The sequence below is a fragment of the Rhinopithecus roxellana genome, chromosome 3, assembly GCF_007565055.1.
Source record: "Rhinopithecus roxellana isolate Shanxi Qingling chromosome 3, ASM756505v1, whole genome shotgun sequence".
Taxonomy (NCBI): domain Eukaryota; kingdom Metazoa; phylum Chordata; class Mammalia; order Primates; family Cercopithecidae; genus Rhinopithecus; species Rhinopithecus roxellana.
Genome location: NC_044551.1, coordinates 83,343,383 through 83,631,740, shown reverse-complemented (window position 1 = coordinate 83,631,740; position 288,358 = coordinate 83,343,383). Strand labels below are relative to the sequence as shown.

Genomic DNA, 288,358 nt, shown 5'->3' with positions numbered 1-288,358 from the left:
GAGAAGAATCTCCTTGTGGCTGTAGAGGGGTGATGGTGGGGAAGGAGAAGGTTGGGTGAAGCAGAGACAACCTTGTTTGAGGGCCATCTTATAAGTAATGACAAGCAGTTGGTTTGTGAGCAGGAGTGTGATGAAAATAGATTTTCTCTTTAGAAAAAAAGTTCTGGAAGGACCATGATGAATGGATTGGAAAGGAGGGATGCTGGAGGTGAAAGATAAATTCTAAGACTATGCTAAGTACCAAGTGAAAGCCCGAACTAGAAGTGTAGGGGAGAGGTGGTGCAGGTGGAAAGAAAAGGGCAGATTCCAGCACAAGGTTCTCTCTATCTCTCTCGAGACAGAGTTTCAATCTTTTGCCCAGGCTGGAGTGCAATATCATGATGTTGGCTCACTGCAACCACCGCCTCCCAAGTTCAAGTGATTCTCGTGCCTCAGCCTCCGGGGTAGCTAGGATTACAGGCACGCACCAACATGGCTGGCTAATTTTGTATTTAGTAGAGACGGGGTTTTACCTTGTTGGCCAGGCTGGTCTTGAACTCCTGACCTCAGGTGATCTGCCTGCCTCGGCCTGCCAAAGTGCTGGGATTATAGGCGCGAGCCACCGTGCCTGCTCCCAGCACAAGGCTCTTAACACGTTGGCTCAGTGATCCCAACAAGGCCCATGGGTGGACTGAGGGGCTGCACAGATCTCAAAGGTTATATATCAAATTTTGTGGGAGTCACATACGAATGTAACTGGGGAGAGGATTCTGCTAGCTAGCATCCCCCAGCGAAGATGCCAAGATGGGATTAAACATTCAAGACATTTCACAGGAGAAACGCCTGTGGGAGAAAACAGAGAGGATGCTGGGAGAGGCTGAGAGAGCTCTCAGAGATAGAAGGAAGGAAGGAGGGTTAAGGGGGAATCCTCCAGGCAAATTACCCATTGGAGGAGCCTCTATCTTCCAGGAATGGCTGTGCTTAATATTCCTGCTGTGTTTAGTAACTGGGAACGGGCTGTCAGAAGCAGAGGCTAGGTGCCAATGCAGCCGCTCAATGTCTAAGCCCAGCAGCCGGGAGAGCAGAGAGGCTCCTGTTCATGATCACCACAAGGACATGTGGCTTTGATTGGATCCTCAAAGAGTTCCATGGCCAAAAGCGGTTAAAACCTTTCTAGAAACTGTTGCGGCAAAACAACATGTAAATAATTTATCTGCATACCTAGGAGAATGGCGATGATGCTACCTGCTCTATGACATGTAGCACGAGGCACTGTGCCAGCGAGTGTTTTGTTTCTGCCATATTGTGTTTGAGATGCCAGAAGCTCAGATGACACAGTTCGAGCTGCAGCTCTGTAAAAGAGCATGTTTATAGAGAAATTGAGGTGACAATGGAAACAACAGGAATGAATAAGTTTTCCTCAAAAGAGTTGAGACTGAGCAGAGCAGAGGGTCAGATGACGTTGTTTTAGATGGGGGCACTGAGGCGTAACAGTCCAAGTATATTGTTGAGAGAAACCAGGATAAGAGTGAGAGGCGTGGTCCAAAAGAGCAGCAGATAATCACTAGAGCACTCACATCTTAAAAGCAATGAGGACAAAGGCTAAAAAAAGAGTGGGGTTGTCAAAAATGCCAAACGCTTGCAGAATGTCAAGTAGGGAGAGGTCTCAGAAAAGTAGTCACGTTTTAAGAAGAAAAGAACCAGGAAACAGACTTTTCTGGGTCTGCCCACAGACCTCATCTTACCATGATATTACATTTGTATTATAGTATTTTCTTGCATTTTTGGAAGAATTGTTCACTACATTCTATCTCTTCTCAATTCCAAATTAGGAAAAAGTAGGTAGGGTCCTGTTGGAGGTTGGAAGAATCATTTCTATCGCAAAGAAATGAATGGTGCTCTTTATAAATGTCTGCGGCATTTCCCCCCTTTTTCTGTATCCTGGATTGTCACTCAAACCCCACGAAACAAAATCTAAACAATACCTAATGCATGTGCTTTATGTTGAATATTTTAGATGTAATGCATATCTGGCTTTTGATAGCAGACCATAGCATTTAAAAAAACAGATGATTGGTATCATCGTTTACTGAATTCACAAACAAATTTGTGGGGGGAAGATCCTTTTCCCTTGTAATATGGGGATTGAAAACTTGTACTGTTGTCTGATGGTTCAGAAATGCTTTTCTGTGCCAGTTATTGATCCATGTTGTTTGATGACCAAGAGTTTAATTCCTATAAACCGTAAGTGTATGGAGGCTCGATTTAAGAACTATCTATTTGGACAGCATGTCTTGTCCTTTTCAAAATGACAGTTTTGGTTTTATCCACTGGGTTACTCAATGTCCCTTCTATAAAGATCTGTATGACTAATTTACTTGATTTTTATTCTGGGAATCATTTATTTCTTATGTGAAATTTTTTTTTTTTTTTTTTTTTTTTTTTTTTTTTTTTTTTGAGACAGTGTGTCACGTAGGCTGGAGTGCAGTGGCATGATCACGGTTCACTGCAACCTTGACTTCCCAGGCTCAAGTGATCCTCAAACCTCAGACCCCTGAGTAGCTGGAACTACAGGTGCATGCCACCATGCCTGGCTATTTTTTCTTTTTTGTATTTTTGGTAGAGACGAGGTTTTGCCATGTTGCCCAGGCTGGTCTTCAACTCTTGAGCTCAAGTGATCTGCCTGCCTTGGTCTACCAAAGTGCTGGGATTACAGACGTGAGCCACCGTGCAAGGCCTCCAATATAGTTTTAACTTATTAGAATATGCAAATTTTGCAATATATCATATTTCCCTTTCCCCTTTATTACCAGGATATTACTCCATACCTAGGTATAGTAATAGGTTAATCTTGGTCCTGGTAAGATGACTCCCAGAGAAGTGCTTAGTTAATATATATTTGTTGAATGACTGAATGAATGAATGAATTAGTTCCTTTGGACCAACTCAGTTCTATTTATGATGTAAATGTAATATGGTGCTTTAGTTTGTCAATTATTTTGGGTTACCTTGGAAGTAGACTGAGTATTAATCCTGAATTCAATCTATAAAAGAAAGAAGCAAGCAGCACCCACGAAAAATAAAACAAAGAATAAGACAATGAATTTCTCTGATCTTTCATGGCTTAATGTAATATAATGTAATCCACAAGAGTACAACCAATGGTGTTTTCATGTTTAAGGTGGTTCAAGAAGAAAAATCACCACTTTATTTTTAGATAATAGTGTTTTTGTTTTTTTTTTTTTTTGAGACGGAGTCTCGCTCAGTCTCCCAGGCTGGAGTGCAGTGGCGCGATCTTGGCTCACTGCAAGCTCCACCTCCCAGGTTCACGCCCTTCTCCTGCCTCAGCCTCCTGAGTAGCTGGGACTACAGGCGCCCGCCACCGCACCCGGCTAATTTTTTGTATTTTTAGTAGAGACAGGGTTTCACCGTGGTCTTGATCTCCTGACCCTGTGATCTGCCCGCCTCGGCCTCCCAAAGTGCTGGGATTACAGGCGTGAGCCACCGCGATCGGCCTAGATAATAGTTTTGAGTTGGTTGAAGGAAAAAGATCATGGGAGAAGCATAGTCTTTGAAATCAGAAAGTTTATACAAAACTTACTAACGTTGTGACCTTAGAGAGCTAAATTTGTCCACAAAATTGAAGTAATAATACCAAATATCTCCTAGAGGGGTGTATGAATTAAATGTGATAAAGTGTGTGAAGCCCAGGACATATGATCAGATGTTGCTAATTGTTCAGAAAACTTCCATTCCCTTTCTTCCTTTCCTGTGAGCATCAACACACTCAGAAATTTAATTACAGGAGATGAAAGGCATTCAAAAAACACTCAATTTTCCTCACTCTTATAAATCAATAACACATTTATGAATTATATTTTAGTGTGCTTACCAGAGAAAACAAGATCAACAAACTCAAAAACTAGGTACCGAGTCTCACTGTTCTCTTGCATTAGCATGAATGTAAAAGGTCTGTGGGCATTCTTAGCCCTTTAAAATCTGGCATTCCTGAGTCCTGTGAGGAAGCCCGCAAACCACTCACTCTACTTCAGGGTATGGACATCCTAGTGAAGAACTGATATATTCTATAGGATTATTACTCATCATGACTGAAGCTCAATAGATAAATTAGAAGCACAGCTACTCCTCAGCCCTGGAAATGACTCACTTCTCAAGTAATGCTCTCACTTCACTTGAAGATGGGTTTCAAGATGCCCTGCAGAAATGCTCATTGTCAAAGGGGTCTCTGGCCCGTTCCCAGAAGAATTTGTGGGTTGTCTAATAGAAGTACGGAGGCATTTGGCTGAGTGCTTTCTGGAGCTTGTCCTGCCAATTCCAGTAATTTGCACCAGGTCACTTGTTATCCATTTTAGCTGACTGAACAGTTTAAATCACAGGTGTGAAAAGGCAACCAAAGCAATAGTTGGTGAAGCCCTTGCAGGAATGTGCTATTGCCATCTTGACCATGTGTAAGCAGGGTCATGAACTACGACTGGCTCTTTTTTCCCTTTGCAGAAAACACACACACACACTCACTATTTGTTCAAGAATAAGTATTAGTCTCTGAGAAAATGGAGTTACAATGAACATCTGCAAAAACACAAGAAATCTAAACCTGAGCAGCAAATACTCCAACTCACTGAAAGCAAACCCTCTGCCAACTCAAATGGGTCTCCAACCTTGTTTTGAATAGTTTGGGTGTTCTTTTTTTAGATTGATTAGAGCTTAAACATTCAGTTCCACTCTCTATCTCTGTTACACTGCAAATGTGGTGTTCAGGTACTTATTTTCCAGTTTAGCATTTCATAATAGTCTGTTATTTTCCGCCTAGGTTGCTTTGTGACAGTCTCATGCAGAATTTCCTCCCATGTGGTCTTTTCTCTTTTGGATACATCTCATTATCCATTTAAGAGTAATGAGATAAATATGTGCCATCAAGTGACTGTAGGGGAATAAGTGCCCAGCACCACCTTGCAAATAAGTAGTTGCTCTCTCACCTGGAGAGCTTTAAAATATGTCCACACTGGAAACATTTTAAGGGACAGGTTAAAAAAATTTTTACTTAGTATTGCATCTATGCAGTTCTTACAGGAGTTTTGTTAAAACTCTACTTACCATGAGTACATGTGGGTGTTTATGGAATCAAGAAAGTGAACATGAACTGGTTTTCCCATCGGGCATTTTTCATGCAGGGAACAAAGTAAAGCAGTGATCAGAAATGCTTGATTTCTGTAGAAAAGGCAGCCACTAAGGTCAGAGCCTTGGGGAAATGTGGTGGATGGTAGAGATGGTATGACCAGAACAGTTGGCAGCTGCTGCCAGAAGGGGGAACAGTTAATTCTGGACTTTGACTGCAAGCAAAGAGGGACTGTAAGCCCACCCCTGAGGGCCAGGCTCCCCAGGGCAGGAGGAATGACTCTGAGGCTCACTGTGCAGTGTTTAGTATGAGGAAGGAGGCTAGTTGCCCTCTGGCCCTTCACTATCCTCTCCTGTTGCTAGGTACTTCATTAGACCAGGAGGTTAAACAATTCACCCACAATTCCAGACACCACCCTTTGTTTCTGTGCTGAAGTATCCTATGGAGTTTTGCCACATAGTTTGTGGCATTCTCCAGTGCACCAGGATTTGTCTCAAACCCTTAGACTCTGTCCTACTTAAATCTGTGAAATGGAAGTTGGAAGCTGGGACAATGCACAGATGATAGTTCTGGAATCTTAAAAATAATTATTCAGAAAATCTCTTCTATCTCCTCTCTCCATCTAAGTATCATGGGAATTCAAATTTAGAGATTAGTTTCTCCTAAAATCAGGCCTGCTGTTCATGTTGCCGTAGTAACATTGCTAATGAAAGAAAGAGTTTCCAGGAGACCCATTTGTCAAACTCTATTCCAATCACAAGGACTGGATTTATAAATCCCGTAGACTACTTCAACTTCATTTTTCCTCTACAGAGTCATGTATTATTTTACAGTTAGGCATTAAAACTATGTAACTGAATTAAAAAGTAATGAAATACTTACCATGACTGATAGGTTTGCTATTTGAGATAAATTTAAAAGATCACAGTCATCATTGTACATAGCCAGTGTTTTCTTTCTTGAGTTCATAGAAGTTTTAGTGGTAAAACTTTTTCCAAGTCCTGTCCGTGGCCATGATATAAAGACAGATGCCATCAAACTCCCTGCAAACCAGAAAAAAATGATACACTCAAACTTTTGGAGCTTTGGAAAACTGGATTCCAATCTCAGATATTGACTTAAAGATATTTGACTTTGATATTGATATCATTATTAGCATGTGATGCATTCTTTCAGAAATGCTCTGCAGGAGTGTAACACAACATACTCTAAAATATGTGCTTTGGTTAGAAGATGGCAGGTTGAGCACGTGTTTGCCTTTTGAGTCACCAAAGCCCACTGGGGACAAAAAAGGATAGAAGTTGCTAACCCATAGTGAGAAGGCCAGGATAAGGGCAAGGAGAGTTGGGTAGCCAATAGATAAGAAAGTTTCATTAGTTTAATAAATTTCTGGGAGATAGAAAGATAATAGAACTGTGTGAAAGGACAGAAGCCCAGAACATGCTATGGGAAGTAGCAGAGCAAGTAAGAGCAAAGAACCTTGAAGAGACTTTCGGTTCTACATCAAACCATAGGACAGGACAGGAGTAAGGGGCACTAATTAAAGAAGAACTTACGGAACAACTACATAGGTGGGTGCAATTCTCATAGGAATTTTGTTAAAACTTTACTTACTATGAATACATGTGGGTGTTTATGGAATCAAGAAAGTGAACATGAACTGGTTTTCCCATTGGGCGTGTTTCATGCAGGGTACAAAGTACAGCTCTCTCTCACAGCTCTGTATGCAGAATGGCAAAATGCCTAAGACTTATCTGTAAACCAACCAACCAGGCAACCAAGCAAGCAAGCAAGCAAGCAACCCACCAACCAACCAATCCACCAACCCACCCACCAACCAACCCACCAACCAACCAACCAACCCACCAACCAACCAACCAACCCACCAACCAACCCACCAACCAACCAAACAACCCACCAACAACCAACCAACCCACCAACAACCAACCCACCAACCCACCAACCAACCCACTCACCAACCAACCAACCAACCCACTCACCAACCAACCAACCCACCAACAATCAACCCACCAAACCACCAACCAACCAACCCACTCACCAACCAACCCACCAACCAACCAATCCACCAACCCACCCACCAACCAACCAACCCACCAACAACCAACTCACCAACCCACCAACCAACTCACCAACCCACCAACCCACCATCCAAACAATCAGCAAAAACAGAGCAGGCATTTTGTAAAACAAAAATGAACTCTAAGGAAAAGTTAAGGTCCTAGCTGTGTGCTAGTGCCTGTGGTAGACCTACAGCCTAACAGAGGCTGCCCCTTCATTTATTCTAAAGCAGGCTCAAGCAAAACAATCACTGATATGCTTCATTCATTTGAATAGACTTCCCGGTCAGAATTCCCTCCGAGAGAGCCTTTTGGAATGTAGAACTACTTACACAATGGCAGAAGAAAGCTACACCTATCCCCCAGGTTTTTGTTGTTAAATAAGAATGAACATCATCAGTCATGGGAAAAAAATAGGAAGATCCTTCAGTCATAGGCAAGAATCAGCCACATGGAAAAGAAAGTCCAAGGTAACCTGTATTAGGACAGTTTACAAATGCCTTGGGGCTGCTCTGTCTATGGAGTAGCCATTCTTTTATTCCTTTACTTTCCTAATAAACTTGCTTTCACTTTACTCTATGGACTCACCCTGAATTCTTTCTTGCGTGAGATCCAAGAGCCCTCTCTTGGGGTCTGGATTGGGACTGCTTTTCTGTAATTTGTGGACTTCAAGCTTGGTGCAGCAACTGAATGAGGCTGTGGTTGTCTCCCTTGGTGGTGGGGTAAGGTATGTTCTATGAGTATACATAAATATTGAGGAGCCAAAGGGAGGACTTTGGCAGACACTATAAATTGGATTACTCAACACTTGCTTATAACCCCCTTTGCTGTTATTTGCTTTTGTGATAGAGGGAGTAACTAACTGTAAATACTCACTCAGTCACCTACACAGCTAGTGGTAGCAATACAACACAATTCTGGCCAGTAAGACACAAACAAATTCACGGAGGAAACTGCTCTAGGAAAAATATTTGCTTGGTTGATAAAGGTAACTGATGCAGCTGCCCCAGGCCCCCTCCTCCCTTTTCTACTTCCTGCTGCCTGGATCACAGATGTAATTCCTAGAACTGCAGTCATCTTGCAACCATGGGACAACAAGCCAGTGTGCAAAGAGGGTACAGTGAGAGAGAGTCTAGTTTTCTCATGACATCATTATCCACTGTATCAATTCTGGATTGCCTGAACTTATTGATATTTGAGTAAATTAAACCATATCTATTTAGGGCATTATAAATTAAATATTCTGTTACTTGAGACTGAACAGCAACTGGCTAATAACATAAAAGAAGGAAGTGGAGTGAGAAGGAAGGAAGGAATGAAGGACAGTGATGTTAACAGCCTTGTTTTACATAGGGTAGGATTGAGAAACTGACTTCTGTCATTGGAATCTTGCCTGTTTTTTATTTTTTATTTTTTTATTTTTTGAGACGGAGTCTCGCGCTGTCGCCCAGGCTGGAGTGCAGTGGCCGGATCTCGGCTCACTGCAAGCTCCGCCTCCCGGGTTCACGCTGTTCTCCTGCCTCAGCCTCCCCAGTAGCTGGGACTACAGGCGCCCGCCACCTCGCCTGGCTAGTTTTTTTGTATTTTTTAGTAGAGACGGGGTTTCACCGTGTTAGCCAGGATGGCCTTGATCTCCTGACCTCGTGATCCGCCCAGTCTCGGCCTCCCAAAGTGCTGGGATTACAGGCTTGAGCCACAGCGCCCGGCCTCTTGGCTGTTTTAATATTTAATCATTGCTCATCTACCTCCACATTTTTTTTGTTTTTTAATCCTGAGATCTTCTCCCTGTTTAATAAAATATTTTAGGCTGAGGCATTCTAGGCATTCTAGAGGAGTACCGACAAGGCTACGTGCATTGATCAAGTTCTTGGCTTTTGAAATTCTAAGTGTGCTTTTGAAATTTATTTTCTTGAAATCCAAAGGCTTTTGCTTGCAAGAGAAAGAAATATGTCATTGAATTCCAAAAGCTGTTTTAAGTAGCCAAAGAAAAATCTCTGAAGGAATTAGGGCATAAAGGTTGGTTTGCCTGAAGTGAGGAAGAAGGATAGAGGTTTACAGAGTCAGGGGGAAAGCAAGTGCTTGAGGCTTGCTTGTATCCTGGCCACCCGCGGCTCCCAACCCCAATCTTGGAGTGGGAGTGTCAGAGGCGTTTGAACCAGAGTGACTCCATCTTGAATAGGGCCTAAGTAAAATAAGGCTGAGACCTACTGGACTGCCTTTCCAGGAGGTTAGGCATTCTTAGTCACAGGATGAGATTGGAGGTCAGCACAAGATACAGGTCACAAAGACCCTGCTGATAAAACAGGATGTGGTAAAGAAGCAGGCCAAAACCCACCAAAACCAAGATGGTGATGAAAGTGACCTCTGGTTGTCCTCACTGCTAATTATATGCAATTATAATGTATTAGCATGCTAAAAGACACTCCCATCAGTAACATGACAGTTTACAAATGCCATGGCAATGTCAGAAAGTTACCTTATATGGTCTAAAAAGGGGAGGAATCCTCAGTTCTGGTAATTGCTTGCCCCTTTCCCAGAAAACTCATGAATAATCTACCCTTCATTTTGCATATAATCAAGAAATAACTCTAAGTATACTCAGTCGAGCAGCTGTATATACCACTGCTCTGCCTATGGAGTAGCCATTCTTTATTCCTTTGCTTTCGCTTTACTCTATGGACTTGCCCTGAATTCTTTCTTGAGAGAGGTCCAAGAACCCTCTCTTGGCATCTGGATTGGGACCACTTTCCGGTAATGGGAGAGGGTAGTTTTGAAAAGAGTAAGAGAAGAAAGGAGCAGTACACCCCTTTCTGAGAGGCAGCAAGCTAAACACAAGCCTCACAGAAGTGCCCCCACCTCCTAACAGAGTGTACCATAGCTGTACAATGGGAATTGTAGTGGGGAGGGCCAAGGCTCAGGGGAGGGCGTAAGACAGCCCTGCTGAGATTCCTGTGTCCCCATAGACACAGAAGACAGTTGGAGAACTGTTCATGTCCCTTAAAGGGTCACAGAAGGGTTAAGATGGTGAGTGGATCTGAAGGGAATCTTTTATGAGAACATGGATGATACAAACCATGTGAACTAGTAACCAGAGTTCATGGCGGTGCCTGGAACAGCTCAGCGGATGTCAACAGAGATGTTAATGACCAAACATCAGGAGATGCCAAGTAGGACAGAAGTCAACCATATCTATCTAGGGCATACCTACCTAGGATACCTCCCCGCAGTGCTTTGGCACCACATAAATCCCCCAGAAAAGAACTGCCCTCCCAGGAAAGTGGGAGGTAAGGGAGGAATTCAGCTGGACTGTATCGAGTTTAAATGTAAAATGACTGAGCTTGCTTGGAATCGACAATGATTAAGGTTTATGTCAGCTGGTAAAATGTGGTCTTTTAGTTACAGAAAATAAAGTTAATCTTTTTTAAAAAAATGTCCAAGAACATGGCTGGAGAAAATTGAACCTGCTACAAAAGAAATTGAGGCATAAGTATATTATTTAAAGTAATTAAAGATAAACAAGCAAAGAAGTAAAAATGATAATACATCAAATATCAGAAGGAGGAAAAGGTGGGAGAAGAGAGGATGGTTGTATAAGTTAATTAAATCCTCATCTTTCATTTCTGGGAGACAATAGGCTAAATATAAATTTGATACATTCAGAAATCTCATATGCATGTTATTCAGTATTTTGAAAGTAACGAGTATAAGAATTAAAGAACTGAAACAGTTAAGATGTTGTTTCTTGGGAGAGGAACTGGGGGGAAGGTAGGAGACTGTTTCTTTCCATCGTAGATTGTTTTTTCCTATTTGATTTTTTTCTTACAATATACCCATGTTACTTTTATATTAATTAAACTAGAAAAAAATAATCATGAGCCTCTGTGTGATTTGTTTGTCCTATATGATGCAGTGGTCTATGCTAACAGAATATGCATACTAAAGATAAAAATACCTCTGATAAGTGTTCTAAGAATATGAAATACTGTGCACCATAAAGAGGTTTTGCAGAGCTCTGTGAGAATTCCCAGATTCTATGGGCAAAGATGGCAACCATCAGAACAAAAGGAAATAGACATGATGGACAAGAGATAGGAGAAGGACAAATAACATGCAAAGCTTAGATAGACAGGCTTTTCAAAAATAGTTATTGGGATTGTATCAAAGGTTGTGCCATGGCAATTGGAGCTTTGGGATGATACATTTGGAATTTGGATTGTCTTCTGTGAAATGTAGTGGGAGTGGTTCTCAAGGCTTATACACACATACCCCACTAGGTTTAGCTTGAACTCTAGCCCATCAATCACTATCTTTTTCTCACTCAGCCCTTGGCTTTTGGAAGTACAGTTAGAGGACTCGAAAGTCATGGTCTGTGACAAACCCATGTCCACTCAGAGGCAGAGGACTGACGGAGTATAGGAAGTTATGAGTGAAACCTGAAGTCGTGTGACCCATGCTTAAACAAATGATGGCTGTGGAATGAAGAACTGTGAATTATGGAGGTCTAGGAGACAGCCCAGCAAACCCTTGCAGTGTTGTCAAGCAAATGCTCCTTTGTGCACTGAGATCACTTCTTTGTCTGGGTGTTCTTTGTACCTACAACTCTGGCCAATGTCCTTCATTATCTTCTTGGGCTAATGGAACCAAAGAGTAGAGACACATTCTGGGACAGGTGAATGAGTGATATGCATGACATCCCGCAATCAGTGCTTCAGGCAGTACATGCAGTACCACTTTCAACATGCTACTGAGCTCATTCTTAGAGGCTGGAGAGGTGAGTAAGGGTTATGTATATATCCCACATTGGTTTAGGACTGGTAGGAACAATTAGTGTGATTAAACATTTCAGTCTGACATCCCTTGAAAGTATTTACGGAACTCAAAAAAGTCACAGAATGAGCTGAGATTTATTTTCTAAAAATATCTTCAACCCATGGCACTACAGTTAAAAGCATGCTGTCCTACAATGATATCATGGTTCTACCAAAGAAAAAATTCTCTTCATGTGACTAGGAAGAAGAGGTGAATAGGAGCTTCTCACCTTTACAGTGCAATTTTGCTTTCCCAGTGACAGTATCCTGGAAGCATTGGGGGTAGATTGCTTTGCTAGAATGCAGTACCTGAAAACCACCTTTGCTTTCTTGCCATTCATCTGGCCACCCAGGAGCAAGCTTCTTCAGAGCCAACATTATGAATGAGGATCAATCAAAATCAAATTCCATGCACATATTTATACCTCTAACAGGTGCTGTGGTTGAAATTCAGCCCTAGGGTTTCTGAAGTCTGGGAAGAAGTTGGAAAATCTGCCATTTAAAAACTGCCAGCAGTTGTCTACTTCAGTGGAGGTCTCAGAGTTCCTTTCTAAAGAAGATAGTTCAACTGGGTGAGGTGGCTCACGCCTGTAATCCCAACACTGTAGGAGGTGGAGGTGGGTGGATCACCTGAGGTCAGGAGTTTGAGACCAGCCTGGCCAACATGGTGAAACCCCCTCTCTACTAAAAATACAAAAATTAGCCGGCTGTGGTGGCACATGCCTGTAATCCCAGCTACTCGGGCGGCTGACGCAGGAGAATCACTTGAACCTGGGAGGCGGAGGTTGCAGTGAGCCAAGATCATGCCATTACCCTCTAGCCTGGGTGACAGAGAAAGACTCTGTCAAGAAAGGAAGGAAAGAAGGAAGGGAGGGAGGGAGGAAAGAAGGAAGGAAGGAGAAAAGAAAGAAAAGAAGGAAGGAAGAAAGAGAAAGAAGATGGTTCTTTTGTTCTGGGTGAACTGCTTCAAAGCAAATATCCTTAACACCCTTCTGTCAGCTTAAATTCTTTCCTGGCATTAAGTGAAAAGCTATTACATGAAAAATATTTCTGTTAATTGTAATTAATTCTGTCCTCACCGGAAATTCTCACAATTTTCTCAGAGAGATAAATACATCATTTGGATAATGAAAACAAGATTAAATAGTTAATAAACAACAATTGTAAAGCACACAGAATTTGTACATAAAATGTCATGTAATGGAGGTTTAGTATATATATATTTTTCCCTGCACCACTTTCTTCACCAGTTTTTCAACCATTTTGGGACTTGTGTTTATGCTGCACTCAAACTGCATTTGAAATTAAGTTTAAGCACAAATATCTTCAGGGCAAAATAGAGCTAAACATGACAGCACTTTGGAAGATGTGGAAATAGTGCAAGGGTGCAACAGACTGAAGATAGTGGAAGAGGCCACCTTTTCATTTCTTTTTCTCTGTTTATATATACAGAAAGCTAAACATTTAAACATGCACAATTCAGATTTTTTCCAGTCGATATTCTATAACCAGAAACCATTAGACTGAGTAAATTGGTGAATGTGGCTTTGCCTGAACATATAATTTCAGAATATGATTTCGTATATCTTATTTATTTAGTATATTTTGGGATACAAGTCATTATACTGAAACAAGGCATGTGATAGGCAGAATAATGGCCTCCGCCCAACAATGTCCGCGTCAAATTTCTTGTAACTCATGAATATGTTACCTTACGTGGCAAAGGAGACTTTGCAGATGTGACTATGTTAAGGATCTGGAGATGGAAGTATTATTGTGGATTATCCAGGTGGGCCATTGTCATTGCTAGTGTCCTTATGAGTAGGGGAGGGGTCAGAGAAAGCAAAGTAATGATAGAAGCAGTGCAAGCAAGGAACCACCACATGAGGATACAGACAGGATGTCTCTAGAAGCTGGAAGAGGCAAGGAAATGGATTTCCCCCTGGAGATTCCAGAAGGAATGTGGTCTTTGCCATCCTATTTTAGACTTTTCATTTTGGAAACTGGAAGATAATACGTTTGTGTTGTTTTTAAGGCACTCAATTTGTGGATATGTGTGACAGCAGAGATAGGAAACTAATGCAAAGAATCATTGTTTGCAAAGTAGTGTAATTTTCAAGAGCCATAATGGTAAACTTGTTACTTTGAAAGTCTATATGAGATGTAAATCTGCCCACCCTTCATTCTATTGCAAGGGTCCCCAGCTCTCCAGCTGCAGACTGGTACCGGTCCATGGCCTGTTAGGAACTGGGCCGCACAGCAGGAGGTGAACAGCAGGTAAGCATTACTGCCTGAGCATTAGTGCCTGCTGTTGGATTAGCTGGGGGAATTAGATTCTCATAGGAGCATGAACGCTAGTGCGAACTGCGCATGCGAACAATCTAGGTTGTGCACTCCTTATGAGAAGCTAACTAATGCCTGATGATCTGAGGTGGAAAAGTTTCATCTCGAAACCATCCTCCACCTTCGGTCCATGGAAAAATTGTCTTCCATGAAACAGGTCCCTGGTATCAAAACGTTTGGGGAACTGTTCTCCAGGGCTAGGCTGAAGTCAACTCTAACCTGGATGTAGATGTTTGAGACTGAAGAGTTAAAAGCCTATTTTAGGAGCACACATTTCTGAATCCAGCTTAGATAAAAAAGTGTCTCCAGACACATTTTGCCTTTGTTGTTTGTGGGGAATAGTGTGGATTGGGAGAACAGGCTGGAAGAAGTGGTAGGACAAAAATACGTATTTTTTTCTGTATGGTTTGGGACAGCCTTGTACTCAAAGTGTTCATTATCTCTGGCGTGATGAGTGAAATTTTTGTTATTTTGTTACTGCTATGTATTGAATTGTGTCCCCTCCAAAATTCATATGCTGAAGCTCTAACCTCCAATGTGATGGTGTTTGGAGATGGGACTTTTGAAAGGTAATCAGGTTAAAATTAGGTCAGGAGGGTGGGGCCCTTATGATACAGTTAGTGTCCTTGTAAGAGGAGATGGCAGAGAGCTTGCTCAGTCTCTCTGCCACATGAGGAACCTAGCAAGAAGATGGGCCATCTGCAAACTAGGAAGAGGGCACTCTCCTAAACTCAGCCACGCTGGACCTTCATCACAGACTTCCAGCCTCCAAAATAGTGAGAAAATAAATTTATTTGTGGCATTTTCTTATGGCAGCCTGAGCTAACAAAGACAAATCTGAGAGGAAATGAAGAGAAGGGTATAAGGCTTGATTTCCATATCACTTGGATGGGAGGGGAAATGGAGAGACCCAGGCTAGTCCAGATTTAGAAGAAAACCCAAGCTACAGGAGAATTGTTATTTCCTGAAGAGATCTGGTGGCCCGTTGTGGAGGGGGCTGATGTTTGATTACTGCAAGTATGATAGGCAGTTTTAAGATGCCCCTCAAGACTCCTTGTCCTGATGTACACATACTTCTTCCAATTATTTAATCAAACACTAATCTAGGTGCTGCTATGGACGTTTTGCAGATCTAGGAAGTTTTGCGGATGTGATTGAGCTCCCAAATCAGTTGATATTAGGTAGGGTGAGTATGTGGGTGGGCCTGACCTAATTACATGAGCCCTTCAAATTTGGGTCTAGAGGTCAGAGACAGAGGAAGTCAATAATTCAAAGCACAAGAGGGACTTGAGGCAGATGCACTGGCTCACACCCATAATCCTAGCCCTTTGGGAGGCTGAGGTGGGGGAATGGCTTGAGCCAGAAGTTCAAGACCAGCCCCAGCAACATAGCAAGGCCTGTATAAAAAAACTAAAAATATTAGCTGGGCATGGTGGCTCATGCCTATGGTCCCAGCTACTCAGGAGGCTGAGTGGGGAGGACTGCTTGAACCTGGGAGGGTGAAGCTACAGTGAGTTGTGGTCCTGTCACTGCATTCCAGCTTGTACAACAGAGTGAGATCCTGTCTTAAAAAAAAAAAAGGAAAAAACCCAACTTGACACACCATTGCTGGCTTGAAGATGGAGGAGGCCACATGCCAAGGAATGTGGGTGGCCTTGAGCTGCTGAAAGCAGTCCTGGCTGATAGCCAGCAAGGAAACAGGGACCTCTATTCTACAACTTCAAGGAACTGGATCCTGTAAACAGCGTGAATAGTTTGGAGGCAGAATGAATGGCTTAGAGCATCCAGGGAAGGACTCAGTCCAGTCAGCACTTTGATGTCAGCCTTGTGAGACCCTACCCAGAGAACATAGCTATGCAGTGCCAAACTCCAGACCTACAGAACTATGAGCTAATAAACAAGTGTTGTTTTAAGCAGCTAAATTTATAGTAATGTGCTACTCAGCAATAGAAAACCCAAATAGCAGTTTGCACTATTTTGGTTTCTCCACCTCTGTGCAGACTCCAGCATTCTAGGAATGAGATTCAGTTAAATAGTCTTTTACTTGGAGCCACACATTTATCAGCGAGTCCATCTCTGTCTAGCCTCTAAGATAATACATACCTAGAATAAATTTTGGAAGCCTTGGAAATGGCCCTTGGGGCCTTTGAAATTTATAATAGATTGTTTTCTATGCAGTTAAGCATATAAACTCAGAACCCTTATTTTTTGTTATTAAAAATGTATGTGCCTCCATTTCTATCCACGGGCTAGGCCATTTTAGTTAAATATAGAAATGGCCTGGATAATCAAATTTCAGGAGGTTTTTATTATTGTAGATGATGTATGAGAATTATCTTTTATTTTACAAAATCTCTACTATAAGGAAAAGAACCTGCTGACTACTTTCCTAAACAACCAGAAATTTTAAAGATTGGGTTGCAAGCTATTTTCCACAATCCATCTGTTTGATAAAATGTGTTTTTAGTAAGTATCAGTGTATCCAATTCAATTCACCAAACAGTGAATATTCTATTTTCTTGTCAAAAATGTTGCCTAAGTTCATGGAAACATTTTTTTTTTTTTGCCACTGCACAAATCAATCCCATTAAAAGAGATCTATTAAAAAGCTGCTATGTAAGGCACTGTGAGATCCATTACGGTAGATTTAAACTATCCCAACAAAAAGATACCATATATCTAGTATGAAGACAGAAGATTTGTTGCTGGAGTCAGAACACCAAACTCAGATGGGCTTACACAAAATTAGAAATTTATCAACTTAATTGAAAAGTACAAAATTAGGCCTGGCTCAAAGTGCTGTTTTACCCAGAGGTTCAAAATATCACAATTTCTCCATGACTGTTTTAGCTCATGTCCCCTCTTCTATGTGCCCGATTTATCTCTGGGCTGGCCCCCCTCGTGCCACCAAAATGACTCGTGCAACTCTAGACCTCACACCCTCACTACAACATCTGAGAAAGTGAGGATGTGTCTTTTTGGAGTTCTTTTGGAAGATAATGGAGGCTCTTATTCTCAAAGTCCCAGCCAATATCTCTTAGGCCTTGTGGTTCTTTAATCAAGTCTTACCGTCTTCCCTAAACAAATTATCAAGACTCTGAAACAGAAGAGAGGAGGATATAGGAAGCAGTATGTTTTGCTCAAAAACAATGGGAAAGCAAATTCTATCCAAACCACATGCCTGAGAATAGGAAAGGAACAATTGTCCAAAGAAAATTTTGGAGCTGTTGGACAGAAGAGGCAAATCAATATATGTCTGCAGTAGCGGAGTAAAATAAATGGGGTAAGAAAAGCACAAAGTACTCTGATGCTATGGTGTCAAAAGGGAGAAAAGCTCAACCTTTTGTCAGGGTTGGGAGGATAAGAGATTTCACAAAATAGCTGTGGTTTGTCTATTACTTCTACTTATTTTCAAAGCTCCATCTCAGGGTAAAAAAAGATATCCTCAGACGTAGGAACATATCAGCAAAAGCAAAAGGGCAGACAAATGTAGTGCTGTGTGATGGTGATGCCAGTCAATGATACAAAAATGTTGGGAAACAGAGCTGAAGGGGGAAGTTGGAACCTTACTGTGAAGGGCTTTCCTTGAATTCCAGCAGAATAAATCAGATTTAATGTAGAAGCCAGTGGGGACTCCTTTACTGTTTTTGAATAGGAGAAAGACAACCAAATATGCCCTTCAGAAATATTAATCTGCTAGCAATGAATTGGATGAACTGCAGAAGAGGGAGACAAAATTCAGAGAGACGGGTTAGGAAGCTATTGTAATACTCCAATGAGAAGCAACAATGACAGGTGACAGTTAAGTGGAAGTTGCTGATGGAATGATGTAGAATCTTCCTGGCTTGCTAACAAATTCGTTGGAAAGAATTAAAGGAGGAGGATAGTGACAGAGCTCTGATGTTGGGTGATTATCAAGAAAGTAGTATTATTGATGAAAACGGGGAACTCAAGAGGAGGAGACTTTGGAGAGCAACAGACCCCATAAACAGCGAGTGATAAAGACTGCAAGCCCCTGACATAGATGATCCTTAACTGCTTGACAATCAAAGGGGCCTCTGCTATAATTCATACCTTTCATAAGCAAACGTTAACTGTGACATTTCCTACCACGTCCACTTATAATCTCTTAACATCACAGACCTATAACCCAGGGGCAGAATCACAAGCCTTCAAAACTGGTAGGGTTGAATGAGTTTGAAAGACATCATTTTTCCTTAAGCAGGTTCAGAATGAAAACTCCAGAGTCAAGTAGATGGAGATCAACATATTATCTTCAGTGCTGACAAAACTTTAAGAGGCCAAGGCTTAGTCTGAGAGTCAAACGGACTTCCACAGCTTGCCCCTGAGAATTAAAACAACTCACTGCTTTAAGCTGGTGTTTGGGCACACTTTCTCCGGCAGGGACAAAGCCTCTACATGAAAATTTACCTTTAGTCCTAAGAGTATGATACCTTCTCTAGGGGGAGGTAGATGCCAGAAAAGAGAGGGATATATTGGTTCAATTCTTTCATTTCTTGCTCTGGTGGGACGGAAGGAGTAGAGGGGAGAAGGGAGGCTGGGGTTTCACCTCCAGGATGTCCCTCCAGGTGGTGTGGGCGATAAATCTTCCTCACTGCCAGTGGAGATTCCCCCAAGACCTTGTGCAGAACTTGTCTTCCTGTTGTTCATCATCAAAGCCCGGTATCTCTGATGTCTGAGGACCCCTGGACTCTGGCTCCCCCTGGCTCTGCCTAGGCCCAGTGGTAGAGGAAGCCAGATCATGCAGACCTCTCAGGAACTAGAAGGATTTTAATTTATGGGATGTTGTGGTCCGACTGGGCTTTTAGGCATTTCACTTTGGTGATGATGTGAAGAACGCACATGGCAGAGAACCAGTAGGAAAGATGGGGCTGGAATTCAGCAGGGAGGTTGAGGGGATTGACTGAAGCGCTGGCCATGGGCTGGAGTGGGGCAGACAGGTTTGCAAGCTATTTAAGAGGAAGAATCCATCAAACAGGAAGAAAGAAAACTAGATGACCCCAAGTGACAGCCTGGCCCAGGGTTGGATGATGATGTCCTTCCTCCTGGGAAAGAACTATAGAAAGATGAGCACATTGAAGGGGGAAAGTGAGATTTCCTTTTGTGGCATTTTAGCTGAATATGGTCTTTCCAAGTGAAGATGACGAGAGTTGACTTCACCTCTCTAGGAAGCGCATGGCAGAATAAAGCTTGAGATCCACTAGGGGTGGGACCATGGAGACACTCATTTCCTATTTCTCACACTTCCAGAGAGGGGAGGGGTTTCTGCTGCCCCACCCAGAGGAAAAAGGACAGGAGGAACACTCCCAGCTCCTCCTCATCCCCTTACTCCTCCCAGAGAGTCCTCTTTCTTTCATGTCTGTCTGCTCATCCATGGAGTACTTCCTCAGCTCCTCTGTATGACACGTTTCCAGGGCAGGCTGCCTGTTTGGAGGGGATACAGTCCATGCAAGCCCTATGACTGCTGATCTAAAGCCATGTTCTCAAATGGATTTTATCAATAATATGGCTGACTCTGGCCCCATCGCTCTGTGTCCAGCCTTATTTACCAGTGGTCCTGAACTCGGCAGTAGAGTGTATTTGTTTACTGGGGATGTCATAACAAAGTATGACACAGACTGGGTGGCTTAAATAACAGAAATGTATTTTCTCACAGTTCTGGAGGCCAGAAATCTGAGATCGAAGTGATGGTAGAGTTGGTTTCTACTGAGACTTTTCTCCTTTGTACAGGGCCGCCTTCTCCCGGTGTCTTCATGGGGTCTTCCCACTGTGTGATTCTTTGTCTTAATTTTTCTTTTTTATAAGACAGAGTTTCACTCTTGTTGCCCAGGCTGGAGTGCAACGGTGCAATCTCGGCTCACTGCAACCTCCACCTCCTGGGTTCAAGCGATTCTCCTACCTCAGCCTCCTGAGTAGCTGGGACTACAGGCATGTGCCACCATGCCCGGCTACTTTTTTTTTTTTTTTTTTGTATTTTTTTAGTAGAGATGGGGTTTCTTCATGTTGGTCAGGCTGGTCTCGAACTCCCGACCTCAGGTGATCCATCTGCCTCGGCCTCCCAAAGTGCTGGGATTACAGGCGTAAGCCACCACACCCAGCCTCTGTCTTAACTTCTTACAAGGGTCTACCCGACTGACCTCATTTTAACTTAATTACCTCTTTAAAGACCACCGTCTCCAAATACAGTCACATTCTGAGGCACTGGAGGTTACAACTTCAATTTTGGATGGGGGTAGGGTTCACAGTTCGGTTCACAACCGGGAGAAGGGTATTTACTGACCCTCTAAAATTCCATCAACAGCCTGTTTTCCTTCTTAAATACATTCTCATACACAATTTTGAGGCAGATTTTTTTTTTCTCCCTTACTCCATTTATTTCAATGTCAAGAACTTGGAAAATTTTAATCAGGGCACTGTTTAGCTTCATTAAAGAAAAACCAGGGCAGTGATGCTCAAAGGCTGGATCTCAGCAGGGGGAGGGTTGCGAGGCTGTGCATCACCTGGAACTGGAGAGTGCTGAAGATGAGGCCTGGTGAGAATCCCACCATAATGAAGACATCCGTAAATCTCTCAGAAGTGGTATGGATCAATGAATGACAGCATCATTCCTGCACCCCTACAGACTTTATAATTTGCCAAAGTATTTGAGGTTAACTTTGCATGTAAATATGGGTTCACAACAAACTCTGAGGCCATAATCAGGCACATGTTTTTTTCTTTCCTTTTTTTTTTTTTTTCCAGAGACGATCTTGCTCTGTCCCCCAGGCTGAAGTGCAGTGGTGTGACCTTCGCTCACTACAGCCTGAACCTCCTGTGCCAAAGCAATCCTCCCACCTCAGCCACTTCAGCAGCTGGGACCATGGGTACATGCCACCATGCCCAGCTAATTTTCAATTTTTTGTAGATGAGGTCTCACTATGTTGCCCAGGACGGAGTTTCACCATGTTGGTCAGCTGGTCTCAAACTCCTGACCTCAAGTAATCTACCTGTCTCAGCCTCCCAAAGCGCTAGGATTACAGGCGTGAGCCACTGCACCCGGCCACCAGGTTTCTTTAATAGTTTTGTTCTGATATTTCTCCCACCAAGTTTGAACTTAAATGGTTTTTCTAAGGGAAAGTATGCATCCAGAGTGATGACTGATTTTACGGAATTCTATTAATATCAAATGTGACTGAAGATTGCCATTCAGAGCATTGTTTCAGGGACATAAAACCTTTAGGCAGCTCCACACAATGAGAGGAAGAAATGACAGATCTGTGTTGATGAAACATTTTTCTTGATCAGTGTGATTATACTAGAATGCTCTACTTGGATACATTGATTTGTCTTTGAGAGTGCTTTGTGCCACATATATCTCATAGAAATATCTTTAACGTGCTGCCCCAGAAGGCCACTGCTTCCCTCCTCAGCAAACAGAAGCAACATCAGGGAGTCATTTGTCAAAGTTTCAAAGGGAATGGTTCATTTATGAACTGACTTTGGATGGTCTTCCATTCCAACATTCATGGGATTTTAAAACAAAGATGCATTTTATGATTAACCTCCACATATAGAAGCAAAGAGTTATATTTGTCTCTTTTGACTTACTTCAGCAACCTGATTTTAAAAAATCTCCTTCAAGGAGAATCATATTTATTATACCTCAAAAATTCAGTTTATATGCATCATTGTTCAGAGCAATTTCTTTTCTCCCTACACTGAATGGCCAAGTGATCATTTGTTTTGGAGATTCATTCATGCTTCAAAAGATCTGGCCATCCATGGAAAAGAACATTTTTGAGAGCATTTCCCCCTGCTTCTTTCTTAGGACAGGGAAAATAGGTCTTAAAAGAATTATAAGTGAATTAAAAAAATTGTTTAAAAGTTTCTCACTTATTCTGGGACATATAACTTCAGTTTTCTAATATTCAAGAGCTGTAGTGAAAAGAGCATTAGTGTATGTTAAGATTCTCTCTCTTTTGAGTTAGGTGAACTTGAGCCAATTTTTGAATTGAAAATTTACTTTCTTTCCTCCTATAAAATGAGTACTGTGGTGCCCATATTACTGGAGAGGTAGTATTAGAGGATCGGGGAGTGGCTTCACTAATTATTTAAGAGCATGGATTTTGAGCCCATCTGGCTTGGCAAATCTGTCGCTTGCTGGTTGGATGATGCTGTGAATGTAACTTAAATCTCTAGGTCTTGGTTTTCTTATCTGTGAAGTAGGCATAATAATTGGTCTTACCTCATGTGGTTCTTTTGACAAGAGAATGAAATAATTTATAAACATAGTACCCACCCACTATAAATGTGAGATCATTACCATCATCATTATCACCATGACCATGAAAATCACAAATAACCATTAACTGGTTTAATTATTTTGCTTTTCTTAATCAACTAAGAAAGACATGGACTCAAAGAAAAAGTGAAACCCATAAAATTCAAACTGATCTGGGCAAGATAGGTTGAAACCAGGTTTACATTATTTGAATAATAATGTATCTTTCATATAGATAGATTTCTTTCGAATATATATATTTACATATATACACACTATATATAATATAAAAACATATATATAAAAAGGTAACAAGGTATATCTATACTCAAAGTTTCATGAAAATTTTAAATAATTTGAAATTTACCAAGATTTTATATTAAAACTATACTTCCATTTCTCATGCAAAACCATTTTCTAAATAAAAAAAATATTTAGTCACAAGTGCAAAATTGGAATAAGATTTAATAATGTCCCTTAGGAACTGATTTTGAGGTTTAAACTGTGCTTTTATGAACATCACATTAAGAACTCTTAAATCCTTCTTATAATGTCTTCACATTTAAGCTTCAGTGGAGAAAAAGGAGTTTGCCATTCTCTCTCTTATTTAAAAATATTTCTGGATTTAAAAATATTAAGAGCTGCTGCTTGAAGATGACAGCATAAAGATAATTGCACTAAGCTCTACTCTTTAATATCAACTGAATGCAACACACATTCTAACAAAAGAGTCCATCTTTAACAAAACTAGTAGACACAACCCCAAGCTATGAAGAATTGCTTCTAAATATAGGGGCATTTGGCCCCAATTCCAGAATATGCCAAATGTAGATTCACATTGGATAGTCCATTCACATTGCAGAGTTCTCCAACAGTAGGTGGCACAGCTCCAAAGGACTTTTCCAGTTATCCCTTACTGGGAATAACTAATTCTACATCTTACCCTGAGGAACTGCAGACCAGATGGGACTGGAAGGAGAAAAGACCATGAACTTTGCAGGAAATGTGCTGATGGCACATGATGAAATAATACCACTGATAATAGTATCAACATAACAATTGCTGATATTTAGTGAGTGCTTACTGTGTGCTAGGCACTGATTTAAATAGTTTACATGTATCAACTTAGTTAATCTTCAAAGATAATTTATATGAGGATGATACTATTATTATCCCAATTTTACAAGTCCGTTACAGAGCCTGGATTCAAATGCCAAGCCTGTCCTCTTAACCTCCATGCTCTGAGGCATTTCTGCTCTGGATACGGAGTCACCTTTGATCAGTAAATCCAATGTCAGCTGAGGAGAATGAAAATAAATGCCAAGTCACTGTACAGAGAACTAGAACCTTATGGGGCTTCACTGTGAGCCACAAAAACCTTCTGCTCATTCTCAGAAGGAATGTGGGTCACTGGTAGGATAAACATCCTCGCAGCAAAGGCACAGCGGAGTTGATGAGAAAGTCATCCAAGACAATATTACTCCTGTAGACTTGGCTCTCTCTTCCCTTTTCTTTCCTCATACAACTCTTGAGCAAAAAACCGAACAAGATGGAGCTTCCCTTGTTTAAAAATCAGTCATAAAGTGACTGGGCGTGGTGGCTCATGGCTGTGATCCCAGGGCAGATGACTTGAAGTCAGGAGTTTGAGACCAGCCTGGCCAACATGTGAAACCCTGTCTCTATCAAAAAGTTAAAAAATTAGCTGGGGGTGGTGGCATGCACCTGTAGTACCAGCTACTCAGGAGGCTGAGGCATGAGAATCATTTTAACCTGGGAGGTGGAGGTTGCAGTGAACCGAGATCATGCCACTGCACTCCAGACTGGGCAACAGAGTGAGACCCTGTCTCAAAAAACAAACAAACAGAAAGTCATAATGAGAAAGAATCTAGCAGACTCATGTACAGATGTACAGACATTTGACAGCTAGAAACCAAAGAGAAAGACCACAAAACCAAGTAGGGTGAGTGAAGGAAAAAACAAAATAAAGGCAAATAGACAATACACGTCAAAAGGTGAATTTAATCATGAAGTGAATACAATTTTAAATACTTTTGCAAGAAGAAGAGAACAGAATTAATAAACCCCCTCGAAAATATTTTAATGCTATAAAAAATTGCTATAAAAGAAGACTTGATTCTGTGGATTGAAGGTGCATACCATGGCCTCCTGTCTTGGGACAACTGATAATGGTAAAGTTGTTGAGTGTCAAGAATACAGAACCTGATATAAACCTAGCAGTTGGAATAGTACCTATTACATAGTAGACACTCAACTAGTATTTGTTGAATAAATGAGTACAACCAAACCAGACAATAAGGTAATTCACCTATATAAAGGGAAAACCGAGTTGGTATTAAATTTCATAGCAACGATACTAGAAAATGGTGAAGCAATCATTACAAAGTCTTTGGGGAAGGAAAATGTGCTCTGAGGCTTCTATACTCAGTTAAATGTCATTGAAGTATATAGAAAACAGGTTAATTTGACACACAAAAGCACTCAGGAAATATGGTACACATTAGCTTTCTTTTTTGGCAAAAAAATTATCTACTTAACTCTGAAAGTCAGCTAACCAAGAGATAAGAGATTAATGAAAATGATGAGCTCAGGAATAGGAAATGAGAATACTGATGTGAGTACTGAAACTATTTAGATATAACACTAAGTCTAAACAATTGGGAATTAGGGCATTAGAAAAGAATGAATGTTAAAAATTGTAACCAAATAGAAATAATAATCTTAGTACAGTAGTCAAGAGGTTAGAAATAATGATCTTAGTAAAATAGTCGAGAGGTCGGAAGGAAGTAGAGATGGGAGGAAGTGTACATTTCTTCATTTCCTCTTATTTAATATTTCATTATGGAGCTTGAGAAATTCTAATACTGATAATTCAAATGATGAAGGTTTAAGTGCATTATTTTAATGCATAAAGATAACACCAGAATAATTGAAAACAACAATATAACTGGCCAATCAGTATACGGAGGGGTGTATAAATTTGGGAGGAGAGGTGTGCATGAGAATTTCCTCATCTCCTTTTGAGGAAGTTTGTATGGATACTGTTTCAGGTTGTTTAAATGTATTATTCAAAAGTACAACATTTAAAAACTAAAAATTTATTACAGCCACACAAAAACAAAATAGAGAAGTCAGATCACATAGGAAAATACAAGACAATGTAGGTATTAAAATCATAAAACAAAAGTGAAGTTTAGCACAAAGACCAAAGATATGATCAGATTAATAAATGCAAGTGGAGGAAATAATCTGTTGAGATTTTGAGAGAAGGGAAAAAAAAAAAAAAAAAACAACTCAGCAAGATTGAAAAATCAAAGGTAGGTGAACTCTGGACCCCTGCAAAAAAAGCCCAACAAACCAAGGCAAATGGAAACAAAAAGGAAGCAAGGGCTGCAATATTAATATTATCCAAGATCCAAGACTGAAATGAGGGCAGAAACTAATAAATGAGAAAAAGGCACTTGTAATGAAAAAGCTTACAAAGTTTACAATCCACAATGGTCTGTCACTGACGGTTAAATGCTAAAAACAACTAGATCAAAAATCCTAACATAAAGCTGGATGAAATGGAAGACAAATACACAAAAACCCAAGTATGGTAGAGCCTGTCCGGCCCTCTTCTAGAATTAGATGAAACATACATTCATTCAGTAAATCGCTCACTCATTGAACCAATACATATTTACTGAGCATCTATTCCCTGCCAGGTGCTGTGCTAAGTGACGGCAATACAAGGGGAACACAACGGGAAACACTTTCTGCCCCCATGGAACTTCCAGTCTACTGTGGTCAGATGTTAAATCAGCACAGAGGAAATGTATAATTGGAATGTGATGATAGATGAAGGAAAATTATGTGGTATAGTGTGTGAATAAAATGAAGGGAACTGGGTGAACACAGCTGAGATCTGAAGGATGAGTAAGAAGTAAATCGAGTTGGGATGGAAAAGAGCATCCCAAGAATGGGAACAGCATGTACAGAGAACTTTCGGGGTGATGTGTGTTGGAGGAAGGGAGAGGCCAGTGCAGTGAGCAAAGGCAGAGTGTGCGGCACATGCCCCACCAGGCAGAGTTTTGTAGCCCATGTTGGGGAACTGCTACTCCATCCTAAGGGCAACGGGAAAACGCTGAATAGTTTCAGGCAGGAGTGAAGCACTCAGATTTATGATTTGGAAAGATCTCTTTGGCTGTAGTATAGATTAATGGACTGGTGGAATGAAAGTGGATATAGGAAGACCAATTGGGAAGTTACTCCAAGCTAGAAATAGTGCTATCTGGATCAGGGTATAGTGGAGAGCATGGATTAGGAAGATATTAAAGAGATCAATATATCTGGACTTTGGTGACACCTTGGCTATGAAAATGAGAACAAAGGATATACTACAGATGACACCTAGGTTTTCAGTGTTCACAAACAGAAAGGTTGGAGGATGGTTTTCCTGATATATAAAACCTTGAAGGAGACCAGGACTGTTCTGGGGGAGATGGCAAGTTTGGACATGCTGTGTTTGAGAGGGTTAGGCACAGCAAAGTACAGATGCAAGCAGTCAGAATACGGCCTGGAGCTCTGAGAAGTGAACTGGCTATGAGTTGAGGAGGCAGAGTGTTGGATGAGTCCCCATCAAGGTTGTGATTGTGATTGTCCCCAGGACTAATGAAAGGAGTACAGGTAGCGATGACATGAGTTCAGTGCTAAGCATAGTGCCTCAAACACAGTATGGTCTCAATAAATGCTAGCTATTATCTCTTTGAGGACAGCTTTTCTTCCATTTGTTTTAGTCTCTTTCAGAAATTCCATTTATTTACACGTTGAATCTCTGCTGACTGTTTTCCAGAGGCCAAATATCTATGTCCAAGATTTTGATGTGGCTCAATCTTCTACTCTGGGCACAAGCGGTGTCCGTTCTTTCCAGTTTCTTCTGCCGTCATGTCATCCAGCCCAGCAGTCACCAACTCTCCACTAGGTAGGTCGGCCTGCACTCCTAGGGTCATGGCATAGCTACCTCCAAGTAATCGTGCTTCCCTGGGACACGCTTCCTGCTTGCTCCACCATCATCCTTTTCTTTGATATGTGGCCTTCAAACTTGGAGGATGTTGCTGCGATTTCCCCAAGACCTCTTATACTTGTTATCATCTTGTTCCACCTCAACTGTAACTCTTTGAAGTTATGACATGTGGGGGAACATTTCCTTGTTCAAGTGACGGCAGAACTTTTTCACTATTTTCAAAATCATTGTCTCACCATCACAAGGGGCTGGGCAGGAGGTGAGATACTTTGTTCAAGTTGCCATCTTACTTCAAACTTACCTCTTTCCCTTTGATCCTGACTTATTGGACTCAGATTCCTGGCTCTTGTTCATCCCTCTTGCAGCCTCTGTTTTTGGATGTTCTCTTCAGAGACACATTGACTTCTCCATCTGACTCTCTGATTCTAATTTTTTAATTGAACTCTCTACTCTGATCTTAATATACTTCTTCATACCACCAGGCCTTGGAGGAGAATCACTTCTTTTAGCTTTGTGTTTAGAAGGTGTGATTGGCCGAGTTTCATTGTGTTACACTCGTGATGTCATGGTTCGTACCAAAAGAGAGACAACCTGGGTGTGCCTCATCTTATCACGCAAGCCCTTTAAAAGCAGAGTTTTCTCTGATAGGTGGTAGAATAGAAAGTCAGAGAGATTTGCATCATGAGGATTCAGCACACTACTGCTAGCTTTAAAGATGGAGGGGGCCACATGCCCAGGAATGCAGGTAGACTCTGAAAGCTGACACTCCTCCCTGGCTGACAGCCAGCATGTAAATGGGAACTTCAGTCCTACAGCTGCAAGGAACTGGATTTTGCCAATGATCTGAATGAAATTTGAAGCAGATTCTTGCCCCAAACCTCCACAGACAAGCCCTGCTCAGCTGATCCCATCACTGTGGGACCCTGAGCAGAGAACCTAGGCATGACGTGCCAGACTTCTGACCTGCAGAAATGTGAGCTAATACATGGGTATTGTTTTAAGTCACTAAGTCCACGGTGGTTTTTACATAGCAATGGAAAACTAATGCATAAACATCACCCACTAGCTTAATATACTCCACAGAAAAATCTGATGATGAATTTTGGATGGAAAATCAGGGAACATTGCAACACCTTTGCAAACAAGTGGTAAAACCGACATAGAACATATTTTTTCTTCACACCTGCTCATTGTTCTCAGAGTCACCAGAGCCAGTGGTCATCCTACCCTTCTCTCCTCCCTCTTCCTCACCCTCAGTTAGTCAATGAGTTCTGGCATATATCCTTCCAAAATGCCTCCCCTATTTTTTATTCTCACTGAGTGGTCTTATTTAGAAACCCTCATTACATTTTGATTAAATTACTATAATAGCCTTCTAACTCAGAGCTTTACTTTAATTCTCTAAATTGCTCTTGTTTTAAACTTTGTAGATCCCTAATTTGATTATGTCACTCTTCTGCTCTACCTCCTTCAAGGATGTCCTACAGCCTGCAGAAGAAAATTCAAACACTCTGGCGTCGTGCTTCCAGCTCAACGTTTCCACACTTATCATTGGCTTTAGTTATACTAAATGACTTGCCTTTACTACAATGAAACATTTTTTTCACTACTCGGTGCTTGGAAGACTACTCTGCCAACTTCATCTGAAACGTTGCTATTCAACCTGAAGACTCAATTTGAATGTCATCTCTTCTCAAAAGGGTTTTATGGGTGAGACACTGACACTTCTCCCTCACAATCCCCTTCATTTTTAGAAAGTTGAGTACCCTAGGGCTTCTTTCCCCTTCATTACTCAGAGACTCTGGTAACCACTTTCCCAACAGTCAGAGAGACCCTTGATTTAGACCAGGGTCATGCAGATTTGCATCAGACAGGGTCCAGCCCAGGACCCAAAGTATACTCAGTCTTTGTCCTTGTCTTAGGGGATGACCAGCTTTGAAGCAGAGATAGGGCAATTTGCATAGGACACACACAGTTGTCTGGGAAAGGTGGTCCAATTACCCCTCTATCTCCTTTCTTTGAAATTTTGAGTTTGTGGAGATGCTGAGGTTTAAAGGTTTGACCCAACAGCAGTCTCATGGCAGGAAAGACAGCAATGCAGTTCACATAATGCTAGTTTGAGTCCAGAAAGAGGGAACATTGGGGAGTGGGTGGGCCTCCTTGCGGAGCCTTCACTTCTTTGGTAGCTAGTGAGGTAGGGACTTTGTCCCACCTGTGGTGCTTTGGACTTGATCTGCTGTCACCAACTTCTACTCAGCTAGAGCAGCTTCTGCATGTTGGAGATGGGAGGACAGGGTGCACTTCCCTCAGTTACCAGCATATTGGTGTTGGAGCATGGTGCTCTGGGATCTGCCTGTTCCCTGTTTGCACCCCAAACTACTACTCATCATCATTTTCTTAGTCCACTTTTGTTTACGTGTAATTAACGGAAACAAACTTGACCTACCTAAAGCATTTGTCTAACCAGGTATGGCTAAGAGAACTGAATCATACTGGGGTGGAATTGTCATTTACTGAGGAACCAAGACTTAACATATACCTCACCAGCTGACTATGATAACACTGAATTGTATTCACTGGTTTACCCGTTTGTTTCTCCATCCAGTTTATGAACACTTTAAAGTCTTATTAATTTTTTTCTATTTCTAGTGAGTACCTTGCTCATAACAAGCAAACAAATATTAAACAAAATTTTAAAATGTAGGGTTTTATGTCCTCCATTTATTTGTATATTTAATTTTATTTGGGTTTCATTTTCAAAGGATGATGAACTCTGATCATTAAGTATGCTGCTTAATTACCAGTTATTTTGATACTGGAGAAAAGTATTTGATGCAGATTTGTTAGTAACATCATTTTGTGTTCTAATCAAATGAACACTAGGAAAGTTATAATAAAAACCCTGCTCTAAGGCTGGACATGGTAGCTCACGCCTGTAATCCCAGCACTTTGGGAGGCCAAGGTGGGAGGATCGCTTGAGGCCAGGAGTTTGAGATCAGCCTGTGCAACATAGTGAGACCCTGTCTCCACAAAAAAAATAAAAAAATTAGCCAGGTGTGGTGGCATGCACCTGTAGTCCCAGCTACTTGGGAGGCTAGGGCCAGAGAATCACCTGAGCTTGGGAAGTTGAGACTGCAGTGAGCTGTGATTGTGCCACTGCACACTAGCCTGGGTGGCAGAGCAAGACCCTGTCTCAAAAACAAACAAAAAAACCCCACTGCTCTAGCAATACACTTAGGGTATATTGTTTTCCTCCGAATTTGAAAATTATCTAAAAATATAAAGGTTTCTCCCATAGAACATATAGAAACAAGAAGTGAATAATCAAAAGATATGTCAAAAGATTATACTTTTAGCTTCATCAAATACTATTTTTGTATCAATAAAATACTTAAAAATTTAATTTTTATAATAATTTTCCTCTAATAATATGAAATAATTATTTATTTATTTATTTATTTATTTATTTTTGAGACGGAGTCTCGCTCTGTCGCCCAGGCTGGAGTGCAGTGGCTGGATCTCAGCTCACTGCAAGCTCCGCCTCCCGGGTTTACGCCATTCTCCTGTCTCAGCCTCCCGAGTAGCTGGGACTACAGGCGCCCGCCACCTCGCCCGGCTAGTTTTTTTTGTATTTTTTAGTAGAGACAGAGTTTCACCGTATTAGCCAGGATGGTCTCGATCTCCTGACCTCGTGATCCGCCCGTCTTGGCCTCCCAAAGTGCTGGGATTACAGGCTTGAGCCACCGCACCCGGCCTGAAATAATTAGTAATTTATATGATAAAAGAAGAGCACTAGCAATTTGGACTATTATTCTAATTTTAAAAATTGTACTACAAATGGGAAGCAATACTTTTTGTTTAGCTGTTTATCTTTCCTCACTCCATGCAAAATTATGTAAAGTTAAACACCTTGAAATACTTAGAAGCATGATTCAATGTATCCAATTCCATAAATGGAAAAGTAGCCTACTAATTTCTCCTTGGGGGTTTATTAACTCAAGCCACCTAACAGGCTAGTTAGAAAAGCATCCATTATGGGTAAAATAGGTAGAGGAATCAAGTAATTTCTTCTTCTCACTGGTGAGAGTATATACAGTCATTTTTAATGAGCAATGCTGAACCATTCCCAGCATGAAAATATTTAACAACTCTTCTAGGATAAGCAAGAATGCTGCTTTCTTTTTATCTCTGACAGAGCTTTGCAAAGAAGGATGCATGGAGCAGGTGCACAACAAATGCTTTCAAAAACAATTGAATGAATGGATCCAGAAATAAAGAGAAGTTAGTGCCAAAATACACTGAAAGCAAACCCCACATTAAATGTCTGGGGTGTCTGGGAGGTTGAGAGTAAATTGTAAACAAAACAGTTTGTACGTGTAAAAAGTGTTACATTCCATTAGCTGTCATTTGGAAAATCATTATTTTCATCTAAACCAGAGATTAAATAATTTTTTTTCTGGGTGGGAACTTTTTGCTGCTGATTCTCAACTGTCATTCTTTGTCACACTCTCACCCCAACAATAGATCATCCTGAGGTCTAGCTGTGTTGCCTGGGCTGGTCTTAGACTCCTGGCCTTAAGCGATTCTCCCTCCTCTGCCTCCCAAAGTGCTGGGATTACAGGCATGAGTCACCACCATGCTTAGAACAATGTTTTCTTTTTTTGTTTTCTTTTCTTTTCTTTCTTTTTTTTTTTTTTGAGACAGTCTTGCTCTGTTGCCCAGGCTGGAGTGCAGTGGCACAATCTCGGTTCACTTCAACCTCCACCTCCCAGGTTCAAGCGATTCTTATGCCTCAGCCTCCCGAGTAGCTAGGATTACAGGCACCTGCCAATACACCTGGCTAATTTTTGTATTTTAGTAGAGACAGGGTATCACCATGTTGGCCAGGCTGGTCTCAAATTCCTGACCTCAGGTGACCCGGCCACCTCTGTCTCCTAAAGTGCTGGGATTACCATGCCCAGCCCACAAAGCTTTCTTTTTATAAAGAGCTACAAATTCAGAAAGCAATTAATTCCAAATCCTTTAAAAAATTAACCTAACTTTTGACAAATTTAAACAATATTTTCAAAGCTTCCGGATGAGACTTTCTCTCTCAGAACTGATTGTGCAATGTCTTTTCATGGTCCACGCTAATCCTTTGACATTATGTTTGCTCAGCACAACTGTCCTCTCCATCGTCATGTATTCAGAAGACATGAACACTGTCTTTCAGTGTGTATATAACACTTGTCCCCCAAGTACTCAACCTTTTTTCTCCTGATTAAGAAGCCCAGTTGTAATATTCAACACACAGAAAAATTTAATGTCTTTTCCTGAGTCACTATGCAATAATGTGTCTGGAGATTTCAAGGTCAATGCATGCTATCGCTTGACACTGAGAATCTTTAATATGTGGGATCGTTGCAAACATGAAAAAGATGCTCAATGCACTTGCTACCTGAAAGTGAATGTGAAAGCGTGCAAAATTAAAGGTATAAAAGCTTAGGGAAATATTACAATTGTCACACTTGATTACTTTTAGACACAGCTTGACATTCTTGAAGAATAGATATTAAAGAGTATTCTTCAAAGAGAAAAATTCACTTATTCAGGCATTCAATAAATATTCATTGGAAGCCTACTGCGTATGTAACATAGCAGATACACTGATGGATAGCAAAGATGTATACCGTATCATATTGACCATATATGTATCATTTCCTAGAAGGCTTTACCAACAAAGCAGAAATAAAGGAGACTGATTATTGTAAATGGTGATGAAAGCTGTTCCTTACATACAGTAGTAATATGACACCAGGCATCCCTTTAACAACTTTGTTCCCCAAAAGACATATTATATATTACTCACTGATAACCAGGGAGAATTTTAAGGACACTCTTGTATGGAGAATGTAGACCTAGGCAAATTTGATTGTGAATAGAGGACCCCAGGAACTGATGCTTTACAAAATTTCCAAGTGAAACAAGGTAAGTCTGACTTGCTTAAAGAGGTCCTCTGTTTCCTAAGATAATAATACAGATTTAAATCAAAAGGTGTTGATGCAAAGCAACACTAGGATCTCATGATTAGAAGAGTGGATTTTGCACATATTGCAACCTACTCATTCTCTAAGAACCCCTGATAAGTAAGCAGGAATAATCAGATAGGTTATCTAAGAGAAGCATTTATAGGCTTTTTCTGTGAAGAAACATGATCTTCCAAACTGTGAACTAGATTGTCAAGAGACTGAATTTTTAACATTGTCGAATATGTCTCTGAATTGTTCTATAAAAATACATTATTACTATTTCCCTACATTTTTTATGTAGATTAGAAGTTTAATGGAAAGGTGAATGGCTTTATATCTCATTACATCTTTCACATTTTTGGAGAAAAGGAGATGATTCAAGTCTTAATCACATTAGGATAGAGATAAGGGTTACTACAAATTCATGGTCTTGAACACCAACTTGGTCCTTAATACTATCTGGAAAGCCTTCTCTTTCTCAGTCATCTCTTTTCTTCTCCATAGGGGTAACTACGCCTGCTTCTCCACAGAAACACCAAAACTTCCTGACTCCAAATCTATCATCTTAGAGGATGTGTAGTTACATCCTCTCCAGCACACTTCCTTTCACCGCTTCTTAACTGCTAGAGAGTTGGAGAAGCTCACTGACTTCTCACCCCTACCCGTAGCAACTTGGCTGAGGCCCTATTATCTCCCACTGAAATTGCTATAGCCAAGGTCTTCAGTTACCTCCTTTCTTTACGTCCATTGGAAACTTTTCAGTCCTTAGCTTGGTTGACCTCTGGGCTAACTCTCCATCTTTATTATAACTCTTTTCTAAAGTTAGAAACACCAAGTCTCCCTGCATTTCTTCTAATTCTTGAGTAAATATTTCTCAGTCTGCATAGCAAGTTCTTTCGGTTTTGTTTATTCCTTAAACATGGCTGTTCTGGTAGGTTTTGTCTTTTCCCTCTTCCCTTCATGCCCTAAGGACTCTCCCTGCACAATCTCATCCATTCCTTTGCCTGAAATTATCATCCCTGTTACTGATTTTCAAAGCTACATCTGCATTCCAAATTGGCTACCATAAACTTCAAATCTATGTATTAAACTGCTGCTTGACTTTCTTGAATGTTGCATAAATATCTCAAACTTAGCATGTTCAAATTGAACACATTATCTTTCCCTCAAGTATTTTCTTTTTCCTAGACCCTCTGTATAATAGCATCACAAGCTACATAAATGCTCACTCCAGAAACATGCAGGGATGGTCCACAATGTAGTCAAACCACAAACTCATTTAAAATCTCAAAAAAAAGCCGGGCGCGGTGGCTCAAGCCTGTAATCCTAGCACTTTGGGAGGCCGAGGCGGGTGGATCACGAGGTCAGGAGATCGAGACCCTCCTGGCTAACACGGTGAAACCCCGTCTCTACTAAAAATACAAAAAAAATCTAGCCGGGCGCGGTGGCGGGCGCCTGTAGTCCCAGCTACTCGGGAGGCTGAGGCAGGAGAATGGCGTAAACCCAGGAGGCGGAGCTTGCAGTGAGCTGAGATCCGGCCACTGCACTCCAGCCTGGGCGACAGAGCGAGACTCCGTCTCAAAAAAAAAAAAAAAAAAAAAATCTCAAAAAAAAAAAAAAAAAAAGAAAAAATCTCTTGTGAATCCATGAATGTAAAACTCAAATTGCTGTTACCACTGTGCTAGTGCCGGCCATTCTCATCTCGTTTCAATTACTGCACTCGCCTCTTATGTCTCTAAAAGTTTAAACGATGAAAGAAGGATAAATGAATGGCAACTTACCTAGAAGAATGGAGAAACTGAGGCCTAACTGCTAGCACACGGATGGGAATCCAATAAGCAGCAAGTTGATCCCTAATGCAAAACTCAGATAAGGTCAGGAATCAGAGATGCCAAGTACCTCTGATTGCCAGGATGTGGAGTGCGGCTGAAACAGATTGACTACAAATCTGTATAAGGAGCAGTTAGATTTCAGATCCTCTTCCCTACCCTGCACAGCTGGATGACTTTATTCACCATTCTTTCCCCATCCCAGCAGAAGGTAGGAGATTTACTATCCAGAAAAGCAGAATCAAAAGAGGACTCACATGCAGGAACATCAGGCAGCTGTGAGTGTGGGAAAGAGCTTTACTCCAAAGGTAGATTAAGTGAAAAATCTGTATTTTGAACATTGGGATCCCCTGTAAAGCTGAGTACTGGTAGCCAGAATTACACCCTTAGAAAGGAGATTGAAGGAATCTTCTCAGGGGAAACCGACGGAGCCAAAACAAAAGATTTACAAAGGCTGGCAATTGGGTGTCCCAATGAAACCATCAGTTTCCTTCAATCACTCTGTGGTGAGGCCTGCCAGCTGACATATAGCGCTTCTAATTAGCTTTTTGATACCTCACTATTAACTATGAAAAGACAGCTAAAGATCACCAGACACCTGAGGAAGACTTCTCATCTAGAATACAAAGACCAAAGCAAACAGAGAAAAGACATTCACGAAACAAACAAATAAAAAACAAACAGAGCCCCCCACCAAAAAAAGCAAAACAAAACAAAACAAAAAAAACAGATAAGCAGCAGGGAGAAGAAAACATTAAAAAATTTTTATGACTTCAAAGAGATGGAGAGTGATATTGCAAACAAAAACAAATAAAAACCAAGCTGAGATTCCCTTACATGGTTGAGAGGAATTTAAGGATCATGTCAGGAAGTTTATGTCTGAATTATGACAGGTTTATAGAAAAGTCAGCAATGAAAAAAACCGGCAGTTAATTTCAGGAAAAAATAAAGTTGAACAAGAAAGTGAAATTATAGTGCAGTATAAGGCTCAACTGTGAACAATATTTACATAGGAGTCATAATAGAAACCTCGAATGTTGAACTAACAGTTGTGCTATAACTATACTGGAACGATGAAGGAAGAGTGAGTGTGAGAGTGTGAGTGTGTGTGCGCGCGTATTTGAGAGAGAAGCGGGCAGGGGAGGGGGAGGGGAGGTTGTTGGGAATATCGTAGTCTAAATCCTTACTCTCCATAGTGAGAAGTCAGTAGACAACAGTCAAAACTATAAATCCAGAACTAGTAGTGTTAAGTTGAACCATCTAAAATTGTTGATATTAACCCCTTTTCTCCTACAAAAATGGTAGTTTCTAATGACTGCTGTTATTTAGAAACATGAATGTCAATACTAGAAGAGCTATCTGGAAGAGTTGAAGGGGGTATCTGTGGGTAACAAATTGGAAGTGGAGTGGAAAGTTTTTGCCATAAGCTTTGAAGAACTATTTGGCATTTTAAACAACATACTAATTTAATAAAGTTAATAAAAAATGAATAAGTGTCTTACTTCCAAATCACTAAGTGAAAAGACCCAACGTTACTAGGAGAAAATGATTAATAGCAGTAATTGATCTAATTGTGACCACATTTTCTCCTTTAGATTTTTACCTTTTAAAAAATGACTATTAGGAGAGCTTACTCTGGAAGACAAAAATAGTCTGTTCTAATAGCCTGTTTAGGACTTTAATTGAAAATTTGGTTGCGTCTTCCTCCAATTAAGCTAATTGAAGTGGAATTCTGATTGGGCCCTATGAGCGAGGAGTTCCCCAGCTGAGGCTCATAGAATAGCAGCTGACTCTAAAGAGAGAAAAATAGAAGCAAATGCTTAGGAAGACTGGTGAATCAACTCTAGAGGGTTTTCAATCTACTTATTGACTGATATATGCAGGGAAAGTAGCCAGAAAAGTTCTGAAAAAAAAAATGCGGGGTTGTGGGAAGCTTCATCTGAGGTTTTAAATAAATGCGTCTGAACTACGCCTGGTGTTTTAATTAGAAATCTGCAACCTTTTCCAGAAAGGGCACCTGTTTTAATCCCTTTATTATTTACAAGACAAGCCCATGCCTTGCATCCAACAAGTACAGGAAAGTTGTAAAGTATATGCAAATATTAAAATATTAAATATTTAAATGAATAAATACAATTTAAATACAATATAAAATATTAAAATATTAAAAATATTAGAACTTCCCTCCTCATCCCTTAGGAATGCCTAAGGCCTGTGGAGTGCATAAAATAGCCCCGATTATTTCTGGAGTTGGACTGGGGAATTTGCACTTTAGAGAAGCGTTCTGGTGATTTTGCTATAATTTCTCGTGCTCTTTGGAGGCCCAGCTCAGGTCTAATGCCCAAACCAATCTGTCCCTTAGTCTTTTCTCACTTGATAGCTATCATTTGTATAATTTTATTTTGCCAAATTCTTTTAAGGTAAATGTATGCCTTTGGACCCTGTTCTCACGCTGCCAATAAAGACATACCCACAGACTGGGTAATTAATAAAGGAAAGAGGTCTAATTGACTCACAGTTCAGCACGGCTGGGGAGGCCTCAGGAAACTTATAATTACGGTGGAAGAGGAAGCAAACAAATCCTTCTTCACATGGCGGCAGCAAGAAGTGCAGCGTGAAGGTGGGGGTGGGGGGGGAAGCTCCTTATAAAACCATCAGATCTCGTGAGAACTCACTATCGCGAGAACAGCATAGAGGTAACTGCCCCCATGATTCAATGACCTCCCACCAGGTCCCTCCCACCACATGTGGGGAATATGGGAACCACAATTCAAGATGAGATTGGGGCGTGGACACAGTCAAACCATATTAGACAAAAAGGAGCTGAACAATCTGTATTTAACACATTTATTGTTTTCAGTACAAATTACTTACTAAATATATATTTAATTGTGATTTAACTTTTGTAACTTTGTAGGATTTTTACGTAAATATATTCGTAAATAAAAAAATACTTTGTCATTTTCTTCTTGATTTATGATAAAGACAGAATATATGTTTTTTTTTTTTTTTTTTTTGAAACGGAGTCTCGCTCTTTGGCCCACCGTGGCACGATCTCGGCTCACTGCAAGCTCCGCCTCCCGGGTTCACTCCATTCTCCTGGTGCAGCCTCCCGAGTAGCTGGGACTACAGGCGCCACCACACCCGGCTAATTTTTTTTGTATTTTTAGTAGAGACGGGGTTTCACTCTGTTAGCCAGGATGGTCTCAATCTCCTGTCCCCGTGATCCACCTGCTTCCGCCTCCCAAAGTGCTGGGATTACAGGCGTGAGCCACCATGCCCCGCCAAGACAATATATTTTTCACATAAAGTAGATAAAGTACTTATCACATAAGAGATGTTCAAAAATTTTAGAAAACGAGCTCAATCATTAATATACTATTTAATATATTTTAATACTATAACTGAATACATTTAATTATGCTTGAGGTAGTAAAACATAAGAAGACATTATCATAAATTAGCATTAAATTGGAAATAGAGTCATTCTGAGATAACTGTCAGCTCTTTCCGAATCTCTGCCAAAACTGTAAGTCAGAAAAGAATCATGTGTCTTTCTTACGCTTTTGATCTTGACCTGAGAATAAGAAAAAAATGTCAATAACATAAACAAATTTCTGATCAATAAACTTCTGTCTTCTCATTTTGTAATGGGTGAGAGGACAGACAGGGAGGGTTAAGATAGAGAATTACCATATTTTTTTCCGGAATCTATCTCCTCCTTCTAGCTCTCTTAGCAGATTAGCTCTAAGCTTTGACTATGTCTCTTCTTATTCTTCCAAGTTTCAACCCTTGACATCACCTTAGTCCCTTAGAACTTACTTGTAATATCAGTGACAACTGTGGAAAGAAACCCTATATGACTAAAGTTGAGTTTCTGCTCCTCAGAGGCACCAAGGTTTAACACAGAAATTAAGTTCAGTTACAGAAAAATTAGGCAAGTGTGTGTCTTCTAGTTTGGAAACAAAAATTTGTAACTGCTTTTCTGCTACCCAGACACCCACCTACCTGAGCAGCTGGGTTTTTTTTTTGGGATTTCTAGGGGGGAAGAAGTGGATTCTGTGGCTGCTCAGGGACAGAGCAAGGCTCCCTTCCTCCCCTACAACTACTCCTTCAGTCAGAGTCTAAATCACTTAAGGAGAGACAGGGAGTCCTAATTCCTCTCCTTTTCTCTCTCCCTTTCACAGAGCTTTCCCACCCTACAGAGGCGCACTACAATCTGATATTTGCAGTTTCAACAGTGTCCAGCTTGTTCTTATAAAAGCAATTAGAGCTTTTGTAGTCTTGGGTGGAATTTTATGTGTCTTGGGGATATTCTTCCTTAGGAATACTGCTCTGTTTTTATAATAGGAATCAGCTAGGTAATTGGGGTTAATAGTAGAAGTTTGCTCTTTAGGCTCTTCTTTTTTCTTCACAGAGGCTTTGGACTGATCTTATGGAGAGAAATATCTTTGAGGCTGCAGCCATCAGCAGTGTCCGACATCATCTGAATCTGTATAAAGGAAAAAAAGCATCCTTTTTTCTCCCAACAAATATTCTCACAAATGGGTAGGATTGGACTATGCTTTCAAAGGGAAAAATGTGGGGCTTGATGGCAGATCGCAGAGTCTGAGTTAAAAGAAGTGAGTTTAATTCGAATTCCTGTGATGGGGACCTAAAGGCAAATGACCCCACTTTCTTTGTGAATGTTAGAACCTATTGTACAGAGCTTTCATGAGAGTTATATTAAGTAATATAGATATAGTTATTCTAAAGTGCTGTATAAAAGTAAGGCATTATTTTCAGGCAGCTAAGCAAAGTGAAAAGCTTTAATAAAACCTATCCTTTACTGACTATAAGGAGGCTTTAAAAAAAAAAAAACCAGTGTGCAAACATGACATTATTCGCCGTTAAAAGTTAAGGTTTGGGGACCAAAGGGCTCAGGAAGCAATAAGATGATCTAATATGTCAAGGAAGACATTTTAAGAAACGAATAAGTATATTGTAGAGAGAGGGAGGAGACAATCTTCTTTTAAAGAGCTGTATCTATTCATAGCTTATTTGGAAAAGCACTGAATTCAGGAAAATGAAATCTAGAAAGGTACTCTAAAAAATCAGGATGTAATTCAGTACAAAATGTTTAGTCAGGTGAATTAAGATTAATGACAGGATATGAAACCATGGCAGTCCTTGATGGAAGACAGTGTACAAAATGGTGTGTGTCCTGTTTAACCCTGAATCCCTATCACCTTGATCTGTGCCTGGCTCAGAGTAGGTTCTCAAATGATTTTTGGTAGAATGAATATAAAAGTTCAGGAGTATCGCTGAAGGGAGAAGTCTCAACCAAGCTGAAATTAATGTCTGAATTGTGCAAAGAGATACCTACTTCGTGGTTCAGATTTATTATCAAGATGTATGCCAAGGCTTTTTAGCTTCTTCAGTTATTCCAAACTTTTGGCAATCACAAGACCAGAATGCTCTTTGCAAATGTTGGTGGTGAGTGGTCAACGAAACTTAGAATGAAAGAAAACAAATTTTTTACCGGAAAACGTCATCTCTTAGGGTTGGGATGGCACATAGGTCACATTACGCTGCCATTGGTGGCTGCTTGGGGTCTTCCGTTTAGGGATTCTAGGGTTATATCTAGGCGATCCATGAAAAAATGTCAATTCATTGGCAATGTCTGCCAGGGGCATTGGAGTCAGGGATGGTGGACAAACACCTCTTAAAATGGTTTCTAACTTGAAGGTTGATTTTATGAACAACTTCCTGCCTTCTCTCTTAATAACACCCTCATGATTATTATGGAATGTAGTTTATTATGGCGACTGAAATTGGGGGGAATTTGGGAAAGATATTGTAAGATTGACAGGGTGGGTCTGAGGCTATATGTGGCACAAGCTCTTAGTGCTCTGTGGATACACATGTGCTTGTCTACATTTCCCTGCCTCTTCCTAGTTAGTTTGGGGCCATGTGACTGAATTCTCCTTGTCAGGGTCACCTTGCAGGCAGTGTGCTCCAGATGGCATTGCTACCGGGGGAGAAAGATCTACAAACACTCTGAATTTCACAAGCGTGAGGAACACACTTTATAGAGATGTTGGATTTTGTCTGCTGCCACCGCCAGGTTAATTACCCTAATATATAATTATTATGGGAAGTGGTTTGTTCAGGTAATGGGAAAAAGCTTACTCTATCTAAATGTTTACAGGTCTGAGACCTCACATTGCACTCCCTGTCTGCCTTACCATTAGGTAAGGGAAGTTTTCTAGAATCCTGCAGACATCATTTGTTCTGTTGTCACCTCAGGGTTACCATAACCTTGGGGGTGTTGTGGAGTTGGGGCCAGGGTGGGGTCGTGTGGGGAGGGACTTGGCTGTAGAGCACTGTGCATACTACTGGACAATGTACATGTTCTTCAGAAAGTGTATTTCTGATTGCATCATTCCCTTCTGTGGGTTTCTGTTTCTGACTAAGTTAACTTTAAATGGCAAAACAAAAACAAAAACAAAAGCAAAAGCAAAACAACAAATGTCATTTTCTTTGGCATTCGTGATCCTTGTGTTCTGATGTCATGTGATTTTTCCAAGACTAGTCCCTTTCAAGGACGTCAGTGGAGACCAGTGACATGGCTTAAAATCTCTCTTCTCTTTCCCCTGCTATTCTTTTTGATTTCTTATCTCACTTTATCTCAATCCTACTGATTCCTAAGCCTCCCCCACACCCCTCTACCTGGGCAGAAACAGTTTCTCCCTCCTAAGGACACTTTCCTCAGTATCTCTCATGAGATGTCTCCACAGCACCTTCTAGTGTGTATTGTGGTGATGAGCTCATCATATTTCTTTCTCCCAGACCATGAGCTTCTGCAGAGGAAGCAAAGTACACCAATCTGACTTACTGTCAAATGTTTGGCGGCACACAGTGGAGCGCCTAATACATATGGAACAAATGAATAAATGAAAATCTTCTTTGCAAAGCTATGAATTCTCACAGTTAAAAAAAATTATGAAATGGCGCCTGTAGAAATAGAAGGCAGCTTAAAAAAGAGCATGCATGTAAAATATTACAGCTGTAAATATGCTAAAAACATTTTATTTACTCATAGTATCAGAATGCTGGAAGAGTTTTATTTTTATGTTCCTCAGATCTGACTGCTGTTTTATCTTTTTTTTTTTTTTTTTAAATCAGAGACCCAGTGACAATTGTTCTTATGGAAGTGAAATAATGGATGGAGGTTTGGGAGGGGCAAAAATATAGAACTGTCCTTTTTCTTTTTTTTAATCTAAAGCAATTACCATGAAGATAAACAGCTTTCTTCTCAATAAAGCAATTCCATAAATAATAGTAGAATTCTTGATGTCCCCGCAGTAAGAAGTCTGCAGGGCAGTGCCAATGATATATATTGCTGGCTGGGAAAAACTATTGTTTACAAGCTAATTATTGTACAATAAGTCAGCTTTTTGTTAGCTCTCTGAGAGGTTAAAACAGCAGGTTCAGAAAGATAAAATATGTCAGCATGTATATTTAAAAAATCTGTGATTACAAACAATGGTTTGAGAGAATTGAAAAAAAACAAGTTAGAAAAAAACCAGTTTATTAAGTAATATCATATAAATAACTTGTTACAAAAATTGATTTGCAAAAGGCATATTTACTCTTTGTGAGAAATCAGTTTTTAAATTGCATTCTTTTGAAATTTATAAGTGTAAGAAAACAAAACAAAAGAAAAGAAGCCATTTCAAGGAGTGCGTATTTGACATTTGACTGCAACAAAAGGCCCGGCCACACTGAGCTAAAAGTTAATACTCCATTCTTCTAACATAGAAACCTTTCTCAGGTAAACTGCGAGGTTATGAGAATCCCCCTAACTAGAAATGTTGATGGGAACTGAGCGTTGCTTGCTTTCATTAGGTGTTCTTGTTGCCAAAGACATGAACGATACCAAGAAAACGACAAGAGCTGAGCACTCCCGCCAGTAAATCTTCAAGGGTGGCATCCGTTTCAATTTATACTTGGAAGTATTTTTAATTAAAAACAATCAATACTAAAAAGCTTTTATTTTCTGGGTTTAAAAATCACAAATCACAGTGGGAGAATGCCAAATTGCTTTAGCCTGGTACTACTGAAGACGCACATAGCATTTATTATAAGGCCTACTCTTATGCAGTTCACTCTCAAAGCAATGAAAATAATTTCAAACCAAACAGTACAGTGGGTTTGAAGCGTTCCTACGTTTCTTCCAAGGAGCTCAGTTTTACATTTGCTACACGGCATTCCCCCCGAATGCCTAGTAATTCTATACATCTGATTCTTTAATAAACACTAAACTAATAGATCATAGAAAACTAAAAGCTTAGAGAAGGTGCCTCCAGACATATTTACATGAATAGCGTAGCCTCACAAGAAAGACCAAGATCTCATTAGCGTGGAATGCTTTTTGCACAAAGCTGGGTCCATGCCTCATTTGTCAAATTAACCCCATTTGAGGAGAAATTTGAGTTTGTGGTTCATGGGTTTTTGAAAATAAATGGAATTAAGCAACTTGTAAAAGCTCTTTTGAAATTAATCTAATAACCCAGTGGCTCCTCGGCTAAGTGCCTCAGTCCTGTCTGAAATACAGTGGGTAAGAGCCTTTGTTTCTATTTGACCTCTTTTCAACACTTTCATCTGCCGGCTCTGTTGGGCTAACGTTTCCCCCAAATAAAAATGAAAATGCCCCATAAATAAGGTATTACAAAAAGGGGAGTAGATTAAAGATTGTCTCAGCAATGCTTAAATTAAATTGACGATGCAGAGACCGTAAACTTCTGGCTTTAAAAATGAGCTATTTCTCTATTAACTTTTAACAAGTGTATGAGTCAATGTATTTTCTTTCTAAGAGGGTATTGCTCTCCACATTAAATATGGTCGGGGTCTGATATTTTTAGTAGAGAATTATGCCTTTAGAAAATTATTCCATAAAGATGCCATAGGTAGATTAAAAATGTTGTGACCATAAGAGCTACTGAACATTTAAGGAGACCATGGTATAATTCTATATTCTCTGGAAAAGGAAGCTGCTTGTTTGAGCTTAGGAAATAGCTCATTTTCCTGAAGATTCACATGCCAAGTGTTAATTTTTCTACGCTTATAATCTGATAAGGAAAGTTGTGGTGTTAAACACAGTAGACTGCTTGGATTTTGAGTCCCCTTTTATAATGTCACAATTCAAACAAGATTTCATCTTGATAAAACATAAAAATTAAGATTACACTAAAATGATCCTTGTTAGAGGATATATTTCAAAATAGTGGGGGAATCATGACTTTTTAGAGCCTTCTTCCAGAGTAATTACACTGCTTCAAAACTAGTTATTAGGATAAAATAATTTATTTGGTGGTCTGTTCCTGGTGAAAATGAATTTAGCTGATAAGGATGAGTACCTGAAGTAAATATTTATCAGGAATATTGCACCCAGGAATCAACTTTTATCTTTCTTTTCAACTGCATTACTTTTTATGGTGCTTGAGTATACAGAATTGTCCAAGTCCTAGTTTACACACCATTATCCCCAATGGGATATCTATTTCCAGGCAAAGCATTTGATATGAAATATTGTTCAGCCAATCAGGACATTGAAAATCTATGTACATAAAAGTGAAAGTAATGGAAACATTCTAAAGTTAATTTGGATTCATAAAATTTGGATGCCTCTAAGATACAGATTCAATTTTTAAGTACTTTCTGCACAACTTTTTGGGAGCTGAAAATAAAAACTAAACCACATGTTAAACTGAGTTAAAATTAAATGGGCAGGTTTTGTTCCATCTGAAAAGGGAGTAATTTCATTGCTGAACATCCCTTTATGGACCCAAACTGTAAAGCCAGGAAAGTGCTGAAAGAAACATCTATTTACTGTGCCCAGATTCCCTCTCTTGTGGTTCTATGGAATAATATTTGCTTCTTTCCCGTTTGGTTTATTTATTTATTTGGGCACAACTATTTTTTAGACCTTTCAGAAGAAAGTGGCCAGGAAGTGAAGGGGCTTTAAACAATGGCTTAATGTTTTTTTAAAATTCAGCTTATTCTAGGGAACATCTTAGTAGTTTAAAGGAACTCTTGCTTTTGAATAGAGGGTAAAAACATATCATCAGAAAGCTCTCAATGTCCTTGAAACAACCCACAAAAGCAATCTGGTTATGTTTAATGAATTTTCGTTTCTCAGTGATTGAAACAAATATTAAAATTTTACTTCTTCCCACTCTCCTTCCATCTTTCCCATCACCAACATCTAAAATTAGGAAACAGACAATGAAAAAACTGAGCTGAAAATTATTTTTTCTCCAGTAATCTTTCATGTTGCCTGGGACCTAGCAATTAAAAAAAAAAAAAAAACCTGCGCATGCACTGATGTTTGACCTGATACTCAGGTGAGGTGGGAAGGAAGTGAGACGAAGCTGGAGAATGATGGAACTATGGATCTTATTGGTTCCACAATGTCAAAGAATCTGAATTATAGGAAAATGTCACTCCAACTTGATACTTACGATATCCTGGTACTAAATATTTAGCCCCAGTCTCAAATTATCCAATTTCCTATAAATTTACTTCATCATCAGCTTTTGTGATAAGAGATTAAAGTTATTTCCATAAGTAGTCACATTAACCTGTTTTTGGTATGCTGTGTCATCTTCAGGGAGGGATAAAAGACCTTGCCAATTACATCTCAGATATTCCGCTATAGAACTACTTCCTTTCACTTATTAGGAGAACGCAGACCTCACCCTTAAACACTGGAAATTGCTAGTGTCAATCCTCAACTTCAGATGATATCTTTCTTTTTACAGGACTATCTTCCATGATTCAATTTGTTGCATGACATGAAACATAAGGATAGCGACTTCTTTAATTTTACAGTAAATCGTGTGATTAAGGTGCTGTTCTATTGCTATGAATAACTAGCTTCTAACTTTACTAAGTTCTTTTCAACACTTACCTGTGACTATGATACATATCAATTCATTAGAGTGAAGACCTCACATAGCCTTTTGTTTGCATTAGCGCTCGCGTGTGCGCACGTGCGTGTGTGTATGAAGAACTAGAAAAAAGAAAACCCTGAAAGCAGGAAATAGCTCAAGCATGAAATATTTGTTACTATATAGGGCAGTCCACGATAAAGTTGGAAACCATTCGGAAGACACAAGGAATAATATGGTTGTACAAAATTTTCACTCTAATCAGGTAACCCAAAATACTACATTTCTCTTCTTTTAAAGTTTCCATCTTTACTTCTTGGGTAATATGCCTATTTAAAACTTAACTAAACAACAGTGTGTTTCCAAACAGAAAATATGTACTGATATGACAACATCCCCAAATGGAAATGACACTAAAATTATTCATAGAAAATTAATATTAATTGAAAATAAATCCGTAAGACTAATAAGTGAAGTCAGCATATTCTTAAGCGTATGTATATACAGAGCCTGTCTTTTAGGTTTTCGAAACAAGGATGTTTTCATTATAGTACATTGGAATTTCTGATGACTGCACAAGGTAAGATTCTAATGATAAATGCCATTAGAACAGCCATGTGAAATAAACGATCTGAATCTGCCAGAAGGATTAGTTCAGTTCAGTTGGGTCCTCTGGATAATAACTGACTATGAGGCTAATTGCATAATTAAAGAAATAATAGATTGGATGGATTTTACATTACTTTTCTGTCATAGTTTGAGACCATTACTTTATCATTAGTTCAAAGTCAAGGATGGCAGGGTGGTCATGAAAGCAAAGTTAAAAACAATGAAAAAAATTACTGCTTTTGAAAATCAACTATCATTTTCATTACAATCTTAAACACTTTTGTTTAAGGGAATCGAATTTTCCCTTTGCAAGGGTCTTCCAAACATGGAATATGTAGGTTTTCATCATAATCTCAATGTTGTTTATCCAACTGTATCACGTTATATAAATATGTAGAGGTTTCCAGATGTCTAGGGCAGGGTATTAGGTTCAAGTGTGGCTGGTTCTAACCTCTCCACTGAACTCCTAGAGTGAGATTTAAGTTTTATTTAATCTAACTTTACTAATTCAACTTAGTCGTGTACGAAGGATATGAAGAATCCGAATTATTGTACTTCACACTGCTACTTTCATGTACAGTATAGTGGAATGATACTGACAACTATAGACAAGAAGTTAAAATTTGTCTCAGGAAAATTCTTTCAAGAATTTTTAGACAATTTTGGCATTAGCCTACTGATAGCTGAAAGAATTTCAAGTGACCCGTGATACATGTGGTGGCCAAAACTTTTAATGTATGCTAAAATATATTTCCTTTGTTAACATTATTAGCTATTTCCCTCCCCCTTTATATGGTACAAAGGCAAACTTTCGCATGTCTAGTCTAGGATATAACAAACTATGAGTTAGTGGAAGGAATGAAGTCGTACTAGGTTTGTGGTTGTTTTTGGATGTTACCGTTTAATTTGCTTCTATTCTTTAAGAGTAATGAGAGTTTTAACATATGGGTGGATCTGAGGTTTTGAATAGTAGTTGATGCCAGAGAAAGTTCTTGAAGAGCAAATAGGATGGGCGAGTATTATTTTAAATTCTTTGTAACACAAATAAACACCCCATGTAGTTTATCTCCTTGTGAGCCCATATGCCCTCATTTCTTTTACTATGATGATATTTTTATCTGTAAAGCACAGTCTTTTATCCATTAGCCTGTGAAATGTACAGTTAGGGCAGTTGGCTGACCTGACATGGAGTGTAGTAAAACAGCAGGCCAGCGGAAGTGGGCACATTGCCCTGAGAACAAGTGGAAATACTGTTCCCTGTCCTCCCCTCCAGCACCTGCCTGTTGGGCTGACTTGGTTAACTGGATGCACTAAAAAATAAAAATTGGCCCCTTGGAAGCTCATAAAACTGTACTAGAAAAAAGTCTCTAACATTGGATCCACAGGGACTGCAGCCATTGGCTTTTGGAATGGGTGGAACAGAGAACCCTTCACGGAGTAGTGGATAAATATAAAGAAATAGCCACTTCACATATTTCAGTGTCGTATTGGAAAGTGAAAAAGGCAACAGATTAGGAGTCTTTGTCACTGTCCACTCCTCCGTACATATCTGCAAGCTTTTTGAATCGAGGTCCCCAGTCACTAAGGTAATCATAGTCTTGATCTCCATCCGTGGTCACTGACTCCAGCGAGCTCAGGGAATCCGCCACGGAGCCAGTGCCTTCATAGGCGTAAGTGGCCAAGGAGTCGTATGGCGGGGCAGTGGGGTCCGTGTCATTTTCCTTTAACCTTTGGTTAATGAAATCTCTGACATCGGTGTTGTCGCGAGCTGTTGGAGTCCGTCGGGGTAGAAAAAGGGCTTCAGGCACAATGTCCCTTCGTAATTTGCTGTCCTCTATGGCTTCAGGATTCCTCAGGGTGCCGATATCAAAAGCCTGGGTGTCCTCCTCTCCACCACCTTCGTCGTTGTAACTGACAATGTTATCTCTGATGTCCTCTTTGGAAATGATCAAAGGCTCTTTTTTTCGCTGCCGCCTCAGAGCTGCAAACAGCACCACTGTCACTGGAAGCAGAAAACAAAACAGAAAAGGAAGGAAAAGTTAATTTGCTGCCCAATTAATGTCAGGAAGAAACACCGTGCTCAAATGTGAAGTTTTAAAAGTTCTCTAGAAAACGCAGACTCAACTTTTATTTCTTTAAGGACGCACTTGCCTCCATCCATGATCAAACCGGGACCCATAAAATGGAGTAAATATTTGAAAGAAGGTTATAATTTAGGTAGAGGATAAAACACCATCACATTTTGGCAGTAATTCCTTTTTACTTTGAAATGGCAAACTGGTTTCAAGGTAAGGGAAAAAATGATTAAAAAAGAAGCTCGGCCTCAGTGAAAGTACTGCAATCAGGGTGCAAATTATGCTGAACACCTAAAATGCTCTGAAACTGGTTACAAGGACAAGACTGGCACCTTTGGGAATGTGTTGAAGGGTTTACATAACTCCACATCTGAAATAACTTTTGCGCTATGCCTTTTTTTCTTTTCCCTGAGAAAAGTGTAAAAGTAGTTTAAAACCCAAAGTAGACATTGAATATTTGCATACCTTTCCTACATATAAAGCAATATTATTCCAGAAAATACCTGGAGAGACCCAGATATAATTCAGAAACCCATTTTGGATTTCGAGATTGGCTAATTTGAAGGGGGCAGGTAAGAATCCACATGCCATATTATTTCTGTTTGAGCTAAATGAAATAAACACATGTAAGTGAGATTTTTTATTTTTTATTTTTCCAAGGTTCATGTTCTATAAGTTTGTTACTCAGGACGTTCATTCTTTTGATTTTTCCCTCCTAACTCAAATTAGAGGCAAAGCAAGAATTGTGTTTAAATAGCTCCTGATCTCTCTTCATAGCTGGCTGGGTGGAACACAGCTGGCTACTTGTAGAGAGACACATCTATCTACAAATGGACAGATGGGTGAAAAAATAAAAACACAGTAAAAGCTTAGAGAGAAAACAGCCATCTAGGCCAACAAGTGCATTGTTAAACTGGGTTTGTGCAGAGAAGTGTATTACAGGAAGTCACAGTAGTGTCTCTTTACTATTTCATCCACAACAAGGCCCAATTTTTATGAGCCACGAAACCTGAGTTACTGCAATAAGAATTACAGAATAATGCATTTTTAGTGAGTATACATAACTACCTGTATAAGAATAGATGTAGGCACACCCATGTATCTACATATTAAAATTTCATTAGTAATAATAATTGGTTACCAATTGAGAGCTTTCTATGTGCTAAGCACTGTACTAAGTGCTCAACATACTGAATCTCATTTAATTATCATAGTAGCCCTACAAGTAGGTACCATCATTAAAACCCCATTTTACATAAGAAGAAATTGAAGTTTAAAGATGTTACATGTACATGCAATTCAAATCCAGGTTGGTCCAACTAAAAAGCCTGCACTCATAATTGCCATGTTTTGAAGCAGGTCTGGAGTATAGACTATTTCCAAAGGAAATGTAACTTTGCCCCTTTCAAGTGTGCGGTTTTGTAGTTGTATATACCCTCTTTTGCTGCCAGAAAGTATCTTGATGCCTTGTTTGATGCACCCATTCAGGGTATTTATTCATTCATGCATTTGATAACATTTATGTAGTGCCTACTCTGTACCAGGTACGGTTCTAGGCACTGAGTGGGTGGGTAGGATGGGGGACAGTTGGATGGAGACAAAATAAACAATATGTATAATAAATAAGGAAATTGTTAGAAGATGATAAGTGCAATATGAACATGAAAAAGCAGAGCAGAACAAGGTGGAGAAAAATACTTCTGTATATATTTGAGGAGCCCATATGAACATACAGCACAGTTTTTTTTTTTTTTTTTTTTTTTTTTTTTAAATGGAGTCTTACTCTGTCGCCCAGGCTGTAGTGCAGTGACACGATCTCAGATCACTACAACCTCCGCTTCCCAGGTTCAAGCAATTCTCCTGCCTCAGCCTCCTGAGTAGCCGGGATTACAGGCGCCCACAACCACACCTGGCTAATTTTTGTATTTTTAGTAGAGACGAGGTTTCACCATGTTGGATTAGGCTGGTCTCGAACTCCTGATCTCAAGTGATCCATCTGCCTCGGCCTCGCAAAGTGTTGGGATTATAGGCGTGAACCACAGTGCCCAGCCAGCAGAGTTTTGTATATGTTGTTGTGGGGAGGTTGCATAATTTGAGCAAAGACATGAAGAGAAATGCAGGGCTTTGGGCAGAGAGATGCACATGATCTACCTTTCAGACTGGCTGCCAGTCTGAACAATGACATGGATTTGCAAAACAGAGGGTTGTAAGGAAGGACATCCACTGGGATTAGAGAACAGAATCAAGCCAACTATCTCTCCAAGAATTAAGCTCTAATGTACATGGGCTCATTCAGTCATGTAAGGCACGAGGCAGGCATTTATCACCTCCTAATTCTTCCCTGGCTTAAGGTATCTATAGCTTTTATTTTAGTCTTATGCACATCTGAAAGTGCAACTGTCTGGAAGGGAGAGGGCACGTTAAAAAAATCAAAGGCATTTATTCATGGTCTAATTCTTCTACAGCTAAAACTGCCTATATCTTTTCTTATTAGCCCAATGCACATCTGAACAGAATTTCTTGAGAGTATCGCTGTCTAGGAGACCTCTCAGAGCTAACTTTTATAAAGTGAAAATGTGATTGCTAAGCACATGGGGCAAACACATTCTTAGAAAGTGAGGCCCTGATGAGGTGCCCTCAGCAGGAACTGAGTCTCCCCTTTTCCCTTACCCTTTTGAAGCCAGAGGATAGCAGTAAGGTTTTTGGGGGGATAGAGGGACAATTGGGCAAATTTGTGTTCAAATCTCATCGTAAAACTAGAGGGTCAAGAGATCTGGGTTAAATTAAATGATTTGACCATTCTAAGCCTATTTTCTTATTTGTAAAATAAAATCAGTAGCACAGTACCCAGTCTTACTGTCATGAATGTGAAAGTTTTGCAAACTCTAAGGCACCATGACATGAGCTGTAGCAGTTGTTTAGCTGTTTTTACTGTTGTTTTATTTTTGTAAAATATCCATTACCATATGATCCACTTTCTGGACTCCAGATTTCTTCCTATATCAATGTGGCTTTCCTTCATTTTCCTCCACTTTCTTCAATTGCCACATTTTAAGTTTGGGCTGTCTTTCGGCCTGGAAATCACCCTGCATTTCATAAGTTTGAAAAGAAAGTACAGTGCAGTCTTCAGGCACCAAGCCTGGGGAAGAAAATTTAGGTTGGGAACTTTAGTTTTACCACGTGTTAGACACATGACTTGGCTACATTACTTCACATCTTGGAGCTGCAGTTTTCATATGTAAGGTACAGATAAGTATACACCAAATGGTGCTGAGGATTAGGTGAGAAAAACCTTTGTAAAGCATCTTGCACTGCATCTGACCTATGGTGTATACCTAACAAAGGCTAAATCCCATTTTTTCTCCTTTTTTATTAGGTACAGAATTCCAAAGAGATTAAACAAGATGTGGGAGGCACTGAGGCCAATTAGAAGTCATGAGGAGACAGTGAATTCATTGGAGGAAGGAAACGAAAGGCAGAGATTCAGTGAGTTGACTAGAAGGAAGAAAAGGGGGAATAGATAATGGGTAGATGATGATAGAAAGGAAGAATCACCTCTGTCAGATGAGAGTTATCTCTCCTTCCATAGACGACAAAAAGAGTCCATGGAATACGCCTTGGGTACAGCCCTACCAATCCAAGGCTTCTAAAAAAGTCACCCTTTTGATCAAAAAGAACATTCATATCTTTCTCTTCCAAAACAATGTTACAGACTCACACCATTAGAAACACTGATTTGTCTTTGCACACTGTCAGTTTTTATTTATGCTCATATCTTAAAATACTTTCCCCAAGTCTTAGTTGACAAAGAGAATCACAGTTCTGTAGTTGAATTTCAAGGCTTCTGTTATAGTTAGCAGGGTTGATGTGGAGTGTGAAGGAGCGCTCGAGCAGGGATCCCTAGGCATTCTGTTCTTGGCAAAATGCAGGTTCTCTTTTACTCTTCTCAAAGTCACTCTGTCTTCGTTTTTTTAAAAAGAGTATTTCCCCCTGTATAATTCAGGTTGACTCTTAACTTCTTACCTTTTCTTTTCACTATACAGGCAAGCTTTACAAATCTTGCTTTTATTTTTGGAAGGGCTGCATTAACAAATATTTGTTTTCTTAGTTCACAAACAGTCAAGGGCCTGTTGAGAAATCCAAGCTTGACTTGCAGGCTTAATTAGTTGGTTAGGGGTAAAAATTTCATTTGAATCATTGCTGGACCCTGATTTCCATTTTTATTACATTCACTTCTTTTGGGCCCCCATACTCATTTCCTCAGTCACAGAAGTTATTTATTGTTGAGTGTGAGAAATAGACCTTATGCATGTGGCAGAGAGCAATGCTAAGAAGGTAATCATTTAAATGGTAAATCAACATTAGTTTGCTGGGTTAAAAAAGTTTCATAGCTTTTATTTTTCTAGGATGAGAGAAAAGTCAGCACACTCCTCTTCCCACTTTCCCATAGATCTTTAAACTTTACCTTTATAGAAAGGGCCCTCATCATACACTCCATGCCAGACACTTAACAACAATGTTTTCCAAGTAAAAAAAATTACACAACAAATGAAATGAAAAGGGCACATTTTTGTTGCCCTGAAATCCCCCGAGATTCATTCCCAGTCTGATAGACAAGAGATTCTTTTGGTGGAATGATTCCTGGGCAAGCAAAGACACGGGCAAGTTTCACATCTGTTCATTTCCCAAAGCCATTTGCAAGCAAAAATGAGTTCACATCGTACAGCACAGATTCTCAGTATGTAACTCGACTCACCTAGATCAGGCTGTATGCCTTAATGGGGGAGGCAGATAAATCTAGAGTGTCACAGTAACAGTGTGAGCCCCTCACCATGGGGAGATAGGAGGCAGGGAGAACCAGTTTACCTAGTAGGATCACGATGCACAGAAGGATGGCAACCAGAGCCCCCGTGCTCAGTCCCGTGGGGTGGATGAGCGCCTCCGCATGGCAGGACTGCATGTTCCCGTGGTGGTCACATGCACAGACCCGGACAGTCACTGTCCCAGTGCTGCTTTGAACTGGGTAGTCGTTGTCTGAAATGACCACAGGCAAGAGATAGGTGCTCATCTCGTGTCTATTATAGCCATTTTTCCGAGTTAAGATTCCCGCCGTGTTGTCTGGAACCGGAAAGCAAAGTGGTGAATGTATGTGGATACTGCGTCATGTATTGAATCAATTGTGATGGGAAAAGATAGACATAGATACAGATACATACACATACATATACATACAGATACAGGTATGGATATAGATGGAGGTAGAGAAGGTAACTTGAACTCATTTACCTTTGTTGTCTTGAATGGTAAAGTTTGAGCCACTGGCTGCTTCAGGGGCCAAAGAAAACGAAAATTGGTGCCCACTATAAGGGTCGTCCTTGTCAACAGCACGCAGGGTCTGAATCAACTAAGAGAAAAAACCAGAACATTGTCACAAAATTTTGGTAACTCAAAAGTGTTTCTTACCGTTTTGCAATAAATTGCTTGACAAAATGATTTAACATTTTAATTATAAAAATGATAGCCTTTAAGTAATGTACAGTGAATCTGCTCTATTATGGGTTAGAAAGCCAAAGGGCATGGAATGATTCTTTGTTGTGGGGACACTGTAGGATGTCCTGTGCATTGTAGGATGTTAAGCAGCCACCCTGGCCTCTACCCACCCGGTATCAGTAGCACCTTCTAGTGTGACAATCAAACTCTCTCAAGATACTGCAAATATCCCCAGGGAGGAAATCATCCTGATTGAGAAACATTTGGCCTTGAGTGATGCAAAGCTGTAAAATATCCCAATAGTCTGTGACAACATCGCAGCTTCACAAAGTAGAAGAAGTTCTCTTTGGACAGTCTGTCTAGAAATGCACTCTTAGCATTACATAAGCTATCAACTTGCAAAAAATGGAAAAGAAAATAAGTATATAGAACACAGTAACTTCAGCTTTCTACCTGCATGTGTACTTTAACAGTGTACTTCTATTTTCACAAACTGAAACATAATTTTTATATCACTGGCAGCAAAGACCTATTTCACATGGGGACAAATGTGTAAAATAGGAAAGCATTCATGAATTTGTATTACTTATACAGATGGTCAATGTAAATAAGTGAAATCATGAATTATAGGCAATTATAAAGTATGTTCTAGTTATTACTTCAAGTACATATGGTAATTAAACTATCTGTTCACCAATAAAGATTTTTCCAATAAAGCTGTGACTAATCTATTTTAATAAAAACTTAAGATCGATTTGGAATCAGCCTCAGTCTTTGATGAACTTCCAGTTCTTCGAAACTGTTAGTTCTCATATGTAAGTCCTGGTTCTTATTTATAGTATTAATTTCTGTGGCATTCACTTCATAGTTAATTCACAACTCTCCTTCAGCTCTGTGAATCATCTCAATGATTAGAATATCTAAATTAATCTGACGTTCAACTTGAATGTACTTTTTAATGAAACTCACCTGATCTGCCTTTGCTTTTTCACAGACAAAAGTTTCATAGAACTCAGCAAATTCTGGGGCGTTGTCATTGACATCTAGAACTTTAATATATAGAGGTACTCGACTACTTTGCTTTGGGTTATCTGTCACATACCAAAAAGAAAGAAAAAGCCATTTACATGTTGATTGCCGATTCCCTTTAGACAACATCCACTCAACTTCTTCATTCTCATTCATGCACGGATTCCCCAAGCTAATGTACTACTGGGCATTAAGTATCAGTGTGGTCACAAAATGTAGAATTTGATTGTTTGGTACATCTGGAGTTGGATGCACCTGTTAGAGATACATGGGTGACAAAGCTACTTGTGTTGATATAGTTCAACTGTATAATAAACCTTAAGATAACACAAAACCAAGAGAGGCATTTTAAAGGTAGATTTTCAAGGAAGCAGGCCGATGGGGAGCATATGGACAAAAGGAAGAAGAGGGAAAATGAATGAACTACCAGAAGACCAAAGGATAGTTATTGGTCTTAGTGTTTTAGTTTGAGTGCTGAACGAGAGCAAGATGTCATGCTAAACACTCTGCTATATTATGTTATTTAATGTTCACAAACTTCTGAGATAGAGTTACTGCCCCCACTTTATAGATGAGGAAACTGAGACATGGAGAAGTTAAGCAATTTATCTGTGTTTATAGAGACAGTAAAGAGTGAAGTCCAGGTTCAAACTTGGATCTGTCTGACTCCAAGCCCAGGCTGAAAGCCTGGGCTTTTCATCTGGAATTAATGATAGAGCGGAATCAATGTTTGCAGACCTGAGATAAATGAAGTATTTCGGTTGCCTTCTGTGGTAATCTTTTAGCACAGTATGGAAGACAGATTCCTGGTGTAAGAATCAGGAGTTAGAATCTATCACTTCAGCTCTCTTCATTTCCTTCACTTGTATGTCTCCTGTTTTTTCACTTAGTAAGTATTTAGGGAGCATCTAATACCTAATCTATAGCAGCCTCTATTTGGGATGTTGGGGCACTAGGAAACATAACAAAGATCCTGTTTCCTGGAGCTTTATTGTAATGGGGATGGGCAAACCATAAACACATAAATGTATAATGTGTCAGATGGTAAATGCTATAGAGAAATTAAGTAGGTAAAAAGGATTGAGAGAAACAGAGCTGTTACTTAGAATGATGACCAAGGACTGCTTCTCTGATGAGACATCATTTGCCCAGAGACATGAATGAAGAGAAGATTTAAGCCATGTGAATATTTCCGACTCTTCAGGTCAAGGAATCAGTATATGCAAAGGCCCTGAGGTGAGTGGGAGCTGGTTTTATACAAGCTTTTGGTTTCTGTTATGTCAAAGGTTGTTAAGAAGATTAGACAGTAAGAGTCTTTAAAATGTCTGAAATTTTACTCACACTATTCTTCGAAAGTTAGAGTAGCTGAATACTAACTTTTAAGAGATAGTCACCAATACTTTCAAATGTGTCATAGAAACATTAAATCTTAAAAACAATTGTTTTTAGGCACAAAGCTTAAAATACTTATGAAATGACTGCTTTGGTAAAAAATAAAATTTCGTGGTCGTCGGAAAAATGGCCATTTTCAGTGGGAAAGAATTTTATGATTTTAAAACTTCAAAGATGCTCTGTCTTTGCTATCTACATCAGTCCTTTAATATAAATGCACATGAACTACAAGATAAATCTTGACATAAATTGTGAAGAGTAAATTCCTACCTAATTTCTAATGTGCTGTCCTTATCACTATCTAAAAGCAATGCTTCATTTTGCCCATATTGGTTACTATTCTACCAAATATCCTGTAGTCACTTCAAATCTCATGAGTTATATTGACAGAGAATACAAATGTAATAAACTATTCGATACGGAATATTTCACACTAGATACCCAAAGTGAGCTAAAAATGTCTGGAACTTTTAAAATTAAACACAAAAACTAAAAAGTGAGCTATACTTTAGAAGCCTAGTTTTGTTGTTGTTGTTGTTGTTGTTGTTTGGAGTTGGAGTCCCACTCTGTCGCCCAGGCTGGAGTGCAGTGGTGTGATCTCGGCTCACCGCAAGCTCCGCCTCCCAGGTTCACACTGTTCTCCTGCCTCAGCCTCCCAAGTAGCTAGGACTGTGGGCACCTGCCACCACGTCCAGCTAATTTTTTTTGTAGTTTTAGCAGAGACGGGGTTTCACCGTGTTAGCCAGGATGGTCTTGGTCTCCTGACCTCATGATCCGCCCGCCTCGGCCTCCCAAAGTGCTGGGATTACAGGCATGAGCCACCGCGCCCGGCCTAGGAGCCTAGTTTTAAACATTGAAATTCTATTTTAAAGATGGTTTTTCACTTATATTCTTCAGCCCGTACATTGTATTGACCATCTACATTAGTTTTCATTGTGTGTAATCATTTTATTTAAAGCATTCTTTTGGCACTATTGTTCTTTGCCTTCAATTTCATAGGGGCTACCATAAAATTCATTCTAATCATTTTATTGATTACTTGGTGATTTGTATTAGTCACTTTGGTATACCATGGAACAGTGATAATTTATATCTCTTAATTCTGTAAAGACTTTGAATAGAAATTCTATAGCAAGCTAGAGAATTGATATCTAAAAAATTTCTAAGCAATGCCCACATTTTACAATACGCTTGACCACTCTCATCTTGTGCCCCCACACGCAATGTCTAATTGAGAGTCTGTTTTTTTTTCAGCTGTTTATGTAATGTTCTAATTTATAATTTGGAATTAAATCCACCGAGTACCAATTCAATCTCATTTGTGAGATACATTCCCATTTTATTGTTTCCAAACCATAGAACTTTCATGGTTGCCTCTCCATTTATGTATAAGCCAATGCATATGTAGAAGAAGCATTACTGCAAATCACTCCAGAGCTCTTTCCCTCAATACATATCAAGTGGGATTGTCAATACATGGTGACAAGCTATGCTCTGCCAGCCCTTGCTGGGACACTCAGTCTATTAATGGGGGACAGCAGTGGTATTAGGTAGGACTTACTGATTTCTGTTGCTATCACTGTAATGTTGTGCCATAGCAGTGTTTCTCGGTCAAGAAGTTTCGATGTAAAAATTGAACCATTTCCAGAATCAATGTTGAATATTCTGTCCATATCTGTGTGTCGATCTACAGAGTACCTGAAAATGCAGAGTGGAATTAAGAAAGGCTTTTCTATTTCCTATTCTCACATCATAGAACATCATAACACATCTGGTACACAATATGTCCCAGAGTATCTGTGGCATGAATTTTTTTCCATCTCTAGTGCATATTTGAATACCTACAACTTGACATTAAGTAAAATATTTTGAGAAATTAGTTCTTCACAATGGAGGTCTTAATAGTAAACTCACTAGACAAGTTGCATGACTTTGAGGATCACCATTACATTTTCTTTTCTAATATGTATAAATTTGGATCAAGTTTATATAGTAATTGTTTCATTTTTTAACTCAAGTTTTTACAACCTGAGAACTTTAATATGTGTGTGTGTGTTCGTATGCATATGTAGGGTGTTGGTTATTTTTCTACTTTCCATTTAATTTAAAAAATCATCTGTTGAAATAAGCAAAAGACAGCTAGTGTGGCCAAGGTTAGTGAGGCAGAAGAGGGAGATAGGAGATGAGACTGGGGAGAGAGCCAGAGTCTAGACTGCAGAAGGCTGTGGTAAGGAGGTGGAATTTATTCTAAATGCAATGCAAATCTACCCAAGGGTTTTTTGTTTGTTTGTTTTGAAATGTGGTCTCACTCTCTCGCTCTGTCACCAAGGCTGGAGTGCAGTGGCATGATCTTGGCTCACTGCAACCTCGACCTCCCAGGCTTGAGCCATACTCCCACCTTAGCCTCCCGAGTAGCTAGGACCACAGGTGTGTGCTACCATGCCCTAATTTTTTGTATTTTTTGTAGAGACAGGATTTGGCCATTTTGCACGGGCTGGTCTTGAATTCCTGAGCTCAAGTAATCCACCTAACTTGGTCTCCCAAAGTGCTGGGATAACAGTCATGAACCACCATGCCTGGCTACAAAGGGTTTTAAACAGGGGAGTGCCACAATCTAAATTATGGTTAATAAAGATCACTGGTTGAATTGAGGAGAATGCTTGGACAGTGCTGCCACAAACAGAGAAAAAAGGAGTGAAAAACAGGATTCGGGGAAGATGGGTAAGTTCCATTTTTGCTATGCTGAGGCTGAGGTGCCTGAGAAAAGTACAGGAAGAGATACCTAGTCTGAAGCTCAAGATCAAGATCTGGACTGATCCCAGATTTCCTATTCAGCTGTCCAAGAAAACAATGTCCAGTGGAGGAAGAAAAACACTAAAGACAGAACCATTTACATCACTTAAATCAGTGGAAGACCAGAGACACACAGTGGTGCCTGGAACAGACGAGGAACTTGATAAATATTTAAGAAGGAGAGTTTGAATACATTCAAGGAAAACAAAGAGAAGCATTTGGAAACCAAACATTCCAACCCTAATACTGGTGGAAGACTAGTGGATTTTGAGAAATGTTGTCTTATTTATAAATGTATTACTAGTTTTTAGAATAGCTATGTGATATGGTTTGGCTCTGTGTCCCCACCCAAATCTAATCTTGAATTGTAATCCCCATGTGTCAAAGAAGGGGCCTGATGGGAGGTGATTGTATCATGGGGGCAGACTTCTCCCTTGCTGATCTTGTGATAGTGAGTGAATTCTCATGAGAGCTGATGGTTTAAAAGTGTAGTGCTTCCCCTTACCTTTCACTATGATTACAAGTTTGCTGTGGCCTCCTAGCCATGCTTCCTGTACAGCCTGTAGAACTGTGAATCAATTAAACCTCTTTTCTTCATAAATTACCCAGGCTCAGGTAGTTCTTTATAGCAGTGTGAGAATGAACTAATACAGAACATTGCTACCAGGAAAGTGGGGGACTGCTATAAAGATAGCTGAAAATATGGAAGCAACTTTGGAACTGGGTAACATGCAGAGGTTGAAACAGATTGGAGGGCTCAGAAGAAGAAAGAAAGATGTGGGAAAGTTTGGAACTTCCTAGAGAATTGTTGAAAGGTTTTGACCAAAATGCTGACAATGATATGGGCAATGAAGTCCAGGTTGAGGAGGTCTCAGATGGACATGAGGAACTTATTGGGAACTGGATTAAAGGTCACTCTTGCTTTGCTTTAGCAAGGAGACTGGAGGTGTTTTGCGTCTGCCCTGGAGATGGATATTTGGCAGAAGAAGTTTCTAAGCAGCAAAGCTTTCAAGAATTGATCTGGCTGTTTCTTAAAGTGTATGCTCATATGCGTGAACAAAGAGATGACGTGAAACTGGAACTTATATTTAAAACGGTGACCATGTGGTAGAAAAGAAAAATCCATTTTCTGGGGAGGAATTCAAGCCTGCTGCAGAAATGTCCATAACTAAAGAGGAGCCGAATGTTACTAGCCAGGACAAGGGGGAAATGTCTCCAGGGCATTTTGGGAACCTTGATCGCAGCCCCTTCCCTTACAGGCCCAGAGGCATAGGAGGAAAAAAAATGGTTTCATGGGCAAGGCCTAGGGCCTAGCTGCTCTGTGCAGCCTTAGGACATGGCATCCTGTGTTCCAGCCACTCCAGCCCCAGCTGTGGCTAAAAGGGGCCAAGGTACAACTCAGGCTGTGGCTTCAGAGGGTGCAAGCCCCAAGCCTTGGTGGCATCTACATGGTGTTGGGCCTGAAAGTGTGCAGAAAGCAAGAAGTTGAGGTTTGGGAACCTCCACCTAGATTTCAGAGGATTTATGGAAATGGCTGGATGTCCAGGCAGAAGTCTGCTACAGTGGTGGAGACCTCATGGAGAATCTCTAGTGGAGCAGTGTGGAGGGAAAATGAGGGGTTGGAGCCCCCAAACAGAATCCCCACTGGGGCACTGCTTAGTGGAGCTGTGAGAAGGGGGCCACTCTCTTCCAGACCCTAGAATGGTGGATCCAACAAAAGCTTGCACCATGAGCCTAGGAAAGCTGCAGGCACTCAATGCCAGCCCATGAAAGCAGCCTCGGGGGCTGTATCTTGCAGAGCCACAGGAATGGAGCTGCCCAAGGCCATGGGAGCACACCTCCTTATCAGTGTGCCCTAGAGGTGAGACATGGAGTCAAAGGAGATTATTTTGGAGCCTTAGGATTTAATGACTGCCCTGCTGGATTTCAGTCTTGCATGGGGCCTGTAGCCCCTTGGTTTTGGCTGATGTCTCCCTTTTTGAGTGGGAACATTTACCTAATACCTGTAACCCCATTGTATGGAAGTAACTAACTTGTTTTTTATTTTACAGGCTCATAGGCTGAAAGGATCTGTCTTGTGTCAGATGAGACTTTGGACTTGGACTTTTGAGTTAATGCTGGGATGAGTTAAGACTTTGGGGGACTGTTGGGAATGCATGATTGGTTTTGAAATGTGAAAAGGACATGAGATTTGGGAGGGTCCAGGGGAAGAATGATATGATTTGACTCTGCGTCCTCACCCAAATCTAATCTCAAATTGTAATCCCCATGTGTCGGAGGAGGGACTTGGTGGGAGGTGACTGAATCATGGGGCAGACTTCCCCCTCACTGTTTTTGTGATAGTGAGTGAGTTCTCATGAGATCTGATGGTTCAAAAGTGTGTGGCACTTTCCCCTTCCTTTCCCTCTTCTTCTTCTGACATGATTGTAAGTTTCCTGAGGCCTCTTGGCCATGCTTCCTGTACAGCCTGTGGAAATGGGAGTCAATTAAACCTTTTCATAAATTACCAAGTCTCAGGTAGTTCTCTATAGCAGTGTAAAAATGGACTAATACACTATGTTTATTAGCAGGGTGGGGGTGGGGTATTACAGAGAAAACTGAAGAAAGTTGATATGTTAAGGCCATTAGAAAAATAATTGCCCATTTCAGCTGGATTTTTAAAACTTTATGAGGTTTAAAAACATTGCCTCAGTAGAAATTCAATTTAAGTAAATGACCTAGCGAGGCAGACATATGTAGAATCATTATGAGTGTTCTAAGAAAAATAAACCCTTGTTACTAATTTGCCATAGTATACTGCATCCAAGATTCTACTTGAATATGTTATTTTGGTTTAAAACACAAGTAGTGAATTATAATGAACAATATATTTTATCTTCATAAAATTTATTTTTATTATCTAGTGAGTGTCTAAATGAAATAGATATTCAATTATTGTAGGCTATTTAAACCTGATTTTAAAGAGAATTAATGAAGTTCACAGTGGGTGTAATATTAAGTTGAATTGGAATTTCAGTTTGAATGTATATAAACTTATGTTTTTATTATCAAAAGGGTTGAAACAAATGAAACAGCTATTGTTTTGCCATTTATGTCATGAATCAATATTTATTAAGAATTTAGGGCCGGGCGCGGTGGCTCAAGCCTGTAATCCCAGCACTTTGGGAGGCCGAGACGGGCGGATCACGAGGTCAGGAGATTGAGACCATCCTGGCTAACACGGTGAAACCCCGTCTCTACTAAAAAATACAAAAAAATTAGCCGGGCGAGGTGGCGGGTGCCTGTAGTCCCAGCTACTCGGGAGGCTGAGGCAGGAGAATGGCGTGAACCCGGGAGGCGGAGCTTGCAGTGAGCTGAGATCCGGCCACAGCACTCCAGCCTGGGCGGCAGAGCGAGACTCCGTCTCAAAAAAAAAAAAAAAAAAAAAAATACTTACTTGATCACGTCTTATTTTAAATTTGAGAATGACAGGTATTTATAGCACATAGTTAATTACAAAAAGGAAACCTCAATATTCATAGACTTTGTAAGAAATTTTATAATTATCTATATACATATTTTTTTCTCATGGAAAATGCTAAGCTTAAGATGTGCTGTTTCTGTAAGCTGTTACAATTACATACAGCAATAATCTTGTTTTGTTCTTTTCCCCCTGCTATAGTTTTAAATTTTACAAGTAATTATATTTTCCTATCAAGCCTTGACATAAAGGGTAAGAGGTGAGAATTTTTAGTTGAAGGCAGCTTTCAATTTGAAAGAGAAAGTAACTATTTAGGAAATACCAAAATTGTATTTTCTCTTTGTGTTGGGACATTTAAAAATTAATAGAAAATCTAAAATGCCCACATCATTTAGGAAAGATGCTTGTACACAAGCCTTGCTTGTTTGTTGTTTTTTCCTTCCAAGGTAATTTAAATTTATATCAAGGATATTTATTGTCCAATCACATTAATTGTAATTATCACTGATAAGAAACAAGATAATCAATCCCATCATGATTATAGCAGTTCCTTCTGTTAGGTAGCTCTTTTTTTTTTTTTTTTTTCCCCCTAGGACTTCATTATATTCTGTGATTAAATAATTTGTCTTCTAATGTATCCTCAAGTCAGGAAGATTTGTGGTTCTTCCTGGAAAGGATGTATGTTTGCATAAATTTTTCATAATTTGTATGTATAGTGACATAAGATTATTTCACAGAACCAAAGGGAATTTGAGATGAAGTTATTAGAAGAAAATAATTTTACGTGATTAAAGAATTAAAGATTTGTACCTGTATAATGATAAATCAGTGCTCTGGGGAAGAATTCTCTAGTGTTAATTTTGCACTTACCATATTGTCTAGCACTTAGTTGTTCAACATTTATGTCTTAATAATCAAAAATTATGTATGAATGTATTTTTCTAATATAAGAATGAATTTTATCCTATAAAAGGATGCTGGAATACCATTTATATACCAATATATCTATAAGTATTTCTAGTCTTAAATGTATATGTATCAAATCCATATGTACCAAGGAAAGGCTGGCAGCAAAAAACTTAAAAATTAGCTGACAGCCAACATAATCTGACAAGCTAACTACTTTCTTTCATAAAACAGAAAATAATGCTGTGGGTAAAAATGGTATTTGGTATAAAAAGTAATATAGATATGGAAATATTGCCTGAATTCGCAGAACATTCTCGCTTTTAATTAAAAAAAATGTTGATCTATCAAGGAGATAACCAAAGCTCATATTTGTAAACTTCTAGCATTAACACTTTCAAATTGAATTTGATACTTACTTGCTAAGATTTTTTCCTTATGCAGTTACAATAAACTCTAAGAGAGTAGTTGTGAAAATACTTACACATGCATTAGTGAAAACTATATTAGTGAAAGCTATATTAGTGAAAACCACATTCATTTTCCTTATTAACAATATTAAATGTATGTGGAGAAACACTTGATCCATGGAGCTCACATGGTTGACCATAGCCCAATTCAAAGTGTCTTATAGATATTCCAGTAGGATGATAAAACAAGAGTTTATTTGCCCAGTGATTTAAAATTGTTCCCTGAAAGTAAGCCAGGAATTTTTGTGTTTGAGATGTAGGGCTTGTCATAAGGTTTTATTTGAACAAAGGGCTCAACTGGGAAAAGTTGGAAAATGACTGCTGCCTTAGAGCCCCAAATTCTTTTATCTGCAATAATATTCTTCATGTAGCAGCTAGTGTTATCCTTTTAAAATGGAGTTTTAGATTAGTTAACTCTTATACTCAAAGGTTTCCAGTGGCTTCTCATCTCAATCAGAACAAAATCCAGTCTGTACCATGAACTACAAAGCCCTACAGGACCTGCCACACTCCTCATCAGCTATCAAACCTCTCTAGGGCCTCATATCTGACCTCGCCTCCCTCGCTCACTCTCTTTCAGCTGCAGAGGCCTCCTCGCTGCTCTTTCAACTGTCAAGGAAGCTCTGGTATCAGACTTACCGTTGCTTTTCTCACTTCTTGGAATGTTCTCCCCCCAGCATCAACATGGTTCGCCCTTTCATTTCTTCTTGGAATATTCTCCCCTCAGCATTAACATGGCTCGCCCTTTAATTTCATTCAAATCTTTACTAAATGGTCCCCTACCAAGAATGCCAAACCTGACCCCATTATCTAAAATAGTACTCCAGGTGCTCTTTATTTCCTTATTCTGCCTTATTTTCCTGCTTAAAATTTACTTTCGCCTGATGTATTACATATTTATTGTTTGTCTATTTCTGCTTGCCCCAATTAGAATGTAAGCTTCATGGGATCAGGGCTATATTCCCTAGTGCCTAGAGTGTACCTGGCACTTGGCTGGCACCTTGACCAGAATCTATTTGTGAACTCACTGGCGAGAGTTTCTCTAGTTTTTCGGTCTGCTTACTTTGTTTATGGGGAATAATTGACACAATGCTATTCTGGTCTCGCACATTTCTTGAACTCCTGACCTCAAGTGATCTGCCCACCTTGGCCTCCCGAAGTGCTGGGATTACAGGCGTGAGCCGCCGCGCCCAGCTAGTACTTTTCTCATTTAGTCAACTAAGCTACTGGCTGAAGGCTGGAAGTTGGTTGACTCCAGCATTTTTCTGTTAAGATCCGAGAATACTGAAGCATTGGTGGTCCCAAAGAGCAATAAGGCCTTATTGTAACATGATTTACAACTAAGGTGTAAGGAAAGCATAGGGAAAACAGAACTAGTTTATAGCATACATTTGGACTCTGTTGTATTAATTTCCCTAGGATTTCACAGACGTATATCATGAAACAATTCTTGTTTTTATCTACATCTACAAAAGGAAAAATGCATCTGAATGGAGGATAATTCTGTCTTTTAGGTGTTACATGATAGGTTTTTCTACACTTGAAAAACAGGCTCCCAATCCCAGTGCTTGATTTGTTAAAAATCATACTTTTTCTTTGCCACTTTCTTTAAGATTTGACAAATCTTAAACTTAAAAAAATCTCAAACCTTGAAAAATAATCCCAGGTTATTCAGCCGCATCACCTTATGCTACTTCTATTTAAGCAGTAAACTCCTTATAGCTTGCTTTCCTTCCCAAATTTGTGTTCTTTTAAGGTTTATACAGTCAGCCCCATGTATCCACAGGTTCTGCAACTGTGGATTCAACCAACTGGAAATAAAAAATGTTTGGAAAAAACAAGAAGCAAACAATAAAAAATAGTACAAATAAAAACATCAAGATAACTATTTACATAGTATTTACATTGAACTGGTACTATAAGTAATCTAGAAATGACTTAAAGCATAGGGAAGGATGAGCTTTGGTTGTTTGCAAATCTGTGTCATTTTATATAAGGAACTTCCGGATTTGTGAATTTTAATATGGGGGTGGTCCTGGAACCAATCCCCCAGGGATAACAAGGGACTACTGTACTTCTGCCAAAATAATATTTATGCAGTGAGCAAAGAGAGTTAAAGGTGCTGTTTAGAATAGTTTTTTCAGGAAAACATAATTGTCTAATTGGAACAAAAGGGATTCATCTTTTCTAAAGTGCAGGCAGATATTTGAATATAAATTGACTGAAGCTTATGAAACAGATACATCGCGGAAGCGTGCTTACTTGACAGGATTCCTGGCAGCATCTGGATCTTGGGCTGTGACAGAGCCTATTGTGGTGTTTATCTGAGCATCTTCTCTTATTTGTAGGATGTAGGCCAGCTTGCTGAAGACAGGAGGCTCATCTACATCCTCCACCACAATTCTAACCGTGGCTGAATCTTTGAAAGGCCCCAAGTAGAGAAATCGTGGCTCAACATGAGGATTGGAGGCTTCCACTTTAAGGGTATACACTTTCTTCTTTTCAAAGTCCAAGAGCTTGGGGTGGGGGGTGGGGGAAGAAGTGACATATTTAAAGCAGCCAAGACACAGAAAGCCAAGACATGAAACATTTTTGGTGTAAATCACTGATAAATGAATGGAATCATATTGCTTAGGGAAACACATTAGTGTGATATTGGGCAAAGGGAGGAAAGATAAGATGTAATTTTTTTTCTTACATCTAGGCTGTTAGGCAGGAAACGATGATAAAGTTTGTGAAGGAGTTCAGATGCCACAGAGCCCTGAAAAGTGTATGGGCTGAGGCCAGTGCCTGCTGTTGACTTAAAAGTGGGTCCTGAGGTACAAGGCACCATACCAGGCAGGAAGGACACTTGGAAGCAGGAGTCTGGTAGAGCCCGCCCTGTCCCCACTTAAAAAATACTCACGTTTCACTAGAGGGGGCCAGCAGGGGCAAGTTGGCAAATACACAGTGTGTTATTCCATGTCAGATGTTCTCACATCTGGCTTTTTTTTTTTTTTGAGACGGAGTCTTGCTCTGTCGCCAGGCTGGAGTGCAGTGGCGCGATCTCAGCTCCCTGCAACCAGGCCTCCAGATTCAAGCGATTTTCCTCAGCCTCCCAAGTAGCTGGGATTACAGGCACACGCCACCAGGCCCAGTTAATTTTTGTATTTTTAGTAGAAACGGGGTTTCATCATGTTGGCCAGGATGGTCTTGATCTCTTGACCTCATGATCCACCTGCCTCTGCCTCCCAGAGTGCTGGGATTACAAGCGTGAGCCACTGTGCCGGCCGTATCTGGCTTTAATTACACCAATGAGTGTTTAAAACTGGCCAATGTCTTGGCCCCACCCTGGACCATTAAACCAACATATTGGGGCATGCATATTAAAATCTACATGATTAAACACTTCTCCCAGTGATTCTATGGTGCAGCCAGAATTGAGAGCCACAGGTTTGCATTGTGAATCCCTCGTCATCATTCAAAAAAACATAGATTAAAGTTTTTTTTTTTTTTGCATGAAGTAATGACATATTCCAAATGATATCCTGAAAAGGGCATTGGGCTAATTATTTGCCAAAGAAAGTAAAGATCATTGTTGTCAATATGGTATCCTGAAAAGGGCATTGGGCTAATTATTTGCCAAAGAAAGTAATGATCATTGTTGTCAAGGGTCTTTAGGCAAAGTAGCTCTGCTTTTGGAGACATGGTGAACCCAAATGCTTATTGCTGACTTTTAGTTTTTGATGATAATATGACAAGGCTCACTAGAAACACAATTAATCAAGACGTTAGTGAATGTGATTTAGTCGTCTAGGCAAAATTTCAGTTTGAATCTGATAAGGCACCAAGAAAATTAAAAAGGTTAATGCACACTAATGGGCTTCCTAATTATATTACAGTTTAAAACATTAGTCTGAGTGTCACTTAAACATGTTTTATTGTGTTTTCAGATATTAAGACACGTAATCCTAAGCTTGGGAGGAAAAAAGTCTCTGTTATTTACATCCACCTATGCTTATATTTACCAGAAAAGATAATAGTATGCTAAAGGAGAGAGAAAATATTACACCATACATGATGAAAGTGAAATCATAAAAAGTTAACCAAGTTAATATTTTTAGTCTTGAAGCATACAATTCATCGGTTTTTAATTTTTGCCATATTTTTGTATACTACTCTGTGGTGCTAGACAATTTGGGGGATAAAATAATGAATCAGTACTTTGGAAAAAAATAGAAATCAGAACATAAAAGATTTATTGTTGTGTTCCAAAAAGTAGTTAAAGAAGTCACAGGAAATTTATGGTATTTAATTTAAATTTGTTATGGTATTTAATTTAAACTTGTGATCTTTATATATCCTCTTTCTGTGATGCAAGTCATCTTGATCACTGCTTGCTGTACTCTTTTCCTTCACAGCATGCATCACAATTTGTAGTAATGTGTTTGTTTGTTTACTTGGCTCCTCGTCTGTTTCCCCCTAGACTGGAAGTACCATGAGGGCAGAGAACATTTGTTGTATGTACCAGTGCACCTCCAGCACCTAGAGCAGTGTCTGGCACTGTTTATTTACTGTTCATTTAAAGTATTTACTTAATGTATTTTTATGAATATCATTTGTTTATATTACTTATTTACTTAGGAGTTTCCTAATAAAAATTCATTGGATGTCTAGAATTAACATGAATGCATATCATTTTAGGTTCCTGAAAGCCAATCCAAGAGATCTCATTGTCATTAGAATTGACTTTCTTTCTTCCTTTCTTCCTTTCCTTTTTTCCTTTCCTTTCCTTTCCTTTCCTTCCTTCCTTCCTTCCTTCCTTCCTTCCTTCCTTCCTTCCTTCCTTCCTTCCTTCCTTCCTTCCTTCCTTCCTTCCTTCCTCCCTCCCTCCCTGCCTCCCTGCCTCCCTTCTTTCTCTCTCTCTCTCTCTTTCTCTCTTTCTCTCTCTCTCTCTTTCTTTCTTTCTTGAGACAGAGTCTCACTCTGTCACCTAGGCTGGAGTACAGTGGCATGATCTCACTGCAACCTCTGCTGCCCAGCCTCAAGCAATCCTCCTGCCTCAGTCTCCAGAGTAGCTGGGATTACAGGCACCTGCCACCACGCCTGGCTAATTTTTGTATTTTTAACAGAGATGGATTTTGCCATGTTGGTCTCAAACTCCAGGACTCAAGAGATCCTCCTGCCTCGGCCTCTGAAAGTTCTGGGATTACAGGCGGGAGCCACCATTCCTGGCCAAAATTGGCATTTTTTCTGAAAATAATAAGTCAAATAAAAATCGAAAGGAATGTTTATGTGAGACATAATTGCCCCGGTAACTTAGGAACTGGAGAAAGGTAAATGGGTTCACTTTGTATGGTGTTTAAGAAGCAGCATTACCTTTTTGACAGTTATAATCCCTTCCTGGGTTTCCTGGTCAGTGATGACATCAAACATATCCAGCCCCTCACCGTCTGTGATGCTGTACTCAATTTCAGCATTTTCTCCCATGTCAGCGTCGCTGGCTTTGATTCTGCCAATTGGCGTACCCGGTGGAGAAGATTCAGGAGTTTTAAACTGGTATGAACCTATTAATCACCAGACAGATATAAGTCAAACATACACTAACCACAGTCTATTATCATAAAAACAAAACCTATTCTCCAACAGTTCTTTAAGACACTACCATCAGGTAGATTTGTGCTTTCCTCAAAATAATTAATGGTGGCCTGTTCTTCTTATGTCTACTTTCATGGTTGTTAAGAATGTTTCTTCTATTTCATGACCTGTCTCCTTGCAAATGGAAAACACTTTTCTTGTCCTGTAAATAGGCTCCAAAGTTTATGGTGTGATTGTGAGAACAGCTGAACTGCTACAGGAGGCACAGAAGGCTTCCAAGCCCTTTGTTAACTTAATCTAACAGAGTAGAGAAGAATTTAATCTGAACTGCGACTTTAAGTTAATTACTAGGTATTCTTTAAAAGAGTTCTTTCTACCATTGCTAATAATAGCTGGAGGTGGAAAGAAATTATAGCAAGTTGGAAGCTGTATCCAAGTAGATATTCTTTCACTCATACATGGAGCTGGACCTAGTTGCAGAGTTAGAGATATAGGTAAATACGTTAAGTGATAAAACTCCTACTTTTTTTCTTTTGACTCCTAAATTTTATTATTTTATGCATAGGTTTCTCCCATACTTATATTTGTATTACTAATTCGAAACTTATGTTTCCTAAACAGAAACTTTTTTTTTTTTTTAAATATGCTCCTCTTGCAAACTTAGTTTAGAGAGACCACATATGAGTTACAGTTTAGATTGGCCAGACCACGATGTACTTAGCACCAAAAATATAAAATAGTAAAACCAAAGCTTATTCTACCCTTTTCCATTACATTTTGTCACCCATTTATACAAATGATTTGAAAAGAATTTAAACAGTCTATGGCACTACTAAAATGTAGGCATTTAATAACAGTAATCCCCTAAGTAATGAGTTCATACTTGGTAAAATGATAAAGCAGGTTAACTCAAGTATGCAACTCAAAAAGAGCATTTTTTTTTTTTTTTTCCGGACAGAGTTTCCTCCTGTTGCTCAGGCTGGAGTACAGTGGCATGATCATGCTTACTGCACCCTCAAACTTCTGGGCTCAAGCAATCCTCCCACCTCAGCTTTCTGAGTAGCTGGGACTACAGGTGCACACCATCATGCCTGGCTAATTTCTTTTTACTTGTTGTAGGCACAGGTTCTCACTATGTTGCCTCAGCTGGTCTTGAACTCTTGGCCTCATGCAGTCTTCCTCCCTCAGGCTCCCAAAGCTCTGGGATTACAGGAATGAGTTGGTGCACCCCAGGTTAAGTATTTCTCTAGTGTTTTCAACTTCCATTTTTAGGGCCTCCTGCCCCTTTCTATCTTCTCCCCTCCCTTGCCTTGGCATATTGCTCAATAACAAGTCATAGGCTATCTAAGCAGAGCAGAGTGAGTTACAAATTCCTGTGGTTCCGGAGGGGGTGGGGGCGGGGGGCAGGAATCCTTTTCTTATTCTTCCGCAGGGAATCTCCATATTAAAAAGGAGGTTTTGGGCAAACTGTTGGTGATCCTAATAGTTTTCATTTCAAGCCTGTGTAAAGGAAATGGTAGGCCTCACAGAACCTTTCTTCAACTTGTTATATCAGATATTCTTTAATTAGCTCTGATCTTTTTGCATTTAGCTAACTCTGATTAAAAACTTGAAAAAATAAAGAAAATAAAACTACTTCCTGTTGATTCATGTATATCTCTATTCTAAAGGAAGCCCGTATTAGCTGATTAGTTTTTTTAAAATGCCATGATAGAATGAGTGGGTTTTCTATTTAATAATTGAGATAGCTTTTGTAGGAGATCATGGTCCCAAAGGGATTTTGTTCCTGGAAGAAAAGTTACGTTAAAACCAGTTCCCTCTTGGGTAGCTTTTTGTGAGAATTTTTAGCATACTTCTGATACCAAGTTGGTATTCATGGATGTTGTTTTTCCTTCTTCTTCCTTCTTATCTAATCACGAGACTTAACGATTTTGGAGACGACTTTCGGTATCTCAACTAACCATAATGTAGAAAACGATTTATGATTACAAATGGATTAAGTACCTAGTTACTTCCACAGTTGTATTTTTAGAAACAGTAAAATGATAAATCCTCCCCTTACAAAGCTTTGTGAGGATTTAAAAGAGATTACATGCCTGATTAAATTCACAAAACATAAAGTCAAATTTTTCCTAACAAATTGCAGCATGCTTGTATACATATGTTCTGCATGAGCAGATTTATGTCTGTGGTAGTTTTCTTAATAAGGAGAAATGAAACAACGATGTTGGCTTTACAACAACAGCAGAAATCACTCAGCTAGTTACCAATACAGGAACATAAATGTTCACATTTCCTGAGTGTATGCCATGTTGTCAACTCATTTTTTAATAAAAGTACCAGTTCTTCTTAAGTCCACTAACTTTGACAATAATGATGACAATGAAAAATAAAAACTCTCAACGTTCAAGTTTTATAAAAGCACATTGAAGAAACTCATTCAATCAAATGTTCCTACTCTGGGGGAATCGGGGAGGGTTGTCGTTGACATCAGTCAGTGTGATGTTCACGGTGGTGGTCCCAGATAATCCTCCCATCTGGCCGCCCATATCCTTGGCTTGAATCACCACTTGGTACTGCTCCCTGTTTTCTCGATCCATGTTGAGCAAAGCTGTCTTGATGATACCTGTGGATGTAAAATTTAAGAGTACAAAGGGATGCATTAAGAAATACTTGATGGAATTATTTATTTATGCAAACAAACATAAACTGTCACCCACAATATGCAGAATGCTATGCAGATGTCATGATGATATAAAAATAAGTATATACAGCCTTTATACTGAAAGATATTACAATCACACAGGGCAGATAGATACGTTAAAAGAAGCCTGTAATACAAGGAGAATAAAAATAAGTACAAGTCAGATTCTGCAATAGTATAGACTATTAAGGGTTATATGACACTCAATATTATAATTATATTATGGATGTACAAATATTAAGTGTTATAAGATGACACAGCAAAATCTAAACTGACTTGTGGTATAAAGGTGTACTACAATAGTTGCTTGATAAAAGACATTTAGGTGAATTATAAGGAAATTGTTAGGAAAGTCACATACTTGAATGACTCTTGAGTTTCCCATTATGAATTAACGAATTACCCCTCAGATACACCTACCATAATGAATGCTCTGAGGATTTCCTAAATTGTAAAACTATGGTCTTTAGAAAATAGAACATCAATTCTCTCATAATGATCATCTTGTATGATTCTAGAGAATTTTGGAATTCAGGTTCAAGGTCTTTCAGCCTTTTAGAATTCCTAAAGCTGACCGTGAACTTTAGTTCAACTGGCCCCAATGGCAACCAAAATTTTTAAGTTAGGTTAAATTTATCTCTGTTTTTTTTTTTTTTTTTTTTTTTTTTTTTTTTTTTTTTTGAGGCGGAGTCTTGCTCTGTCACCCAGGCTGGAGTGCAGTGGCCGGATCTCAGCTCACTGCAAGCTTCCCCTCCCGGGTTCCCACCATTCTCCTGCCTCAGCCTCCCAAGTAGCTGGGACTACAAGCGCCCGCCACCTCGCCCGGCTAGTTTTTTGTATTTTTTAGTAGAGACGGGGTTTCACTGTGTTTGCCAGGATGGTCTCGATCTCCTGACCTTGTGATCCGCCCGTCTCGGCCTCCCAAAGTGCTGGGATTACAGGCTTGAGCCACCGCGCCCGGCCAAATTTATCTCTGTTGTTAGGTCGTTATGAAATAGTTAAAGAACTTCTAAAAGTTTGCCCAGTTTCTATGTAACGTTTATGCTTAAATTAACTTTCTTTCAAATTTCACTGGAGAAGCCTTTATAACCTTCTGCAGAAACACATTCTAGTGCTTAACAACTAATGAAGCGAAAATATCTTTTTTAAAGTTTGTAACAAGAATACTTCAGACAACAGATCAATTTTATTCCTATAGTCCTGGTTTCAGTGAAAGTACAGCTGCTTTCTGTTCTCCAAATAATAGTACTTCTCTATTTAAATACAGGAGATCACCTTAGCCTTTTGTCCTTTAAGTTGAATAACTCTAATTTTTCATCCTTATTGTTTTTCAACTCAACACATTCTTTCTCCTTGGGATTCTTTCCAAGTTCATTGCACCACTTAACAGAGAGATTTCCAACTGGATGTGGGAACCTAGGGAGGTTTTGATTTCTACCAAGAATAATGGAGGTTTAAAAAATGTATAAAAGGAAATTGACTCATTATGATAAAAATATGCGTAGAATTTACTATACAATACAAATGATATTTGCTAAAAACAAATCATTATAAGATAGGTTGCTACTTTGTGGAGAAAATACAGAAAACAGAAAACTGAGATGTTGAAAAGAGGATTCCAGATGGCATTTCACTTTGATTAGGACTCCATCAGTTAGGATGGGCTAGACAATGATGTGATAACAAACAATGCAAAATCTGAGTGGCTTCACACAACTAAAGATTATTTTTCGCTCAGGCTCTGAGTAGGTAAGCAGGTAGCTTACGTAGGTTAGCAGGTAGTCTGATACCACTCAGACATTCAGGCTATAGACTACATCTCAACATTGGTTTCCATGATAACTGTGGCAAGGGACAGGAATGTGGCAGATTGTGTACCAGCTTTGAAAATTTTACTAAGAAGTGACTTGTATCATTATCACATTTATTCAACCAAATAAATCACATGGCTACATCTAGTTTCAGAGCAGAATAGAGAGACACAATCTTACTAAATAATTAGAAAAAGAAGATTCTGAATATCTGCAAACAGGCCAATAGCTATCACAAAGGGGTTGACCTTTTAGCTTTGCCCCAAACTGGAAGAAAACTAAGGCAATACATAATTTTTCTCAATCTACTCCATAGAAAGGGTGGGTGAAAGATTCATTGCCAGATTTTTTGATTACAATGATTCAGATGTCATGTTTACAAATATATCATTAGTGTTTGGTGGATGTATGCAAGAAAATCCAATCACACTGATTATTTTTATTAAAAAATATGCTAGCTCAGCTGAGCATGTCAATTAAAATTACAGATTATAAAAAGGAAGATCAAAAAGTCTAACCTGTTTCTGATTCAACTGAAAAATAGGGCTGTCCCTGTAGAATACTGTAGACAACTTTAGCACTGTTCCCATATGTTGGATCATCCGCATCTGTTGCAGTGACTTGGACAACAAATGTGCCTGTAATGACAGAAACATAAACTGAAAACACATCGAGAGTTCATGTCAATCTTTGACACACACCAAAACCAGCACGATCTTAATTTTGTACAGGAATATCACGCTGAGGAAGTCGAAAACTTTGGTAGGATGCTGGGTGAAAAAGGATTGGCTTCTTTACTGTAAAGAATTACAGTCAACATTTAGAAACATTGTTAAGGATTAGGTTACAGAGAAGCATGGGAATGATCATGACTTGCGGTGGAACTGATTCCAACCCATCTCCAATGGCGGGATTTGACTAGACTCTTGCTTTAGTGATTCTTTTGAGTTCTCCTGGACAAAGTCAATCAGCATCTTGCTTCCTTTGTCCACAGGAATTAGTTTAGGAATTGTTCAATCAGGGGCCACTCATGATTTTGCTGGAAATTCTGTCACAGATACTCTATTTCTTGGACTGTAATGTGCTGATATACATTTGCAGCAGCTATTTTGTGATCTTAGAAATGCCAGCCTGAGGACAAAGCTGGATAGAATAGAAAATTACAGAAAAACAGCTAGAACTCAGATCAAATCCTGTCCAAAGCCCACTTTACTTTTTGACTTAAGTAATGTGATCAATAAATACTTATTTGTTGTTGTTTAAACTAGTTTGAGTGGATTTCCAGTTACTTACCAATAAAAGCATTCTAAATGATAAATCCAATAATTCTAAACAGTTAAAACCTTAAAGACTGTAGTTATGGATTACATAAAGAAGCAATGAATTGGAACAGCAGAGCACAAACGTCTGGAATCTGTAATTCCAAAAGGTTATTATAATTAAATATACAAAGAACACTATTACATTTCAGATCAGCACTCTTATTTTAGTGACCACAGTTGCCTAATAATCTTCAAAGTATTCCTAACCCCCTGAAATTCCACATAAATTTTTATGTGTATGCCTACATGTCTATTTCACTGAGGAGAAATTCCATAGATTTTGTATGATTCTCAAAGGACTCTGTGACTTCCCGAAAGGATGAGAGTCTCTCTAATTAAGATCACTTAATGGCTGTTTTTTGGTTATTTGTATCAGATAACCAGTAAGCATACTGCTGGAGTTCCTCTTTCCATGAAAGAGGTAGGGAAGTAACATCCGGGGAATATTAGGAATTCTACATTGCTTTTGTAATATCTAGCCAATTTCCCTTATTGAAGAAATAGATTGTAGTATGTTAGGATTGGATGCCCTGAATGTATAGTGGTGATGCACAAAACAGAGCACCCACCCTTGTAATTTGGCAAGGGAGGTGGGGAGACTAAGAACATCTTATGATTTTAAGGTGAAAGTCAAGTCAACAAACACTCAAGTTCTTATTTAACATTAACACAAAATTTGATTGCTTTTAGAATATGATGTCTGGACATTTTAAATGTCTATTCATTGCCAGATATTGTACTAGGGGCTCTGCACCTGTTTTCTCATCTAATCCTCATGATAGCCCTTAGGAGTTGACATTTATTATTTATTTTTTCAAGATACAGAACTGGAGGATCAGAGAAATCAAATAATTTGCCCAAGGCTACACTGCTGGTTCTTAGTGGAGATAGTTTCAAATTCAGTTCTGTTTGATACTAAAGTCCATTTTTGTTCCCATGCTGTTGTCCCACTGCCTTTATGGAATTTCTTGAAGATGCCTTTCTATAATCACAATAATGAGATATCAATTAAGGATGATGAATATCAACATAACTGTGTCTGTGTGCAAACTGAAAAAAGCCTTTTTATTTTTCTCAAGACATATTACTGTCAACTACCCCTAAATGTTCGTAATGCAAATTTAATTCTATAATGGCTTCAAAAGTGAATGGCACCCCCTAGAATTGTGCAGTGCAATACCTGCATATCTAGTTACAGTTGCCCTGAGTAGTGCTGATGAAGAGACTATTCTTCATGAATTCTTCTGCCTTTTACCCCATAGAGGAGAAACTGTTTTCCTAACAAATTTAAAGAATGCCATTCTATTGCTGCTATAACCAGTGAAGAAGAAGAAGAAAAAAAAATCCAATCATCTCCCTCTTCGCTTTTTGAGGCTTGCAATTTTTGTAACAAAACAAAGTGGCTTTAAATAATGAGAGAAGCAATTTCTTCATGAGAAAAATGTAGATGTTTTACAATGATTTCCATGGATTGGTTATTTTCTGTGTCTTGGATCTGTGAACTACAATGTCTCTGATATCTAACTGACAGAATCATAATAAAGTTATTATGTAATTTTAGCCCTTTTGAATTTGACAGAGTGAAAATAAAAATAATGCTTTATATAAATAGTTTAAAATTTGTCACTGTCTCCCATGAAGTATTTCAATGTGGCTAAGAGTGATGTCAGTAGAATTCTTTTTCTTAATTTAAATCCTATTTACTTCTCTCAATTTAAACAAATTAAATCCACTATTTGAAACAAGTAGTAGAATTGTGTATAAAATATTAATTCACTCTATGTATGTTATGAAAGTCTTTTCATTTCCACCATGTAGTAAAGGATCCACTCCCTAGACATAACGTGCCTATTGTTTATGGATTAAAAAGATGTTCTTTGAATTTCCTTCCCAAATATAGAGTTACTAGTTACTTAAATCAATTATCACTACTTTTTAGACTAGATTGTAAATTTAAGTTTTTATTTTCTATTTGGGAGATGGTTACGTGGACCATAACACCCATGTAGGCTAAGCGAAGTGGAGAAGGTTGCTGTCTTTCAGCCCAAGAAAGAGAATGGGCATTCAGGGTGGGAGAGAAAGGAGATGGTCTCTCTTTCGACCTCCCACTCCCACCCTGCCACTTTTCAGACCCTCTTTAGAGGAAATGTGGTTTTAAAAATAATAACAAAATGAGACTAGAGTAATATTAGGAAACATATGCATACATGGATTGAAGAAGTTAGCATCTAAATTCATGCAGTTCAGTACTTTGAGCTCATGGGATTCCTTACTCAGTGGATGCACCAGGGAAGAGCCAGTTTTTGGTTGAAGTCACGTCTCACTCACCGACATCAGACATTTCGGGGACGGTGGCTGTGTAAACCTCCTTGGTGAATATTGGTTCATTGTCGTTGATGTCATGGATCTTGATGATGAATTCAGACTCGGGCTCCACGGGTCTCCCTGTCCTTCTGTTTATAGCTTGAGCTCGAAGGATGTAAACAGGTTTTTCTTCCCTGTCCAGCCTCTTGGTGGCCTGTATGTCGCCTGTGTTTTCATTAATAATGAAGAGATCTCCTGCTCCATCTCCTGAAAGGATATATTTAAGTGATCCATCTCCTCTATCCTGGTCTGAATGTAACTAGTGTAGAAAAAAAAAAAATCAAAGAAAGTAAAAGTCAAGCATGTGGTTCTAAACTGTTTTTGTCTTTTTGGCGCATGCTATGTTAACTTTTATTCAATCCTTTCTAAGGTGTACAGGTGTTTTGTTTTTTTTTTTTACTGTTTACATACCCTCTCAATGGTAAATACCATGCATTAATGCACGTTTCCTTATAATCAATCATAGAATTTTTCAGACCTGGAACAGAGTTTGGGAGAAAATTTAGTAATCTTTATTTTCAAGAAAGGAAAACAAAAGGCAAGAGCAATAGCAAGGCGGCCAAGGACATATTAGGGTGGCCGGAATGAAACTCTTTTCACGATTTTCCTATTTTTCACTATAGCTTTCATGTTCCACTAATACACTCTTGTCCTCACTTGCATGTACACAAACATATTAGAGAAGCAATATCCTGTTGAGAAAAGGACTTTGATTTTTGAATCAGAGAGACTTGGGTATATTCTATTTCTACCTTACATTTATTATCTTCATGAATTTAGGGAAGCTTGGCAACTTCCTTGAGTCTTTAGTGATGGAGATTATAATCATTTTCTTCTGGGAAGATGTGATGTTTATTTATTTATTTATGAAATTCAACTCAAAGCATTTGAGAAATATCCTAAGTGCTGCCACGGGCAATACCTTGAAAATCACCTGACTAGATAATTTACAGGTCACTTGGAACAGTAACATTTCACATTTAGACTTTAGTATAAGATAGGAAAGGACCTTCTAATAATTTGAGCCAACCTAAAATTGAAATAGTCTTATGAGTAGTGAGTTCCCTGCTCCTAAAGGTAATCAAGCAGAGATTCTGATGACTAACTGTTGGTGAAATGAGTTTGGGTAAAAGGCGGAATTAAATGAATACTAAGGATACCATGGAAATAGAAGATGAGAATCCTAACTTGGATAAGTAGGATTCTTATCCATTTTTCCTTTCCCAGAGATTATATCCACAGTGCTGATTTCCTATTGTTTCCTAAATTCCCTTTTTCCCACCCAGCAAAATGTTAGATGATACCTTTAGATGGTACCTAGATCTAACTATAGGTCTATAGGACATATATATACACACACATATACATATACATACACACACACACACACACACACACATATATATATATATAAAATTCAGTCTGTAGGTTTTCAGATAATTTAACCCTATTTGCAAATTTTCAAAAAGTGCTTTTTATTGAGGAGGACTATTTATAAACTCCCAGAGTTTTAAGCATCCACGGTATATAGAGAAGTTAGTCTTCGTGGGAAGGCTGCTACTCTCTACCTTGTTTCAACTCTGCCTAAACAGAGTACGGGCTATGCTACAACAACAGCAACAACAGCTACGCCAAGTCTTTTTCCTGTTGATTAATACTGCACAAAATGCTCGGAGAAGCATTACACATTTGAAAATAGACTCTTAGGGCAAAAAGAGATTTTCAAAATCATCTAACCCAGTCTAAAAGTGTATTCCGTGGAATGTCATTTCCAGGAAGTGCTGAGGGAAAGAAATACTTTATATTCGGTCTCTTTTTTAGAGTCACTGTTAACATGTCAGAGGCTCTGAGTGTCTGCAGTTTGAAACTATATTTGATTCTGTGTAATCTAGTTTACCCTTCCTTGTTGAAAGAATCCTTTTTGGGTATAACTTATATGGATATTCTCCATACCAGTTTTCCAAAAAAGACACTTTGGGAAACATGAACTAATTTAAAAATCCATCACTGTAGAGTCAAGAAAACCGAGAATCCGGTGCGTGCTGTGTTTCCACAATCACACAGCTCATGGGAAAAGAATCTGAAGATTAACTCTTGAGCGCAGGAAGAGGCTTTATAGATTATTTGGTGCAACTTCCTCATTTTTAGAGGTAGGGAAACTGTGTTTAATGGAACACAGCTAAAGCTAGTTAATCGTGGTGTTTGGGGAGGAGAATATTATTCATATAATTAGTAGCCTTGAAAGCAATTCGGCAGAAATAATGGAAGATAAATTCGAATGGGGAGGAAATTGCTTAGAAGTGAGATAAATGCAATCAGAAATGTAAAACAAGAGCATCCCATGATTTGAGTGATGGGATATGCTAAGGAAACGCTGAAACCATCATGACACACAAAGAGCCACTGGGGAAAGTTTAACTCTCCATCGTCAAATTCGAATGACTGAAGAGGCTCTTAAAAAGCTATTTCATTAACCCATGAGTAAGGAAACCAATGTCACCACTTGGCGGATCCTTGCTGTAGAGCAGCTGTGGTCAGCAGCCTGGCACAGTGCGGGGGGCACGGTCCTAGGCATTGAGCCACGTTCATTCTTTTTCACTCAGCAAGTGTTAAGACCACAGCAGAGTCAATTAACCTCCCTCAGCCAGGATTCTTATCTGCAAAATGAGGATAATAAGAGCTACATGGCGAGGCTGTTGTGAAGATCTAATTGAAGACTACATGCAAATAGTACATTAACCACCACGTAAACATGCAATAGAAGCATAATATGGGTCTTATAAGTTACAAAGTGCCTCCTAAATTTAAGCCAGTGCTACCGTTATTAACTCTTAGTTTATAATCAGCTTGTTTTTTTCTATTTTGACTTTGAGAACTTTGTTTTGAAGACTTTGAAAACTCAATTTTACAGACACATGGTATCTCTAAGGTAAAATCTGTGATCAAAAGCCAGTATTCTTTAACTGGGCAGTGGGGGGCAATTGCTATCTTTACATGTGATTTATCATATTCTACATTCCACTAGATTATACACTCTCCTCCACCAATTCTTTCATCGGTTTCAGTATGTAATTGTTGCACACTTAGTAGATGAATTCCACATCTGGTCACAAGATTTATTCAGGTAAAAGTAATCAGAAACTTATTTTTAGCTGTCAGGCGAGATCATTTCAATGACTTATAGAACAAACACCTGAAACAATGTTAAAGGGCAGAGGAGACGTTAAAGAAGAGTGTGAGCAAGGATTGCTTTGCAGATCACAATTCTGATTTATCAATATTTGAAAACTAGTGGGAAAATGCATCTCTACTCTTTGCATTGTCTGGTAATAAAGCAATTTAACACCCTCCTGCTTCCTGTCTCCAAAGTGCATTTTCTGGGTCTGACAGAGTACACGGAGAAGACACCTCCCAAAGCGTTTGTTTTTTCTCCCCACTCTCCTCCTCTGCCATCAAACTCCCCTGAGGCCAATTCTTTTCTTGGGAAAAAAAGGAAACATAAGACATCAGTGCCTGTGAAAGTGGTGGTGAAAACCAGACATGAGGGGTTTATTGAGCACTTAGATTTTAATTGGATTTTTTCTTTTGTGATGTCATTCATCATGGTCACTGTAAAAGACAGAAGTTAAACAACAACAAATAAAAGGTTGTAGGCTGCCCGAGGCCTGTTTTCACTAATTTCAGTTTAATGTGGCTGTTCCATTAAGTTTAATCATCTGGTTCACTTTTAACGATTCACCATCAAGTAAAAATTATCCACTTGCCTCAGAAAGTCACATCTCACCTGTGGCTGGTATGACTTTTTACTACTGTACCTGCAGCATTTTTGCCAGAGGGAGCTCTTGGTCTTTGCCTGCTTCCTCTGTTGATTTTTAAAATTAATTAATTAATTAATTAATTAATTTAGAGATGGAGTCTTACTCTGTTGCCCAGGCTGGAGTGCAGCGGCACAATCTCGGCTCACTGCAACCACTGCCTTCCAGGTTCAAGCGATTCTCCTGGTTCAGCCTGCCATATAGCTGGGATTACAGGCATTGCCCCACGACACCTGGCTACTTCTTTGTGTATTTTTAGTAGAGACAGAGTTTTACCATGTTGGCCAGGCTGGTCTCAAACTCCTGATCTCAAGTGATCTGTCTGCCTTGGGCCTCCCAAAGTGCCAGGATTACAGGTGTGAGCCACTGTGTCCATTTTTTTAAAAAATGCAGCGTGTTGGCAAATAAACACAGGGATTTTTGGTTGTAGACGTAGCTCCATGGTGGGTGGGACCAAAATCATGGCAGCATCTTTGCCAGCTGGGTGCTGTGCTTCCTGGGGACACAGCATGTTTTTACATGCTAAATGTGCCTACTTCCAACTTGACTTTAAATCAAATTCAAAGGCATAACAAAGATGTTTAGTGGTCTGTGAAGCCAGCTACTGCTGCCCTATTGCTCCCATTTCCTGTGTGTCCCCAAGTCATCACCTGAGTCAGTGACCAAGTGGAATCTCCGAAGCATATGCATTGTTGAGACACAAAACAGTCCAAACAATGCTGGCGAGGGTGTGGAGAAAAGGGAACACTCATACACTGTTGGTGGGAAGATAAATTAGTTCAATCTCTATGGAAAACGGTATGGAGATTTTTCAGAGAACTAAAAAGAGAATTACCATTTGACCCAGCAATTCAGTAAACCATTCTGTAATCTATCCAAAGGAAAAGAAATCATTCTGTCAGAATGACACCTGCATTCATATGTTTATCATAACACCATTCACAATAGCAAAGGCATGGAACCAACCTACGTGTCCACCAACAGTTGACTGGATAAAGAAAATGTGGTACATATACACCCCAGAATACTACAAAGCTGTAAAAAAGAAAGAAATCATGTCCTTTGCAGTAACACAGATGGAGCTGGAGACCATTATCCTAAGTGAACTAACACAGACACAGAAAATCAAATACCACATGTTCTTACTTGTAAGTGGGAGCTAAACAAAAAGTATGCATGGACATAACGATGGGGAAAATAGACTCTGGGGACTCCAAAGTTGGGAGGAAGGGGAGTGATGGCTGAAAAATCACCTACTGGGTACAATGTCCAATACTGGGATGGCGGGTACACTAGAAATCCAACCCCCACCATTACACATGTAATACGTAACAAGTACCCTCTGAATCTAAAATAAAAATTAAATAAAATAATCTCCTCTCCCCCAGCAAAAACAATCCAAACAAAAGTTTACCTAGATGACACACATAGGAAAGTATCTACAGTAGCCTTACATGGGCTTAGGAAAGGTATGAAGTGATGTTTGGCAAAAATGGAAAATTGAAGTTTGGCTAATATACTTGTAGGGTGTAGTGCAAATGTAATGTTGCTCTTTAAGAAATGTTATGGTTGCTAACCTGAGATGTTACAAGACAATTAGAGAACAGTGGTGTTGAAAAGATGCTGTCTGATTGGGATTGAGGGAGGGAAACAGGAATTACAACACAGAGAGAGAACATCTTTGTGTTAAATATGTAGAATGTTACTTTAAATTAGCACAATAAATCAAGTTATGACAAATTGAGGCTTAACTGCATCAATATGTATATGTATAGATGTCTGCATGTATCCATACCTCTTTATATATAATGCATGTATACATAATGCTAATAAATAGACTTAGTGTTGTGAAGGCTGGGAAAAGCTTGTTGGGTGGAGTTTATATCAGGTGGAAATTGAACCTTGCTTGAAGTACATGGCAGGGATTAGAGTTGTTTCTGTTTTAGAGATTATAGAATTAGGTAAATCAAGAGTATATTTGAATAAAATTCCATGTGACACGTTTTATGCTGTATTTGAATGTTAATAATTTGGCATGAGTTAACTAACTTATATGTGATGATTATTTTACCAATTAAAAAGCTGATGATGGCAGCATATGATTGTGGCAGGTTCCCAGCTGTGGGTCGGCTGGGTGTGTGGCTGTTCAGCCCTGTGATTCAGTTTTCACATTGTAATATGTGTGAATGTAAAGGGTGCAACTTCAGTGTCCCTGGTTTAGCAGGAATTGGCTTGCTCTAGTCCTCTTTTTTCTTTTTTCCACGGGTTGCGATGTAAGTGAGGCAGTGACCTGGTTTCCACCAGGCTGAGGAGGACAGTGCCCAAGGGGATGGCAAGCCACAAAGTGGAAGGAACCCAGGTTCTAGAATAACCTCATATCCAACCAGCCTGTCACGTGAAAGAGGAAAGAAAGGCATTGCACTTCAGCCATTATATTTTTGAAGTTTTGTTGTTGTTTTTGTAGTTCTGCCTTGACCCTAACTCAGTGGTTCTCAAAGTGCAGTCCCTGGACCAGCCGCGTTGGCATTACCTGGGAACTAGTTAGAAATGCAAAATTCCAGCCCCACCTACCTCCAGAATCAGAAACTCAGGGGATGTCCACCAGTGCTGTGTTTCAAGAAGCCCTGTAGGTAGTTCTGACGAGTGCTCAGGTTTGAGAGCCACTGCCTTAACTAGTACAATCATAATAGTTATAAGCATGGACATAGGCAGGGAAAGAGGTGAGTGTAAATTTATGCTACGTATGCGTCACATAACCTTGGGGAACTTAGTTAACCTCTCCAGGTCTTCATTTCCTCCTCCACATGATGGGAATAATAATAATACTTAATTTACAAGTAGGTTTCTCTGACAATAAATAAAATAACAAATGTAAGATGCTTAGTAGAGGGCCTACCTCGGAGAAAACCTTCAATAAATTACTCTTGAATTCATAAACACCAAGTATCCAAAGGTGGATTTTGGGAAAGTGGTGGGATTTGGATCTGAATTCTGACTTTCCTATTAATCAGTGAAATAAATTAAGTGATCTTAGTCTCCATTCAGTCCTAATATAGAACTGGAAATGATTAACTTTGCCTCCTCTATCTGCCCCTTAAATGCCGGTATCCTGTAGGCCTGTGTCTTTGGCCCTTGTTTCCCTCCTTTCCCATGTCTCCCCACATGAGATCCTCTATCTATTTTCATGGATCAATTGCTATCTCTGTACCATGAGTGCCCAAATCTATCTATTACCCCAGGGAAGAGCATTTTCTTGAGATCTGGAATCAAGAATATAGTCACCTCTTAGGCAAGTCTCTTAGACAACTTACACTCAGTACATCCATATTGATCTCACCACCTTCTCTCCAAATCATTTTCCTCCTCTCATCTTTGTGAAAGCCACCAGGGAGTCATCCTAGGCCATCCTCTCTGCCACTATCCCCACATTCATTAAGCCACCAACTCTAGTCAATTCTACCTCTTATGTATATCTTGATTCACCTAACTTTTCCCATTTTCACTGCTGTCACCCTGGTCCATGCTATTGCCTTTTCTCATTGGCCTATTGCAAGGAGGCCCTCCAAACACACACCCAGGCTTGCTTTCTTTAGATTTTCCTTTCTGTAACTAGATCAACTTAAGAACAACACCAGCTCTGAAGATGCCACTCTCCTCTAATTAAATCCTGCAGTGTCCTCTTTACTCTTGGGATAAAGCCCTCATCCCCACCCCTTCACATGGCCTCCAAAGCCCAGCACAGCCTCTGCTCTCCTCCTCTCTTTGGCTTCATCAGCCATCATTCTCCTGGTTCCAGTCATACCCTACTTCTTTGGCTTCATCAGCCCTTAATTCTCCTGGTTCCAGTCATACCCTACTTCTTTCAGCTTTTTGAAGATAACATCACTAACTAGCTCTTTCGTAGCTAGGCCTTCCCACATGTAGTTCCCTTGACATCAAGCCCTTTTAACATCCTCACCTGGTTTAGCCAGCTCCTGTGCCGGGTCTGCTTAATCTTTATCACCTCAGGGAAGCCTTCCTTAAGCTGCTGGTCTAAGTTAGATTCTCCTCCTATACGCAATCAATTCATTCCCCACTTAGCCATCAGCACATTCTATTGTCGTTGATGATGTGTTTTACAGCTGTTTTCCTAGCTAGATTGCAAGTTCATAAAGTTCAAACCCATCTAGGTCACTTCTGTATCCTCAGAGCCTGATATACAGGCACTTTATAGACACTAATAGTCAATCAAAGCAGGGAATGAACGAATGAATGAATAAATGAATCTTCTAAAAATTAAATTGGATAAGATATCAATGATCAGTGAAGGTTTCTGGCACATAGCAGATACTCAATAAATCTTAGTGTCCTCTATCCTCTTTCTTGACTTTAGGATAATTCTGTAGATCAAAAATATACATTCCTGAAATTGCCAGATAATTTATCAATTACTACTAAACATTAGACACATGGTCTAATCTGAACAATCTGAGGAAGTAATTGCCTCAGACTTGAAAAAATTTATTTAATAACAAATTCAACCCCAATACAATAGTAAAACCAACTTGTATTGGATTTGTTGACAAAAATGGACCAATTGTAAGTACACTGAATTCAATGACTATCATAAATACATTGGGTGCTGGGTCAGAAGTCATCTGTTAATGGTGAAAAAGCTGCAAGATTTTACTGAACTATATTTCAAGTATCCTCCTGTTGCAGCAACTAAAGAGAAATGCTCCATTTCACAGAAACATTATTTCATAATAAAATAATTTAACTCTGTCAACCACGGCCATTAAAAACACTTACTGGTCTGACGAGTTGCATAAAGCAATGAATAAAAGCATGTAAACTCTGCCTTCTATAAACTTGCCATCTACATTGGAATAAAATATATAGAAAAAAAGCAGAAATTAGACGTTTTACTGTTGTTAGGTATTAGGATTCACAAGGTAAGTAAAAAGCTGGAGAATAGCATAGAAGGAACTTGTAAGTTGGAGAAGACCGAATTGGGGAATGTGTAAGCTCTTTGATGGTTTAGGAAGACTTCTTGGAGAAGTTTAGACTACTGATGGGAGAAAAATGATTTAGCAACCAATATGAGGACATGGCATGGTTTCAAGGCTCAGTGTGGGAGAAAATCAGAAGAGGCCTTGAGTATGTGCCTGGGGTAATAAAAGCCATAAAGTCAGCAAAAATAGAAACACTCCTTCCCTTAAGTTGCAGGGTCACATATTTTCTCACACTGCACTCAAATGTGCAAGGAAAGATGCAGCTTCCTTATAATTATTTTTGTTTATAGCTTTTCCCTCAAGCTCTAGTCCCATTGAGGATTAGAAGCTCAATACAGTTGAGTATTGACTCAGTAATTTAGTGAAATCCCAATAAAGTCTTCCTGATTCAGTAATACGGTCTCTTTTGGATAAATCTCAGCCTTTCTGGTTTCTTTCTCCTCCTGCTTTGCTCCTGATCCAGTCTGAGATGACATCTGCCTGTATGAAGGAGAGGTAGCCACATGGCCTTTGTCAATGACAAATCTGGGGGCTTTTGGAGCCAAGGCTGGTCCTCAGAATGCCCTCTGACCCTCTGGTCTCTAGAGAATATCTCTTATCTATAACTTTCCTCAGTGGCATCTGTGGTTCTGGCAGATCATGACCTTGGCTCTCCAGTGATCAAGGTGACTAGCTACATCTTGCATCCCCCACTGGCATCACATACTGCTCTCGAGGTCTGGCTATGTCTTCTTTATCGCCCTTAGCACACGTAGTCCTAGTTACAGAATTGCTTTGTCCTTCTGTTGGACCATCTATTGGATCAATCCACCCCTTTCTTGCTCTGGAGAAGCCCAGGAAGGCTCATGGGAATGAAACAGGGCTTCTCTCTCATCACATGATTGCCCCGGGGGAAGTGGGAAAAACCCACTCTACTTTCACCTTTACCCAAACCTTGCCACTGTTCCACCCTGGGGATTCAGATTCATGTGTCTCAGGGCAGTAGAAATAGGTCTTTCTATGTGTTATTTGACAGCCAGGAATGTGAAGTTCCTTGGTTTCGGGAATATCCTACCACACAAACTGCTGTAGATGGAAGGGCCAATTCCCAGTACAGACCCTGTGGAGATAGCGGGGGTGGAAAAATGACCTACATGCCAGAGCATGCTGCAAGGAATTCTTGGTGACTACATTTATAAATGGAATTAGTGAATTTTAATTTGGTTGGCCGGCTTATTTCTTGATCTACAAAATGGGCTTGAAAAGGATCTAGAAAATAGGGCCATGCATGGTGGCTCACGCCTCTAATCTCAGCGCTTTGGGAGGCAGAGGCTGGTAGATCACTTGAGCTCAGGAGTTTGAGACCAGCCTGGGCAACATGGCAAAACCCTGTCTCTACCCAAAACACAAAAAATAGCTGGGTGTGGTGGTGCCTGCCTATAGGCCTAGCTACTTGGGAGGCTGAGGCAGGAGAATCGCTTGAACCCAGGAGGCGGAGGTTGCAGTGAACTGAGATCGTGCCACTGCACTCCAGCCTGGGAGACAGAGTGAGACTCCATCTTAAAAATAAAAGGGAATCTAGAAAATATATTTTTCTGACAAAACCTGGAATCAGGCTGCCTTCATATCTCATGTTCTTTTTCTATTACACCATGTTGGCTCTTATGACCCCCAAAATTAGTATTTTCCTTTACAGTAGAAATGATTTAATTGATTTTTATAATGGTGTAAAGATTTTATCTTTAAAGTCTTCTCTTATGTGATTCATCATCTGGCAATTGGTCTGGCTGGGATTTGGGAAAATGATAATAGCAGATATTTTTTAAGCCCATACCATGGACCAGGTCATGACCTGAACTCATCACAAAGATTACATAAATCGTTACTCATCATGATTCTATTGTTTTTCTTTTTTGTTAATACTTTAAGTTCTAGGGTACATGTGCACAATGTGCGGGTTTGTTACATATGTATACATGTGCCATGTTGGTGTGCTGCACCCATCAAGTTGTCATTTACATTAGGTATATCTCCTAATGCTATCCCTCCCCACTCCCCCCCACCCCACGACATGCCCTGGTGTGTTATGTTCCCCATCCTGTGTCCAAGTGTTCTCATTGTTCAATTTCCACCTGTGAGTGAGAACATGTGGTGTTTGGTTTCCTGTCCTTGTGACAGTTTGCTCAGAATGATGGTTTCTAGCTTCATCCATGTTGCTACAAAGGACATGAACTCATCCTTTTTTATGGCTGCATAGTATTCCACGGTGTATATGTGCCACATTTTCTTAACTCAGTCTATCATTGATGGATGGACATTTGGGTTGGTTCCAAGTCTTTGCTATTGTGAACAGTGCTGCAATAAACATACATGTGCATGGGTCTTTATAGCACATTTATAGCATTATTTATAATCCTTTGGGTATATACTCAGTAATGAGATGGCTGGGTCAAATGGTATTTCTATTTCTAGATCCTTGAGGAATCGCCACACTGTCTTCCACAATGGTTAAACTGGTTTACACTCCCACCAACAGTGTAAAAGCACTCCTATTTCTCCACATCTTCTCCAGCACCTGTTGTTTCCTGACTTTTTAATGATTGCCATTCTAACTGATGTGAGATGGTATCTCATTGTGGTTTTGATTTGCATTTCTCTGATGGCCAGTGATGACGAACATTTTTTCATGTGTCTGTTGGCTGCATAAATGTCCTCTTTTGAGAAGTGTCTGTTCATATCCTTTGCCCACTTTTTGATGGGGTTGTTTGATTTTTTCTTGTAAATTTGTTTACGTTCTTTTTAGATTCTGGATATTAGCCGTTTGTCAGATGGGTAGATTGTAAAAATTTTCTCCCATTCTGTAGGTTGCCTGTTTACTCTGATGGTAGTTTCTTTTGCTGTGCAGAAGCTCTTTAGCTTAATGAGATCCCATTTGTCAATTTTGGCTTTTGTTGCCATTGCTTTTGGTGTTTTAGTCATGAAGTCCTTGCCCATCCCTATGGCCTGAATGGTATTGCCTAGGTTTTCTTCTAGGGTTTTTATGGTTTTAGGTCTAACATTTAAGTTTTTAATCCATCTTCAATTACTTTTTGTATAAGGGGAAAGGAAGGGATCCAGTTTCAGCGTTCTACATATTGCTAGCCAGTTTTCCCAGCACCATTTATTAAATAGGGAATCCTTTCCCCATTTCTCGTTTTTGTTGGGTTTATCAAAGATCAGATGGTGGTAGATGTGTGGTATTATTTCTGAGGGTTCTGCTCTGTTCTCTTGGTCTATATCTCTGTTTTGGTACCAGTACCATGCTGTTTTGGTTACTGTAGCCTTGTAGTATAGTTTGAAGTCAGATAGCATGATGCCTTCAGTTTTGTTCTTTTGGCTTAGGATTGTCTTGGCAATGTGGGCTCTTTTTTGGTTCCATATGAACTTTAAAGCAGTTTTTTCCAATTCTGTGAAGAAAGTCATTGGTAACTTGATGGGAATGGCATTGAATCTATAAATTACCTTGGGCAGTATGGCCATTTTCACTATATTGATTCTTCCTCTCCATGAGCATGGTATGTTCTTCCATTTGTTTGTGTCCTCTTTTATATCGTTGAGTAGTGGTTTGTAGTTCTCCTTGAAGAGGTTCTTCACACGCATTGTAAGTTGAATTCCTAGGTATTTTATTCTCTTTCAAGTTATTGTGAATGGGAGTTCATTCATGATTTGGCTCTCTATTTGTCTGTTATTGGTGTAGAGGAATGCTTGTGATTTTTGCACATTAATTTTGTATCCTGAGACTTTGCTGAAGTTGCTTATCAGCTTAAGGAGATTTTGGGCTGAGATGATGGGATTTTCTAAATATACAATCATGTCATCTGCAAACAGTGACAATTTGACTCCCTCTTTTCCTAATTGAATACCCTTTATTTCTTTCTCTTGCCTGATTGCCCTGGCCAGAACTTTCAACACTATGTTGAATAGGAGTGGTGAGAGAGGGCATCCCTGTCTTGTGCTGGTTTTCAAAGGGAATGCTTCCAGTTTTTGCCCATTCAGTATGATATTGGCTGTGGATTTGTCATAAATAACTCTTATTATTTTGAGATACGTCCCATCAAAACCTAGTTCATTGAGAGTTTTTAGCATGAAGGGCTGTTGAATTTTGTCAAAGGCTTTTCTGCAGCTATTGAGATAATCATGTGGTTTTTGTCTTTGGTTCTGTTTATATGATGGATTATGTTTATTGATTTGCATATATTGAACCAGCCTTGCATCCCAGGGATGAAGCCCACTTGATCATGGTGGATAAGCTTTTTGATGTGCTACTGGATTTGGTTTGCCAGTATTTTATTGAGGATTTTTGCATCAATGTTCATCAGGGATATTGGTCTAAAATTCTCTTTTTTTTGTTGTGTCTCTGCCAGGCTTTGGTATCAGGATGATGTTGGCCTCATAAAATGAGTTAGGGAGGATTCCCTCTTTTTCAGCTGATTGGAATAGTTTCAGAAGGAATGGCACCAGCTCCTCTTTGTACCTCTGATAGAATTCGGCTATGAATCTGTCTGGTCCTGGACTTTTATTGGTTGGTAGGCTATTAATTATTGCCTCAATTTCAGAGCCTGTTATTGGTCTATTTAGGGATTCAACTTCTTCCTGGTTTAGTCTTGGGAGGGTGTATGTATCCAGGAATTTATCCATTTCTTCTAGATTTTCTAGTTGATTTGTGTAGAGGTGTTTATAGTTTTCTCTGATGGTAGTTTGTATTTCTGTGGGATCAGTGGTGATATCCCCTTTTTCATTTGTGTCTATTTGATTCTTCTCTCTTTTCTTCTTTATTAGTCTTGCTAGCGGTCTATCAATTTTGTTGATCTTTTCAAAAAACCAGCTCCTGGATTCTTTGATTTTTTGAAGGGTTTTTTGTGTCTCTATCTCCTTCAGTTCTGCTGTGATCTTAGTTATTTCTTGCCTTCTGCTAGCTCTTGCTTCTCTAGTTCTTTTAATTGTGATGTTAGGGTGTCAATTTTAGATCTTTCCTGCTTTCTTTTGTGGGCATTTAGTGCTATAAATTTCCCTCTACACACTGCTTTAAATGTGTCCCAGAGATTCTGATATGTTGTGTCTTTGTCTCATTGATTTCAAAGAACATCTTTATTTCTGCCTTCATTTCGTTATGTACCCAGTAGTCATTCAGGAGCAGGTTGTTCAGTTTCCATATAGTTGAACAGTTTTGAGTGAGTTTCTTAATCCTGAGTTCTAGTTTGATTTCACTGTGGTTTGAGAGATAGTTTGTTATAATTTTTGTTCTTTTACATTTGCTGAGGAGTGCTTTAGTTCCAACTATGTGGTCAATTTTGGAATAAGTATGATGTGGTGCTGAGAAGAATGTATATTCTGTTGATTTGGGGTGGAGAGTTCTGTAGATGTCTATTAGGTCCGCTCAGTGTAGAGTTGAGTTCCATTCCTGGATATGCTTGTTACTTTCTGTCTCGATGATCTGTCTAATGTTGACAGTGGGGTGTTAAGGTCTCCCATTATTATTGTGTGGGAGTCTAAGTCTCTTTGTAAGTCTCTAAGGACTTGCTTTATGAATCTGGGTGCTCCTGTATTGGGTGCATGTATATTTAGCATAGTTAGCTCTTCTTGTTGAATTGATCCCTTTACCATTATGTAATGGCCTTCTTTGTCTCTTTTGATCTTTGTTGGTTGAAAGTCTGTTTTATCAGAGACTAGAATTGCAACCCCTGGTTTTATTTTTTTTTTGTTTTGTTTTCCATTTGCTTGGTAGATCTTCCTCCATCCCCTTATTTTGAGCCTATGTGTGTCTCTGCATGTGAGATGGATCTCCTGAATACAGCACACTGATGGGTCTTGACTCTATCCAATTTGCCAGTCTGTGTCTTTTAATTGGCGCATTTAGCCCATTTACATTTAAGTTTAATATTGTTATGTGTGAATTTGATCTTGTCATTTTGATATTAGCTGGTTATTCTGCTCGTTAGTTGATGTGGTTTCTTCCTAGCATTGATGATCTTTACAATTTGGCATATTTTTGTAGTGTCTGGTACCGGTTGTTCCTTTCCATGTTTCATGCTTCCTTCAGGAGCTCTTGTAAGGCAGGCCTGGTGGTGACAAAATTTCTCAGCATTTGCTTGTCTGTAAAGGATTTTATTTCTCCTTCACTTATGAAGCTTAGTTTGGCTGGATATGAAATTCTGGGTTGAAAATTCTTTTCTTTAAGAAGGTTGAATATTGGTCCCCACTCTCTTCTGGCTTGTAGAGTTTCTGCTGAGAGATCTGTTGTTAGTCTGATGGGCTTCCTTTGGTGAGTAACCCGACCTTTCTCTCTGGCTGCTCTTAACATTTTTTCCTTCATTTCAACTTTGGTGAATCTGACAATTATGTGTCTTGGGGTTGCTCTTCTCGAGGAGTATCTATGTGGCATTCTCTGTATTTCCTGAATTTGAATGCTAGCCCACCTTGCTAGATTGGGGAAGTTCTCCTGGATAGTATCCTGCAGAGTGTTTTCCAACTTGGTTCCATTCTCCCTGTCACTTTCAGGTACACCAATCAGACGTAGATTTGGTCTTTTCACATAGTCCCACATTTCTTGGAGGCTTTGTTCATTTCCTTTTACTCTTTTTTTCTCTAAACTTCTCTTCTTGCTTCATTTCTTTCATTTGATCTTCAATCACTGATACCCTTTCTTCCACTTGGTCTAATTGGCTACTGAAGCTTGGGCATGTGTCACATAGTTCTCATGCGATGGTTTTCAGCTCCATCAGGTTATTTAAGGTCTTCTCTACACTGTTTATTCTAGTTAGTCATTCATCTAGTCTTTGTTCAAGGTTTTTAGCTTCTTTGCGATGGGTTGGAACATCTTCCTGCAGCTCAGAGAAGTTTGTTATTACCCATCATCTGAAGCCTTCTTCTCTCAACTCGTCAAAGTCATTCTCCATACAGCTTTGTTCCATTGCTGGCGAGAAGTTACATTCCTTTGGAGAAGAGGCGCCCTGATTTTTAGAATTTTCAGCTTTTCTGCTCTGGTTTCTCCCCATCTTTGTGGTTTTATCCACCTTTGGTCTTTGATGGTGGTGACGTACAGATGGGGTTTTGGTGTGGATGTTCTTTCTGTTTGCTAGTTTTCCTTCTAACAGTTAGGACCCTGAGCGGTGGGTCTGTTGCAGTTTGCTGGAGGTCCACTCCAGACGCTGTTTGCCTGGGTATCACCAGCAGAGGCTGCAGAACAGCAAATATTGCAGAATGGAAAATGTTACTACCTGATTCTTCCTCTGGAAGCTTCATCTCAGAGGGGTACCTGGCCAAATGAGGTGTCAGTCGGCCCCTACTGGGAGGTGCCTCCCAGTTAGGCTACTTGGGAGTCAGGGACCCACTTGAGGAAACAGTCTGCCCGTTCTCATAACTCAAACTCCGTGCTGGGAGAACAACTACTCTCTTCAAAGCTGTCAGACAGGGACGTTTAAGTCTGCAGAAGTTTCTGCTGCCTTTTGTTCAGCTATGCCCTGTCCCCAGAGGTGGAGTCTACAGAGTCAGGCAGGCCTCCTTGAGCTGTGGTGGGCTGCAACCAGTTTGATCTTCCCAGCTGCTTTGTTTACCTACTCAAGCCTCAGCAATGGTGGACGCCCCTACCCCAGCCTCTCTGCGGCCTTGCAGTTCCATCTCAGATTGCTGTGCTAGCAGTGAGCAAGGCTCCATGGGTGTGGGGCCCTCTGAGCCAGGCACAGGATATAATCTCCTGGTGTGCCATTTGCTAAGACTGTTGGAAAAGTGCAGTATTAGAGTGGGAGTGTTCCGATTTTCCAGGTACCGTCTGTCACGGCTTCCCTTGGCTAGCAAAGGGAATTCCCCGACCCCTTGCATTTCCTGGGTGACGCAATGCCCCACCCAGCTTCGGCTCACACTCCGTGGGCTGCACCCACTATCTGACAAGCCCCAATGAGATGAACCTGGTACCTCAGTTGGAAATGCAGAAATCACCCGTCTTTTGCGTCACTCATGCTGTGAGCTGTAGACTGGAGCTGTTCCTATTTGGCCATCTTGGAACCTCCTCCCATGATTCTATTCTTATCCCCTCTTAAGTGATGATGCTACTGAGGCAATACAGGAGGTAAATCACTTCTCAGCATGAGAGCATGAATAAGAGCAAGATTTGAGTCCAGGTGGCCTACTCTATTAACCACAATACATTTTTTCCTGAGTTTTTACATTTAGTTCTATAAACATTCATTAAAGGCTTACTCTGTACCAAACAATATTTTGAGTTACAAAGAATTATCTAGTTCGGTGTTTTTCAGTCTCTGCTCTATTGGCATTTTGGACTAGGTAACTGTTTGGGGAGCTGTCCCATACATTATAGGATATTCAGCAGAGTCCTTGGTCCCTACCTACTAGATGCCAGTAGTGTCATTCCAAGTTGTGACAGCCAAAAATGTCTCTCCAGATATTTCCAAATGTCCCCTGGGGTCAGAAAATTGAGAACATTGATCAAGCTTTTAAATCTCTGTGTCTGTCTATCTATGTATCTATCTCCTATCTGTCTTACCATCCATCCATCCATCCATCCATCCATCCATCCATCCATCCATCCATCCATCTTTCTTATCAGTATGTACCTTGTGACTTTTAAAATAACTTAAATAATATCATAAGGGATCTGTATTTGCAGAGATTCTGCATAACCCTACTCAATTCAATTTTTTATCTTTTGTTGCATTTAATAATCCCTGAAACAGACTTGTGTCATGTGGAGGAGAATTTTTGACAAAGTGCTAAAAGCAAAAGAAGTTTAAGCCTAAACACAACAGAAATTTACTAATTCCCTTGACAATTATTTTTTTACACTCAATACTTTGAATTTCATGTCAAAAGTAATAGAGTAACTTAAATGAACACAACATTAGAGTGATAATAGTGGTAGTAGGCAGACTAATGCACCCACTCCCCTAAAGATGTCCATGTCCTAATTCCCGGGACCTGTGACTGTGTTTCCTCACATGGCAAAAAGGACTTTATGCATGTGATCAAGATAAGGATTTTGAGATGGGGAGATTATGTTGGATTACCCAGGTGAGCCCAAGGTAATGGCAAGGGTCCTTACAAGGGAAAGAGACAGGGGAGAGTTGGAGTGAGAGATGGAAATGTGATGATAGGAGCTGAGGACTGGGAGAGAGAGAGAGAGAGGAAGAAAGGAAGAGAGAGAGAGAGAATTTGAAGCCCTTGTGCTTCTGGCCTTGAAGATGGAGGAAGGCGCCATGAGCCGAGAAGCCAAGGAATTCAGGTGGTATCTAGAAGCTGGAAAAGACCGGAAATGGATCCTTCCCTAAAGCCTCCATAAAGACATCTTGCAGACACCTTGATTTAAGCCCAGTGAAACCCATTTCTGACCTCCAGAATTACAAGATGATACATTTGTATTGTGTTGAGACACAAATCTGTGGTGACTTGTTACAGCAGGAACAAGAAACTAAGACAGTAGCTCCATATTTCTGAAATTCAAGGTGAACTGAAACTGCATGTGGTCCTTCAAGAATCCTAGTGGAGGAGGGAAGAAAACTAACCCTTCCTGAATGCTTTACTGTGTATCAGGTACTGCAAAAATGATTAGTGTGTTGCCATCCATTAATTCTCACAATGTCTCCAAGGGGTAACTTTTATTTTCTTCATTTTTTCAGACTAGGAAACTGAGGCCAGAGAGATTTAGTAATTTATCCAAAGTTAAGCACAGAGCCAGAAAGGATACCAAGGCCTGCCTGATTCCAAAGTCTACTCTCATTCACATCAAAGCAACCCTACCCACACTGATTATAAACATTTCTGTATTCCTTGTATTTATTATATCAGACCCCAGGCTAAGTTATTCATAAATTCTACTGGCACAAATGATACAAACTATAATAAATGTTATTGTTCATTTGGGATTTGTCAATTAAACAAATGCCTTTTGGTTTATTAACTGCATAAAGTTGTTTCCCCAAAAAGGCATTGTTTACTGCTTTATGCTTGGCTTTTGAAGTCCAAGGTCTCTCTCGCCTTGGCAGACTGTGACATTAGTCTCAGCTCCTGCTTAGTCTAACATTTTCATTTTCAAAAAGCCAGTGGTAAATCAAGCTGAGAGCCAGATCCCAGTCAAAAATTGATTTAGTAAGGCATTGTAACTCACCAGTTAGAATACTACCATTTTGCCTTGTGTAATCTCTTCAGCAATCCCAAAAAAGAACACATGCACACACACACACACACCCCACACACACTCCCCCAGCCTCCTTTCTCTTTCTCTCTCTCTCTTTCTGTTTGACACATATGCCTTGGAGGAGAATATCAATAGATAAAATGCAGGTGTTTGAGATATGATAATTCAAAGGGCAGAAATTCAAAAAAATGTGTTCCTTAATAGCAAATGGACTTTTTCCAAAATGTGTTCTTCTTGAAAGGTAAAAAATATGTTGGATATTATATTCTTTTATGTTGACTTTTACTTAGGATCTAAAAAGTTAAAGCTATGTATCTCTATAAGACAAATGACTATTTTTTACTTAAATTCATAACTCTCAAGCATCCTGTATGTGCACAATAAATGATGAGTAAATTGAATTCTATAACCTCTCATATGGTCAGGGAATTAATGGCAAATGATTCTAGGAAAGAAGATAATGAGTTCATTTATTAGTTTTTTTTTTTTGCTTGGGAACCAGCTTAGATTTCAAAAGCTCTCCTCCTCCCTCCTCATATTGAAAGCTCCCTTTCTCGTTTCTCTGTTGTCCTTCTTCTTCTCCTCCTCTCCTCTTCCTCCTCCATTTCAAAAGCTCTCCTTCTCCTCCTCCTCCTCCTTCAGTTAAAGAAACCAACTGAAACACTAGTGAACAGAAATTCATACTATCTGATAGCCCCGGCTGGGGAAAGTGTCCTCACTGCGATGTCAGTGGCATGAACTTTTGTGCTCCTCTCCCTCTCATTTATGTCATTGTTTCATTTGTCCACCATATCTGAAATACTCTCTGCTACTTTAATATTTTAATAATGTGATATAGGGAAAGAGTATCAGACTTAAACCCCTAAAGAAAGCTGAACTCTAGCCTCAGCTTTGGTATTGTGCTGGCAATGGCCCTGCGGTCCCTGAACTCCTCTGAGCCTATGTTTGCTCACACGCAAAAGGAATGAATCATGTTCAACTAGACAGTGGTTATGTGGATCACCTGAGGAAGTTCAACTAGAGAGTGGTTATGTGGATCACCTGAGGAAGTTCAACTAGACAGTGGTTATGTGGATCACCTGAGGAAGTTCAACTAGAGAGTGGTTATGTGGATCACCTGAGGAAGTTCAACTAGAGAGTGGTTATGTGGATACCTGAGGAAGTTCAACTAGACAGTGGTCATGTGGATCACCTGAGGAAGTTCAACTAGACAGTGGTTATGTGGATCACCTGAGGAAGTTCAACTAGACAGTGGTTATGTGGATCACCTGAGGCAGTTCAACTAGACAGTGGTTATGTGGATCACCTGAGGAAGTTCAACTAGACAGTGGTTATGTGGATCACCTGAGGCAGTTCAACTAGACAGTGGTTATGTGGATCACCTGAGGAAGTTCAACTAGACAGTGGTTATGTGGATCACCTGAGGAAGTTCAACTAGACAGTGGTTATGTGGATCACCTGAGGAAGTTCAACTAGACAGTGGTTATGTGGATCACCTGAGGAATGCTTGTACACAAGACAGCATTTTATAAGCTGTAAAGCTAGACACAATACGAGACAACATTATCATTGCTCTCTAGCTTCACTACAAGTTTTCTGCCATGAAACTCTGCTACAAGGTAATCTGTGATGACTCGTAGCCTGCCAGGGAATACTTTCTCTTGTGTTGAATTCTCTTTTCTCTCTCTCCCATCCTAGACCTTCCCCTTCTTTAGATGTTACTTGCTGGTTTGTGTGGCAGTCAAGGTTTGTGTGGCAGTCAAGATTTCGACAGCCACATTATCATTTTACAACTCAGGGAAGCGGTGTCTACTGTTGAAAAGGAGGTAAAATGAAATGAAGCACCACCACTCAACTTTGCCCAAGTCACTTAATTTTCTTGATTTGACTTGAAGACTCTATTTTCCTTTAAGAGGCAAGTGGATTGGTAATCAGCAAGATCATAGCTTTAATATAAGCTAAATAGCTGCCCTTTGTTTTTTCTTTTAGCATGATATATGTGGTTGAGAGGATAGACAGAACAGTCAAGGCACAAACAGGATAAGAAAGTACAGTTGGCCTTTGAACAGCATGAATTTGAACTGCATGGGTCCACTTATACTTAGATTTTCTTTTGCCTCTGCCACCCCTGAGGCAGCAAGACCAACCCCTCCTTCCTCCTCAGTCTCCCCAACATGAAGGGTATGAGGATGAAGACCTTTAAGATGATCCACTTAATCAATAGTACCTCCACTTAATCAATAGTAAACATATTTTCCCTTCCTTATGATTTTCTTATTATTTATTTTTATTATTATGTATATATTTTTGAGGCAGGGTCTCACTCTGTCACCCAGGCCAGAGTGCAGTGGCATGACCTTTCTCACTGCAGTCTTGACCTCCCAGTCTCAAGAGATCCTCTGACCTCAGGTAGCTGAGACTACAGTGCATGCCACTATGCCTGGCTAATTTTTTGTAATTTTTTCTTTTTTGGTAGAGATGGGGTTTTGCCATGTTGCCCAGGCTGGTCTGGAACTTCTGGGCTCAAGTGATCCACCTACCTCGGCCTCCCAAAGTTCTGGGATTATAAACATGAGCCATTGTGCCCAGCCATGATTTTCTGAACAATATTTTCTTTTCTCTAGCTTACTTTAAAAGGACAGTATATAACAATATAACATACAAAATATGTGTTAAGGCTTCCAGTCAATGGTAGGCCATTTGTAGCTAAGTTTTTGGGGAGTCAACAGCTATACAAGAATTTTCAACTGTGCAGGTTGGTGCCCTCAACCCTTGGGTTGTTCAGTGGTCAAGTATAATGCTTTTCTTTCTTTCTTTCTTTTTTTTTTTTTGAGATGGAGTCTCCCTCTGTCGCCCAGGCTGGAGTGCAGTGGCACCATCTCAGCTCACTGCAAGCTCTGCCTCCCGGGTTTACGCCATTCTCCTGCCTCAGCCTCCCAAGTTGGGACTACAGGCGCCCGCCACCTCGGCCGGCTAGTTTTTTGTATTTTTTAGTAGAGACGGGGTTTCACCGTGTTAGCCAGGATGGTCTCGATCTCCTGACCTCATGATCCGCCCGTCTCGGCCTCCCAAAGTGCTGGGATTACAAGCTTGAGCCACCGTGCCTGGCCGATTTTCTTATTTCCTAAAGGGGAACTTTGCTTCCTCGGGGGGGTGGGTATTGATCCTCACTGACCCCTAATACCTCTGACCCCTCAAAAAGCCTCATGCTCCAGAATAATAAGGAAATGGGCCAGATTTTTATGTTTCACAATTTATGAAAACAAAACAAAACAATCCAGCATGCTAAAGCTTTGTATAACTGTTTTTAAAGCAGGATTTTCTCTACATTTCCTCTTTTGTGCTTCTTTTCTGATTTGTACTCACAAGTAGTAGAAAGCATTAAGATGAGATTTTCCAGAAATGATTGTTTTCTGTGAGAACTCAAAATATGTTGGTTAAAAGATATAGTTGGTTAAAAGAATGTCATTATATAGAATTTTTCTGTCCCTGCATTATCACATTTCTCTCTATAGCTGATACTTTTGTGAATCGTTGCAATCAACAGTCTCGGTTTTAAATGATTTTTCTTTTACTGAACACTTGAATTGTCTGTACAATGTAGCTTCCTAGCAAGTTTAAGAAAAAGAAATTTGCTTTCCATTGGCCAAATCTGTTTGCCTTTTTCTCATTTTGTTTCAAACTTTCTTCTACCGAGACCCTAAATAATGTTGATTTTAATTTGTAAACGTCTCAAAGGAACTAGCTTTCATGATACAATATTATTTGTTATGTCTTTTCTTATTTTTCTTGTTAGTTTGTGCACAGACCACCGTGTTGTCTTTAGTTTCTTCGTTTTGCACTAAGGAAGCTTGAGTTTTCTTCTTTTGTATTATAAAATATTTGTGCCATTTTGATATGAAATTTCCAGAGGTAGTTTTCATAGAAAGACTTTCATAATATGCTTGGTTTATATGTTTACTATCTAAAACATCCTTGAACTTTAAAGACATTAGATTTTCCATTGTCAAGCTAATACCACAAAACACTACCAATGATATTCATACCAAATCATTGCATCAATCAATTGGGAGGCATAGAAATCAAATGTCAACGTGGTGACTGTAGTTAATATTGTACCGTAAACTTAAAATTGGCTAAGGGAATAGATCTTAAATGTTCTCATCACACACACAAATACACATGCACACAAATGGTAACTATGTGAGGTGATGGATATGCTAATTAGCATGATAGTAATCATTTCACAATGTATATCAAAATATCATATTGTACTCCCTAAATATATATAATTTTTATCAATTATACCTCAATAAAGCTGGAAAAACTGGAAGGTAGCTTTTAGATAACAAGGCGGTTTTTTAATATTTTGTGCTCACTGTAGCTTAATTCAAGTAGTATTTGGCTGTTTTTATGTCCAAAAATATGTGCTAGGCACTATTGGGTATATAAGGATGAATAAGACATGTAGGCTAGGGTCTTGCAGAGTTTGCAAAGATGTAAGTATTCCAAAGTTTGCATTAAATGTCTGAAGTACTAATTGAAAGAGTAGGCCTGGGATCCAATTTGAAACACTGCTCAATATATTTAAGGTCAAAGTTCAACCTTAAACAAAGAATTAATTATTCTACTCTTAAAAAGGTGAAACATTCCGGGTAATTAAGTAATTAAATCAATAGCAATTTTCTCACAATAAAACTTTGGTTCAATTATATAAGGAGATTATGATATTAATCCTAACTTAACTGTGATAACAATTCCTATTTAAAACCTTATTAAAACCCAAGCGAAAAGATCATTTTAAAAATTGTTGGGCATCTTAAACTTTCTTATTACAAAGAAACAAGAGTTAACCAGGTTCTATAATAACATTCATGGTAATTGAAATAATATAAACCCCAAATTGTACCATAAAATGATGATGTTTTCAAATGAAAGGATAAATATCCTTAAATAGAGGGGAATCTACCAGTTGCCAGGGATCCTCAAACAATGTGAGGTGTCGTGTGCATATTATTTTTCTTATAGTTAGAATAATAAAGGCAACTTCATATTTTTATATAAACTCATGCTCCGAATTGCTGTTGATGCATCAGACTCAGCTGCCTTCACTGCTTTGGCACCATCTTCTGACCCATAATACTTGGCTTCACAACATTGGCCATGAGTGGGATCACCTGTTCACCTTCGGCTCTTCTTTCTCTCCATTTCACCTGTTCTTTGAAGGCACCCTTCACAGCAGGGCACCTTCCCTCCTTACGCGGGTCTTGCTTTAGTTCCTTACTAGTAAGTGTGAGATGTCGGGCCCTGTTCTGAGCCTTTTCTGTGTATTAACTTATTTAATTATCACCTCAATAATTTTATGACTCCTTTCCTTTAACAGTTAAGGAATCAAGGGGGCACAGGGAGATTAAATTACTTGCCTAATATTACACACATAGTCAGAAGTGCAGCTGAGGCTGAAACTAGACAGTCTGCCCATGCTATTGACTTACACTCTCTAGTGAGTAATTGTTGAAGGAATGAAAAGCATTTTCTCTCCAAATCTATTCCAAAAAGGCCATAACTGAGATAACTTCAACTACCTTCCTAACTGCAATCTCTATTCCCTCTAGTGGGCATTAAATCCCACATTCAGAGTGATATTTCAAGCTTTTTGTTATGCCCTCATCACTGCCCTTAAGTCCTTTGAAACACACCAACTCACCTATTTATTAATAGTTTTCTCGCATGTATATATTTAATCTTTTAAAATGCCTCTCTTTTTTGTGCATATATATGCTCTGTGAAAAAAAAAATGGGAAGAAACTATAAATGCTTTCCCCGGGAAATATTTTGGCATGCTTCTTCTCTTCTTATTCCAGGTCACATAATTTCAAATTTGACTCCTTACGTGGGCCTTTGAGGATACCCATTACTTTTACTTATGTATTGATAATTGTGATAAAAAAGCTCTAATTTTCTTGTGGGGAATTCTGTACTTCTTTTTGATCTATCTTCAATTCTAGATGGAAAGAAAGGTTTGCAAAGAACACTGATATATTTAGCATGTTAATGACGGTCATATTTTGTTGTCATCTTGGTAACTGGCAAAATAAAAGTTTGTAGGAAGATAGGAATTTGCTCCCAGCAGCCTACACCAGCACATAGAGTTGCCCCCTCCAGGTTGCAATGGCACATTGATATCTAAACATAATCTCCTAATTTGATGAAGGCTATCAAAGGGAGGACCCCTCCCAAACGTCTGTTTGTTTTTGGTAAATGTGGGTGGAACATAAGGAAGACATTTTTAAATTTGGCTAGAGAGGTTGAGGCCTCTAAAAGTTAAATGTATAATTCTGGTTACAATGTATTTTTGGCTTTTCATATCAATGGAAATGAAAAATACCAGTGGTTTAGGAATCTGTTGATGCTTGATTACAATATGTCAGGAATTTATTATCTGATTTTTGAAATAAAGTTTAGTCACAATTAAAACGAGGGATTTTTGTTCTACCAAAAAGAGACATGGACTCACATGTTGAATGCAGCATTATTCACAACAGTAAAGACACGGAATCAACCTAGGTGCCCATCAATGGTAGACTGGATAAAGAAAATGTGGTATGTATACATCATGGAATACTATATGCAGCCATAAAAAAGAATGAAATCATGTCCTTTGCAACAACATGGATGTAGCTGGAGGCCATTATCCTAAGTGAATTAACACAAGAACAGAAAACTAAATATGGCATGTTCTCACTTACAAGTGGGAGCTAAACATTGGGTACTCATGGACATAAGGATGGCAACAATAGGCACTGGGGACTACTAGAGTGGGGAGGGAGGTGGGAGGGAGAGGGGCAGGAGTTGAAAAACTTACTGTAGAGTACTATGCTCAGTACCTAGGTGATGGGATCAGCTGTACCCCAAAGCTCAGCTTCATGGAATATAACCAACTAACAAACCTGCACATGTACTCTCTGAATCTAAAATGAAGTTGAAAACAATTAGAGATCTTGATTTGAAAAGAAATGTAAAGCAAGATGTTGGCATTCAGCTTATTTATATTCCCATCTGCCACTACAGACCCATATTATGACAAAAAAATGAAGAACTCTGGTGCAATCAGTATTTACATGATTTACTAATACTACGAACAAGTTATGCTGATCAATAAAGAAATACTTAAAAATGCCTATAAAATAGATTCAAAGGGCTGTGTCCATAATAAGAATGGGAGCCTCTCTAACCTTGCCACAACTTCTACCTCTGTTTAACATGTTGGGGTGTGGAAGTAACAGCTAAAGTGGGAACAAAAAGGATGCAAACCCTTCACTCTTTACTTGACTCCTTGTTTGTTTATTTATTTATTTTTTTGAGACAGAGTCTCATTCTCTTGCCCAGGCTGGGAGTGCAGGCGCGATCTCGGCTCACTGCAACCTTCGCCTCCCAGCTTCAAGCGATTCTTATGCCTCAGTCTCCTGAGTAGCTGGGATTATAGGCATGCGCTACCACGCCCGGCTAATTTTTGTATTTTTAGTAGAGATGGGGTTTTGCCATGTTGCCCAGGCTGGTCTCGAATTCCTGACCTGAAGTGATATGCCTGCCTCGGCCTCCCAAAGTGCTGGGATTACAGGCCTAAGCCACACGCCCAGCTGTATCCCTCCATTTTGTTCAACAAATTGAATTCAAGCAGGAAGGAGGCTCTAGGATTCCACCAGCATGATGAAATGGAAGCTGCAGGATCTGGGATTGGCTTCTTGTGAGGCTTTCTCTATTACTCTGCTGTGTGGTTGGCCAAGGTAAGAGTTGCCTTGTGTTTATGACCAAGGCCAGACATTTTAACTTTTCTGCTTTCCACATGAGCTGTGCACAGAGGGAAGTTTAAGAGCCAGAAAAGTGCTGCTATACAAGACATTTTCTTAGTATCAAATAGCAAATTGAAACTTTTGTCATTAAGAAAGTGAAACCAACTGGTGGAAACAAATGAGGATTATTTCCAATAATGGCTGTTGGGAAGTTACTTCTAGAAATATTTTCAAAGAAGTATATCCAATGGGCAAGTGTGTGCATGCACTTTCTCTTAAGTATGCTAACTCATAGAAATATAAAAATGTTAGTTAAATGGCTGAGCATTAAATTTAAATGAAGAAGAAGAGAGATATGCCCAAAGGCACTTGCCCTGATTCAGTGAGAAAAGATTATTGCAGGTCATTGAACCAGAACAGAAGTTTAGAGAGGGTTATCAAGGGAAAGAAAAAGACACTTAAAAAAAAAATCACAGTGACCAGAAAGATCATTAATTGCATATCTCCTTTTAAAATGCTCATATGTAACTATTTTGAATACCACCAATGTGTTCTGGAAATGAAAAAGTAAAAGGAATGTGCATAACAATGATGCAAACATATTCGTGCAGCTCTTTAAAAGTAGCCTTAAAAAAAATTTTTTTTTTCTCTCTACCTTTGGGTTTCACACAATACATTCTCAATAAGTTTTTGTGGTATTGTGTAGAATGCAATCATTGAACACCAACGCATGTTCCGGGTTTTTTTTTTTTTTTTCCACTTGTGCTTCAAAATGGCTTTGCAAAGTGGACATACAGGGGAGGGTATATAACTGAATAGCTAGGTGGCCAGACAGTATCGTCTGTCGGGGTCTTAGCAATGTGAGACAATGGCCTGAAATACTTGACTGCTCTGAGCCTTAATTTACTCATCTGTAACACAGGGATGGAAACAATATTCATGCATTAGGGTTGCTGCGAGAATCCAATGAGATAACCCATTTGAAGCGCCTAGGACAGGGTTTAGAACAAAGTAGTGCTCAGAAAATATCAGCTATGACGATGCTTTCATGTGACATTGCTATTTGAAGCAACAAGTGGTTCAGAGACACTCTGAATCACGCATGGGATTAGTGCCAGGAGGTTTCTACTCTTCAGCTTATGCTCTTTTTAGGGAAAAACAAATTAGTGTAAGAATTAGAAAAAGCAACAATTTCAACGATGGCATCTTTTAAGTAACCTTTCAGAATGGATAAAATATTGCTTCATGTTTACTAATTTGGATCATGTAATTATAGTAACAAATAATTGCTCATTTCTAATTTTAAAGGTGTGTAAGGCTGACAACTTTCATTTTTACGGTCCGTTAAAACATTACTGTCTAATTATCTTGAGAAGAGTGGCTTCACTGAATTGGGTAGACATTAATTTTAAAGACAGAGGATAAAGGCATATTGGAAAGCCTATATGTTAGAGCTTCAAATAGAACTCACATTTTCATAATATTTAAAAAAAATACAGCCTATCAATTTTTTTTTTGAAAACTGTCCCCCCAAAACCATCACCAACTTCCATCAGAAAATACCTTTGAAAGTATACAGTTCATTAAATTCCATAAAAACAGATCTCCTGGCATGTTACTAAAAATAGAAACATCTCGAATGCTTTAGTGGAGGCTGGTCTTATGTATAAATTGTGTGGAAGGAGGAGTTAAGGAACATTGTGGAAGATAAAATGGAGCAGATGGGAATTAAGTGTTGCTGTAGCTGTTGAATGGCACTGTGCAAATCTTCTGCCTAAAGTTAGGCATAATTCTGCTATTTTAAGTAAATTCATCTTTGTATTAATGAATGCCTCTGTCTTCAAAATCGAATCTGTGTCTACATCTACCTGTGCTCTTTTTTTCTTATGGAGTGTAATCTTAGACTATCTACCAATCATCGCCAGGAAATTGCTGCATTACAGAAAACAGGCTAGAGAGTTACAGGGATCTCTGAAAATGTGGAATGATAAGGCTTCCCTCCATTTTTCTATTATATTAAGTTTACATAAGCCAAAGATAACCCAAGTGGATTTTGTACAAAAGTAAAACACTCTTTTCTTTAGCCCATGACAAGAAAATATGTACCTCTTTGTGTTTTCTGTGTCAGTGTGAGGACTCTTTCACTCTGCTGGTTGTTCAATCTCTAAATCTCTGACCCTTTGAACTCCAGCTTTCGGACCTTTGGCTTCTCTATCCGATTAATTGGGAGGTCCTGGCAATTCTCCCTCTGCAGTATAAGCTAACACTTGCTCTGTCTTTAGATGGGGTTCAAACACCTAGGAAGCTCTGCTGAGCCCCAGAGCCTGGTTGGCTCTTCTCCTTTTTATTTTGATAACACTTTGTGGATGCTCAATTTATTACTGAACTTGCCACATTTTGTTATCACGATTGGCAGTAACATCCTCCTAGGACAGTGGTTCCCAAATTTGGCAATATGTTAGAATCATAAATAATTAAAAACCAACTAAATCAGAATGTCTGGGGAGGTGAGACCCAGGGAAGGCATTTTTAAAAGCAGCACTTCTCAAATTTTAACATGCATTCGATTCACCTGGGGATCTTGTTAAAATGCAGATTTCTGATTCACTCAGATTGGAGGTGGGGCCTGAGACTCTGCATTCCAAACAAGTTCCCAGGTGACACAGATGCCACTCAAGCTAAAGCAGCTCCAAGCAGCCCCCAAATGGAGATGCGGTTTGGAAAACAATCACATCCGGGTGTTATATCTGAAACTCACAAACTCAGAAACTTACCCAATACACGACCACTTATTTCTTCCTATCCTGTTACCTCTCCCTGCCAGCACCATTTTAAGTGAGTGGAAGTTGACATTTTCTTGTAAATCAGAATTTGTTTTGTCAATATTTCAGCTATAATGGGCTTTCTCCACTATTCCTCCCCACCTTGTCTTGTCCGTGTCTCTGCATTCATCTCACTGGCAACAGAACGCAGTGGAAGGTTCAGAAAGGTTAAGACGGAGGAGCAAGGTCTCACTGCAGTTGCTTGTGCTTCAGTTGTAAAGCACCATCTTGTCTGTTCTCGTCATTGCCACTCCAGCTCCTGGACTGCCTCTTTGGCTGCTGTGTCCCCCACCGCCAGCCATGACCCTCTCTTTTTTTTTCCCTTCTACACCTGAAAGCCCTTTGTTTCCCTCACTTACTCTCATTTTCCTCACTCCACCATCCTCACGATGACTTACCACAAATTAATTTGCATCATCATAATTTCAAATCAACACAAAGACAAACAGATGTTTATAATGTAAACATTTCTTCTATGTTAAGTTTTATTTTCTCAACAGTATTACTTTTCCTCAGTTAATGCTTCTATCCTTCCACATACAGATAGATCCTTTGAGTGTTAGGCACCCATGATGGGCTCGGAGTGATTTTTATTTAGTAGTAATCTGCTTAAATAGCACGATTAAAGGTTCTATTAGCCTTGGCATACCTTTATATGTCAACCTGACTATTCTAATGGTTCCCAGAGTATGCACTGAGGCAACCTGGGTTGCAGGAGGGAGCTGATCAGGAAATATTTTAAAATTTGGAGGGATAGCCTGGTGCGGTGGTTCATGTCTCTAGTGTCAGCTAGTTGGGAGGCTGGGGCGGGAGGACAGCTTGAGCCCAGGAAGCCAAGACTGCAGTAAGCAGAGATTGCGCTGCTGAACTTAAACCTGGGTGACAGAGCAAGACCACAGTTCAAACAAGAAGAAAAATAAAAAATTAAAAAAAAAGGAGGGAAAAGGAGGGAAATTCAGCAGCACGTGACCTCTCTAGACCCCTTGCGAATTACTCGCTCCAGGTAGTTCACAGTTTCAACAGTAGGTGGTGCTGCATTCCTTTCAATGATTTATATTTATAAAGCTGGGTTTTCCATAGTGGCTGTAATAAAAACCAATTACAGTGCAAAAATCAAGGTGGGAAAGGAAATGAGAGGGCTGTGTCCAATCTGACTGAGAAATTGTGCCATGCTCAAGAGGTGCACACATACCATTTGTAACTGTGGTTAAGAGTGAAATAAATTTTTTTTGTCCATTTATGTGTATTTTTTCAAATAATTATTAAGTTGTTAAAGCAAAAATTCTTATTAAGTTGTTTGAGTCTAACTATTTAATACATGGCACTATAAGGTATTTCTTTGAGCCTAAGGGCTCTGTGAACCAAGAAAGTTTTGGAACCTCAGCTCTGGTCTAATCATTTTTTTCCGGCCAAAAGCTTCCTGACCTAGTGGAGCAGGATAATCGCATTGGGTGTATTTTTTTTTTTTTTTTTGAGACGGAGTCTCGCTCTGTCACCCAGGCTGGAGTGCAGTGGCCAGATCTCAGCTCACTGCAAGCTCCGCCTCCCGGGTTCATGCCATTCTCCTGCCTCAGCCTCCCGAGTAGCTGGGACTACAGGCGCCGCCACCTCGCCCGGCTAGTTTTTTGTATTTTTAGTAGAGACGGGGTTTCACCGGGTTAGCCAGGATGGTCTCGATCTCCTGATCTCGTGATCCGCCCATCTCGGCCTCCCAAAGTGCTGGGATTACAGGCTTGAGCCACCGCGCCCGGCCACGCATTGGATGTATCTTTTATTCCGGGTAAATTAAAGGTGGACCAACTTGTGGCCACAAATGAGGGGCAACTCTCTCCTTTATCTTTTTTAAAAATGTATTTTTTTCTATTATTTTTAATTGTGGTAAAAAATACTCGTCTAATTGTTTGATCTGTTGATATCATATAACTTCAAAGAGGAATTTGAGAAAATATCATATCAACAGTTCAAAACCACCTCTAACGCATGTCTGATACAGCCACGGTGGCAACTTTGACAACTTCAGTTGTTGCCCTTGATTTTTTTTTCCAGTAAATATCTCATGTGTTATAACTACAAGGAGGAGAAGGAGGGGCAGCAGGGAAGGACAGGTGATGAGGAGGGAGGGAAATTTATCTAGTTGCCAATAAAATATCCAAATCCAACTAATCCAGTTAAAGCTGTGGTTGTGAAGAGATTTTGCCATGATTCTCTGTATTTTCCACCGAGCTTTGTTAATTACCTCATTTTACTTCTGCAGTGATATGAAAGTCAATATGCCACTTCAATGTGTTACACATGGATTTAATAGAACATATACGATGGATTTTTACCAATAATAATAACTTCTTTATGCACCTACTCTGTCCCTACCACTAGTGCCTGTATCACTTTACTGCAACTCCACCAGGTAGGCATTGCTGCATGCACTTTCTGGATGAAGAAATGAAAGCCCAGAAAGGTTAACAACCTGTCCTGGGTCACATAATTGGCAACTGGCAGCACAGTGACGCATTCTTGGATCTGCTCGAGTCCACAGCTTGTAAGTTTTCCCCATGGCACTATTACTTCTCATAATTATAATTGTAAAACTGATTCTTACGTGGGTTTAGCCACTGCTGTTTGTAGTATCCTGAAATAACCTGCCCCAACACCTCCCCCCACTTTTTTTTTTTTTTTAAGAATATGTGGCATTATAGGTGTAAAATGGCATCACAATTGGAGAGGAAAACTGGAAAGGAAAACGGGGAACCATCATTTAGATAAAGCACTTTTTAAAACTTAATCTTCTATGGCAACAATGCTATTTGTGTTGTAAAAAGTGCTTTAAAGATTTTAAGATGATGGTTATTTTTTACAACCATCACCGGATTCACCTAGTTTTCTTCACATTTCACAAAGGAAATGGAGTGAAGTACAAGTAGCTGAACTGTCTTTAGTAGTCACACAGAGTGTGAATTTCACAGCAAATACATGGCTAGATCCTTGGGGATCTGTGTTGATGTTCACCCCTTCACCAAATACTTCCTCTCTCACTTTATTCCACATTAATAATTCACATCGTTGGAATACTTCCTGGTTACGTCAGCCCAAGCCGTGGATGGCTTCCCTTCATTTATGGTGGTAAATACTTAAAGAGAATATTTACATATGGTTATTCAGGGATATTTGATCACAGATTGAAGTGTGAACATGCAGCCTTTGGAATCTGCAGAATGTATGTTTTTTGCATGATAACCTAATATAGATGTCTTAAAATCATAGCTGTAATAATAAATGAATGCCTTTTCTCATGTATCTATTTATGTTCATTATCAGATTTGTTTAGGAAGGGATATGTAGCAATGATTTTGAAAAAAATCAATATTACCTTATGAGGCATGGAACCTACAAAGCACAAGCCTGTAACCCTGTTTTTTCTTTGACATCTTTTCAGTATGCAGATATTCTGCAACAAGGATGGAGCTGATGATAAAATTTCAACGAAACTCATGATGACAGGCTCACCAAGCTGTTTCACTGACTCAGCTCCGGTAATCTGTGAGGGCTATAATAAGCGATGCCTCCTCACTTTACTTTCTGGAGTCAATAAAATGGTCAGATGATATTTGGAAAGAGTACTTTTACATAAGCATTTTTCTCTTTTACAAATTTTGCCACAGTTAAATCACAAGATTTTGAAATACCTGTTTTTTGGCAACTATTTGAGATAAGACTAAACAGTAGCAGCAGCAGAAGCTGCCAAATCTAAGGCGGTGGTGGGTTTTGACAGCCAAAAGCTCCATTTGGCCAGAGAATGACGGTGCTATAGGTAGCAGAGTTAAGTAGTTAATTTGAACTTGGCCAAAGGACTATAGCTCAGAATATTTGCTTTTAGAATGAGAGAAAAAGGAGCCTTCCTTTCCTTACAGTTTAATCTCTCCATTCCTATTTTTAATACACCCGACTTTATAGAATAGCCAGACCACATTTGTTAAGCTACAGTAAAAATTAAAGGATTTATGATAATCCTATGCGGTTGGTTGTGGGTGTTTCACTTTCAACTGGAGCACTTTCTCTCTCTTTGTTGCAGGGCTAACATTTCTCAGCTTTTTGCTACAGTCTTCTTTCGGAAACTACTCAAGTGAAAAAAAAAAAAAGTCTTACCAGATAAGCAACAATTCTTACTATATTGGGGAATAGTTCATATCCTCCCCGTCTATTTATTACAAGTAACTTCTTCGGGCTTTTAAACTCAGAATGTCAAAGCACTCAAAGGAATCCTACCTTGCCCACATACTGATAATCGGATCCTGTGTATTCCTCCAGGAGAAAGAACTGATTCCACATCCAGCTCCTTTTTGAACGGTTCAGCTCATTTTTGCTGTTTCCAGAGAGCTCCAGGGCCCTTTTCTTTGCTGGGAAACCACTAGTCCTCTTAGATAGTGGAGTTGAGAGAGTTGGGTAGGGCTGGCCCACCCAAAAGAGCAGCAAGAAGTAGCGGTAAGTTCTCATGCTGATGGCACCGTCGAGTCTCTGGGTAGTGAGTGCCCCTCTCTTGGAAGTGCCTTTTTCACTGCACCGTATCCAGCCTCATTCCTCCTTCCTTCCTTAATGTTCTTTGCTTGGCTCTCAGAGGATATCTGGAAAGAATAATAACATATCAAGCATTTTTAGAGATGCTTAAAATTCAGTGTTAGAGCAAATAGGCTGGAAAAAAAGAGGACAGAAATTTGAATAGCAAAACAACAAAAAAAGTTGGCTATCAATTTTGAAATGAAGGAGACGATCTTCCAGACATGCTAAATGGAAGGCGTGTGCTGGGTAGGAAGCTCTTGTTTTCTTTCTCCTTTTCTACTGCTTAAAAATCCTATTTTAAGGAATAGTGTTGCTATAGGTCAATGTGCCAGAATGGATTATTGCGCTACTCTTTTACCTTGGAATATGTGGGCTGAGATCTGGTAGAAAAAATGAGTTTGTGTTTCTGATTCTATTTGCATATTTATCCTCATGAACAAGTCTAAGGCAAAGAATATCACAGACCATTTGAATTCAATTGAAAATGGATAATGTTGAAATTTCGCTAAAATGTATTGAATCCCTGAGATGTGCCAGGCGTGAGTCAGGCAGAGCCAGCTCTGCAGACTCTTGGCTTCGGAGATGAGCTGTGATAGGACCTTTGGGTCAAATAAGGCTGGAAAAGACCATACACCTTCTCTTCGGAGTGCAGATTAGCATATCAAAGTGCCTGAAATAAAGTTTCTAAAGTGATATTTTGCAACAATAAAGATAAGTCTATACATATTTAATCCAGCATTTCCCAAACTTGTCCAGAAAACTTTTTTTTTTTTCCTTAGAGGACCTAATAATACTATAGGATGGGTGAGTAAGCAACCTATAGAATTTGTATTTAATAGACTGTAAGAATTAAATGAGCAATTCTATTCAAATTTCCTTAGAAAATCCTAAACCTTATCTATAAATTTTTGCCTTTATCATAAACAATCAGGCATATTTGTTAAAACTGGTAAAATTACAATTACATTTGTTATAACAAAAATTACAGTTGCACAGTTGCTAGGTAATTTTCACAGGTGTATCAAACATATCTAAGTACCACAGTGAGGGCCATCAACTGTAAGAACTGTAACAAACTGTAACAAAAATGTCAGTTATTATACTTGCGCGTGATAGCTTTCCATGGGAAATATTAATTTTCAAAAACACAATCTACCATAAAAAAAATCCTGGTGGCCAGATTTGCTTGGTTTAGATGTTCCAAATTAGTTTACTAGTTTATGCAATTAAAGTCATATATGCCTATATCGCCTTTAGAAATTTTTCCACATTTTTTTGGAGAAAAAACAGTAAATTACTCATTTGTCTTACCATTTGATATAGAAAAACCATTCTTAAATATAATAACAACAACAACAAAAAGGAAGTGTTGTGTAATGCGGAACATAATAGTAATTGAACTGGTACATTTACTCTAAACCATGCAGATCAAGAACATGTTTTAGGTAATCTGATTAGTATTTTTTTCTCTACATCAGAAAAGAGTGGTTCACTTGATTCTTGTCATTCTACCAGGTAAATGTATATGTGACAGGTTTTTGTTTGTTTTTTACTCCAGCAATGAGTAATTATAGCCACCTAATATGTGGCTTAGTCAAAGCCTTCTATTGAAAGATAAGTGAAATAATTTATAATATTTGGCATTTTAAATCCTTTATTCCGTTATTATGCATCTGCTTGACAGCAGGCTGGGGAAGTTGAAAATTCCACAGGTAAGTAAATTAGTACTGCGACAATTAGCCATACTGGAAAAATGCCAGGCAACAGTATACTTGTCATAATGCAGCCTTGGTACAGGTGTGGAATGACTGACGATCAATTAGGTACGAATGATTCTTCTCTCTCCTCATAGATGGTATATAAAGGGGACGGAGAGTGCATATGGAGAAAAGCCCTCTAAAGACATCTATTCATTTTTAGTAGCCGAGATTACACTGAGGTTGATTCTGTGGAAATTACATTTTTCTTAATTTCCCTCATTCTCCATTATTTGCAAAGACAAATCCTGCAGTGAAGAATTACATGTCTGCTGCTGCACTCCACGAGCACCCCATGGTGCTGGCAGGAAAGAGGGATACGGAGAAAGGACGTGTCAGCTGTTTAAAAGGCAGACTCCTGAAGGCCGTTTTAGAGAAAAATCGATCCCTGTGGGTGTTGTGTGCAAACTCTACAAGCTGTTGCCACTTGAATATTAAATATTAGTTCTTTTTAATATCACAGATACCAAAATGTCAAGTATTCCATTTTTTCTTAGTTGGTAATGAGCTTTTAAGTGATAAAAATTTAAGTAGTATTTCCAAGTAGGCTACGACATCTAATTTTGCTACAACCCAGCTCTTTTTGTACCAACCTGATAGGGTGCATCCTTGTTAAAAACTTAATATACGTAATTGAATTACTATGATCAATATGCTCAAACTCATATTTGATGTTAGTTTTTTAGAGAGAGAGATTTCTCTGTGAAATTCTATAGTTTTTTTAAAAACCCCTTTAAACTGTTGAATATATAACTTAGCAATTCTCATTTAATATTTCTTAATAGGCAGGATTGCATAGTGGTTATGATCATCAGTGCTAGGGTCTGCAACATTCGTCTCTGTGAACCTGAAAAAATGGTTTAATCTCAATCTACCTCAGTTTCTTTATTCTGTAAATGGGATAATGATACTATCCACTTCATAGGGTGTTATAAGGATTTAATGAGGCATTACATGCAAACCATTTAGAACAGTGCCTGGCATTTGATAAGGTATTAATAAGTATTAGGTATTCTAATCACTAATTATTCTTGTTCTTCTCATTTGTATTGCATGTATAGAATCCATCTACAACACATTGCAAACATCTGCAGAAGATAGTTTATTGATCAGAAAACATCTCCAAGCAAGTCAAAATTTTCTTAGAATTAAAGAATAGAAGCACTTGAAAAATCTGAAGTAATTTATATACTCATTGTTTTCTTTCGTGCGGACTTGAGTTCAGCATTTAACAGTAGTGGTATAGAAACAGGGAAGGCAGGGACACTGTGTGCCTTGTCACCACTGTTTGCATGAAGGAGAAGAATATGGGCCAAAAAGAAAGTTCACTGGAGGGTGGACTCATTCATAGAATCTATATTTTCTTCTTTCCATTTTATTACGTTAAGGTTTTAAAAGTCATCTTTATTCAGGTGAAAGAAAATCGGAACTAGCTTTCACTTAGTAATTTTGCCCCTGTAAAAATGGTACCGGTAATTAACATACTGATATTATTCTAATGTTATATCAGAAAAGAAGTTGAGAAGTTAAAATGAATGATATCTGCTATGGTTTGAATATCTGCTCCCTCCAAAGCTCATGTTGAAGTTTAATCCCTCATGTGGCAGTATCAAAAGGTGGGGATTTTAAGACATGATTGGATTGTGAGGGTTCTTTCTGCTCTCATGAATGGATTAACCTGTGGATTAATCGGTTATCATGAGAGTGGGACTGGTGGCTTTATAAGAAGAGGAAGAGAGGCCAAGTGTGGTGGCTCACGCCTGTAATTCCAGCACTTTGGGAGGCAGAGGCGAGTGGATCACCTGAGGTCAGGAGTTTGAGACCAGCCTGGCCAACATGGTGAAACCCCATCTCTACCAAAAAAAAAAAAAAAAAAAAAAAAAAAAAAAAAAAAAAAAAATTAGCTGGGCATGGTGGCTGGTGCCTGTAATCCCAGCTACTCAGGAGGCTGAGGCAGGAGAATTGCTTGAACCTGGGAGGCGGAGGTTGCAGTGAGCCGAGATCATGCCACTGCACTCCAGCCTGGGCAACAAGAGCAAAACCGTCTGGAAAAAAGAAAAAAAAAAAAAAAAAAAGACCTGGATCACATGTTAGCATGCTGAGCCCCCTCACCATGTGACACTCTGCAAAGTCCTCACCAGATGTGGCACCTCAACCTTGCACTTAGTCTCCATAACTTTAAATAAAATCCTTTTCTTTATAAATTATCCAGTTTCAGGTATTCTGTTATAAGCAATAGAAAATGAACTAAAACAATTTCCAAATTTTAGATTTTACTTAACCTAAAGAACAGTAAATGGGAAAACAATTAGTGTGCTGCAAGTATGCCCCTAAATGCAAAAAACAGGATTCTTACTGTGCAGAACGGTCAGATGTTCAAGCAAAGGAAGACAATGGCCCAGAAGCAGCGCAACTCTGAGAACTGTGGGAAACGGTTGATTTCTGAGCAGGCAAAGTAGAGGGGAACCATGTGGTAAGTGGCAGTCAGATGTGGTGGCTCATTTTGTAGATGTCAGGAAGTAAATGGAAAGGGGAAAGAAGTAAGGGCATGCTCAGATACTGAACTTAAAATAGCAGGCAGGGTATTTAATCACGAAATACCTGAACTAGATGGTGGGAGGGGGGAAAAGCAAAACAAAATAGATGTTGTACCTTTTTGCTGCCCTCACCCTGCCCTCCATGCCCTCTTAGCATTAGGAGCCAATCAATTAGAAACATGAACAACTCTATAAAAATAAAACGTGAACTACCTAATTGCAGTCTAATGACAGTTTAGCAGTGGATGTAAAAGGCTACTTAATAGACTGTGTCTCTTTCCTTTTTGTTGGGATCTCAGTTTTTTGTGAGGAACTTTCTGTTTTCTATAAGGAATCGTTTGTATGCTCGGAAATTTGATATGCAAAAGTGTCTGGTGGTCAAGAAAACTAGTTTGAATCTTTGCAGAACCCTATTTCATTGATGACTAGAAGGTAATTGAGATGCTTCTGGATAGCGGGGCAAGGCCCACATAGCTTTGGTAATTGCATACTTTGAAAATTTATTTGCCTGGCAGCCAATATGCATATGTACTTCAATATCCACAAGAATGCACGGTCAAGTCCAGATTTTATTTAATACGTGCCATTTTGGAGGAGCCTGGGCCTCATCAATTTAAGTCCTATCAAGATAGAATATGTGATAATTAATGCAAAGGCTGGGCTGACGTTTTCTTTAAATTAGCAAAATCTTTTCCCCTAGATTATTGGAAATTAATCGTGCAAAAATATTTCATAGGGATATATAGAATGAGAAGACAAACTAATATGTCCTCAAGTTCCCTCGTGTACTTTGGAATCACCTTTTATTTGCAAATAATTAATATGCTAATTAGAATTTTTTTTATTGATTGAATTGCTTCTCCAGTGACATGTTTGATAACAGTTTGAATGACTCAAATGTATTATCTGGTTTTGAGATACTGATTTTATTACACTATTTGCAGACTAAATAAATATAAGACAGGTTTGAAAGCAATATAATTACGTTCAAGTTTTAATATTCAGACGACATAGATTTGTTCTGGTGTTGTTGATTAATTCTAATCAGCGCAATATAACTGTAATGTTATCTAGACTTACAAATTAAACCAAGCACGTTTGTTCTTTGTTATGCAGAGCCTTAACTTTGGCATTGAAAGCACAGTAAGCATTCAGTAAAGCAACGTTATTAATATACTTTAACCAGTTACCATAGTAAGAGAATGTTTTACAACCTATTATGAATTGTTTCTTCAGATAAATGGTGTTGCATACACATACTGTAGCATAGTACTTTACATTTCTGTAAATATGGTCTATACTTAGGTCATCCTACCCCATTGGATGATCTACACTTAACTCTTCATAAGGCATAAATATAGAACTCTTTTTAGCATAAGTATCATAAATACCTTATTACTTTTTGGTACATTTTCTTGCATTATATCATTGAGGAAGTAGGAAACAGCTGGTTATTTATGACTTTTTAACATGTCTCTTACTGCATCGCAACTCTGAGCCTGAAATCTCGAGTCCTGCCATGTCTTTGTGGGCAATGAGGATGAAGATGGTACTTAATCCACGAAAGCCTCAAAAATTAAGGAAACAGAATTGGAAAAAATAAGGAAGATGAATTAAACAGAGTGAAGCCAAAGGGAAACATATCTTCCTACAAGTACATCTTAAAAAAATATGATATTTATTCTGAGAGAAGGGTTTTACAGCCAATTAAGCTTGCTCAAGATCAATTTCCCGATAACCCAAGAAACTTTGTTTTGAATAGGTGGCCACCTGCTGTGAATAAAAATATGTCTGTAGAACATGGCCGATCTTCTAGAAGTGGTAACATAAGGATAGAACCAATTTAAAAGTTTTGGTAGGGATTTCACATGAAGTCTTCATTTCTAAACCTCCATTTCATTTTTCTGTAAATGTCAAAGTCACTGTTGAGTAAAATTGGTTCCGTTTCGTGTGTGTAATGAACTCCACTGAAATGTGTTAAACAGCTTTGGCACCTCTCACCACAAAGCACTTCTCTTGTGCCAATGAATCATTATGGCAAGAGTCATCAAATGATGCCTGATATTTTTTTTGTAAATGTTTATATTTGTGGATAATATGCCAATCTGTTTGCAAACTGATGTATTTCCAGATGAAGCGATTTTAACAGCATTGCCCTTGTTCTGAAATCATATTCCACACATTGCATTAATAAAGATAAAATCCAACGTGTTACAGCACATAAAATGGCATTTTATATGTAGTGGAGAGCTGAAGTGAAATACTCACTTGGAACAAAAATCAAAATAGATCAAAACTTAAATCAGAGCACAAAGACAAAGTTCTTTTACCACATGTCGGGGAAAGTCCAAACTCTTTAATTGTGAGAACTACTAATCTATTTAAATATGAGAATGTGATGAAGACCAGACTCTGGCATGCCACATGTCAAGGTGAGAATCTCAGCTCCGCACAACGCTGGTTGGACAAAGAGGGGACCAATTTGTGTCTCAATTTCTTTATCTATAAAATGGGGTGATATTAATAGTACCTACCTCATAAGATAGCTGTGAGGATAAAAATGAATGAGTTCATGTGAGGTCTTACTTGTGGACATTAAGATGGCTACAACTACTTAAACTGCCAAAGATCTTAGCAGAGGACACACATAGGCCATCCTAGGGCCACATGTTGCCTCTTATGCATTTTTTTGTTATGCCTTTTATTCTACAATTAAGAAACTTAAGTCAGTTGCTGTTCTTCAAGGAATCAGTAGATCCTCATTTGTGGATTAACTTGAAACCTCATAAGTTCTGGTGGCCTTTATTTCTGGAGTGGAGGGAGCTGCTCCCACAGCAGTGCAAGGGCTGCCACGGTCCCCACTGTCCTTCCTGTGCTCCCCTGCTGTGGCCTTGTGTTCAAATGCCATTTGCCATCTCCTTTTGCTTGCTTCATTCCTTTAAGCACCTTGCCTGGCTTTTGAGGGCCCTTTGGGCATGTAGACCCCGTCTTTTCCCAAAAGATTTACTCATGCGAACAAAGAAGAGAAAGCATTTTTATACTTTTAATTAGCTCTTCATGGTATGAATTTTAAACATTTCTGTAGCAAACTAGTAGGTTTAGGTTGCAGAATTGTGGGAAAGACTGGGTTTCATATTATTCTCTGCTTACATGTTATGTTCTCTGGCATCTACATTAATTCTTTTAGACACATGGCCAGTGAAGACAATGAAGCTTAAACAAGACCGGGAGATGTCAAAACCCTCTTACAAATTAGCGTGGATGATTTCAATGAGCTGGCTCTTTTAACAGCTCAGTGAAAGGGCAGCCAGAGAGTATTGGCTGGCAGCTATGGGCCTGCAGGAGAGGAAGGTATCTTAGTGAGGATGGGAAGTCCAAAACAGATTTAACTTGATTAAATTACAAAAGCAATCACATGGTTCAGTTTACCATTAAGTAATTGTGAACTTGGCATATCATAGATGATTTTTAGAGCTAATACTTGCATAAAGTGGTACAAAGAGTAGAGATGTTTAATTCATTTTGGATGATATATGTACATCTTTTATCAATTCTATGATGTCTAACTCGTAAATAATAATACTGGTTAACATTGCTGTATTCTACCACGAACTTATTACGTGCTAGGCACCTAGCTAAGCACATCACAAAGGTGCTTTCATGAATCCTCATGACAATCCTGAGAGGTGGATAATATTCTTCCAATTTCTGCAGATGAGAAACTGAAGCTTAGGTCAAATAACTTGTCCATGGTCATGCAGTGAGTACATAATAAAGCCAGATCCCAATTCATGCTTCAGACTAGGGTGCCCTTGCTCTGAACGCACTCTAAGGGGGTGTGTGTCAGGCTGCTGCCCACATGACAAGTGCCCATTCTGGCTGTAGCCTTAGAATTGAGTCTTCATGAATCCCCTAAAAAATAACACCAATGCAGGTCTCCAAGAGGTAAAAAGAGTTGTCACAAAACTTACAAGCTAACTAAGAGCAGCAGACAAATGTGCCAGGTAACGGGATAAATGCTCTACACACATGTAAATCTTACAACAATTCTTTGTAGTGGGTACCATTTCTTTTTTTTTTTAATTTAAGTTGTGGGGTACATGTGCAGAATGTGCAGGTTTGTTTCATAGGTATACATATGCCATGATCATTTGCTGCACCCATCAACCTGTCATCTACATTAGGTATTTGTCCTAATGCTATCCCGTCCCTCAGTCCCCCACCCACCAACAGGCCCCAGTGTGTGATGTTCCCCACTGTGTGTTCATGTGTTCTCATTGTTCAATGCCCACTTACGGGTGAGAACATGTGGTGTTTGGTTTTCTGTTCTTGCGGTAGTTTGCTGAGAATAATGGTTTCCAGCATCGTCCATGTCCCTGCAAAGGACATGAACTCATCCTTTTTTATGGCTGCATAGCATTCTATGGTGTATATGTGCCACATTTTCTTTGTCTAGTCTATCATTGATGGACATTTGGGTTGGTTCCAAGTCTTTGCTATTGCGAATAGTGCCGCAATAAACATACGTGTGTATGTGTCTTTATAGTAGAATGATTTATAATCCTTTGGGTATATACCCAGCAATGGGATGGCTGGGTCAAATGGTATTTCTAGTTCTAGATCCTTGAGGAATTGCCACACTGTCTTCCACAATGCTTGAACTAATTTACACTCCAGAATGGGGACCATTTTCTTATCCTCTCATTTAGAGAGATAAGAAACACAGTCTTAGAGGGACTGAATACTTTGCCCAGAGTACACAGCTAGTGAGTGGCAGAACTTGGATAAAACCCAACTAACCTAGAGGCTCCTTCTTAGCCATAACATCCACGATGTCATTTGTATTTTGCTCATGGAAAAAACATCTAGGTTGTATTTACTCTCATTACAGACAAAATTTGAACAAATTTATCATCAGGTTTCTAAATCCCCCACAAATTGAAGGGATGAGGTGAGTGCTGGAGGCTGGAGTATCAACATTAGTGGGAGGGGGTAGCTGAAAGGCACAGACAGAGTAGCTACAAAAGGCAGGCAGAAGAACTGAGCACAGAACAGAACAAGTCAGGGGCTGGTCTTGGGAGAGTGATGAATTCCTACATCCCTGTTTCAAGAACAGTTCCTGGCACATAGTAACACCAGATAAACATTTGTAAAATAAGCGAACGTATAGATGAATGTACGCATGGCTGAATGTAAGAATGACTAAATGCGTGAATTGATGATATGACTAATGACTATAAAAACGAACATGCCAATACTTCACAGCACTTGGAGGTATCACCATGTTACAAATACAGCACACTGATATTCATAATAATGACCTCGAACCATTAAGCAAAGGTCCAAGTTCTTTTGAATGTTTGGTTTGAAAAGGCATGGATGTGCAGAATAAATATGAGGAAAATTACTGTCGAAAGGTATAATAGTGGTATTTAGAAGAGCTGGGGTTTAAATCTCACTCTCTTTCTTCTCTTGTGATCTCAGACAAGCTATTCCACCTCTCTCAGCTCTTGTTTCTCATGTATAAAATTAGGGCCGATGTGCTCATACCCAGGGATAGAATAGCAGTGTGTTTAGAAGCACAAGGGGAGCCAGTTTACCCATTTTTATCCCAGCATCAATACTTATTAGCTATGAGACATTGTGTTCCAATTTCCTCATCTTTAAATTGAGAATAGTAAAGTTTTGGGGTCTCAGGGGAGGCACCTGATAAATAGCATCTTCCTTTTTCTTCTAAACTCCAAAGATTAAGAGATACAGGAGTGTTGGATGAAGACCAATATATCACCTTTATTACTAAAAAACAAAAACCAGAGACGACCAGGTTGGAAAGATGGCTTAGTATAAGGGCCACAAGGGCTTGCTAAGAAAACCCCAGCATTAGGCAAGCTCTCCATGGAGTTGGAGTTACACTTTATTTTGCTCTTTCTTTTACAAAAGCACAAGTGGTTCTTACCTCTGGGTCGCAAACTCCAATTCTAAGTTCAGAGCCAGAGGGAATGCCTTTCTGTTCCCACCCTTGGCCAGCTCAGTTACAGACCCCAGGGTCTGAAGAAAGTGATGGGGAGGAATCTGTCTTAATCCCCACTAATTAAAAAAGATCACTAGAGACATCAGTAATCCTGAGAGCCAGTAAATCACTTATTATTTACTGACAGTTCTTGTATTTAAAGCTTTGCTTTTTGGAGTTGTTTACAACATCACTAAAAGGAAAAAATGTATGAATAATTTAAAGATGGGGAATTTAAACTTCCCCTGAAAATATATTTCACTTCAGGTCAATCAATGCATTACAGGCCAAATTAATTCTTTTGTGTCTCTCTTCTCCTTTCCCACTACACACACACACACACACACACACACACACACACACACACACACACAGCAAAAAGGGATAGTGATCCCGATTTTTATATGTTTCAGACACTTGCCTGTTAGCGTTGAAACACTACCATGACACTTCTCCCCCAAAAGAATAGCAGTATTTACAGAGGTGTAACCCTTTACGCCAAGTTATAATGGAAAGAAATAATCAAAACTCCACTTGCTGTTTGGATAGCTTTGTTCATTCAATGTGTTTTATGTAAGTTTATTTGCAGAGAATTCATAACGTAAATCAGATGCTTCTCATAATATCTTGGTATAATAACTTAGAATAATTAATGTAATAAATTTTGTATAATAACTTAAAGGGATACTGCAACACCAGAAGGTTTCTTCCCTGAGACTAACTATTAATAAAATAGAAGGGGGCTTGTGAAGGTGTGGACATCTTCACTAATTCAGGTTCATGTTAACTGACCATCAAATTAAACTTGCTCTAGACAGGAAGACAACGTGTTTGAATGGGATGCGGGATGTTTTATCAGTTTTGGTTGCCTTAATTTAAAAACTTTAATTAGAACCTTCTGTTTACTAGAGTCAAACTGCACATAAAATATCATGCAAAACATTTTAAAAGAGAATTTTAATTATACCACTAAAGAAATGCCCTTGTTCGATGTTTACTAAACACTTGCCAGAACAAGTTAATTAATACATGTTTAAATAAGTGAAAGAAGGAGAAGGGAAGCAGAAAAAAATCACATTAGTCTTTTGTTGAGTTTTACTGCAGTTGTCAAAGATACCCCATTTCTAATTTAATGACGGCATGTCACAGTGCGCTTGTGTAATTATAAACAATGGGCACAAGAATGCAATGAGGGCCAAGGAAAAGCCAATTCCCACTGGGAGCTGTTGTTCAAAATAATTGCTCGTTGTTGCTTGATGTTTCGAAGTAATCAAATCAATCGGTTTTTAATTTCCTTCCTTTATTCAGTTATTCCATGCTAGAATATCAGAATGTTTGGATGTTGAGTTTTTAGTAGGTTGGTAACGTGGCCTTTTAATTATTTAAAACTATGGAAAAATATTTTTTAATAGAGCATTTGTGTAGAAAGATAAATATTTTGATGATACTGAGTTTTCAGTTTTAATTTTAATAGGTTACCAACTTTTCCACTTCCTTTATTCTTTTAGTTTCTCCATATTCTCCATCTATTGATGATGATTACTTGTGTTAGTAAAGACCGATATTGAAAAGCAGTGAATGACCTAAAAAACAAAATGAAACCAATCTTTCTAAGATACATCCTGTTATTTCAGTAGCTTTATGAAAAAATCAGAAGAAAAAATATCAAAAATAAGTTTGTAATCTTTTGGAGAAATAAAATGTGCACATCTCACTGATTATCAAGATCATTATTAAGAAAATTATTTTCCTAAACAGCATAACTGGTACAGTTGTCCTCTTTATCCTCAGGGAACACGTTCCAAGACCCCCAATGGATGCCTGAAATCAAGGATAGTATCGAATCCAACTGCAGTCAGTTGGAAGACATTTCTGTTCATGTCTTCCACCCACAGTGTAATGCCTTTTCCATCTTAACTAAGCACTTATCATGCACAATGGCCATAACTTTTGCAGTTTGACGTCAGACAGTAAAAACTAGCACAAATTTCTTTTTTCTTCTCCATGATTTCACGAATGAATAGAAGATTCGTTCTTACTGAAGATCTTAGCAACCACAGCATACAATTTTTTAAAAAAATTTCCTTATTAAGTCAAGAACATTCACCTTTTCACTTAAAGGAAGCACTTTACAACTTATCTTTGGCATTTCCAAATGGCCGATATCACTACTTTTGCACTTCAGGGCATTAAAATATAAAATGAGGGTGACTTGAACACAAGCACTGTGATACTTCGACAGTCTATTTGATAACCACGAGGGCTAAGTGACTAACAGGTGGGTCTTGTAGACAGCGTGGATAAGCTAGAAAAAAGGAAAATTCAAATCCAGGCAGGACGGTGTGGGAGGGGGCAAGATTTCACCATGCTGTCCAGAACAGTGTGCAGCTTAAAACTTATGAATTATTTATTTCTGGAATTTTCCATGTAATATTTTTGGACTGTGGTTGACTGTGGGTAACTGAAGCCGTGGAAAGAGAAACCTCAGATCAGAGGGGATTACTGTATTTACCTTTTCTTTTTTAAAAAGCAGATCTACTCAGCAAGGCATCCCACAATCTTTTTTTCTGAAAAGTTAGCTAATATTAACAATTTCATTCAGAATCCCTTCTAAAAAAAAAAAAAAACCCTATATCAGTCCTGTTATATTTGTTTCCATATTGCTGAAACTGATCGCCAAATTTCTCAAATTCACGAGTTCTACCACAACCTGTACAGGTCTGGGAAACAACATTGAATTGGGAGCAGGCCTCTTTGGGTGTCCTATTTGAAATTTCACTCCAGGTGAGATAGTTGAGTTGGGTTTCTTCTAAGGCTCCACAGGTTTGTTATAAAAATTAAATATGATACAGTGCTATTGACTGAATATAAATATGCTTGCAAAAATTATATGTTGAAACCTAATCCCCAATGTGATGGTATTTGGAGGTGAGTTATTTGGAAGGTGATTAGATCACGAGGGCATTGCCTTCATGAATGAGATGAGTGCCCTTAAAAAAGAGATCCCAGAGAGATCCTGTATTACTCTGTTCTCACGCTGCTAATAAAGACATACCCGACACTGGGTAATTTATAAAGGAAAGAGGTTTAATTGGCTCACAATTCAGCAGGGCTGGAGAGGCCTCAGGAAACTTACAATCATAGTGGAAGGGGAAGCAAACATGTCCTTCTTCACATGATGGCAGGAAGGAGAAGTGCTGAGCAAAGAGGGAAATGCCCCTTGTAAAACCATCAGATCTTGTGAGAACTCACTCATTATCATGAGAACAACATGAGGGTAGCCACCCCATGATAAATTACCTCCCACTGGGTCCCTCCCAGAGCATGTGGGGATTATGGGAACTACAATTCAAGATGAGATTTGGGTGGGGATAGAGAACCAAACCATAAGAGATCCCTTGCCCCCTTCTGCCATGTGAGGACAAAGCAGGAAGATAGTCCATGAATCAGGAAGCCAGGCCTCCCTGGGCACTGAATTTGCTGGTGCCTTGATCTTGGACTTCCCAGCTTCTAAAACATTGAGATATAAATTTCTGTTGTTTATAAGCCATCTAGTCCATGGTATTTTTGTTATAACAACTTGAGCAGACTAAGATATAAAGTACATAAAACACTTAGCACATTGCTACATAATCAGGAAATAAATATTAGCCAGTACTGATTTTAATATTATTGCCTACAAAGAGCCATATGAGACTAGCACATGTAACAATTTACTGTATTTGAGTCAGTTAATATCAGTAAAGAACATTAAGTCAGAGTATGATAAAAGGCAGCCTTCTTAAAAAACAAAACTAAAACAAAAAGCTCTTTCTTCTATGTATTATTTTTCTTCAGAAAAGAAAACTTTATACCTAAGAACAGGCATGGTTTGATACTTAAGCATGCCATTGACTTGCTCTTATTTATTTGATTTGGCGGGACAAATAGAGTTTCCTAATGTATTTTTCCTTATAAAATAAGAATCTAAAGTGCCAGTATATTTGCACACCTACCAATTATCAAATGAGTTTTCCCGAATATGAAAACTAAGCCAAAATATAATTTAGCTCTATAAACTACTGTCAAACTCAGGTATCGTTCCATTTGGAGCATTTGAATTATTGATTGGATTATTTGATTTGCAATTGTTTAATGGACTTCATGCAGCTGTTTATTTTTTCCACAACTCAGTAAAAACTTTTTGTAAAATGAGCATTTTATGATTAATAAAAAATACACACACACACAATACACCTTAGAAGTATTCTGTCAAATATTTCTGACATCCTGTCTTTAGAAGATGTTGTGGTTCCCGTACTAATGTAGAATTTCTTTCTTATGACTGTAAATAAAAACCAGGTATCCATGGTTATAAATATCTCATTTCACATTTTCTTTAGCCACAGCAAAAAATTTCAATTAATTGAATCACAGCCACCCTCAAATAATGCCAGAAGTGCAATAGTTGGTGTTCTAGGTCATGGACAACCATTAATTAAGATGCAAAGAATCAGCATTAAAGTCTTCAATTTTTGTCCCAGAATTTTTTTCTTGATGGATATGGACTAAAATGTCTAGAAAATACAGCTTCAGCTATATGGGGAAGAGGAAATTAGGCACAGTCTTTATTTTGCTTCGCCTGGAATTTTTGATAAAGTTCTGAAATGTCATTTTGGAATATGAAAATAAAAATACTCTTACTTCAGGACTTTTATTTTTATTTGTTTATTTAAACTTGACATTTGTTTATATTAAAACTTGATGGGTAGATGTACAAGTTAACATACAGCAATGCTAACAATGTGAGAAGAGTAACATTCATATGCTTTGTTCAATGATCTAATGGAGTTGCTATTCTAACTTCCTCTGTCATTTTCTCTGCATTTCAATGTTCAGAGGGAAAACTGGTCATAAAGCCTACTCGGGATTATGGATATAAACTTGTGGAATCAGTTCCCAAGAGGTGGGTAGTGAAGTGACTTCCAATTCCCATTTCCAACTCTCAGAGCTGAGATTAAAAACTCCTTGTTATCAACTCACAGAACAAGGAAATACAGCATCCCCCCATATTCTAGACATCACCTGCTTTCAGGTGTAACTTCTGAACTTGCCAGAAGGAAAGAAGTGTGGAGATGTCCCCCTTAGACCTAGTGTCCTCGACCTGGTTTGGTTTGGTTCCAGTTCCTGTATAGTCCAGACTGCCCAAGCGGTGAGGATTGCAGGGAGGAGGTGATGTTTGCTATAGAAATGCTTTGGTTCTTCAGGATGCAGTGAAGGCATTCATGGCCTGCTGCCCATTCTAAAAGGATGGGTTTTTCACAGAGCTGTGCAGTTGCTCGAGTGGCTGAGATGGCTCTGCAGCTGGTGGTGCCTGCTGCTGCCACAGGGATGTCCAAGTGTGTGCAGGCTGTGTGGGCTGCTGACGTGCCCCTGCTCTACCTGGCCATTTGACCATCATTCCATAGGGCCCCTTGTGCCACTACTGCATAAGGTGAAATGTGTCTTGCTGACCAGTTCCCTGCAACTGGTGCTTAGGATTACCAAGTTGGGGCTGTGTGGAGTCCTTACAAGGCAGTACTGCCAGGCCATGTGTCACTGTCCTTGTCATCCTGGCATCTTCCTTGGTGTTGGGGCTGGAAAGGAGTCAGAGGATGTAAGAGCGCCCCTCCTAGAGCTGGGCCTGTTGACATGTGATTCCTAAGTGTCAGAAGAGGTGGAGAGATCTCTCCTCCCAGCAGAGCCTGGTGGCTGGAACATCGTGACCCTTGGTGCCTGGCTCAATCTGACACCAGGTTGGAACCCAAGAACCAAAGCATGTGTGGGGTGGAAGAATAGCTGGTTGTTGCTGAAAGAACTGGAGGGAAGGAAGTGACCCTGGTGATAGGGGCCATGCACAAGTTGCCTTGCCTTGTCACACAGTCATGTGAGGTCTCTGACTTGGGGCCTTCTGCCAGGGAATTCACAAGTCTACAGCTGTGGCCATAGTGCCGTGCTCTTTGGTTATGAAACCGTATCTGAGTTCCGAACTCTGAGAGGCCTGTTTGTGCAGCCAGTTTTTCCCTGATAGCAATTCCAGGAAATCGACCTCAATTCAGACCCCAGTAGACTCTGCCTGAGGTATTGTATTCTCTGGTTTTTGAAACCAAATCTGTATTCTAAATTCTGGAGTGCCAGTTTCTCTGGTCAGTTGTTCTCTGGTAGTCATACCGGGTTAAGGGTTCTGTTCAAACTAGCCTTGCAGGGCATCCTTTTTACTTGGGTTCGAAACACTCCTTCATTGGAGTCCTCTTGGGAGAAAGCTGCATGAAACGTTGGTCCAATCCCTAGTGGGAAGGGTCACCTGGATTCCACAGAGACTGCTGGCCCATTGGGCAGCTCCCAGAGCCACTGGACTCATCAGGACCCAGCAGGGCCTGCCCTTTTCTTAAATACCTTCTGAATTTAGCCTTTCTTTAAATATTTAAGACCTTGATGGATTCAGAGGAAGCCAGTGAAGGTTGAATTTTAAGGGAAGTACAGATGCTACTAGGTAGTTTTTCATTTCTTACAGCCCTTTTCCAAGAATAACTTTGATCCCAGGCTCTCTGGTTTTGACATACGGAAATGGTTTGGTCTCCGTGATGTTCAAGTATTCTTGTTCCTTCCTCATTCTGGATGGCCACATTATGGAAAAGATGGGGAAACCTCTCCTTGCAGGTGTACTTTGCACATTTTTCTCAGCTCCTCCATGAATGTGTTTCATGTCATCACCAAATCAATTGATTGAGGTCAGTGGAATGACATGAGAGAGAGAAATTATATAATAGGTGGATTGTTGTCAGGATCAAACCACGAATGATACCAAGTGGCATTGCATGTGGGACAGAGGGAAGCCAGGCTACTGCAACTACACAGTGTGGAAAACCTACAGCAGCTGATAAAACCCAAAAGGCAGAGAATGGGACTTCCTCATTTGTGCTTTGAAGGAAACGAACACAGACTATCAGTGGTTAGGCTCGTCTTTTTCTCCCCAAATTTATTTTAAAATATATAAAATTGCGTGTATTTGTCGGGTACAACATGACGTTTTGAAGTATATATACATTGTGGAATGATCAGATCTAGCTAATTAACATATGCATACCCTCACATCATTATTGTTTTCGTGGTGAGAACATTTTAGGGAAAAATCACCCCTCTGCATTCCATCTTATCTTTATTTTAAGGGAACACTAATTTAATGAATTCTTATTGAGGGGATGAAGGGGGAGACTAAGATCGCTTTGAAATGGTTAAAGGCATTAAGCATGAAATTTGCAAACTATAACATAACTTATGTAGAATTTTTCCCCAAATTGCCTGCCAAAGGGCCAACATAAATCCTTTTCTAGAGACAATGCATGATCTCTCATAATACTACCTAGGTTTTTTGGGGTGGTATAATTTGTGTGTATGTGTGTGTGTGTGCATGCTTTGCTTGTGAGAGGATTCAGGAATGTGGATATTTCTTAATATTGCTTTATGATGGTTGAGTTCAAACAAGAAGAATTCTGAGAAAAAGATCAGTACAACTTGTTAGCCACCAATTTATCATCTACCTATACAAGATTTAATGGTAGTGTTAACCCGAAGTCTCAAGAATAATTAGAGTCTAAAACAAGTCTTAAAGTAAAGAGATGAAAAGAACTAAATAAAGAGAAGGCTGTCATGAAATAGAAATTGCATAAGGCAAGGGAACATTCATCGTGTTGAGTAAGTACTTTACTATGGGATTCTTTTTTAAATTAAGATGCCTGATAAGTTGGATGAAAATAAAATATGTATGATTATCAGGGACTACCTTAGCACAGAGTAGTTGAAAATGAGTGGAAAAAGGACAGAGAGGAGGTTTTTCTTCCCCCAAGTCATTACCAGCTTTAGTTCACAGAAAAGTTATTTCAAATACTTGCTTTGAAAGACCGCTTTGAGGTCTGCTTTTAATTTGAACAGTTAAATATCGTATTCATGCCAATGAATCTTTTTTCTTGTTTTAATATCATTAGGAAGAAAGCTTTCCTGGCCAGGGTGGATAGTGTAATTGCTTAAAAGAAGAAATATATAACACACATACTTAATAAAAACCTTTAAAACAATTTCCTTATGTTGGCTAGGCACCTTCATTTACATAAGACAGGCTTTTAGTTTTTAAAACTAAATTACATTGAACCATATGGAAAAAATCTCCAGAATAAGATTTTAGCAAATAAATAACCTCTCACAGCTCTTGGTTGTTGAGCCTTCTCTGGTTGTTTCTGTTTGGGCTACAGGGTAATTTTACAGGAATCCTTAATTTTGCTAATGCAGTTAGAGTCAGCCACACTTTACATAAACCTGGAAAACTGCTAAGAACAAGGCAGCGTTCATCCGAAAACTTTGGTCACAGGTGCTTTGAAATTTACTATGTCTTCTGATGCTACCACTAATGGGAAAATATTTGTTTTCATTCAAAGACATTTAGAAATATTTTTTAAAAACAGAATGAATCATCACTTTTCATAGCTCAACAGATTGCTGTCTTCATGCACAACGCTTCCTGCTGCTTATAACTAAAGAAAAATGACTTTGGCACTTTATCTGTGATGAGTGATTGTAGTGGCAATTGCCTGTGAGACACCAGGACACCTGCCACAGCATCCTCGGATGTTTTGTTGTCTAAGGCAATCCTCTCCAGTTGATGTGGGGGCGGCAAACCAATATGCCACCAGATAGAAGCAGGTGGAATTAAGAGAATGAGCTTTGGAATCAGCTAGATATGGGTTGAAATTGTTACTTATAAGTCTTTGGACATGTTACTTAACCTTTTAAAGTTTTAGCTTCTTCTCTTCTAAACTGAGGAGTGACCATATTCAGGTCCTAAGGTATTCATGTGGAGAACAAAAGACTCAGGTGTGCAGAGGAGCAGATACCTACTAGCTATTATTAAGTCATTTTTGTTAACGGTTTCATGAATTGATAACTCTTGATCATCGATGACTTTTGATTTTATGATAGCCAGTGCATTCTCAAACTCTTCTGCAGAGATGTCCTGAGTTAAGATCCCTGAAAGGTATGAGGGCAGAACCCAAAATGTGGAATTAAAAAATCTTTAGGCCGGGTGCGGTAGCTCATGCCTGTAATCCCAACACTTTGGGAGGCTAAGGCAGGCAGATCACCTGAGGTCGGGAGTTCAAGACCAGCCTGGCTAACATGATGCAAATCCGTCTCTACTGAAAATACAAAATATTAGCCAAGCATAGTGGCACCTGCCTGTAAGCTACTTGGTAGGCTGAGGCAAGATAATTGCTTGAACTGGGAGGCGGAGGTTGCAGTGAGCTGAGATCATGCCATTGCACTCCAGCCTGGGTGACAGAGCAAGACTGTCTCAAACAAAACAAAACAAAACAAAAAAACAAGAAACAAAAAATAAAACACAAAAAACTTTCAATGTCATTCTAAACACCTATGCACATTTTGCATTCTACTCAATAAGAATTCTAAATTGTTTTATTGCCAAAATCATGTTTGCCCCTCAAAATTTGTAAATCTGATGCTCTACAGTCATCTTCACACTGTAGCTTTGCCTGGGCTCTTGCACAATCCTGGGCTTGAGTGTGACCCACCTGGGCTGCGCTGGAGAAACGCCAGATAACATAGACATCTGTAAACCCTGCTTTCTACTGTACAGATGATAGGTGGAGCTTCCTCCCCCTGACCATCCCACTTCATCCCCAATTGAAACATAGTCAGGGTAGGTTCTCACTTATAAATTATCCTTGACATTTTAATTTAAAATTTTAACTCATTTGGCTGAGCAATAGGGTGCAATGGAGTGGGGGATGCAGAAAACAAATTTCTATTCCTTAGTGAGAAAAATTAAGCAACAGTAAAGCATGTGCCACTCTATGTTGCTCTCGTCACATCGCTATGTTGGAGTCCATTAAGAAAATATTAAGGCTGGACGCGGTGGCTCACGCCTGTAATCCCAGCACTTTGGGAGGCCAAAGTGGGCGGATCATGAGGTCAGGAGATCGAGACCATCCTGGCCAACATGGTGAAACCCCATCTCCACTAAAAATACAAAAAAAGTTAGCTGGGTGTGGTGGTGTGTGCCTGTAATCCCAGCTACTTGGGAGGCTGAGGCAGGAGAATTGCTTGAACTCGGGAGATGGAGGTTGCAGTGAGCAGAGATTGTGCCATAGAACTCCAGCCTGGGTGACAAGAGCAAAACTCTGTCTCAATAAAATAAAAAAAGAGAGAGAGAGAAAAAGAAAAAAAAAGAAATATTAAGATGGCTTGAGTCAGGAGACTTGCTCTAGAAATTATGGCGTATTAGAAGCAGAGGTTGAATCTTATCCTAGGAGTCTTGAGAAATTTGTGGACAACTTAGATGAAGTGAGAAGAAAGTTACAAACGTGCTTTGAGGGCCCGGCTATGTAGATAACGGGGCTCATGGCTTAGGTTAAATATTTCTTGTAGATAAAAATCCATGATGAGGAATAATCATGGTTTGTATTTGTTTTCAATTTTCTGCCATTCTGATGAGTTGAACAACTATTCAATTTAAAAGTAAAAACCCTGTAATGTCCCCTATTAGCCAGCAACCCTCTTAACCGCCGTGAGCTGGGACACACAAGTTGTGGAAATTGTAGAGGTAGGAAAGGGCTTTTACCATTTCATCCTGGACAAAGGCCCGAAAGCTGATGGGAAAGACAGAGGAAAAGAAAGAGAAAGAGAAAGAGAGAAAGAAAGAAGAAGAAGAAGGACAAACTCAGTGATGGTCTATTTATAATTATAACGGAAAAGAATTGAAATCACCATGCAAAGTGATCTCCCGCTGCCTGTTGAAATTTCCTTTGATGGAAGTAATCTGTCCTTGTTCCAGGGTCCACGACTATTCTGGCTTTTCTAAGTTGATAGATAGGCTCAATTTAGTGATTAGACTGTATCATATACATGCCGTGGTCAAACCTCCAAACTCAGCTTGGTGTGAATCTTCCCTCCTCCGCTGGGACTTGCTTCCTGCTAGAAGTCCACATTGGGAAAAGAGATGTAGTTCTTCTGTTGCCTCTCTCCTAGCCACACATCCCCATTTATGACTCTGTTTTCTGCTCCATGTCAGTGTCAAAGTTGCTAGTAAGGATAAATAGCGAGGTCATGGGACTCTTCTTTATATTTTCTGGGCCTGACTGTTCATGCTGTTGTTTCTGGGGGGCTTTGCTTATGATTAGAGTGGACTTTTCCTCTCTTGGAGAACTTCGATGGAGTCCTCAGAGGTCGGCTAACTTCAGCCCCTCTTCTCCTACAGTAAGTACCTTGCCCTAGGCATAGAAGGTTCTATTCAGGTTGGGGCTGCTTTCCTAGATCCCGGGTACTTCAAGACTCTTTCTATTGAGGCCACCTTGTTCCTCCAGGCAGCCCTATAGTTTACAGCCCAAGGCAACCCCATGACAGTTCTTTCCCAAGTGGCCCACATCTGGTCCATGGGAAACACACATCTGTATACTGATAAACTCTTGCTGATCCCAGTGAAGCAGAATGCCCCTGGCTCGGTCATCTAAAGTGAGTCAGCCCCTCTCAGTCCCCAGTTCTTGCCTGCTTTCCCTCTCTCTAGCATGAGCCTCCCAACTGCAGGGAACATATTTCATAGTTCTCTGTGTGGTACCATTGAGTCCCCCTTAATGAAGTCTTCCCTTCATTAGGCTTAAGATGGGAAGGTAGCAGCTCCTCTTACAAAGGCGGGTGGGGAGTCTGCAACAACAAAGCCTTCCAAAGGAATTTCTTCAGTAATCTCATCTCAGAGTCCTCTGTCTGACCACCTTTTATATTCTTGATTTGATGAGGTTGTCCTTCATTCCAGCTGTAAAGTCTGCACAGGATGGGAGTTGCATCTGTATCCTTGTCTACATTGTCTTGGTAATCAGTTTCAACTGAGTTGGGAAGAGTCTTCATCTTTATCATACACCCATCTGGCTTAATTCCGTTAGAAAAATAGGCAAACACTTCCTAATAAATATAATTAAAAATATATAAACATGACACCAAAATTAAGTCGCTGCAGCACATTTAACATCTTGGGGCAGGTAATCCAGCGCTTAGAGTTTGATTTGGCCATAAAAACAAGACTGCACAAAATTGGCCTGAAATTGTCATAAAAACAAATGAACTTTAAAACTCTCAAATTCACATCATGAACTTTTCCTTTAAAAACAGTATTTATAGGCTTGGTGCCTAACCTATATGTGAGATTGGAAGCAAACTTTGTTCTGCACATTTTCGTGAGATGTCTTTGATGATGTTGAGCAGAGAGTAGATAGAATCGAGGTTTGCTTTAAAGATATGTAGCAGGGACCCCTGTTTTAGCATGAGCTGTGTTTACCTCTGGGATCTAACAGGTCTAGATGTGCCTGGCATACTTGGGGTCAGCCTGCCTGGAGTCTGAGCTGGAGATGCTAGGATGTCTCCCAGGAGAGAAGTCATTCTCAGGGAGGGAAGTGTCAAGCAGGCAAGCTTGGGCCAGTAAAGAAACCTCAGCCATCACATTGGAAGGACAATTCCAAGCACGACATGATGCTGTCACTTGGATTTGTCCCCTCAGGGACTCAGATGTGAGTCTCAGGGAGAGAGGGGCTGCAAGTAGAAATTGAAAGAACTATTTTCACTAAAATCTTCAGAAACACTGAAGATTCAGATGAGCTGAATATGCTGAAACCCCAACTACCCACTGTGCTTCCTTGCTGGCCAAAGCAGGCCATCTTCCTCTGTCTGCTGAGACTGATATGGTCTGGCTTAAAGATAGCTTAGTAACCTAATTGGGATGGTTATCTTGCAAGGCGTGCCCTTTCTCCTCATGTCCCCACCTTACCAGCCCTCACTGCCTCCAGACCTGTATCTAGCAGCTGACCTCAGCAGGCTCCATTGGCCAATTATAAAATCAGATCCAGGAGTGGAAGGCTTTCACACCAGAACTGCAAGATTTTGAGAAGAAATAGATTCTTTTTTTTTTTTTTTTTTTATTATACTTTAAGTTCTAGGGTACATGTGCATAACGTGCAGGTTTGTTACATATGTATACTTATGCCATGTTGGTGTGCTGCACCCATCAACTCGTCAGCACCCATCAATTCATCATTTATATCATGTATAACTCCCCAATGCAATCCCTCCCTCCTCCCCCCTCCCCCCTCCCCATGATAGACCCCAGTGTGTGATGTTCCCCTGAGAAGAAATAGATTCTAAGGGTGTTATACCAGGTAGAGAGAAACACAATTTTAGATTGTGCATGTGTGCACTTAGCAGATATTCTTGGTTCCATTGGCTCGGTTGGTTGATTCAAAACTGGTCTTATCAGTGCCAGGGATTCATCAGTACAATATAGTAGAAGGAATTCAAAGACTTGGAGTGATAGAAACTTGAAGTGCACTTATTTTTTGTGACTGCTCATCTACCTTAACAGGTGCATGCCACAATGCCTGGCTAATTTTACTTTTTTTTTTTTTTTTAAGTAGAGATGAGGTCTCATTATGTTGCCTAGGCTAGTGGCAAACTCCTGAGCTCAAATGATCCTCCCACCTCAGCCTCTCAAAATGCTGAGATTACAGGTGTGAGCCACTGCACATGACCAAAATGTGGTATATATTTTCTTCTAACCCCCCAAATTCTTATCATTCTGTAGGCAGGACCAGGCAGCAGCTTGATTGCAGGTTAGTTCTATCAGATCTCCTTCCTCTTGTAAAAGACACAATTCTGGATACAGATTTACTTTTCCTGCATGCTACGATTTCTGCCACTGCTACCATCAATGGACTTACATTGCAACATTCACTGTTACAGTGAGCCACCCAACACTGCTTCTGAACAACAATAACAAAAAAAAAGCAAAGCAGTGGGTTCATGCCCATGGGATTCTCTGATTTTTACCATGTTCCTCATTACCCAAAAGAGTGGATTGGCCTGTTGAGAACTCAGTTGCAGCAACAGTTGAAAGACAACATTGTGAGGTTGGGCTACCATCCCATGGGATGCTCTGATCTAGTGATTAACATTGAGCTGATCTAGAGCTCAATCTAGATCTCAATGTCTCCATAAACTGAATTTATAGTTAGAATGACAGTTCTCATTATTAGATGTAAATCTCACTTGTAAATATTTTATTTTCCAATTCCACACATTTGGGCTCTGCTAGCTCAAAGATTTCATGATGCAAAAGAAAATTACTTTCACCACGGGACATAACAATGGGTCCATTTATTTGAATGTTGAGACTGCCATATGATTATTGGGCTCTGCAGGCCACAGGCCAAAAGGGAAAAACTATGCCACTGTGTTGTGGGATGATTCACCCTGATTATCAAGGGGAAATAAAGTTGGTGCTTTGCAATAGGGGCCAAGAGTAGCTCAGGGACACTGTTGAATGACACTTATTACTGCCACAGAGAGTGGAAAAAGGTAATGGAAGAGTGGAACAACTCTATGGCATAGACTGCAATGTAGTCACAAAAACATATTTCCTTTTCCCTTCTAGGCACACAGCAAGACTATAATTTCCAACTTGCTTTGCAGCTAGTTTTGACCACCGAAGATCTGTTAGTGGACTGTGAAGAAAGCAGCATATGCTATTTCCAGGCCTATCCTATAAAAACTTCCCATGCAATCTTCTGCACTCCATTTGTTCAGAGGCTTAATGCTGATGATGCCAGGGCTCTAGAGAAGGACAGAGCTGTAAGATAGATGGAGCAGGGGTATCTGAAAGTCATCATTATCTGACCAAGGACACCCACTTGAGGCTTTACTCGGAAAACAAATCAACTTCTGCCAGTTAAAGCACTTTCATTTTCAGGTTTATGTGTTATAGCAGCTGGCATTACCTCAACTAATAGAAAGTCCCTTAAAAGCTAACCCCTTGGGTCAATGACACACTTCAGATGGGAGCCTGGCCACAGGCTTGATACCTATATTCCATCCATAAGGAATGCTTTCTGGATGAGGGGATCCAAACAGCAAGAGACCACAAGGAGATGCAAACACAAGAGTTGGAGGAGGTTGAGCTGGCGTGGGTCTCTCACCTTAGGAAACTGTGCAGTTTGGGCAGCCCTGTTGGATGCCTAAAAACTCAGCCTTGGTTCACATGGGAGAGCTTTATTTGAATGCCAACCACACAGAAAGCACTGATGGCCAGCAAAGATGGGCTGAGAGACGCCATGACCAGTAAGATAAGACACTTGCTTTGTCCATTTTCTCCTCTCTGCACCTGATGATGAGGAGTTAGAACTAGCAGATTCATGGGAACGAGGAAAAGGGAAACAATCTCTCCCCAATCCATTTTCCTTGGGACTGCAGAGCCCGGCTGAGGCCAAGGAACTGAAAAAGCTTTAGATTGCATATGACACTGGAACTTCCAATTGGACAGGACTAGCCTGGACTATAAAAATGACAAGGCAATCAGAAAGTTAAGGAATTTGTCCAAGTTGTTATGGATAGGGTAGGAAAGAGAGATTCAGAGAGCATGAAAGAATATAGCAATGGAAGAAAAATAAAGTCATTTCCTAATGTACAACTCTGCTACACACAACTTAGAGTGACACTATCATCACACACCCGTTTTCTCTAGTTTTCACTCTGCACTGCCAGATGAGCATGGAGGATCATCAGAATGAATCCTAACATTATGTCTTCTAATTGTGGAAAAAATGAATTCATATGAATAAATAAAAATTGCTGTGTTTCTTCTTGGTAGTTGGTGAGCTGTCTGAGAAGAGCGAAGTTTTCCTAGGAGAGGGAGGTATTGTTAGTGGAACTGCTGCCTGTGAGGTGCAGGATGATGACGTCACTGGTTTGGCCTCATATTTTCTGCTCCAAGAGTGGCCTAAATGATTCGACTGTGGCCTGCAACACTGGGTCTCTAAAGGCCAGGGAGCTTCAGAGTACTAATGTTGGTGGAAACTTTTCCTCATGTCCTACACCAATCAGCACCTCTGGTCTTGGGAGGTCCTCTTACTCCCGCAAATTGAAGAAAGAAATACCTAAAGTTAGCATTTCCCAAAATGTAGTTGCATTGGATATATACAAATGCTATAGAAGGAATAAAATCACTATGGTCAAATAGCTTGGGTAAATCTGGACTAAACAAAGCCAATAGTTTTTTCTTTACCACGGGTCTTTTCACAGCCTTTAATATGCTAAAGTGTGGAATGGGTCTCATGACAGTCATATACAAAGCAGAATTCCACAGACTTTTAAGGCCGGGGACTCTCTTTTTACCCTAGATTGTCTTGGAGGAGTGAATGTTCATCAGCTCATACTTTGAGACGTGCTTGGTCCAATTCATTTCCCCTTTTGCAGAAAAATTCACAGGTAATAAATTGATATGAATAAAAAGAAAAAGTAAAATCCTATTCATTTATCTGAAAGATTATTTGAAGAATTGTCTCTGTTCAAATTACGTGCTTTTTTCCTGGACTAGAGAGAGGGGTAGACCATCCCCTCATAAAGTGAAGGCCGGTGAAACTGGCAAGCATGTTTCATCCCTGTACTAAAGAGCTATGGATTCCTCTGTGACTCTTCTAATAGACAGCCTTTGTGCGAAGTGAGTTTTAAAACTGAATGCTATGCCTTTGCCTTGTCAGATTCTTCACATTTCATGCACCCCCTTTAAACTGCCCGTGAGGATAAGAGAAGCAGCGCCGGCAGGTCACACATTTTGTTATAATTGGGGCAAACCCTAAATTCACCTTGCTTTTACAGTTGCATTTATTAGTCATTCATTTGTAAATATGTACTTCCATATGCTTCCAGGGATGCTTCTTTATATCATTTCACATTTCATATCCGTGTTTTCTAATAAGATAAATTTTATTTTTAAAAACCTTTAAACATAAGCGGAGAAGTAAACTTCCACTAAAATAGTATGGATTAGAAATACGGATTTGGTAATCATCAGAAGTATCCCAGCAATAACTAAACCACTTCTCATCATGTGTAAAATAAAATAAGTCTGAACTTGAAGCCAAGAAATCCAGTTTCTATTTCTTCTGTGTTCCTAATACGTTCTGTGGCCCTTGGCAAGTTTCTTAACTTCTCTAGGCCTCAGTTTCTTTAACTGTAAAATAAGAAGGCTGGACACAATATCCTCTAGGGACCTTTAGAGCTATAAAATTCTATGATTCTCCTACTATTTTTCCAAATGTTCACATTTAGCAGATTTCAATATGTATCTGCCACATGATGCCCTGCAGAGGAACAGTTATGATTTCTGAACCACACAGTCACGGAACGTTGAAATAGATCCCCTACCCAGCGATATCATTCCCCATCATCTCATGAAGGATGAACTGGCATGGTTCTTCTAGCCATTGGTCAAAACTGTATTTGGGCATTTGACTACTTAAGTGTGTTACTTTTTCCTAAACATATATAGAGAAGTAAGTGTATGATCAAACACTCAGACTAGCTTTTAACTTTTGAATATCCTACATGCCATTAAGAACAAAGTTAGGAAAAAGCTGACATATACACAGCATAGAGAAGAGACAAAACTTTCTGGAGCTGTGTTGTCCAATTCAGTAGCTATTAGCTACATGTGTCTATTGAGCACTTGAGATATTTATAGTCTGAACTGAGATGTGCAAAACACACACACCAGATTTTGAAGACTCAGCACGAACCAAAGTAAAATATCTCAGTATTTTAAAAAACATTTTACATCTATTTTTCCTTTAAAACTTATGGTTTCCATTCTCTTTAAAACACGTATGATTCTTTCACTACCTTCTTACTTGTTGCCACAATTGCAGTAATTGTTTTGATTACGATAGTGAAAACAAAAGAAGAAGAAAAAAAGAATTTAGAAAGACAGTTCTTTCTGTCTCCTTTCAAGGGAACAGCTGAACCAAGATAGCTCCATGGGGGAAAGTAGGGCAGCTCTGGAGTGAGAGGGTCTGGGGAGAGAGTGACAGGGAAGGCCACTCCTATGCATGGCCTATCTTTCCTTGAAATAGTAATATACTTTGTAATGGGTACATTTCAGTTCCCACCAGAGAGCACAGGGCATTATTCTAGCTCTCCCATCTGATTGTTTTTAAGGATACTTAAAATGCACAATAGAATTTGATTAAATTATCATCAGCTGCCACCCTCTGACAATTACATACCAGACTAAAAAATCCCTAAATGTACCCCTTAAGATAATTTTAAAAAATCAATTTGTTACTTATGTAAAAAGTAAAAATTACAAGAATATCTGAACAAAGATTTAGATGGTACTAATTTCAGAGTATGTCTTTTCTTGTTCCTTCAAGTTTTCATTAAAGAGAAGAACCAAAGGAAGAGAAAGGAATTAACATCCATTGGCCATCTTTTAGGTACTAGGCACTAGGGAAGTGGATTAAAAGGTCTTTGGAATACTTAACTATTACGACAGTCCTGCAGGGTAGGCCTCATGATCTCCATTGACTGAGGAGGAAACTGACTCCAGAGTTTCCAAGAAGTTGAATAGGCCACCCGTGTTTGCACAATGCATAATACAGGGGTCAGCAATGCATTCTGTTCGCTGCTACTTCAACTTCTACTTTGCTGCTTCTCCTTTGTCTCCCAGGAAAAGATGTGAAAGGGATAACAAGGTGTGAAAAGAATTGAGTGAGGATGTGACATGTATATCACACACAAAGAAATATTGGGGGGAAAAATGGTCAGATCCATTCTCTTACCTCTGTCTCAGGGATGAAAAGTCAATTTTTAATTATATGGCTAAGGTTGTCTGGGGGCCAACCTATCAAAAATGCTGAGTTCAGGGTTGGAGATTCTATACGGAGAGAGAGGCTCAGATTTATTACTGTTGGTGAGGAACAAACCACCTTTCATAAGACAGAGACTGGACTCTCTCTGCCTTCAGCCTGCCCTTGACCCTTATGTGAGCAACAAGAAGTATGATCTCTCTGGACGATAAATAAATAGCTTGTGGATAGCGTGGTTCAAAGTGTTCGCCATATGATCTAGGGTGCTGATAGCATGTGGGAAACCATGTGGCTATCGCCATCTGCTGACACCTCCATCCTTTTAAGGACACAGATTTGCTTACCTCGTGCAATGCCCCTGAGAGTCTACTGAGAGCTCCTTTTAGCCCTGTGATAATGTGGACCCTAAACCTGGTGGCTGATTCATTCTTTTCCAAATGACATATCTTTGATTGCTAACTATTTACTAAATATTATTCCTTACATTAACCTGCCTCGTTCAGCTGTCCTCTCTGAAACACGGTGAAGTTTAAATGAACAAAATGGATTCATTCATTCTTAAAAACATACTATCTTGCCAAAAAGTTATTTTTCTGCATGTTCAAAAATATAAGATGGCTAAGTGGCAATGCATTCTTAAACATACAAATCTATGTGGATTTTCTTCCAAAATGAGATAAATTGTGCTCCTTACCATCTTATCAGCATGATTCCACAGTACTCCCCAAGCATCTGAAATCACATCGAATAAGGCAGTAACTGTGATGAAAGACAGTTAGAGGAGAGAACAGTGCTTGGGGACCTCCTTCTCTGTTCAGATGTTGGGCACAAATATTGACATTAAATCCCAGCACGAGGGACCAGATTTTCAAATTCTGCTGATCAAAACAGGTTCACAGCCAGCACACTCAAGTTCAGAGAGAGGACAAAATGACACTGGGAGATGGGGAGTGGGGAATCCCTCCCAAGCAGAGCCCTCTTTTTTTTTAAATCCCCAGTAATGTTCCAGTAGATTAACAGCAGAGAGGCCAGTCACAGTTGGAGAGGATATAATGGTGTTTGCGGTAGGACGCAGCACGTGGCAACAAAGGTGTGCCAGAGCTCACCACGTGGCAGGGCCTGGGAAGGATGCCTTGTGGAACTAAGATGATGGGAAAGCAATGTGCCTCCTTTTCTCTGTTTCCCATCACCTGCGTTCACATTGTGTGCCCACCCCTTCTTAATTAGAGGACTATATTAATGATCCTTCAATGGGTCAGATAACTGTTTAACTGAAATAAACTTGAGAGATTTGTTTCAGTGAAAGACACCTTGATTGAGGTGGTTATTAGTAAACTATAGAGTACAATGAGAATAAATGATGTGAATACTGTCATTATTTAGGAATGTCTTCAAATTTTCCCATTAATTTTCCTGTGATTAAACAAAATTACTTACATTTAGCCAACTGAATATAGAAAATACAAATCATTTGCCAGAGTGTAGAATTGCTATTTGTATATACATCATTAATAAAAATTTATACCGCATACCGCATAATAAATTGTTACATATTTTTAGACATTTGGTTCTCATTCAAAAATCTGACAAATGTTTTCTATAGTTCAAAAACTGAATGGAAAAAAGAATAAATTCTTGGCAATTAAAAGCAAACAGAAATGCAAATATCAATCATATTAGTATAAACAATGGGCATAAATTAATACAAATATGGTTAATGACTGTCTCAAAATGTCCACAATTCCTTTCTGATCAAAGGAATAGAAAAACTGTAAAACAATTATTTTATAATAAATTTAAATTCCATAATTTAAAAAATTAATATTCTAGAATGTGGCTAAAGTATTGCTTCTTGCCTATATTTCAGTATATTCAGTTTTTGGCCTTTCATTTGGGGTTAAAAAACCAGAAGCTATGTTTGGAAATGAGGTTGTCTTTCATTTGTTCTCCGAAAACAAGATTTATTCATTTGGTTTTCATTGCTACAAATACATTTCTTATTTGGGGCTTGTTTCTCTAAAGTAAAGGGTTTATGTAGTGAGTCATGCTTAACATTCGCTATTTCCCCGCACGTGGTTCAGTAGCTGCTTGCAGAGAAATCGCACGAGTACTTAGTTTTCACTGTCATTAGAGCAAACTGGAGACAAAAGAATAAAGGAGAACAGTAAAAATCAAATAGAAGAAGACTCTAAATGTATCAGAATGGCGGATAGCTATATAACTGTCGAGTCTGAAATGAAATCACAAAACAATATTTTCTTATGGGCACACAAAAGCCACTCAAATCACAAAATTACGCTTGTTGGTGTTGCCTCTGATATAATGGATTGACTGAAAAAAAATGAAATGTTTCTAACTTTGGGCTTGAAAGAATGGCATACAAGGCAAAAAAAGAAAAAGAAAAAGAAAAAGGAATAGAAAAGATGAAATCATATGGTATCATAAAAATATATTTAAACCCTAAATAAATTGATTATATAGTAGTACGACCTAGGATTGAATGGGTGATTCAAAAATTTTCTTCTACCCCATGGTCTTCTCAGCTGGATATTTGGCAACTCACTCAGTATCTCAAAATCTAAAATAGGTTGAACCATCTATTAAATGATGATATTGACTACAGTATGGCAAACTCCCTCACCCCCAAAGTGATGCCTTCACACTGCACACCTGTGGATCATGGAGTGCTTGGGGACAAGATGCTTTGAGTTACTTAGGCTAATAGTACAAGAAATTAATTTTAAAGTAGCTTCAATATCATAAAGAGTATACATGTATGTATATGTGCAAACCTATATACACATGAATATATGTATGCATGTATATATATGTGTCATGCATATATATGCATGTGTTTATATACATAATTTGAGCTAATCATCAGTATAATAATAGAGGCCTAAGAAAGAAGGCCTGGAGCCTAGAAAAGAAAGATCTGTTTTTATAAAAACTGATTAAATACTTGTGGCAGGGAGTGAGAAGAGTCACAGAAGTGAAGCAAAGAAATGGAAAGGAAGGAATGTGGACATTCTGTGATTTACAGTGAGAACCTGGTGGTGGAGTGGAGGTGGAGATGTGATTCCCCACCTATCAGCTGTATTGGATTCTGAATGGCAAGTATTAGGAAAATGGCATTTAGTTATTAGTAACACTCTTTTAGGGTAGATACTCTGTGGATACCTTGTGTAGTGATTATCATGTAGAGATTATCAATCTCTGATGGTTTTGCTAAATAAGACTTATTTAGCAGACATACACTCAATATATGTGATAAGATTCTAAAATCATGACACAGTTCATGAATAAAACCAGAAAAAGTCTTTTAAAATGTTATCCCAGTTTATAGAAATTTACAGATGTACAAATTTTCTTTTCTGGTACTATTTTAGTGCAATCTTTGCATGTATTTAAACATCTAGTGTATCATCAGTTCTTGTTACAACATCAGGCAAGAGTAACATGTTACTAAAGAATAGCCGGGCGCGGTGGCTCAAGCCTGTAATCCTAGCACTTTGGGAGGCCGAGACGGGCGGATCACGAGGTCGGGAGATCGAGACCATCCTGGCTAACACGATGAAACCCTGTCTCTACTAAAACATACAAAAAACTAGCCAGGCGAGGTGGCGGGCGCCTGTAGTCCCAGCTACTCGGGAGGCTGAGGCAGAAGAATGGCGTAAACCCGGGAGGCGGAGCTTGCAGTGAGCTGAGATCCGGCCACTGCACTCCAGCCTGGGCGACTGAGCAAGACTCCGTCTCAAAAAAAAAAAAAAAAAAAAAAAAAAAAAAAAAAAGAATAAAAATATACCTTTAAATACAATTATTATTAGGCTACACATTTAAATATTTTCAGGCTTTAAAATTTGAGACTTAGTCAAAGTATTAAGAGCACACTTTAAACAGAAAAACATTATGAAAAAATTTATTTGAGATATAGACTATTACCACAATTTTTCATTCTTTCAAAAGCCAATAGAATGGAACATTTAATAATTCAATCATTCACTGAGCGTTATCTTTTGAGTTCCTAACATGTCCTGCCTCATGGAGTTTATGTTCTAGAAGAGAAGACGCACTCGAAGCAAATGAATGATAGTCAGGCAATACATTTTTGAATCATTGATGAGGCCTATGGAGAAAAAGGGATGCTGAGTAGCAGAGAGTGAGGCAGTGGGTGTGTTGTATAAAGTCAAGGAGGACCTCTCTGTGAAGAAACTGGAATCATGATAATGAGCCAGTCATGGGAAGAACTGGCGGAAGTTTCCAGTAGAAAAAACAGCAAGTGTGGTAGCCACACAGAAAAGAAACTTTCAGTGGTCTTAATGAAGCAAGGTCAGAGTAATTGAATTAGAGTATGAGATGAGATGACTAGAAATTGTAATGAGTAATGATAAGCAATAACAAGGAAATGTGATAAGCAAAGTTTTTTTTTTTGAGATAGGGTCCGACTCTGTCATGCCAGCTGGAGTGCCATGGCATGATCTCGGCTCACTGCAACCTCCACCTCGCAGGCTCAAGCAATCCTCCCACCTCAGCCTCCTGAGTAGCTGGGACTACAGGTGTGTACAACCATGCCCGGTTAATTTTTGTACTTTTTTGTAGAGACGGGGCACTGCCATGTTGCCCAGGTTGGATAAGTAAAGTTTTTAAAGCTTTGATTAAAATGTTTGTAATTTATCTCTCTTCTCTTTTAGCTTTTATACTTGAAGTGCTTATTTTTTGTATAAAATATGCTCCTTATAACATATACTCTCCATATGCGTATATGTGTGCATTTGTGTGTATATATGTATGTGGATGTGTAACATGTGAACGTGTATTTATGTGCCTATATGTGTGTTTATAGAGATATGTCTATGTATGTCATGTGTGTGTATTTGCATATTCAGTTGTTCATTGCATGGTAAGAAACAGCATGACATAGTGAACTTTGGACCGCCTGGGTTTGCACACTGGCTCTTCCATATTCTAGCTCTGCAACCTTTGAAAGGTTATTTAACCTCTCTGTGACTCAGTTTCTTAATCTGTCAAACAGGGAGTATTAAAGGACCTATTTTGGAGGAATGTTGTGGGGATGAAATGAATTAATATATGGAAAACTCTTAGAACAAGGCCTGGTGTATAGTACATGTGGCAATAGTATAAGTGCCATACAAGTGTTGCATTTATAATTTCCTCAACAAATAACATTTTATCCAAATGAATAAATGATATTGTAATTAATAATTCCAAGTTACATTCTCACAAGCAAAACCAATAACTAAAAAGCCTGACTTGATATGTTTTCATTGGCCACTCAAATGCATTTGCTTGGCAAACTTGTTTGAACTTTTCTTTCTTTACAGAATATTTTTAGCTTAAAGAGGAAACCACTTCTGTTTCTAAATTGGGACAGTTAAATACTCCTGTCTTGGATGGAGAGTGCAGCCAAAAACATTTTCTAGAGATTAAGGGTGCATTAAACATAGGTCCACTTGAGGGAGCTCTAAGAATCCTCCAAAGCCTGGGTCTTAGAGTCTATCCAGCCTGGAGGCAGCACCTATGACACTGGGTTGGTTGGGTTACGTAAATGTGGAAGAAAAATTTAAAACGTCCAGAATGAAAGCTTGGAAAATAAAGTGCAGGGTAGTAAAACTGATAATTATTTTACTGTTTCCCAGTTATGTATTTAATTGAGAGGAACAGAAACACTTTTTTGAGAACTTCAAACGGCTCAGCTGGAAGCACAGGAATTAGCATAAAGTGAAATATTTATGGGAGCTTAATACTGTTTAAGACTCATTTTCTCCTTGCCTTAAGACATGAAGTCAAATTAACCATTTCTAATTAAAGAGTGAGAAACAAAGTAGTGTAAGACCAGAAGTAGAAGCTAAATGGTAATGCTTAAGTTGTGAAGTCTGGAAAACTAATTTGACATAGAGGTCAAGAACAGGAAAATAGAAAATAATTCCTGCAGAACAAGAGAAACAAATCAGGGTGATTTGAAAGGAAACATAATTATGGTAGGCTTACTCTATTCCTTAAGTGAATATTTTTCTTCTAAGAGCAAAGGTCTAAAACTGGACATGGTAATGCCCTTGTATCTCTTTATGTTAGAGGTTGAGCTACAGAGGACATGCTATGCTTTGAATATTTATCCCTTCCAAAACTTATGTTGAAATTTAATCCCCAATGTGGCATTATTGTGAGGTAGGACCTCTCAGAGCTTCATTCATGGATTAATGGATTAATGAAACAGTGGGTTAATGAATTAGTGGGTTATCAAGGGGAGTAAAGCTGGAGGCTTTATAAGAAGAGGAAGAGAGATCTGAGCCAGCACATTCAGCCGTCTTGCCATGTGGTGGCCTGTGTAACCTTGGGACTCTGCGTAGAGTCTCTACCAGCAAGAAAGCCCTCACCAGGTATGTCCCCTCGACCTTGGACTTCTCAGCTTCCCAAACTGTAAGAAATAAATTCCTTTTCTTTATCAATTACCCAGTTTCAGGCATTCTGTTATGAGCAACGTAAAATGGACTGAGGCAGGAAGCATCCATGAAATATTCAAAATAAGCTGGAACTGCTTTAAATATGATTCACGGGAATTCTGACCCCGCCAAACAGTAATCTGTTAAGGGTACTAAAAAGGAAAGAAATTCCCAAAGGGCAAGGAAGACAAAATCCTGGGAGTTTCAGGCCACTCTTTTTCTCCTTATTGCTAAACCACTATGGAGATACACAATGATTTGATTAAAGTATCAATTTTATGCACATATTTTAATTTTAATTGCATCATGAGTAATCTGTTAAAAAGAGTTTGAACATTTGGCCTCTAAATCATTATAGGCTGAATCACCTTAAGATGAAAATAAGGCAATGAAGACCGTTATCCAGAAGAAAAGAAAAAAATATTGCATTTGAATATACTTTCAACAAATGAAAACTATAATTAAAATATAATCATGTGATTAGAAGAATATTAAAAAGAGCATATTGTGTTCCCTGCATATTTTTATATGCTTAGGTTTTACATTTTAAAGAGTTTGTTCGTCTTAACATGGATTTAAGTATTTTGCATAAAGATTCATACTAATCTTTTCATTCACAGTTCATGAAGTCCCCTACAATTAATTAGCATACAGTATTTTTACCTGGATGCTATATTGTATTGTTTAGCTTCTTTTGTATACATCTCTAATTTCTCTTTAGACTTAAATTTTGAGTTTGATTAAACTCAATGGATTTGTTGTTCCACTTGAGGACACAATCAAGATTATTCTGCAGACGGTTTTTAAGTCATAGATTAGTTTTTAAAAAAATAGCATTTTCATTTTTTCACGGAGGATTTGTTTCTCTTTGCTTTGCCTATAAGTTTCTGTTCTCATTTTTCATTGAGTACATTACTCATGGTCTTAAACATCTTTCGTTGCTTTCTTAAAGGTGAAACAGGAAGATATGTCTGTAGAGGAGGCCTAATCCTTCTGGATTCTCTGTTAATAAATACACTGGAAGTGTATTTTAATCATGTTTAACATAAATACTTTAATGCATACTCTGAGACTCTTTTTCTACTAAGTGAAGGAAAATGAGCCAGGATTTAAAAAAAAGATTTTCTCTGCCTGTGATAGTTATACAGACAAACCTGTGTACAATCACCTAGTGAGTTCTCTATGTCTTTGGAGAAGTCACCTACAGGACAGAGATGACTTTTCTCCCATGCATGTTAAGTTGATCTTTTAATTTGCAATGGTAGACCCTAAATATCACCTTGAGTGAGAACCTGCAGGAATTCAGAGGCCCTCAGCTTCTTAACTGCTGTGTCTAAATTGGGACTTCGGGGTTCTTTCTGTGCCAAAGAGAAAGCAAATTCTCTTCAACTGGGATATTCTGCAAGGAGCGAAATCACTGTTATTTTGACTTTGTTGTTCAGACACGCCACAGTGGCAACAGAAATAGCATCCGCCAATTAAACGCCCATACAACATTCAAAGGATATGGAAGATAGAATTTAATTATGAAACAGATGACACTACTCAATCTTAATTGTCATACCAGGATCCAAGTCACTGGCCTGATAATCACCAGCCAGGAGAATAGAGGAAAGTCCTTTACGTCACCAAGGGCAAAAAGCCTCAGCCCATAATTATGCTGCTCCTTAATAATCCCAATTAAGAGCAACAACAACAAAAACACAAAACTTCTTCCTATGTTCTGTGATACTAAGTACTGAGAAATGTTTATTCAGCTACTATGATGGTCCACAATTGCAGTTCTCTTGTCATAATTCATTCTTTCACTAAAAAATCCTTAGGTGGGACTCTGGAGTTTCTTGAATTCTCACAAGTGTTTTCAGAGTTAGAATTCTTTTTACATAAAAAATTAACCACACTTATTGGTTTAACCAATAATATCAGGGGAACTAGAGACCTATAAAAGCTTCCAAATTGGCACCAGCCATACAGCCGTAAGAGCCAAGCTGCCTTAACAACTTGTTACAAATGCCTAACAGCTCCTGAGAGAAAATATTTTCCTGAGCCTCCAGTTCCTCATTCTGTTTTGCTTTTCTGCAAACTTCACAAAGATAACAGGCAATATGCTTCATTTCCTACCCTCCAATCTATTTTGGCCCAACATTTAATTTCTAACCAGTATGGTGACCAGAACTGGATAACAAGAGGTCTGTTAGGGTAGAAAAGCACCAGATTTGGAGTCAAAACAGTAGGCTTGCAGTCTTTGTTTTGCCGTTTCTTCTTTTATCACTGACTGAGTCTCTTCACCTTGATCGGACTCAGGTTTTGGAGAATTGGGTAGAGCATGTGGGCTGTGTTGTAGATTAAATAAAATGATATAGTTTGGGCAGCTGGTAACCTTGGAAATGGCACACAAGTGCTAGTTACTATTACAGTGATAAGAGCTGTCAGTGTCAGAATGGTGAAAGAACTAACCTCTATTGAACATCTAGTAAAAGTCTATCATTATATAAGGTACTTTTGTATTCTTTATGCCCTATGAGAGATTTATTATTTTCCCCACATTACAGGAAAGGAAATAAATCATGGGGAGATCAAATAACATGCCTAAGATCGGGGTCCCCAATCTCTGGGGCCATGGACCAGTACCAGTCTGCGGCCTGTTGGGAACAGGGCCACACAGCAAGAGGTGAGTGGCAGGTGAGCCAGCATTGCAGCCTGAGCTCTGCCTTCTGTCAGATCAGCAGCAGTATTAGATTCTCATAGGAGCACAAACCCTATTGTGAACTGCGCATGCCAGGGATCTGGGTTGCATGCTCCTTATGAATACGTAGCTGATGCCTGATGATCTGAGGTGGGACAGTTTCATCCTGAAACAATGTCCTCTGCCCAGCCCACCACATCTGTGGAAAAATTTTCTTCCACAAAACCAGTTTCTAGTGCCAAAAATGTTGGGGACCACTGCCCAGGGTCATACAACTGGGTTATTGGCAAAGCTGGGGTGGGGGCCCATGTGTGTCTGACCCTGGGACATACGTTTCTCCATTCCACAAAGTTTGGAATCAAGGTGAATGCAGCTTCCTTCTCCAGCTGATTCACTTCCTGAATCTTGGCATTGGGGTCTGTGGGAGGCAGAACAAAGGGCTTCTAAATATGTCCATGTCCCTATCCACAGAACCTACATTATTAATACCTTGCTTGGCAAAAGAGACCGAAGTTATGGTTAAGGATCTTGAGCTGCAGAGATTATCCTGGATCACCTGGGTGGGTCCAATATAACCACAAAGGTCCTTAGACCTTATAAGAGAGAGGCAGGTGGGTCAGAGAAGATGTGACAGTGAGGCATGAGTCTGAGACAGAGAGAGAGAGAGATTTAAACATGCTACACTATTGGCTTTGAAAATGGAGGAAGGGGCCAAGGAAAACAGGTGACCTCAGGAAACTGAGGACGGTAAGGAAGTGGCTTCTCCTCTAGAGGCCCTAGAAAGAACACACGCAAACCGACAGGTTGATTTTAGCCCACTAGAACCACCTCTGACCTCTGACTTGTAAATCTGTACGAGAATAAGTTTGTATTGTTTTGTGGTAATGTGTTGCAGAAGTAAGAAGCAACTAATACTGGTTCTTTGTCTTTTTTTGGGTTTCTTAAGCTTTGTTTGTTTAGATGTAGGATGTTACAGCAGGGGTCCTTTCACTCAGGAGGTGGGATGGAGCATGGAGACTGGGCATGTTGATGAGCAGGGAATATCTGAGAAGCACAGCCACACGTTGTGGCTGAGAGGGAACCTATATTTGATTCTTTACAGAAATAAAATTGGGGTTAGAGGCCACAAGGATGTAAATTCTGGAGGAATCTTGGCAGAAGCCTTGATCGTTGAGGTTTTAGGAAGAGGTGAAGAGCTAGGGTGTTTGCCTCTGATGTATTGCTAGGGAGGGGGAGGTGTACATTCTATTCTAGAACTCTGGGAAAAAGTCAGGAAATACTTCTCTTCAGAACTCCCAAAAACTATGCAGCAAATACCTTCCAAATATATATGCTTGTTTATTTATTATATTATGCTTGTTTATTTATTAATGTACTTCTGTACTTGTATATAGTATATGGGACTGGGCAAATAAAAAATATAAGTTGAAAGGGTACATAATGAAAATAGGTAAAGTATCCCAAAGCTCAGTAGATTGTCTTCCACATCCACCGTGGAGTGGAGGAGAGGGTATGGAGGGTTTGGGAGAATGTGGTTTGATGGGCGGAGGTACTCTCCTGGCGTATGTTCCTTTCCTTCTCTCGCCCAGCTTAGTTTCTGAAAGGGGGTGAAGTGGGATAGGGTGAGGAGATACCTCCTTTCATCTCTCTGAGTGTCAGATAGGCAGGGAGATTTGTGTGCTTTGGAGTTGAGGAGCCCTGTTTTTAGAGGAGTGTGTCTGCTGTAACCCGATGTGTGGTGCAGGGAGAAGTGGAGCAGCTTCCAGGGACAATGGGTCGTTGTCAAGCTTTGCCCTTATATGGTTGGAACAGGCTCAGCCCTTTCTTTCTTTCTTTTTTTTTTTTTTGACGGAGTCTTGCTCTGTCGCCGGGGCTGGAGTGCAGTGGTCGGATCTCAGCTCACTGCAAGCTCCGCCTCCCGGGTTTACCGCCATTCTCCTGCCTCAGCCTCCCGTGTAGCTGGGACTACAGGCGCCCGCCATCTCGCCCGGCTAGTTTTTTGTATTTTTAGTAGAGACGGGGTTTCACAGTGTTAGCCAGGATGGTCTCGATCTCCTGACCTTGTGATCCGCCCGTCTCGGCCTCCCAAAGTGCTGGGATTACAGGCTTGAGCCACCGCGCCCGGCAGCCCTTTCTTATGAAAGCCATGAGACCACCTTTCTTCACATTCGATTCTGAGAAACACAACATACTTCAAAATCCTTATTTAGTCTTGCAGAGTGATTCGATTGCATAATAATGAGGATAGTGGGATTTCTCTGTCTCATCTTCAAAAGCCTGGTGTTTTCACCACGTATTTGCAGTCCCAAACAGTTTCTGAAAATAGCAAAAATGACGAATTTGTGTACCTAGTTTGTAAAAGCATTTCATGTTCAGGAGGAGTTTGAACTGACCGTTTTATTCTCATGTTGGCAGGAAGGAGGTAGGGACCCTGGGAGAGGAGGCAAAAAGGGACAAGAAGTAGAAGAACTGCACTCTGGTTGTGAACTTCCCTAACATGCTGTGTGAACATGGCCAAGTTGCACAACCTCTCTGTGCCCTGGGTTCCTCTTCCAAGAAAAGAAAGTGGCTGATTAGAAGAGATGATCACTTGTATGCCATCAGAGATAAATACCCTGGGCCGGGCGTGGTGGCTCATGTCTGTACTCCCAGCACTTTGGGAGGCCGAGGTGGGTGATCACCTGAGGTTAGGAGTTTGAGACCACCCTGGCCAACATGGTGAAACCTCTTCTCTACTAAAAACACAAAAATTAGCTGGGCGTGATGGCAGGTGCCTGTAATCCCAGCTACTTGGGAGGCTGAGACAGGAGAATCGCTTGAACCTGGGAGGGGGAGGTTGCAGTGAGCTGAGATTGTGCCACTGCACTCCAGCCTGGGTGACTGGGTGAGATGCCATCTCAAAAATAAACACATACATACATACATGCATACAAACATACTCTGTGTATACTGTTCAAAGTATATTTTTCTGTGTAATGGGAACATTTCTTCTCAAACCTCCTATCCAATGGGCTACTTAGTTATATCTAACCTCAGAAGTGCGTTACTTCATTTTCAGGAAAAACCCTATTCTTAGTGCAGCAAAGGACCAGGGCAGGACGTAGGACTCTACGTTTCTCCTGCTATATCTGGGGTATGTTGAACGGAGTGTGTCCTTGGAATGTGCATTCTGGTTCATTTACTTACCAGCTATGCAATTTTAGGAAAGTTATTTAACCTCTGTGCTATTCAGATTCCTTATCCACAATGCTCTATGGGGAAAATTGCACCCACCATGCAGTGCCATTATGCATATTTGAATATGTAACACAGTTGGACAGTGATACGGTTTGGCTCTGTGTCCCCACCCAAATCTCATGTCGAATTGTAATCCCCAATGTCAGAGGATAGGGCTGATGGGAGGTGACTGGATCATGGGGGCGAACTTCCCTCTTGCTGTTCTCGTGACAGTGAGTGAGTTCTCACATAATCTGGCTGTTTAAAAGTGTGTAGCACCTCCCGCTGCTCTCTCTTCCTCCTGCTCCAGCCATGTAAGATATTTCTGCTTCCCCTTTGCCAACCACCACGATTGCAAGTTTCCTGAGGCTTCCCTTGCCATGCTTCCTGTACAGCCTGTGGAACTGTGAGCCAATTAAACCTCTTTTCTTTATAAATTACCCAGTCTCAGCAGTTCTTTATTGCAATGCAGGAATGACTAATATGGACAGTGTATGTCCAGAATGAGCTCTCATGTTGTGTCTATAGTAAGAGTAATAATATCAACAAGCCCGAAGAATACATGGCTCACATCCTCTGAGACTCTGAGGGATGATGTCAGCCCTCTACGTTGATGCAGTGTCTTCTATAAACACCAAGCCCAGAGTCAGTTATGCATCAAATAGAACAGTTAGAACAGAAATCAAGCCATATAAAGGCATGGTTACCAGAAAATCATTCACTGGACAAATCCTTAAAACAGGGTTTCACAACCTCAGCACTATTTGCATTTGGGCCAGACTATTCTTTGTTGTGGGGACTGTCCTGTGCATTGCTGGATGTTAGTGGCATCCCTGGCTTCTACCCATTAGACACCAGTAGCACCTCCCAGTTGTAACAGTCAGAGATGCCTCCAGGTATTGCCAGATGTTCCCTGGGGAGCAAAATCGCCTGTAGTTGACAACCATTGCCTTAAAATTATAAGTTAAGCAATACAGAAAACTTGGCTGAAATATAAATATTGTGAGATTACTTGTTAATTTACAAAAACAGTACTGAGAGCTGGGTGCAGTGGCTCATGTGTGTAATCCCAGCGCTTTGGGAGGCTGAGGAGGGTGGGTTGCTTGAGCCCAGGAGTTTGAGACAAGCCTGGGCAACAAGGAAAAATCCTGTTTCTACAAAAAATACAAAAATTAGAGGGGTGTGGTGGCATGTGCTTATTACTTGGGAGGCTGAGGTGGGAGGATCATTTGAGCTTGGGGAGGTCAAGGCTGTGGTGAGCCATGATTGGGCCACTGTACTCCAGCCTGGGTGACAAAGTGAGACCCTGTCTCAGACAAACAAGAAAGCACTAGTGAGAGTGATTCAAATTTTGTCTCTGGAAACTTGGAGTTTAACTGTGTCTTCTAGCTGTCTGTACCACTTTAGATAATTAAACTCTCAAAGTTTAAGTTCTGTAATTTATGAAATGGGGATAAAAATCATCCGTGTCTTACAGGGTGATATGGTTTAGCTGTGTCTCCACCTAAGTCTCATCTTGAATTCCCACTTGTTGTGGGAGGGACCCAGTGGGAGGTAATTGAATCATGGGGGAAGGTCTTTCTTGTGCTGTTCTCATGATAGTGAATAAATCTCAAGAGATCTGATGGTTTTATAAAGAGGAGTTCCCCTGCACAGGCTCTCTTTCTTTGCCTACTGCCATCCATGTAAGACATGACTTACTCCTCCGTGCCTTCCCCATGATTGCAAGGCCTCTCCAGCCATGTAGAGCTCTAAGTCCATTAAACTTCTTTCTTTGGTTAATTGCCCAGTTGCAGGTATGTCTTTATCAGCAGTGTGAAAACAGACTAGCACACAGGGTTACCATGAGGATTAAATGAGATAATGTCATAATGCTGGGCCCACAGAAGCACTTAGTACATGTTGACAATTATTTTTTCATTGTTGTTTATTGCCACTGCCACCACCATTGTCATTATCATAACCATTGATAAATCTTTCTCTATTCAGCAGGGCAGTATTCCTCAATCAAAAAGTATAGCTTTAAAAAAAATAATTATTTTGGCAAATACATTTTAAATTCTTTTATAGGATTTCAAACTTCAGCCTTCCAAAGGAAGGGTGCATCAAAATATCCATTCTTCTTTCTTTTCACTTGTTCATTCATTAGTAATGATTATATTGGACACAGTTAAATATGCCTTTCATCCACTGATGCCCACAGGGAATCCAGTGCAACATACACCACCAGAACCAAAATGTAATGTTAATAGAAATTAACAAAAGACAAATCATTCCATAGCACACTAATTAGTTTTTTAAGAATTAAATCACTGAGAGCTGCACATTCTACAAATAATTACAAAAAAGAATAAAATAAGAATCTCATTAAACTATTTAAACAAAGTACTGGATTTATAAAACTCCTAAGTTCCACATTAGAGAGCACAAGTATGTTTCCCAGAAGGAGGGATAATGTTACAAAGCTTCAATTTTTTTGAAATCCTAATTTTATTAGCGGCAAAGTAATTAATTTTTGTGACAACAAATTCTTCAAGGGGAAATAAATACGAAGTCAGAACATTGTGAGCAAAGCAGTTAAAGAAAGAGATGAAAATGCATCAAACAAGTTTTAAGAGCAATTTTTGTCCCCCACTATGAAATTATGTCCTTAAAATGTGGTTCACCTTTAAAAGGGCTTCTAAACAAATCTCTACTACTCTAAAGATAAAGATGGTATCAATGAACTTGTACATAAGTCAACAGGGAAAGAAAATGAGATGTATTTTTTTCAGGTACTGACAGACACTGTATAGCTTGAGAGAGTGAAGAGGTGGCTGAAAAGAAAGTTCTCTCTGTGTGTGTGTGTGTGTGTGTGTGAGAGAGAGAGACAGAAAGAGAGAGAGAGAGAGGAAACGTGAGGGAGAGAGAGAGTTGGTATTACAAAAGAATAAAGGACTTCAGCGTCTCAAAAACATGAGAACTTTGCAAGAAAATATAGTGCCTCAAATATCTAAGGATCATGGTATTGATCAGGGTAATGCACAAAATAATAAAAACAGCAAATGACTTATGATTTATAGTAGATTGGCTTAGTTTTATTTTTGCCAGGTGTGATAGAGGCTATGTGGAATTAGACAGACTTTGATTTAGGTTATAAAATCACCATTAACGAATTATTCTACTTTAAGTAAGTTTTAATTTCTCTGGATCTCAATTTCTCATCTGTGTAATGAATTTATCTCTATATATGTAAATATATACTTATGTTTTATAGATATTAAGAGGATTAAGTGAGATAAAGTGTACTAAAGTCTTAGCACTGAACTTGGCACCCAGGAGGTGATTCTAATTGTGCCAATATCTGAATCATCAGCAGAAAACACTTTCATGTTAAGCTCAATTTAATATATTCCTTTGGAAAGTTTTTAATTAAAAAATCTTTCTGTAGCATTATTCCAGATAAAATGAAGAATGCATAAAATTTGATTCATATGACAAATAGAAAAACAAGGAACTTAACATACTTATGTCTAATTCACTTTCTCTGATTTATGTGTAGGGCAAACTTTTACACCTGCGTCAATCACTTTTACAAGATGGCAGGATTACATTCTTAGAATAAGGAAAAATTGGCGTTAAGGAATGTTCATCTGTCAGAGTTTGGTCATTGTATATTTACAATGTTTATTACAAGGTATTAACAGTTACATATTTCCAGTATTAAAACATTCCTAGAAGTAGTGAATATCCCTATTCATAAAAAGTTACTTGGGCCATTTTAAGATTTATTTCTCTTGTAAGAAGTTTTATAGAAGGGAAGTCTTTCCTATTTTTAAAACTATAATAGAAAAAGGTATTTTATAGTTGCGTTGAAAACGTTAGTAGGTAGAGAAAGGCAAGCTAACACATTCTAAAGCTGACTAGTTGGGAGAAAGCCTCCCGGATGGTTTTACATATGGTTTCTCATATAATCCACACCACAAGTCTAGCAGATTTGATCCCTACTTTTGCAAGTGAAAAAAAAATTAAATAACTTGAGGAACTACCTGTCTCAAAAATTCCTAACTCATTATGGCCAAATTGGAATTTTAAGTTTCATGCATAATATTCTACAACCCAAGCTTGTCTATCACATCACATCATCTTTCTTAAACAACTCTCTCCCCAGTACCTTACACAACATTTACATTGATTAACTGACTAATGTGCCTAAGCTTGTTAGCTTGTGCAAATTGTGAATAAAAGATGAAGTGCAAGATGGCACTGTCATCAAGTTTTATCATAACTCTAAGCCAGGCTTTCTGATTCCTTCCAATTTCTTCCATGAGTCATCAGTCTTTGATGACAGTGTTTTCTCAGGTGTATTTAATAACATGTTTAATAAAGGTCAGTGAAAAAATACTGAAAAAAAGATAAAATCTTCATCAATGAAATAAGTTTTTTGAAAATTCTAGAGAATGATTTCTCTCTTAATTCCAAGATTCCATGACTTGGAGCTGTTGTGCGTGGATTCTTTCTGAATAGAATTAAAGTTGACTGCAGATGACCGAAATGTATGTGAGTTGAGCACAAGACCAATAAAGCGTTTCTGGTTCTGGCCTACAAAATCAACATTATTGGTATGTAAGGAAAAGAAGTATTGATTCAACCTATCTAATCAGTAGTGTTTACTTTCTAAAGGGTTCTGGCAGTCAGCCGGAGTGCTTGACTAGTGAGTGAGCGACTGGGGACAGACTGAGTCGCTGCTGTTGACAAAGGACTTCGTCAATGTGCAGCCAGGCTGTGCTTGCATAATGAACATTCGGGATATCTATTAAATCAATTTCGGCTCAAGAGATTCAATTTGCATGACAAACTACATGGTTTCTATTTAAACGTCTCCCCGTGAATAGCCTGTGTCCAGGATAGGGTGAGAATTCAAGCAAGACAGCTTAAGATCTTAGTCAAAGGCTAAGGGAAAGAATAAATCCAGATGTTCAGGATGATGCCCCATGGAAAAAGATCCCTAAGAACTAAAGATTCTTAAACTGGATCAATCACTTGCTTCCCTACACTCCTTATCCATTCTGACCCCTCTTCCTGGGACTCTTGGCCAGTTTTCATCTTCCCACCCCCAGTTCTTCTCTTGCCTTCCTCCTTTTCATCCTTCAGGTTGGGGGATAAAATGTCACTGCTACAAAGAGGCTTTTTATAACTTCTCTGCCAGAGAATATGCCCCCTCAGTTATTTGCTACCATTATTCCCAGGTCCGTCTTCTTCATAGCATGCATTATAGTTTTATGTATATATGTATTGACTTATTTGTTTACCTCTTTTTTTCTTCCTCCACAAGACTGTAAGCTTCTCAAGGGCAGGGGCTGTGTCTATTTTATTCACCAATGTATACTTAGCACCTAGCTCAGTATTTAGTGCTTAGCGATGCTTCATAATGAAATGAATGAACAGATGAGAGAATAAACGAATAGAGAATTTGGCATCTCTCACTTTAATAACTCACGCTAACTCTAAGAGTATAAGATACTACGAGATATAAGGAGTGTGATATAATGTGCTTATGAAGTTAAAATATTCCAAACACTTTTAAGTGGATTTAGCATATCTGTTGGAGTTGGTCCTGCTTCCTGAGTTCTCACATTTAAAAAATCAGTATTTTGCTTTGGTTTTGGCAACATGAACAACATTGTCTCATTAATTCAAAAAAGGAGCCGGTTAGCAGGTAGAACCTTTGAAACTAGGTCCACACACTGACAAGACCCTTTGATACTCTTTAACATGGAAGATGTGTCATAGAAAAATATAAAGAACTGTTTTTAATTTTGGAAGCGTACAAAGGAAGAATAAGGTTCTAGCTCTAATTTAATAAGAAATGTATTACACTTAACTATGCGAAATAAAAGAGAGGTTTAAGACAATTTTAGTAGGTATCTGAGTTTCCCCATTGAAGACTTAAATGATACAATATGTGTGGAAATTAAGAGGGGAACAACTTTTTCATGTGATATACAACTATCTTCTTCATTGTACGAACTGTAAATGGAGATTGACCTCCTGGACAAAACAAATTCTGATGCTTGATTGATAGTGCATAGAAGTCACTTGAACTTTTAACATTTTAACTAATTCATTTATTCAATAAATACTTACTAAACACTTGTCCCATGCATTATTCCAGGTGCTGGGAACCCAGCAGAGAACAATATATAACAGGTTTTTTCCCTTCTGGAACTTGGAATCCATCAGGGGAAATCGGACAATATACAAATAAATGAATAGAAGTCATTTCAGGATGAGAAGCTCCATGCAGGAAATGAAACTGGGTAATGTGATGGTGTATCTGGGGTGACCTCAACATATAACTGCCTCCTGTACATCATTCAGGCCTCAGCTTAAAGAAGGCATGAATCATGTGAAGAAGGCAGTCATATGTTGAGCCTGGAAAGGGAATTTCAGAGAGTAGGAATGGCAAGAGCAAAAGTGTTACAGGGAAAGTTGGGTATGTTTGATGTGTTATAGTTGGGGGTGCTCCAGAAAAACAGAACCTATAGGATGTGATGTGTGTGACTGTATGTATGTGTATCTCTCTCTCTCTCTTTACCTACCTACCTATCTAGAGAGAAAGACTTTAAGGAATTAGCTGACACAATTGTGGATGGAGGCTTGGTGAGTCAAAACAGTCTGATGGCTTATCTTGTAGGACTTTAAAACACAGGTAACCTGGAGACTCAGAAGAGAATTGCAGTTTGAGTCCAAAGGCCGTCTGCTGGCAGAATTCCTTCTTGCTGTTTGTGTGTTTGAGTCTTTGTTCTCTTTGGGCTTCAATTCATTGGATGAGGCCCATTATGGAGGCTCATCTGCTCAAAGTCCACCAATTTAAAAACGTGTTGATCTCATCCAAAAATCACCTTAATAGAAACATTCGGCATAATGATCTGGGCACCTTGGCTCAGCCAAGGTGACACATAAAATTAACCATCCCATCTAGGAAAGAAGTTAAATGTGACTGAAGTGGAATGTGCTAGGAAAGAGGGAAGTGGTAGGGGATGAGGGTGGGTTAGTGCTATGGGAACCACTGGAGCTTTTGAAGCAGCAGGAGTAAGGTACTCTGACTTAAATTTTGTAGATGACTCTGTGTTAGACTCTGGATTTCACAGAAGCAAGAGAGAGAAGGCAGGGATACAAGCGAGAGGTCTCTGCTGGAGTTTGGGCAGGAAGAAATAAATGGAGGTTTGGACTTAGGTTCTGTAGATGGAGAGAGGAAAGGAAATGGATTCTGGACATATTTGGGCAATAGAGATGACTGTGCTCTGATGGGCTGGATGTGGGGCTCACAGAAAAGGAACCCAGAGCTTATCCTGCATTTGGGTAAAATGGGGAAAGATAGCAAGAACACACTTAGGAATTTTCTGTCGAAATAAACAAAAGTGGGTCCAATTTCTTTAAAAACAAAAACCCCCGTGCTTTCTCATATCTACAATTTCTACCAGTAAAATGAGCTCTTTGTTAAATGGATGAAATTGCTGTGCATTTGGAATTACCTACCCATGTTTTACTTTAATTAACTATAAATCTTTGAGACATGTGAGATAAACCTCTTTCAGGTATAGTTTTCTTTTGGCTATAATTTTAAATACAATGATTGAGTATTGTGTCGTTTTTTTCTGTTTTTGTGAATTTATCTGCTTATAAAATGCCTAATTGCTTCATTGGATGATATATTATAATTAAGCTTAAAATAGTAATGGTTGCAAGAACATATTGCAAGTATATTTCAACTTGGTATTTCCATGATTTTAACTGTTCTGGAATTTCAAATGTATAATAATAATAATACCATTTTTAGTAATTTGGTTATAAAAACAAATTAAAATAAACTTAATAGACTTTAATGACAATAGAAAAAAACAAATGCCATTTCTATTTCAGCAAGAAAACTTCTAAATACCGAATTTTAGCTTCATCTATCCTTACATTCAATTTTTATCTGTATTTAAGCTAAATATGGCTTAAAGTTCTTTCTACTTGCAAAAACTGGTTTAAATTTTGGGGAATGATTATACCTCAATAGCAAAACAGGAAGCCATGCCTTAAATCCAAGGTTAATGAAAACATTAGTTAAATAGAGGCAGAGCTGGGCCTGGGACTTGGATTTATTCTCTTACTCCTGGAGGCTATATTGTAACCTGTGTGTACCCGTGGCTGAGCTGAGAAATGTTCACCCCCTCAACATCAGTTACTGTTTGTTACCTCGCCACCTAACCATTCAGTTCTTTGAGGTTAGGGAGGGTGTCTTGCTGATCACAGCATCCCAGTGTCTGGCATGGTGTCTGGCCCAGGTACTTATTAAAGTGCTCAATTAATAGTCCTGAAATAACTGATTGATCGAATCAGTTCACTTGTGAGTATCCAGCTATTTATTTTGAAATAATATAGGTCCAGGTTTTCACACTGTTGGTTATGACTCATTAGTAGGCCACTAAACCCATCCGGTAAGACTGATGAGAATTTAAAAATAGTTAAATGGAATAGAATATAAAAGAACAGATACTTTTTGATGTAGGAAAGTTCTTTTTTTCAATAACCTTTGTTTTAATTATGAGTATATATGGATGTGTGCATTAGGCTGTGATGTGAAATGTATTGCTTATTGTGGTTTACAATTTAAAAAGTTGAAAACCACTATATTTGAAAGTTCAAAATGTTTTTCTTAAAATGGATCTAAATTTATGAAAATTTTGTCTACTAACAAAAGAGAGACAAAGATTATATGGAAAACTGACTGTTCAACACACAGAACATAGAAATGTACGAACCGCACTTCCTATAACAGGTATATATTGTTGCACCTATACACGCCCTGGACTGAATTACTGTGAGGAGTATCAACATGCATAATATAAGGTCGCTTTGCTCAGAGAGCACGACAGCACCTAGGGAGAAGGACCCTAAAGCCATACATGAGCCCCGCTACCATCTATCAACCAGAAAAAGGTTATGGAAATCTTTTCCTCATCTCTTTTGCAACTTACAGCCACGTATTTCTAAACTTCATAACTCAGGATTTTAGTACTGCAGTTAAGATAAACTATAAGTTAATCGGCATTTGCAGGCCAGTCAGGAATCAAACTGCCATTTCTTATTTGGCTCTCATGGATAACTGACTTCCAGATGAATTTTTGGTATAAAACCTATTTCTAAGTTGAATACTCCTTGTTGCATTTTTTTTTTTTTTTTTTTTTTTTGGTAGCAGGGCATAATATATTACAGCAGGAATCAGTGGACTGTTTTTCTAAAGGGCCAGATAGTAAAGATTTTAAGCTTTGTGGGCCATACACATCTCTGTTGAACTATTTGACTGTGCTGTGGTAGAGGGAAAGCAGCTATAGACAATACATACACAATTTGTTCCAAAAATTTTATCTGTGGACACTAAAATTTGAATTTTATATAAAATAATATGTAATACAGCATATATCATAAAATATGATTTTTCTTTTGATTCTTTTTAACTATTTAAAAATGGACAAACCATTTTTAGCCTTCAGGCCACACAAAAGCAGGCAGTGGCTGGATTTGGCCTGAAAGCCATAGATTGCTGACCCCTGTATTGGAGCACCAACATTTTTTCCCTCAAGGCATGTACTGTAATGTTTATGTGCAACTGAATTGACAAAATAAGCATTAGATTGCAAGCAAACTTCTTAAACTCAAATTATTTCACTTTTTAGAACAGACCCTAAGTTTTCAAAAAAAAAAAAAGTCAGATGTATTTTAAGTTCCAAAACTTCATTGAATGTGTACATAAATGAATGATCTAAATAATATAATAGCCTATGTTGTAGAACTTTAAAACACCTTACGACCCCTTTATACTTTTGCTGTAGGAGGGCATAGATTTTTTAAAAAATCAAAGGGCCTTCTTCCTGCTTTATGATGGTGAGTGTAAACTGTCATTGTCAGGAAACACAAGTTTTAGGTCATCTGTTTCTTGGTTGCTATGTGGAAATTTGTTGTCCATTGTCAAATTGGATAATCCAGGTTTGATTCTATGAAGGGAGCTGCCTGGTTTCCTTACATGTGAGTCAAGAACTGTGCAAAGCCTTTACCATCCATCTCATTTAATCTTCCTGATAATGTTAGGAGGTAGCTCATGGAGAGAAAAAGAGATTGAGTGATTTTCTCAAGCTCACCCTGCTGGTGAGTACCAGGTAAAGGCTTTGACTGTTGGACTTGATTCTATCCTGCATCTGGATACCCATGGCAAAGCTCTTTACTTTAGACATGGAGACTTTGAATACCCACAATGAGGAAAAAAAAAAAAAAAGAAATAGACATGGAGACATTAAAATCATCATTTTGGAATAAATAATGAGTCTGCTGCACACCAGACCTAGAATTCTCAATTTACCTAACTTTATCAGAGTTATATTTTTTTATTAGGTTACATCTTCAAAGCATTGATTTGCTCCAGTCAGCAATTATTTTACATGGTAGAACTGAATTGACTTCGAGCTATTTGGTTTTACATTTTTTATTACCTAAATATTGATGGTACCCCTAAACCTATTACCTTCACAGCATTCTTAAATGTGTGGAGAGTAAAACCAGAAAATTAAATGTTTTAAATTATTTCAGGGACCCAGTGTGGAAACTATATTGAAACCTAGGTTGAATAGTATTCATACCCACAGCAGTTTATTATGGTTCAATAAATGTAGTATCTAATTCTATGTGATATTATATTTAAAGGATTAAAAAGTAATTAAATATTTTCAATAAACAAAGTGTCAGAAAGCATCACTAACTAGTTGGTGCTTACTAAAGGACTTTTCTTCTAATTATAGTTGAAAATATATTAATGTTAATTATAGACATCATTCAAGAGAATATTCACTGAGAATTATAGTAGAAAAAGTTGCCAATTTATCCCAAAGTGGGTAAGATACCTCCTCAGCAGCAAGACTATAATTTCAATTGTAGAAATTAGATTAAAAAAAACCAGTAAATTCGATTCACTCATATATGCAACTTAATCCATTTCCATTGGATCTCAGGAATGAACTAGTATGAATTGTGAAGCTTTTTACATCGAAGATTCAAACATTTTGAAGCTAGACATTTTGAAAGTAGCAAGATGAATGTTATAGTATGAAATCATTCAAAGTTGACAGTTTCTATGAGGTTCCAAAACTTTACCAGGACATGCTCACGTTTTTTTTCCCATTAATTTCAGGTCAAGATTTATCTGCAAACGGTAAATAAAGGCTTACGGAAATGTGGTTCCATTGCCAAATGCCTTAGCTTCGAATGTGATTTTCTTCCAATGTGATTTCTTTTAGATACAACATAATTTCTTTCTGATCCTGAGCATATGGGCCTATGCTAATATGAAATGGTGTCTTAGAAAGATTATTTTTGTTTTCTGCAGAGAGCAGTCATTCTTTGACCTATATTCAATATGCGACACAGATCTGATTGTGCAACCACCATTAGCCTCATCCAAATCCCCTAGTTGGAGGTTGGGGCTTAGGTCAGGGACCATTACTCTTGGGTGTCAGAGCTAAACTTAATTAATGCCTTTTAAAAATAGATGGATGATTTTTTTTCCCCTTAGGATGTAGAAAAATGGCCTGCAGAATTTAATTCTAAAAAACGTTAAAAACAAGAGTGGCTGAGTTGTTTGACACGCCCTGTGGCCTCTTTCTGAAGTCAGAAGCATTGACCAGCGTGTCTGGCTTTTTCCCAGCCTGCTGCCTGTTTTTTTTTTTTTTTTAATTTTTTAAATTTTTATTTTTAAGGCACAGATTCCTTTCTGTGCACCTTTCTGGTCATCAAGGCCCCCTCTGGTAAATCATTGCCCTTTCAACACAGGCCCTCCCCAGTTGTGATGTTCCAGAACTCATGAATGCCACAGGGGAAGGGAGTTACAAAGCAGAAGGCTCGGACTCACAATTACGAGGAACAATGGCTGTTTCTATGGTGCCAATGGGCAGAGGAGGGAATTCTTCTTGGGAGCTGGTGCCGAAATGTTTAGCAATCATTTTTCAGTGAGAATTGGCAGGTGCCTGCCAGGAGGGGGGGGATGTTATGTCAGCACAGGTGTCAGAAGGAGAGAGGTTTCTGAAGGAGGTAACTGACAAATCAGATAGGGCTGGGGAGGGTGAGGGGAAGAGGGCAACGTGCTATTCAGCTGATAGCTTTAAAAGCAATTTTTAACCAACATTATTTAAGAGCCTTTTAGAAAGCAGATCCCCCTTTCCCAGAGGCATCTGCCAACTGACAGTCCAACAGGAAAAGAGGAAACTACTTCCGAAAAGGCTTTAAAAAAAGGACTTTTAGAGGCTGTTAAAAAGACATACAATCACATTCTGCGTAAACCTGTTTAAGCAGCAGTTTATTCCACAGACTGGGCTGTTTCTTTCACTTAACAGTCTGCTGTTTTCCTTTATCCACCACCTTACTAACCCATCACCTGCTCTCTAGAGCCTTTCACCCAAGAGCTGAGGAGCACCCCTGTTTTCTTGCTGAGCTCCACACAGGACAGAGACACCAACAGTTAATTCCTGTGAGTGTGATTTGGAGATACGATTTTTGATTTTAAGCATTTCATCCTGGCAGTAAAATGCATCTGTTCTACATTTGAATATCTGCAACCTGTGCTGCTTGGGAGATTTTCTGATGGGTGTATTGCAGCCTTCATTCTGTATTTTCATTGTTTGAGTTCTAATATTCTTTCCCATCCTATTATCTACAGATAACATCCCTATTATCTAGCCAGTGATGTAGCTTGCATCTGTGTTTTCAGATTTGAAGAGTACACATTCAAAATAACTTCTACCACATATTTTTTGAGAATTTTTCTAGAGACGTAAAGCTCTCAGTGAAGGAAAAGTAATTATGCTTATCATCTTATCTTCTGTAATTAGTACATAGTAGGCAAACAATCAGTACTTGCTGAAGATATAAATGAGTAAATGAATGAGTGATTATGAATAAATGACTACTGGAAGAATAGAAGTGGGGAATAGCAAAGGAAAGTGTCCAGGGGCATCTACGTGGGCTAGAAAAGCAACTTCAACTAGCTGGTAGCCTTGATTTCTAGAATTGTAAGTCAATTCTCCCATTTTATTTGGGGCATTGTTGGTGGTGGAGCTGTGTGTGTGTGTGTGTGTGTGTGTGTGTGTGTGTGTGTGTGTGTGGGTGGGTGTGCGCGCGCGCGCATGTTCATGTGAACACCATGAGTTTTTGATGCCAGAGTTGTGATCTATCACTTTTCTCCAGTCATTATCCCATGGACAAGGGCAGGCAGGCAGACAGGTTAGAGTAATACCCTCAGGCCCACACGACAAACTTCTTCACAGATTTTACATCTCCCATTCTTACTTAATTTTGGCTGCAGTTGGTTCACACCTTCCTAAGCTCAAATGAGAAATGAAATCGGGTTGCAGATTTTCTAGGGAATGGTGCTGAAGAGGCTCTGAGGGATTCTGAATTTCAGCCGCATTTGGCACATTGCAGTTTCAGCCAAATCACGTTTCAGTGAGTAGAATTATGGGACTATTACCCCCGGTGGCACATTATATTTGTGACACAAAAAAATGTCATGGCTCATTCCAATTAGTGAAAAAAAATTTTAAAAAGCTTGCAGGTTGCTTAAAAATATCCAAGACCTCCAAGTTGATTGAAAATTTGGAATAAATAATAGTTACAACAGCGATAGCAGCAGCAGAAACATCTGACATTTTGGGGGTGTTTTCACATGCTAGACCCCTTGTGGAAGTTCTATTAGCAATTAACTAAGTTATTCCTCACAACACCTTGATTAAGTCAAAAGTATCATTATTCTCATTTTATTGGTGGAAACTGCATGAGGGAAATGTCCAACAGGGCATCTTTTGGACAAGGTAGTTCTTATATCTACACAGTCAACATAGGATTCCCTTTGTCATACAAAAGTAGGACAGTTGAAGAGTTCAGTGATGAGATGCCCCCTTTTCTCCAGATTTCACACAAATATAGCTAGTCTCCTAATTAAATATGGAGCTTTTATGGTTATGGTTCCTTAATTCTGTCCCCAAATTGCTAGGCCAAACAAACAACAACAGCAAAACCCCACAAAACACAAAACCCAACCACAAACAAAACATATTTGTCCTAGTTACATTTGCAGAGAGGCGAATTCACACTGTGGCAAGGTCAGTTCTCAGGGAATACAAACAAGATCAAGAACAAAATTTAAGATTTCAGATTTTATTCCACTTTGGGAACATCCTGTTGTGTGGCATACATCACAACCACCTAAAAGCATTTGTAAGAAAACAACCCCAGACCCTCATTATCTGCCTAAAATTATCCAGATAATAGATGTAGAACTCTGTTGGCTTTTCATTTTATATTTTATAATTATTTCTCATACTGTTTTGACTTGGATTTAGATAAACATCTGCATTTCAGCTTATTTGCCTTTCCAATAAAACCTAAAAGAGAAAAAATTTCCTAAAGAAGGATTTGGGATATTTATAGTAAGAAAGGAAAAAGAAAACTGTTTTGTGATTCTATTTTTGAAGAACACTTTTTTTTTGTTTGTTTCTTAAAGCTCTAGTGGTTTAGGAAAGAGCTGAAGGCAAAAACTTTCTTAAGAAACACTTCAGAACATACTCATCAAGTTGAGGCCCAAGCCAAATCCCCCCACCCCACAGAGCAAGGAAAGTGCTCACAGAGCATGATGTCCTTTGAATCTCTTAAGGTTATTTTCTAAATGAGATATGAGAACAAAATGAAATTATATTTTCCTTCCAGCTAGTTAAGCCTCAAATCCCTAGATGAAAAAAATGTTTTCCTTTTGGACAGTGATGTATTTCTAGTCAGTCTATTCCCAAAACAAACACACCAAAAACCCATTTCACACACAGGCTAAAATAAAAGATAGGAACAGAGGTCATTCAAATAGTTAGTATTGCTCTGAATTGCTATTTTGCAGGTAACCCTCACTGAACAGAATAAGTGGGTTTGGGTCTTGTTATCTATTACCTCTGAAGCTATAGTTTATTAGATGGAATTCCATTGAATCCTTTACTTATACAATAGTTGGCTCTCTGTACCTGTATGTTCAGCTTTCACAGATTCCACCAATCATGGATCAAAAATATTCAGGAAAAACAAAAAATAACAATACAAAATAATACAAGTACAAAAATACAGTAAAATAACTATTTACATTGCATTCATAGTGTATTAGGTATTATAAGTAATTTAGAGATGGGAGGATGTAGGTAGGTTATGTGCAAATATTTCACCATTTGTATAAGAGACTTGAGCATCCTTGGATTTTGGTATCTGCTGGGAGAAGGAGGGGTGTCCTGAAACCAATTCTCTGCAGATACTGATGACTGTGGTTATATTTTCACTTAGTATCAGTATCACTATCTGCAATAGTTATTTATTATTTATTTATTTATTGAGATGAAGTCTCGCTCTGTCAACCAGTCTGGAGTGCAGTGGCCTGATCTCAGCTCACTGCAACCTCCACCTCCCAGGTTCAAGGGATTCTCCTGCCTCAGCCTCCTGAGTAGCTGGGATTACAGGCGTGTACCACCATGCCCAGCTAATTTTTGTACTTTTAGTAGAGATGGGTTTTACCATGTTAACGTGAACTCCTGGCCTCAAGCAACCTGCCCACCTCGGCCTCCCAAAGTGCTGGGATTACAGGCGTGAGTCGACGCGCCCCGCCAGCGATACTGACTTTAAGTGACTAAATTATAGTAGATGGTGTTTGTTGACTACCCAGCATCTTTCTCACCTTTTTCTTTCTTCAAAATGGAATATCAGTTTTGTCCAAGTATTTTCCTTCTGCAAACACACACACACACACATGCACACACACACACACAATTTAAGAAAAGTTGGTCCCAAGAATGGGTCTTTAGTCTAAAGAGCTAAATAGCATCTAGAATTTCCAGCACTTAATATTGTATTGAGTGGTCATATGACCTGAGTTGGCACAATGAGCTGAAGGACATTACCCTTAATCCTTAATTGTGAGAAAGATTTTTTTTTCTCTTTTCTACTAGACAAAAATAAGGAAGGGTGTAGCTCCAATTGCCACCAGCAACCATCTTCGACTCTGAGACAAATCACCAGGTGAATGACTTCGATGCTGAGGATAGCAAGAGGGAGACAGAAAGATCCTGAGATTCTGGTTATATCACTGATCTAACAGATCAATTGGAGCCTGCTTTCCTGTAGACTGTCTCTTATGTAAATTAATAATTTTACTTCTTTTTAATCCAGTTTGAGATGGGATTTTCTCTTACTCATAGTCCAAAGTATCCCAATACACCAGCTGAAAATACTTAGAGAATCAGAGTGAGAAGCAATCAGATCTTTAGGATGCTGAGCATGAATGACTGTAACTTGCTTTTCTGACTGCCTTTCCCATTAATAGGGTTACTTATTGCCTTCCTCTTTACTCCCACTAGCTTAATCACTCCTGAAAATTATTTAACTCTCTACTTCTCATTCTAAAGCTGGGAATGTGCAGTGTGGGAGAGGATGCCCTAAACCAGTTTAGATTACTTGTGTGAATAAGACAGGTTACTGATTGGAAGGCTTTAAGCAAGAGAATGGTGCAGAGGCTCAAGCACAATGCTGGGAATCACTGATCTCATTTTTCTGAGCTCATAATTTCTACTCCTTTTCCTTGGAAGTTACAATTTCCCACAGTGGTGAGATGCAGTAGAACATTTGCCAGAAGCTACCATGGTACCTACTCTGGTGTAGGAAATTCACTTATATATAAAAAAAATAACTAATTTCTATTCTATTGATGAATAAGTTTAAAATTCTCTATATACCTTTGGCTTCAGAATGATGGCTATCACATTAAATAGGGGAAATATAAGGGAAATCATCCAAACCTCTCCCACTTCATCTCACAACCTTACAAAACATTTGGCATGCTCAGATAGAGCTGGGTTGAACTGCATGTTTCACTGCCAAGCTATATTCATGAAGATCCTATTCCATGCATTGACGGCCACTTAAGGAATGAAATTGGACTACATAATCAGTTGAATTTAATTCAATCTTTTTGGTACAGCCATGTTCAAGGACAACAAGGTACATAGAATCTGGTATTAGACTTCCTATAGAAACTCAAGAAACATTTCCAAGGTTGGAATCTGAAGGAAAGGTAATTTTGCTCATGAAACACACACATAAGAATTTTCTATAGATTTTTTTTTGTAGATTCAGTTTCATATACTACTATGGGTTGATAATAAACTAAAAGATAAGCAAAGTTGATAATAATAGCCTATACCCATAAGAAATAATAAACAGCCACAGTTTCCACCATAAACAAATGAACAAAAACTGTAAACAATTCAATGCATTGCAGTAGAGTGACCCAAAAAATGTCAACTTTCCTATAAGACACTCAATTATTCTGTTAGGAGACCCATCAGTTATAGAATCTGTAACCCTGTTTCAGACATTTGGCCAAAGGCACCTGTTGGTAGAAGAGCTGAGACAGGACTGGCTTGTCTGTCATAATATAAAAGAGTCTTGGAGGATGTCCGGGGTCCAGGGTCGAAAGCACCTGGTGGACTTTGGAACACTAAGCTCTGTGCCAAAGAGTGGAAGGCTGCCCTGCCGCACCACAAATCTAAGCCCAGGGCATGAAATCCCTTGTGGCTTGGAAGGAATCCAGGGCTCAGGGCATAAAACCCCTCGTAGACTCTGGAATGTTCACAGACTTGTTGGTTGCTCTCCCAGGCTCATAAACATGCTCTCCATTATCTCAAGTAGCAGAGCATATTCTATATGCATCAAAGAAAATGCTAAACCATCACAGCTATGCTTGATGCACTGCTACCTTTCTACCCCACCAACAAATAGTGTGGACTCCCAGAGCTTGGGGCCTTCGCAGCCTCCAGTCTAGTTTTGGCCCCCTGGACCCACTTTATGCACTCTTAGCTTATCTTTTCTCATTCCTTTGACCCCGCTGGACTTTGTAGCCCCGATGGCCTGGTGTTGGGCTTGATCACCCCAACAGGCACCAAGGTCATCTTGAGAATATTTCCCTTCTGTTGGGTGTACCCCTTTGAACAGTCTAGAAGGCTGGCCCCAATCTTCTTGCTTCTTAAGTGTATTGCTTCAATGTACCCAAATGAAATCAAATTACTAGAAAAGAACACTAACTTCCAACATGAAAAATGTAGAGAAGTATATAAATGTAGTACAGAGTTTCATAATGAGTTCTCTCCTTCTGTTCTCTTAACAAACATCTAATGTGTTCTTGCCATTTGTCAAAAACAAGGCTAGGCCTTGTTGGTCAAAGGAAGACTCAGTGGTTTTGTTCTCCAGATGCTTACAGTCTGATAGGTGAGACCTAGACAGTCATGCAGATACTTTTGAAAAGATGTTTTTACAGTTACACTTAGACTAAGTAAAGGCTCTGACACACTCACACCATGAGGAATGTAAGCTAAGAGCGAGACAGGTAGGTGGGGGTCAGAGAATGCTTCTTGGAGAAGCAGATTCTTGGTCTTTGCCCTGAAGATCCAATAAGATTTGGCCAGGTAAAGATGAGTGGGAGCACTGGTCAGCTGGATATTAGCACGGAGTGTGAGTGTCAACACACTCAACTCCAAAGTTTGCAATGGTAGAGGCCAATAGATTTCATGACTAAAAGACATGAATTCTGAAAGAGTTAACTTTGTAAAATAGCAGCTTTTAATGGTCATGTTTAATCTCGACCACAGACTGCACCTCATCTGACATCGAAGCATGGCATTATCTGTGGTGCTCGACACAATGCTTTGCCCAAAAGTATTCATTAAATGGCTGAGTTGAATTGAAATCCCATCACCTCAATCCTAAATTTTAACTAGTCTTCTTGTGTAGACTGGTTTCTTGATGAACTGCATTTCGACTGACCAGTGTATGTATGGCTTTGTGCTTTGTGGCAAATTCACTGGGGAAATTGTAGGGATTAGTGAAGGAACCACCATGAAAATATTCTGAGGCATACCATCAAAAATATAAAACCATGTTAAATTTTTGGTAGTGAAGGGAGGTATGGTGTTTCTTTCTAAGCTGAGTAGGAGGTTCAAAGTCAAACCTGAAGATGAATAGACACCTTACAAATCATGAAACTGACAGCTAATTTCTGTATTAATGTAAGATATAAGTATGGGAGAATAGAAAACATAATCAATTCTGAATATTCTATTCATTATATACAAAGCTAGTATTATTGGTCTTGGATAGAGTATGAGGAAATAATCTATTTTCCCTAAATTGCTAGTCAATGTATATTTGTCTTGTTACCTGCTTTCTCTCTAGAACTGAGCACAGGGGCCCTCAATAAACATTATAGAATGAATAAAGTAATTAATGATGAATCTGAACCTTTCAAACATCCTTGCGAGGTTTTCCTTGGGACCAAGAGTAAGTGATTATAAGACTGACTCAAATTAAAGCAGACAGGTCTAAAGCTAAAAGGCCTCTATGAGGCTGAAATCTATTGCTTTGGGCTATAATTAATTGATCTCACTTGTTAAAGAATATACTTATACACTCACTGAAGGATGAAAAAGAAAATGAGTTTTCTTTCTAACTGTATTTTTAAGCCCTGAGAAATGTGTACATGTTACATATAATATGTATGTATATATACAATCCATACACCTTTGACTTTTTTTGTATTTAAGATTCATACATTTGAATCTATCTTTCCTGTCTTCTATCTATCTATCTATATATTTTCCATCTATTCTATCTATCTATCTATCTATCTATCTATCTATCTATCTATCTATCTATCTATCAATCAATCATCTACCTGTCATCTATCTATTCTGTCTATTATCTCAGTACATGTATATAGAGCACAAAAGGCCAAGAATGCAATAGTTAAAACAATGTGGGTTCTCAAAGGTGCCACAATTTAATTTTAGCTCCAAAAAGAACCAACTGTGTGACCTTGGGCAAGTTGCGTAACTGTTCTGTTCCCTAGTTTTATCTTTAAAATTGAGAAGATTGACAGTATTTACTTGAAAGTCTTGTTGTGAACATTAAATTCATGTAAGATATTTAAAATGATGCCTGAAATATTGTAAGTGCTAAGTGTTAGGTTTTATTATTCTACTCCATTTCCCCAATCATCTTTCTTATTTTTAATCCTTAAGTAACAAAATTCAAAATACTTTAATAAGAACATATAGGATTATTTGAAGAGAGGCAAAAAAAAGTCATTCACTTAGAAAATAAGTAATTGTTTTATTTATTATAGAAAATACATGGTAACACACATGGATACTAAAACTGTAAGAGAAAATAATTCTTGGCAAGGACATTGTTTGGTTTAGATATGAATTCTAAAAAATAAAATATGTTAAAAGTGTAAACTCAGGGGGTACGTTCTGTTTCCAAACACAAACTAAGAATTAAAAAATCAAAATGACAGAATTCTGCTAATCTGCTTAGGAAGGCATAAATTATTAATCAGGCTCCAGGCAACAATGTTGAATACCAACCTTAATAAAATGCCTGCCTGGAGGAAGGTGAGGGCTGGTGGCCCCGTTGTTGAAGCTGGGTTGCCCTATCAATTTGCTTAGTCTTCCTGGCTCTCAGGACACCACTGATAGGGCTTCCTTCGAAGTAGGCTCATTTGAAAGTGGTCAGAATTATAAAAAATTAAGTTGTTAGCATGAGATAGAAAAGTTGTATTTTCACTGGCATGAATAAGCTTGAACAATAAATCAGTTGTGAAAATACTTAAGAGGTGCTTTTGTAGCTTACATGAGAAGAATTTCACCTAGTAAGCATTTATTGGGCCTTCCCTATGTGCTTACAGTTACAAGGGATGCCCTCATCTTAAAACTCTCATCTTGAGATGGAAAAGTGATATTTTAAAACCATTTTCTCATTTCTCCCCCAACCTGGATTTATTTATTCCATAAAGTATCTTATGTTTGTATCAGGTGGGCTTTTGCTCTGCAGGGAATTAAATAGTGGATTTTCTAAAAGTCTTGGCTGAATATCATTCTTAGGAACACTTGTCAATCAGGGAAAACCTAAATTGGAAAGTACTTGACAAACTCAGCATCTCCTTAGTAGTCAGAGTCTTGTAGCTGCTTTTTTGGATTGTGGAGCTTAACATGCAGTCCAAATTTCACTTCTTGCTTTAAAGTCTTTTATAAGATTATAGACATTAGTGCATATTTTAAAATCCAAAATGGGACAAGTTTGGCTCTCGTCTTCTGTGGTTGGTTTCTCTAACCAGCTGTGATAAAAAGATTATTGTACAAAGAAAAAAGAGAAACAAGCCATTTAAAAATCCATTTTGGTTTAGTGAGAAATTGGGAAGCAAACATATGCTCAGTTAATGTTCAGAACCTCAAAGGTGCAAAGCAAACTTTTTATTCTATAGTGCCCAATTAATCCAGCCTAGGGTTTCAATAATTTCTCCTTTCTCTGCCCACCTCATTGAAATCTTTTATTATATCAAATTAAACTCAGTTGCTTGAGAGCACTTTACTCTTATGTTGCTTCCAACTTCATATTTTAAATAAAGTACCCATCCTCCTTTGTATTACATTTGGGGAAAAAGTGGTTATTCGGATAATCACTAAGCACCTTGCTCTGTCCACTCATGTACTAAGATCATCTCTTCAATTTAATTTCATTGCTTTTTGGAACACAAAGTACATGCCCTATTTAAATTCAAGAAGAAAATGTTTTCTAAGAAAAACAAACCACAGTGCTCTTTGGAAAGATATTTTGGAGTGTGGTAACAGAATTAAAAGTGAACTTGAGGAAGAAGAAAAAGTATAAGACAAAATATCTAAATATAGCACTTGCATTAGACATTCCTGCACTCTTATCTTAAATGCAATTTTCTTCCAGGTAATCGCATTTGCTATGAATGCAAAAGTTATTGCTGAGCAGGCACTTTTTGTATCTGGAGGTTTGGGACCACCTCCTCCCGGGTACATTAACTTGTAAGTGACTCCACTTCATTCTGTTGTCTTAATTAAGACATGCCTGAAACGTCTCTCTCTCTCTTTATAAAAAGGCAGGTGAATCAGAGAGTGAAAATGTGGCACTGATATTTATCACAAGGCCACACTAATAGAATTAATCCTTTATGAAACACTGACAATATCTCTACTAGATACTTTTAAACAAGTAGCTTAATATGAGAATAATTGCTGGGAGAAAAGTCACTGAATTTGGTTCAAATGAAGAGTCAGCAGTAATATAACAGTCATGGCAGATTTCATCAGTTTGCATTGGTAATTAGACTAACCACACGCCATTTTGATTGGTGTTAAATTAGAACCTGTTGCTAAGGGGACCTTAGGATATTTTGTTGAGTATGAAACTGAGCAGCTGCAAATATATATACATTTTGCATATATATATGTGTGTATATATACATACATATAGTTACATATATGTTATATATACATATATATGCATATATGTATATATGTATAAATATGTGTGTGTATATATACATACAGTTGCATATATATAGGGGTGTGTGTGTATATATATATTTTTTTGAGGCAAAGTTTTGCTCTTATCACCCAGGGTGGAGTACAATGGCGTGATCTGGGCTCACTGCAACCTCTGCCTCCTGGGTTCAAGCAATTCTCCTGTCTCAGCCTCCTGGGTAGCTGGGATTATAGGTGCCCACCACCACATCTGGCTAATTTTTTTGTATTTTTAGTACAAACGGGGTTTCACCATGTTGATCAGGCTGGTCCCAAACCCCTAACCTCAGTTGATCCGCCCGCCTCAGCCTGCCAAAGTGCTGAGATTAGAGGCATGAGTCACCATGCCTGGCCTGCAAATATTTTAAAATGGATGATAGTAGATTAATGAAACACTTTCTTTTTTAATTCTGCAAAAGGAGATTTAAGCTTTGTAGTCAAAAATATGATAAGCTCATTTTAATGACTGAAATCTATACTATACACTAGAAGGCAATTGCTTTTTGAATGCATACCTCAAAATACAGACCAACATGTTAGTAAATTTTTGTCTACAAGTATACAAAGTTCACTTTTAGAAAAAAAAAGACACCCATTTTATAATTTACATAGTTAAGGTGGGCTGTATTTGTTCCGGCTTATGGAGTTAGATATAAATTCAAAACTTTTCATTTCCCACTGAATTATCCACTGTGTAATCAAGTGGGAAAATTCATTATTAATGACACATTCTGGCCATGAGCTTGGCAAAGCATATTTTTTTTGAGGATCTGTTAATATGGTCAAAGATCATATTAGTATTCCAAACGTTAGTATTAATCTCTGTAAGTTTTAATTAAGAGACCCAAGGATACCTTTTGATTAAATGGTTTTTGTTTAGTTTGTCTTTTTGGTGTTTTAAATATAATTATAATTCCCTTTTACTTTTTGTTCATCCAGATAAGAAGGAAGAGAACCAGGTCAATCATTTTTCAACATGATGTCAGTCATTGTATAAACCAGTGGTCCCCAGATTTTCGGATTTCATGGAACATTAACAATTTTACTTTTTAAAAGGGAGAGGATTGACATTGAGTTACTTGCCAAATTTAAATTTTGCCAAGGAAAAAGCCATCATAATCTTTCCCCATATTTCCATGAAAGAATTGACATTTTAACTTCAAAGCAGTGGGAAGGTCACTGTCTGAGTTCTTTAAATCAAACAAATTGAGATTTGTGAGAAACACAATAGGTTGTCATCATTTTTCATATCTAACCACTAATAATTTTTTGTTTCAAAGATGGATACAACTTGGTCTCCTGGGGAATCACTGATTTAGATTAGGCTTACTCAAAACTGCCATCAAGCCATTACAAATAAAACAAAACCCCAAACCTTATCATATGTCTCCCTAGCAATGGTCAATATTTTGAGGGAAATTGTTAATTCTTCTTTGCAATAGGAAATTTACAAAATGTAGGAACACATGAAATTCCTAAAGAAGCCTACATCCTTATCTTCACCACAAGTTTCCACATTTGTCCCTTCACAGAATACTTATAAGTAATAATATTCTGGATTTAAATTTCCTTTTTACTTTTTAATGCCAGAATTAAATGGTGATGATAAAAAGCAATAACATGCAACAACTAGAAATCAAGCCACAGCAGAGAAAGATAGAGATAACAGAACAAAATAAATCAAATATATCCATGGATGAGTCATTCATCTCTCTGGTCATCAATTATCTTACAGTTAAATGAAGAGTATTAGATAAAGTCATCTTTAAGCACCTTCCTGTGTCTCACATTCTCTGATTATATTTCTAATGATCAAACTTTCCTTGAAGGCTAGATTAACGACATGACTTTTTGAATGGTGGCAATAGAAAGAATAGAATATAATGAAAATGGCTCATCAATGTCAACCATATAAAATGTGACTGTATTAAGAGGGTTTCTTCCTCCCTCCCTTCCTCCCTCTCTCTCTCTCCCTCCTTCCCTCCCTTTCTCCTTTCCTCCCTCCCTCTTTCTTTCCTTGTTTTTGTGGGGATTGTCTTCTGGTGGCATAGTAGTGGTGTGTATATGTGTGTGTGTGTGTTTGAAATTTTACTTGGTAAATCATTCAGAACAAATACCAAATTGTGATAGTAATGAAGTAATGAAATAATTGTGGTCATAAAATAAAATACTTTTACTTATCAGATAAGGAAGGACACAAACACTATCTTACTTAGCTCTACCCAGAGTCCCAAATGCTACATCCATGGTAATGTCAACGAGCTGAGAATGGCCTGATGCCCTTAGTGGGTGCTGTGAGGTTGAGGTGTCTCTCCCATCTCAATGCAATGAACAGATGTCATTTTAGCTACCTTCCTGAAATACTCCCTCCCTCATAAAGATCCCTCTGAAGGCAGGAGAAGATGTTTATTCTCTTATAAAAGGTACCATCATTATGTTCAGAAAAATGGCCCACACAATGCTTTCTACTACAATTATAAATTCTGACACACGCTTGCAGAATATTTTTCAAAAATGAATAACTTAAAAAACATCTTCCTTAGCTTTCACATCTGCCAAGCTCTGGTCAAAATAATAAAATCATTCCCATGCCCTCTGCTGCTCTGCAGTTCTCAGAGAGAGTCACACTTTTACTTCAAGACATCACAATTGTTTGTTAACAGCACATTCATTAAGTGCTTGGCTGAAACGGAGATTCCCTGGAAATTCAAACCAAAAAAGGGCTAAGTAAAGAGGATACAAGTATAGCAGGGTCATTTTGATTTACTGTGTAAATATTGCTATGCTAAATGCATGTAAAATACTTAGAACAGGGTGTGACTTAGAAAAGCTCAGTAAAGGTTAGTTTATTATTTATTATCATTATTATTTGAATGTATAAAAATTCTGAGCCAAAATAGTGGTTTTTTAAATCTTTGCTGGATATATGTATATATGTATACACACATATATATTATCAACTGTTTTCCTTTTATCCACTATATATATCTATATGTGTGGTTATAGATATATATGCTCTGAGCATATATACACACATATGTGTGTGTATATACCATGTAAAGTGTATATATATACATATATACACCATATATATACCATATATACACATACATAGTTATCAACTCTTTTCCTTCTATCCACTATATATATGTGTGTGTGTGTAGATATATATGCTCTGAGCATATATATACACACACCATGTAAAAGAGATGGGGGCTTGCTGTCTTGTAGCTCTGCCTTTCATCATGCTATATCACACACGGGATCCAAATGGGTGATAAGTAGAATACTTGGCCTATATTATTATTATTATTATTATTACTATTATTATTATTTTTGAGACGGAGTCTCGCTCTGTCACCCAGCCTGGAGTGCAGTGGTGCGATCTCGGCTCACTGCAAGCTCCGCCTCCCGGGTTTACGCCATTCTCCCGCCTCAACCTCCCGAGTAGCTGAGACTACAGGCACCCGCCACCTCGCCCGGCTAGTTTTTCGTATTTTTTAGTAGAGATGGGGTTTCACCGTGTTAGCCAGGATGATTTCGATCTCCTGACCTCGTGATCCGCCCGTCTCGGCCTCCCAAAGTGCTGGGATTATAGGCTTGAGCCACCATGCCCGGCGGATCTATATTATTACTGTATACTTTGGATTGTAGGCATCAGAGGAATATACAGTTTTTCTATTTAGCATGCAGGACAATAAAGATAATAGAAGGAAAAGAGCTGATATTTTTCAACGCACCAATAAAATCTTTTCCTTGATTCTGATGTGATTTCAGACCACTTTAAAAAAGATATTCCTCTGGTTAATTTACCATCCACCCAGGGTTATCTCCCTTAGATGGTGATTTTTTAAAGGTAATTTTCAAGTTTGCACTTTATGGTAGAGAAGAGTACTGTGTATAAATATGTTAATGATGCAATTATGTTTATAAAGTGGCATTTAACAGTAGCACTATTTATAAAGAGGAAAATGCACCCTATGTAAAAATCGCAATTTTGATTCTATTTCTATTCTTATGTTTCCCTCTGCTGCAAAAATTTACCTCCTCATCTCTTTCCATTTTACTCACTTGGACACTTCTTGAAGTTAATTTTTTCTTGCTGTTTTCTCTTCCTATAACTTATTAGGTCTCTTGGATATCTTTTGGCCAGACCTACCAATTTAGGAAATTAGAGAAAGAGAAAAACACAGTGTTCTTTCAAGTGCTGAAATATGAAGATAAATCATACCCTGTGGTATGCTGGCTTTATGTGCCTCATCTTCTTCATAAGTCATTTCTCTCACAAGATAGTACCTACATATACTAAGAAAAGCTTGCAACCCATGCTGCCCATTTACATGACAAATCAAATTTAATATTAACACTCTGGCATTAATGAAACTCTACCTCTTATAAATCACAGCAAGGTGATCTGATTGCTGGAAGAAACCAGCTCCCAACGGTATTAGTGTAAAGATATTAACCAGATGAAATAAGATGAAATAATCTCGAATAGTCTCTGCATATGTGTCTACCCTACATTTATGAATGTGTGCTCAGAGCATTCAGCCTTCAATAAGTTTTCTTTGTTGGAAGAGTTGAAAATTTCTTGGATAGTTCAATTTTGAAGAACTAGACTGTTGGCTATAGATGGCTCCCTCTGACCCAACTATTTTGTAGTAATTTTAAGTGCACCACTTTTTTGAAGGGTTATTTATATTCTCCCCTCTTCCCTTATCTTCCTACTCTGTGGGTGATAGCATCACAAACACTATATACATATGGTTCAATAGTTAATTAGAGAGAACCTGAAGTTCCTCATAAAATTGCTTTGAAAAAGAGAGGCTTCTGTATGAATAGAAACTTAAAAAAAAGTAGACCAGTTAATCTTTGTAAGAGGCAAACTTGAACAAGAATATTACTATTATTTAGTTTGAGGAAAGTGCTTCAAGCACTCATCTGTCTTCAAAATAAAATAAAAATCCCAATGGAGAAAACAACATGAAAAAAAAAAAAAAAAAAAAAAGAAGAAGAAAAGAAAATCAGCCTGAAGGCTGCATTTCTGTATTTCTTTTCTAATATTCTTGGAACACTGTCACAACTGGGTGCTATGTTTGCGTGTGTGTGTATGCCTTCTTCTTTCTGCAATTCTCCTATTACCATAATGTTCTTGAGTCTCTGAATTTAGAATCATTATTCAGAAAAATATTTAAACCAGAGAAGGTTTGGTTATCTACGTTTTCACTTTTTTGTGAAGTAAATAAAGCGTGCTCAGTAGACACTGCTAGGTTGAAACACTATTAAGAATACAATTCAGACTGAGTCACTGCTTGTTATTTTTATAAGCGAGACCCTAATTCTGATGGACACCAAAGAATAAGCAGCTGTGACTAAGCAAGAAGCACAAGGCGACTGGATTTTGCCGGATGTTATCTCATTTGGAACACATTTCAAACTTTAGAACAGATTTTTAAATTGGAAGTTGAAACCTGCAGGCTGTCAGCAGAAGAGGCTGATTCACCCTACAGAAGTTATCTTACTCCAAGTTCCAGGCAGAGTATTTTAAGGAGTAGGTTACCTAAAATGTATTGTGATACATCAAGGAAAGAAATGAAACAGAAAAAACCTGGAGAAAGGGTGACACAGGTATCTAAACATCTTTTGGATAACTTGTGAATGTTCACGGATTTCTGAAACAGTCATTGTACTTTTTTTCCTGCAAATATTTCTTTTGTTGTTGGGTGGGTGGGGGGGAACTCTTCACGTAGAACTTTTGGAGTTCTAAATGTAATGTTATTATTATTGGGTAAATTAGAAGTAAGGAAGTAGAGTCTTGGAAAGGTCAGAAACAAGAAAATCTTATATTGATGATGGTAAATTCTTTATTAATTGGCCATTGCTTTCATTTGGAACCATCCAGCAGTTACCAAAAGTCTAGATATTCAGAAAACCATAAAAATATTTGTAAGTCCCCTAAATTAGAGGAACTACAGAAATAATAGCAATAATGATTTGACCTGTCACAAATATTAAGATAGTGCTTAGAGAATACTAACTTGTTTACAGAGAAAAAGTTGTTATACTCTCATCTTAGATAACAAAATCCATTCTGCAACTGAACTCCAGGGAGAAATGCATGGAGTGACCCACTAGAGGTCCCTTCCAACTAAAAAAAGTTTGAATAGTTCAAAGGTTTCAGCCTTAGTGTATTGGCATTCATGACTGCAAAGCAACTACGGGGCCAGAAGAGGGGACCACACATTTCAATTTGTTAGGAAGATTGTAGTTTCACTCAGAATATTTGTCACATTTTGTTCCTTTGAAAGAAATCCCTATGTGGGACATTCACTCAATTAGTCCCAATTATCAGAACTTGTTGCAATGTATTGCTATAATAATGCAGTATCCTATAATAACCTGTGACTGTAGCTGTGCTTTCTAGAAAATGTTTAGCTGTTTTCAAGTGTCTCAAACAGTATTTTGCAAGATACATTTTTTTTTCTTAAAAAGGAAGAGTGCCTCAGTAAGTTTTTCCTTGCAAAGCTGATGGAAGTGGTGGGTGGAAGAGGTAGGGCACACATTTTTCGATAGTAGGCAAGTTGGTAGAAAATGATTATGTTTCCATATATTATCTTTGCAGAGTTAGCAGTACAAAATGTAAGTGCAATAAATTGGTGTAAAAGTCAGATAGTAAAGGGACTAAAAGTCCCTATGGAGATACTAACTTATCACTTTCTTGTAATGGTAGCAAAAGATAATTGTAGACACAAATACAGTAGAACTGAATTGGTGCCATTTTCCTTCAAAAATGGGCTGCTGCCTCTTAGTTTTTCTGAAGAAATTGGTTACTTCCTCTGCTTCAAAAGTATGGCATGAACCGTTACATTAGGTGGGAAAATATCTGCGTTTTATTTTCCTTCAGTACCTTTTTAATTAGAACACGCCAAAGAGCAAAAGGGGATGAGATACAATCCTATATGATTGCATTTTCCAGTCAATTGTTGGATTTCTTTTAAGTGTCTGAGCTCTGCATTGACAATCTGGCCTCTGGCATAAACTTTGCCCTCCTGGTTATGACATAATGAAGACATCTGCTCAAGTATACCCCTTTCTTCACACAACTGGTTTTACGGTTCTCTAAAATAGCAAGCATAGAGCCATGCAAGTACTATTACACAAGGGATGATGCTCAAGTCTCGAGTGAAACTGGAAGAGTTCTTTTTTCCTCTGTCTCTCTCAAAGTAAAATCTTAAGGGTTTTCCTTTTCAGATAAAGCTTTCAGTAAGAAAATAAATAAAATAAGCAACTCTTGGCAAAATTCGTATAAGCATATTTGTTAGTCCTTCTTGGAAGAGTTGTACATTAACTAGGCATATCCCCGGGTTCCTTTTCCAACACAGGGAGGAGTTTGCAACCCCCTGGATAATTAACCATTCAGAAAGCCCATATTTTGGTCTGCACCCCTCCAGAGCAGCCATATATGTACACAACAGCCACTCCTGCAACATTCTTGCAGGGAAAACCTCTTCCTTCTTTCCCACTGTGTGCTTTACGAAGTGAAAGTGAAGATTCGCAGAGACACGGTCTGATACAACTGTATAGTGTGACTATCATAATTTAATTTTTTTTTTTTTAAATGAGAGTGGGAGAGAGAAACGTATGGCTATTCCAGATGATTAAACTTCTTGGTTCTTGAATGTTCTGAGTCATAGTTAACTCAGGTGGCCAGCCCCTTGCACTAACAGAGACCTGCATTTAACTCCCCATAAAATATGGATTTTATTGCAGCAGTGACAACACTTCTTAGCACCACGCTGACCTCTCTAGCATCTGCCATCTCGAGATCTACGGTAACTCATGGCAGAATATCTAACTACAGAAGTAATCTCAGCTGTGCAACTGCTGCAGTCCACATTGCAGCGTCCCTTTTTATTAAATTCTGGGATTAACGCATTGGGGGCTCCAATTTTCCTGCATGTGGCACCTAAAACCAAGCTCACTCCAACTACTCTTCAATCAGTCCGGGGAAGGCTTTATCCCCCAGATTTGAGCCTGACCAGCCGTGGAGGAGCACGAGCGAGCTGCGCCTTCCACATGACTTTTCCCTGGACAGTGTGCTCCATTTTCGGAGTCCAATGTTGGACTTTCCTCGCAACCTAAGCATTTCTGTCCTAGATGAGCCGGCAGGCGTTGCCCGGAACATGCAAGCTAACAGTTTTCTTTTGCTCCTTCTCCCAGCCAAATCGTCTCTTTAGTTTAAGTTTTCCCTACTGGGAGCATTCCAGAGTTTTCAGACTATCTGATTTTCTGCTTTACCCCCAAAGCTAAGAAATGTAACTCAGCTCAAGCAGTCACCGCACAGACCCTTATGATGCGGGCAGGTGGAGATAAATCAAGCCCCAAACGGCTCAGCGGGTCCTGCACGCACCAGCGCCCTTTGGTAATTGACCAGCCAACTTTGCAAATACCGGAGCTCTCCTGGCAGCCTCTGCCGGCGTAGAGAAAGGCAGCGGGCTCTTCTCCGGCGGCCCGCTTCTCCGTGCCCCCACCCAGCCCCACGGCGGATCGGTCTTACCAGGAGGCGGAGGAGCGGCGCCCAGGCTCCCCGGGAAGAGGCGTCAGTCCTGAGCAGCGGCAGCAGCGCCGCCCGCGCAGCCGGACCGGTGCGCCCGCCCCGACCCGGGCTCGCAGGCTGAGAGCATCCCTCCCAACTCCGGCGCGCGGCACCCACTGGGCGGAGAGGGCTCTCTCTCTGATTGGCTTTCATCAACGCTACAGAATTAAAAAAAATGGGAGATGTATACACAGCCAACGGAGCCCGAACCCACCTCTGCTCGCCTTCCTGCGCCCGCGGAGACCCTACGACCCGCCCAGGCTGTTCCTGCCTCCGCCGCCGCCGCAGGTCGCCGGCTCTGCCGTTCTTGCTCTTGCGGCTGAAACTGCAGCTCTCGGGATGCGAAGGTTACGGGCTCGGCAGAGCTGGCTCTTGTGGGCACACACTGATTTGCAAGTGAATGAAGTGGGAGGGAGCAAAGAGAGGAGGACTTTGTTAAAGAGGCCCAGTGCCTGCCCCCGCCCGCCCCCTCCCCTTGACAGAATGACTCCCAGTGTTTGAAGTCCTGAGCAATTCGCTCCCTGTAACACTCCTTCAGCCCCAGGCTTTCCCTTCCTTTTCTTTCTTTCTTTTTTTCTCCCTTGGGCAGGGGTTTAAGATATACTCAGAACTTGTATGACTACATCTGTTTCCTCTTTTACACTATCAAAATGCACCTTGTGCTATTATCAGCAACGGTCTGATGTTCTTTTTTTCACCGACCAAGCAATTGCAATTCCCAGGGACACAGTACCTCGTCACACTATCAGTTGGCCAGTTTCGTGTGATAGCACGTATAACATGCACACACATAAAACAAGCCGGTCTCCTGAGATGACAATACCGATGGCTTTTTTTTACAACATGAACAGGCGTTCTCCAGATGCAAGCAGACATGGATAGATTCATACATGTCTTTCCTTCTCGCCTTCCAGGAAGACACGCTTTCACGTAGCCCCATGATCTCTGTTACTCTTTTGGAGTAACCCCAGGATGTCGTACTTCCCTGGGCTTGCAGAAACACTCAAAATCCAAACCCTTCAGGCTTGCCAATGACTTATGGCTGATGCCATCGTTCTAAATGAATTGATACAAGCATACAAAAGACTTGCAGAAGAGGAGCGTACAATGATATTCAAGGTCTGCTTAACGTTAGAAGATCCTTCTGGAAAGTTGCCTAAGTAGGGTAACCTCCAAATTAAACTCTTTGGTACACATAGTTGTTTGAATGGCTAGATTGATAGTTACAAAGAGGTAATATCTAATATTAAGGTACTAAGCCACAAAAATATGAAACACGTCAAAGTACCATTAAATGAGAGTAATGATTTTCTACATAGGAGACATAGGCATGATGGAGTCAGCCACTGTTTGATTAGGAAAATTAAATCTAATTACCACAGTGATTGCACCCAGGGTCACTAGCCTCCCAAACCAGCTGTTCGCCTGTGCTGCAAGTTCTCAGGGAGATTTTCATTGCACGGAGCTCTAAGAAATGCCAGGATGCTTGGCCTCTGAGTAGTTAAACTGGCTGGAGGTTGGTCCTGTTCCCAGCTGAGCTCTTACTAGAAAACCTTTTGTTTCTCCAATAGAAGTTCAGGCATTTAAATAAAGCCCAAATCAAAGTATTCCTCTAGGCAGCCAGTGCTTCAAAGAAGTGTGCATGGAATGGTTTTAGCACAGATGTTCTGCACATGCATGATGGAAAGACTTGAGTTTCTTTCTGGAAAAGACCTTCCCTGAATGAAGAATTACTACCAGTTTGTGAAAAGAGGCTGAACATTCTCTTTTCATAGAGCTCTTTAAACACATATGCAGAAAGAATGGGGAAGAAAGCTGCTTTGGATTCATAGTCCATTCTTCAGGTTATGAATTTGTTACACATTTAATTGGAAATATTAGCTCCGTGTGTCTGTGTAGTCCTTTACTGCTTACAAAGTACTTTTGTGACTATTTTATTTAATTCATCCTTCAACAAGTGGTGTAATATTTTCCCTGTTAAGACAGAGAAAACAGGTTGATAAAGAGACAGCAGAGGTTACATAACATGTTTAAGGCAGTGAAACTGAAACACACAAGAAGCAGAAATATTATTGGTAAAAGGGTGTGCAGGTGTGTATGCAGACATAGAGACCCACAGATTATATGTACAGGTATAATTTATTAGCATATGTGGTAGTAGAATAATACATGAATATATAATATGTACATATGTCAATAAAATAAGTCATATTTTAAGACCACCTTTAGCAGAAAAAAATGTGCAAGTTGACTGATTTTTATGGTAGACGAGGGTTATAGTGAAGTTGATTTTCTAACTGTTGAAGCAGTTAATATCTCACAAAGGAAACCTCTAATTGTTTGCAATATACTATTCTTCAAACCCCATTAAGCCACATGTCAAAGGTGTTTAGAACAACTACTTTATGAGCAGACAATCCGTTTGCTTCTGAACAGTTCAGATGGCAGCATTAAATTACATAAAAGACAGCACTTGTACTAAAGGATTTTATGTAATTTTTGAGGCTTTCTAGTAACATTTGTCACAATAATTATTAATCTTCAAATACAGGATTGATGTAAATATCCAGAATTATTTTATTCTAATTTCAGAGACTAGAAACCGAGAGTTACTGAGGTTAAATGATTACTTGGAGTTGTGTAAGTACTGTTTCTAGTTTGTTGTCTATCATCACACCAAAACATGTTGGCAAGTAACAGTAGCCCATCAGAGATAGTTAAACAAATGAAGAGGTATGTGTCATCTTTGTATAGGGTTTCTCCTGAAAGTTAAGAGTGGAAATTCTGCAGTCTCTGGAAAGGCCCAGGGGCAGGTGCGAAGAAGCCGCCAGCATTCTACTCCTAGCTCTATCTCCTCCTCAGGGCGCTTCTGCTTTCCTTTCCTCTCTATTCACATCCTGCCTCCTTCATCCTTCAGTCCACAGGGCGAACGGCGCCCCAACAGTTCCAGAGCTTACCTGTTGGAAAGAGGGTTTCTCTTTCAGCCCCCTTTCCAATTTCTTAGAAAATGGCCTTGAGGCCTGGCACGGTGGCTCAAGCCTGTAATCCCAGCACTTTGGGAGGCTGAGGCAGGAGGATCATTTGAAGTCAGCAGTTTGAGACCAGCCTGGCTAACATGGTGAAATCCTGTCTCTACTAAAAATACAAAAAAATTTAGCCAGATGTGGTGGTGTGCACCTGTAATCCCAGCTACTTGGGAGGCTGGGGCAGGAGAATTGGTAGAATTGCTTGAACCCAGGAGGCAAAGGTTGCAGTGAGCCAAGATTGTGCCACTGCACTCCAGCCTGGGCCACAGAAAAAAAAAAAAAAAAAGAGAGAGAAAGAAAGAAAAGAAAATGGCCCTGATTGGCCCGTACTGTCTTGGACTCATCAGCTGGGGCTAGCACCCCCAGGACCAAAGAGAGGGGGAGCATTTAAGGAGTATCCTTATATACTGGAAAGACAATCCAGAAAGTGTCCTGTTCCCCAACTCTCTTGTTTTGTTCAGTAGTTTGGTACAGCTGAAACATCTCACCAGTTTTTAGGCTACTTCATTACTTTATATGCTTCAGTCAAAATTACTGGTACTTCTCTCCTTTTACAGCTTGCAAAGTTTCAATTTCTATTTTTTTAAAAAAACTTCCTTATAAACCATTATTAGGGATATTAATTTTGATGAAAGATTTTCCAACGTCCACTAAATCTCTCTTCAGATGATTAAGAAGCTGTCTTATCTTTATAATGGGGATGCATATAAATAAATAATTACAAGTTTTTTGACTTTCTTTTAGATAATACAAATCTGTATGCAATGATCATCTGATAAAAATGTTTTCATGATCATTAACAATCATTCTTGATTAGGAGAAAAAATTCACTTTTTAAACCATGAACTTAATTAAGAATCTTGGCATCAGATGTTCTGATCAACCAATACAAATCATTGATCTAAAACTTAATCCTAAATGTGTTGCTGCTAGGAAAAGCTCACATACTACAATGCTATGGCTTAATCGTCATGGTGTGCACAAGCACAGATTTCAGTGAGGAATGAATCACCATCCCTTACCTCTGCTGTGCACACACACACAGAGGCATACACATGCACACACACACCATAAACATACTGTGTTTAACGGGGAAAAAAGCTTTAACCACTATGGATCTTATTGAATTGAAACAAAGGAGACAAGAAATCTCAATGGAATTCCCTTTTTGTAAGAGCCATAGACATCTCAATACAAACTAAAATTCACACAAAGTTTATGTGCTTATCCAGGTTTTCTAATCCTGGGACAGCTTCCAATACTGTTATTTAAAGTGGGTTGGATCCCAGGATGCATTAAGACATTTCCCTTTTGATCATTATAGTTGACTCATCACTATAGGTAGATTGCAATAAGCCAGAAGATTTCCAAATGAGATAAATGCACAGCAGCAAAATGTTATTGACCTACACAGGGTATTTTAGTACTCTGGGCATTTGATAGTAGGTGGTGCGGACTTCAATTTTGCTGAATTCTTTTTACATTTTATTCACTGTTTTTAGTAAAATATAAATTTGCCTGATCAGATATGTACAACTCAAGTTTGGTAGACTGAGAATCAAGATTGTATTATGGCAATGAAGAGGCATGTCCTTGTTTAGAAGAAACAGTTCCTTAAGAGGAAATGTGTTGTCTCAGTACGTTCTTCTAAATAAATGTATAGACCAGAATAAACAGAACATCTTCTACTTTCCTCTAGAGGGAAAAATAATTCTCTCCCACCAACCCCTTTCCAATTATAGAAGCACTTGATGTGAAGAGTGACAGGTTGGAGTGGGAAAGACAATATAATAGCATGTGTTAAAAAACATTTTGGGATTTTATAGATTTTGAGAACATCAAAATTTTACAGTATATCATGGCTGTCAAAAAGAAGACAAAGATTAAGATGAGAAGATGGAAAGACCACCCTCTGTCTAGGCTTTAGTATTCTCTTCAGAATAGACACACCTCACCTACAGCCTTCTGTTCTGCTTTGAGTACTACATTTAAATATACCTTTTTTTTTTTTTTTTTTTTTTTTTTGCTTATGTTTCTACTGCATTTCATAGACTACCTATAGCACTTTGGCTTGATGTCATTGTTTACATGTTCTAGAGTGCATATCCATTGAATTATTGATGGCAGAGTCATTGTCTGTTTTGGTCATCTTTTTTTCTGGGGTGGTAGAAAAAGTGCTTAGTGCTTGCACATATGAATAAGAAGAGATTCAGATAAACTAGAATGGGTTCTGTAGACAGAAGCTGGAGATGGTTATAGTCTTAAGATTTGCATATGAGCTAAAGGTGGTAAGACTGGAAAAGGAAAGGTTTAAGTTGGTCAAGGATACTCTGCAAATACTTTAGGAACTGTCCTATGGAAGAAAATTAGACTGGGTTTTAGTGTGCCATAGACTTCAATTAGGATCAGCTGGTGAAGCCACTGGATGATAATTGCATTTAGTTGATTGTAAGACACTCATATTTTCATATTTTAACTACTCTGAAATTTTGATGTCTCTTACGACTGACATGATAAGAAAAACATCATGTCATCATATACTTGTCAGTGTCTCTTCTTTCTCAGCAACACATTAAAGAATGGTGCTACTTCTTACCATTGGTATTGTAGCCCTGATGACATGCAGATGGTCGATTTCAGCTCAACATACAAAAGGATTTTCAAGCCATTTATGTTCAAGATAAAAGGGCCTGGCAGCTTTAGGACAGACATGAGCCCCATCCCTGAAGACATTCAGTCACAATCTACACAAGTGCTTGTTGTAAATGAGCTCAAGCATCACATTTGGAACTGAATGATCTTTCACATTTTTGTCAAACTTGAGGTTCTTGAACTTGGATCCAACCTCTTATTTTTTGCAGATGAGAAAACAAGAATCACACCAGTTGAGAGATTTCTCCGAAGTCAGACATCTCATTAGAGCTAGAGAGGCCAGACTAGCATGCCTCCCATGATCCAGTCTGCAGCTACTTTTATTCACTGCTTATCTTTGCTTTCTCTTCAGGCTTAAAGTATAGAAAATGGGTTCCTCAATATTTTGATAAGAACAGTAACTAATACTCACTGCATACAGACAATGTGCCAAGTACTTGTTCACCATGTATGTTATTCACATTTAATCCTTTGACGGCCTATGCACTAGATACTGTTATCATTCTTGTGTGTAGATAAGGAAACTGAGGAATGGGAGGTAAAGTAATTTGCTTAAGATCATGCAGTTAGTATGCATCTGAGCTGAGGTTTGAACATACACTTTGAGGTGAATTCCTGTGGTCGTAATCATCATGTAGGTGCCTCCAGATTGACAGAACTTTCTGTGGAATCTATGTGAAGTGATGTAAAAATTGAAACCTGCTATAGTCTGAAATTTCTAATTTTAAGATAAACATATTTTGGGTGTTACATGACTGTCTTCTTTATTATATTTGCTTCAAAATATCTGGATAATGACTTCAGTTCCTTAATTATGTTCAATCAAAACCTGTACTTTTGTTAATTTTTTGTGCTAACAGAAGGCTTACTAATAATGCAAATAATTTTTCTTTTTTTCAAAAAAAGAAAATTCAGTTTTATCCTCTGCCATGTGTGTACCCTGCCTGCTTCCAATTTTTCCCTATTTGGGGATACCTTAAAGTTGAGAAAAACTGAATTTAACTTATTTATTGACCTTTATGTCTTATTCATTGTGGGCCCTTGGCCATCTGAAAAGATGCATTGACTCTTGCTGGTCTTTTCTGTGGAGAGCTATCTTTGTACACTTCTCAACCCTCAGGGGAAGTCTTTATTCCTCAAAAAAGGAATCCTTCACCAAGGATTCAGACAGAATTCTTGGTCACAGCTGAGGTCTTATCTTTGCCCCTGGGAAACTGTACTTATTAGCTGTTTGAGAAGGAAAAAGAAAACTGGAAATAAAGCTTCTCAGTGTCAATTGACAAGAAAATTGTAAAATCGTAGGTAAGTCCACTGTGGGGTATCTTTCCAGACGTCATAATATTAATAATATCCAAAAGCCTTTTTCAGATGCTGGTGGCTTGCTGAAAAATTGTGTAGTTTTGGCCAAGTTCTCATCTCTTGGCCTTAGTTTCTTCTTCTGTAAAATGAAGGCTTTGAATGGCTTTTTACTTCAGCAGTTCTGAAAGCCTTGTCTTTACCTGTTGTTATTTTGTGTGTGGCCACTAGGGGGACAAAGGAAAGCTCTTGTTGAAACTGTTGCTGCCCATTACGGATTCGGAATAATAGTCTTGAAGAACAACCAACAGGGAAAGCCGATTTTTCTTAATGAGGCATTGAATATTTTAAAATGCCTTTTTATTAATTGGTATTACAGTGTGATATGAACTGGTACTTCTTTGTAAAACTTAAGAATTTGAGGAAAGCGATTATTACTCTTTCTATGACTAGTAAAGTCTTTATAAGCGTAATCACATATCTCCATGAATATTATCATGTAGATTTCACTAAGCCCATTAAAAATCAGGGATATAAGTCTTCTTTGAAAAATATCACAAACTATGATGTCTTAAGAATGCAGATAAAGACATTTAAAGGATGTTTTGAAATTTTTTAGTGGTTATCAAAATTGCTAATAATTAACCTTTTGAAAAATGAAAGCAACACAAATGAAACATTTCTAATTGCAAAGTGGAAAAGGAACTCAATACTTTGTAAACCAAAAAGGTCCATAATACATTTTAGTAGCTAACCTTTATTGAACACTTACAGTGTGCCAGGAGATGTATTAAAAGTTTTTGTTTATATTCTTTTGTTTATTTTGACAGCTCTGTGAAGTAATCATTCTTATCATGCTCGTGAATAAATGGAGATTTACAGAACTTAATGACCATGCCTTCTTATACTGCTAATGCCAGCGGGTAGCAGAGTGGAGCTTTGAACTCTGGCACCCCACATCAGCGTGGCACATTGCTGCCTCATGTAATAGCCTGTGTTACACAGCAGTTTCCAGATTATAAAATGCTTCATGTCCACTACTCCTCTGCATGTTCACTCCAGTTCTCTTCAGTAGAGGGTGCATTTTTTCAGGTAGGGCAGGCAAACTCAGACAGGTTAAGAGTCCTGAACAAGAATCTACTGTTTGAAATTAGACAGAATGGATTTAGAAACAAGAGGTTTTTAAAATTGATATATAATATTTGTACATGTTTATGTGGAACATATGATATTTTGTTACACGCAAAATGTGTAGTGAGCAAGTCATATTTGGGGTATCTGTCACCTCCAGTATTTGTCATTTCCATGTGTTGGGAGCATTTCAAGTCCTCTCTTCTAGCTGTGTTGAAATATATAACATGTTGTGGTTAACCATAATCATGCTTCTGTGCTATTGAATATTATAACTTATTCCTTCTATCTAACTGTATGTTTGTAACCAGTAACTAACCTCTCAACCTCTTTTCATCTCCCTTCTTGTCCACACCCTTTGTATCCTCTGGTAGCTATCATTCTCCTCTTTACCTCAATGAGATCAACATTTTTAGCTCCCACATATGAGTGAAAACAGGTAATATTTGTCTTTCTGTGCATGGCTTATTTCGCTTAACATAATGACCTCCAGTTCCATCCGTGTTGCCGCAAATGACTTGATTTCATTTTTTGTGGTCGAGTAGTATTCCATAGTGAGTATATACCACATTTTCTTTATCCAATCATCCATTGATGGACACTTAAATTGATTCCACATCTTTGCTATTGTGAATAGTGCTTCAATAAATATGCAAGCGCAGGTATGCCCTTAACATATTGTTTTTTTCCCTTCGGATAAATACCCAGTACTAGAATTGCTGGATCATATGGTAGTTCTATTTTTAGTTTTTTCAGAAATCTCCATACTGTTTTCCATAGTGGCTATACTGATTTAGATTCCCAGCTGTGTATAGGTGTTCTCTTTTCTCTACACTCTTACTGTCTGTTATTTTTTGTCTTTTAAATAATAGCTATTTCAACTGGGCTAAGATGATCTCTCACTATGATTTTAATTTGCATTTCCCTGATGATTAGTGATGTTGAGCATTTTTTTCATATACCTGTTGGCTATTTATATGTCTTCTTTAGAGAAGTGTCTGTTTGCATCCTTTGCCCATTTTTAATTATTATTATAATTTTTTGCTGTTGAGTTATTTTTATTCCTTGTATATTCTAGATATTAGTCCCTTGCTGGATGACTAGTTTGCAAGTATTTTCTCCCATTCAACAGGTTGTCTCTTCACTCTGTTGATTATTTACTTTGCTATGTAGGGGCATTTTAGTTAAATACAGTCCCATTTGTCTATTTTTGTTTTTGTTGCCTGCGCTGTTGAGGTCTGAGCCATAAATTCTTTGCCTTGATCAGTGTTCCAAAGTGTTTTCTTCTAGTCGTTTTATAGTAGACACAAGAGTACTTTATCTTCAACTATTAGAAACAGAATCTGGGGATGAGATGAAAACTTCTAAATCCTGAGCTCTTTGTTTTGAAAAGCTTCTTCTTACAGTTTACTTGTCTCTAACTTAAAAACAAGACCCTAAAATTCTCAGAAAACTTAGAACTTCCTGTTTTTGAACAACAATAATCACTCCATTTATTGAGTGCCTATTATGGGCCAGGAACTACACAAGCAGTGCTTTATAAGTTACCTTTTTCATCCCCATGAAAACTTTCTAAAGTCATTTATCTCACTTTATTTATAATCTCACTTTATTGATGAGGAACATGTATCTCGGAGAGATTAAATAATGTGTCTAAGTCACCGAGCCAGCCAGTGGTCAGAGCTGAACCCAAATCTTGCATGTGATTTTAACTCAATATATTTAATGAGGTTCAGGTATCATATTTGTTTCAAATGGTTGTGGTGACATTTTCTGTGCTTAGATATGAATATGACCCAAGTTGCACCTGATAAGGCAGGAAAGAATCCATTGGCTTTGTGTGGAGGGGAGAGATTATGTGCAATAGAAGAGGAGGGTAAGGTTTCTGCTAGTCTGCTGTTTATTTTGCAAAATACGATCATTTTTTCGTGAAAAATAAGTGCAGAACTACCCTACTGTACAGCAAATTGGGGCTGTTGCCTTGGAGAGATTGGCTCTGAGCAGTGAATCGTGGTGCTTGGAGTCCCAACACTGTCTACTGATATGATGATATTAAACTAGTTAATTAGTATTTCTACCACCTCTAGCAATGGGTGGTAGACTCTTCCTGTCTCTACCTGATCCTCACAGCTCAACCTTTCATCTCTTAAGATTCATTTTGGTTTTTGTTCATTTTAGTATGATATTTACTTAAAGTGGAAGAAGAAGGAAGCACAAAGCTTGCCTCTCCTCAGTTTCCTTCAGACCTTCAAGATGCCACAGGACAAGGGGGAAAACCTGATAATTTTATATGACAGTTCAAAATTAAATGAATAATTCTCCTTCTAAGAGTTTTATTTTAAATAACTGATGGTACATGTAAGATTAGCTTAATACATTGCACAATGTTATATGCCTCTGCATTGTCTTTTTTTTTTTTTTTCTTTCTTTGTAAAACATCTCTGACAGTTTGTCAACAAGGCTTTTGGATAAGTGCATGCAAGTTATATGGTGTGCATAAAGATGGTGGTTTCATTTATTAGTTTTTTGTGCATTTATCTACAAATGCATGTAGGCCCCACATAAGTTTTATCAAAAAACATCAATTTTGTACTGAAAACAAGTAGATTCTCACAGTGTGACTTGTTCCGTGTATACATGAGGTTAGACTCCAACTCTATCACGTGCATCCCGCTGTTCCTTCACTCAAGTTTTCACATAAACTTCTACATGAGGCAAAATGTTTGGTGAAACTTGAATTATCTGCATAAGTCTTGCAAGATTGCATTTAACTGTGACATCCTAGTTTGATTTCTTCATTCCTTATTACCTCTTCTTCCCCCTTTCCACCCGCTGCTTGGAGCATCTAGACTACCCAAAAAGAAAATGATTATGTGATTACGATACCAGAGAAAAGCAGTTACAGTGTGTCTTGCTAAATCATTTTTGGGCACGTATCTTACTCTGCAAGCATTCATATGGCCCATGATTACAAACATAACAGAGTACTTGAAGATTGATTAAACATTAAAAATACAGCATCCTTTTGCATTTCTAAATGAAAATCATTAGAACAGGCTAGTAAAAATGGCAAGAGAGTACACAGCCTATTGGATGAAACATTTAAATTTAGATATTTCTGGTGCAAGTTTTTATGGTGGAGACCGTGTGAGAAATATTACTTAGTTCACACCTCCTTTGAATTCCTCTGCATGTTGCTGCTTCTGTGGCTTTTTCTTTTTTTTAAAACTAAAAAGTTACCGTGACTTCAGTGAGATTTTGTGATAAGCTGAACTCCTCACAGCTTGATCCTCTTCTGACTTTGTAGTGAAAACCACTGTTGCTGAGTGGAGTACAGGTCGCTAGTTTCTCTGCTGGACCTGGCATTGGACCCAGATGCCTCGTGTTTATTTGTTGCCGCCTGGTGACTCCATTTGACTAGCCCAGCTGATGCATGACTCTGAATATAGACTCGGGTATGAAAATATTTTGGGGTTCAATATCTAGGAACAGAGTTTAATGACATGGATCTTCCCGTAGAGCCGATTTCCGGGTTTGCGGTTTGCCCTCTTGGATTTGAGACTAATTCCAAGATGCTGATGGTTTTAGAGGCTGGCCTCTTGGGAGGTGGCAGCTTGCCACAATGCCATCAGTTTAGACTAATGATTGCACAGGATTCTCATGAAGCAGATGGCTACTAACCACAATATTAATATTATTTTGCTTTGTAAATTTAAGGAAAAAATAATTTCCACGGTTGCAAGGGAAACCTTGTTTGGATTTTATGAAGAATGATCTGCAACAGAAATAACATGCTGTCAGGACCTGTTTTATATGCTTTCATTATCAGTGACAAATTGTTATATTAATTCTATAGCAAATTTGTGCTTGGGATTTTAGCATTTCTTTGAGCCATTTCCCTCCTCTGCATAGCTAGCTGTAGAATAAAATGCTGTGAATTTTACCTTGGAGGGATCGACAGCTGGATTTAAATGTTACTTCAGTAATTTGCTTAGAGATATTGTTGTTTATAAATTTGAGGACTGGATATTCTTTGACAGGCTTCAGAATGAAGTGGATGTGTGAAGTAATTGCTTAGAGTATCCAGGTAGGAGAGACACTTCTGCCTGGATTCCCTTAATAATGTAGCCAAAACAAGAGACATTTATTTCTGTTTGAATTAGCCAGATAATTACTTCTGTGCTCTGCCTTGTTTTGCTGATGACATTCTGGTTTATGCAGGTTGGGAGAGATGACAGTGACAGTCAGGTTCACGTTGATGGAATCCTGTGATCTGTGTAATTCAGCCTGGGGTGCCAGTCACTATTTTGTTTTGATCAGCTTTCTGTACCATCTATGATGCTATTTTCAGGAGAACTCAAAACAAAGGTAATTCAGGAATGCCTAATGTTAGGACATGAGGGAATTTGGCATGACTTTGCCTCAAGCACAGGAATTTTGAAATTTGGAACATGAGGTTGAAATGGAATGTTTGGCAGCTGTGTGCATTCATTTTCTGTTCCTTCTCAGATCGTCTTGAAGCCCAGCTCAGGCAATCGTGATTCGTTTTCTGTAGTTGTTTTGAATAGACCAGATGTTTGGAAATGGTTTTTCACCTGTTTGGATTTTTGACTTTCTTATTCTTGTGAAGCTCTTAAAACGTAGTGTAAAAAATGGAGGAAAAAACCCCTGTACTTTGGATTTATTCAACTAACAAGAGAGATGTAAAAATCACAAAATGCTAGGAAATGGCTAACAAGTAAGGGAAGAAAATCACATGTTTTTCATAGAAAAGGCTAGAAGGAAGACTCAGTAAGGGATGATAGTCCCAGTCTACTTAGAAGGTTCGTTTTGAACTTTTGACAACTTAGTTCCAAACCCGAAATGAGAAAAACTAAGATAGTATCCAAGTGACTGTTTCTTAACAATCCATCCTTAATTATATTCAACATCTAGTTTTTTTTTTTTTGAGGCAGAGTCTCACTCTGTTGCCCGGGCTGGAGTGCAGTGGCGCAATCTCGGCTCACTTCAAGCTCCGCCTCTCGGGTTCATGCCACTCTCCTGCCTCAGCCTCCCAAGTAGCTGGGACTACAGGCGCCCACCCCCATGCCAGGCTAATTTTTTGTATTTTTTTAGTAGAGACGGGGTTTCACCGTGTTAACCAGGATGGTCTCGATCTCCTGACCTCGTGATCCACCCACCTCGGCCTCCCAAAGTGTTGGGATTACAGGCATGAGCCACTGCGCCTGGCCTCAACATTTAGTTTGTGACCACTTAGCAGTTTTGTAGCAATAAATTAGAAGGACAGGAGTTGACATAGTGTTAGAAGGAAGCTTAATAACAGTAGAAATGACAGCTGACCTTGAGTGGAAAGATAACCACCACAACCACCACCACAAAAAAAGCAGATACTGAGGGTACTGCTGCAGAAAAACTATGATGAAGCCTCACAAAGATGACTCTGAAACTCAAGAAAAGTTAATTTATAGTCACTTTCCCTTAGAAAGCTACTAATAATTGTTTAAGAAGTTGGAGAATGAATTGATGATGTTTAGCATCTGAATAGGTGTGCTTCGATAATTTGGTAATTCATTTATGTGGAATAGTTCGTTCCCAGTGATGCAGATGGTCTTGTCTTTGCAGGTGAGTTGGGTCACATCAAATCAAACACTGTGTTCTTCCCTGGGTAATAATGATTCAAGGAATACTGGTGTGGGTCAAATATCTGAAGTCATTCATATGGAGATTTATTTCTGTGGGCCTTGAAGACATTTTCATTTTACAAACCTGTTAAAATTAAAATGTCAATAGGTCAAATAATTGTATGTTGGTAATCCATTGGTATTAAATTATTAGATTATGCTGGCAGCGAGATACTGTGAGAATTTGATGCAGAATGAACACTCATTCATTTCTTTAGCTATAATGATCTCCATGCTCTGGATACTGAGGAAGATTTAAAAGACAAATTCATCCAGCTTGTTTCAATTCTATAAATAGTTGCCCAACTTTCATTTTCACCTTCCCAGGGAATAGAAATTGAAGCTTGATGCACTGGGCACTCCCATCCATGGTGTTAGCTGTAGCTGATGTATTGGTTGGTCACTCTTTTGGACTCTATGACAAGCTTGCTGAGTTACTGATACTGCAATTGCAAAATAAACCATGCAATTAAACTGCATTTAGTTTTCTACAAAGAGAACTCAGGGATGATTGGCCATATTATGTAAGTCAGCCAAGGAAATAATAAATATGTTCAATTCAAGCTAATACATATGTACATGGACAGCTATATTTTTGAGTGTTAATAACAAGAGAGAATAAAAGATGGAGACTACATCAGTGGTGAAGGAGGTGCTGTGGTTGTAGCCAGTGTGGACATCACATGAAATATTGGTCAAGTGGCCCAGCTCCTGTGGAAAGAGCACCAATGATAAACTCTACCGATCTCAGTTCCAAGTAGAAAAGCATTTTGTGGTAGGATTGCCTGGCCTTAGGGTGATCATCCAGCCTAGTTTGTCTGGTTATACTGATTTAATTATTAATCATGCCTTATTTTACTGTCAAGAGTGTTTTGGCTTGGATGACAAGTAATTATATGGTCACTCTACTTAACTTTGAATGAAACAGAAGAGAATACATAAGCCCATTTGGAGATGATCATTCACGGGTAACCTCTCTCAGAGTCTCTTATTTCCTTACAAGTGAAATAATAAAAACACACCTGACAGTCATAAGTCTAGTTTCCTACCTAGTAAAGAAATGACATCAAACCCTACAGTAACTTCAACCTTTTCTCTCTACTCCCTTTATAGTTTATGGAGCCACCTATGCTTGTGGTGGAATTGATAATAACATGGCAAAAACTAACATTTTAGGTGAGAAATGTGGAGATAAATAATGCTACACTTCTGAGTTTATATCTAATAGCATATCATCCAGGAACAGGAAGGGAAAAGGTGAAGTCCAGAGATTCTGTCCAGAGAAATGTTAATGTCCCCACACTCTCAGCCTGCTGTGTCTGGCCTGAGTGCAGCACTTCCCCCAGCAGCCCAGCCCATCCCACATCACCAGCTAGGGAGGCTATGGGAATGGATTGATCATCCTTCTGTGGTCATTGATGCTGACTGTGGTGTACGGTAAATTTTTTACACTCTTTATGAATGAGTCTGGCAAGCAGTTTCAGAATTTTTCAAAGTGACTTTTGGGAGTGATATTTGTCATACCAGGGACATAGTTTTACAAACATGAAGAACATGAAGGCCTGTCTCAACAGTTACACAGAGTGTCTTTTATGGTGTTTCTGGTGTTGAAGATCCCTAGTTACTAACTTTTATTTTCACTCCCTTATGTAACATTGCTATTGTCTCACCACTAGGCTTTGGAATATATTCATGTATCATCAATATATCTTATCACTGGCAAAGACAATTAAGAAATTGTGCTTATCTAATTGCACCAAATCTTCTTTTATTTTTGCATCTGTCTGATATATTTCTGTATCTATACCCTCTTTTTTTGTCCCTACTTTGAAAATGCTCATGAGAAAGTGTTTGAAGATTACGCAGGGGATTCAGGATGTAGTATGAAGCCACTGGTAGAAGTATGGCAGGTATGCAGTGGGCACATGACACATGGGGTGATGTGGAAAGAAAGGATTAAGGATATGTATTAGTCTGTTCATACACTGTGAAAAAGAAATATCTGAGACTGGGTAATTTATCAAGAAAAGAGGTTTAATTGGCTCACAGGTCTACAGGCTGTACAGGAAGCATGATGCTGGCATCTGCTCAGCTTCTGGAGAGGCCTCAGGAAACTTTCCATCATGCTGGAAGGCAAAGGGGGAGCAGACACATCTTACATGGCTGGAGCAGGGACAAGACAGAGAAGCGGGAGATGCTACCCACTTTTTGTTTTTTGAGGTGGAGTTTTTCTCTTGTTGCCTAGGCTGTAGTACAGTGGCACAATCTCAGCTTACTGTAACCTCTGCCTCCTGGCTTCAAGCAATTCTCATGCCTCAGCCTCCCCCGTAGCTGGGATTGCAGGTGCCCGCGACTACGTCTGGCTAATTTTTGTACTTTTAGTAGAGATGGGGTTTCACCATGTTGACCAGGCTTGTCTTAAACTCCTAACCTCAGGTGATCTACGTGCCTCAGCCTCCCAAAGTGCTGGGATTACAGGTATGAGCTACTGTACCCAGTCAGTATTACATACTTTTAAATGACCAGGTCTCATGAGAACTCATTCACTATCATGAGGACAGTACCAAGAGGGATGGTGCTAAAGCGTTCATGAGAAATCCATCCCCATGATTCAGTCACCTCCTGCCAGGTCCCACCTCCAACCCTGAGGATTACAACTGGACATGAGATTTGGTAGGGACACAGATCCAGACCATATCAGGATGAGAAAGTGGAATGAAGGGATGCAATGCTTAGGTTCCACAGTGCTGTGTAGCAGGCATGTAGAGAACAGTGGGGTGGCTGTTAGACTAGGGATTTCAGTAAGCAGGAGTGGAGGCTCTCAGCAAACGTGATGTGGTGGCAGGGACCTCTGAAGCCTGATAAACTGTAGGACAGTTGAGACTCTGGACTTAGGCACCTGAGAGCCTGGATCTATATCCCAGTGTCTCCCTTTAGTAGCTGTGTGTTTCAGAAAGTTTCCTAATGTCTCTCTGCCTCAGTTTCTTCATCTTAAACTGGAGATAATTGCAGTACCCATCTAATAGGGTTGGTGTGAACCTTGTATGAATCAATCTATGTAAAGAGCTTAGAATATTTCTAGGCACATTATCAGCACTGAGTAAATGTTAGATCTATAAAAACACCCTGCCTGTTGGTTTTTGGCATGATCCTCTCCCTACAGCTGTGTGTAGTGTAACACAACATTGCTGAGCCAGGAAGGACTTAGCTCACAGGACCAGCAGCAACACAACCATGGGATCCCAGCAGGATTTCTCTGTAGCACAGCATGGATTCTCAAATGACTGGCTTGAATTCCCAATTCCCCTCCGGGCCAAAGAAGACAAAAATTACTGAATGAATACCAGATAAAATGGAGCAACTATGACCATTGGGGAATATGAATTTGCCTTAAAGCAATATTCTCCCCTTGATGATAAGTGCTAGAAAAACTGAAAGCACCTCATCTCTTTTAGCCCATTTCCACACTGTGACTGGGTCCTTAGTGATGGTATTTGTCACTGTATTACTTCCTTCATAGTTGAAGATAAATCATGCCCTGTAACTGGGGTGACCAAAAACCTCATTTTGTTATCTTGGATTTAAAACATCTTGAACATTGATTATTAAGTATACGAGACTCTCCTGGTTTCTAATGTCAGTACTCAATAAACTAGCTTTTATTGAGTATATCTAGGACTGTGCTGGGGATAATGGACCTACAAGACATGGTTGCAGGCTCCTGGGAACTTATGATCTAATTGAGGAATAAAATACTAGTGTGGTTTTGAGTACTGAACTGCTGGACACTATTACCATTATAGTCTATGGAGACAAAACCGAAAACGGTGTCTCCCAATTCACTCTTCGTATGTATTCTGGTGGTGCAGCCTTTCTTTTCTCACTTGTCTTGATTTACCGTCTTAGTAACCCAATAGCTAACGCAGTGCTTCGGCTTGCCGGTGGCAGGTTACTAATAAACGTTTGTTAAATTAATTCCTGCCCAGCTGATTATTGACTGAACATAGAAAAGCTCTTGTTTTCGATGTGGTTTTGTGACTTATCCTGCTCTTGCATGTCATTTTTGTACTGAAATTTTTACTTAAACTCTATTGTTGTCACTTTGATTTCACTGTAATTTTTAAAAGCCTCTTTGTTTAAAAAATACTGAGATCATCTATGTAAGCTGCCTAATACAGGGTCTAGGGCATATGAAGTGATCAATGAAAGTAAATTCAGCCGTTTAATACATCTTTGCTTTTCTGCCAGGCACTTCCACATCATTCTTTTCTTGAATATGTGTCATATTCAAGTCAATTTACATGTTAAGCATTTATTCGTAAATTATGGAAGATGAAAACTCCAGTGGAAAAGCACCAAGAAGAGGATCATCTCTCTCTCGGGACAGGAACATGAGCTCGAGTTATAGATTCTGTGGAGAGAAAGCAAGAGTAAAAACAATAAACGTCCTGAATATACTTCCCATTAAGCAAGGAAAATTATTCTCTTCTTCTCACAGCTTTGTATCTGAGGCTCTGTATTTTATTTACAGCATAAACTCTTTGCTCTTTTCAGTAGGTGCTGCTTCTCGTACTGAGCAATGGTTACTAGAGTCTATTTTTCACGCGCCATGTAATGTGCTCCTGATACGCAACTGAAGCTTTCTTTCCGTTCACTTGCTCATGCTTTTCATAGCTGCAACATGGAGCGGTATTTTAAACCCTTGCAAACCTCAGGTTTATACCTGGTGGTGTTTATTCGTATAGTCCTTACAAAATATTCCTCCTGTAAAAAGTAACTTTCAGTTCTTTCTTTGAGCTTAGTTTTATAAAAAGACAGCATGGCTAAGTTGGATTTTGTGATTCTTTCTAATTTCAATTTGGGTTTTCTTGTCACTGACAGGTTTCTTTCCCCACCTTGGAAGATGAATTGCATTTTATCAGTTATCTCAGAGGAGTCCTTTGAAATGAAGTAAGGAAATAAACGTGGCTCTACATTTTTAAATAGATGATTTGTTATCAGACTATGATCATAATGGAGAAGATGTCAACTCCCTTGAGGTTTCTGAAGCCAAGGCATGACTGCACATGGAATGTCATTCGAGTTCTCCTGGCTGGTGGGGGCTGGGGACCGTCTTCCTTCTCCATCATGGATGTCACCGTTTTGATTCTGTGTGTTAAAGAGGAGACTTCAAAAACAGGATGTCTTGGTGCATTTACGTGGCTTCTTGGCATGGTATGTTGACATCTGATACACAGACCCCTTGTCCATTTCCATTACAGCATCCACTAGGGAGACCAGAATACTGGTTGTGATTTCATTTAGTACTTGTTCTAAGTTAAGCAATCTCTTTTGATTTGCCCATAACATTAATTCAGCTTAAAAATATATAATTAATCTGAGAAAGTGATGAAGATATATAATCCATACTTACTCTCAACTTGAGAATTTGCTGTTCATTCAAGATTTAACTCTGACTGCAAAAAATGAAAACAAACAACAACAACAAAAAACTTGTTCTTTTCTTTAACCTAAAAGATTGGTTTATCTTTATTTGTGTTGGTTGGCAATAAACAAACAAACAAACAAAAACAAAACCCAATGTTCAAGATGATGAAACACTGGTTATTCCTCAGGAATGGCTCAGAAAATTTATCCCGTTCAGACCTCATATTTTTATTTATAAGGCATAGCCAGTATCCAAACTATGCACTCTGCCAGCCCCACACAGCATCTGAAACTCTTCAGGCTTCTATTATTTTATACAACCACCATCTTTTATTGTCCACTCTAGGTGGACAATTAACCAATTCACTAAACTTTTATCTAGGTCTGAAGAAGAGAAAAAAGGCCAGTTATAAAAGGTTTTGTAACTTAGACCTTTGGATATTACAAATCTCTGTCTTGTAAGACAGTCATGTTACGCTTTTAAACCTTGGGTCTTTTTTTCCCTATGTTCTACAGTATTTATGTGAAGTAAGCAGTGTATGAGCCAAGAGAAATTGAGATAGAAGAGAAATAAGGGGTACCTGTGACTTAAGCTTTATAACTGCACGCAGTAAATAACGATGCATTCAATAAGACATATTAGAATGAAGAGGCAGGAGATATAAAAAAATCTATACATCCCTTCTGTATAATTTTTTCCCCATATCCAAGACATACACTTGTATTTAGAAGACAACTTATAAATCATCTTGGGGGTTATTGCATTTAATGCAATGTCTGTATGGGTGACTAGCTGGCATGGCAGTGATCGATGGACTCACACAACTAGGTCCAGTGGTTCAAATGTAGTTCAGTTTGGCAGTGACTAAAAGTCTTTATGATCCAGCAATTGTTCAGCGACCTGGATGAAATGAATTGGTCTCTTTCCTAGTGAATAGCTGTCCATGTCACAAGACTAGAATGTAACTGTTACTAATTGTCTCCCTGGTTGATAGTCTCAGCAACAGGGTTAAAGGGGTCATAAGGAAAGGTGACAAAGTGCTCTGTCTTTTCACACCATTGCTCATGTATTGAGCTCATTGCACCAGGTCATCCCATTCACTGGACAGAAAGGAGGAAACCATTCATTGTTGCAACCTGAGTTAAACTGAGCCTATCTTAAATGACACATCCTCAATTCTTTTGATGATCTCTGTGACCAAATCTTTATTCATGCTGAATTTAGTCCAGCATCTTCACCCCCAGGGGGACAAAAGCAAAAGCAGTGTTAGAAAAGAAAAAAAAAAACATAGTCTTGAAAATGACAGACGTTTCTCCTCATTTAGAGCAAAGTCTAGATTTAAAAGATTCATAAAGTTAGCTTCATAGTTTCTTTATAATTATATCCCGCTGTGTTAGAGAGTTGACTTAAAATTTACTCTCATCAATGCTTGTCCTTCAGGACCCATAAAAATATTTTAAAAAACATTTTTGTCTTACATAAAATGACGTTTGAAGAATCTTCCCTGGGTAGGAATAATTAATAATAAGAAGATGTTAAGTTTTACTAAATGAATATTAAAATAAAATTCAATCTTGGCTGGGTGTGGTGGCTCAAACCTGTAATCCTAGCACTTTAGGAGGCCGAGGTAGGAGGATCACTTGAGCAGAGGAGTGCAAGTCCAGCCTGGGAAACACAGCAAGACTTCATCTCTACTAAAAATAAAAAATTAGCTGAGTGTGGTGGTGCATGCCTGTGGTCCTAGCTACTTAGGAGGCTGAGTCAGGAGGGTAGCTGGAGCCCAGGAAGTTGAGGCTGCAGGGAGTGATGATTGTGCCACTGCACTCCAGCCTGGATGCCAAAGCAAGACCCTCTCCCAAAATAAATAAATATATAAACCCAAAGATATAATCCTAGTCAGTATCTAAAGAGTTGATATTAAATTTCATATGAAAAAATCCAACAGAATTAATAATGATGAGGTATGTACAGTGATATTGAAAGATAAAAATTGTTTCAATAAAACAAGATGATATCAAAAGATAGACAGGCAGATCAATGGAACCCAAGTACACAATGACCAAAACCACATCCCTACATAAGGGAGCGTAGTATTTGTTAAGCAGGGTATTTCAAATCCATGAGAGGTTTGGACAATTGGGTATTCAAAAGCAGAACACAAAATTAGATTCCTCCCTCATACCACATGAAAAGGACAAGCTACAGATAGATAAAAAATCTAAATGTAAAATCTACAAAGTATAGAATATGTTTATAAGCTTAGAGTGGCATTCTTAAGTAAGACATGGAAATCAGACCCCATAAAGAAAACATCACGGGCAGATTTGAGTTTGTTAAAATTCTAAATTCTCTAAAGGACAGCAGATTAAAAGTTAAAATACACACAGCTAATGTGAAAATATTTGTCCCATATATGATAGGTATGTATAGCAAATATTCCTAATATTTAAGGAGTTCCTTCACTACATTAAGAAAAAACAATAACCATGTAACATGAAAATAGACAAAGAATGTGAATAGGCACTTCAGAGATGAAAAACTAGACAAGACCTATAAACAGATAGGAAGTTCTCAATCTCATTATTAATAAAAAAAATGAAAATCAAAACATAACATCCCTTTTTGGCTTTTAGACTGGGATAACATAAAGAAAATGGAAAACTTTGTGTGCTGTGCTATGTGGGGCTGACCTGTGGCGTGAATGTGACCTTCTCATTCCCTACAGTATTAAAGTAAATTTGCAAGACCTTTGGAGATTAGTTTGGTAATAGCTATTAACAGTTTTAAGTGCTCATTTCTTATAACCTAGAAATATCATTTTGAGGCATCCTTCTTATAGCTATGGTTCAAAAGCATATGTTTGTGCTTATTACAAACATGAATGTCCGTTAATAAGAAAATGGTGGAATAAATCCTTACAAAGGGCTGTATGTAACCATCAAAAAGAATAAGGTAGAGTTATATTAATAACATGAAAAAAATTTGTGCTATATGGATGAGTGGAAAAATGTGCAGTGTGATGACAATTCTTTCATATTTGTGTGTGTGTTTGTGTGTAGTTCTATATAACCTTAAGAAAATGTTAAGAAGTATATGACCCCAATTGGTAAAAGGAGCTAAAAATGAAAAGTAGTTGAAAGGGTGGATAGACTGGAGAAGCCAAGAAAGGGCTTTTACTTCTTTGAATAACTTTGTTAAAAAGGATGGGAATAAGGATAACTGTCCAGAGTTGAAGTCTGGGGCTTTGTAGTGAGATAGGTTTGTGCCTACACAGCCATGTAACTTTGTACTCTTGCCAACTTTCATTTTTCCAATAAGGGTAAAGCAGCAATGATCATTAGGGCTTAGCCTGATCACTAAAGGTGCTCTTCAGAGATGGTCATTGTGAGTGTTCAAAGCACCAACCTGGTTTTTTTTTTTTTTTTTTTGAGACGGAGTCTCTCTGTCTCTCAGGCTGGAGTGCAGTGGCGCGATCTCCGCTCACTGCAAGCTCCGTCGCCTCCCAGGTTCACGCCATTCTCCTGCCTCAGCCTCCCGAGAAGCTGGGACTACAGGCGCCTGCCACCACGCCTGGCTAATTTTTTTTTTTGTATTTTTAGTAGAGATGGGGTTTCACCGTGTTCGCCAGGATGGTCTCAATCTCCCGACCTCGTGATCCGCCCGCCTCGGCCTCCCAAAGTGCTGGGATCACAGGCGTGAGCTACCGCGCCCGGCCAACCTGGTTTTAAGGGATGCTCCAAACTGGGATAGAGGGAGGAGGAAAGTCTGTCCCTTCAATGTCTGTTGGGAAAATATTTGCCTTCCTGTTGCTGATAATTAATTTCAGAACCTTTTGCCTTTGGTTTCTTTTCTTGTTAACATGTAGTACCGACCATAAAATGATCCAATACATATCAACTTTGCAAAGTAATTGTCCATTGGAAAATATACTTTTACAAACATTAGATCTTTAAATGCCATGTTTTCATATTCTGTGAAGGTTTACAATGTGAGATCATAATTTCTTTTTTCTTGCACTTCTATAGATTCAAACTTCTTCTGTAAATAGTTTTAACAGTGTTTATCTTGTCTATCTGGCATTTGAATCAAGGAGCGAATTCATCATCCCCTCAAATAAAGAAGTGGACCACAATTTCCAATTACTAAAATGCAAAACTTGTCCTCTCTACTTATGTTTTTATAACACAGCATGGAAATCTGTCTTCTGATTTCTCAGAGTAAGAAATTAGTTTCTAAAGTACAAAATTGCATTTTAAATCACTTTCTTTTTCCCACTCTTATTCCTTCTTTCTCTCATATAACATTTTCTGTGATAGGCTTTTGGAATGGGTTTATTCTATGCTTTTGTGCGGCATACATCAAGATAGACATTTATACTTTCCTATTTAAATTTTTTTACCATGATCAGTATTCCAGCTTGTAGTTATGGTATTTCCCACATGGGAGATATTTCATCTCCCATGAAATGAAAGGTTGTACGTAAACTTCTGTTTATCAACAGCAGCTTACTATTGTCATTTCTTCTGAGAAAACACTTTTGTTCTTATATAGAAAAATCATAAGAAAAAATCTTAATTTAAGGGATTAGTGATGAGAAGAGATTATGACCTTTGCCCTGCACTAAGCTAATAATAAAACCTAGAGAGAAGGAATTATGGAGATCAATTTCCCCAAAATATGCTTTTGAGTTACCAATCTGTTATTCAAAAATCCATTAATGTTTGACTTCTTTAGCACCCTTTAGGCTTCATAAAATGAAATAAAACCCTTAGCCTTCTCTACTATCTGGTACCACCCCACTATACCTGGACAAGGTGAAGAATGCTGAAGAACAGTACCCACCTGCTGGCAGGACAGGCCTTGAAAGAGCTCACCTGTTGTTTAAGCAGAAGTTACTGGGAAAAGCAACTCTCACATAAATGATAATTTTTTTTATCTTGCTTCTATTAAAAAAAAAAAAGAGGGACACACAGAGAGAAGGCAAAAGCAGAAATAAAAACCTAACAAAAGTGAAGACAAAACCAAGGCATGTTTCAAAAAACATAGATACATAAGTGGATATTTGTATAAGGATTTTATATATGGGAGTAAAAAGTTAGGCATTTTAGAATGAACACTTTGGGGATAAGTTCAGGAGATTTAGTAGTGGTAATTCAGATTCTAGGCAGGAAGGTCCTTGATGTCTGCTTTGGAAGTAGGACAGTTTTTTTGGCTAGAAATCGAAAGGGGGAAAAGGCACAAAATAGTTGGAATAATATTAAGTGATACCACGGAGTGGACTTGGGATAAAAATGATTTATATGTGGTTTAGTAATGAAATGATGCAGACATTATTTTAAGTGAAAAGCAATGTGATATAATAAAGCCTGTGGCAGCATTTAGATCCAGGCTAAGGGGACCTACGTGAAGAGCAGCTTGGTGACAAATGGAGGCTGAGCTAAGTTATTCATTATGGAGGGCCTAAGGGTGACTCACACCAATGCAAAAGGGCAGTCTTGTGCCTGCCTCCTGGGTTTTGCACAGCACTAAATGAGGTCAGATGTCTCAGGTGCTCGGAGGAGGCACAGGAGCAAAGATGCTGCTCTGTGCCTGGTGTGGTTAGACAATCAGCAAAGACACGCACCGTCCATCTCCCTATGCCTGCTCAATAATTGGGCTTCCCTTGTCTTGTTTCCTCGTTTATTGGGCAGGAAGGGATCTGTCCATTTAATATAGAACTTATACTTTCAATGTAGCTGACATTGGGTTAAAAAATCAATATAAGACTTACATGATACAATAATGTTATTTTACTGATAGCTATCAATAATGGATAATGAGGCCTTAGTTTGAACTTCCTTGAACAAATAAGGAATCGAGGCTGTCAATATGTTATAAATGAAATTCTAATGATGTAGAATTATTAGCTTGAATTCCAGTCCTAGGCATTGATATAACTAATTTGTGTAAACTGGCAAGTTGGGTGTGATAAATCAAATATGTTTTATTACATTTTTTTCACAAATAGGTAGATTTTTAGAGAAAAGTACCTTTCCTCTCTGCAAATAGAACCATTGCACATGCATTTATGACACATGAGCACAAGTGTCTATGATATTCATAGTATTTTTTTCAGGTTATGGAACGTCATTATACATCTCCTGAGAAGAAAGAAAATATAAGTTGCTTAGGTAATCTAATAGCATTTAGATAGAAATAGTTGTGTGTGTACTCAAGTTCCTCAGTATCAGCTGAACATTAAAATAATTGTGTGTGTGTGTTCTGTGAAGGTAAGGCCACTGTTAAAATTCCCTGCTTTTTCCTTGCCATGGTTTAAAATACACGAGAAACAGCACAACTCTAGAGGGATTTCCAGTAGGTTGACTTTTCTAGAAATTAGGATCCTTAGAAAAGAAGTGGTAGAGATAGATTTTTTAAAATTCTCTCTTCTGCAGCTTTATTGGTAATGTCCAAAACTGGTAAGGAGATAAGATGTTCTTCCATAGGTGAATAGGGTCATCAACTTGGTATGTCCATGCAATGAAATACTATTCAGTGATAAAAAGAAATGAGCTATGAAGCTGTGAAAAGGCATAGAGGAAACATAAATGAATGTTGCTAAGTGAAAGAAGTCAGTCTGAAAAGACTATATACTGTATGATTTCTCCTATTTGACATCCCGAGAAAAGCATAGCTACAGAGACAGAGTAAGACCAGTAGTTTGCAGGGACAGGGGTGGGAGGGCTAAGGAGGAGAGATGAATAGGGCGAAGTACAGATGAATTTGAGGACAGTGTAACTACTCTGTATGATACTGGAATGGTGGACTATTGCATTATACGTACAACCTGAATCCTATGGACGTTAGTTAATAATAATGTATCAATATTAGCTCATAAATTATAACAAATGTACTACACTAATGCAATATGTTAATAGTAGGGCAACTGTGTGTGTGAAGGGCAGGGGGAGATATATGAGAACTCTATTTTTTCTGTTCAATTTTTCTGTCAACTTAAAACTGTGTAGGGGAGAAAAGACTTTTCTTACCCATTACTGGGTTCCTGGCTGAGATCCCTATAACAACTGGCAGATTTACAAGAAAAAGGCATACAAATGTATTTAATGTAAGTTCTATGTGACATAGAAGCTTCAGAATTGAAAACCCCATGAAACAACAGGGGAAACTGTATTTTTATGGACAGCCATGCAGAAGTATGATTAGAGGACAAGCGAATATGTTCGAATGGTAATGAACTGGGCTGAATTTAGCAAGGTCTGTTTATTCAGATTTTTCCCTGTGTCCTTATGTGGCATTCCTTTCCTCTAGTATACAGTGGCCACCTCTTGATGAGGGACTATCACCTACTTAGAGGAGGGTCAGATATTTCCTTTATTGTCTGCTTCAGGGAAGAAGGGAAAGAAAAGGTCAGAGAGACCTTCCTGCTTCCGCTGTTTTCTCAAATGCCAAGGTGCCATATTTTGGGATAGCATATGCTGAATCCCATCAACTGCTCTAAAAAAAAGAAGTCTATTGATTCAAAAATTCTCTCTTCAAAATTAGGGATCAAAATAGAAACTTTCAATTCATAAGATTAAGGCTAGTCTGAGTGATAATTGTTTGACATCCCATTGGAAAAGGGACATAGCACTGCTTCTTCTTTAAATCCCATATGTACAGGGGAGGGAGAGAGGGTATGGGCTGAAAAACCACCTACTGGGTACTATGCTCATGACCTGGGTGATGAGATCATTTGTACCCAAAACCTCAGCATCATGCAATATACGCATGTCACAAACCTGCACGTCTGCCCCTTCATCTAAACCAAAACTTGAAATTACATAAAACATTTCATATATTCATATATGTATATGCATATGTATGTATACACACAATGCATAGATATGAACATGTATGTTTACACAATTCTGTATTTTATGTACATGCATTTTATATTTGGTATAAATGTGATTGTTGTTTCAAACCAGTTTTCGAAGTGAGCCACTTTGCCCCCAGTGTCGTCTCACTTTGAACCTCCCCACAAGAACAATGTTACCACCTTTATTTTTTATTTATTTATTTATTTATTTTTTGAGATGGAGTCTCGCTCTGTTGCCCAGGCTGGAGTGCAGTGGCCTGATCTCGACTCACTGCAAGCTCCGCCTCCCGGGTTCACGCCATTCTCCTGGCTCAGCCTTCTGAGTAGCTGGGACTACAGGCGCCCGCCACCACACCCGGCTAATTTTTTGTATTTTTTTAGTAGAGATGGGGTTTCACCATCTTAGCCAGGATGGTCTCGATCTCCTGACCTCGTGATCCACCCGCCTCGGTCTCCCAAAGTGCTAGGATTACAGGTGTGAGCCACTGTGCCCGGCCAATGTTACCACCTTTAAAGGCAACAATATTCTCTCAAGTCCACTTTTGTAGTCGGAAACTTCTTTTTTTTAAACAGGTGAATAAAAGAATAAATAAGCCAAACTTCTCCATATCACCCTCTTTTCCATAGTTTCACTTCAGGATGTATAGAATTATAGAAAGAATAGGAAGATAAAGCAATATATACACACATAATATATATGTGTAATATATACACATTTGTACATTTAAGTGTGCACATGTGCAAGTGTATCTGTGTCTGTGTGTATTTGTCTCCTCTGTGTCTGTGTTGGTATGTGTTTTTCTCTTAAAGATCTCTAAGCTAAACTAAGAGTCATCAAATAATTTACCTTCTCTTCTATGGACAAAAGTCATCAACCATGTTTAATTTTTTCCCTTTTCAATTTCACAGTAAATGAGTACCATAAATTGCTCACATCAAGGAATATGGGCGACTCTCTTTTGCATATGTACAAATCAAAGTCTTTGTGATTGTGAAGGAGACAAATATTCTTTGGTAGGGAGTAGCTTCATATTGTTTCCTTTCTTTTCTTGCAGAACAATAGTACACATGAAGTTCTATAACAAGGTATATTCCACAGGGGAGGGCAGGAGAGTCAAGAGGCTTGTGCCTTCCCTGGGAGATTAGAAAGATAATGTAGGTAATTCAATTCCTTTTTCCTATTTGGTTTTTGCAGCAAAGGATGAAGAGAAAGATGGGGAAAAAAGGTTAGGATGTGATTTCTGACTTGGATTCCTTATATGTAATGGGTCAATAATAGTTCTTGACATAATTTTGCATCCTCCAAATTTTCAAACACCATCCATAATAAGTAGGTTATTATGTTTACTGTGGCAATGCTTATGTATGCATTTGTGGTTTTGCTTTTTTTAATCATTTGAAAGCATTTTTGAATTTCAACTTAAACATTACCTCATTAGAGAGTCCTTCCAAATCTAATCTAAGCTCTACCCTATTCTAGTTTTCTTTCTCACTGAATTCCATTCCTTGACTTCATAGAATTTTACATGATTTGTAATTATACATTATTTGGTCACTTTTTCATTGTTTTCTACCACCAGAATGTAAGTTTCACAACGACATGAATGTATATTTTGTTAATCTCTGTATTTTCAGCACCGTGAATAGGGCTTGATAGATGGTAGATGCTTAATAAAGATTTGTTGAATGCAGGAATGAATGAATGGGTAGCTTGTATAGCACTGTAGGTAGGAGCATGGGCTGGGACCAGAACGCCCAACCACATCTTGGCTATGACACTTAATAGTTAGGTGATTTTGGACAAGTTATTAAACCTTTCTGCCCCTCAGTCTTCTTATCTGTTAAATGGGCCTGATAATGATAGTTTCTGCCTCATGGGTTTGCTTTAGGGAACTAAGTAAATTCGTGTATGTAAAGAAGTTAGGTCAAGGCATTTTCTTAGTGAGCAGTCAGTAAGTGTTTTTAATCATTATATTTTCCTTTTATCTGAAATGAATTTGTAACACATGAAGTCTCTATAATGAATATCATTAGATACAGAAATACAGAATTTAAAAATAGGCATGACTTACTTATTTTAGGAGTTCTGGTAGATGAATATACAACAGTACATGTCTCTGTATAATTGCATATGTAGAGGCTAGCCTAAAACAATACCACCTCACTTTTGCTTTATAATTCACAACTACTATGCTATGTAATATTGTATTTGATTCTGACACCAACACTGTGGAGTAAGGATCGAAGGCTTGGCATTGTACTGAGGAGGAAAGTGGTTCAGAAACATTAACGGAACGTCCCCAGATCCCATAGTGGACTAAACTAATGCCTGACTTTAATCCACATCTCCTGACTTTCAGTCCAACTCTCTTTATTATATTATCACTTACAGAATTATTGAGTTGGAACTTTACAAGTCATCTCTTTAACCAGTGTTTACTAAATACATGTCTAAGATTAACCATGTGTTAATGTTTCCAACTCAGCCTTATCATATAACTCTCCTTTTGTTTGAGTTAGATCATTACATTTTGGAAAGGCATTAGAAAAAGTAATCTGTTATATGCATATAAGTTAGATATATTTATTTTGATATGTACTTGCCCCCTCTGTGTGCCCATATTTGATTAAGAATAATAATCTAGAACAATGCTTCTCAAACATCAATGTGCATACAAATTTTGGGGTATTTCATTAAGGCCCAGATTCTTATTTAGAAGGCCTGGAGTGGGGCCTGAGATTCTGCAATTCTACCCAAGCCCCAAGTGACATGAACGCTGCAGTCCATGGACTATACCTTGAGCAAGAAGGGTATAAATTACTCTGTCAAATACATTTACGATTTTGTGCATATGTGTGAGTGAGTGTGCTTACCTACGTGGGTAGTCATCTAATGGATATTTTACAAATAATGGAGAAATGAAAAATGAATTATAAGGAGCGAATTATGGAAATTCAATGAAGAAAATGCTTTTTCAGAGAGGATGAGAACAGTAAGTAGAAGGGAGAGAGGTAGGAAAAAGTGTGACATGCACGTCATTCTTTTTGCTGAGTGTCAATAAGCTTTTGGATCTCTCCACCCAGTTGCTTCACAGACCCCCAAACCTCAACAAGTTCAAATTGAGCTAAGTATCTTCCACCAAGAGTCAGTTACAAGAAGTATGACTCTGGGGGCACACACGGAGCCTTTGGAAAGGAAGTGCTGTTTCTATTTGTTAAAGCCCTCTCAAGTGGGACCTACGTTAGACATAGGTTGACAGTGCTTCCAATGTGCCTTTCTGGCTCACTGATAACCCTTTGCGTTCCCAGTTCAGTCTGAGTAATTGAGCCTTGGAAGGAATGACCTAGGACCATCGGTTCAATCTTTTCTTTTTTTTTTTTTTTTTTTTTTTTTTTTTTTTTTTTTAACACCTTACCAGGTGGCATTGGTGTGCCCCATGGCATGACTGAGACTGGCCAGGAGACATCAAGAGGTATTAATGTGTGTTTTGTATGGAAGGTGCAGGAGCTGGGGCCTTACCTGCTGTTGCTGATGGATTTCTTAGTGAGAAAAAATGGTGAGCAAATTGTAGTCAGAGCTATCTAGAGGGGCATGGTAGACCTTGTCAGCCAGTTAAATTCAACATACTGTCAACAGTTTGGGAGACCTTTGTTGTTCCCCTGAGGAAGGCTCCAGGTGGGAAGCTTCTCTTTCCTCTGAACACTCCAGGATATAAGATGTTCCCTTTCTCATTTCCTGGATTGTTGCTATTCATCCAGTGTCACAAATTGTCCTGTCTTCTTCAAGTGGTAATAACTTTACCACTTTCCAAACCTCGCCTCCTTATGCTGAGACATTTGATCCAGAAAAGTGAGATATTAGAAAGAGAGAACATTGTTAGAAAACTTACAGAGATCCAAAGTATCCCAACTTTGACCCGCTGAGACATTTTAGGGATACTATCCTCCTGGTCTAAAATCATTAGACCCGAGTGTTCATTATCCTTATGGTCTAAGGCCATGTCAGTCTAAGAGGAGAATCCAGGCAGCTGATTATCCTCAGCATCCAGAATCCAGAATCAAATTAGAATCCCCTACTATTTTTTTTGATTGGCCTGTCATCCAGGGAGTGTATGAACCAGATTGAACTGGAGTTACTGTTCAAAGAAAGGATAGTGCATCATGTCCAGGAATAGTCAGGCTGGAGTTCAGAATTTTCTTAACAGGTCTGTATAAATGCTATGATTCTTTTGCCTTGATCACCATACATAGGTAATTATTCTTTGCTTTGTATTATTCCAATATTACTTTTATTTTTTTACGAGTCATATTGAACAGTTACTATCTCTCTACATGTTTATTTTTCTGACAAAACAGTGAGTTCTTTAACAAAAAGAATTTTGACTTTTGCCTTGGTATTCTTCTTTTATTTTTATTTTTAGTTCTTGGGGTACATGTGCAGGATGTGCAGGTTTGTTACGTAGGTAAACGTGTACCATGTTGGTTTGCTGCACAGATCAACCCATTACTTAGGTTTAAATCCAGCATCCATTAACTATTTATCCTGATGTTCTCCCTGCCCCAACTCGATCCTCCAACAGGCCCCAGTGTGTGTTGTTCCACTCTCTGTGTCCACGTAGTCTCATTGTTCAGCTCCCACTTATAAGGGAGAGCATGTGGTATCTGGTTTTCTGCTCCCGCATTAGTTTGCTGAAGACAATTTTTCTTGGTATTCTTAAGGCATAAGAGAATATCTGGCACTGTAGAAGTTCCTCAGAAAATGTTTCTTGACTAGAGTTCAATGGGGGAAAGATGGACTAGGAAAACACCCGTTCAAATTAACTGTGAATTGTGTAAAAGACACAGAATCCGGTTAAAAGGAAATTATTATTGATTAGTTATGTGTAGAGGAAACAATAGAATTGGGGATAGATATTACATATTTCTTCAAAGATTCTATAATTGTGTATCACTTTGGAAAAAATCCAATAAGAGTCTAGGAGATTAATGTATGTTTCTTGTGTTTTTTTCCTCCATTGCATTAAACTATTTAGTAATATTTTGACATTTAATAGCTATCTATAGAATTATTTGATGGGATTGTATTAGTTTTTTTGGTCTTAATGATGCTTATCAAATTAGTTCATTAAAATGAGAAACATGAGGCTGAATTTCAAAGTGCCTGCCTGAGATGAATGACAACTTTGCAAAACTAAAGCAAAAGAGTCATATTCTTAAAAAAAATTAGGACAGGTTTCCTCAAGCTTTGTTCAAATATCCTGGGCTAGTTCAGGTAACAGTGGGAAAACCGCTCTGGTACTCTGGCTTAAGGACTGATGATGTGCTTATATTTGGAGAAGTTCTGCTAAGCAGTTTTATAAAGGCAACATGAGAAGAGAGGAGTCGCGGAGAAGCAGTGAACAGTCTATGAATGGTGAGGGCAATAATGAGCTTGTCTCTGACTCCTTGGTGATTCAATGGCATGCATTATTTGCTAGCTTGCAATTCTGAATTACTGGTTTACTGCTGGGCTGCAAGGCTCACCTTCTCTTGTTTTTTTTCTTATTTCTTCTGAATGCACACCCCAGGAAGTGAAAGTTACAACTTGTTTTGACAGACATACCAGAGCTTTTGGACTTTATAGACAGAGGGAACGTATTCAGAAGCTTCCTGCTTGGTGATCACATCCTTTGTTCTTTTGTGCATACCCTAAGTGAACTTTGCTCCAGACAAATTAGCCTAGGGCAAGGCATTAAAAAGACAAGATTCCAAGCAGGACACATAACACAGAAAAAGGGAGTGCTCCTTCATTTCCATTTATGTTCCTATTTTTAGCCAGACATTTATCATTTTCATGTTTAATTACTCCTAAGAATGCTAGTAACTCATGGTTTTATTTTGTTGTGAGTGAAATTGCTTCTGTCTTAAAGACCTTGAAGTTTTTAAGCATTGGTTAACTTTAAGGACAAGAAATCCTTATACTTAATGGGGAAACAACTTGACCAGCATGTCTGCTTGAGTTTTTTACTCTCTGGAATTTGAGGCAGCGTACAGATGTCATAGATCTATTGAATCATGCTTGATTGCAATATCCCACCTCATGAAAGATCTGAATTTCATTAAGCAACATCTTACTCTCCTGGTTTCTGATTCAATAGTCATTTTTTTGGGGGAAGTAGTCCTTGACTGCTGGTACATTATTGTCACATAATAATATAGCACATATGTATGCATCTGGCTCTTGAGTGAGTTGAGAAGGTAAGAAGAAAGTTATATTTGTGTGTTGGTTTACCCATCATTTAGCCCAGTACTTGGCACGGAGGGTGCACGTCATCCACTGCTTGTTGACATGAATAAAAGTAAACCCTACTCTTATCTGAAAATTTAGTGGGGTTGCTTCATTTTTATAGAAAGATGGTCATCAAATTGCTTTGATCTCCTGAGTGAATAATAACTTGTCTTCTCAAATAAAGATTGTCGTACAGACTTTTCTTTTTCCCATTTGTAATATTAGAAGAGCGTATTAAGTTCCTGTTTCTAGTACTTCAATTCTTAGTGGACAACAACAAAGTCAGGCTTATCTTCCAGAAACACTTATTTCATCATGTCTTCTCTTTGCTAAGAATCCTTTAAAACATCCCTATTAGGAAGGAGTAAACTGGGCCACTTTACATCCCTTGCAGTGCCTAGCATGGCGCCTTGTACAGAGTTGCTCAATGGATGCTGATTAACAGGAAGATGCCAGCCTGAAGGTGATTCTAACAGTGGACTGCTGAGCTCTGCTTTTAGCCACATCTTGTTACATTCATGTATCAATGATGTGTTTGAATACATAGAATATGTGCTTATCAGGTTTGCAAATGACCTGAGGCTGGAATGGATAGCAAATATATTAGATGACAGAATCACAATCTGAAAACATTTTGACAAGCTTCCTCTAACAAGATGAAATTTAATAGGGATACAGGTAAAGTCCTACCTTAAAAGCAAAAAACCTTCCTGCTTAGCAACTGAATGTAGCAGATTCTCAGAAAAGGTCATCTGTAATAGGGTAGCCACACAGGTCAATGAAATCTTAGACTTATTTGGAGAACAGAAAGAGGAAGTTGAAGAGCTCTCCTCTGGTACTGGTCAGACTCCATCTGTTTATGTACAATTTGTGTATGGTTTATGGACAATTGTGGGTTTCACATTTTCAGAGATATATAGACAAATTGGAATGTCGTTAGACAATGTCAAAAGTTATTAAATCTATGCTAATGAGTACTTTTCTATGATAAGAGAAAATTCAGAGAAAAATATAGTTTAAAAAGCAGTCGAGACCATCCTGGCTAACATGGTGAAACCCCGTCTCTACTAAAAAATACAAATAGCCGGGCGAGGTGGCGGGCGCCTGTAGTCCCAGCTACTCGGGAGGCTGAGGCAGGAGAATGGCGTAAACCCGGGAGGCGGAGCTTGCAGTGAGCTGAGATCTGGCCACTGCACTCCAGCCTGGGCGACAGAGCGAGACTCCGTCTCAAAAAAAAAAAAAAAAAAAAAAAAAAAAAAAAAAAAAAAAAAAAAAAAAAAAAAAAAAAAAGCAGTGGAAGTAGCATCATGAGGAAAAGATACTTGTCTGGAGCTTCACGGTCTCAAAGGTTTGACTAGCATTAGTATCTAGAAGTTATAGGGAAAAAAACTTTGGCTAACTCTAAGGGAAAAACTTTTAATAGTCAGCTCCTGATTAGGGCATAGCTTGCCCGGGAAAATATTGAGTTGTCCAATTTCTTTTTAAAAGAGGAAAATTCCAATAAGGAAAACCCTGCATGAAACCGACAATGAGATGCCACTATCCACCTATTAGAATGGCTACAATCCAAAACACTGACAACATCACATGCTGGCAAGGATGTGGAGAAACAGGAACACTCATTGCTGCTGGGAATGCAAAATTGTGCACTACTTTGGAAGACAGTTTGGCAGTTTCTTACAATACTAAAGATGTTTTTACTCTATGATCCAGCAATCATGCTCTTTGATATTTACCCAAAGGAGTTGAAAATTTAGGTCCACCTGAACTAGATACCCAAACTATAATGTTTACAGTTGTCCTTCAATAGGTGACTGGATAAACAAACTGTGGTACATCCAAACTATGGTATATTATTCAGTGATAAATGGAAATCAGTTATCAAGCTACAAAAAGACATGGAGGAACCTTAAATGCATATTGCTAAATGAAAGAAGTAAATTTGAAAAAGGCTACCTGCTGTATAATTCCAACCATAGGACATTTTGGGAAGGCAAAACTATAGTGACAGTAAAAAGATCTGTGATTGGCGGAGGTTCAGGGGGAGGGAGGAAAGAATGAATAGGGGGAGCAGAGGGGATTTTTAGGGCAGTGAAATGAATGTGCATTACACTCTAACGGTGGATACACATCATTATGCATTTACACACAACCATAGAATGTACAACATCAAAAGTCAACCTTAATTTAAACTATGGACTTGGCAGATAATGAGATGTCAATGCAGGTTCACTGACAGTAAAAAATATATCATACTAATGCAAGATGTTAATAAGAGGGGAAACTGTGTGGGAATTGGGGGTGTGGGAGGGATATGGGAACTCCCTGTACCTGCTACTCAATTTTTCTCTAAACTTTAAACTTTTCTTTAAAAAAGGCTGCATAAAATAGTGATGGGGTAGGACAGAAGGACTGATATCCACTAGACGGAGGTTTCTTCTGTAGTATCTAGTAAGAGTCAACAGAGATTGCAGTGGGGGAAGAGGGCTGATTTCAGCATCACAGAAGTAGTACTGAGTATAAAGTCCAAACGACATTTGTGAGACCAAAGACAGTTTCTGCAAGAGTCTAGAGGAGTGTATGAGTGTAAAGTAGAATGATTATTAAGACAATATGAGACTAAAACCTTCAAGATGGAAATGGAAAGTGCAACAGGTTGTCATGGCTGCAGGACTCTGATGTGGGCTAGCTGGTTCAAAGGCATAGCATCTGGCTACTCTTAAGTTTCCTGTCTCTGAAGGGATTCACAATAAACTTGGGGACTACTTCCCAGGAATGCCACACACATATATATGTGTATATGCACCCACATATATACACATAAGTAAATGTGTATATACACACATATATGCACATATACAGATGTTTATATATAAATATAGATGCACACAAATAGATAAGTAGGATAATTTTGTATACTGATAAGAGCCACTAAAAATATATTATGGAAAGTGACAGTGGCAGGGTGGAAGCAGGAGATTAACCCCACTCAGTGTGCTCAGGCAAAATTCTGTGGAAGACAATTGAGCTGGTACTTGAAAGATGCAAATAAAGCAGCACTGAGAACAGTTGAAGAAAAAACGTGACAAGCAATGGTACATATTTTTATATTTACTTGTTAATATCCTGTTAGTTCCTCTGGTTGTGTGTGTGTGTGAGAACAGGTATGTATTAGGAGGGTAGTAAGGATGAAAGAAAGAAATCTTGAGGAAGCACAGGGAGAAAGGTAAGCGCAGAAACCAAAACTATTTCAAGGATTGGACCCAAGAATTTTGCAGAAAGTTTTTAGAAAGACATAGGAATATTGTATTTGCCAAGAATGAAATTAGATTATTTTTCCTTGTACTGGATCTGATAAATAGTTTCCTAACTAACTAGAAAAGTGTGATTACTTTGTCAAGTTTAAAAAGATAAGCAAGAGTTGTGAGAATAATTCAGAATAAAAATGTCTTCTATTTGAAAATTTTTTTAAAACGTGAAGGGTTAAAATAGCTAGCACAAACTGGGCACCTCTCTGAGTGGAACATTAAGTTGTGGGTGTGACAGTTTTCTGTTAACAGAGGTGACAGGAAGAGGTCATGGCTAGGATCACTGTGAATATGGCCGACTATGCACAGGTCGGAGGACATGCTGTCTAAGTCCTGAGGAAGACAGGAAGTGATAACACACTTTCAGTCATGCAGGCTTTGCAAATACACACAGAGAGCCAGAACAGCTAAGAGAAGAGAAAAGTGAGGGAACAGGGAATAGGCGGAGAGAAGAGAGGGATCATAGGATGTACAGTAGTGGAGTAGGATAGGATGGATGCAACAGATGAGAGACAGAAGAGACACAGATTCCCCTAACATATGATTTTGGAAAGAATATTTAAATCATGAACTTAAGAGATATTTTTGAATAAATTATGGCTTTATTAAGAGATTGATAGATGAAACTTACTAAGAGACTCACCCGATCTAGTGTTGACCAGCATAGCACTGCAGATGTCTTATGTAATGTTGCGTTTAGGAAAGTGGAAGTATCACATGTCGTGTTCTCTCCTCTTCCAACTCCATGACCCTTCTTTCCATGTTTCTTTTCTGTGGAAATGGCAGAAATTTATCGGGCTTGTGATGCACCATTACAGATTTTGAATGATCTATCCATTTTTTTTTTTTGGATTTGGGAGCCCTCAAATGCTTGCCCATGACAATTCAACCCTCTGAGGAGAGGGTTGCTGGGACTTTGCAGTGTAGAAATATTTAAATGGTATTGTCCATGATACACTATGTGGCTTTCATGATGCTTTTAGAGTTCTACAACTGCAACTTCTGTCCAACAGCCTCTTTCAATGTCATAAATCCGCTAATTTAAATTCCAGGAAAACCATTCAATGCAGTGAAATTAAGTAATAATTGAAGTGAATACTGGCTACTTCAGCACAAAAAGGTTTTATTTTGGTGTATTTTTAAGGCTTGGTACAACACACTGATACAAAAATACTAAATCACCAGAAGAAAAAAATCAGTAGTGTTGTAAAGGATATGAGAAGGGAGAAAAGAACAAAGGACTTTTCTCCAATCAAATACAAATGCAAATGACCTGCAAGATTGTGAAAACAGTCTTTCTCCTGACAATGAACATTTTCATGCAGTGAAATCCGTTTTTGAGACTCATTAGCAAACGCTGTGATCTTGCTTATTTTCTATAGCGTTTGGTTATTTCAAATTGATCAGGAGACCTCTGATGTGGGAGAGAGAATCACTGAACTACCCCAGGTATTTCTGTAATTGGTTATCATGCTTAATTACAAATGTTTCAGCACAACCAATTTATTCCAGGCCAGATTTCCCTTGCCTTTCTACTGCTGCTCTTGCTGGTGCTGTTTTCTGTTTTCAGGGATAGAAAGGAGAGAGAGAGAAGACAGATTAACCTTCTCCTCTGCATGTTTTGGTTTTAAAAAAAGCAGATTAATGGATTGATGGGATTCATGCGAAGTATCCTATTAATAGTAGTAGTTAAAAATGAAAGAAATGGAAACATGTATATATTAGTTTGTAGAGGGAGGTCATTCATTGCAAACTGTTACCAATCTCTTCTGGTTCTATTATTCCCATTAACTAGTGCTGGGAGCTGGAAGTTCAGCTCTCTCATCTCTCTCACCCTGCCATGATGCTGGCTGACCTTCATGTATTCAATCCACTTGCTCCTGAGCTCATCAGAAATAAATGGACTAGAATAAAACAGAATATGACTCCACATAGTGCTATTCATCGTCCAGCAATCCTGAAGACCAGAGCAAGTGGCTAGTTGTGCCAGTGTCCCAGGCTGCAGATGGGGCACACATTGCATTCTCCATAGTCTCTCATCCACAGCCTGGGGCAATTCAGACCAAATAATGACAAGTGAGACCCTGGTGAGGGCAACAGTGTCATGCATCCTGTCTCAGGAGGACCAGTGAAGATCCACAAAAAGTTTGCAGCCCCAAAGGAAGATGGCAAGAATCTGTCTTTAATAGCCTGTGATCAGAATAGAATTTAAGGAAAAGTGGGCATTTTTTCAGACCTTTCCTGCTAGACACTGCACATCACTAGGGGAGCTGCTACCTATTAAGAAGTATCCCCTTACTGGTGCTAGGACAGATATCTTGGCACAAAAGCAAAATATGTATTATGTGATGCAAACTTTGATTTCTGACTAGGACTTTCAAATTTAACCATTATTGTTAATGATTATCTTAAAAGTTGAAGCAAATCTTCAAATAAAGTGAATTTTTGAAATCCTTACTGCTAAAGAATAGGAGGGGTTAAATTTGATCCAGCTTGATTCCTCATTGATGAAATTTACTGGATATTTAGGAAATTATAAAACAAACAAAGATTGGTACTGGGAGGGCTCTTTGAAACAATTTAGGCTAACTCAGTCGTTATTCAGATAAGAGAGATTAAGAGAAGTCAAGTGACTTTTCTCAAGGTCTATTAGTGGCAGAGCGGGGGCACCAGAATCTAGCTTTCCTTCAGGTGTAGAACATGCCTGATAGAAAAGCTTTTCTGTTTTCTGTGCATTTCCAACAACCAGCATCCTCCTTATGTCAGGAATTTTCTGTCCCTATAGAGTGATTTCATTTTGCTTTTGTTGTGACAGGAATTGCTGATAATAACGTAGTGTAATAAATTATAAGAAGTGACATTTTTTGTTTTTCAAAATTTATTTCAACATCTAATGAAACTGTTTGTGTTTGATTCCTGAACATTTGTGTACATAGAGAAAGCACTTTTCTTCTGTGGCAAAGATATCTGTTTTACAGTTCCTAATATTTACTATCAGTACTTCAGCAAACTTTTGTAAATAATTATTGAGGGTGAGAATTAATTTTGTGAAAAGTAGCCATTGGCAACGTTCACATAAATCTGTGAGAAAAACATTCCAAATTGGGATTTTATAGTCACCGAAGGAAAAGCTCTTCTGTTATATTAGAGCTGCCAAAAGAATTCAGAACTCAAAAGATCCAAATGACAGCAAAGCAGATTGAAGCTGCTCTTCTTTCCACGTTCTCTTTTCTTTATGCATTCAGGGCTCTGCATCAAGAAAACTTATATGCAAGGGGTGCAGAACAGATCCAATTATACAGAGCTTCAGCTAATGTCTGATGCTTTAAGTACATTTCAGAATTTCTGTAGATCGCTACAGAGTCACCTCTCAATTTCTCAAAGTAATGAGAAAAGCCTTGGAATACATTACCCCAAAACCCATAGAATGAAGTAATTAGCATTCATTACCAATTTTATTTCAATGGCTAATTGCGCTTCACACTCATATATTGATACAAAAAACTGGCCAGTCAAGAAGCATCTATGATCATTTATTATATGAATACAGAAAGAGTGTTTGAAGGGAAGTTTTACTGCTCCAAAGAGTTGGTTTGATAGATTGCTGTAATCCCTCCAAAGCTACACCTGAGTACTGGTGAGTGGAATGGGAAGGGCGGGTTGGTTTGATGGTTATGACAGATGCCCATTAGATGTCCATTAGATTTGAGAGGTGAGTGGAGCAGGGAACAGGTGGCTGTGGTGAAGGTGGTAGTGGTGACATTCCTACATATACGTGTGCACTCCGACATTCAGGAATGCCTAAATGCATACCCTAGCAAATATTCTGGAACCTTTGGCATGAGGGTCTCCTGGGAATGCTAAACTGGGAAAATTTCTATTTGAGGGACCTGCTTTTGATTCTCTGCTCGGAGACTCAGAAGGTAGAAAACTCAAGTAACCTTTGTTCGAAAATACCAGAGGGCTGCAGTTATACGTGCAATTAATTCTTATCTTACTTTTGGCTCTCTTGCATTACCACATCCACGGAATAGGAGAAAATGAATACATTTTGTATCTTTATTCATGGAAATTTTCTGGAACCCTTTTATAAGCCAGGTACTGTACTAGGAACTTTTGCTTGCATATTGGGGCCCCAGATTGAAACAGAAAGCAGAGGAAAAATAGGAAATTTGGGGAGGATATAAAAATAGAACAATTTAGAATATGTGAGTATTGCATAGAAGAAAAACCAGAAGGGATCATGTGTTGCCTTGAGGCTAGGCGGTATTCATGACCCCTAAGCCAGAAGGGCAAATGGAACTCAGAGAGACATGGCTGACTCAGGAATTCTAACTCTATGGAACCATGCAGTCAGTGAACAGCAACTCTTGAGAGAGAGAGCTGAAGGAATAAATGCTTTTCCCCAGCCCTCCTTCCTTCATCACATCTCATGCTGTGGCATTCTATTGGCTGAAGTCAACCGGAAACCAGAACAGAAGGGAACTCCTTAGTGCAGTCCATTAACATTTGAGTGGACAGATCAGGGTGAGAAGGAAGAAATGTACTGAGAATGCATGCTTTACCTCCTTTCATTGTGCAGTCTCATTGTCCACTATCTCAGGGTGGATTGTGTCAGGCAGGATTTATAGCTGGAAACAACAGAACTGACTGGCTGGCTTAAGCAGGAGAAGATATTGAGATCCTTCTGGGATCTCCAGGAGAACTGGAGAGCCAGGTTCGGGGAGGACACCACAGCTGATTACTGTGCGCCTACATCACAGATGCGACTGCTCCGAGACTCCAGCCATGGTGGAAGCTGCCTTTATGGCTAGAGATTCTTCCTCATGGACCTTTTTCCTTGTTTTATCAGCTACTAATTCCAACCAGGGCTTGTGCCTATGATTGCCAGAACCTAGATCTCTTGACGAAGCATCAGTACAAAAGAGGGTGGAAGAGTGAGTTCCAGGCATTATTAGCTTTCTATAGAGTTATTGGTGCCTCGCACAAGAGTTTTAGGTGAAGAATTCTCCAAATTTAGGAAAGGGGTTCCAATGGTGGGTGGCCAAGGAGCATGTGAGATGCCCGCTACACTTAGGTTTTATTAACTCCATCTTTAGATGAGGATCTGAGGTTCAGACGAGCTAAAAATCTTGCCAAATTTATGGCTTTAGTTGGGAGTCAAACCTCAAGTGCAGGTTTTGGCTCTTTCTACTCTGTCAAAATTTCTGTCTACTTTCAGACAACTCAATCTGATTTTCACTTTAGTGACTTTTTTTCTTTTTAAGACAGCACTGGATATTTTTTTGAAAGTGCAAATGATTCTAAAATTGACTTGGATGAAGAAATGTATGAGAAAAACATTAAAAAAGAAAGAAAAAAAGAATAGTGAGAGGAATGCTTCCCCAGTATTAAAACATAATGGAATGCTATTGTAATTGAAATAGTGTGGGCATAGCAGGGCCTCAGCAAGAAGCAGAAAGCACGCAAAAATAGAAAATTTGGAAGGATATAAAAATAGAACAGTTAAAAAATGTGTGGGTATTGTGTGTAGAAAAACCAGAAGGGATTGTGCATAAGAGGAGTAGACTGTCTTCATGACCCCTCTACAGATTACAAGGATATACGGATTAACACAATAAAGCAGAAGTGCTAGAAAAAGATCCACATAAGTATAGTACTTCAATATGTGATACAAATGGCATTTTAATAGTGAATAGATGAGAAATTTGTTGGGCAACCTGCTGACTATTTGGCTTTTAAAAATTACATCTTATAGGAATCCAATTCTAAAGGTGTTCAATGTTTTAATATGAAAAAGAAAAAGAACAAAAAGAAAATATAGATGAATATTTTTACAATCTTGATCTGTGCAGAACATTTCTAAGTATGGTGTCAAAGAGGCAGGAAGATAGAGAAAACCATTGCTAGATTGGTGTGCATAAAAATTAAAAATTCTCCAGGCCATAACAACATAGACCATTGCCACCTGGAAAAATGCTTGCAAAATGTATAAAATAATCGACTTAATATTTTTAGTATGTAAAAAAAAATTCACGTAAGAAGACATGAAGATGGCTGATTAACATATGAAAGGCTCTTTAATTTCATTTGCAGTAGTAATCAAATGAATTCACATTACAACAAAGTTAGCAGAACTTGAAATAATTAACAATGTCCAAGGTAGGCAAGAAGAGTGCAGAGGAGGATTTTTATTTTATACTATTCTGGTCAGGGTCAAAAATTGGATTACTTTTTCTACAGAGTTATTTGTACCAAAATTTCACTTCTTGGAATTTTATATCAGAAAATCGTTCAACAAACACAATAATCACACAGGGCTAAATGTAGTGTTATTTTTAATAGGAAAAGTTAGTAAAAGAACAAGTATTCATAAATGGTACAGCTAAACGACTCATGTACACTTATAAAGTGGAATATTACTTAGCTATGAGAAGGCAGATATCTATTGATAGCGAAAGAGATCCATGATATATTTAGCTGAAAAAAGCAGGGTATAAAATTCTATGAGTAATTGATGAGAAGAATAAACAGCATATTTAGAAAAAACAGGGAAGATTATATCCTAAAATGTAAACTGTGTCATCTGGCTAGTACCATCTCCAATGACCTTTATTTTTCTTTCTTTATTTCTACAATTTCTAATTATTTTATGATAAGCACTGATAAGCATAAAAAACAAAAAGCTGTGTCTATTTTGAAAAAATGAAGTAAAATACATATTTTATCCTTAAGTAACATATAAAGACTAGATGTATTTGTCCATTTGCATGTTGCTGATAAAGACATACCCAAGACTGGGTAATTTATAAAGAAAAAGAGGTTTAATGGACTCACAGTTTGGGAAGACTGAGGAGGCCTCCCAATCATGGCGGAAGGCAAAAGCATGTCTTACATGACAGCAGGCAAGAAAGAATGAGAAACAAGTAAAAGGAGTCTCCCTTATAAAACCATCAGATCTCATGAGACTTATTCACTACCATGAGAACAGTATGTGGGACACTGCCCCCACAATTCAATTATCTCACACCAAGTCCCTCCCACAACACTTGGGAATTATTGGAGCTACAATTCAAGATGAGATTTGGGTGGGGACACAGCCAAACCATATCTCTAGATGTTAATGTTCTCATGTTAAATGACTCTTCTAGTCTAAGAGTGTGTGTGTATGTGTGTGTGTGTGTGTGTGTGTCTGTGTGTAAAAGGGTAGTAAAAATTGAGAAAAAGCCAAGGAAGAGAGAAAGAGGGAGAAGATAGTGATTTGTCCTAATTTGCAATCCTCAGTAGATGTGGAGGGAGGTGAATTGCATCTACAACCCACTTTTTCGCTGGAGCTGGTCCCAGTCCTGTGTGCAGCTTTACAGGCACCTGGTTTAGAAGACAGTGACTCTCCTACACCTGTCCCCTGCAGCAGTGCTGATATACAATGGAGATGACCAGATATCCACAAAGCAAGCAGAGGGCACAAGCCAGCCTGAGGCTGCATAACCTTCTCCTTGATTACTGGATGTTGAATGGCTGTACTCTGGAGACATGTTCATTTTTGAGTTGATAAGAATGGTTTTTGCTACAAGTAGAAGAAAATGAGGCATTGGGGAAGCACTGTTGGGAGGGTGAGGGAAAGGGTTCAGGGATGGGCCAAGGCCCATCACCTTGAAGTTTTCTCATCTTCAGACTTCAGAGGTTATTGCAGACTTCACTATTCAAATAAAGTGATTCCAGCTTCCATGCCATGCACTGATAGAGCCCTGGGAGCTTCCTGGCATGCTCAGCAGTGGTCCGGGTGGCTCTGCCCATGGCAATGAGAGTTCATACCTCTCTTCCATGTGTACATGCTGGAGCCTGCCTCCCACTCCTGTCTCCCTTGGTTCTGGAAGCTCCACTTTCCCACTGTTTCACCCCATACTGGACATTACCTCTTTTATTTTTATGTTTTTACCTAAAGTATCAGCAATACAAGCCTGTATGGGCGGCAGATTTTCACTGTAGCTCTAGAATGCAGCAGTGGAAGATGCGGGTGGTGAAGGGAGTAAATTGTTGGAATACATTCAACATTAGGTCTAAATGTTTCCTAAAGTTTATATTTATATTTATATTTATATTTATATTTATATTTATATTTATATTTATTTTTTGTGTTCTTAGAGGCAGGATCTCACTCTGCCATCCAGGCTGGAGTAGAGTGGTATGATCACAGCTCACTGCAGCCTTGACCTCCTGAGCTCATGCAATCTTCCTTCCTTAGCCTGCTGAGTAACTGGGGCCACAGCCAAGTGCCACCACACCTGGCTACTTTATTACTTTTTGTAGAGATGAGGTCTTGCTTTATTGCCCAGGCTGGTCTTGAACTCCTGGCTTCAAGCAATCCTTATGACTCAGCCTCCCAAAATGTTGAGATTATAGGCATGAGCCACTGTGGCTGGCCCCTAAAATTGAGTGGTGTTTAGAAATCCCTCTTTCATTAAGCTGCCTTACATATGCCGTCTTCCTCAATTTTGGGGGCGCTTACCCTTTCTATTGCAGGGGAAGGAACTTAAAATATCTTTCCAAAGGCAATTTAGTTCTCTATTTTTCAGTGCAGGGAGTAGAGGGAACCTACCTTTCATATCAAGAAAGACCCTCAATATGTTTTCCTAAATAAAAGTAATCTGTCCTGGTGATTAATTATATTGCTCACATGTTTACAATAGGAATTGGTTAACTTTTAAATTTTCTCCATTATGTAATACTGGATTGGCACAAGACTGGAGGAGGGCCAAGGTATTCTTGAGACCTTTACTCTATTACAAGATCTTTCTTAACTCTGGGGCCATTCTGTTGACTGGGTTAATCCTGGTACCAAACGTAACTTCATTTTGGGTCATAGTGGGGAACCAACAGGACTTCAAAGCTAAAAACTGAGAAAATTCTATACTCAAGGCTGTCCTGAAACCGAACTGATAAAGAGAGATGCTTTATAGTGAATGGGCTGTGACTAGAGAAAAGGGAGACAATAACTCAGCAAAAAAGAAAATCAAGGCGCAAAGGGGAAAGGGAAGAATATATACAGAGAGAACAGAAAACAGAGTATATAAGGCAAATAAAGGACACAGTCAGGCAATAACAGGAGGAGGAACTAGTTGAAAATTTCTCCCAGAGTACTAGACTCAGAATGGACATAGTGATCTACTCCACCCTGCTCTTAATACCGACAAGGAAACTGAGACCCCACGAATTTAGGTGACTTTCCCAAAGCCATTTGATTAATCAACATAGATCTAAATCTAGAATCGGGGTCTTCTAGCCAACAACCCAGTGTTTCTACTAGTAATATTTTAGTTATTCCTGGAGGTATCAGACCAGCCAGATCATCATTAATTAATGAAAATAGTGTGGAACATAATGGACATCATACATCAAGGTGACTAACAATCTCAAGGGTTCTCTTTTGGGGAATTTTGGTACCTCCTATTTTCCCTGGTTAGTCACAAAATTTAGTAGCTTTCTTTTTGCCTAAAACTGAATATTATGTTTAGGAAAGTGACTTTCATTCCTTTTTTTTTTCCTTTGAGACACAGTCTTGCTCTCTGTCACCCAGGTTGGAGTGCAGTGGTGTGGTCTCTGCTCACTACAACCTCCACTTCCTGGGTTCAAGCGATTCTCATGCCTCCGCCTCCAGAGTAACTGGGACTACAGGTGTGTGCCACTGCACCTGGCTAATTTCTGTATTTTAGTAGAGAAAGGGTTTCGCCATGTTGACCAGTTTGGTCTCAAACTCCTGACCTCAAGTGATCCTCCCACTTCAGCCTCCCAAAGTGCTGGTATTACAGGCATGAGCCAGGAAAGTGACTTTCAACATGAAAGCATTCTAATACTAATAGTAGAGCTCATTTTCCAAATAGTTAAATAAAAATAATCTACGAATCTAATAGACATGCAATAATAATAACACATTATTCTTGAGCAAATATTTGCACATTGGAGATGTATATATCTATATACAGACATATATCTTTATATACATATATCTTTATACACATATATCTGTATCTAGACACATATCTATATATGGATATATGTCTGTATATAGATATATCTTTCTCTGTATATCTACTGTCAGTTGGAAAAGATCAAAAGACCAATATTCAAGAGACCACTTCAAAAGGCAAACCAGTATTTTGGACTAAGTTTTATTTCTTTGCATATAGGTGACTACACAGCAAGAACAGCAGCAAAAGGAAAGGCACCAAGTGTAAAGGAAGAACATTTGAAGCAGAAGAGAAATAATTTCCGAGCAAGAAGGGCTATGTGATGATGGTTCATTCAGCTGGTGATCCATTACACCTGTTAAGAGGCCAAAGAGAGCTGTAGATCTCTGAGGTCCATGGGAGCAGGGGCAAGGGAATAAGATGAAGGGAACACAAGAATAAATGAAGTGCCTTAACAGCTGAAAAGGCTGATGGATGTGCTCTGTACCTCAGAAGACGGAACTCCCAGCAGGGGAATAAAGAGTGCAACAGAGCAGAGCCTGCTAGAACCACACAGTTAGGGAACTGATCCTCTAATAACCTCTCCTTTCAGAAGTTTATAATGTGCTATAAAAACCCCTTGTCTCTGGACTAAAACCTGGCACTACCACACTTAACTGCATTTTATTGCCATTGCACAAATCTCCGATTTGCTGTTACTTTCTCTTAAATAGAATTGGTTCTATTTTCAGCAATGCAGGTGCCAAGATGTTTTGTAAAAATTTTCCATAGAGAATGGATTTGATTTTTAAAATGCAGAGACTGGATTTCAATTCTTAAGTTGAAATGCTGGACTAGGCACCAGGGACTTTTGATTAAATCATGCCTATGTCCATGCTCTGAATCCCACCTTGGATGGTATCTGTTGATACAGAAAACTGTATGAAAAGCGGAGATATTCAGCTTTGTGATTTCCAGTGGTGAACGTCATCCTATAACTAACTTTCTTCAATGACCTTTATAACAAAATTTTGGAAAGCATCTTCTTCTCATATGTATATTGGAAGTTTCATTTGCTATCAGTCAAGAGGAAATAAAATACTTTATTTCATGATCTAATGATACTTAAAACATTGAACCAATGATAGACATAGTGATTACAGATACATTTCAAATGTTGCAACCATTAGTAATGAGATTTCATACATCTTTACCTGACACAATGTTATTTCAATGGTTGGTTATAGTTCATCATCTATACATGCTTTTGTTTGTTTGTTTTTTGAGACAGAGTTTCACTCTTGTTGTCCAGGCTGGAGTGCCATGGCGCAATCTCGGCTCACTACAACCTTTGCCTCCCAGGTTCAATTCTCCTGCCTCAGCCTCCTGAGTAGCTGGGATTATAGGCATGTGCCACCACGCCTGGGTAATTTTGTATTTTTAGTAGAGATGGGGTTTCTTATGTTGGTCAGGTTGGTCTTGAACTCCCGACGTCAGGTAATCCACCTGCCTCGGGCTCCCAAAGTGCTGGGATTACAGGCGTGAGCCACCGTACCTGGCCTCATGATCTATCCATTCTATACCTCAAAAACAGGCTAACTAGAATTCCAGTCAAATTCAATTACTATGTATAATCAAATTCAGAGTCAGCAATAAAACTTGGGTCATTATATCTCTACTTTCCTTCTCTATGTCACTCTCTATAATCAGAATCAATAATAATGAATGAGTTATCATTATCTATTCACTAATTTTCAAGTAAGTACCTTTTCCTAAGTACATAGGGTACCATATACAGTGTTGAAAAATAGGCTACCATCATGGAAGCAAAATACATTGAAGTAAAAAACACACTTACCTAGACAGCCAAAAATCTAATTAAGCAATTTATACTATTTTATATTTTCTAGGATTTGTTCCTGAAGAAAGGGTCACTTTGATAGTGCAGATGTTCCAGTTAATTATTTTCAAAGTTAATTGCTATTTGTTTTTAACTCTGTTGGTTTATTTATTTTCAGGTTAGAGGCCCAGCTTCAAGCTAATATGTTTAATTCATAGGTCTAAATAATCCCCCCTCCCTTCTAGTTCTAGTTTTAAAGAAACTAGTGGGCTGAGTATGCTCTCTTAGGAAAGAAATATTTACACAATGGATGGGGAAATCATATGGGTTTTTTCCCCCAATTTTGAGCATATGTTCGCATTTTTCTCCCTCTCGTCATTACAGCTGGTATGTGAAGGGCAAAAAGACCCCTCACCTTGAACCATACTTTGTTTATTCATTTATTTTTTTGAGACAGAATTTTGCTCTTTTTGCTTAGGGTGGAGTGCAATGGCGCGATCTTGGCTCACTGCAACCTCTGCCTCCCAGATTCAAGTGATTCGCCTGCCTCAGCCTCCCGAGTAGCTGGGATTACAGGTGCGCACCACCACACCCAGCTAATTTTTTTTTTTTTTTTAGTAGAAATAGGGTTTCACCATGTTGGCCAGGCTGGTCTCAAACTCCTGACCTCAGGAAATCTGCCTGCCTTGGCCTCCCAAAGTGCTGGGGTTACAGGCATGAGCCACTGTGCCCGGCCACTTTATTGTTTTTACAACTCAAGATTGAGAGTTCTGGAATTAGACTAAGAACCAAAGAAGAGTCTCACTTGTACATGGGTCCTTTGCAAGCACTTTGATTCTGTTTTTAAGGCTAACTCTTCTATTTTGATTATCTGAGCTACAGGATCCTGCTTGGAATTTTTTTTTTTTTTTTTTTTTTGACTACCTCCGGTTCTTTTTATAGATGTTGAACTGTGGTAGTCAGTGGGCACACTGATTTGGACAATAATTGTCCTGCAGTTGTTTTTGTCCAACTTTCTGAAGTACTCTATATAACAAGATTCTAAGTGGGATCTGTTTCTATATGGGGTGCTTGGAACTTAAAATGGGACCCATTATCTCACCTAGGCTATGGCTTCCTGGAAGAATGACTCGAGTTGTTCACTTGGGGGTAGGAAAGGAGGGGTTGAGGGGTAAGGGACACTCTCTGAAATATTTCAACCAAGTAATCAATTGCTTAGAATTAGATCAACTTACTTGACATGCTGCTTTGGAACCAAATGAATTCATTATTATACCACCCAGCAGGCTGCTCTCCAGCATCCATAAACCGACAGTCTTTCAACCAAATAGAGCAATTGCCTGGGTTTCCTAATGGCAAGACGTACACTCTGGTGCCATAAAGGCCTCTGGACCTTTCCTTACTGTTTTCCCTTCTCTGCTTTTTAAAATGCCTGATTCTTTCCCAGATATCCTGACAAACTATTGTAATAATGGGTAAATCTAGATTAATATTATCCCTCCCTTGTCATATATCTGCATTTGAGCTAGAATCCTCAGAAATGCCTTTACTGGAGAAGATTTCAGGCCCCATACCAGGCATAAAGAGACGTGAGCTTTCAACTCATCTCAAACTAGGCCATGTAAGTGACTGTCTACGCTGACTTCAAAGGCATTTAGTTTTGGTGCTTAATCTGGTCTGCCATTGAGAGGCTCACTATTATACCTTCTAAAACTAAACTGTGTGTGTGGATGTGTATTTAGATTCAGCATAGCAGTGTGTATGATTTTTTTTTTTTTTTTAGTTTGTGCTTTCAAGAATCAAATAAGAAAGTTCTGTTATTTGATCCTGCTGATGTTCTCTTTCAGACAGCTGCCACCAGCACCGCTTGGCCACTTCCTTTTTATTTCCTATTCCCTTTCAACTGTCTAGCTTACTTTGATATGATTTCGTCTCTCTCTGTAATGGCAATGAGAGAGGATGTTTTTTCCCAAGGCCATGGCATGATATGCCTTTTAATTCATTTTAGGCTTATTACCTTACAAATTTAAGAATGAATTAGGGCTCTATTTGCTTGGGCCAAGCATGCTTTAGACAAGTGGGACGGTAAGAGGACAACGTTAGATCACGTGTTCGGTTGGTGGCCCCTTTCTAGGACAGCATTGGTTGTTAGAGGTTTGATTCCTGGGTCTGCCCCTTTTCTGCCTTGTGACTTTGAATAACCCACATAATCTACCTTCTCACTGCCTCCTTCTTTATAAAATAGTAAAGAGAATATAATTTTACCTTCCTGGACTCCTAGGGATGCCAGGAGCTTTCAGATCATGTGTGAAAGTTCCTTTAAATTCTCTGAATTCCATGGGAGAATGCTTTTTAAAAAGGCTTAATACAAAAATGTTACACAGAGAGCAGATTTTGTTTTGGAAAACAATGTGTGTTTTTTAGGAATAATATTTCCATTGCACAATTACAGTTTTTGAATTTTTTTTTACTGTGACTTCTGGAACTTATTTTTAACACATGATTTAACAATGTGCTGTGTTTTTGACAGCCTTATGTATCTTTCTTGAGAAATCTGCAACACTGTGCTGTTAATTTGAACCTAGGGAGTGAATCTGGTCCCCAGTGAATATTGCCATCACTGGAACTCGAGGTCCTATTAACAATCCACAAAACAGAAATCACAGGTAAGGCTGCTACATAGTACAGTGACTCTTTCCTGTACATTATAGTGACATTTTGCAATGCATTTCTTTCTCAGTCATTCTCTCTTGAATTGCATTTGGCTTCTGCCTGACCTATTAGTAACTCCAAGATAAGATACATTACTCGTTAACTTTTGGGAAAGAAAAAACTTTGTGATTAACACAGAGACCATCCATTTATATTAAGTAATATGCATAATGAAGTACGCTTATATTTGTAATTCCTTATTGCTAGACATCTTCCATTCTTTCTGGGTTGGATGGTGGCAATTTGCCACTATTTTCTTCAGAGGAGAGGGAGCATATGGTTAGTTCCCTAGATTTGAAAATTCAGACCATCTATATTCACTAATGAAATGATGTTGAAATATGGAAATTGCTTCTTTCTCTCTTGAGACCAAAACTGTGATCCCCAACTCCAGTTTCATCACCCTCCAGGGTAGCTCCAATCATCCCAGAAAGTGGCATGAAAATTTGAAGACAAAATTAATTTTCATTCAGTTTAAATCAAAAACAAAGGCATGCCAAATTGAGCTGTTAAAGAAAGGGTTATCCTGACAACCAGTAAATGCCATTTTCAATCTGAAAGTGTTCTATTCAACGCATGTTGTACGCTAGCTAGGAGCAATGTGAGACATACTCAGGGTGGTGCCTCTTAAAACAGCAGACTAGGGAGAATCTCATTATTTTCCAGAAGGTTCTTTTTTTCAGATTTTCTAATGAAGGCTTGAAATAATTTCAGGACAATGTGAAGGAGGCAGAATTATTGATCCCTGCTTTTTGTTAAATCTGAATTCCATTTGAACCACAGAGTTTCTCAATGTTGGGATAAAAAACACTTATTTCATTTCTTTCCATGTTATGTTTTCTGTCCATCAGTATCATCTGCTGGGTGCCTATTAGAAAGCACTCATAAGAAACATTCCTTACTTCATTGCATCACCACCCATCATTACCATGATTTTAAAGAAGTATCATTACGTCAATTCAATGATCTTTCAAGAAAAAGAACGTTTTTTATTAACCATGACAGTGTGGTCCTCAACATTTTTGCATTATTTCTTCTCTTCTGATCCTATTGCTGAAGTTCAGCATAATTTCTTTTGAGCCCAAAGGCATCTTATTTCTTTCTTGTTGTCTATGAGATCTCTGCCTCATCTTAAATGAGATCCCTTCTTTTTCTTCTTAAAATATCTTTAGGATCATTTCCAGGTAATTTTTACATTTATAGTTCACACAAATCTTATATTTACTGCCCCATTGATATGGAATGAAATTATAAGCACTTACTTTCCTTGGCACATGATTTATTCTCTAGTGCTGAGGAAAAAAGACAAGTCTTAGATTCCACAACAGCTTAAAGTTATAGTCATAGCGAACTGTGTTCTGATCAGTGGGGTCTGGATGTTGGTGTGAATCTTGGTTCGCAATTTGGTAAGATCTGAAAAAGTGTGAATAAACAAGGTCACTATCCTGTTGGGCCTCAGCCTACAAGATGCTAATGGAGTCCCTGGCGGATAAAGGACTTTTCATTAATGTAGTACCTAACATTCCTTTGATTTTCTGTTTAGAAAATGGGAAAACATGTTTCATTATAGATTTGAAACTTTCAAGAGGAGTGAAGAGTGGGATGGGAAAGGAAGAATATTCTTTGTATATTCTGACATTTTTTCTTTTTCTCACCCCAATTTTCAATGACAATAATAATAATTATTAGTAGTAGCAGCAGCACTATTTTATATAAAGATCCAGATGCAATTGAAGTCTAATTTAGTATTATGAAAGAGGCATCGCAGATATTTCTGTCCCATAACAAGAAAGGTTCATTGCATATGGAATATGTATGGTGATTTGACTCCCTCTGTAACCAAATTTGGATATTTAAAGGCAAAGAATATTGGCAAGAAATGCAAATGTCACATGTGGCTGAGACACATAGCTGAGCAGTCTGTGGGGCCTGTCCAGTGAGGAGATGCTACTGGGCAGTGACAGCTCAGCTCCCGGCTGCTTGTCCCAGTCCCAGTCCTAGGTGGGGCTACGTGACTAGTTCTCACCAATGGCATATAAAGAGGAGTGACAGCCAAACCAGTGTGATTAAGAAACAGGTGGGGCTTGGCACCCTACAGTGTCTTCCACCATCAACCAGCTGAGTGAAGAGCACTCCCATGGCCTAAGATGGAAGAAGTGACCATGTGGAAGGCCATCCAACCAAAAAGAGACTCACTGATTCTGATGTGAGAAATACATTTGCAGGCAGGGCACAGTGGCTCTCGCCTATAATCTCAGCACTTTGGGAGTCCAAGGCAGGTGGATCACCTGAGGTCAGGAGTTCGAGACCAGGCTGGCCAATATGGCGAAACCTTGTCTTTACTAAAAAAATACAAAAATTAGCCAGGCATGGTGGCACGTGCCTGTAATCCCAGCCACTCAGGAGGCTGAGGCACAAGAATCACTTGAACCTGGGAGGTGGAGGTTGCAGTGTACTGAGATTGTGCCACTGCACTCCAGTCTGGGCAACAGAGCGAGACTCTGGTAAAAAAAAAAAAAAAAAAAAAAAATCTGCTGCAGCAGCTCGCATTTATTAACACTTTCATAAATATAAACATTCATAAATATAATATGAAAAATATCTTGTTTTAGTTTTGGGATACTCAGCACAAACCATGTGCAGCACAGTCAACAGTAGGAAGAATCAAACTGAATAAATCCTTAGACTATGTGCTTCTTTCTAATTTCAAAACTTGGAAAATACTCTAAAATGATTCGCTTATTTCTAGTTGTGTTGATTATCTTTCTAACTGACAGTATTACCTGAAAGGCTTTCATGAGCCCTTTGAAAGGCTGAGTTTCAAAGGACAGTTTATTTTAAAAGTTTCTTGTATAGTGGGTCATCCAAGTGTGTGCTTATCACTTATGTATAATAATATACAGCACGTGATTCAAATGTACAACATGTAAGGGTTTGCATGTGGCCATATATCAGCATTAATGTTTTGAATATTGCACAGCAAAATGTATCATGATATTCTTATCATGAGATAATTAAAATCATTCACAGGTCATAAGATTTAGAAATGATGATGCACCGGATATCAACACTTGATAAGGAACAGATTGTACACGCCCCAACATTCTAGTCTTCATCATCCTTTAGCATCGATATTTTTCTTTCTCTCCTTACTCTTCTCTCATACAATTCCATGGAGACTTGACAATACTTCAAATTTTACAGTGTCTCAATGGAAAGGTGACATGATCATATAAATGAAGATCATAATTCTCAGCTTACTTACCTTCATTCTAATGTACAATAGTTCTGAAGGCTTTTACTTTAAATACTGCATAAGGAAAATCTTACTGTTGATCATAGGTAGAAATATCATATTTATAACTCAATTGCAATTCGCTCATTACTTTGGGGACACAGAGTCCTCCAGGGAGAGTCAAACATTTGTGTGATGCATCCCAATGCTCAGTTATGTATTTGTAACTTTGCTTTAACCAAGAGATGTGTAAAATCACAAATGACTGGTCAGCTCCCTATTGGATGCAACTGAGAGACTTTAAGAATCCCATTTTTTTTTTGGCCGGGCGCGGTGGCTCAAGCCTGTAATCCCAGCACTTTGGGAGGCCGAGATGGGCGGATCACGAGGTCAGGAGATCGAGACCATCCTGGCTAACACGGTGAAACCCCGTCTCTACTAAAAAATACAAAAATCTAGCCAGGCGAGGTGGCGGCGCCTGTAGTCCCAGCTACTCCGGAGGCTGAGGCAGGAGAATGGCGTAAACCCGGGAGGCGGAGCTTGCAGTGAGCTGAGATCCAGCCACTGCACTCCAGCCCGGGCGACAGAGCGAGACTCCGTCTCAAAAAAAAAAAAAAAAAAAAAAAAAAAAGAATCCCATTTTTCCACTTATTAAAATTTAATGTTTTAATATTAATAGAGGCTATGAACTAAGTTCTTGCTAAGATTTTTAGATGAGAATCTGAAAATGGGCCAGACTTAGCCAGTACCTAACCATATTTTGAAATTGGACAATTCTTTCCTTTTTAAAAATCTGTGTTCTGCACCCCTTTCTCTCTGAAACTTGACTGTTCCTTTGTAAAAATTATGTTTGTTTTGCATCCTTTCTTGGTGACTAGTGTTTACATTTTGGCAAGGGTCCATTTTCTGCTGTCTCAGAGGAAAATAATTTGGTCCTGACTTCCTATTCTGCTTTCACTCTCTCTTGTCACTTCTTACCTGAATTAGTGCAAGCACCCTCTTAGCTGATCTCCCTAAATCCAGTCTTCCTACTTCTTCATTTGTTCTCCAGACCATATCCATAACGATGTTCCAGAAATGCAGACCTGTTCATGTTTCTCCCTACTTAGAGCCTTTTAGTGTCTTCCCTCTGCTTTCAGAATAAAATTTAAAGTCCTTAACAAGGTGGATAGGATTTGGATTTGAGGTCTGGCTTGTTATTTATGGCCGTGTGACTTGACCTAGTTACATGTCAGTTTCTCTTCACCATTGATTCTCATTATTTGTGGTAGTTATGCTCTGTACATTTTCCATAAACACTGAATTAGCAAATATTGAATTGTTGCTCCTTGGGAAAATACAGGGTTAGGTTCCTGTGAGCCTCTGGTTATACCACTTTTGTCAGCAGATCAATATATAACCTTGTTTTACAGGTGCTTCTCTTTAAAAACACCTTATTAAATATATATTGTCGATTCATTAACATTGAACTCGTGGGTAACAGCATTATAATGCTTACCTGAATGAAGCTTCTCTAACACACATATTTTCTCCATAAAGTACTTTACAGTTTTCTTGCCCTCAGAAACACTAGACAGCATTTCAGTACCATGCTTGGTGAAATGGTGAAATCACCAACAAAGCACAAAATTCCAAAAAGCGTGGCACTTTTAAATAGACTGTGAAAAAGACACTTGTTTATAGTTCGGGAGCTGAAACAAGAAGGCACAGAATCACCTTGTTCGGCCTCAGTCTGGAGCGGAAATGCCCGTTGGGTGACTCAAAATTTTCATTTCTACCAACCCCCATTCCCTGCTGCATAAGTCTGTGAATGACCGAAAAGATGCAGTAAGTACTGATTTGGGGGTTCAAGTAAATTTTATCCAGTAGATGAATTTTCAGATCTTGATCTGTGGATAGAAGGTTAACTGTACATGAAAAGGGATATGTTGCTAGCAGACACTCTTGGTTTCCTACCCTCCATGTCCAGCTTGTGCTTCGTTGGCCAGCTGTTTTCTGTATAGCCATGTGCTCAGAGAGCCCCAGACCTCTGCTAAACCATAATCAGTGGAGGGGAGAAATTTTCTTGCCGATGAAAAGACGCACCAGAAGAGATACCCTTGTTCTTTCGTTGTTGTTGAAAGATTTTGTGCCTGCCTCGAACAGCAGACAGCAGGAATCTCCTCTGAAACCATGGTGATAGGCTGAATATGACTCAAAAAACATTTGAACAGGACTGAGGTTTTTCAGGACATTGATGAGCAACTGAATTAACCAACCAAGACTTCTTGATATATACGACAATCAACCTTTATGCCAGTGTGAGTAGGTTTTCTTGTTAGTTAATTATTTGCATCCTAAAACATCTAGATAGTAGGCTTTATTTTCCATAAGGCCAGTATCAGGAATAGATGAGAGGAAAAAAACAAACAAACAAAAAGTATATATACACATATATGCCATCTGTTATATGGTTGAAACTTGATAAATGTTACTTTTCCCTTTATTTTTATTTTTATTTTTTTGAGATGGAGTCTCACTCTGTCTCCAGGCTAGAGTGCGGTGGCACAATCTTGGCTCACTATAACTTCTGCTTCCCGGGTTCAAGCAATTCTCCTGCTTCAGCCTCCTGAGTAGCTGGGATTACAGGTGTGCATCACCATGCCCAGCTAATTTTTGTATTTTTGGTAGAGATGGGATTTCACCATGTTGGCCAGGCTGGTCTTGAACTCCTGACCTCAAGTGATCTACCTGCCTTGGCCTCCCAAAGTGCTGGGATTATAGGCATGAGTTACTGTGCCTGGATGGTATTTTTAAATATAGAGATTATACAGGTTAAAGAGTAAACTACCAAATATCTGTCCTCACCGTTTCTGATTAACAAGGAGATGAACGTGAGCTAACTCAAAACCTTATGGGATATTTTATTTCAATGTTCTTGCTTAAAATCATTATCTCCTTAACTCCTTTTTCCCACCTGGCTATCTGTCGGTCAACTATTCACTTTTTTCCTATATAAAGGTGTGGCTATATGCTTTTAAATTGGAATATCATAATTATTATAAAGTTGTCACAATATTTCATCATGCTGTGGGGCAGAGAGAAACTATATTGCAGGGGTTTTGTGAATATCCTAAAAGAAGAATAGCAAATGTTTAGAAATGGAGATTTTATATATAAGAAATAAATGCAGGAGGTTAATTCTAAATGATTGTTTATTCATTCAAGTAAGTATCTATGAAACTTTTACTATAATCAAAGCATGGGCTGGGTTCCAAAGTGCTCTCCGGGGCATATATCTGCCTCCATGGCTTAGAGTGCTTGGCATGGAATAGATTGTAACTTTTGGGAGACCACAGTATGTTTTTCAAACATCTTTGTACTGTCCATGCTGCCAAGTGAAGAAAGTTTTACACAATAAGTCCTCAATAGACCTGGCATGGTGGCTCACGCCTGTAATCCTAACACTCTGAGAGGCTGAGGTGGGACGATTGCCTGAGCTCAGGAGTTTGACACCAGCTTGGGTAACATGGTAAAACCCCATTTCTATTAAAATTAAAAAAAAAATTAGCTTGGTGTGGTGGCACGTGCTTGGAGTCCCAGCTACTCTGGAGGCTGAGGCATGAGACTTGCTTGAACCTGAGAGGCAGAAGTTGCAGTGAACTGAGATCGTGCCACTGCACTCCAGCCTGGGTGATGGAGCGAGACTCTGTCTCTTAAAAAAAAAAAAGTCCTCAATAAATACTTGTCAAATAATGGTCAGTTGTGTAGAACACACACACACACACACACGTGCACATGCACACGCGCGCACATACACACAGGACTAATATTTGCCAAAAGAATATATAATTGTCTCCTTTATTGAGTTTTTAAATGCTATTAGATGACCTTGGGTCCTCGTATTTCCTCAAGTTCACACATTTTTCTATTAATTACATTGCTTGAAACTATCAGAGAAATGTCGTTAGTCCAGCTTTGTAGAATGACCAGTCACTTTTTAACACTGTCATATCTCGTGGTTCGTAGGTGACAGTTCTTGGTGGCTTTCTTTGTGACTTTACTTTCCTGAGAAGCCTGATGAAGCCACACAATTCTGCAGGGATTTGCAACCCTGCCATTTCACGTGAGTGCACACTGAGACCTAGAGCTACCACTCTTTAACTTCTTAATGATTTATTTGAGACATTTCTAGGATTCTGGCAAGTAGTCTAACCTGGAGCTATTGTTTTCTCTCTCTCTTTTTTTTTTTCTTACAGATACTGCATTAGAGCATCTAGAATAAGACCATATTCTCTCTTTGATAGAAATAGTATTTAATTTCCTTCTACTCACTTACAAGTAATAGTTTTACTTACTCTCCTATTGTTTTTCAAAATGCATTTCAATTAGTGTGACATTGGAATTGTCATATTTTCTGTACAACACACACGATAAAACTGAGAACCTTCTAATGAGACATCCCTCAATCCTAATTAAATTAACATAAAACACAGATTTAAACTGTTTTGGGGTGCTATGCAAATGTAAATTTTATCACTATTACTGTTAAGTACTATTTTAACACTACTGCTGAAAATATCACTATAATTTAAACACTTATTTTTTAAGGGAAAGCAATGGATTTTTAGATTTTAAAATCTTTAGATTTTAATAAGAACAACTTACTTTTTATAGATATTTAGTAATATTTTATTCATGCTATTTTGAATAAATCTGTTATGGTGTTTGCTAACTTTTGCTGCCTCCTGTGGGATCACTTATGTTTCTAAATGAGATGATGTGTTAGGGGAGGTTAAGTTGCAGTAAGACAAACAAATCTCAAAATTTTGGTGAATTAGCACAAAAGTTTATTTTTTGCTCAGGTTACATGTTCATTGTGAATCTGTGGGGTGGGGGGCAGTACTCATTGTTGTCACTCATGGATAGAAGAAGCCAATGGAGGCTCAATTTGGACATGAACTTCAAAGGGACTAGAGAATGCGGCCCTTAAAACTTCTGCTAAATGATGTGTTTCCTTTGTGCTTCCAGTTCTTTGGCCACAGCAAGTTACAGACGTGATAGGAAGCACAACCTTCCCACAAAGTCAGTGGAGAACTGGGATCTTTGCAAATGTCCCTTAAGCCTGTCATCTGTGTGTGTGGCAACTAGAGAGGGAATTGGAAAGATGAGTTAGAGGCTGCTTTCTGAAGTTGTGTTTGCAAAACACACAAACCAGTTTGATACAGTCAGGCTTTGTGTCCCTACCCAAATCTCATCTTGAATTGTAATCCCCAGATGTTGAGGAAGAGACCTGGTAGGAGGTGACTGGATCATGGGGGTGGTTTCCCCCATGCTGTTCTCATGATAGTGATGAGTTCTCATGAGATCTGATGGTTTTATAAGGCAGTTTTCCCTCTCTTGCTAGCTCTTCTCTCTCCTGCTGCTATGTGAAGAAGGTCCTTGCCTCCCCTTTGTTCTCTACCATGATTGTAAGTTTCCTGAGGCCTCCCCAGCATGTGGAACTGTGAGTCAATATAAAACCTCTTTCCTTTATAAACTGCCAGTCTTGGGCAGTTCTTTACAGCAGTGTGAAAATGGACTAATACACAGTTTTACCTTTATTTTATGTTTCTGTGAGGTGTTTTTCAGTTGAAGGTATTCATGGTGGATAGTAAGAGAGAAGCTGTAGCTGTTACAAGCTACCTTTTTTTTTCCTCCTGCCTGTACTCATCTTTAGGAACTATACATTATTTTAAACTCTGTAGGCTGAACAATAAGTGAATTATTGCACAAAGGACAATCAATTTAAAAGTTTACTTATATGTGTGAAGTTTAAGATGATTAAATGGTGATTTTTTAAGGTATCAATATCTATTGCTTTTATTGTCTGCTATATAGTAATAGAGTAAAATTCTTAACCTGGTTATAGTGAGACACAGCTTCCTCCCACACATGTGCAGTATTCTCTTGACTACTTTAAAACATGTGAGTATTTTTTCCCCTCTGAACTGTGTGCCCACTTAAAAAAAAACACAAAAATCATGTCCTTTTAAGTGTGTTTAATAATCACATGATGTATTCATATTTTTCCATTGCCAATCCACTGACAGATTATAAGAAAAGAAAATTGAGAGAGAGAAGAAAAGAAAAATGGAAACCACAACACTGTCTTGGTGGCAGGTAAGAGTGTGGCTTTTTTTTTTTTTTTTGAGACGGAGTCTCGCTGTGTTGCCAGGCTGGAGCGCAGTGACGCGATCTCGGCTCACCGCAAGCTCCACCTCCCAGGTTCAAGCCATTCTCCCGCCTCAACCTCTGGAGTAGCTGGGACTACAGGTGCCCACCACCATGCCCAGCTAATTTTTGTATTTTTAGTAAAGACGGGGTTTCACCATGTTGGCCAGTGTGGTCTCGATTTCTTGACCTCATGATCCGCCTGCCTCCGCCTCCCAAAGTGCTGGGATTACAGGCATGAGCCACTGCGGCCCGCTAAGAGTGTGATTTTTGAGAAGAGATTGGAATGGCCCTGGGTGGTAGGGAGGTTTTGTTGGCCTGAGTACACATCAAAAAGGCTATTTTCAAAATCAGCTTAAGGAAATGTAAGCCAAAATGAAATAATTTTCATTTAGTAGGAATTAAAAAATAAAAGGTGGGTGTATTCTTTTTTGAGCACAAGTTTAGTATTCAAGTGACTGCTATGCCAAGTGGAAAGTAATGTCCTTAATGGAAATATAATGAGTAGTGAGGTCAAGAAATGGATGTACTCTAAATTATTTTCTTAATAAAGAACGGACCTTTATTCTCTAATTTCTTTTAATTTCAACAATAAAGATTTTTAAACAATAGACAAAGGGTGAGAATCTAGGCTTCTATTTTATGAAATGTTATCAAAAATTCTTAAAAAAGTGTCAAATAGGACTGTCTCATAAATGTGTTTATTTTTCAGGGACTTTGAAGCTAGATTTCCTTAGCTTTTGAGTTGCTTTCTTTTGTCATTGCATTGCCTTCCTTTGTTTGTTTATTGCCACACTGTAAGGTGGGTTCTTAAGGGAGCATACACCCTCCTGGCTGCACAGCGCTGGACCTGAGTATGCTCGGTCCAAGGAGGCTATCACGGGACGGAAAGGCTTTTTGCAGAGATGTCTCTGTTCACAGCAAAAGAGGAAACAGGAAATGATTCAGGGCGAGTCTTGCTAAACTGTAAAAATCAAGTCGACACACTCCTAAATAGTATCGGAAAGCATTATAGTCAGAGAAAAAGGAGAAAGTGTATGAGAAAGGTTGCTTTGCAGTCCCACCTGGGAAGTGAAAGACATTTAGGGTGGTGCAGTACCTCTCCACAGCTAGAGGTTTCTTTCCAATCATGTTAACCTGTATGGGGAATCACGACTGAATAGGTATTTTCATTATTTCCATTGATTCTGCTTTTAACATTTTTATTTTAAAAATGTTTTCTAGTTACAAAAATAGCATAGTGGACTGGAAACAAAAATTAGCGAACTTGACTGAAATATGCACTTCCCACTTAAAAATATTGCAAATAAAGCAGCAATAATAGCTCTGACCCCAGAAGCATGTCCTTTACATCACACAGTACAAATTTGGGCAGTGGTCTAACATCAGGTCTGCAACCAATTGCTACAATTGAATTGCAAGCTTTACGTTCTTTTTTGTTTGTTTGTTTGTTTGTTTGTTTGTTTTGAGATGGAGTCTTGCTCTGTCACCCAGGCTGCAGTGCAGTGGCGTGATCTCGGCTCACTGCAACCTCTGCCTCCTGGGTTCAAGCAGTTCTTCTGCCTCAGCTTCCCAAGTAGCTGGAACTATAGGAGCATGCTATCACTCCCGGCTAAGTTTTGTATTTTCAGTAGAGACGGAGTTTCACCATATTGGCCAGCCTAGTCTTGAACTCCTGACCTTGTGATCCACTCTCCTCAGCCTCCCAAAGTGCTGGAATTACCGCGTAAACCACCGTGCCCGGCCCTATATTCTTAAGTCATATTATTTAGGCAGGACATTGAAAGCTAGGAAAGCAAATTTATTTCCCAGAAGAAAACTCCCAACAATAGCTTCTGCTGGTCTTCGTGTTGCTCTGGTACAATTGGTCATCCTATATCGTAAAAAACAAAACAAAACAAATGGAGTTTGAAAGTCTAAAACTCAACACCAACTACATAGCCTCTCATTTGATGAACTCTTAGTTTTTGCTTACTTTTAAGCGTATCTGGTAAGGATGTTTGGTAAGTTATTGCTAAGCCTCTTTGGACATTTACTTTCATTTATTCTGAGTACCAGAAATTCAAAAGACAGGATTAAATGGCTACTCTCAGGAATGTGTAGAGTCTATAATAAAATCAAAATATAGACTAAACAACAACACAATCAAGAAAAACAGAATGTGAGCTGAAGAGAAAGAAAAAAGAAAACCCCAGCATCTCAAAATTAAGCAGTCGTTAGTGTTTATAACAGTTGACTGATGTATATAAGTGAGAGTTTCTTGCCTCATCTACTTTCATCTTGTTCTCTTTTTCTCTTCCCTTTTCCCTTCTTCTTTATCATGATAATTGCTAGAAATTTATGCAAAAAAGAAAATTGATAGACAAAACCTAAAAAAGTAGTAATCCTTACACACTTACTAAGAACCAGGAGAAAACCAAAACCCCCTCCACAAATATTAATCCTAACAGAAAATAATATTTTTGGGTACTCTGAGACACAGACATCAAAGGAATGTCCTCATGCGGAACTCTCTCTATGACATTGTTTTTAGGGGAATGTAATTAGCACCTGTGTTATAGCTTTCTATTAAGCTCATAGTTTATTCACTGAACTGGTATTTTGGAAGTCAGGCTAGCCACTGTCCACTTGATACTTATCCATAGGTTCTAATAACATTTAGACATCTTGTCAATTTCTAAGCAAAATTACATTTTCATTATGCAACATCGTGTTTTTAGAGTATCCTATTTCCACCACAGTCGAGCGTCCAGAGGAATGAACAGAGCAGCACTGCATTGCAACGTGTACATTTTGCATTTCCTTAGTGGCTTGTCATTAGAAGGTTTGAAAAGATGTTTGTTCCCCAAACTCAGGTTGAGAAATATTATCAGGTATTTACACATGTCTATGTTTACTGTCTAATTTAATTGTGAGTCAGATTTAACACAGAAGAAATGAGACATTTGAATGGTCATGATTATCAAGAGGTTGAAGGTACTATTTTCTTTGGGTGATAACCCAGTGAGTGATGCAGGACTCAACACCGTGGTCGACTGCACACATTTCAGCACCATCGCTCTTGGAAACCGTTTTGGTTCAGTGCAGAACTTCTTAAAGATTAAAACAGATTTATGGTACCAAAAGGTATTTTGATGGCCAGCCAAAATTCCACACGGATAGGATTACACCCCATAAACTTTATCCTCCTTTGCAATGATTTTTAAATATAATTTTTAGAGATGGATTAAATGTAGATTCCTTTGTATTTGTAATACATATTTCAAATTACTACAATAGATTTACTGTGCAGGTCTGCATGAACTCCAGGGACCTGAAGGCCGGCTTGGTCAAACGACTTCCAGGAGTGTTCTGGTTATTAACATGCTTAATGTTGTAGGCCAGATGAAATAAGGAAGCCAGCAGAAAAGCCCAGCTTTCTTTGGAGACAGTACACTCTATCTTGCTTTAATTTGCTCCTTGGAGTCTGTACACGCTACTGGTGATATAGGTAAGGCAAGGTTACAAAAAGGTCTTTCTACTATTACTCTAAGGCAGAGTTTCTGCATTATAATTAAATTCTGTAAATTTGGGCTTCCTTAAATGCATAAAATCACAAAATACTACATTTATACAAAAGGTTTACAATCTCCTATCCAAAACTCTTGGGACCTGAAATGCTTTTAAAAACTCAAATTCTCCCTCCCCCAAATTTTAGAAAGATAATATTCTGCACATATTGCATATGACACCATCAATACTATCAGCAAAGTCTAGGTAAAACCCCGCTATCAAACACGTTAATATTTTTCCAGAAAATGTGAACGTTTGCAGTAAGTAGGATAAATAGAAAACATGCTCTCCTCAGTTCAGATCAGATTTTGTCATCGAGCTTATGAAAAATCTTGAAGTTTTTCAGAGGTTTTGGATTTTGGAATTTCAAATAAAGAATCATGGGCCTGTACCAATTTTGCTTTTCTGCTACAACCTGGTAGACTTTGTGAAGCTTTGAAATATTTATCAATAAAAGGATGCATAGTGAGATTATTTTAAAACATTAAATGTATATAGTATCTTTAAAATATATGGAAATATTCTGTTATAATGTGTTGACACAAAGATAGTATAAATATTTCTCATAACTAGTTTATACAGATGCAAGCATTTTTGTTTGCTTCACAAGAGAATGAGATGAAATTACATATTCTTTGGGTGATAACCAAATAATTTATTTATTTTGAGATGGAGTTTTGCTCTTGTTGCCCAGGCTGGAGTGCAATGGTGCGATCTCAGCTCACTGCAACCTCTTCCTCCCGGGTTCAAGTGATTCTCCTGCCTCAGCCTCCCAAGTAGCTGGGATTACAGGCATGCACCACCACGCCTGGCTAATTTTGTATTTTTAGTAGAGATGGGGTTTCACCATGGTAGTCAGGCTGCTCTCAAACTCCTGACCTCAGGTGATCCACCTGCCTCAGCCTCCCAAAGTGCTGGGATTACAGGCATGAGCCACCTTGCCGAGCCTGAAATTACGTATTTAAATTAAAAAATTTTTCAGGCCAGGCCAGGCTTGGTAGCTCAAAGTGTAATCCCAGCACTTTGGGAGGCCCAGGCGGGCAGATCACTTGAGGTCAGGAGTTCGAGACCAGCCTGGCCAACATGGTGAAACTCTGTCTCCACCAAAAATTCAAAAATTAGCCAGGTGTAGTGGCACGTGCCTGTAATCCCAGCTACTTGGGAGGCTGAGGTAGAAGAATCTCTTGTACCTGGGAGGTGGAGGTTGCAGTGAGCCGAGATCGCACCTTTGTACTCTGCACTCCAGCCTGGGTGACAGAGTGAGGCTCTGTCTCAAAAAAAAAAAAAAAAAAAGTTTCATTAGAATCTTTGAACACTAGTATTCTTGAGATATACGTAATCATGTCTGTCCTCCAGTTCCCTTGAATCTGTTTCCTCTTTCTTACTCCTGGCACTTTCCTTCTGTAGTTACTCCTTTTCTTTCCTGGATCATCAAATTTTCCCTCTTGACCATTCAAGTCAACCTATGAACTTTCTCTGGATTATTCTGTATTTAAAAATATCCACGACAGGATTTAAATGTGCAATTTCAGCTGAGTGTAATAATAAGATAGATGTTGCATTCCAGAGCAGGAATATGCAGAATTTCCAAAGGAGTTTTAGAAAAGTTGTTACATGACCCTTGAATTCTACATGCACTTTGAGTAGAAAAGGCTCAGATTAAAAGCAATATTTGGAGGAGATTTCTTTGAACACAAGCAGCCCCTGTGAGATGAGTCTTCTTCCCTTCTCTGCTGTCTGTCATCTCGGGTGTGTGAGGGACTTCAAGACACCACTTGAGAGCATGACGATGTCTTAACTCAGGTGTGCGAACCCATGTTGAAATACTTAAAAGGCAGAGATGAGATGGTTCAGAAAACCAAAGTGAAGACATATTGATGCTGCCTAGGGTCTAACTCTATTGCCAGGATCTGTTTGGGCAAAAAAACACATATGAGTGTTTCTTGGGGATTGGTTGAGCACTATAAGTGAGAAAAAGCTGTTCTGGAGGCCTTTGTTGATTTGATCTAATAGGATCATCTTTAGAGGATTGAAAAGGCTTCAGCAGAGAAGCTGGAGATGACCTGAGGAGAGATTAGGGACCTGCAAGAATAGAGGACATTCATCTGGCTGGGGGAAAGGCAAGCGAGAGGCCACAAGTGGTCAAAGATTGTAAGAAACCTGTGCAGCAAGTTTCACAAGGGACAACTTTAAACATCCACCAAGCCAAGAGCACAAAGCCAGCTTACAAAGTGCCAATCCTATAAGCATTTTCCTATACTCTTGATTTCTCTTGCTCTCTGCTTCTTCCCTCTTCCTCCTTCCCACCCTAGACTGCATGAAAAAGAGTAGCTGGCCATGGGAGAGGGGTGATTGAGAGAGAGAAAATAAACTCATTCCATTTTCTAACACTTCTTGTCTCACCTGGGGAATCTACATGGTGTTACTTCTATGGGAATTATTGGATTTAAGGTTGGAACTCCATATAGAATTTTTTTATGAAACTATAATTTATATATAAGACTTTCCTTTGAATGAAATTGGAAGCTTTGACTCAAAATGACCCTGGAGATTGTAATTATAATTATCAAACTGAGATCACGTTTTGTGACTTAAGGTGACTATAGGAGTTTGCAATTACTGAGAGTAGTTAGAAAAGTCATGGGATTGCCCAAGTTTTCATTCAGGATAAAAAGAAGAAAGTAATCCTTGAGTAGAGTTTAAAAGAATAGTTGGAGGTAAAAATAAATTTGATCATGATTACACACACTGAGTCTTTTTTGGCCAACATAATGCTTCAAATTTTATCTTTTTCTTCTATATTTGCAAGCATACCTTGGAGATATTGTGGGTTTGGTTCCAGACCAGCACAATAATGCAAATATTTCAATACAGTCACATACATTTTGTGGTTTCCCACAAAAATATAAAAGTTATGTTTATACTATGCTGTAGTCTATGTTAAGTGCATGATATCACTATGTCTAAAAGTATACATACCTTAATTAAAAAGTATGTCATTGCTAAAAAAAATGCTAACAATCATCTGAACTTTCAGTAAGTCGTAATCTTCTTACCGGTGCAGGGTTTGCCTCAGTGTTGATGGTTGCTGAGTGGTAAGGTTGGTGGTTGCTGAAGACTGAAGTGGCTGTGGCAATTTCTTAAAATAAGACAATAATGAAGTTTGCCACATTGATAGACTTAAAAAATTAAAAAAAAATTTTTTTTTGAGACGGAGTCTAACTGTTGCCCAGGCTGGAGTGCAGTGGCGTGATCTCGGTTCACTGCAACCTCTGCCTCCCAGATTCAAGAGATTCTCCTGTCTCAGCCTTCCGAGTAGCTGGGACTACAAGCATGCACCACCGGTAATTTTTGTGTTTTTAGTAGAGATGAGGTTTCACCATGTTGTCCAGGCTGGTCTCAAATTCCTGATCTCAGGTCATCTGCCTTCCTTGGCCTCCCGAAGTGCTGGAATTACAGGCATGAGCCACCGTGCCTGACCTTAATTTTCATATTTCTAGTAGAGATGGGGTTTTACCATGTTGTCCAGGCTGGTCTCGAACTCCTGACCTCAAGTGATCCACCCACCTTGGCCTCCTGATTGACTCTTTCACAAAAGATTTCTCTCTGTAGCATGTGATGCTGTTTGATAGTATCTTACCCAAAGTAGAACTTATTTCAAAACCGGAGTCAATCCTTTCTAATTCTGCCACTGTTTTAGCAACTAAATTTATGTAATGTTCTAAATCTTTGTTATCATTTCAACAATGGTCACAGTATCTTTACCAGAAGTAGTTTCCATCTCAAGAAATTACTTTCTTAGCTCGTCCATAAGAAGCAACTCCTTATTTGCTCAAGTTTTATCATGAGATTGCAGCAATTCAGTCACATCTTCGGACTCCACTTCAAATTCTAATTATCTTGCTATTTCCACCACATCTGCAGTTACTTCCTCCATTGGAGTGTTGAACTCCAAAAAGTCATCCATGAGGGCTGAAATAAACTTCTTCCAAACTCCGGTTAATGTTGATATTTTGACTTCCTTTCATGTATCACAAATTTTCTTAATGACATTTAGAACAGTGTATCCTCTTCAGTGGATTTTCAATTTGTTTCGCCCAGGTCCATCAAAGGAATCACTACCTATGGCAGCTACCACCTTATGAAAGGCATTTCTTACATAACAAGACTTGAAAGTCAAAAGTACTCCTTGATTCATGGTCTGCAGAATGGATGTTGTTTTCACAGGTAGGAGACAACATTAACTTCCTTGTACATTTCCATCAGAGCTCTTAGATGATCAGGCGCATTGTCAATGAGCAGTAATGTTTTAAAAGGAGTCTCTTCTCTGAGCAGTAGATCTCAACAGTGAACTTTAAATATTCAGTAATCCATGCTGTAAACTGATGTGCTGTCATCCAGGCTTTGTTGTTCCTCTGATAGAGCTCAGGCAGAGTAGATTTAGCATCACTCTTACGAGCTCTAGGATTTTTGAAATGGTCTATGAGTATTGGCTTCAAGTTAAAGTCACCAGCTGCATTAGCCTCTAATAAGAGAGTTAGCTTATCCTTTGAAGTGTTGAAGCCATGAATTGACTTCTCCTCTCTAGTCATGAAAGTCCTAGGCAGCATCTTCTTCCAATAGCAGGCTGTTTCATTTCCATTGAACATCGGTTGTTTAGTGTAGCCACCTTCATCAGTTATCTTAGCTAGCTCTTCTGGATAACTTGCTGCAGGTTTTATATTAGCACCTCTGGCTTCACCTTGCACTTTTATGTTATGTAAATGGCTTCTTTCCTTAAGCCTCATGGTTAATCTCATAGCTTCTAACTTTTCTTCTGCAGCTTCCTTACCTATCTCAGACTTCATAGAATTAAAGAGAGTTAGGGCCTTGCTGTGGATTAGTCTTTGGCTTAAAGGAATGTTGTGGCTGGTTTCATCTTCTCTCCAGACCACTCACACTTTCTCCATGTCAACAATAAGGCTGTTTTACCTTCTTATCATTCATGTGTTCACTGGAGTAGCACTTTTAATTTTCCTTAAGAAATTTTCCTTTGCATTCACCACTTGGCTAACTGATGAAAAAGGCCCAACTTTGGACCTATCTCAGCTTTTGACATACCTTCCTCACTAAGTTAATTATTTTTAGTTTTTGATTTAAAGTGAGAGGCCAGGCATGGTGGCTCATGCCTGTAAGCCCAGCACTTTGGGAGGCCGAGGCAGGCAGATCACTTGAGGTCAAGAGTTCGAGACCAGCCTGACCAACATGGTGAAACCCCATTTCTACTAAGACAAACAAAGAAACAAATAAACAAAAAACAAAAATTAGCCAAGCATGGTAGCAGGTACTTGTAATCCCAGCTACTCGGGGAGGCTGAGGCACGAGAATCACTTGAACCTGGGAGGCGGAGTCTGCAGGGAGTCAAGATTGTGCCACGGCACTCCAGCCTGGGCAACATAGTGAGACTCTGTCTCAAAAACATCAACAACAACAACAACAAAAAGTGAGAGATGTAACTTTTTCTTTCATTTGAACACTTAGAGGCCATTGTAGGATAATTAACTGTAATATCATTATTGTTGTGTCTCAGAGAATAGTAGGGACGTGAGAAGAGGGAGAGAGATAGGGGAATGGTCAGTTGGTGGAGTAGTCAAAACATACACATTTAAAAACTAAGTTTGCCGTCTTATATGGGCATGGTTCGTGGTGCTCCAAAACAATTACAATAGTAACATAAAAGATCACTGATCACAGATTACCATAACATGTAATAATAATAATATTTATTTTAAAGTTTGAAATATTATGAAAATTACCAAAATGTGACAGAGATATGAAGTTAACACATGGTATTGGAAAAATGGCACCAATAGACTTGCTCAATGCAAGGTTGCCACAAACCTTCAATTTGTAAAAAATGCACTATCTACAAAGCACAATAAAGTCAAGAACAATAACACTAAGTATGCCTTGATTTCAGTAGGTGTTCAGTTTTTTTTTTCTATTTCCTTGTTGAACAGATGTTTATCTATACTCAACAGTCTTTCCTTTCACATTTCTCGTTCATGATTCAATTCCCTCAAAACTGTAGTCATATCTGTCACTGCAGGAAAACTAGTCTTAGATATCACCAATGATCTTCTAGTTGTCAAATCCAACATACACTTCTCTGTTTCCTCGTTATTGAGTCCGTCAGTAGTATCTGACCTAGCTGATTACTCTGTCTTTGTGGAAATGGTTTTCTTTCTTGGTTTCTTTGATACACGCTAACCTCATTCTTATTATCTTTTTGTGACGTCTTCTCAGGTTTCTTGTTGATTCCTCCACTCCCTGTTCTCTTCCACATCAAAGGTGCCCAGGGCTAGGCTATGGATCTCGTCTCTTTTCTGCACATTAGGTGATTTCATTTGGGCCCATTGCTTTGTGTCAGCTCTAGGCTGATGACATGGAAATTTATAGCTCCATCTTTGGTCTTTCCCCCGAGCTATGGACTATGTATGTAACTGTCCACCTGACCACATTGTTTGGATGCCTAATGGACACTCCAAAGTTAATATGTCCATCAGGCAGTTTCCCCTTGAATTTGTTCTCCCTGGCTTGCCCATGCCAGTAAATGGCACCATCCACTCACTGCCTCGGGCTAAAAACATTGGAGTTGTTATTGCTTCCTTTCCTTTATGTTCCCACATCCACACTATCCTCATGTCTTATCAGTTTTAGATTCAACATTCCTTGTGAGTAAAGAATCTATGTTTACTGTAACAATCCAGATGAGAGATTAGTTATGTTTTTAGATAATTCTAATAGATGTCTCAAAAACAGCTGGTTGGGGATGAACGGTAACTTTCCACTGCACACCTCCAATGGTCTGATCCCTACTTATGTCTTAAACCTTATCACACACCACACTTTCTTTGGCTGACTGTACTCTTGGTAGATTTGCCTCCTCTTGTCGTTGACACATGTCATACTCATTACTGACTCAAGGCCTTTGCATTTGTTGGTCCTCTTGTCCAGACATTGTCTTGTTTACATATTGGTTCACCTGTTTATTGTGTCTTTTCTTGCTCCCCTCACACAGAGGCAATGTTGCTCTCTTTCCTGTGTGGCACTGTATTCCCGACAGCTACGGAAGACCAGCACACAGTAATTTCCTATACATATTTGTTGATTGAATGAAAGAATGTAAGCATTTAAGGCTTACAAGTTAAATGCAAAAAAAAAAATCATGCTGTGATAGAAAGAGCACTGGTAGGCCCGGTGTCTACTCTCGAGTCCTGACTCAGCCACTTTGGAGAACTCAATTAAAAAAAACTTCTCTACATATTTTTATCCTTACTCTCAAACATGCAGCTTCTTGTGTGTGTTAAACAAAAACAAATGACAGCCCACAGAAATGAATGTGTCGGACATCTATTTCTATTTCTACACTGAGTTCACTGCAACAAAAACCACTTATAATTTCAAACAAATGGTCTCTCCCCAGTAACGGTGCCTTTTTGATAAAATTTCACACTATAGGAAATCCATTATAATAAATATCTGTTCCAGTATCTGTCCACTTAGCAATGATTCTGTTTATGCTTGATGTCTCTTTCCTGATAACTATCCTAAGGACCCTCCTTTCCTTCCCTCTGAGAGTTCCAGAGTTTTAGCTCTGCCTCTGCGTACTTGCTGTTGTCATGGTAGCCTTGCTAATTTTGCTTATATATTTTTCCCCATATTTTCCCACAACCTTTGAAAAGACCAAGCGAAATATGTGCCAAAGGCTATTTCTGACTTAATGTTATAGGCATGAAAATATTTCTTTTCTTAGCCCCTTGAAAAATATTAAATGGTTGTCTCAGCATCATTGATTGAGACTATTTGTTTATTCCCAGGGCTGAAAGTTAAGGCCATTCTATTTTGATAGAACTATTTATTTAAAAGAAGCTCAAGATCAAAGATATCTCATCTAGTATGCAGGGAATGCTGTTTAACCCAAGTAATCCAAAAGTAAATAATTTATTGGATTACTCGATAGATTGAGAAATGAAGGTAGGATTTGGGTGTATTTGTTTTGCCTTTTTCTTTTTAATTACTCACTAAATAAGTGCATGTGATGTGTGAGTTTAGAAGAAAAGAAAGTCTTATTGCGAGAAGACATCCTGGTAGTAACCTTATGTGGTCCCAAGAAAGAACAGATCCCATCTATAGGCATGGAGCCAGGGCAGCCCTGCTGTCCATGCCTGCTTGGTGGCCAAGATACTTGCATCTAAGACCTGTCTTTGCCCAAGACAAAAAACAGCTGTGTGGCTGCAAGAAAGCCATTTAAACTCTCTGAAGTCCAGTTTCTTTACCTATAATACAAGAAAAAATCTCTCACATCCCTTCTGGTTCTAAGATTGAGCCATCTTATTCTTAACCAACTAAAAATTATCATAGCAGTGGGGCAAGATAGCTGGCAGTTTAGCAGGGGTGGAGAGGCCCTCATATGAACTTCTGCAACTCCAGGCATGGATTCCTCTTCTCTCCTTTTTAAAAATTAAATGCTTGCTTCCTTTCAGTCTGATAAAGTGTCATTTTTGTTTCATTTGGGTTTTCATTTATTCTGGAACATGCCAGACAGATCTTGTACCAAAGTTATTTTATTGTTGTGGATAAAAGAACACAATACTCATTTTTGTTCCTTATTCTTGCCTTTTCAATGGGTTTTTGAATTGCTAATTTTTTTTGTTGTCAATTAAAAATACATCTCCACAGCCCAGCTGCTCATGGACCCATGTCGAGTGCACATCGTACATCCTTGATAGTCCAGCTTCTGTTGTGAAGTCCTGAGAAATATTGTTTATTTATTTATTTAGTGAGAAGAATCCCGATTAGTTCTTTCTGGTAAAAAGAGGAAATTGGCTAACTGTTATGGACTGAATGTTTGTGTCTTTCCCAAATTCTTATGTCGAGGCTCTAATCCCTAATGTGGTGGTATGTAGAGATGGGGCCTTAGAGAGGTAATTAGATTTAGATGAGGTCATGAGAATGGGGTCCATGTGATGGGATTAGTACTTTTATAGCAAGAGGAAGAAAAAGCAGAGCACACTTTGTCTCTCTTTGCCATGTGGGGACACAGTGAGAAGGCAGACAAGGAAAAGGGCCTTCACCAGGAACCGAATGGGCTGGCACCTTGCTCTCGGTCTTCCCACCTTCTAGAACTGTGAGAATGAAATAAATATCTGTTGTTTAAGACATCCAGCCTACGGTATTTTCTTATAGCAGCCCAAGTCAACCAAAAAACTAACTAATGGAAATATCTGAGTATAAGATAGAACGTATTGACCCTGGAGCAATAAAGGAAAAGCTGGCCGAAAGTGCTAGGAGTTGCAGGTGGACAGTCTACCACCACCTGTTTGAAAGGCTTTACCATTTAGTCAACTCAGTACGGAGACCTCAATCAAATGAAGTGCATACAACCACAGTCACTGGTCTATCAGCTCCAATCGGGAAACCCTTGAAAATGTGACACAAGCAGTTTAGGCAAAATTAGAGAAAACATTTATAAAGCTCATGATACAAAAAGTAGTGCATGATTTAAAACATCATCAGATGGGTTTAAGTGAATTTGTGGATAAAGATGTATTGCACATTAATAAAGGAAGTCACGGACATTTGAAATAGATACTTGATCTGAGAAACACTGCTGCTTATAGCCTCAAATATTTTGAAGTTGACAACATGCACAAAATGTACCTTGTTGCCACTCTCAGAGACAGCGTATCACACTAACTGGCTCATTAATTTGACCTATTATGGCATTTCTTATGATCTTACATTCCTATGACCTCCTTGAAGGCTCATTTGGCCTTGAAGCACCACAAGGTGAAAAAAAATATATCAAAATTAATCAAGAAGTTGCCAGAGTGCTTTTACACAGGCTTAGCAAATTGTCAGCTTATCCTTGAAAGAACAACCTTCACCAGAACGTTTTTCCCTATGACAAAGGGGAGGACAAGGGGATTGTGAAGTTGCTGTCAGACACTGGGTTTCCTCTCTAATTCTCATTCACCTTTCAACCAGACACAGAAAAATCTTGAGTTCAAATATTTAGACAATCTCAGATGAAGGAATACAGAGCTATTCATTCCTGAGACTTTCATGGGAAGGCCTGGTTAACCAGAAACAATGGGCAAGCAAAGTGTCTGGCATTGCTAGTAAGAAATCAAAACAGACTCAGTCTGAGGTAAACAAAGCCACACGGAGCAATGAGGATAGTGCAACATGCATGTCTATTTCAAAATACCGTAATCTTAAAGGTGTGTTCTCTTGAATCCATATGATTGAATGAGAAAGTAATTAGGTACCTAGATATGATTACTTTGACTTATGTCTAAGATGCACAAAATTTTTCAGCCAGAAGCAACAGAATGGGACAGCAGTCACCTACAAATAGATCTGTTTTGATGAAAAACACCACTATGCAAACTGTTTTTCCAGAAGGTGGACACTTGCTCCCGAGGTGGTTGAATCTTTCACCTATTTGTTATGTCTGAAAAATTAATGCTTGCTCTGCAACTATAAACCAGCCATAAGTGAAAGCAGCTTTGCCAGCATTGTCTGAGTCATTAGAAGAGTCAACCAGTTGTTCTCCTGTCCTTTCTGCGTGGCTGAATTTCCTTAATGACCAATTCATTGTGTGTCTTCAAGCATGACACCCGAAAAGCTGTGATGTCTTTAATGAAGGATCCATTAGTCTTTCAAGAATGTGAACATGTGAAGTTGAAAAATCTATTCAATAAGGTATCTCCTTGAAAGAACGCTAATCTCACTGGCAAGTACGTATATACAAAATATAACTTCTTTATGCATGTTTAACTGAGCAGAATGTTTTTTGGAGTTACATTAGCTGACCCTGAGAAGAACACAGGCTTAGTTTACTAGATATCTTCCATTTTCATAAAATTGCTAAAATGCCACTTTTCTCTTCGATCCACATTTATATATGTGGCAGAACATTCTTTCTCAGAACAGAAGCCATTGTACGGTCCTGTTTCTGTGTTCTTTGACCTTGGCAGCACACCATCTCCAAGATCCCACAATCATAGACAGTCACCCTGCTGTTGTGGGCAGACGACTGCCTTGCACAAACCTTTCTGGTGCCATTGGAAGTGACTCTCTGGAGACAAAGCCCAAGAATGACCCCGAGTATTACGTCTTTGTACATTCACTCCTGCATTTCATCTTTGCAGTTCTAAATCTATTCAAAGCTCTTTCTGTTTGAGCTTCTAAAATCTAGTATATCCTCTGCTGAATCGAGAGAAAAAAAAGATGTAATTATAATACATCAACTGCCCTCGTTCTGCACATTAACACAGTAAGAGAAAATAGGAGTTTTTAATAGAAAAAATAGATGTTTTGCTCTTATTTCATATATTTGTAAATAATGCAATATATCGGGAGTTAATTTTAAGGTAGTCAAGTGTGATTCATCACCATTAAGTCACTTTTACCAAGGAAAATAACCCAATATACTTCTATATGATAGAAGGAGAAATAAAGTATATTTCATTTTAACACAGAAATACAATTTTGTCCCGGAGTATAATTGGATTAGTGGTATAGGAAGGCAATTCTTAATAGGGTTTTATTGTATTTTCCCTAAAGCTGCATAATAAAGGCACTTACCTGAAGAATCATCTGAATGCCTCTTTCTTGGTATATTCCATGGTATCCATTGAACATGTTCACTTGTCAGACTTCTATGATAGTATTAATTTTTTATCAAATTAAATATTTGGATAACGATTATTTGATAAAAATCAGAGTTAATAAAGAGTTCAGCAAGCAAAATATTGGTCTACTAAGCAATTTTGGGGGTCAAGGAGGGTTGAAGCTTATCGCTTTGATTATGTGAGAGGTGAGACTACGATAAATACCATGAACTAGGGTCTTGCCTGAGCCAGACCCCTTGGATACAGACATGTCTGGTCATCTCTGAAACCATGCAGGGCACTGCCCCCTCATTGCACAAAGGACAAAGGATGGAGGAAATTTCCCGGGAGAGGATGCCTTCTGAGAAAGGCAGAGGAGGAGTTAAGCTTGACCCAATAACAAAGACTTAATCTTCAGAAGGAAGCAGAGATTTTGAGTTCAGCACGGAGTCTTGTTTGTTTGTAGCTGAGTTGTCTTCCAGGCCAGCTCCGTGGACTCCTTCCTGTGGATTCTGAGTTCTGTGAAGTGTGTGTGTAAGAAACCTGGGTGGGAAGGATGGCTTTAAGTAAAAACTGAAAGCACTGATTGACTAGGGAATCTGTCAGACAGTCTTGGTACCAATACTGATAAGATGCAACACAACAAGTGGGAAGAGTGTCCACTTTGTAAACGAACAGACAAAAAACTAAACAACCCCCCCAAACAACATCCCCACCCCATAAAACAAAAAACAAATGAACAAAAATACTCTGCTTCTTTGATTTCTGAAAGACCCCATACATGTGTAGTGTGTGAAATTGCGGGGCAAAGTGGAAAGTGATGTAGCTCAGCAGAAATGCATTGTTATGTTGTAGGATTTAGAGGAAGAGGCCATAGAACTGGAGAGAAGATGGGGAAGAACAGAAAATGAGTAACTGAGGCCACCTGTATTATGATTAAATTTTGTGATGACGAACAAAATGCTTAATTGCTTTCTTCCATTTTAAAATTATTAAAATGGATGTTAATACCACTGGCTCACTTTCATGTTTAATGAGCAGTGGAAATTTTATTGCTTTAAAAGTTTTTAAAACAGTTTTCTAAGGGATTTGCCTATTTATGACTAGTATTTCCTGTTAGCATTGAAATATTAGAAAAACTCTATTCTTGACCCCCTACTTAGCATGGATAGCTATTGCAAATTGGAAAGTGTATGGAATATAAGGTTGACTGGATTCCTCACTCTTCTGGGCTCCCCAAAAAGTTAGCTTAAAATTATCCCACTAATTTAGGGTTTCTCATTATTTTGGACCAGAAAATTTTTTGTTTTGAGAGACCATCCACTGCAGTGCATGATGTTTATTTGTATCCCTGACTTCTCCCCTCTAGATGCTTGTAGCATATCCTTACCCCATATTATAATATAACACATCTCCAGACATTGCCAATGTCCCCTGGGTGGGAGAAGGGGAGGGAATTGTTGCAGATTGAGAATCACTGCTTTAATGTAGTCATTTGAAGCAAAATACTTGAAGAAAAAATAATGTTAGAATTGACTATAAAGTTAAGATAATATTAACATCCTGATGCATTCTTTACTTAATTCTTGAGATATTTTTCTTAATGTGGGAATGTCATAGATGTTTAAACTGAAAAACAATACTAGCTGCCATTTATGCTATTTATTGAGAATTTCCTGAGTGTCCCACATTGTATTAAGCACTTTATCAACATACCACTCAATTCTTGCAACTATTCCTTGCGGTTGGTATTATTATCTGTCTCTTTCAGAGAAGTCTAGGGAAGTAAAAGAGCTTTCTCAAAGTTACACAGCTAGTCACTGAAATACGTAGTATTTAAGTCCACATCTACATGGGTACAGGCATTGGAGGTTTACTTTGTGCCTCAGTCAAGGTCCCTGAAGAAAAATGCCTACTCCAATGGGGTAACCCAGGAGACCTTACCAAACAACACATTTACACATGAGAGCAGAAAAACTGACAAAGAATCATGAAGCCCCCTTACCGAGATCTGCCAGACCTTATGCTAGGTCTGAGGGGCTCAGGAAAAGGAGTAGTAACCATAACCATAACGAGTGACTGGAACTTCAGAGGGGACTGACAGACAGGAGCATGGAGGGATACAATCAACTCAACAGCTGCTAGGCTGGAGGGCACCTGTGGGTGGGAGCACCTTAAAACCTTCCACCCTTTGAATTCCCCTTGATGAGCACCCACATCCAACAGGACGCCATGGGCAAAGGACCCTGTGGCTGTTGCATCCATACAGGATGAGCTTCCAGGGCTCAGAGCTGGCTAAAAGTAAAGAATGGATCTGAAGGGGCAGAGGGAAAAAATCCAGGCGGTTTTAACCTTAATAAACCTTTACATAATTCAGATTTTCATTAAATATTTTTGAGCAACTACACAGACCATGGTAATAACTATTGGTGATAATGTACAGTGGCAGGTGTCAGCAAACTTTTTCTGTGAAGGGCCAGTTAACAAAAATTTTAGCCTCTGTGGGCCAAATAGTGGTATCTGTTGCAACTACATCTGCTATTGTAGAGCAAATGAATGAATAAGTCCAGTAAAGTTTTTTTTTTTTTTTTTTTTTTTTTTTTTTTTTTTGTCCAGAGGTTGGAGTTTGCTAACCTTTCTGCTATAGAAAAACACAAAGCTACATACCATGCATACTAAATTTTGTCAAGTCATTGTTTCTCCAACTCCAAAAGTTAGGAAAAAATATGGTTCATGTCATATGTATGTGTACATATATACGTGAATGTGTATATATATATACATACACACACACACACAAACACAGACACAGACAGATCACCCTATCTAGGCTTACAAAATTCAAGTCATCTTGCAATAGGATTTGTAAGTTTCACTTTTTGTTATTTTAACTCCATTATTGCAAAATTAGGTTGAATGAAGAGACTGACTTTGTATTTAACATACTTTTTTTTTTTTTTTTTTTTTCTTCTTTTGACACTGGGTCTGTCTCTCTCACTCAGGTTGGAGTGAAGTGGTGTGAGTGATCGTGGCTTACTGCCGCCATAACCTCCCAGGCTCAGGTGATCCTCCTGCTTCAGCCTCCTGAGTACCTGAGACCACAGATATGTGCCACCACACCCAGAAATCTTTGAAAATTACTTGTAGACATGAGGTCTCCCTATTTTGCCCAGGGTGGTCTTGAACTGCTGGACTCAAGTGATCCTCCCGCCTCAGCCTCCCAAAGTGTTGGGATTACAGATATGAGCCACCATGCCTGCCATTTTAACACACTTTTAAAGCACAATATGGTGCTTACTGGAAAGTGGGGAAAAACAAATAGAAGAAACAGAACTATTGTTTATGAAACCAGCAAACCTGTGGAAAAAAATGATATTGATTAATAGTGTATGGAAAACAGTTTAAATGTAATTATAGTATCTGTCTAAATAACTCTTATTAAAGTGGGACCAATTTTATAAGGCCAGGCCTTTCAGCTCTGAGCTGATGCTATACAGTTGTTCCCCATTATCCACAGTTTTTCTTTCTGCAGCTTCAGTTACCTTCTGTCAGTCATGGTCAGAAAAATAAATGAGCACAGTATAAGAAGATATTTTTAGACAGAGGGAGCGAAAGACAGAGACACACCACATTCATTTGGTTTTTATTATAGTATATGGTTGTAATTATTCTATTTTATTGTTAGTTATTGCTGTTAATCTCTTACTATGCCTAATTTATAAATTAAATTTTATCATAAGCATGTTCGTATAGGAAAAAAACATAGTATATATAGCATTTGGTGCTTTCCACAGATTCAGGCATCCACTGACAGTCTTGAAATATATTTTGATGGCTTGTGGATAAAGGGGCATATTAGTCCATTCTTGCATTGCTAAGAGAAACTACCTGAGATGTAATTCATGAAGAAAACAGGTTTTTAAAAAATTAATTTTTATTTTATTTTAAATTCCAGGATACAAGTGCAGGACGTGCAGGTTTGTTACATAGGTAAACGTGTGGCATGGTGGTTTGCTGCACCTATCAGCCCATCACCTAGGTATTAAGCCCAGCATGCATTAGCTATTAATAATTATCTTGATGCTCTCCCTCTCCCTGCTCCCCTGACAGGCCCCAGTGTGTATTGTTCCCCTCCCTGTGTCCATGTGTTCTCATCGTTCAGCTCCTACTTATGAGAGAACATGTGGTGTTTGGTTTTCTGTTCCTGTGTTAAATTGCTGACGATAACGGCTTCCAGTCCATCCATGCCCCTGTAAAGGACATGATCTCACTCCTTTTTATGACTGCCTAGTATTCCATAGTGTATATGTACCACATACTAAAGAGGTTTAATTGAATCACGGTTCCACAGGCTATACAGGAAGCATGGCTAGGGAAACCTCAGGGAACTTCCAATCATGGCAGAAGGTGAAGCGGAAGCAGGCATGTCTTACATGGCCGGAGAAGGAGGAAGAGAGTGAAGGGGGAGGTGCTACACACTTTTAAACAATCAGGTCTCCTGAGAACTCACTCACTGTCATGAAAACAGCAAGGGGAAATCTGCCCCCATGATCCAGTCACTTCCCACCAGGCCCCTCCTCCAAAATTGAGGATTACAATTTGACATGGGATTTAGGTGGAGGACACAGCCAAATCGCATCGGGGTGGACTGTGTTAGTCAGATGGTGCCAGAAAGTTTATATTTTATAGAGTATTAATTTCATCTCAAGATCCTAGGGACAAATAATGAAATTTCAGTAAGGTACCTTTATCTCTTTCTTCCTCGCTCCCTCGCTTTCTTCCTGTTCTCCTTCCTTCTTCACTTCTTCTCCAGCTCCCTGTCTCTTCCTGTCTTTTCTTCTTTCTTCTTTATATTTAAATGCTAGTGACATTGTCTTGATGAAGCCCAACCCATATGTCATGGGACTCTAGCATCCTTCTCTGGTTTCTTTAGACATCTCTGGCTTCAACTGCAGCTGCCAATTTTATTAGTCACTTTGCCATTCCAAGTGTGCTACCCTATTGTATGCCTTGGTTTTCCAAATGTGACAGTGTTCCTCTTCCTTGATCCCCAGTCCCCTTGCCGATTAAAATGTCCCCATGTATAGTGAACTTTATTAATGCAGCTATAAGATGTAGGAGCCATTGTAATACGATCAACTTATAATTGATTATTTGGCAAATTCATAGATTGTCTAAAATCCTTGACTAACTCTCTTTGACAGTCTCCAGCCTCCAATGCATTTGGCTCTCATCCAATCCCTCTCCTTTCTCCTGGCTCCTGGAAACACCATGTTTTCCAACAAATCTCTTCTACCTTATCAAGGGTAGCATTCGGGGTCTCTCCGAGCCTAACTCTGCATATTAAAATACTCCCTGATACCCTGTGCTTGCCAATGGACAGGCTGCTCTGGCTTGTCCCAATCTCCCCTCCTCCACCATCTGTAAGGGGAAGGAAGGAGCCAGAGGAATTATTTCTCCCCTGATATGAATTAATTAACCTTCCCTAGAGGGCAGACACAAAGAGTCTTGTTTAATTTAGAAAAAAGTAGACTTGATCTTCGTTATGCATTATAATTTTGGCAACTGCAGCATACAAGAAGTGTAGATTTTATCCATTAGTTTTTGTTTGTTTTATATAGTTCAAATTTAGGGTGTTTTTTTTTTTTTTGCCTGCCACTCTCACCTTTGCAAAGGTAATAAGATCCTATTGACCATGTAATGGGAGAGAATGGGCCCAAGAATAGCTAAGAGTCTCTTTTTCACAATTTTTATTTGGGGTTATACTCCTGGCAAAATGTAGAGACAATTGAACAATTTGGATTTATTTTTAAATCTCCTCTGTCAGGCTTTCAAAAAAATTGTATTTTATTTATAGAAGTCTTCTGTTTTCTTCTCCCTCTTCTTTAATCACTCTCTCACTTGAAAGTGAACAATTAAGCAATTAATTGAATAATTTAGGTCTCAAATCCCATTTATTTTAAATTATACATATAAGATCCTCTTTGTCCTACTTAATCTTACATTTTGAAGAGCCAATCATAAAGAACAGATGGGATGGGAAAAGTTTTTTTTCTAAGAACGGTTAGATGAATAGAGAGCTGGAACTAGTATGTTTAACTTCTGAGATACTGATTGGGATAATCACAGCATAGCTGAGAAGAACCAGAGATTGGCTCTTGGTGTAACAAGAATCCCTTCTCTAGCAGTTTCCTACTTCCTGTGGTTTTAGGCTTTTTGGATATTAGTCCTAGGAATGAGCCAAGTGCAATGAGTCAGGTTGAAGTGGACAAGAAATATGTGGTGGTATAAATGGCATAGACCTGAAAGTATTTATAAAATGTGATCCAGTGAGCACTGAAAAAAAAAGGACACAGAATATCTTGGCTTTTATAAAAGCTTATTTTACGGAAATTATGTACATCATAGCCCAAGGAATCGTAACTACATTTCTTTTTGAAATAAAAAGCTACATTACTATAATGTTGATGTTAAGGAAACCTGTAGAGGAGAAATTCTGATTAAAATTAATTCCGGTTACTATGAAGGGAAAAGGCAACCAGCCAAAGTAGGGACAAAATGAAGTATATGCCTCAAGGAAGAGCAGTTTCAGACTATAAAAATGTGAGTCTAGAAAAGGAGGAAATAGGGATAATTTGTTTAACTAAGTAACGAAACTTAAAGGTAATCTGAGTAATGGTTTCTAAAGTAACCTAAGGTGCAAAATCCTCAACTGTGAAAATTTAACTCTCGATGAATGTTAATTTATAACAAGAAGGTATATCCCCACATAGTGAATAACAAAAGGAGTTTACAAAGAAATTTCCAGAACATAAACTCATAGAGAGAAATGGATGGCAGAGACTTATTCCTGGGCACTTTCGAAATTAGATTATTATTTTACAGCATCAAACTTTGTGGTTAGCGTGGAGTTGATATCACCAACAAAGCTCTCTTAGTGAGGATAAAGGAACAAATTCCTTCTCTGTAAAATTCAGTTGAATTCAATTGGATTCTACAAATGTTTTTGAAGGCTAGATGATCTCTGGGGGCCTTTTGAAATACCATTCTGACTTGCAGAAGTCATAGTTCAATATTGCTGCTTGCTGGCTTAAGAAGAGTTTTGATCAGAGCATTGGGGTACATTTTGAAGTTTCCTTCTGTTTCCTCTTTCTTTCTTGACTTTCTAGAAACTTCTCCTTGTAATTTGTTTATTAATTACTGTTTTTCTCTCTCAGTTCTCCCAGTTTCTTTTTAGCGTTTTAATCCCTTACTCTCTTGTGGTGAGTTCTTTATGGAACCAAGTCTCTTTGATGAACGATTCTCAAGCTCATTTTCCTTTCTGAGCCCTACCATGCATGATACCCGATTTTAACAAGGATTCCGAGAACAATGGTGGTTTCTGAGACTTTCAGTGCAAAGAAGATGCCAGAATGACAATTGTTTGCATCTTGAAAATGTACACAGGAATGAGAGGTGAAATCTCCTTTATCCCTGCATTTGTTTTCTGCTTTATTCTTGAGGGATTCACACAAGGACATGCCACGCAGATCACTTTTTATGTGCACCATTTTACCTTCACCCTCAGATCAGCTACATCATCCATTATCATCAAGTAATAAAGCTCCTGGCACTGCCACCCTAGTCTAAGGTAACGGCATCTCTCTCCTGGCTACCACAGCTGCTTTCTAATTGGCCTCCTGGCTTCCACTCTGATTTCCCTGCAATTCACTCTCCACGTGACAATCAGGGTGGTCTTTTAAAAGTAGGGTCAGATTTGCCTGAAACACTGTAAAGGCTTTTTATAATACTTAAGACACGATCCAAACATGATGTGATCCCCGCCTTCTCCCATACATCATCTTGCACTGCTCCCCCTCTTGCCTACTATACCCTGGTACCACTCACCCCACAGGCCTGTTCCTCATTGGGCACTGCTCATTCCTCCATTCACTCCGTGCCCACCCTCTACTGTCACATACCTGTTGATTACATCCTCACATTTGCAGAGAGGCTCTCCCTAACCAATCAGTCGGTAGTAGCCGTATACGACATCATATCACCTCTTTCAATTAACTCCATACCCTTACCATTAAGGGTATTGGTATATACCTAAAGGATTATAAATCGTTCTACTGTAAAGACACATGCACACATATGTTTATTGTAGCACTATTCACAATAGCAATGACTTGGAACCAACCCAAATGTCCATCAGTGGTAGACTGCATAAAGAAAATGTGCAAAATAAAATAAAGGCAATATTACCCTTGCCTTCCTTGTTTATTCTTCTTGTGCTTAGGCTGCCTTCACCCAATGAAATACAGACCTTATTTATCTGCTTATTTATTTAGTGAGACAGAGTCTCCCTGTTGTCACCCAGGCTGGAGTGCAGTGGCATGATCTCGGCTCGCTGCAACCTCCGCCTCCTGGGTTCAAATGATTCTTCTGCCTCAGTCTTTTCAATAGCTGGGATTACAGGCACCTGCCACCATGTCCAACTAATGTTTGTATTTTTAGTAGAGACGAGGTTTTGCCATGTTAGCCAGGTTGGTCTCGAACTCCTGACCTCAAGTGATCTGCCCGCCTCCGCCTCTCAGATTTCTAGGACTACAGGTATGAGAGCCACCATGTCAGGCAAAATACAGATTTTTTTTTTAAGTTATACTTTACATTCTGGGATACATGTGCAGAACGTGTAGTTTTGTTACATAGGTATACATTTACCGTGGTGGTTTGCTGCACACATCAACCCATCATCTAGGTTTTAAGCCCCACACGCATTAGATATTTGTCCTGATGTTTTCCCTAATGCTTGTCCCCCCACCCCCCAACAGGCCCTGGTGTGTGATGTTCCCCTCCCTGTGTCCATGTGTTCCCATTGTTCAACTCCCACTTACGAGTGAGAACATGTGGTGTTTAGTTTTCTGTTCTTGTGATAGTTTGCTGAGAATGATGGTTTTCAGCTTCATCCATATCCCTGCAAAAGACATGAACTCATCCTTTTCTTATGGCTGCATAGTATTCCATGGTGCATACGTGTCACATTTTCTTTATGCAGTCTACCACTGATGGACATTTGGGTTGGTTCCAAGTCATTGCTATTGTGAATAGTGCTACAATAAACATATGTGTGCATGTGTCTTTACAGTAGAACGATTTATAATCCTTTAGGTATATACCAATAATGGAATTGCTGGCTCAAATGGTATTTCTGGTTCTAGATCCTTGAAGAATCGCCACACTATCTTCCACAATGGTTGAGCTAATTTACACTCCCACCAACAGTGTAAGAGCATTCCTATTTCTCCACATCTTCTCCAGTATCTGTTGTTTCCTGACTTTTTAATGATTGCCATTCTAGCTGGTGTGAGATGGCATCTCATTGTGGTTTTGATTTGTATTTCTCTAATGACCAGTGATGAGGAGCTTTTATTCATATGTTCGTCGGCTGCATAGAAGTCTTCTTTCGAGAAGTGTCTGTTCATATGCTTCGCCCACTTTTTGTTGGGGTTGTTTGTGTCTTTTCTTGTAAATTTGTTTAAGTTCCTTGTAGGTTCTGGATATTAGCGCTTTGTCAGATGAATAGATAGCAAAAATTTTCTCCCATTCTGTACGTTGCCTGTTTACTCTGAGGATAGTTTCTTTTGCTGTGCAGAAGCTCTTTAGTTTAATTAGATCCCATGTGTCAATTTTGGCTTTTGTTGCAATTGCTTTTGGTGTTCTAGTCATGAAGTCTTTGCCCATGCCTATGTCCTGAATGGTATTGCCTAGGTTTTCTTCTAAGGTTTTTATGGTTTTAGCTCTTACAGATCTTTATGGCAGTGCCTGGCTTGCTCATCTGCTTCCTCAGAGCGTAGGATAGTGTTGGGTATGCAGAAAATGCTGCATGTGTTTACTAAGTGAATAAAAATCTTTACATCTTCCACCTGGCATGTCACACTGCAAACAAACGATAAAAAATCTAGGTCCATTACTCATCCAATTGGTTAATTGTGTCCCCTGTGTAAATAATGAGATAAAATGTATCTTTCCTATAATATCACAGAGTATCTCGAATGTGCTTCTTTTGTTAACAAGGAATTTCTGCTGCCCTTGGACTGAAAGTAATTTGATATTTTTTTCATTACAAATCTTATGCATTTGAATATTGGATTCGTTCTTCAGCATTAAGACAGATTATTTTATCTTCCCCTTCTATCTCTTTAATTTTAGTTTCCGTTCAAGATACCCATAATTTTAGGATCCTAAGGCCAAATGTTTTAAAGATCTTCATATTTCCGAGAAATATATTGGAGAGGTCTGTCCTTGAGTTTGTGGTGCCTGATGAGAAAACCAGTGGATTGTTCATGCCCAGGGGCACTTTATTTCTTTAAATTGACCCTAAGTAGCAACACTAGGACTGTGGTAGAAGCCAGACATCACAACGAGTTCTGTCTAATGAAGCTTCAGTTTTAATATTAGAAGCTGGAGGTAGTGCCCAGAGGTTGCAAAGTTGGAAAAACAAATCTCTGACTTGCTCAAGCTGAAAGCACGAAGTGCATAAGGACTTAGGGATGATTCAAGGCATATATCTATGACTCATGCTTACAGGGGCTTATGAAGCCAACTCATGTTGTTAAAGCCCCTGTTTAAAAACTAGTTGTAATTTATTTAAGGGGTATCTGATCCTTAAATCCATGACCCATTTCACTAGGCCCATTCCATGTAAAGGTCTAGACTCTGAAATAACGTTTATTAAACTGTAGCAGGATGACCCCATTCGTGAATTGTAAAATCAATTCAGTGGGTCAGTAGGGTCTTTTTTTAAAAGGAAGTATAATAAAGTTAAATCAAACAGAAAGTATCAGAGGGGATCATCCATTGTAAAGCTTCCAACAGTTTCACCAAAATTTTCTATCAGTTATATGACTAGAGCATGTGTGATATGATGTAAAATACATTTCTCACAATGGGGTCAAAAATTTGTGAAAGCCACCAGAGATTATTGGATTGGATTGGATTGGGTTCATCTGCCATAAAATGAAGAATAATTTACAGAGAGAATTTTCCCCAAGGGTATGAGGACCAGTCCCCAAATAGGCGCAAGTCAAATTGTCTCTTAACTTTGTGAAGTAGAAAACTGCTGAAATACAGAAGAGAAGACAGTGGACTCTGTAATTCACAATTCCCTTAAACATAGCCCCACAGTCTTTGCTACTGCTAAAACATAACTTATTTAAAGGTGTTTTGATCTCTCCAACAGAAGTTCAGCTGCTTGAGGTAGAAGTGGCCATATAATTCTTCTGTATGTCTTGTAATGTGAATAACTTAGTACTCATATGAAACATTTTTGTTAATTGACCAATTGAAAAAATACAGAGGTGGGTAACTAAAGAAGATGAGATCTAGTCTGTATTATTTTAACTAGCTCAGCATTATAACCCTGTAGCTTTGCTTATCATCCCTGCCCGTCAGTAACGTACCCATCAACTCTCTATCTCTGTGTGTTTTTAAGCCAAATCTGTTTTGAATTTATTTAAAAAAAAAAAAAAATAGGCCATGAGATAGTTATCAGTCATTAAAAGCACCTTTTTATGGTGCTTTTTGGAATAAAAATTCCAAATAGCTTATCACAATCTATTCCAGTTTTTCAATCCTCAAATCTCTGATTCCATCAGGGAAAGAGATCCCTTTCTTATAGCTTGATTTGTTTTTCTTCATTATGGCAAAGTCGGAACGCAGAGGAGGTAGAAATGGTTTTAAGTTTCTGTTTGGATTCTTTTCATCTAACTCAGGTTTAGGATCAGTTCCTCCTTTACAATCCAAAGTCATTGAGTTAAATTAAACAAGAGATTCCTGAGAAGGGGAAGCCAAGCATGACTAAAACTTTGTCTCAGACACATGTCAAGCTTGGTTAGAAATTAGACCTCCCTTCCTTACTGCCAGGAAAGAAGGAAGTCTCTTTTAGTATGACCCAGCAGGAGTGAGCAGGTCTCATGTTAGTTTTAAGTGATTTACTTTTGTATTTCTCTTTTGTAGTTCACAGCAGGTCATTTTAGGAGGAATAAAAGGGCTCACTCTGCAATCTGCCTTTATTGTTTCACTGAAGAGTGGAAGCAAAACATATTTCAATCAGAAGAATTATACCTGAGTGCTATAAATGTTTCCACAGACAACAGAGAAAGCCCCTGATACATTTAAGGTCAGGGCCGATATTTTCAGAGAAAAGGTGATGATCAATCCAGTGGGGAAATAAAATCATCTCCTATTCCAAGTGAATTATCTCATTGGGTAGTAATGAGGAGATAAGGCCAGAAATTCCAGAGGTTGGCTACCACAGATAAGATTCCCAGACTTCTAAAGAAAAAAAAACCACATTGCTAGGATACGCAGGGACTCCTGTGGAACTTGAGTGCCACTGTTTTATAGTGCACACACCTTTCTATTGATCAGTATTAATGAAATGAGCGGGCCCCACGTTGATGGATTATCAAAGACTACCTAATCCTGTTTTTTACTATTTAATCTTTCTTGTTGCTATATGGTTAGAAATATGTGCAAACTAAATCCTTGTTTCTTCTTTCACTTGACCTTATTCTGATTCATCAAATTGATTCTCTTACACTCTGAACTATGCCAATTATTGTGTCTGTCAAGCCGTACATTCATTAGAGTATCGGGGCTAATGGACATGCTGTAAGAGCACATTCATCTTTAGAAATACGGTAAAAGCTAATTCTTTTGGCTCAGCAAAGCTCAGGTTGACATCTTGCCACTCTTCTGCTGCCAGGAATATCTGGTGACTTAATGAAGCAAAGATCTTAAGCACACAACTCAGTGGCTTATTCAATATCAAGGTTTGCACTAGAGTCCGTGAAAAGGGATTAACACTTTCAGTTCTACAAAAGCCCGGGCGATGAGTTAAAACACCAGAGGACTCCCAGAATGGACAGTTCATCAGAAGGATTACAGAGTAACTTGTACTTCATGAGCCCATTGATCTTCCTTTTCATATGGTATTTAAAAAATAATCTTTTATATGCCGGTGGTAATGCAACTGGATTAGTGGAGCTAACGGGCTGTGACTATTTAAATATTAATTGGGACAGCAATGTCTAAATCAGTGGTTCTCAACCCTGACTGCATATTAGAAAGTTACCTAGGGAGTTTTTAAAATTTGCTGATGCCTAGTGCCTATGTCCAGAGACATCACTTTAATTGGTCAGGGATGGTGCCCTGACATCAGGATATTTTAAATCTCTCCAGGTGATCTGCCTGTGTAGTCAGCATTGAGCACAACTAATAAATAAATGCTAAAATGGAATAGCTTTTTGTTACCAGAGCACCGAACTCAAACATTCTGTTCTTTTAAAGATTCTCCATGTGTGTATGTTTCCTTAAAAAAATGGAGCAAGCATCCTGTTTCGTTCAATCTCAATTACTTTGGCCTTTGCCATGTGATAACATAGTATGGGCTGTTTGAATGCAATTAAAACATTTTGACCAAGTTTAGGAAGCCTTTTTAAATCTCAAAATATACTCAAGAAGAAATTTAGGATCTAGAGAAGTCTCTTGGATTTTTTGCAGTGTCATGGAATTTGGTTATTGGAGCAAAAATTGCAAAATATACCCAAAGACTCTTGCAGGTCCAATAAGCAAGCAAGCAAACAAACAAACAAACAAACAAACAAAAAACCCTCCTTAAATCTGTTTTGTTTAGTTAGGTAAACTCACTAAAAAGAAGGAGACAATCATTTATTCGTCAATTTGTGCCAGAAAAAAATGTTATTTTTTTTTTATAAGGTAGTGGTATATAAAGACGGGCAATAATGGAGACGTGCCAGTAACTGCCTGTGGGGTTTCGATCAAGGCCCTCAGCCTTGCTGGGCCTCAAAGTCACATAGTTGGTGGAGGAGCTAGAGTGAGTGTCTGCCACTCTTGTCTCATACTCTGTGCTGGGCTGTTTTGGAAAAAAATGATGAGGACCGAGCCAGTAGAGAAAGAGGTGGAAAGGACTTGCATTGGCCCCTTCTGTAGAAGATGAGTATGGTTTCCAAATTTCTCTGCAGGCTGCCCCTCCTAACTCTGTGTGCACACTTGCTTGAGCTCTTGTGGAAATGGGGGTCTTAATTCACTGTTCCGTTCTGGATTCCAACTTCTAGCTGCTGGCTGGTTTACACAGGACACTCACTAAACTAACTAAACGAAACAGACTTAAGGGTTTTTTTTTGGTTTGTTTGCTTGCTTATTGGATTGATAAAGGGTCTTTGGGCATATTTTGCATTTTATGTTCTGATGAACAAATACTATGACACTGCAAAAAATCCAAGAGACTTTTCTAGAGCATATATTTCCTCTGAAGAAGAATGACTAGGCCAAGGGTGTTCCCAGCAGCAATACCATGGGCGCAACTGGTGATCTGGATCCAGAGCCAAGACCTTGCTTTCCTCTCCTCCTCTTCACTCTGACCTTTCGTTTCATCCACAAAACCCTGTTCATGGTTTTTCATCCATAAAACCCTGTATAAAGGGCTTCTGTACCTTGAAGAGTAAGTTATTGTTTTTCAGGTGGTTTCTTAGTAAACTGCTATCAAAAAGGAAAGAAGCCCAGTGAAGGCAAAGAGGGATGTAATTTCTTTTAGAGAAAACTGGAACCTAATTGGCCAAAATTCCTACAGTCCTTTTGTGTCTCTTCTCTCTCTCTCTCTCTCTCTCTCTCTCTCTCTCTCTCTCTCTCTTCTTTTGTTGCAAAAATGCAAAACTTCTACACTTCTTGTTATTTTCTCTCCTTATATTTGTTTTCCTAAAATATTCTGGTAACATTTACACTTTTCTCTAAATTCACTAATTTTACAAATTCTTTTTCTAATAATTGTAATACATTTCCTTCCTCTAATCCAAAGTTCCTCTCCCATCAAGCTAGACATGCAATGTCTTCTAACTTTTATGTGTCTTTCTAATTTGATTGCTGTATAAAAAGACCCCATTTATGACACTTTTTTTGTTTTTTCCTTTATTTCTTTTCTGATTTAATGATGACTTTTACAATGCAACACTGAAAGAACAGTATAACCTTTCATTATGATAATGCAATTCTTCCACTCTATTCATATAAAAGTGACTACCTCTTTATCAAACCTAATTGCTAAACCCAGAAACAGTGACTCTTGTCCATCATAAATAACTTTATTCTGCTTCTTTCCCATTTTTTCTTTTTTTTGCATATTGCTATCTTCTACTGCATTCTGCCTGCCCCATAACACACACACACACACACTGTTTTCTGGTATTTTTTTAATGGTATATTTCAAACATGCAGAACAGTACAGAAAATGACACTGAGTACTTGCTCACCAATGAGTTCAGTGAAATCTCGACATTTCCTAAAGCTGTTTTAGTTATTTCAAAGAAATAAAACCTGCAGAAACAATTATAGTCACCTAAGTATTCCTTTCTCTCTCTTCCCATTCACCTTGGAGGAGGCCAGAGATCTCCTTCAAGGTAAGTGTTACCTTAAATTTGTTGTTTATCACTTCTATGCATGCATTTTATCATTATTAAACAAATACGTCCAAAAATAAAATACAGATTTTTAGCAAGTGACATTTTATGAAGTACCATTCTGTAAACTGCTTTTTTGGCTCAATATTATGATTTTGAAACACATGGCTCAAATTTATTTATTTTGTCTTCCCTATCATGTTCTATGGAATATTCATGCAATTCATGTAGCCAGATGATGGACACTTTAGTCTTGTTTCTAGTTTTGAGTTATTATAGGCAACGTTTCAATGAACATTTTTGTTCTTGTTTCCTTGAGCAAATGGGTCTGATTCCTTCTGTGTTCCCAGTGCTACGTTAGTTGTTGTAACAGCACCTCCAAAATTAAACTTTCTTGCCACTTACTGCCATGGGGCTAAAAAGCAAATTTCCTTGTTTCTATTTCATTTTAGTACACTCTGGAAATGTCAATAGTAAGGTTCTGACCAGAACAATTAAAAGGGATTGAGCTACCTGGTTAGAATAAAAACAGCCTGTGCTGTGAACTCTTTGTGATTCACTGGCTCCCTTACTTGTAAATGTGCACTGCTCTTGCAATAGATAATTGCTGATACGCCACATCTCCAGTGTTCCTTCTATTTTACCTTCCATTTGGAGCTCAGAGGAAATTGTTCCATATATCCCTCTAGGGTGAGAGTCATTTTCGTGGGCTCTTTCAGATACATACATCGCAATCCTCCTAGAGCAGTCAGAGATTTGATGTTTCAGATCACCTTTCTGTAAGGAAGTTGGAGTGATCTTAAACATTAAATGACAATGCAACTCTATTGTGCTGCACCTTATCCCATCTTTGCCCTGGGTTCATATTTTTTATATAGTAACAGGGGAATCTTTTCTGCCAAACAGCATCAAATAATTACAACAATTGAGTAAACATGAAATTCTAGGCCATGTAATATTGCCTTTCTCTTCTCTTCTCTTCTCTCTCTCTTCTCTTCTCTTCTCTTCTCTTCTCTTCTCTTCTCTTCTCTTCTCTTCTCTTCTCTCTCTTCTCTTCTCTCCTCTCTCTCCTCTCCTCTCCTCTCCTCTCCTCTCCTCTCTCTTCTCTCTCTCTCCTCTCCTCTTCTCTTCTCTTCTCTTCTTCTCTTCTCTTCTCTTTTCCTCTCCTCTCCTCTTCTCTTTTCTCTTTCTTTTCTTTTCTTTTTATTTTTTGAGACAGGGCTTCTCTCCATTGCTCAGGCTGGAGTGCAGTAGTGCAGTGGCTCAAACATGGCTCACTGCACCCTCCAACACCTGGACTCAAGCAGTCGTCTTGCCTCAGCCTCCAGAGTTGCTAGGCCTACAGGTGCATGCCACCATGCCCAGCTAATGAAAAAAACTTGTAGAGGTGGAGATCTCACAGTGTTGCCCAGGCTGGTCTTGAACTCCTGGTCTCAAGTAATCCTTCTGACTTGGTCTCCCAAAGTGCCAAAATTACAGTCATGTCTCACCACACCCAGCCTTGTATTGCATTTTTTAAGTGAGACTGGAGAAAGTTTGGGTCAATCATAGCAGCTCTTGCTTTGTGGGATTGCTCCCATCTTCCCAAGTTGTCTCTTATGCCTCGACAGATAGAGGTCCAATTTTGCTTTTTTTCTGCAGTCTGACTCTCTTCAGGTTGGGAAGAATGCCCAGTTTACTTTACACAGCTCTCCTTGGATTCTGATGAACTCAAGGGGAGAAGACTAAGCCAGAGGGTACCTGGACCACCACTCACCTCACCCAATTTTTTGTTTGGTTTGAGACAACCTTATATTTGACCCCTGTGATATCCTACAGAGCAGTCAACTTCTGTCCCACATGGAGTCTCATATTTTTGCAGTGAAGTAACTAAAGTTTTTCTACTTTTATCACATAATCCACCAATAATCTCAACCTGAGCCACATTTGTTCCATTAGGTAAAACAAGGCAAGGGCCAACATTAACATTTGGGGATTAACAAACAGAGGGGATCAATTCCTTGGATCAGTATTCTGAATAAGACTCATGACCCCTCAACTTTCAGTAAATGATATAACATTTGAAACGAGGAAAAGGAAAGGTAATGTCTACTCCAAGTAAGCTACGTTTTTTATTTGAGTGTTCATCAGTTAATCATAGCTGATTTTTATCCCTCTGATTATTCCACCACTTAGGATGGCATGCATGGATAATACTACCTCCTGGACACCAAAATCTGAATTTTTTTGCCTTTATTTATTTATTTATTTATTTACTTTTTAGAGAGATAGGATCTTGCAGTATTTCCCAGGCTGGAGTGAAGTGGCTATTCACAGCTACAATCATAGTGAACTACAGTCTCAAACTTCTGAGCTTATATAATCCTCCTGCCTCAGCCTCCTGAGTAGCTGAAACTACAGCATGCACCATTATACCTCAAAACCTGAATTTAACATAGGAGGAAAGATTGACATGCTTCCCATTGTCAAATTTTCCTTGCAGGAAGGGTTATTCTATGCATTCCCAATCTTTTGATTTTTTGCTTGTACCTATAGGCAGGTGCCATCAATATTTTTAAAAAGCCATCATAATAGAAACTCTTTTGTGTACTCTAATTCTCACAGGTGAAAATGTGGCTCAGACCAAAGAGGAAGAAGAAGAAGATGAAGACGAGGACGAAGAAGAAGAGAACAAAAGCAAAGCAAAGCAAATTTAAAAAGCACAAGGTAGAGTCTTGACAGCCTTAGTCTCAAAAGGTTTTGAGTCGGCTTACCCAGTGGGCTTGTGTTATTATCATCTAAACCATGCACAAAGACCCAGCATGGTATATAAAGACCTAATATGGTATCCAAAGGACCTATATAAAAAGAAGGCAGCTCCCCTATCTTGGCTAAGGAAAAGGGCCAGTGACAGGGTCTGTGCACCATTACTACCTTATTTCCTGCCGTAAGCTCTGCAGCTTGTTGTGCTGGCATGCTCGTGTGTGAGCATGTGCTGTACCCACTTCCCATGAAGCCAATTTATTTAAATCCAGGACAATCTGCTGCTGATTCTTCCTAAACAGTGCTGTCTGTTTAGCCTCCTACGGGGTGACACGGTGGCATCTGAGCTCTGAGTGTTGGGCTTCCCACTCCTCCATCCCAGTTCTGATCTGAGTGGGGAGGAATGATTGAGTATTACCTGCCTACCTAAGTAAGACAGCAACTTTTAAAAGTAATCTTTCTTGTCAGTGAGGTTGCAGCCTTTTTCCCATTCTTCAAATTTTACTGCTTAATGAGTTTGATTATGGGCTTTTACTGATGGCTGCTGATCGGGCTGAATAGATTTTAACTAGTCAGTTAATATTATGGAAACTGTCCTGTGGGTCTATGCTTAGGCTACCTAATAGGAGGAACACATAGTTCCCATCTTCCTACATGGTTCTTGTCTTCTAAGTGCACATATGTTTTCTAGCAAGCCGATGAACAATTTGAAAATTGTGTGTGTGCAGTGGGTAATCTCCAAATGAAACATACTGAGAGGGCCATGCCTAACATGTACTGGGCTGGACAATGGTTCAGCACTTGAGATGTCATTAGTCATCTCCGACCAGTCTGTGGAAGTTTCCCTGATTATTGCCATAGATCACAGCAACCAAATCTTTTCCCCACAAATAAACAGGAATGCCACACGTGGCTAATGGGTGTAGAGCTTCATTGGCTAAACGGCTGAGTGAGATCTGGTCAAGCAGAACTTCTCACTGCTCGCTGTCCCCATAAACCACCATACCATCCCCAACCCCCAGCAGCCTTCCCAGTTCACCGCAGTGTGCCTCCCCAGTATGATTATAAAGTGGGAAGTCATGTGGAAAGGTTTGGCAATCTCTCTGTGGACATGTGTTCTTCGGCTTAGCTGCACTTTAGGATCATCTGGGAACTTCAGGTTTTAAAACTCACTTCTAGCCCCCACAAAACAATCAAATAATAATTTCTGGGTAAGGTCTGGGCATTGAAATTTAAAATATGCTCCCTGGATGACTTGAATGTGCAGGTGTGCCTGGGTACTGCTGCTTTGGACTGAAATTCAGACTAGAGGAAAGGGATTCTGGAGGGAGAGGGTGAGCAGGGGAAACACCTGAAGGGAGGTGAGGTACGTTTCTGTGGCTTGATTGAGGCTAGAAGATGAGGGGCCAGGTTGGGTCTAAGTGAGGCCCAGAGAATTCTCCCTCTAAAGCATTTAACTTGGTAATTTACCCCCGGAATCTAGGAATAACCACTAGTGTTGCTTAGCTGTACATTTCTACGTCCTACACTGCAATTCCTGTTAACTGCTGGAGGTCACAGCTTGCAGGAAGAGGTGTTGTCTGTTCACACATCTCTGTTGCTCGCAGAGAAGAAAAAGCCTCATCCTGGAACTCCTAGGCCTAAGACCTTCCACTATGATCAACACTGAGGTGACCCATGATCTGGCGTGAAGCTGGAAATACTTGTTTGCGGGAGCCACTTCCAAGTGGACAACTAGGGGAAATGAGGCAGAAATGTTGCTTTCCCAGCGTGATACTTGAAACTTGGAGTTTCAATTCAATGTTTGAATTGCAGGCAGAAAAATACAGTAACTCATAATGTAAAGCACAGTAACTCATAACGTGTATATGTGTGAATAGAACATGCACATCTTCCCTCTTCCTCATTACCAGCTATTCGTGATCTAGGGAAGCAGACCAATTTACTCAAAAGCACTACAATAAATGATCAAGTAAGTGAATGGCCAGTTCTTCAGACAGGCAGCATGCCAATTTATCCAAATGTAGCCATTCGCCAAAAACTTGGGATATTCAAAAGCAGGTGAAAAAAATCACATCACATTGAAATGTAAACCTTTGTTGCTAGGAACACAAATTAAGGCTTATGTACTAATTGAAGGTATTGGCCTGGGATACTAAACACACCTACACTTTATTTTAAAAGTAGAAAGTAAATAACTTTTAGACATGTGTAACAGAAATCAGAAGAGGCCAAAATAATCATGTCACACAAAAAAATGTGGGTTCTAATAAGGGGGATATGTTGACCTGGCAGTTGTTAGCAAAGAGATTCAAGACAGAACTTGCACACCTTTCAAAGTCATGGAAAGAAAGTGAGAATGCATGGGAGGTATCACTACCACTTATGATAACAATGGAAAGACAGTAAGCACAAGTCAAAAGAGCAATACATGGCTGAAAAAAACCCCACGTGAATTTGGTTAAGTCTTAAGATAGTGAAACCTTAAATATGCTAAATAGACAGGAAATTTGAATTAGGAAAAGACGAGAACAATCATGTTCTATGTTAAATGTTGGCTATCAATTGCTAGAAATCACATACTACCGTTGATATACTAAATGAAAACTAGTAAATGAATCTCAATGTTTTACAAAAGCAGAAATGACATAAAAGAATTGGAGAAACATCAGCATAAACTGAAAAATTTCCATATAAAATTCTGAAATAAAAATCAGTCAACTAAAACCTTGCAGGAATCCTCAATCTATCAGAAACCATCTCATCCTGTATATTGCTAGAAGCTTTATCAGTAGTTGCTTTTTAAAAATAAATATTTTGATCAATAGATTTGTTAATAAATACGGCAGTTGGCCATTCAGCATGTGGATTTTTTTTTTTTTTTGTGAATTGACTAGAACAATAAAGTACATAGAGACAGTAGAATTAGCATCATTTTCTAGAGAAACTAGGTTAATTTCATCGATAAAGGAGCAAAGTTTCTATGTGTTTTGTTTGTCCAAGGGTATGGTTTCATTTTCCTTAGAATTCTGAAGATTATAGAGTACATTTCAAGCTCATGTCTGACCTTTGAGAGGTACAACAAAAATAGTTCACAAAGCATATTAATTAAAGGATATTAGATAAGAAATATAAAATGTAGTACAGCTAATTGCCAGAAAGTCTCCTACCAAGCTTTTCAGAAACACACATTTGAGCTCTTATGGAGCAAAATGAATCCATAGCTACAGAGCTTGAAGTGCCAGTATATATGAGAAAATTGTCACTTCCAGATCTAGGATGGTATTTGGCACATGGTGTGACATATGTCATGTTCACTGCAAGCAGTTTCTTGTGCATATGGTCCTTCTAGCTAGAGGAGCCCATCCACAGCCTATGTTATCAATAGTGAAGACACTCACACTGAAAATAATCTTATTTTCTGCATTAAATAGAATCAACTTATAGTTGACCAAGAAAGCAATATATATTTTATTGATACATTGTTTTCCTTAAGGCATTATTGCAAAAAAAAAAAAAAATCCTATACTGATGGTATAGAACAGTTCCATGTCTACATACTAAATATTAACTGTATTGTAACAAGAGTTTAAGAGTGTTCACTAAATGTAGGGATTTACTATGGAGTATCTGAGTAAAACTAACCTTAAACAAAAAATTTCCTCTTATTTTTTGCACTTTGAAAATGATTTATAGTTTTGATATCCTTTTTTCTGATGTGTAGCATTGGAAGTTTTATTGGTCAATAGCATTTAAAGATGTAACTTTCAAAAGGGAGTCTTGGCACAAATTCTTTGATTATGTCTCATCACTCCGATATGCTAAGTAACTAACAGGTAAATGCACCATGTTAAGTAAAACCAAATTCATTCCCTCTTAATAGGTATTTAAATGAAAAGAACTCGGCACATCATTTGTGAATTCTAATTTGATTGTTTTCTTTCAAAATCCCAGGAAAGTAATTTTAAAAACTAAAACAGACCATGATTTAAATGCTCTCTCTTTTTTTTTTTTTTCTGAGATGGGGGTCTCACTATGTTGCCCAGGCTGGTCTCAAACTTCTGGGCTCAAGTGATCCTCCTGCCTCGGCCTCCTAGAGTGCTGGGATTACAGGTGTGAGCCACTATGCCTGGCCTAAATATACTTTCTAATAGTGGAAAAATGATTTAAAAAGTACATTTTACTTGTGTGGCAAATAAATTTTTATAAACATTAAGAACACTCAGAGGTGAATTTCAGTGGCTATTTTTAAGTATTGGAAAGTACCAAGGAATTATTATTAATATCAAATAAACGGAATCCAAAAATGCCTAAGAATTCAGAAAAAAGAAAACCAAACCTAACATTTCAATCAAAAGAATAATTCTTCACATTGCTAAAGAAATCTTTGTCACAGGATTTGTAAGAATGCTTTAGCACTTTTACCAATATTCTATGATATCAGAGCCAGAGAATCTAGACTTTGGTAAATTACAGTGAAATTACAGTGTCGTGCTTTCTATAGTGGTACCATATTTGGTGCAGTCTCCACAAGCGAGAGCCCTTTCACTACATCTCTCTTTCAGATTGTTTTTGGATGGGTTACAGTGACTGTCCTAAGAGTTTGTCTCAGATAGTCTGGCTCTCTTCCTTCTGGGCATGTGGTAGAATTGGACTCACTCATTCTCTTTAGATTCAACATGACCATGTGACTTGATTTGAACAATGAAATATGATTGGAGTCGATGTATCACTCTGGATGGAAGCTTTAAAAGACTTTGTGCCATTTGGTTGTGCTCGGTTTCCCTCTCTCACAGTGATGGGTACTTCTCCATGGAAGTGTTCTGTCAGCTTGGTTCCTGCAGAAAGAGGACACATGGAACCCCCAGCTGGCCCAGTGGACATGAGAAATGAGCCTCTGTGGTTACAGGTCATTAAGATTTGGGAGACTGTTTATTCCTGCTACATGTTTTCCATCCTTATTTCCTTAACAATAATAAAAGTAACAGCAGATTAGCTCCTCTCCCAGAAAAGAAAACCAACTAAAAGAACGTATCACAAAGTATTTGCTAAAGAGATAGCACATTTTCTATAACATGTAAAAAAATATACAATGAGAAAATCAATTACTTTAACTGTGCTTTATAAAACTGTATTTGATTTTAATGTGAGATAAAGAATTTATCACCATCCCTGCATCACTTTATTTTATTAGATAGGGGTCAGGAAACTTTTTTTTTTGTACATGAACAGATGGTAAATATTTTAGGGTTTGTGGGCCATACTTTCTCTATCACAGTGACTCAACTCTGTCACTGTAGCCTGAAATTAGCCATAGACAATATGTGAATGAATGGGCATGTTTGCAATGTTCTAATAAAACTTATAAAAACAGATGGCTGGCCTGATTTGGCCTGGTGACTAGAGTTTGCCAACCTCTGCCATTATTAATAGATAACATATTTATAAGACCCAACACTATTAGTCCTAATAATACTGACATCTGTTATATTTTCCTATGTGACCCAAGCAAACATATTTTTAAAAAGTTAATTGCATTTTGTTTTTTACCAAGTTCCAACTAGTTTTGTGGTATAGGTGTCATGATTATCATCAACGGAGAAATTATATTTACTATATAGTATCTAGGATGCATTACAAGTTCTGATTTACTAAATTATATGATTTTTAACTAATTTAAACATTTTTTTTTTATCTTAACAGGTAAAGCCGTCGAAGCACATTGAGACAAGAGGTTTGTTTGAAGTCGTGGAGGGGGTTTGCAGAAGAGTGAGATCTACAACCTTGGTTTTTGGGCATCCCCCTATTTCTATTTTATTTCAGTTATTACACACTGGCTTCCAAATGAATAGAATAAGTTTAGAAGGATTAGGCCAAGAATTTTAAACAGGTTTAAAATTTAAAGACTTTATTTGGACTTTATCCTGGACTTTATTTAAAGATTGTGGGAACTGACTTTAGTTAATATTGAATAGAGCATGTGTTAAATGAATGCATGTGAATATGCACAAAATGCATTAAACTTCAGTTTCAGTTTTTTTTCAAGGTAGGAGGAAAAGAAATATGTAGAGTCCTGCTATTAACCTAATTTATGAGGTTTTCTTATTTTTACCTATCTGACTAATGCTCCTTTTGTTCTCTTTATAATTCTTAGTTTCTATCTACTACCTCTGTCCCCCCAAGAGCTGCAAACATTAGCTGATTAATACTCAGTCTTCTTAGCTGCTGTGATCAGTAGAAGTAATCTCTCATAGGGTGTTGATATCTAAATCAACATAATATATCTAAATCACCTTTGCTAATCTGTTGGAATTTGCTTAGTGTTTCCTGAGCTTATATCTCCACTACCACAATATGTTTGGAAAAAGGAGTACCCAGGACATAAAGATATGAGAATTCAATTCTGTAAAAGAGAATAGATTTCACTTTTGCAGTTTGAAACATTTCATCAAAGTCTTTTTAAAAAAAAGGTTGTTTTCTTTTTTTTCAATTCAAGTTATTCTGAAGAGACTTTTTCCACATACAAACCGCCAACTTGGCCATTTGCCTATCTATTTGTCTATCTGTCTATCTATCTATCTATCCACCCACCCACCCATATATACTGTTTTTCCTTTTTTTTTTTTTTTTTTTTGAGACAGTCTTGCTCTGTTGCCCAGAATAGAGCGCAGTGACATGATCTTGGCTCACTGCAACTTCCGCCTCCCAGGTTCAAACAATTTTCCTGCCTCAGCTTCCTGAGTAGCTGGGATTACAAGTGCCTGCCATCATGCCTGGCTAATTTTTGTATTTTTAGTAGAGAGGGGGTTTCACCATGTTGCTCAGGCTGGTCTGGAACTCCTGACCTCAAGTGATCCACCTGCTTTGGCCTCCCAAAGTGCTGGGATTACAGGCATAAGCCACTGCACCAGGCCCATTTCCCCTTATATTTAATGTTCTCTTTTTTCTCCTCAGCCAAATAACATAGGAGAAGGGAAAAAACCCCTTCAGGCTAGAAGGAGGAGTATATTTTGGAAATCTCTGTGGTTCGGCTATATGTTATCTTGCAACTTAAAGTGTCATTTGATTTATTTTTTGAAGATTGTGTTATGGACTGAATGTTTATGTTTCTCCCACTAAATTCATATGTTGAAATCCTAACTCCCAATGGGATGGTATTACAGGATGGGGTTTTGGAAGGTAATTAGATTGTGGAGGTGTAGGTCTCATGAAAGGGATTAATGTTCTTATGAAAGGGACCCCAGAGAGAACTCATTCACCTTCTTTCCAACGGGTGAGGGTACAGAAGTCTGCAGCCTGCACACAGAAGAGGACCCTCACCAGAACCTGCTGGCACCCTGATCTTGGACTTCTGGCCTCCAGAACTTTGAGTAATACATTTTTGTTGTTTATAAACTACCAAGTCTATGGTACGTTTGTAAAGCAGCTTGAACTGAGTAACACACTGAGATTGTTAATTATAGCCAAATCTTGATTATTTGTATACTATGTGAATTATCTGTCCATGGACTCGATCAGAGATTGAATTTGGCTACTGTGGTGGCCTAAATAATTACCTATCAAAGAGGTCTATGTCTTAATACCTGGCTCCTGTTAATATGTTACTTGAGAATGCAAAAGGGACTCTGCAGATGTGGTTAAGGATCTTGAGATGGGGCAATTACCTTGGGCTATTCAGGTTGATCTAGTGTGATCCCAAGGGTCCTTATAAGAGGAAAGCAGTGGAGTTCGAGTCAGAGAGGAAAAGATATGCTTATGCAACTAGAGGTTGGACATCAAAAAGTTGCAGGAAGAGACCATAAGCCAAGGAATGTAGGCAGCTACTTAGATGCTGGAAAAGATAAGGAAGCCCGTTCTCTCTTAAACCCTCCAGAAGAAAGAGGCTTGGTGCAGCTGTGCCAGTGCCTTGATTTTAGACTTCTGACCTTCAAAACTGTAAGAGAATAAACTACCACTAAGCTTGTGGTAATTTGTTACTGGTGCAACAGGAAACAATTACACTTAACGTCTCTGGGCTATCAAGGAATGGAAGCAAGTTTGAATTTCCCACTGAAAATCTACAAGAGAAAGAACCAGGTTTTGGATCTCAAACACCAGAACACATATCTTAGTAAAACATAAATTTGCTTTGTAATATTTGTCATTTTATCTTCTTTTTTTCCTTTTGGGATAATTGTGAGTTCTTAGAAATGCTACTGATCTTAGGCCAGTCTTCCATTTGGTGCCATTGCTCTGTGGTTTGCTCTGCTAATCATGTATTTTCTTCTTGCAAGGAATGCTGTGGGGAAGTGAGAAGCTGGCCTAGCTTGGAGAAGGAGTGGGCGTGTGAACTTGCTTCCAATTAGGCACAGAGAATGTCCCCATTTTGTTCCATGGTCATCACCTGCATGGCCCTGCAGTGGAGCCAGGGGCCAAAACACAGCAAGGGAAACAAAAGTCTCCTGTGACAAATTAATTGGAGGAGAGGACAGGAGAAAAAGAAGCACCCCACTCCTTCTCTTTACTCAAGTAGTCTGTGAAGTCGAGTCGTGGAAGCGAGAATAAAACTCCATTTTATAATGCTTTTTTAAGACTTGACCACAGCCAAGATGCAGGACTTTTAAAGATACAATAATCCTAGAATTTTCTGGAACTTTTAATCATAAACCTCAGAAAGTGTTCAATCACTTGATGGTGGAGCTCACAAACCCCACACGCTGTTGTCTTGCATAGTCAGTGCTCTTTGAAGAATATACTCACAGTATATTTGGGTAGTTTTATTTTACTCATTATTCCTGGCTGGTCTCAGATTTTATGAAGCCCAGAAGGAAAACCCGTCCTAAAACATCAACAGTTGCAAAGTTTGAAAATGTAGATTCTGATAAATGCTGTTTTTATATGCGCTCTTCTGTCCTGCTGCTCATCGGGGACTGATTTGTCCCCCTTTCCCACCTGATTTTAGAAAATATTTGCTGTGGAAAGTGGTTATATGACTTATTGTCCAAGTAAAAAATAATTTATCTTTACATGGGTGCTGAATTTAAAAACTTAACATACGATTATGTATAAATTGATCTATTCTCAGGAAAGAGATGAACAAATTAAGCAGTTTGTACTCACTGGGCTGTTGGTATTATACAAAGTAAGATGAGATGCTATTTATTTGCCTTCAGTCCTTACTGGGGAAACAAAATGTCAATGCTTGAAAAGGCTAGTTCATAAAGCACAAATGCCAGGTGGTCTTACATCCCAGGGAAAGATGTAAAGCTAAAGGAATGAGAGAAGAAAGTGGGCTGGATGGAGATGGTGAAAGAAATCTCCCCAGATGGGACAGGGCCCAGTTCTATTTGGAAGCCTACGGAAGGATCTAGAAA

General features: G+C 38.9%; 1 protein-coding gene across 1 annotated transcript; it reads right to left on the bottom strand.

Annotated features, from left to right (window-relative positions):
• Positions 1-47,909: 47,909 nt before the first annotated feature.
• On the bottom strand, positions 47,910-185,457 carry CDH6 (cadherin 6). The gene is made up of 12 exons (XM_010378023.2): positions 185,231-185,457; positions 112,272-112,627; positions 78,387-78,681; positions 75,255-75,374; positions 72,680-72,847; positions 70,003-70,190; positions 66,907-67,160; positions 58,577-58,713; positions 55,564-55,685; positions 54,391-54,508; positions 53,971-54,222; positions 47,910-49,031 (listed from the first exon to the last, which is right to left on the bottom strand). Exons 2-12 carry the CDS (start codon positions 112,497-112,499, stop codon positions 48,541-48,543), a joined length of 2,373 nt encoding a protein of 790 aa, XP_010376325.2. The 5' UTR covers positions 112,500-112,627; positions 185,231-185,457; the 3' UTR covers positions 47,910-48,540.
• Positions 185,458-288,358: the final 102,901 nt, after the last annotated feature.

Coding starts and splice junctions, on each gene's coding strand:
- CDH6 (XM_010378023.2), bottom strand. CDS start 112,499: ATGAGAACTTACCGCTACTTCTTGCTGCTCTTTTGGGTGGGCCAGCCC. Junction 67,161..70,002: donor GGATTATAACTGTCAAAAAG/GTAATGCTGCTT, acceptor CCCCACCCCAAG/CTCTTGGACTTTGAAAAGAA. Junction 58,714..66,906: donor GCTGCCAGGAATCCTGTCAA/GTAAGCACGCTT, acceptor CTGCATTTTCAG/GTACTCTGTAGATCGACACA.